The 236,431-nt window shown below is 36.5% G+C and overlaps 29 protein-coding genes, 2 long non-coding RNA genes and 1 pseudogene across 40 annotated transcripts; 13 read left to right on the forward strand and 19 right to left on the reverse strand.

Moving 5' to 3' along the window:
- Positions 1 to 48,114: 48,114 nt before the first annotated feature.
- On the reverse strand, positions 48,115 to 49,302 carry LOC116125303 (uncharacterized mitochondrial protein AtMg00810-like). Its single transcript, XM_031411045.1, has one exon. It carries the CDS (start codon positions 49,300 to 49,302, stop codon positions 48,115 to 48,117), a length of 1,188 nt encoding a protein of 395 aa, XP_031266905.1.
- Positions 49,303 to 70,643: 21,341 nt separating this feature from the next.
- Positions 70,644 to 84,666, forward strand: LOC116125256. 2 transcript variants are annotated; one of them, XM_031410980.1, is made up of 2 exons: positions 70,644 to 70,799; positions 83,391 to 84,666. In XM_031410980.1, the coding sequence occupies exon 2, from the start codon at positions 83,801 to 83,803 to the stop codon at positions 84,506 to 84,508; it is 708 nt and encodes a 235-aa protein (XP_031266840.1). In that variant the 5' UTR covers positions 70,644 to 70,799; positions 83,391 to 83,800; the 3' UTR covers positions 84,509 to 84,666. The 2 variants fall into 2 exon arrangements, with proteins under 2 accessions (XP_031266840.1, XP_031266841.1); XM_031410981.1 differs by lacking the exon at positions 70,644 to 70,799 and adding an exon at positions 82,498 to 82,688.
- A 147-nt stretch (positions 84,667 to 84,813) lies between these two features.
- LOC116125290 (uncharacterized WD repeat-containing protein C2A9.03-like) lies at positions 84,814 to 88,925 on the reverse strand. The gene is made up of 10 exons (XM_031411036.1): positions 88,690 to 88,925; positions 88,224 to 88,385; positions 87,845 to 88,012; positions 87,657 to 87,743; positions 87,306 to 87,440; positions 87,103 to 87,213; positions 86,504 to 86,595; positions 86,291 to 86,396; positions 85,700 to 85,786; positions 84,814 to 85,582 (listed from the first exon to the last, which is right to left on the reverse strand). The coding sequence occupies exons 2-10, from the start codon at positions 88,362 to 88,364 to the stop codon at positions 85,169 to 85,171; spliced, it is 1,341 nt and encodes a 446-aa protein (XP_031266896.1). The 5' UTR covers positions 88,365 to 88,385; positions 88,690 to 88,925; the 3' UTR covers positions 84,814 to 85,168.
- Positions 88,926 to 89,602: 677 nt separating this feature from the next.
- LOC116125319 (uncharacterized protein At3g52155, chloroplastic-like) lies at positions 89,603 to 91,615 on the forward strand. Of its 2 annotated transcripts, none has more exons than XM_031411059.1 (4): positions 89,603 to 89,886; positions 90,253 to 90,352; positions 90,469 to 90,648; positions 91,074 to 91,615. In XM_031411059.1, exons 1-4 carry the CDS (start codon positions 89,637 to 89,639, stop codon positions 91,213 to 91,215), a joined length of 672 nt encoding a protein of 223 aa, XP_031266919.1. In that variant the 5' UTR covers positions 89,603 to 89,636; the 3' UTR covers positions 91,216 to 91,615. The 2 variants fall into 2 exon arrangements, with proteins under 2 accessions (XP_031266919.1, XP_031266920.1); XM_031411060.1 differs by having other exon boundaries at positions 90,556 to 90,648.
- Positions 91,616 to 96,059: 4,444 nt separating this feature from the next.
- Positions 96,060 to 99,252, reverse strand: LOC116125304 (annotated as a pseudogene).
- Positions 99,253 to 105,321: 6,069 nt separating this feature from the next.
- Positions 105,322 to 106,422, forward strand: LOC116125305. Its single transcript, XM_031411046.1, has one exon. The coding sequence runs from the start codon at positions 105,322 to 105,324 to the stop codon at positions 106,420 to 106,422; it is 1,101 nt and encodes a 366-aa protein (XP_031266906.1).
- A 549-nt stretch (positions 106,423 to 106,971) lies between these two features.
- Positions 106,972 to 110,850, reverse strand: LOC116125268 (uncharacterized WD repeat-containing protein C2A9.03-like). Its single transcript, XM_031410999.1, has 10 exons — positions 110,615 to 110,850; positions 110,149 to 110,310; positions 109,770 to 109,937; positions 109,582 to 109,668; positions 109,231 to 109,365; positions 109,028 to 109,138; positions 108,429 to 108,520; positions 108,216 to 108,321; positions 107,625 to 107,711; positions 106,972 to 107,507 (listed from the first exon to the last, which is right to left on the reverse strand). The coding sequence occupies exons 2-10, from the start codon at positions 110,287 to 110,289 to the stop codon at positions 107,094 to 107,096; spliced, it is 1,341 nt and encodes a 446-aa protein (XP_031266859.1). The 5' UTR covers positions 110,290 to 110,310; positions 110,615 to 110,850; the 3' UTR covers positions 106,972 to 107,093.
- A 677-nt stretch (positions 110,851 to 111,527) lies between these two features.
- On the forward strand, positions 111,528 to 115,438 carry LOC116125289 (uncharacterized protein At3g52155, chloroplastic-like). Of its 2 annotated transcripts, none has more exons than XM_031411034.1 (5): positions 111,528 to 111,811; positions 112,178 to 112,277; positions 112,394 to 112,573; positions 112,999 to 113,116; positions 114,914 to 115,438. In XM_031411034.1, exons 1-5 carry the CDS (start codon positions 111,562 to 111,564, stop codon positions 114,977 to 114,979), a joined length of 714 nt encoding a protein of 237 aa, XP_031266894.1. In that variant the 5' UTR covers positions 111,528 to 111,561; the 3' UTR covers positions 114,980 to 115,438. The 2 variants fall into 2 exon arrangements, with proteins under 2 accessions (XP_031266894.1, XP_031266895.1); XM_031411035.1 differs by having other exon boundaries at positions 112,481 to 112,573.
- A 597-nt stretch (positions 115,439 to 116,035) lies between these two features.
- On the forward strand, positions 116,036 to 122,031 carry LOC116125264. The gene is made up of 13 exons (XM_031410992.1): positions 116,036 to 116,549; positions 117,451 to 117,532; positions 117,650 to 117,753; positions 117,972 to 118,098; positions 118,182 to 118,276; positions 118,521 to 118,644; positions 119,047 to 119,127; positions 119,365 to 119,463; positions 119,549 to 119,734; positions 120,054 to 120,188; positions 120,275 to 120,328; positions 120,828 to 120,965; positions 121,277 to 122,031. Exons 1-13 carry the CDS (start codon positions 116,509 to 116,511, stop codon positions 121,478 to 121,480), a joined length of 1,470 nt encoding a protein of 489 aa, XP_031266852.1. The 5' UTR covers positions 116,036 to 116,508; the 3' UTR covers positions 121,481 to 122,031.
- Positions 122,032 to 122,212: 181 nt separating this feature from the next.
- On the reverse strand, positions 122,213 to 126,290 carry LOC116125265 (myb family transcription factor PHL7). 4 transcript variants are annotated; one of them, XM_031410995.1, is made up of 8 exons: positions 126,044 to 126,290; positions 125,025 to 125,159; positions 124,536 to 124,766; positions 124,359 to 124,435; positions 124,106 to 124,148; positions 123,866 to 123,923; positions 123,483 to 123,552; positions 122,213 to 122,918 (listed from the first exon to the last, which is right to left on the reverse strand). In XM_031410995.1, the coding sequence occupies exons 3-8, from the start codon at positions 124,753 to 124,755 to the stop codon at positions 122,370 to 122,372; spliced, it is 1,017 nt and encodes a 338-aa protein (XP_031266855.1). In that variant the 5' UTR covers positions 124,756 to 124,766; positions 125,025 to 125,159; positions 126,044 to 126,290; the 3' UTR covers positions 122,213 to 122,369. The 4 variants fall into 4 exon arrangements, with proteins under 4 accessions (XP_031266855.1, XP_031266854.1, XP_031266856.1 ...); XM_031410994.1 differs by having other exon boundaries at positions 125,025 to 125,171; XM_031410996.1 differs by lacking the exon at positions 125,025 to 125,159 and having other exon boundaries at positions 123,866 to 123,914.
- Positions 126,291 to 128,435: 2,145 nt separating this feature from the next.
- Positions 128,436 to 136,598, reverse strand: LOC116125306. Its single transcript, XM_031411047.1, has 12 exons — positions 136,155 to 136,598; positions 135,532 to 135,608; positions 135,370 to 135,421; positions 135,028 to 135,094; positions 134,846 to 134,915; positions 134,087 to 134,543; positions 130,603 to 130,833; positions 130,426 to 130,502; positions 130,173 to 130,215; positions 129,933 to 129,990; positions 129,550 to 129,619; positions 128,436 to 128,984 (listed from the first exon to the last, which is right to left on the reverse strand). Exons 1-12 carry the CDS (start codon positions 136,360 to 136,362, stop codon positions 128,436 to 128,438), a joined length of 1,959 nt encoding a protein of 652 aa, XP_031266907.1. The 5' UTR covers positions 136,363 to 136,598.
- A 900-nt stretch (positions 136,599 to 137,498) lies between these two features.
- On the forward strand, positions 137,499 to 141,370 carry LOC116125279 (snRNA-activating protein complex subunit-like). Its single transcript, XM_031411022.1, has 11 exons — positions 137,499 to 137,864; positions 137,968 to 138,029; positions 138,109 to 138,175; positions 138,316 to 138,371; positions 138,521 to 138,659; positions 139,181 to 139,269; positions 139,354 to 139,441; positions 139,598 to 139,693; positions 139,941 to 140,066; positions 140,152 to 140,412; positions 140,649 to 141,370. The coding sequence occupies exons 1-11, from the start codon at positions 137,754 to 137,756 to the stop codon at positions 140,928 to 140,930; spliced, it is 1,377 nt and encodes a 458-aa protein (XP_031266882.1). The 5' UTR covers positions 137,499 to 137,753; the 3' UTR covers positions 140,931 to 141,370.
- Positions 141,371 to 141,400: 30 nt separating this feature from the next.
- Positions 141,401 to 143,994, reverse strand: LOC116125278 (E3 ubiquitin-protein ligase WAV3-like). The gene is made up of 2 exons (XM_031411021.1): positions 143,893 to 143,994; positions 141,401 to 143,033 (listed from the first exon to the last, which is right to left on the reverse strand). The coding sequence occupies exons 1-2, from the start codon at positions 143,980 to 143,982 to the stop codon at positions 141,627 to 141,629; spliced, it is 1,497 nt and encodes a 498-aa protein (XP_031266881.1). The 5' UTR covers positions 143,983 to 143,994; the 3' UTR covers positions 141,401 to 141,626.
- A 178-nt stretch (positions 143,995 to 144,172) lies between these two features.
- Positions 144,173 to 146,745, forward strand: LOC116125308 (snRNA-activating protein complex subunit). The gene is made up of 7 exons (XM_031411048.1): positions 144,173 to 144,247; positions 144,551 to 144,639; positions 144,724 to 144,811; positions 144,968 to 145,063; positions 145,311 to 145,436; positions 145,522 to 145,782; positions 146,019 to 146,745. The coding sequence occupies exons 1-7, from the start codon at positions 144,173 to 144,175 to the stop codon at positions 146,298 to 146,300; spliced, it is 1,017 nt and encodes a 338-aa protein (XP_031266908.1). The 3' UTR covers positions 146,301 to 146,745.
- Positions 146,746 to 146,778: 33 nt separating this feature from the next.
- On the reverse strand, positions 146,779 to 150,021 carry LOC116125286 (E3 ubiquitin-protein ligase WAV3-like). Its single transcript, XM_031411031.1, has 3 exons — positions 149,695 to 150,021; positions 149,263 to 149,370; positions 146,779 to 148,403 (listed from the first exon to the last, which is right to left on the reverse strand). Exons 1-3 carry the CDS (start codon positions 149,791 to 149,793, stop codon positions 146,997 to 146,999), a joined length of 1,614 nt encoding a protein of 537 aa, XP_031266891.1. The 5' UTR covers positions 149,794 to 150,021; the 3' UTR covers positions 146,779 to 146,996.
- A 3,071-nt stretch (positions 150,022 to 153,092) lies between these two features.
- LOC116125317 (pentatricopeptide repeat-containing protein At2g35030, mitochondrial-like) lies at positions 153,093 to 155,278 on the reverse strand. The gene has a single exon (XM_031411058.1). The coding sequence runs from the start codon at positions 155,251 to 155,253 to the stop codon at positions 153,295 to 153,297; it is 1,959 nt and encodes a 652-aa protein (XP_031266918.1). The 5' UTR covers positions 155,254 to 155,278; the 3' UTR covers positions 153,093 to 153,294.
- An 852-nt stretch (positions 155,279 to 156,130) lies between these two features.
- On the forward strand, positions 156,131 to 159,290 carry LOC116125309 (F-box/LRR-repeat protein 13-like). The gene is made up of 7 exons (XM_031411049.1): positions 156,131 to 156,634; positions 156,721 to 156,819; positions 156,920 to 156,940; positions 157,477 to 157,593; positions 157,717 to 158,610; positions 158,694 to 158,843; positions 158,936 to 159,290. Exons 1-7 carry the CDS (start codon positions 156,131 to 156,133, stop codon positions 159,212 to 159,214), a joined length of 2,064 nt encoding a protein of 687 aa, XP_031266909.1. The 3' UTR covers positions 159,215 to 159,290.
- A 296-nt stretch (positions 159,291 to 159,586) lies between these two features.
- Positions 159,587 to 160,438, reverse strand: LOC116125287 (cell wall / vacuolar inhibitor of fructosidase 2-like). The gene has a single exon (XM_031411032.1). It carries the CDS (start codon positions 160,231 to 160,233, stop codon positions 159,649 to 159,651), a length of 585 nt encoding a protein of 194 aa, XP_031266892.1. The 5' UTR covers positions 160,234 to 160,438; the 3' UTR covers positions 159,587 to 159,648.
- Positions 160,439 to 160,480: 42 nt separating this feature from the next.
- LOC116125310 (F-box protein At4g09920-like) lies at positions 160,481 to 162,012 on the forward strand. Its single transcript, XM_031411050.1, has 3 exons — positions 160,481 to 161,332; positions 161,416 to 161,565; positions 161,658 to 162,012. Exons 1-3 carry the CDS (start codon positions 160,481 to 160,483, stop codon positions 161,934 to 161,936), a joined length of 1,281 nt encoding a protein of 426 aa, XP_031266910.1. The 3' UTR covers positions 161,937 to 162,012.
- A 296-nt stretch (positions 162,013 to 162,308) lies between these two features.
- LOC116125293 (cell wall / vacuolar inhibitor of fructosidase 2-like) lies at positions 162,309 to 163,164 on the reverse strand. The gene has a single exon (XM_031411038.1). The coding sequence runs from the start codon at positions 162,953 to 162,955 to the stop codon at positions 162,371 to 162,373; it is 585 nt and encodes a 194-aa protein (XP_031266898.1). The 5' UTR covers positions 162,956 to 163,164; the 3' UTR covers positions 162,309 to 162,370.
- A 1,832-nt stretch (positions 163,165 to 164,996) lies between these two features.
- Positions 164,997 to 169,296, reverse strand: LOC116125273 (probable galacturonosyltransferase 4). Of its 2 annotated transcripts, none has more exons than XM_031411013.1 (9): positions 169,058 to 169,296; positions 168,855 to 168,889; positions 168,722 to 168,763; positions 168,560 to 168,605; positions 168,260 to 168,453; positions 167,427 to 167,698; positions 166,893 to 167,250; positions 166,076 to 166,651; positions 164,997 to 165,422 (listed from the first exon to the last, which is right to left on the reverse strand). In XM_031411013.1, exons 1-9 carry the CDS (start codon positions 169,065 to 169,067, stop codon positions 165,147 to 165,149), a joined length of 1,809 nt encoding a protein of 602 aa, XP_031266873.1. In that variant the 5' UTR covers positions 169,068 to 169,296; the 3' UTR covers positions 164,997 to 165,146. The 2 variants fall into 2 exon arrangements, with proteins under 2 accessions (XP_031266873.1, XP_031266872.1); XM_031411012.1 differs by having other exon boundaries at positions 168,997 to 169,296.
- Positions 169,297 to 171,507: 2,211 nt separating this feature from the next.
- Positions 171,508 to 172,665, reverse strand: LOC116125257. The gene is made up of 2 exons (XR_004127307.1): positions 172,356 to 172,665; positions 171,508 to 172,178 (listed from the first exon to the last, which is right to left on the reverse strand). It is a non-coding gene; the product is annotated as an uncharacterized LOC116125257 (long non-coding RNA).
- A 335-nt stretch (positions 172,666 to 173,000) lies between these two features.
- LOC116125288 (pentatricopeptide repeat-containing protein At3g24000, mitochondrial) lies at positions 173,001 to 175,794 on the reverse strand. Its single transcript, XM_031411033.1, has one exon. It carries the CDS (start codon positions 175,490 to 175,492, stop codon positions 173,540 to 173,542), a length of 1,953 nt encoding a protein of 650 aa, XP_031266893.1. The 5' UTR covers positions 175,493 to 175,794; the 3' UTR covers positions 173,001 to 173,539.
- A 472-nt stretch (positions 175,795 to 176,266) lies between these two features.
- LOC116125261 (enhancer of mRNA-decapping protein 4-like) lies at positions 176,267 to 184,773 on the reverse strand. Of its 2 annotated transcripts, XM_031410985.1 has the most exons (13): positions 184,709 to 184,773; positions 183,708 to 184,581; positions 183,577 to 183,626; positions 183,336 to 183,492; positions 182,967 to 183,185; positions 182,334 to 182,459; positions 180,450 to 182,075; positions 179,778 to 180,137; positions 179,194 to 179,313; positions 178,824 to 178,994; positions 177,935 to 178,099; positions 177,686 to 177,811; positions 176,424 to 176,732 (listed from the first exon to the last, which is right to left on the reverse strand). In XM_031410985.1, exons 2-13 carry the CDS (start codon positions 184,503 to 184,505, stop codon positions 176,424 to 176,426), a joined length of 4,227 nt encoding a protein of 1,408 aa, XP_031266845.1. In that variant the 5' UTR covers positions 184,506 to 184,581; positions 184,709 to 184,773. The 2 variants fall into 2 exon arrangements, with proteins under 2 accessions (XP_031266846.1, XP_031266845.1); XM_031410986.1 differs by lacking the exon at positions 184,709 to 184,773 and having other exon boundaries at positions 176,267 to 176,732; positions 183,708 to 184,505.
- A 735-nt stretch (positions 184,774 to 185,508) lies between these two features.
- On the reverse strand, positions 185,509 to 187,994 carry LOC116125275 (ras-related protein RABB1c). Its single transcript, XM_031411014.1, has 6 exons — positions 187,775 to 187,994; positions 187,540 to 187,679; positions 187,361 to 187,443; positions 186,994 to 187,198; positions 186,816 to 186,884; positions 185,509 to 185,875 (listed from the first exon to the last, which is right to left on the reverse strand). Exons 1-6 carry the CDS (start codon positions 187,818 to 187,820, stop codon positions 185,783 to 185,785), a joined length of 636 nt encoding a protein of 211 aa, XP_031266874.1. The 5' UTR covers positions 187,821 to 187,994; the 3' UTR covers positions 185,509 to 185,782.
- A 1,413-nt stretch (positions 187,995 to 189,407) lies between these two features.
- Positions 189,408 to 194,059, reverse strand: LOC116125316 (probable galactinol--sucrose galactosyltransferase 2). The gene is made up of 14 exons (XM_031411057.1): positions 193,632 to 194,059; positions 193,290 to 193,534; positions 192,856 to 192,946; positions 192,666 to 192,714; positions 192,488 to 192,579; positions 191,985 to 192,092; positions 191,808 to 191,912; positions 191,206 to 191,616; positions 190,882 to 191,023; positions 190,734 to 190,801; positions 190,476 to 190,610; positions 190,181 to 190,395; positions 190,005 to 190,093; positions 189,408 to 189,903 (listed from the first exon to the last, which is right to left on the reverse strand). Exons 1-14 carry the CDS (start codon positions 193,958 to 193,960, stop codon positions 189,616 to 189,618), a joined length of 2,367 nt encoding a protein of 788 aa, XP_031266917.1. The 5' UTR covers positions 193,961 to 194,059; the 3' UTR covers positions 189,408 to 189,615.
- A 786-nt stretch (positions 194,060 to 194,845) lies between these two features.
- LOC116125311 (subtilisin-like protease SBT5.4) lies at positions 194,846 to 198,164 on the reverse strand. Its single transcript, XM_031411052.1, has 11 exons — positions 198,087 to 198,164; positions 197,864 to 197,973; positions 197,680 to 197,777; positions 197,421 to 197,585; positions 197,219 to 197,321; positions 196,470 to 197,004; positions 196,276 to 196,370; positions 195,960 to 196,205; positions 195,765 to 195,879; positions 195,467 to 195,680; positions 194,846 to 195,384 (listed from the first exon to the last, which is right to left on the reverse strand). The coding sequence occupies exons 1-11, from the start codon at positions 198,162 to 198,164 to the stop codon at positions 194,846 to 194,848; spliced, it is 2,298 nt and encodes a 765-aa protein (XP_031266912.1).
- Positions 198,165 to 199,466: 1,302 nt separating this feature from the next.
- On the reverse strand, positions 199,467 to 201,626 carry LOC116125312 (subtilisin-like protease SBT5.4). Its single transcript, XM_031411053.1, has 8 exons — positions 201,549 to 201,626; positions 201,326 to 201,435; positions 201,142 to 201,239; positions 200,883 to 201,047; positions 200,681 to 200,783; positions 199,932 to 200,466; positions 199,739 to 199,833; positions 199,467 to 199,668 (listed from the first exon to the last, which is right to left on the reverse strand). Exons 1-8 carry the CDS (start codon positions 201,624 to 201,626, stop codon positions 199,467 to 199,469), a joined length of 1,386 nt encoding a protein of 461 aa, XP_031266913.1.
- Positions 201,627 to 204,466: 2,840 nt separating this feature from the next.
- Positions 204,467 to 205,438, forward strand: LOC116125260. 2 transcript variants are annotated; one of them, XR_004127309.1, is made up of 4 exons: positions 204,467 to 204,545; positions 204,827 to 205,039; positions 205,150 to 205,239; positions 205,358 to 205,438. It is a non-coding gene; the product is annotated as an uncharacterized LOC116125260 (long non-coding RNA). The 2 variants fall into 2 exon arrangements; XR_004127308.1 differs by having other exon boundaries at positions 204,827 to 205,239.
- Positions 205,439 to 207,580: 2,142 nt separating this feature from the next.
- On the forward strand, positions 207,581 to 208,318 carry LOC116125320 (heavy metal-associated isoprenylated plant protein 47-like). The gene is made up of 3 exons (XM_031411061.1): positions 207,581 to 207,730; positions 207,839 to 207,917; positions 207,997 to 208,318. The coding sequence occupies exons 1-3, from the start codon at positions 207,725 to 207,727 to the stop codon at positions 208,143 to 208,145; spliced, it is 234 nt and encodes a 77-aa protein (XP_031266921.1). The 5' UTR covers positions 207,581 to 207,724; the 3' UTR covers positions 208,146 to 208,318.
- A 1,902-nt stretch (positions 208,319 to 210,220) lies between these two features.
- LOC116125285 (ATP-dependent 6-phosphofructokinase 2-like) lies at positions 210,221 to 213,256 on the forward strand. The gene is made up of 2 exons (XM_031411030.1): positions 210,221 to 210,880; positions 212,435 to 213,256. The coding sequence occupies exons 1-2, from the start codon at positions 210,296 to 210,298 to the stop codon at positions 213,254 to 213,256; spliced, it is 1,407 nt and encodes a 468-aa protein (XP_031266890.1). The 5' UTR covers positions 210,221 to 210,295.
- A 4,554-nt stretch (positions 213,257 to 217,810) lies between these two features.
- LOC116125313 (ATP-dependent 6-phosphofructokinase 2-like) lies at positions 217,811 to 221,491 on the forward strand. Its single transcript, XM_031411054.1, has 2 exons — positions 217,811 to 218,803; positions 220,404 to 221,491. Exons 1-2 carry the CDS (start codon positions 217,811 to 217,813, stop codon positions 221,223 to 221,225), a joined length of 1,815 nt encoding a protein of 604 aa, XP_031266914.1. The 3' UTR covers positions 221,226 to 221,491.
- The last annotated feature ends 14,940 nt before the right edge of the window (positions 221,492 to 236,431 follow it).

The following is a 236,431-nucleotide window of genomic DNA, read 5'->3' on the forward strand; positions in this document are numbered from 1 at the left end:
TGACTCAAATATTTTGTCACTAATACCTCGATTTAAATTTACAAATGATAATTTTTATTTTTATTTTTATTTTTTTTGGTAATGATAAATAATTCTTTTATGATAAATTAGTTTGTGATTATAGCATGTATTACTAAATATAGTGACTAAAGTTTTTGATGACAAATATGTTTGTCATGATAAACAATTTATTTCGGCGCTTAAATTTTGACTCAAACATTTTATCATTAATACCTCTATTTCAGCATATATTATGACAATTTTTTTTTTGAATAATAAATAAATTCTTTTGTGACAAAAAAATTTATAGTTATAGCATGTATAACTAAATATAGTGACTAAAATGTTTTATGACAAAATATGTTTGTCACAATAAACAATTAACCTTTTGGTGACAAAAATTTGTGACAAAATATTATGATAAAAATATTTTTTTTCACTATATTTCGTATGGGTTTCTTTATTACGATAAAATATTATGATAATATTTTTTTTAGACATTATATATTCTCTTTGTTAGACTTAATGTGATGTTTCAATATTTTGTCATAATACCTATATTACTAATGACAAAATAACATTTGACAAAATTAATTTTGTCACAATATAATATATTTCTTGTAGTGGCTAGTAAAGTTAATCCAAACTCAGTGATTGTGCGATGTCTTCTTTCTACTTTGCCATTTTGTTGGTGGAGATAGGGATAAGGATGCCTAAATGCTATTCCATATTGCTGTAAATAATTAGAAAATACTCTAAATTCTCCTTCCCAATCAGTTTGAAGGCATTTGAGCTTAGCATCTAGTTGCCTTTCTACAAAGCAATGGAAATGTGTAAAAACTGTAAAGGCTTCAGATTTCACTTTCAAAGGATAAACCCACATGTATTTGCTATAATCATCCACAAATAAAATGTAGTACTTGAATCCCTTAGAAGACTGAACTGGTGCAGGCCCCCATAGGTCAGAATAAACTAACTCTAAAGGCTTACTGGTTTTAGAATTAGATAAAGGAAAAGATGATTGAGCCTTTTTTCCGCACTGACATGCAGCACACAATTCTTTATTGCTAAAGGAACCATAAACATGAGATTTATTCATTACATTTTCTTAAGGATGCCCTAATCTGGTGCCACAACTTAGTCACATTGAGCATTACATCAGAATTAACACTAAGCTCAGTTTGAGGCTTATTCATAGAACATATAGGATTAACATCTTTATTGTTTGTACTACTATTAGTGCTCAGAGAAGTAGCTACATTACAAGAGCTTGTCATACTAGAAGGAGACTACGGAGATGCCATTCTGGGAAGTGAAGCCTGAATCTAATATAAGCCATCCTTCAGAATGCCTCTAAGGAGAATTTCTTTGGTGGCTTTATCCTTTATAAGACAAATATCAGCATGAAACTCAACCATCATACCATTATCCTTAGTGATTTGTGAAATACTTAACAAATTCTTAGCTATATAAGGTACACACAACATGTTTTTAAGCTGCAATAATTGAGAAGAGTTATTTAAAGGTAAGAATGACACACCTGTGTGAGAAATAGGAATGGTCTGGCCATTCCCCACTTGAACTATTGAGCCACCTTGATGACTCTCCTTGATAACTAGATAATTTGAATAAACAGTCATAAGGTTTGTGGCACCAAAATCCACATACCAAGTCTAATCAGTAATGGTTTGTGGAATAGCCATAGGTAAGTTCTGAGTAGTGAATGGAAAAGTTGAATGATTAATCGGTGAATAGCTTCCTTCTTGAAAAAGAGCAGGATTTGATAAAGAGGCCGATAATATGTTAGGCTGTGGCATGGCAGGATGTGGAACAGAACACTGTTGAGGAGATAAGCCAATATATCTAGCCGAGTGAGTTGATGTAGCAGGATGATAGAAGGAGCTAGTGTTCATAGAATATCCTATCAACAAAGCCTGTGCTTGTGTTGACTCATTTGAGGGATTGGGAGAAAAAGGTACACCATGTGACTGTCCTGAAGGAGCTCCTATGGGAGGTCTTGTTGCCACAAAACCTTGATATCCATAGTCAAATTTGTGGTAACATTGTATAGCAAAATGTCCACCTTTACCACAGACTTGACAAATTAGTTTAGGTATGAAATAACCTTTTCCCCTGCCTCTAAGTCGCATCATCTGATTATTATAACCAAAAGGATTGACATTACCTACTGATGGATATTGCATTTGATAATGAAAACCAGTATTTGGCACAAAATTTCCTTGAGGCATGAGTTCTCCGTGAGGCACATAATTTCCATCAAACCGAGGAACCATTGGTGTCTATTTACTATAAAAGGACTGGCCTTGAGAGAGATGATTAACTGGTTGTTTTGAGGATCAACACTGGTGTTGACTTGAAAACCAGTATTGTTGGAATTGAGATTACTAGACTGATTTCTAGAAAAACTTGAGTCTGATGCATTTGGATTTTGTTTAGATGCCATAAGTGCAGTGATTTGATCATGAAAACTTGCAAAAGACCCTTGCTAACATTCCAATCTTATCTCATGTTTATGAAGTAAAAACTAAGCTTCTTGCAAGGTTTTTGTACTATTAGTAAAGACTATATTGGCAACCACGACATCATATTCTGGTCCAAGACCATCCAGAATGTACAGTGACAACTCCTCATTAGTTAAATTCACACCACAGTTAATTCATCACTTAGCTCTTTCATTTTTAGTACATATTCATTAATGCTAGAAGGACGTAATTTGTAATAAGTTTCATAAATGTAATGTTCTAGCCTTAGATGTTGATTGAAAATGAAGTTCCAATACATTCCAAATCTCAAAAGCAATACTACATTTAGCAACATGGCGAAACATAGATTCTGAAATAGAGGAGTATAACTGATAATCCTAGGATTATACTGTTTTATCTAGGCTTTTTGGCCAGTTTTTGGATACTTCTTATTTTATTTGTGCCTGAATTGCAACTAAATTTTATATATTCTATGTTTCAGGCCAAAACGTGCAGTTAGAGCAAATACTAAGTGGAATTGAGTTTCTGGACCCAGAAGGAAGCGAATCTCAGGATTCGGGGAAGTTCTAAAGCTGATTTGAAGCACTATGAAGCTTGTTCCTATCGGAGAGCACCAAAGATTGAAGATTCAAGCAAGGAAGCAAGCGGAAGGCAGTTTCGTAATTTCAAAATTGTTCAAAAAAGTTCGTCGTGGCGATAAACTCTCGAGACAGATAAAGGATTTTAAACCAACTCGTTGCCGCGGCGAAGTCTGCAAGTTTCAGTTTTTCAAAACTATGCATTTTATTTTAGGTGAGAGTTTTAGGTTTTTTTTTTTTGGACCGACTATATAAAGGAGACTTAGTCATTTTAGAAAGGAGTTCGACTTTGTTTGGGAGAAAGAAGAGAAGATTGGAGATTAAAACTCTTTGGATTCATCAAATAGGGAAGATTTTGTTCTCTTTTCTTTATTCCATCATGTTGAATGCATTGTTTATAGCTTTTATTTCGATTTGTGTTAATTTTAGTATGAACTAACCCACTTTTGGGTTAAGGTTTTGAGGTAATTGGGATTTTAATGTTTAATCAATAGATTGATGTTGCTTTTACATTTTATTGCATGGATTATGTGATTACTCTTGTTTTTATTGAAATTACTTGTTGAGCATGATGAGACTGAGAAGTGAATCATGTATTAGCTTCTTAGGGTAATTGTCATTGCTTTATTGAACGCTAGAGATAGGTTTGAGAATCAATGAAATCAATTTAGGATTCCATTTAGCTTAACGAACTTGGAACTATTAACCTTCAATTTGTTGGGTGCAGAAGCTTAATAGAGATAAGTAGGAAAACATAGCCTGAGAAGGTATGTTTTACACATAAGGGTGTCTGATTTATAATCTGTGCATGTGAGTGTAGACGTAACAGAATTCGTAGATTAATTTATAAAATCCTAGTGAAGTCAAAACCCTAACCGCTTTGTTTAATCGATATTTCTCTTGAATTAGCTTTGCTATCATTAATTAGTTTTTAAAGTACGTAGTGAATTTTGTTTTAATTTTAGCTTGTTTTCTCCCGCAAATCCAAACATCTTTCGGTTTCTCCAACTCGATAAACAACTAGGAAAATCAGTGCTTAAAAAGCAATCCTCGTGGGAACGATACTCTACTTATCACTTTATTACTTTTTGCGACTAGTGCACTTGTTACACACTGCATGTTATAATTTCAATGCATCAATAACCAACTTACCAGAAATTGATCTATCTTTTTCCAAGCAAGATGATGAGGATTTTGTTTCTTCATTGACTGACCAGAGTCGTCATCTTTCTCAATCAAGAACATTGGAGGACACATCTTCTCCCCAGTTACGAAATCATCAAGACCGTGTGACACTAACGCAGGTAGAATCTGTGAGCACCAAAATGTGTAATTTCTTTCTTGTAACTTGATTGAAATTGATGGAAGAGTGGGTGAAATGCTCGAAGTTGTGAATTGTCCAAGAACAATGTAACAACTGCTGTAAAGTAGTATAATGCATGCATAATAATAATAGAAAATGGGCCCAAAACTTTTCTTTTTATTATATGTAATAAGTTTTTTATACACAAAGAGCATTATTTACAAAATGCCATTTAAAAGACAAAAAAACAGGGGAAACAGTGTAGCTATTGCTCCTCGCTTGCCGATACCCCTCCGATTGCATCATCACCTAGATCCTGCATCCACAAAGGAAAATAACGGGGTGAGCACAAAATAATGCTCAGTAAGTGAACCCTATATCTGTTTATCCCCGTATGTATTTCTCTTAATTCTTTCCTCACACTTTCTGTTGTTTTCTACTAAACGTCATGGCCTCATCTTACCGGAGGTACAGCCGGATGGCGTTCACACAGCACCATCTCACTCTTCATGACTGCCGGGTGGAGTTCACACAGCACCAACCCATTCTTAGTGACTACCGAGTAGGGATCACGAAGCACCTACCTGGTTTTCGTAACTATCGGGTGGAGACCACAAAGCACCTACCCGTTCCTCATGACTTTCGGGTGACGATCATAAAGCATCAACCCATATAATATAATCGGGTGACGATCACAAAGCATCAACCGTTTCTAATAACTATAGGGTGACGATCACAAAGCATCAACCCTTTCTCATAACTGTCGGGTGATGATCACAAAGCATCAACCCTTTCTAATGCTCTTCTCATTCACTGTACTCTAGCACTTCTCATTCTCTCTACCTTAGAGTAGTTGCATCCACAAAGTTCTCACTCATAGAGCAAGTGCATACACAAGTTTCCTACTCTTTTAAGTCACTTCTCAATGCACAATTAATGCCTAGGATGGTTCATCTCCACTAATGCACTTTAAAATGCCAACATGCAATGTTGCAAGAATTAAGGTTCACTACTCATACTCAAACCTCATTAGGCATTTCATCAAACAACTCAATGCATAACAAAACTCTACTATAACAATAATCTATGTCTTTCTCTAACCATCCAAAATGGGGGAAAACTCCCTACATAGCCATAATTCTGCCATAGAATAACACTTCCAAAAAGGATTTCTCAATATCCTTCAATTCCATCTCAAACTACATTTCCAACCCACATCTCACTTCTCACAATTGAAGTGTATGAACAACCACAAGCAATAATATCTCCATTTAAAACTCAATAACATAGCATAAACATGTATATAACATACATACAAATTGCTATTAAAACCCTAATCAAGAAAATTCTCAAATCTCACTTGAGTTGGGATTTACTTACTTTGTATGGAGAGATCTCACTAGCTCTTCCTTTCTCTTGGTTTGCTTGACTTTTTCTCTACTCGTTAAACAAATGAAAAAAAACCCTCATATTCAAATTACTCAAAATCTCACAAAACTTCACATCCAAAGCAAGAATCCTTACCTTAGGATGCCTTAGATTGATTTTCTACCCCAAATCACTCTAAAAGCCCTCTAAAAATCCTTGAACAAATGAAAGAGAATTTGAGAGGAAGTAAGAAAGGAGAGTGGCGATGGAGAAGAAGAATGAAGGGTTGCAATGACTTAATTCCTTTTAATGAAATTTATGCACAAGCATTCCCATTTCGCCCTTACTCTTCCTTAGGAATTCCATCTATATCCTTTGATTCATTACAAACACACCCCATATCAACATATTCTCCATGAAAATTCCTTACATTTACTCCCAACTTTTTCTAATTATAGGGTAGAATGGTCAAATTGTCGTTAGGGAAGAAAATCTAAAACTTAACAACATTTTGGTGCCCGTCGCCGCGGGGAAGAAGATTCTGTCGCCGCGGTGAAACTGTCCAGCAGTTTCCCGTGGCTTCAACACCTCTCACCGTGGCGAAGATAATCTTCGCCTCGGCGAAGCCTGGAACACTGATCTTCTCTATTTCAACCAATTTCAGGGCAAATATTCAACATACCACTCGATCAAAGGTCAACACAAAAAATAATACTAATAAACAACTCAAATAAGAGCAAAAGAAGAAACATTAGCTACGTACCTCAAGTGGGGCGTTACAAACAACATCCATTTCGTTAGATTGGAAGCCAAATTCGTGAAATTTTATTCAAGATTCACCATAGACGTGTGTCTAGGGCTCTAATACCATGAAGGAAAATAACGAAAAACAAAGAGAAAACAAGAATTCTGGAACATTTGTAGAAAAAATTTGTTATTCACTAACTGATTTGAGGTATAGAAGCTGCTGATTTATACAATAGCTGTTGGAGTCAAAACGCAGTGTTTTAATCATAGTACATCAATGTTGTAATTTTACAAAATTTACCCTTAATGTTCATAGTAAAACATTAACTACGTTCAGGCTTCAAGCCTTCTCAACAGTAAAAAACACTGCCATTTACATGACACTTGTTACAGTTACAAAAAAACTACCCACTATGTTTGTTAAAATGACAAACTAGCCCCAGTTTTTCTCAATATCTTCCCTAAACAGAACATTCAATATCTTCCATAAACACAACATCTCAATATCTTCCCATAAACACAACATCGCAATATCTTCATTTTGTTGTCTTCATTCTACATCGGAAAATTATCACAAGAAACATCAACTATAACATGTAACACTATCTTAGCAAGGCAGATATCAACCCATATCAACTGTTCCACTCATCATAAGAGGTAGTGAGACAATGAGATACTCGTTGAGATCTCAGATCTCAACAGTAAGAGTAAAATATAGTAAAACACATGCATGTCAAAGTAGATGAATGTCAAAGCAAAGAAGAAGAAAAAAGTATCTCCTACTTGCTGGATGCACGACTTTGCAGGCAGATAGAAACAAACATTTAATTTGTCTCTCAACCAACTAAATCTATTCCCAGCCAAGGCCTTGGTTAGAATATCAGTTTTTGATATTCGGAGGCAATACATGGACAGCTAACTGCTTCTAGCACAACTAACTCTTGCAGTAATTACGATTTCAATATGTTTGGGCCGTGCAGGAAATACAAGGTTAAAAGAGAGTGCACCAGCACTTAGTTATCGCACCAAAAGAACAGAACACCCTTGATTTTAATCCCCAGTTCCTTAAACAAATGCCAAACCCATGCATTTTGTGGCTGTTTGACTTAATGCTCGATACTCAGCTTCCATTGAAGATAGCGACACAACCTTCGTTTACGTGAGCTCCATTGGATTAAATTTCCACCAAGAAATATAGCGTAGCCATGGTGGATCACTGATTGTAACGCCGCTTGAGGTACGTAACTCATATTTGCTCATTTTGCCCTAAAGTTGTTTTGTGCCGTTAGTTAAGTGTGTATGTGTTGAAATTGCTTGAATGCCCTGAAATTGGTGACGTCTTGTTGAAATTTGTGAAAGGTAGACTTCGCTGCGGCGAAGAAGACTCGTCGCCACGGCGAAGATTCGTTGAAAATTCTTATGAGTTTCTAGAGAATTCTTCCTTTGGGGCACAATGACCATTCTACCCCTAATTACAGGAAAAGTGGGGGATGAAATGCAAGGAAATTGCATGGAGAATAGTTTAAATGGGGTGCATTTGCAAAGAATTAAAGGGCAAAGTTGGAATTCATAAGAAGAGCAAGGGTAAAATGGGAAAGATGGAGAAAATATGAGATATTTAAGGGTTTAGCTTTAGAAACCCTTTATTCTTTCTTTTCCACCGCCTCTCCATCCTTCAATCTCTCAAGCTTTCATTCAATTTTCCAAGGATTTTTGGAGGGCTTTTGACTAGAAGTGATACAAGTTGATCCTAAGCACTTAAAGGTTAAGAGAAAGCATCAAGCCATCAGGAGTAGAGAGCTTAAGTGGATTCTACTTGAGTATAAGGTAAGTAAATCCACTTAAGTTGTGATTTGCATGATTGAATGATGTATAGAGATTTGTATATGATTAATGCTTGAATTTTTATGTTTGAAATGAGTTGATGGATTTATGAATGAGTTCAATGTTGATTTATGGAGAGATTTCCACCATGAGAAGGGTGGATTGTGTTGATAAAATTTGATAGAAGTATGGATAGATTTAGAAGAATTTGAGAGGAATATTTGAAGTGTGTTTTCTTCGCAGGATGTGTGATGAGTTAAAGGAGTTGAACTCCAATTTTGGATGGTTAAGAAAGAAGTAGAATTATAGTTAGAGTAGCGTTTATGTATGCACACATATTGTTTGATGAAATGTCTAAAAGAAGCATGAGTAGAAGTAGAGAACCTTACTTTATGCAATATAGTATATTTGCATTTCATGAGTACATATAAGAAAGATTCTAAGCATAAGCCATCCATATGCATATGTTTATATGTGTAATCATCAAAGAAAGAAATATGACTAATGAGAAAGAAACACTCTAAGAATAAAGATAAAGAAAAGAACTAATTCTCTTAGAATAAAGAGAAAGAAAGAATTAGCACTAGAAAATAAAATGAATAAAAAGTGCTAAAGAAGAGAAAAGAGAATAGGTTGTGCGATGGGGAACCCGTGAGTGTAGAATTACCCACATGTAAACTGCCGTGAGAGAGCGGTCTCGGCCATGAGAGAGCGGAATGAGAATGAGAAAAAGAATTCATATAGCCCGTGAGAACACATGCAGATGAGGGCTATACACGAGAGAGAGTACACTCACATGGCCAAGGGTTCCGAATCCATACATCAACCAAGACCGATCGGCAAAGAATAAGAGAAAGAAAAAGAATAAGAGAAAGAATAAGAATAAGAAAGAATAAGAAAGAATAAGAATGAGAAAACATGAGAAAAGAATAGAAAGAAAAGAAAAGAGAGAAAATGCATTGCTTTGCATTAGTGCATATGCATCTCATCCATGCATGTTATCATGATATCTCTCATGGGTGATGAGAATAGAGAGGAAGAAAGAATAGAAAGAAAAGAACAGTGAGAACAAGAGAGATTGAATAAGAGAAAGTGATTAGAGTAAGGAAAGAATTGAAGAGTGATAACAGGATAGGGAGGGAGAGTAGAGGATTTATTACTGAGCATCTTTTTGCTCACCTTGTTGTTTTCTATGTTTTGTAGGAATAGTGAGGATGTGGCGGATGGATGTCGACAAGCGGGGAGACTTGGCTACACTGTCCACTTTTTGAGAGTCTTTTTGTTACAAGATAGTTGCATTGCTCCATCCATGCATGTTATCATGATATCCCTCATGGGTGATGAGAATAGAGAGAAAGAAAGAGTAGAAAGAAAGAAAGAAAGAGCCGAGGGAAAAAAAGAACAGAGAAAGAACAAGAGAGATTGAATAAGAGAAAGTGACAAGAGCAAGAAAAGAATTGAAGAGTGATACACGGGGATAGTGGAGTAGAGGATTTATTTACTGAGCATCTTTGTGCTCACCCGGTTGTTTTCTATGTTTTTGCAGGACATAGGTGAGGACGTGGTCGGATGGACGTCGACAAGCAGGGAGACTTGGCTACACTATCCACTGTTTTGAGAGTCTTTTTGTATAAATGATATTGTACCATGTAAAGAATGTATATATTAAGTAAAGAAAATTTTTTGGGCCCAACTATTTTGATAAGTATACTTGTATTTCTATTAATATATTGTATGAATATGATAGTAGAAAGAAGTCATTACATGATCATTAACATCATTTGCCCAATCAGCATCCGCATAAGCTTCTAAACTGAAATTTGAGCTTTTGTGAAACATAAGCCCATAGGAAAGTGTCTCTTTGATATACCTTAGAATGCGTTTACAAGCAGTCCAATGTGCCTCTGATGGACTTTGTAGAAATTGACTTAATTTGTTTACCGTAAATGCCAAATCTGGTATGGATAGAGTGAGATATTGCAAACTACCAATGATGTGCGGTATAGAGAAAGATTATCAAACAGCCCACCTCCCTCTTTGACCAGTTTAGAGTTTGTCGCCATTGGCGTAACACACGGTTTAGACTCCTCCATTCTAGCCTTTACTAATAGATCTAGTGCATACTTAGATTAAGTTAGAAATAAGCCAGAACCATTTCTCTGAACTTCAAAACCAAGAAAGTAGTGAACTTCACCCAAGGTTTTCAAGGCAAATTGAATGATTAAATCATAAATAACCTAATCGACAAGTTGTACATCATAACCGATTATCAAAATGTCATCAACATAGACAAGTTCAAACATAATTTGAGAGTCTTTGTTATAGAAAAATAGACTCACATCAGATGTGGAATTCACAAAACCCCAAGCTATGAAAGCACTCCTCAATTTATCAAACCAAGCCCTGGGGGCTTGTTTAAGGCCATACAAGACTTTATTAAGTTTGCAAACTTGTTGCGTGTGAGGAAAATAAAAATAAAAAAACCTATCGGGGGCAGCACGTAGACTGTTTCAGATAAATCACCATTTAGAAACACATTATTTACATCAAGCTGTTGAATACTCCAACTGTGATAGACTATGAGAGAAAAAAATAATTTTGATTGTTGTAGCCTTAACTACTGAAGAAAAAGTATCAAAATAATCCAAGCCAAGGGTTTGTTGAAACCCCTTAGCAACCAAGCGAGCCTTGTATTTTTGTAAAGACCCATCAACATTTAGCTTGGTTTTGAACACCCATTTGCTACCAATAACATGCATACCCTCTTCATATGGCACCAATTCCCAAGTGTGATTCTATAGAAGAGCATTGTACTCAGGTTCCATGGCTTGTTTCCATTCTGGAATTTCTAAGCTTCTTTGGTAGATGCAGGTTCTTTGAGAATGGTATGTTGAGAAAGAAAAGCTTTGGTTGAGGCTTTGGTTTTGGAACGTGTAGCCATAGGATGGGTATTAGTAGGCATAACGGAAGAACATCTGGTGCAAGAGAGGGAGAACAACTTCTAATTTTACGCCAAAACTTAAATCTACTGGTTAAGTAGAACCAATGATACCACCTATTGAACGTGAAGATATAAGACATAAGAGAGGTACTGAATTAGAAGAGACGCTAGGAGAAGTTGACATGTATGACCTAGTTTTCCTAATAGCAGGATTTGGTGAAGTAGACAAGCTAGGTAGGTCTGATGTGGTTTGCCTAATATTAGGATGTTGTAGATTAGAGGAACTAGGCAAAGCTGAGCCAGACCTTCTAATATCAGAGTATGATAGATCAGTGACACTCTTAAACCTGTAGAAGGTTGACAATTAGTAAACTGATGTGAAGAATGCACTATAGGAGAGATACCATCTTGAAGACCTATATTGGAAGATAAGCCAATGTTAGTAATGTGAGGGGGAATTTGCCAAAAAGAAAATCCCTGTGGAGGTGAAGTAGTAGAATCAGTTGAAATAATTTCACCCTGCTGATTTCCAAACCTAGACTTGAAAGGAAAGTCCACTTCATTAAAATGAACTTGTTTAGCAATATATAATTGACCACTAGAAGATAGGCACTTATAGCCTTTATGATCCAAATTATAACCCAAAAAGACACATTTTTCAGTATGGAAGGACAACTTATGTTTATGATAGGGTCTAAGGTAGGGATAACAACTGCAACCAAAAACCTTAAGGGCAGCATAAAAAGGCTCTTTTTGATACAAAAGCTGGAAAGGAAAAGCACTATCAAGTACCCTTGAGGGCAACCTATTCAACAGGTATGTTGTAGTAGCAAATGTAGACCACCAAAACTTTAAAGGCATAGATTCATGGGCTAAGAGAGACAACCCAAACTAAATAATGGATCAATGTTTCCTTTCCACTTGTTCATTTTGTTGATGCTTATAAGGATAAGGGTGTCGAAATTGAATGCCATGACTCTGCAAATACTTAGATAAGGGTCGAAATTCACCACCCCAGTCAGATTGTAGGCACTTAATAGTAGTTCCCAATTGTTCTTCTACAAATACATGAAATTGAGTAAACACATTATAAGTTTCAGACTTTAATTTCAAGGGATAGATCCAGATATATTAGTTGTAATCATCCACAAAAATCACATAGTATCTAAACCCCTCACTAGAGTAAACACGGGTTGGTCCCCAGAGATCAGAATGAACAATTTCCAATGGAGTTGTTGCTTTAGAATTAGAACTTGGAAAGCTACACTGCTGAAGTTTCCTAAATTTACAAGCTTCACAAAAGAAATCTTTATTGATAGTTTCAATAGACAATTTGACATTCAATTTCTTCAAAATAGAAGAAAGTGTCTTAGCATTTGGGTGACCTAACTGAGCATGCCAAAGCAAACAATCACTTAACGATTCTTTATTACAAGAAAATGACTTAGGAACAGTAGTATTAAAGGCTTTTAAATTTGTTGATACAAAGCCTTGAACTACAGAACCGTCAGTTCTTATTCTTGGAACACAACTTGTGGGTGAAAAAGTCAACTGATATAGTCCATCTTTTACGGAGCAAGACATCTTTGCTACTTTTGTCCTTTACTAAACAGTGATCAGTATTAAATTCGACAATTACGTTATTATCTTTAGTAATCTATGAAATACTCAACAAATTCTTGGCTATCCTAGATACACACAATATGTTTTTGAGTTGAACAAGTTGATGAGAATCATAAGAGGGCAGCAATAACATACTTGTGTGTGTAATGGGCAAAGAGTCACCATTCCTATCCTGGACTTGAGAACCTCCAATACAGCTGGAATTCATCATCATATTGGATATGTCAACTGCCATGTGATTAGAGGCTCCTGAATCCATGTACCAGGTCTTGTCAATAACTATCTGAGGAGTAGTAATGGTCTGCCTAGTACAACCTGAAGATACACCAATATTGGAGCTATTCCCTGGTACACATGGTGAAACATTAGGCAATTGCTGATTCATTGAAGGATTTGCAGATACAGATTAATCATGATAACAAGCAACCGATGGGTTCCTAAAATTAGTGGTTGAGTTGTTTGCGAACAAGGCTTGAACTGATTCATTTGTTCTCGGGAAAGACTGTGAAGTAGAGTCAGAGGGAGTAAACGGTACAGGTGCTTGTTGGTATTGACTTGGTGGATAAGAATGTGCTAGAGATGGTGTTGTATAGCCTTGATACTCATGATAAAAAAGGTGATAACACTGCAATGTAGAGTGGCCACACTGCAATGTAGAGTGGCCTTGTTTGCCACAGACTTGGCAAACTAATCTTGGATGAAAATATCCTTTGCCCATTCCTCTGCTTCTATTGACAAAAAGGGGCAGCAATGGGAGCACCTATACTGTAACCTCAAGGAGTAGAACTGTTGTAGCCTTGCAGAATAGTATTATACGGTAGACTGAAGGAATCAAACCAAAGATTTCCAGAATGGTTTAGTATTGGAGGTCCAGTAACATATTGAGAAGAACTCATAGGTCCATCACTAGTACTTTGAATTTGTTGAGTGAGAACACCAAGATTATGATAACTGGTAGTAGTGGGAGATATACCACCAGAGGAATATTGTAAAGGCATCCCCAAGGAACTAAGGTGAACTCTAGAAGAATTATTAGCAACATTATGTCTGGATGCTATTAGAGCATACGACAATTGCTCATGAAAGTTCATCAAAGAGCTATGTTGTCTTTCCAAGTGCATCTCATGTTTATGGAGGAGAAATTGGGCCTTTTGAAGAGTAGTTTGACTACAATTGGACTACAAATTTGCCACAACCACGTCGTATTCTGGTCCAAGACCATCGAGTATATACAGTAGAAATTCCTCATCATCTATGTTAACACCACTTGCAATAAGCTCATCCCCTAACTCTGTCATCTGCAAGATATACTCATTTACACTTTGAGAATCTTTCTTTATGGTTTGTAGCAAGTTCCAATACAACGTTCTTGCCTTTGAGAATGATTAGAAATGTAGCTCTAAGGTATTCCAGATTTCATATGCAGTGTGACATTTTGCAACGTGCCTGAACATTGACTTAGAAATCAACGAGAACAACCAACTGACCAAAAATTGATCAGTCCTCTTCCAATCAAAGTATTTAGAGTTTGGCTTCTTCACCAATTCATCACTTCCTTCCAATTTCTCACTATGAACATCAAAGGACATGAATTCTCACTTGTCACAAAGCCATCCAATCCATGCGAAGCCCATGCGGGTAGAATTTAAGATTTCCAATAGTTTTAATTCCTCTCTATCAATTTCACAGTAAGTGTGGGAAGTGAAACTTGAGTTGCTTGATTTAACGCGTTTGCATTACCAAGTTGTTCCACGTCTATTTTGAACTTGCAATTAGAACTATCATAGTAACTTGTGTGGGTTTTTCAAATCTTTTTAATATGTCTTTTAAATTATAAGCCTCAACATCTTTTTGTTTTTCTTCTAATAAAATTAATTCTTTAAGTTTTAATAAATATTCTCTTTTAATATCTGCATCCTGAATTTTGTCAATAATATCTAATAAAAATTCTTTTGATTTAGTGATAACATTTATTGACTTAGGTCTAGAGGTTAATATCATATTTATTGATTTCATTGCACAGTAGCAAGGCCCCATGCAATCACAATCATCACAGTCTTGTGAAGACTCACTCATTGATTCCAAAGAATTTTCTTGAATTTGATAAATCATATCTTCATTATCTGTATTGTAACTAGATTCTTCTTCAGAGTCTGTTTGAATAATTTTTAATAATTGTTGTTTTAATTCTGAATCTATTTCTAATTTTTTAATTTGATTTTTCATAGGACACTTAGTTGCATAATGACCTTGTTGTTTACATTTCCAACATGTGATAGGTTTTTTGGATATTTTCTTATTAGAGGATTTTTTCTTTTTATAAGGTTTATCATAAGATTTTTGTTCGTATTTATAAGGTTTTCTATATTGTGTTTGTTTTTTATCTTTTTTTGTACTTAACAGATGGAGGTAATATTTTTTCATAACCATATTGACTACAAAATCCACTTAATTTTGTTTTCTTATGTTTTAATTCCTTTTTTAATTTAGCTTTTAATTTTAAATCAGTGCAAATTATTAAAGCTTCATTGTTAATAAAATTAATTAAATCTCCATATGTTAATTCTTCATAAGGTATATTTCCATCATACTTTCTATATAATGCATTCTTGACAGTTTGACTAAATAATCTAGGTAGACCGTCTATGAACCTTTCTTTCCAATAGAGTTTCCTACAGTCTGTTCTTGTGAATACTTTTTGTAAAAACGTATCCTTATACAATCTAAAATCTGCCATGGTTGGACATCTTAAGTTCGATAATATTTCTTGTGTTTTTTTCTGAAAGCTTGTTGGGTCCCTTACAAAGTTTTATGTTATTGCATAAATTAATGTAGCTACAATGTCTCCTTCTTCTTGTTCATACTCTATTTGATTGGCTTTGAAGCAACTTAAGTTCGATAATGTGGATTTCCCAGTGATACCAGTGAAGGGATTGGAATGGATTTGTGTGTAGGTGTTTGTAGTGTGTTAGGTGAGCTTTTAGTATTGAAGTGTTGAGTGGAAGAGGAGTTGGTATTGGTGGCATCAATAAGAACTCCAATGTGGTGAAGTGATGCCACATTTGCCGAATTGTTATACAAATCTGTTGTGTTGAGTTTATCCAAACTAAGCTCATACTTTTGTAATAAGAACTGAGCTTCCTGTAGGGATACTGTATCGACTTTGGACTCAAGTCTAGAGGTTAAATTGACAATAACTGCATCATATTCAGGTCCTAGACCATCTAATACATATTGCAACAGGTCTTGATCAGCCACAATCAATCCACTGGCAGACAAACTTTCTGCAATTTCCTTCATCCTTTTAACATAATCACAAATACTCATATTCCCTTTTTGAGTGGTCTGTAATAGGTTTTTAAGATGTAAAGCTTTAGCCTTAGAGTCATCTAGAAATTCAAGATGAAGGTATTCCAAATTTCAGTGGAAAACCTACATTTCGATATTACTCCAAACATACTTTCGGAAATGGAAGCTAATAGCCAACTTACAAGAAATTTATCTGTGTGCTTCCATAAAATATAGGCAGGATTCACCTTATTACTAACCGAATCATCACCTAACTTGAGTTCACCTCTAATTTGCCCTAACTCATTTTCAATGTCTGAATTCGATACAAGTAAAGGAGAAGGAAAGGGAACTTTACCAACAAGATGATCCTCCAATTCATGCGATCCTACAACGAAGAGAACCTGTGAGCTCCAAAAGCGATAGTTGTTTCTTGTGAGCTTTGGGTGATAGTTTGTAAACTCGAAGGTAATTCATGCGATCCTACAGCGAAGAGAACCTGTGAGCTCCAAAAGCGATAGTTGTTTCTTGTGAGCTTTGGGTGATAGTTTGTAAACTCGAAGGTAATTCATGCGATCCTACAGCGAAGAGAACCTGTGAGCTCCAAAAGCGATAGTTGTTTCTTGTGAGCTTTGGGTGATAGTTTGTAAACTCGAAGGTAATTCATGCGATCCTACAGCGAAGAGAACCTGTGAGCTCCAAAAGCGATAGTTGTTTCTTGTGAGCTTTGGGTGATAGTTTGTAAACTCGAAGGTAAAGCTGAGGTTGCACGGTTTATAGATTCCTTGAGCAAATGTGAAGTGGAGCGATCGATTGACTCTCTTAGGAGTTCTTCTATGCTGTTAAGCGAGTATTCGGAACCAGAATCAGCTGCCATTGACGTTAGTCAGTGACTCTGATACCAAGTCAAAGTGAAAGGAAAATCGAAAGAGAATTGAAAGAGAAGAATCAGTAAGTAAGCTGATTCAGTTCAAGATATTCAATAATGAAGAGAAGGCTACAATTTCTTATGTTATATAAAGAAGATTAAAACGACATCGTATGACAACAAGCTTTTGTGCCTAATTACAAAACTACCCTTATTAACATTTGGTCAACAAGATAGAGCGTGAAACTTAAAAGATAAAAACAAAAATTTAGAATCTGAATGTACGAAATAAGGATTGTAACATAATGAATAACTCATTTGATTTGTAATATATTATTAAGTTATATTTTATTGTTATTGTAATGTCTAATATTATACTATATTATATGATGTTTTAAAGATTATATTAATATTTAATAAAATATGATATCAGTAGCCATTATCTTAGGTGTTATAAATTTATTGTTAATCATGATTGAACTTATAATATTATCACTATAAATAATTTAATATAAGAACATTACTATTGTTACCCAAGCCACAACAACAGTAACAATACCTAAATTAAAAACGAAAATGATTATAAATACAACACCCTCAATTAAATATTTGGCTATTTCCACCTTATTATAATAAAGTGAATTTAGACAAGCGACCACCGAGCACACCCAGTACCATCACCATTACCAATAATGACTACATGAAAGCAGAAACATTTATGGCCAACCTCAAGCCACATGATATTTTAACCACTTTTGCTCTGCCCCTATTGTACTGTTTGCAAAATTTATTGTCAAAGAAATATTCATGATGGAATTGAAACCACGCATCAAAAGTCCTTGCATTTTTCTTTACCACTATGCAAAAAAGAACAACTTCTGAATTTTGGCCCCTTATTGTACACCAAAAACCTTGTAAGGTTTTTGGGAATGGAGGTTAATGTGTGTTGTGTTAAACCTTGTTTTGAAAAAAAGGTCTGCACAAAGTTCAAAATCTCCCAATCAAATGTATACACTACAATTCAAATAGAGATTTTAAGAGCACAACGAAACAAACCTCGAATCAAAATGCATAGTATATGAATTTTTACTATTTTCCAAAGTTTTAATCTTCAAAAAATCATAAAAAAAATCGGCTTGTGTTGATTGCTTCCTTCTTTTTGGGTTAGGTTCCTTGCATTTTTATTTACCACCATGCAAAAAAGGATAACTTCCGAATTTCGGCCCCTTACTATGCACCAAAAACCTTGTTTTTGAGAATTAAGCCTAATGTGGGCTATGTTTGCCCTTGGTGTGCACCAAAAGCCTTGTTTAGAAAAAAACGTCTGCACAAAGTTCAAAATCTGCTGATCAAATTCGTATACCACAATTCAAATGAGGAATTTAGGAGCACAACGAAACCAACCCTGACCCAAAATGTGTACTATATGATTTTTTGTGATTTTCCAAAGTTTTAATCTTCAAAATGTCATTAAAAAAATCGGCTTGTGCTGATTGCTTCCTTTCTTGGGTTAGGTTCCTTGCATTTTTCTTTACCACCATGAAAAAAAGGACAACTTCCCAATTTTGGCCCCTTACTGTGCACCAAAAACCTTGTAAGGTTTTTGGGAATGGAGGTTAATGTGGGCTGTGTTTGCCCTTGGTGTGCACCAAAAACCTTGTTTTGAAAAAAAGGCCCGCACAAAGCTCAAAATCAAATGGGGATTTTAGTAGCACAACGAAACAAACCCCGACCCAAAATGCACAGTATATGATTTTTTACTATTTTCCAAAGTTTTAATCCTCAAAAAATCATAAAAAAACGGGGTCGTGCCGAGTGATTCCTTTTTGTTGGGTTAGGTTCCTTGCATTTCTCCTTACCACCATGCAGAAAAGGACAACTTCCGAATTTTGGCCCCTTACTGTGCACCAAAAACCCTGTAAGGTTTTTGGGAATGGAGGTTAATGTGTGTTGTGTTAAACGTTATTTTGAAAAAAAACTCCCACAGAAAGGTCAAAATCTCCTGATCAAATGTATATACCACAAGTCAAGTGGCGATTTTAGGAGCACAACGAAACAAATCCTGGCCCAAAATGCATAGTATGTGATTGCTTATTATTTTCCAAAGTTTTAATCTTAAAAAAATCATATAAAAAAATCGACTCATGCCGATTGCTTCCTTTTTTTGGGTTAGGTTCATCTCATTTTTCTTTACTGCCATGCAAATAAGGACAACTTCCAAACTTCAGCCCCTTACTATGCACCAAAAACCTAGTTTTCAAAAAAATGCCCTCACAAGTTCAAAATCTCCTAATGAAATGTATACACCACAATTAAAATGGGGATTTTTTTTATGATTTTCAAAGTTTTAATCTTCAGAAAATCATAAAAAGAAATCGGCTGGTGTCAAGTGCTTTCTTTTTTTTTTTTTTTTTTTTTTTTTTTTTTTTTTGTTTTTTTTCTTTGCATTTTTCTTTGCCACCATGCAAAAAATGACAACTTCCAAATTTCGACCCCTTACTGTTCACCAAAAACTATTTATTTTTTGGGAATGGAGGTTAATATAGGTTGTGTTTGCCCTTGCTATGTACCGAAAAACCTTTTTTTGAATAAAACGCCTGCACAAAGTTCAAAATCTCTAGATCAAAAGTATATACTACAATTCAAATGGGGATTTTAGGAGCACAACGAAACAAACTTTGACCCAAAAAACATAGTATATGATTTTTTACTATTTTCCAAATTTTTAATCTTAAAAAAAATCATTAAAAAAAATCATTAAAAAAAAAAAAATCGGTTCGTGCCAATTGCTTCCTTTTTTTTGGGCTAGGTTCCATGCATTTTTCTTTACCACCATGCAAAAAAGGACAACTTCCGAATTTCCACCCCTTACTGTGCACCAAAAACATTGTTTTTCGGAATGGGGGTTAATGTGGGCTGTGTTTGCCCTTGGTGTGGACCAAAAACCTTGCTTTGAAAAAAACGATTACACAAAATTAAAAATTTCCCGATCAAATGTATATACCATAATTCAAATGGGCATTTTAGGAGCACAATGAGACAATCCCGGCCCAAAATGCATAGTATATGATTTTTTTACAATTTTCCAAAGTTTTAATCTTCAGAAAATCATAAAAAAAATCGGCGCATGCCGATTGCTTCCTTTTTTTTTGGTTACGATCCATGCACTTTTCTTTACCACCATGCAAAAAAGGACAACTTCTGAATTTCTGCCCTTATTGTGCACCAAAAACCTTACAAGGTTTTTGGGAATGGAGGTTAATATGGGTTGGTTTTGCCCTTGGTGTGCACCAAAAACCTTATTTTAAAAAAACGGCCACACAAAGTTCAAAATCTCCCAATCAAATGTATATAGCACAATTCAAATGGGAATTTTAAGAGCAGAACGAAACAAACCCCGACCCTAAATACATAGCATATTATTTTTTACGATTTTCCAAAGTTTTATTCTTTAAAAAATCATTAAAAAAAAAAAATCGGCTTGTGCCGATTGCTTCCTTTTTTTCTTTGGGTTAGATTCCTTGCATTTATCTTTACCACTATGCATAAAAGGACAACTTCTGAATTTCGGCCCCTTACTATGCACCAAAAACCTTGTTTTGGGGAATGGAGGTTATATAGGTTGTCTTTCCTTGGCGTGCACCAAAAACATTGTTTTAAAAAAAACGCCTGCAGTAAGTTCAAAATCTCCCAATCGACTATATATTCCACAATTCGAATGAGGATTTTAGGAGCACAATGAAACAAAACTCCAACCCAAAATGCATAGTATATGATTTTTTACGATTTTCCGTAGTTTTAATCTTAAAAAAATCATAAAAAAAAAAAAAAAATCGGCTCGTGCCGATTGCTTCCTTTTTGGGGGTTAGGTTCCTTGCATTTTTCTTTACCACCATGTGAAAAAGGACAACTCCTGAATTTCGGCACGTTACTATGCACCAAAAACCTTGTTTTGGGGAATGGAGGTTAATGTGGGCAGTGTTTACCCTTGGTGTGCACCAAAAACCTTGTTTTGAAAAAAACGCCCGCACAAAGTTCAAAATCTCCCAATCAAATGTATATACCAGAATTCAAATGGTTATTTTAGGAGAACAACAGAACAAACTTTGACTCAAAATGCATAGTATATGATTTTTTACGATTTTCCAAAGTTTTAATCTTTAAAAAATCATTAAAAAAAAAAAATATCGGCTCATGCCGATTGCTTCCTCTTTTTTTGGGTTAGGTTCCTTGCATTTTTCTTTTCTACCATGTAAAAAAGACAACTTCCAAATTTCAGCCCCTTACTGTGAACCAAAAACCTTATTTTTAGGAATGGAGGTCAATGTGGGCTGTGTTTACCCTTGGTGTGCACCAAAAACCTTCTTTTGAAAAAAACGCCCGCACAAAGTTCAAAATCTCCTGATCAAATGTATATACCACAATTCCAATGGGGATTTTAGGAGCACAACGAAACAAACCGTGACCCAGAATGCATAGTATATGATTTTTTACGATTTTCTAAATTAATCTTCAAAAAATCATTAAAAAACCGGCTCGTGCCGATTGTTTCCTTTTTTTGAGTTAGGTTCCTTGCATTTTTCTTTACTACCATGCAAAAAAGGAAAACTTCTGAATTTCGACCCATACTGTGCACCAAAAACCTTGTAAGGTTTTTTGGAATAGAGGTTAATGTAGGTTGTGTTTGCCCTTGGTGTGCCCCAAAAACCTTGTTTTGAAAAAAAGGCCCCCACAAAGTTCAGAATCTCCCTATCAAATGTGTATATTACAGTTCAAATGGGGATTTTTTGAGCACAGCAAAACAAACCCCGACCCAAAATGCATAGATATGATTTTTTACGATTTTCCAAAGTTTTAATCTTAAAAAAATCATTAAAAAAAATCGGCTCGTGCCTATTGCTTCCTTTTTTTGGGTTAGGTTCCTTGCATTTTTCTTTACCTCCATGCAAAATGGACAACTTTCGAATTTCAGCCCCTTACTGGACACCAATAACCTTGTTTTTGGGAATGGAGGTTAATGTGGACTGTGTTTGCCCTTAGAGTGCACCAAAAACCTTGTTTTGAAAAAAATACCGGCACAAAGTTCAAAATCTCCAAATCAAATGTATATACCACAATTCAAATGGGGATTTTAGGGGCATAACGAAACAAACCCCGACCCAAAATGCATAGTATATGATTTTATATGATTTTCCAAAGTTTTAATCTTCAAGAAATTATAAAAAAAAAAAAATCGGCTCGAGCCAATTGCTTCCTTTTTTTGGCCATAAAAAAAAAAAAAATCATAAAGGAATGCATGGTAATAAAGTTGGAACCCCGTGTCCAAGTTTGAAGTGCAATATTTCCTCTTATATAAAGAAGACTAATTAATTAAAATTCTTTAAAGTTTGTACTAATAATATTAATTGATGTATATATGTTAACCAAAGATTCGCATACAAATATTATAGATATATTATTTAAGACCTCATATTCAATTCCAATTTTGCTACTCTTTTGACTTTAAGAAATTTTTTTCTAAGAAAGTATAGTTGAAGTGAGGTTTAAGTTATGACATAATTTATACAATATTTCTTAACTAATAGACTTTAGTTTTAATACGTTTAGTGATATTTAGGGTATTCAAATCTTTGAAAATATCAAGAGTTATTCTTTGATAATGAAACCATGAAATCTCATGCGGTATGTTTTACTCTCAATCTCAACCAGCATATGCATAAAGAACAAAAGGGAAGTGAAAAAGACTATAATTTAATTGACATGGTTTCAGTCTCCAGTATGAATTCATTTTTCATGCGGCCATTTTTCTTTCCATCCACCAATTTCTCTACTAAATATATATTTAATAAAAAAAAATTAAACTAAAAATAATATATTGAAATTGCTTATTTGGTAAAACTTTAAATTTTGAGTTATTTTAAAGTTAATATAAAAACAACGTTTATAAATCAAATTTAATTAAAAATATGATTAGCAATTTTAAATTTTATTGGTGTTTGTGTAACCATAAAAAGTTTATATGATAAACTAATATTGATATGAAATGAAATGTAAATATATGAATTTTTTAGTCAAAATGGTAGCATAAATGTGAAATTAATATATGAATAGTTATGCTAATAGTATGAAATTAAAAATTAATATCGTAAGAAGATGGAATTAGCATTAAACCATTCATTATATCAACAATTACAATATTAATTAACTAATATTTAATATTTATTTGGTAACATAATAAAAATGGTTAAAGTTACATCAATACCTTAACTATGGAAGGTTAGGTTAATTAATGGTTGTTATGTTATAGATGTTAGATTATGCAATCTGCACAAAGATGGTATTGGTAGGTGTAGTTGTGTTAATGATCTCTACTAGCTTACCTTTTTTATTATAAATGCATCTAGGCATTGGTTTTTGGAGGTGGAGATAGTCTACTGGCTTTTCTGGCTCGCCATTAGGTTCCTGGGCTTGATATTGTTGTAGACCCTTGTGCTGCAATTCTAGTGTTTTTGATACATAATAAATGATATAAAAACAGAATTCTATATTGACCCAATTCCCTTTAACCTAATTTATAGTCAATTTTTGTTTACCTCCTGCGTGTTATATTCTTGATTCTTAAGTTGTTACTTCTCAGTTCAACTAAACGGATTCCACTACAATTACAAGCATATCTTAATCATCAACCATTATTATCAAAATACTGCCTTAATTAAAAGCTCAAAAAGAAATTGAAGTGGGAAAGCCTAGTCGGAGAGCACATGTTAAGTTTTCCAAATACGGAAAACAGGCAGCTAATTAATTTAATTGGTCCCCAATTTTTGTCAACATCAACAATACCCCACTTAGCTTATGCACCACGTAGTCGCCAGACCTTCATTACAAATTTCATACGCATGGATGGAATCATCACCCATTCAAGGACGAATCTTAGAGCATCACATGGGGTGTTTATTATTATATTCCTCAATATATTTTAGTAGCTTTTTCTTTGCCTCCATTTTCTTGGGAAAGAAATTAATTCAAACCCAACTAATACCCTTTTACAATATCAAAGTGGATTCCAGTCAGTATATTTTTACTCGTATCTTTGTATTTATACATTATGTTTATTCTTAGCAATATGGCGGTTTCTTCTTGTTTTTCTTCTGTCCTTTACATAAGGATAGTGATTGATGTTGTGGCAGATGAGATTGCCGTAATCTATACCAACCTGATGGTGACTACCATTGTTTTATAAATTATTTTGGTTTACAGCTTATAAAAAAAAAAAAAAAATAGGTTGTTTTATCGAATATAGAAAGACACGTATTAAGGATATTAAAAAATAAAATATTTATTTATTTTTTATATATTACAAATAAAAGACAATAAATAGAAATTTTGAACCTACGAAAACACGTGAAAACAACCCAAAACGAATAATCAAATGAATTCATACAACAGACTGAAATCAAGCCAATTAAATTCTAATCTTCTTTACGCATATGTTGATTGAGATTGAGAGTGAAATCGCATGAGATTTCATGGTTTCACTATTGTTGAAGTGGAAGCTTGAAAACGATGCAGTATTGGGTTAAGTTGGACGGCGTCGTTTCGAGGAAGTGTTGTGTGAATCCTGACCATCAATCTTCATCTGATCCAACGACCATCATTCAACCTCCAAGTTAACGGTATATAAACTCAGTTTTTCCCCAAATTCAAAGAACACATTTTTTTTGCTTCTCCTTCATTCGATTGAGCGATTGAATACTCATCTAGGGTTTGTGGGAAAGTCTTGATAAAGATTGTTGTAATCGGGTAGTCTTGAGTGATTAGGGTTGTAATCATTCATGGGAGGGTTAGTTCTCTCAGTTTAGAGTGTCCTAGTGAGATTCTCTAAGGGCTGGTTACGGGGTATCTTGTATCAAGGGTTGTTCTTTAGGTTGATTCATTGTGAGTTTGTAACTATGATTCTTGGGTTAATAATTAGTGCAGTGAGCTCCTCACTTTCCGAAGCTCAACATGGATATAGCTTATCCTATAAAGGATAAGTGAACCCCGGTAAATTTTCGTGTTCTTTATGTTCTTGCTTAATTGTGTGTGTGTTTGGTGTTGGATAGAGTTCTTTAATTTCATAACAATTATCAAAGAATAATTCTCGATATTCGCTCAATAAGTTAAAATGATATTTTCAAAGATTTGGAGCCTAAAACTTTGGCTTTCCAAACCGACCCTTGTCTAGTTTTAGCAAATGCATATACTTTCATGTAATCATATTTGCCTTGTTTACGTGACCATTGAAAGCAAGCAACCTAACTTGCTAACCTGAATTATGCATAAACTGGAAATGAATTTGAGGCCCTAAATAAGATATCTATAATTTTTGTATACGAATCTTTGGTTAACATATATACATCAATTAACATTATCAGTACAAACTTTAAAGAATTTTTAATTAATTAATCTTTTGTATATAAGAGTTGGTGAGAATGTTGTGTCAACTTGGCTGTTTCTCTTGCCTCTCCACAAGCTTAATTGTTTTGCTAGTTTGGGAAAATAATTGACTTAGACCAGAAACAAATTTGTTTGTTGCTAGATTAGGAAAAATTTAGACTTGAAAAAAAAAAAAGTTGACATGGCAGGCAAAGGATAAATTTTGACAAAAGGTTTCAAGCTTCAACTCAAGCAAAGCTTTATACGGCAGACCTTGAGTGTCGTTTCTGTAGTCATATAAAGTCCTCATACGAAGCCATTTCTAGAACAGAAGCACACCACCTTTCTTCTCCAAAAGAACATCTGCTCAAGTATCTCAAGTGTTCTTCATGACTTTGGTAATGTAACTTGCAGAATCAACTTGCATTCTGTTAATGCAACTTGCCGAGCAACTTGCATTTAGTTAATGCAACTTGTTAACCAACTTGCATTTGGTTAATGCAACTTGCTGAACAACTTGCATGCAGCAGAGAAAGCATGATCTTCTTGTTGTGATCGAATGGTGAAGAAGGCATAGCCTTGTGTTTGTTTGTATTAGAATGAATGGTGTAGATACAAGTTGACAAGGATTAGTACCCTATCTTTGGGTATATAAGTCACAAGAATGCCACTATAGAAGGTTGAAGAAAAATGAAGTAAAATAACAATTTCCAGATTTTTTTTTTCTTGTTCTCTGCTCAGCCCTTTTTTTTTCTTTTTTTTTTTTTTTTTTTTTTTTGTCATGGTATCATTGACATACGTCAATGGTAGATCCTAAAACACCTCTCACCTCTGTCCTTAACACAGAAGGAAAGGTGATGAATTCGGCTTCTGTCTCAACACTAAACAACAATATTCCTACCATCACTTTGAAGTTAGGAGAACGAAACTATGCTTACTGGAAATCACAAGTTCTTCCTACGCTAAAAGCTTACGAGTTAGAAGGCTTTGTTACAGGTGATAAACCTTGTCCTCCTACCTTCATTATCTTTGAAACTGATAAATCAAAACAGGCTGTTAATCAAGAACAGTTAGTATGGAAAAAAATTGATCAATTGTTGTTTAGCTGGTTGATATCCACCATCTCAGAAACAATGTTCAGGCATGTTGCTAATTGTGAAACAACATTTGATATATGGCACACATTAGAGATGCATTTCCTAACATATTCTAAGGCTAGGATCTTACACTTAAGGAATCAATTACAAAGCACTAGGAAAGACAGCTCTAGCATAAATGATTATGTGCTAAGAATGAAGGAAATTGCTGATTCTTTAACCTCCAGTGGTGTGGTTGTAACCGATGAAGAGTTGCTTTTATGCATTCTTGATGGACTTGGAGCTGAATATGATGCAATGGTAGCAACTTTAACCGCAAGGAGTAGTGAAGTATCATTACAGGAAGCACAATTCCTATTACACAAACATGAAATGAGGTTGGAGAAACAACACTCTACCTATATAGGCTTTCATGAAGTCGATGCCTTCTTGGCAAACAAACAACCTTCCAACTCTCAACTAACCACGTCAATGTTGAACACCTCAGGATAACAAACAAATCAACCTATACATTCTCACTCCCAAAGTCAACATGAACCTAAAAATTCCTACCTAAATACTCAAAGTTTCCAACCTTATAATCCAAATTTTGGCAGAGGTAGAGGAAGAGGTTGAAACTTTTACAAACCTAGACTATTTTGTCAATTGTGTGGGAAGAGTGGACACATGGCTTTACAATGCTATCATCACTTTGAAACTTCCTTTCAAGGAAATCAGAACCGTTGACCTCAGTTTGGAATAGAGTACAACACTTCACACCAACATACTCAATCCACAACTCTTGCACAAGTGTTCTTTGCAAACACTTAGCCTGGTGTTAGAGTCATGAAAGTGACTCTATTTTGGTGATAAAAATACCCCATTTGTGAGTAAATTGAAGTATATTGAGACAATTAAAGAATTTATGAAATTATTCACGAAAATCGCTTCCTAATATTTTTCTTATGAATTTAACGTGTTTGGAATGATTTTGGAAAATATACGAGTTGATATTGGGTTGTGGTTTATGGATTAAAGGTGATTTTGTCTCATTTATGCTGTTTAGGGGGTANTTGTTTTCCTATGTTTTGCAGGATCCAGGTGAGGATGCAGTCGGATGGATGTCGACACGCGAGGGGAAGCGGTTACACTGTCCACCATGTTTTAATAGTTTTGTACACATTATAAGTTTGTGTAAAAATGTATATATTTGTAAAGAATATATGTACATATTTAATAAAAAAAAAATTTTGGGCCCAATTTCTTTATATTATTTTATATGTATTTTATTATGAGAATTTGAGTAGTAGTGGCTATTACAACAAGCGCTGGAGCTCTTGCTTCCAATCCCGTTTTGCATGCTCGCACCAAACACATCGAAATTGATGTGCATTTTATGTGGGAAATGATCCAAGCTAAACGCTTAGTTATCCAGTATGTTGCTTCCACTTTTCAAGTTGCCGATATCCTCACCAAACCTCTCTCTAGCTCTCGCTTTCGCACTCTTCGAGATCAACTCATCTCTCTGTCTCTCCTAAATTTAAGCTTGAGAGACGAACTGAATATCCTGAGCAAGCTTCAAATTCTAGTTCAGCGTTAGAGTCAAAATCAGCTGAAGCAGAAAAAAGAGAAACAGACAGAACAGAAAGAGGTTGACAAAATAAGCCAAGCTGAGCTAATACTATGCTTAAGGAACAAGTTGACAATATCCTAAATCATCCTACTGGTTTTCTTTTCCTTTGCTGAGTCTAGCTTGAGGGACGATGTTGACAAAAGGTTTCAAGCTTCAAGTCAAGCAAAGCTTTATATGGCAGACCTTGAGTGTCGTTTTTGTAGTCATATAAAGTCCTCATACGAAGCCATTTCTAGAACAGAAGCACACTACCTTTCTTCTCCAAAAGAACATTTGCTCAAGTATCTCAAGCGTTCTTCATGACTCTGGTAATGAAACTTACAGAATCAACTTGCATTCTGTTAATGCAACTTGCCGAGCAACTTGCATTTAGTTAATGCAACTTTTTAACCAACTTGCATTTGGTTAATGCAACTTGCTGAACAACTTGCATGCAGCAGAGAAAGAATGATCTTCTTGTTGTAATCGAATGGTGAAGAAGGCATAGCCTTGTGTTTGATTGTATTAGAATGAATGGTGTAGATACAAGTTGACAAGGATTAGTACCCTATCTTTGGGTATATAAGTCGTAAGAATGCCATTGTAGAAGGTTGAAGAAAGATGAAGTAAAATAACAATTTCCAGATTTTGTTTTTCCGTTCTCTGCCCTTTTTTTTCTGTCAATAATATCCACATTACTATATAATCTATCAAATGTCATGGATGTATAATTAGAAAAATGACCTAGCCATCACATCAGTGACCCATCACTCACTATCAACAATTGAAAGAATTTATAGTTATACATCAATATCATAGAAAATCCAATTAATGGATTATCGCATATCTTACCAAGAATAGATCCTAATGAATCCAAATCTTAATTTACAAAAAAAATAAAATAGGTGGTAACCATACCAGTATATAATTTATGACAATTTAGAAAGCAGCAGCTGGAAATTTAACATTTATGTTAAAGAGTTACCTAACCATTCAATTATTTCTGAAAAATACTGGCCAAAAACACAGCTGGAAACATTGAATTTTTGTTTAAAAATTATATCACTTTCCTTCTTCTTTACGCATATATTGATTAAGATTGAGATTGAAATCGGGTGAGATTTCATAGTTTTATTATCAAAGAATAATTATGAATATTCACTCAATAAATTAAATTAATATTTTCAAAGATTTGGAGCCTAAAACTTTGACTTTCCAAACCGATCATTGTCTAGTTTTAGCAAATGCATATACTTTTCAGCTGTTTCTATACCCTAAATATTACTAAACGTATTAAAACTAAAGTCTATAAGTTAGGAAGTATTAAAACTAAAGTCTATAAGTTAGAAAATATTGCATGAATTATGTCATAACTTAAATCTTACTCCAACTCTACTTTCTTAACAAAACTGAATGGAATTTGAGGTATTGGATAATATTTCGATAATTAATAAGCTAATTAATGAGCTGAGAAAAGCACAGCATTAGAGGTTATCACTCGTGTGGGACCTATCACTCGTGTCAGTTTTAAGAATACAAGGCAACGCATGCTATAATGGAGTACATGAAATCACACAAAAAATAATGATTGAATTTTCATCAAGCAAACCTTAAAGTACTCTCGTTACCTCGTGCTTACTCACAGTTCTCCTTCTTTTCTCTCTCTCTCTCTCTTTTTGTCATATCTCTTCTCTTTGCTTCATCAAATCAAATTCATACTAATTATCCTTTGCGCCCTCCAGTCCTCTCCCTATTTCTCCCAATTTATTTTCCTTCTCACTTTCTCGCCTTCCAAACATGTCCATCAACCATTTCTCCACTGACTTACAGAAAACCCCCTGTGGCCTCCCCAACAACAACAATCCTCTAAATATGGAATCAACTCATCAACACCNACTTGAATTGATTATCCGTGTTTTAATATTACACTATTAGTTAAATTTTAGTTTAAAATTTATTGTTAAGTTTAATTAGAATTAGCTCCCATCAATCCAAAGAAGTCGTTTGCTTCAACTTGATAACATTAGGAAACTTAGTGCTTAGCTAACAATCCTCGTGGGAACGATACTCTACTCATAATTTTATTACTTGTGTGATTAGTATACTTGCTACATTTTGCATGTTGTAGGAAACACGCATCAACCAACATACTCAATCCACAACTCTTACACAAGTGTTCTTTGCAAACACTCAGCCTGGTTACTCAAATTACTTTCCAATTCAATCTTACCAAACTTCTCCACCTATGGTACATCATCAGTAATCCTTTCAGAACAACACTCTAGTAAGCTCCCCTTTCTTTGGTCCGAACCTGTCACAGCAACACTATGGAAACTCAAGAGAAAGTGAGATGAAAAAGAAGACTGCAACAGCTCAGCCAAACTAGATAGCAACTTCTCTAACAGTTTCGGATCCGAATTAGTTTATCGACTTAGGTGCCACTCATCATATAACACCTGATCTTCAAAATCTCTCAATCAAAAACCAATAAACAGGAACTGAATCCAAACAAGTTGGGAATGGGCAATGCCTTGACATCTCCCATACAAGTTTGACTATCTTACCTTCTTCTTGTGTGAAAAAATCTGTTCAGCTTAAGAACATATTATGTGTTCCACACGTGACTAAGAACCTGCTGAGCATTTCTAAAATTAAAAGAGATAATAATGTGTTAGTTGAGTTCTCTGCTAATGATTGTGTTATAAAGAACAAGACTTCTCAGGTTGTGCTTCTTAAAGGACCCTTGCACAATGGTTTGTACCAACTTTACATCCCAAATGGAAATAGGGCTTGCCAACAACAAAGATCTACCTTGTTGTGGTCTTCTCAGTCACAACAATCACAAGCTATAACTTCTTTTTCTAGACTCTCATGCTTAAATAATTACACTGGACATCAAGACCCCAGTGTTGTACCCGCTATAGAAGGAAATAAAGGCCAAGCTCCAGCATCTGTTAGTGAAAGAGATTTATGGCATAGGAGATTTGGCCATCCTCATGTTTCTGTCTTTAAATCCCTTGAACAAATGCTGAATGTAAAGGACAATATTAATAAAGTTCAGTTTTGCGAAGTTATTCAATATGGAAAACTTCACCAAAACTATTCTTGTTTATCAAATTCTCAGGCAAGTAAGCCTTTTGAGTTAGTATATGCCGATGTTTGGGGACCTGCCCCTGTAATTTCAGCTATTGGATTCAGATACTACTTACTTCTTATTGATGATCATACTAGATACTCCTAGATTTATCCTTTCAAACTTAAATCAGAGGTAACCTCAGTTGTCAACAGTTCATCCAACTAGTAGATCAACAATTTGATAGTAAAATAAAAACTTTTCAGTCAAACTGGGAAGGAGAATTCAAACCTTTGCTATTTTCTTTGCTCAGCAAAGGATCTATTTTCGGCACCCTTGTCCTCATACGCATAAGCAAAATGGTCAGATTGAATGCAAGCATTGCCATGTTACTAAAATGAGACCCACGTTGGTTGCACAAGCATCCATGCCACTGCAATTTTGGTGGTTTGCATTCCACACAACCGTATATTTGATTAACAGATTACCATCATCAGTTTTGCAACACAAAACTCCTTTCTACCTTCTATTTCACAAATTACCAAACTACAAGGCTATTCGCATCTTCGATTGCCAATGCTTCCCCTTCATTAGACCATATCAAAAACACAAGTTTGCCTTTCATTCTAAGCAATGTGTCCTCCTTGGTTATAACTCTAATCACAAGGGCTACTTATGTCTCAACACCCATGGAAGAGTTTACACCATGCAAAGTGTTCAATTCAATGAACAAATCTTTCCTTTTGCTAAAGATTGTTTTATCTAACATGCTTCAGAAACGGAGGCATCCTCCATGTCACCTTCACCTCAACCTTGGAAGATTCCTGTCATCTTTCCTAATTAGAACACACTTGTTCACTCTACACTGTGTTCACTTAACAACATAACGATGTTTCCTCCACAGCATCTCCAACACAAAATTTGTCTGCCAGTCACCTTGACAGGTCCACCTCTCAGTCTTCGGCTCCACCTTTTACACTAGAAGTTGACCTTCGCTCTTACACCTCTCAAGTATGCATCTCCCAAGTACAGCCTACCACCACAATTGTCCAGACAATACACCCTATGATTACCCGAAGGAAAGCAGCAGCTCTTGTTAGTTCCCTAGTCCTGACTCCTATAGAACCTACTAGTACAACATCAGCCTTAACTAATCCTCTTTGGGTGCAAGCAATGACTACCAAGTATAAGCCCTCCAGTAACCAAACTTGGTCTCTAGTTCTATACACCGAGGATATGACTTGTTGGCAAAAGTGGGGTCTTTAAGATGAAACTAAACTTTGATGGTAGTGTTCAACGTTACAAGGCAAGGCTTGTTGCCAAGGATTCCATCAAACTCTGGGTGTTGATTACTTCGAAACCTTTTCTCATGTAATCAAAGTTTCCACATTCGAGTCATTAATCGCTTGAGTCAGCCATGGTTGGGAAGTTCAAAGTTGATGTCAATAACGCCTTTCTTAATGGCGATCTTACTGATCAGTCTTCATTCCTCAACCTAAGGCTTTGTTGATCCTTACAAACCTCAGGACGTATGTAAATTGCACAGGTGCAGTATGGTTAAAACAGGCACCGCTGCCTGTATGACAAACTAAAGGCTGCTTGTTACAACATAATTTCATGATCTACCTCATTCCAGCCTTTCTAAATCCATGGACGTAAAGTTGTTTACATCCTGTTTTGTAAACGATATCTTGCTAACGGGAAATGACAATTCATTAATTCAGCAAGTAATCACCACTGGATCATACGTTTGGTCTCAAAATTCTTGGCACTATAATACTTCTTGGAATTTCAATAGTTCATACTAGTCATGGAAGATTCTTAATCAGAGCAAGTACGTCAAGAAATTCTCCTTAAAATGGATGACCAACTCAATCTTGCTCTACTTCGATGGTTCTTGGGTCCAAATTCATCCTTGATAATGGTCCCCTGTTTGAACATCCATCTGTCTATAGAAGCCTCATTGGGCCTTACAGTATCTCACCATGCTAGGCCTAATCTCTCTTTTGCGGTAAACAAACTGAGTCAATTTTCAAGGCTCTAACTCTTAACCATTGGCAGGCCTACAAACATGTTCTTCGTTATGTTAAAGGGACCTTACACTATGGTTAACCTTCAAATAAGGGTCAGTCTACAATTGAAGGGTATGCCGATGGGACTAGGCTAGTAGCCATATGATCATAAATCTACCAGTGGCTATTGATCTCCTTGGCTCCAAATTGATTCAATGGTGCTCCAAAAACAGCGGTGGTGTGCCTTATCCTCCATTGAGGCAGAATTCGTGCTTGGCGCAAGCTTCCACTGAGATTGTGGTTCAGAACTTATTTCAGGAGCTCCATGTCTCTATTCTGGCTTCCTGTTCTCTGTGTGACAACACAAGTGTAATATCCACTTGAGGTACGTACTTAAGATTGCTGTATAGTAAAAGTTACTGTTTCCGTTTCATTGAGTTTGTTTAGTCTTGGTTAGTTGGTAGTTGAGTGAGGAATGGTTACCTGAAATTGTGAATTTGGTGAAGTTGGAAATCCCATCTCACCGGGGCGAAGAAGAGCTTCGCGCGGCGAGGGAGGAGTTGCACCCCCGGGTAGATTTGCCTTGTTGCGGGGGCGACGAAAGTTCTTCGCCGCGGTGACGAGCCTAATACAAAGTTTCTTGAGTTTTCTAGGGAATTCTTCTTTGGGGCACAATGACCATTCTACCCTAATAGTAGGAAAAGTGGGGAGAAAATGTAAGGAAATTTAGTAGAGATTGTGTTTGGATGGGGGGGGGGTATTTGTAAAGAATCAAAGGATATAGATGGAATTCAAGAAGTAAGGGCAAAATGGGAAAGGATGCTTAATAATATGAACTAAAAAGGGCTAAGTGTAGAGAAACCCTTTATTTCTTCATTCCACGCCTCTTCCATTTGCCTAAGCTCTCTCAATTTCTCTATCCAATCTTCCAGATTTCTAAGGGTTTTAAGAGGGTTTTTGAGTGAGATATTCACTAAAGATCTAAGGTAAGGATTCATGCTTTAGATGTGAATTTTCTTATATTATAGTGAGTCTTATTTGGTTGCTATTGTTCTTGTTATTGTTTTGAGTTGTAGAGAGGAGAAAAGATAACAAGGGAAAGGAAAAGTGTCTAAAGAAGTCTATTTTCACAAGGTAAGTAAATCCAAACCCAAGTTAAGGTTCAAGCAATCAAATGATGCATATTGATGCTTATGTTATGAGCTTGAGATGATGTTGAGAATGATTATTGATGAGTTGATGGCTTGATGAGAAGATTGAGCCATGAGAAGTAGAATGAAGTTGTGGTAACCAGGAAGTTTGGTTACATTTAGAAAGAATTTAAGTAGAATATTTGAAGTGTTTTTCTTGGCCATGTTTAGATTTATTGTGGGGTAGTTTTGCTCCATAAGGATGGTTAAAGAAAGATAAAGTGTATCAAAACTAGAATTAAGTATGCATGCATTATGTTTGATGAATGCCTAAGTGAAGTCTGCCCTGTCACTATTGTGACTTTCTAGGGACTTTTTGGGCATCTTACGGTTTGAACGGGTGAGACCAAACCGAGAAGATATAGCCCTGTTTCTAAGCTTTAAAATGAGACCAAACCGTAGCAATCCGAGGTGTAAACGAAAGTTATGGCCTTTTATGTGTGACTGTGTAGAATGACTGTTTTAAGGAATCTTGTATTTGGCATTCCATTGGTGATTAGTGAGCATGAGCTAGTTATACACTAAGAAGTAGCTTGAGACATAGTAGAGATTTGAGGATAGCTACTTTAGAGCAAGAGAAGAGAATAGACAGGTTATGCGATGGGGCCGGAGAGAGCCGAGTACCCGCGACGAGAGTATCCGAGTAGAGAGTGGTGTAGCACTGTGAGAGTGCATGCGGATGAGGGGCATACCCGAGTACCCGAGAGAGAGATTAACATCACATGGCAAAGGGTTCCGAATCCATGCATAACCGAGTTGATCGGCTAGAATGAGTAGAGGTAGTAGAGTAGGGAGCGAGTCCCGGCCGTGCCCGGTAAGATGGGGCCGTGACTAACAAGAGAAGTACTAGAAAAGAGTTTTAGAGAAAGAGAAGAAGGAGAGAGAGAGTACCAAAGAGAAATTGAATGAGAAGTTGTAAGGAAAGAATTAGTAGAGAAAGAGTTAGGGGATAGATGAGTAGAGGATTTACTACTGAGCATTGTTTTAGTGCTCACCCCATTGTTTCCTATGTTTTGCAGGATCCAGGTGGGATGCAGTCGGATGGATGTCGACACGCGAGGGAAGCGGTTACACTGTACCATGTTTATAGTTTGTAACATTATAAGTTTGGTAAAAAGTATATATTTGTAAAGAATATAGTACATATATAAAAAGAAAATTTTGGGCCCAATTTCATTTTATATATTATATGTATTATAATGAGAATTTGAGTAGTAGTGGCTATTACAACAAGCGCTGGAGCTCTTGTTCAATCCGTTTTGCATGCTCGCACCAAACACATCGAAATTGATGTGCCTTTTGTGGGAAATGATCCAAGCTAAACGCTTAGTTATCCAGTATGTTGCTTCACTTTTCAAGTTGCCGTATCCTCACCAAACCTCTCTCTAGCTCTCGCTTTCGCACTCTTGAGGTAACTCATCTCTCTGTCTCTCCTAAATTTAAGCTTGAGAGACGACTGAATATCCTGAGCAAGCTTCAATCTAGTTCAGCGTTAGAGTCAAATCAGCTGAAGCAGAAAAAAGAGAACACAGACACAGAAAGGGTTGACAAAATAAGCCAGCTGAGCATACTACTGCTTAAGGACAAGTTGACAATATCTAATCATCCTACTGGGTTTCTTTCCTTTGCTGAGTCTAGCTTAGGGACGGTGTTGACAAAAGGTTTCAAGCTTCACAGTCAAGCAAAGCTTTATATGCAGACCTTGAGTGCGTTTTTGTAGTCATATAAAGTCCTCATACGAAGCCATTTCTAAACAGAAGAACACTACCTTCTTCTCCAAAGAACATTGCTCAAGTATCTCAAGCGTTCTCATGAATCTGGAATGAAACTTACAGAATCCAACTTGCATTCTGTTAATGCAACTTGCCGAGCAACTTGCATTTAGTTAATGCAACTTTAACCAACTGCATTTGGTTAATGCAACTTGCTGAAAAACTTGCATGCAGCAGAGAAAGAATGACTTCTGGTGTATCGATGGTAGAAGGCATACTTGTGTTTGATTGTATTGAATGAATGGTGTAGATACAAGTTGGACAAGGATTAGTACCTATCTTTGGGTATATAAGTCGTAAGAATGCCATTGTAGAAGGTTGAAGAAAGATGAAGAAATAACAATTTCCAGATTTTGTTTTCCGTTCTCTGCCCTTTTTTTTCTGTCAATATATCACCATTACTAAATCTATCAAAGTCATGGATGATATATTAGAAAAATGACTAGCCCTCACATCAGTGACCCATCACTCACTATACCAATTGAAAGATTTATAGTTATACATAATATCATAGAAAATCCAATTAATGGATTATCGCATATTCTTACCAAATAGTCTCTAATGAATCCAAATCTTATTACAAAAAAAATAAAATCGGTGGTAACCATACCAGTATATAATTATGACCATTTAGAGAGCAGCAGCTGGAAATTAAATTTAGTAAAGTGTTACCTAAACCATTCAATTTTTTCTGCAAAAACTGGCCAAAAACACCGCTGGAAACATTGAATTTTGTTTAAAAATTATTCACTTCCTTTCTTCTTTACGCTATATGATTAAGATTGAGATTGAAATCGGGTGAGATTCATAGTTTTATATCAAAGATAATTATGAATATTCAATCAATAAATTAAATTATATTTCAAAGATTGGAGCCTAAAACTTTGACTTTCCAAACCGATCATGTCGTTTTAGCAAAGCATATACTTTTCAGCTGTTCTCTACCCTAATATTACTAAACGTATTTAAAACTAAAGTCATAAGTTAGGAAGTATTAAAACTAAAGCTATAGTAGAAAATTTGCATGATAGTCCTAACTAAACTTACTCCAACCTACTTTTACAACAGAATGGAATTGAGGTGTTGGTAATATTTCGATAATTAATAAGCTAATTAATGAGCTGAGAAAAGCACAGCAGAGGTTATCACTCGTGTGGGACCTATCACTCGTGTCAGTTTAAGAATACAAGCAACGATGCTATAATGGAGTACATGAATCACACAGAAAATATGATTGAATTTTCATCACGCAAACCTTAAAGTACTCTCGTTACCTCGTGCTTACATCAGTTTCCCTTCTTTCTCTCTCTCTCCTCCTTTTTGTCATATCTCTTTCTTGCTTCATCAAATCAAATTCATACTAAATTATCCTTTGCGCCCTCCTCCTCTCCTATTTTAATTATTTTCCTTCTCTTTCTCGCTTTCCAAACATGTCCATCAACATTTCTCCACTGATTCCAGAAAACCCCCTGTGGCCTCCCAACAACAACAATCTCTAAATATGGACTCACTCATCAACGCCAAAACTGCAATGACATTATCGATCGATGGACCAGGACAGCAGGGTGGATGTGTTCTTTCCAGGCTCTTTGACCGAGGCATACCGGTGAGAAGACTACCAGGGCATTTTGGTGATTTCATCATGAATGGGATGAATTAGTTTTTCAGGTTTCTGGTATATAAGGGTGAATGGTTGTATTTGGGGGATATGGGGAATTGATGGGTGTTCCATCAGCTTTGTCATTTTTCTGCAACTGTGTTTGCTTGTTGAATAAAAACTGATTTCCTCACCTTGAGCTGTTGCTTTGTGTGTTTTTTATTCTTCTAGTTGGTTATTTGATCTGATAGCTTTACATCTATTTTTCCTCCCCACAGCCATCATCAGGGTTTCAACTTTAATCTTAACCAAGAGGACTACAATGGACAAGAATAGGAGGGGCACAATAAGGCAGATGTGTGAGGAATTGATATGAAGAGGCAAAGAGTAGCAATTCAGGATGTTGATACTGCCAAAGTATGCTAAGAGAAGAGAAAAGAGGAAAAGATTTCTGTATATTTCATTATTGTATAAAACTGTACAATGCTAATTTATACACTTTTTGTAATTGTAAAAATGGAAAACAATGAATACAATTAAGGGTAATTATTCAATCAATCACATAAATTATGGATTGATTGAATGAGAAAATTGCTCCTTGATCACAACCAGCATGAATCAAGGAATTTATGCATTCCATATTTCGTCACTCCCCCTCAAGCTTGTGGTTTGTAAATGTCAAAAACTCCAAGCTTGCTAAGTAAATATGAATGCTATCTGCTGCACAATGGCTTTGTAAAAATGTCTGCTGGTTGTTCTAAAGTATGAATGTGCAAAGTCTTGATTACCCGTTCTTGTATCTTGTTTCTAACAAAGTGGCAATCAATCTCTATATGTTTTGTTCTTTCATGGAATACTGGATTTGCTGCGATGTCATTTGCAGCTTTGTTATCGTAGTATAAAAGGACATGCTTTCTTACTTGTACCTTTAGATCTTCTAATAACCCCAAAATCCAGATGATCTCACATATTGTTTTGGCCATGGCTCTGTATTCGGCTTCTGCTGAATATAGAGATACTGTTGATTCTTTCTTGGTCTTCCAATAAATTAGAGCTCCCCCTAACTTGATACAGAAACCTGTAAGTGATTTTTTTGTCATTGGACATGTGGCCCAGTCTGAGTCATAATGAGCTGTGACAACTAATTCTTTGTCTCGGGGAAGGAGGAGTCCTAATCCAGGACATCCTTTCAAGTACTTTAGAACTTTTATTGCTGCATTCATGTGAGATTGTTTGGGCCTATGCATGAACTAGCTAAGAATGTGGACTGCATAACTGATGTTTGGACGAGTCATGGTGAGATAGATCAATCGCCCACCAAGTCTTTGATACTTTGAAGGATCTTCCAGTGGTGGATCATTTTCGGAAGATGATATCCCATTGTCATATTCTTGAGTAGTCAGCTTTGTATTCTGTTCTACTGGAATGATACTTGGCTTGCATCCTGATAGTCCTGAATCAGAGATAAGTTCCAAGACATATTTTCGTTGGCTAAGGGATATTCCTGTTGGGGATCTTGCAATTTCAATGTCTAGGAAATACTTTGGCTTTCCTAAATCCTTTATTCGGAATTGTCTGTTAAGATGCTCTTTTAAGGATTTGATGCCTGTTTCATCATTTCCTGTAATAAGAATGTCATCGACATATATGATGAGAGCAATAAAAGTTTTACCTTTGTTCCAGGTAAATAATGCATAGTCATGTTTGGACTGAACAAATCCTATGCTAGTGAGAGCTTTACTGAATTTCTCATTCCATTGTCGGGATGCTTGTTTTAGCCCACAAAGGGATTTCTGCAAACGACATACTGTGTTCTCCCCCTATCTGCATAATCCCGGTGGAAGATCCATGTATATTTCTTCATGAAAATCCCCATGAAGAAAGGCATTATGAACGTCCATTTGATGAAGAGGCTAGTCACGAACAGAAGCTACTGTAAGAAAAGTACGAACGGTGACATGTTTGGCTACGGGGGAAAAAGTGTCCTGATAATCAAAACCTTCCCGCTAAGTGTATCCCTTGGCCACTAATCGAGCTTTGTACCGTTCTATGGAACCATCAGCACAATGCTTGATTTTGTAGACGCATTTACAGCCAATAGGTTTTCTATGAGAGGGGCGAGGCATGAGATCCCAAGTATGATTTTGAGAGAGAGCAGTAAGCTCAGCAGCCATGGCTTGACGCCAGTGAGAGTGTTGAACAACCTCTGAGTAACTAGTGGGTTCTCTTTCTGCGGAGATGTTACTGATGCAAGCTCTATATATAGGAGAGAGACGATCATAAGTCACATAATTTGAGGTGGGATACAGTGGAGTTGAAGGTTCTGAAATGGTGGGACACTCATAATCTACTGCCCAGATTGGTGGTTTGGTCTGACGAGTGTTGCAGCGGATAGGAACATTAGGAGTCTGAACAGGAGATCTGCGTGGAGGAATAAGAAGTTGATCCGGTGAATCTGCTGTAGTGTTATCAATGTTAGTTGTGTTAGAGTCAATAGAAGGAGTGCTAGGCTGAGGAACTGGTGGATTAGGAACCATAGTGAACAGAGGATCTTGAAGAGTATCATTGTCAAGGAACACTTGGGCTAATGGTGATGGTGATGGAACAGTGTCTTCTATGGCAAATGGAAAAATGTCTTCATGAAATACAACATCTCGGGAGATCAAAAACTTGTTTGTAACTAGATTATATAGCCTGTATCCTTTCTGAAGCATAGGGTATCTCATAAAAACACAACGGGTAGCCCGAGTACCAAACTTATCATGTGATCCAAGAGTGGCAGCATAACAAAGACAGCCAAAGACTCGAAGATGATCAAGAGATGGTTGTTTCTTGAATAATACCTCATAAGAGGTCTTTCCATGAAGGACTCTACTGGGCATGTGGTTGATAAGGTAGGTAGCAATGATCACACATTCGTCCCAAAAAGAGATAGGGAGGTGGGCTTTGTGTTTAAGGGCACAGGCTACTTCTAGGAGATGACGGTGTTTTCGTTCGACAACCCCATTTTGTTGTGGAGTATAGGTGTAAGAACTTTCATGCAGTATCCCGAGTGATGAAAAAAGGGAAGAACAATTATGATTAAATGATTCTCTAGCATTGTCTGTTCTAATCCTTTGGACAGAAGTATGAAATTGTGTGTTGACCATGGCTAGAAAGTGTGTGATGTGGGTAAGTGTTTGAGCTTTGGATTGCATGAGAAAAGTCCATATACCCCGGGAAAAGTCATTAACAATGGTGAGAAAAAAAGGGGATCCATCAAGATTTGGAGTGTGATAAGGTCCCCAAATATCAAGATGGATTAGGGCAAAAGGTTATGTCATATGGAAGTGCTATGTGGAAAAGTAATTCGGGCTTGTTTAGCTAACAGACAGATGGGACAATGAGGTTGGGGAATAGTAGCACTGTGACCTAATCTTTGATGGAGAATAAAAGAGTTTTTATTAATTGTTGCATTACAATTGGTAATTTTATTGGTTGTAATACAAGGATGAAAAATTCTAGAAGACTTAGCCGGTGCCCAATAGTATAGACCTCTATGAACCTTACCCAAGCCCATTAGTTTCCCAGTCGAAGGGTCCTGAAATTCACATGTGTTAGGACAAAATTTTACAGTGCAAGTATTGTCTTCACATAGTTTGGAGACTGATATGAGGTTAAAATGAAAAGTAGGGACACATAGGACATTTTTAAGGAATAAATTTTTGGATAATTGGACAGTTCCTATGTGAGTGGCGGGGTTATGTTTCCGTTCGGCATGCGAACAGAGGTGGATGAGGTAGTGCAAATAGAGTTGAAAAATTTTGGATTACAAATGATGTGATCACTAGCCCCTAAATCAATAATCCATATGTCAGTAGTAATTAAATTGAAGCAGTAAGAAGTACCTGCATAAGACGTTGTAGGTGCGGTGGGAGCATTATTCAGAAGCTGAAGCAATTGATTATATTGATCCAAAGTGAGAACGGGTGCTTGAGAATTGCTGGAAGAAACTGAATCAACCTGAAAAGAAGAAGAATTGTTATTTTTGTCTTTAGGACGACCATGTAATTTCTAGCAATGGTCTCGATCATGATTTGTTCTTTTGCAATATTCACAATATAATCGCCCCCGATTAGATCGTGAATTGTCAAATCCATTGGACCCATTTCTAGGTCCGTTTGACCAAGACTTGGGCCCAATTGACCAGTTGGCTGACCTGCTTGACTCTGATTGTGATGTGGCTCGATTTGAGCCATTAGATGCGTTTAGAAACGCAATCAACTTCTGGCCGTCAGATCGCAAGATGAAATCTGGGCCTTTTATCTCTGCATATAAATTCATCCCCTTCTCTTTTGTAGGTTGCCCTAGCCGCGAGCGCACATCTTTGTTTTCCTTAAGTCCTGCAAAAACCAGAGAGTCAGTGGATGGCCGATCAGAATGCAACTAGCGTTGGCTCTCATCCTGCACCGCCAGTTGAAAACTCCGGCGAAGGGAAGGTGGTGGAGACGTGGCCAGAACTTGGGTGCGAAAAGCATAAAAGCTTTCGTTCAACCCGAGCAAAAAGTACGACAGGTGGTCGTGATCGCGGATCCATTGGTATTGGTGGAGAGTTTTTGGCGGCCCTTTAAGAGCTTCCTCAGCAGCGTCCAACTCGTTCCAAACGGTAGAGAGCCGATTGAAATAAGTGGTCACCGAAGCGTTTCCTTGTTTGAGTTCGATCAATCGCTGCTAGAGCGTGTACGTTTTGGCGAGATCGAGTTTCCCATACATCTCTTTGATGTATGCCCATATATCGGCGGCCATCTCTGTTGGTGGGAGTCCGGTCGATACATTTGTAGAGATGCAATTACTGATCCATGAGCGGACCAGTGTGTTGTAGCAGTTCAAGTGGCGTTAGAGGTGTGGCTGTGGTGGTGGTTGGAAATTTTTGTCGAGGAAGAGCTTTTTGTCTTTTGTGATGAGAGCTCGTCGGAAATCGCGAGCCCATGATGCATAATTGTCTGAACCCATAAGGGTTTGTTTGATAAGGACCAATTCTGGTCCGTCGAAAACTGGTGAAAACAGAACGTCGCCTGGTTCAAGGAGATTGTTGCTGGTGGCTGGGATGAAGCGAAATGGGTACAGGTAAGGATTTGGATCCGTACCCGTTTGAGAACTAGATTCCAGGTTGTGATCCGGTATTCCAAGAGAGGTTGGGTCAGTGCAGGTAAAAGAATCCGGGTCATAACCCGACATTCCATATGGGTAACGGGCTGGGTCAGGCCTGGTTTGTGTGTTTGGGCCGATTGGGATTGAACTGGTTGGGAGTAAACTGGTTTGGTTTGGGTCTGGGCCGGTTGAAGTTGGATTTGCATTTGTTTGGTTTGCTGCATTTGATTGAGTTTGAGTTGGGTTTGGATTATCTGCCATTTGCAGAAAAATAAAACACTAAAACGAGTTTTCTGTTTGATTTTAGGGACAGAAAAGAGAGACTTGTTTGTGCAGAAGCGTGAAGATTATGGCTCTAATACCATGTAAGGAATTGATATGAAGAGGCAAAGAGTAGCAGTTCAGGATGTTGATACTGCCAAAGTATGCTGAGAGAAGAGAAAAGAGGAAAAGATTTCTGTATATTTCATTATTGTATAAAATTGTACAATGCTAATTTATACACTTTTTGTAATTGTAAAAATGGAAAACAATGAATACAATTAAGTGNATCACATAAAAACTTTCGTTCAACCTGAGCAAAAAATGAGACAGACGGTCGCAATCGCAGATCCTTTGGTACTGGTGAAGAGTTTTAGGCGGCCCTTCAAGAGTTTCCTCAGCAGCATCCAACTCGTTCCAAACGGCAGAGAGCTGATTGAAATAAGCTGTAACAGAAGCGTTTCCCTATTTGAGTTCGATCAACCGCTGCCGGAGAGTATATGTTTTGGCGAGATCCAATTTCCCATACATCTCTTTGATGTATGCCCATATATCGGCAGCCATCTCTATTGGTGGGAGTTCGACCGATACATTTGTAGAGATGCAATTACTGATCCATGAGCGGACCAGTGTGTTGCAGCGGTTCCAGTGGCATTGGAGGTGTGGTTGTGGTGGTGGTTGGAAGTTTTTGTCGAGGAAGAGCTCTTTGTCTTTTGTGATCAAAGCTTGCTGGAAATTGCGAGCCCAGGATGCATAATTGTCTGAACCCATAAGGGTTTGTTTGATGAGGACCAATTCTGGTCCATCGGAAACTGGCGAAAAAAGAACGTCGCCTAGTTCAGGGCAACTGTTGTTGGTGGCTGGAATGAGGCGAAATGGGTACGGGTAGGGATTTGGATCCGTACCCGTTTGAGAAACAGATTCCAGGTTGTGACCTGGTATTCCAAGAGAAGTTGGGTCGAGGTTGGTACAGGTAAAAGAATCTGGGTCATAACCTAGCATTCCATATGAGTAACGGGCTGGGTCAGGCCTGGTTTGTGTGTTTGGGTCGATTGGGATTGAACTGGTTGGGAGTGGACCGGTTTGGTTTTGATCTGGGCCGGTTGGAGTTGGGTTTGCATTTGTTTGGTTTGCTGTATTTGATTGAGTTTGAGTTGGGTTTGGATTATATGCCATTTGTAGAAAAAAAATAATAATAATAACACTAAACGAGTTTTTTGTTTGATTTCAGGGACATAAATGAGAGGCTTGTTTGTGCGGAAGCTTAAAGATTATTGCTCTAATACCATGTAAGGAATCGAGAAAGAAAAGGCAAAGATGAGCAGTTCAAGACAATGATACTACCGGAGTATGCCAAAGAGAAAGAAAATAAGAGAGAAGAATTTATGTATATTTTTTTTATATTGTATAAAATTGTACAATGCTAATTTATACACTTTTTGTAATTGTAAAAATGGAAAATAATGAATAAAATTAAATGTAATTATTCAATCAATCACATAAATTATGGATTGATTGAATGAGAGAATTGCTCTTTGATCACAACCAGCATGAATCAAGGAATTTATACATTCCATATTTCGTCAAAATCGAAAAGAAAAAAACTAGATCTAGCTATTAAAAAGTTGAAAGAAATAGATTTCCATATAAAATAGAAAGAATTCAACCGATTTTGAGAAGATCAAACAAATTATGTAAAAAAATATAGCCCCAGTTTTGTTATACAAAATTTAGAGAAAAAATATCATAATTTTGCTCCAAAAAAAAATAAAAATAAATAAAGATACTGCACTTTATAAGACCTAAAACAAAAAGAAAGGAAAAAAAAATGACTAACACCCCAATAAAGTTACACTCTTTAGAATACTATTATTAGTATTTCCAACAAAGTTAAACAATAAAATTGACTTATTCTCAAAATATTATTGTATATTATTCAATTTCTTTTAAACCTCTTAAATTTGTTAATTTAACTAAACAACCTTAAATAATTTTTTTAGAAATTGTAAAAACACCCCAACAACTTTCCAGTGGTGGTGGTCAGCTGTTTGTATTTAATGGGTGGGTTGAGAGTGTTTTTGTTAACTTTTAATATTTTATTATAAGGGTGTTTAGTAAATAAACAAACATATAGGGTATTTTTATTAATTTTCAAATCTTACATCATAATACCCGTCCAATTTAACTTTTTTCAAAATATTATTCTAAAAAGTTATTATTATTATTATTATTATTATTATTATTCTTATTCTTATTATTATTATTATTATTATTATTAGGACAGTAAGAATAAGTTCGAGATGGCTGGCTCCACCACACACCTACATATCTTTTTTTTTTTTTTTTAATTTTTCCACTTTTTTACTAATTAACCTTACTTTCGCAAACTATGTTATCTTCTCCTCATTTATGTATTTTTATTGTCCTAATAACAAATAAATTGAGAGAGAATTTCAATATTGACAATGGAAACTATATTAGTACTAAGAAATGCAACAAAGCTCAGTGCCCCGTAAAATTACAGAAAGGTCTAATCTTATAAGTGAGTTTTCCTTATGGAATTCCGATATTTTAATAGAGTAATGTTACGTTTACGTCACTTTTTTACATCATTTTCATTACATCATGATGTGACAAGATATGATTGAGTGAAAGTTTAATTTTAACTTTAAATTAGCCAATTATACTTTATCACATAATGTTGTATGAAAATGATGTATGTATATTGCTCTTTTAATATTAGCTGTTTCAGATAATGGCTTTGAGAAAATTAATTCCTCCGTTATCATGAACTCCAAGAAGGAAAACGAGAGAGTAATATGGAATAGCAGAATAGAAGCAAAGGAAGATGTTACTGGTTGAGTGATGAAGCTGTGTCTTGTGTTTTCTTTTATTGGAAAAGACCGAATCGTACTTTATTCTGCGGTTAAGCAGATTCGTGTTTTGAGTGATGAAGTTGTGGCTTGTGTTTTCTTGTATTCTAAGAGATCGAATCGTACTTTACTTTGGGGTTAACTGCTAAGCAGAATCGTGTTTCGTCCTCTTTAACACTTTCACTTTTCCTTGGCCTTTGTAGTTTTATATGTACTATGAAGACTACTAATAATTTGTTGGCATATGTAATTTTGTACCTGCAATCTTTGAGAATTGACTACCTGCAACTAATTCTGAATTTCGCTATTGGATTCATAGAAAACCTGGTAAAATTGTGGGTTATTAGTAGTTCCCACATTGGATACATTTGCCGATAAAAAGGGAATTGTTTGACAATAACTTCTATTTGCTTTTTTTTTTTTGTGTTGTTTTAACTGCTTTTGCCTTTGCTTAAATTTCAAAGGTAAAGAGAGTTATTCTTCTTTTAAACATCACTCTACTCGCTTCAATTCATTAAGACTTGTAATTAATGCACTTAAAATTCATAATTAAATAAGGAATTATATGAAATCTTAGATTATTATATAATAAAAATTAAATTTCAAATACATAAATTAAAAACTTTTAAGATCACCAAAGTAATCACAACCACCCAAAAGTTAAATCTAATGGCCTGTAAATGTAATTGATGCAATAAATTTCATAAAAATATTGTGTTTGTTTTAGTATTTTGTGAAATATTATTGGTAAGTAGAGTTGAATGATTATTACGAGGTAGAATTTAAAAATTAACCAAAAAAAAAAAAAAAAACCCCTTAGTTTACTAATTTACTAAACACCCTAATATATAAAAATTTTGCAAAATGACAAAAACATTCCCACTCACCCACAGTTGTCAAATTCCGGCCACTACCGTCGAAATCTATCAAGTTAAAATAGCTATTTGAATCAATGGTTTGATCATCACATTCATGTCTTACTGTTTATATAAATACTAGTGACATTAAATTCTCGTAGAGAAACCAAAAACTAGAAACCATACCAGAAACCAGAAAGTATATAAATATAAATGTGAACGTGTCTTAAAATGTATGACCAGATACCAGAAACCAGAAAGTATAAATATAAATTTGAACGTGTCTTAAAATGTATGAATTTGCAATGATGTATGTGTTGTGATAAAAAGTGATGATCACTAATTGGGTGTGTTTCTTTTATTATTCCTATTATATCTTATTCAAAATACATGTTTATTTCACTATTCTCAAAATAAAATCCTATTCTATTTAACTCAAAATATTTAATTTTTTTAACCCTTTAGATTTATTAATTTAACTAAATACCCCAATGATAAAAGTTTATAAATTAATAAAAAACACCCCACCCACCCACATATTCTTGATAGCCGACCACCGACTGCGAACATTTAATGGGTGGGTGAGGCCGTGAGGGTATTTTTGTTAATTTTAAAACTTTTATTATAGGGGTGTTTAACTAAATCAACAAATATATGGGACTAAAAATAATCTTACCAAACACATTTTCAAATTCAAATCCTATCCTTTAATAATAACCCAACTCAACTTTTTCAAAAATATTACTCAAAATAATAAAACAAAATTGCCTTTTCATTCTCCTGTCCTTATAAACAAATTTGAACCTTAAAAAAATTCTAAGAAACAAGGTAAGTTTCAAGAACAAACCAAACATAGGGATTAACGTGAAATTATTAAAACGAATTTGGACCTAAAAGAACTTGTTGCCAGCTTCTTTGCTTTTCTAGTTTCTACATAAATTTCAAAAGTAAATGTAAGTGAACAGCAAACAAAGGAAACAGAGAGAGCAAAACGATGGTTGGAAAATGATGCCACTATTCAGTAAAACAGTGTACTGTGAATGATGCACAGCAACATGCATATATACAAAAAAGATTCTAACAGACTAACAAACCAAGCCTATGGTATCCTGCCAGCAAATAAACCTATATACAGGGAAAAAATAAAAGAATAAGAACAGGGTAAAAACGACAATCAACAATACAAGAAAATGACTAGTAGCTTATCCTTTATCATTTAACACCCCCCCGCAAAATGGAGAATAGTAATTTACTATTCCCATCTTGGATAAGTGAGCTTGTAAGAGATAAGAGGGCAGTGGTTTGCTGAAAGTATCAGCTAATTGAGATTGAGAGGAGACGTGGGCAGTAATGATACTTCCATCTTGAATCTTGTCTCTAATGAGGTGACAATCAAGCTCTATGTGTTTGGTCCTTTCATGAAAAATCGGATTTGCAGCGATGTGTAAAGCTGCCTGGTTATCACAAAATAAAGTGGCTGCTTGAGGATGAGAAATGCCAAGATCTTGGAGGATGAATCGAAGCCATGTAAGCTCAGAACAAGTTGCTGCCATGGACCGGTACTCAGCTTCAGCCGAAGATCTTGAGACAACTGATTGCTTCTTGGTCTTCCAAGAAATAAGGGATTGGCCCAAGAAGACACAATATCTGGTTGTGGATCTACGAGAGTCGGGGCATGAGGCCCAATCTGAGTCACAGTAGGCCTGAAGTTGAAGCTGAGATGTAGAGGAGAGTAGAAGGCCTTGAGCTGGTGCGGATTTAATGTATCTCAAAATGCGGTATGCAACAGCTAAATGAGATGAAGAGGGCTGATCCATGAATTGGCTGAGTAATTGGACAACAAAAAAGATGTCTGGTTGGGTTATGGTAAGGTACAACAACCGACCAATTAATCTTCGAAAAATGCTGGGATCAAGTAATGGAGTGCCTTCAGATTTGCTGATCTTAAAATGTTGATCAATTGGAAGTTTGAGAGGCTTGCAACCAAGCATACCTGAATCAGCTAATATGTCAAACGCATATTTGCGTTGACAAAGATGAATACCCTTAGTAGATCGAGCAATTTCAAGACCCAAGAAATAGTGAAGAGTACCAAGATCTTTAATCTTGAATTTGCTATTCAAAAAGGTTTTGAGAGACGCAATAGCAGCAGTGGAATTACTAGCAACCAGGAAATCATCAACATAAATCAGCAAGGCTATAAAAGTGTCTCCATCATGCTTGGTGAATAAACTATAATCAGATTTGGATTGGATGAAACCAAAGCCAAGAAGAGAAGATGTAAGCTTAGAGTTCCATTGCTGTGATGCTTGCTTAAGGCCATAAAGGCTCTTAAGCAACTTACAAACTTGAGTTAGAGAACCCTTAGTGTATCTCGGGGGCTTTTTCATGTAAATATCTTCATGCAAATCTCCATTAAGGAATGCGTTATTTACATCAAATTGATGTAAATACTAGCCTTTGATGGCAGCAACACTAAGAAGGCATTTAACAGTAACTAGCTTGGCAACGGGGGAAAAAGTCTCATGATAATCTATGCCTTCTAGTTGGGTGTAGCCCTTAGCCACAAGTCTAGCTTTAAGTCTTTCTATGCTGCCATCAGACTTAAATTTAATGCGATAGACATACTTACAATCAATGGCAACCTTCCCTTGAGGTAAATCAGTGAGTGTCCAGGTATGATTGCTTTCTAGTGCAGTGATTTCAGCATCCATAGCCTTGCACCATTCAAGATCTTTGATTGCTTGTTTATAGGAAGTAGGTTCGGATGTAAAGGATATGGAAGAAGAAAATGCTTGAAAAGAAGGGTTAAAAAATTTGTAAGACAAATAATTAGAGAGAAAAGAGCACTTACCGTTTGATAAAGGAGCTGCTGTGGAAAACGATTGTTGAGGTGAATCAAGCAAGGCTTGTTGACAGTGAAAATCCTTGAGGTATTGAGGTGCATTTTTGGTTCTGGTGGATTTTCGAAGTGGTAGGGGTTGAGGTTGAGATTGAATGGTGGTTGGATAGGAAGAAAAAGTAGGAATAGAGGAAGGGGAAGGGAAGGTGGAGAGGTAGGGAATTATGGATATGTGGGGAGGGGGAAGGGACTGAGTAGGCTGCGAGAGGTGGAGCTGGAACCATAACAGTATAAGGATTTAGAATGGGAGGAGGGATTGGGAAGAAGAGAAAAAAGGTAGAAATGATTAGTGGAGACGGGTAAGTTGGTGGTCTGAAATGGAAAAATAAATTCATGAAAGGAAACATCCCTTGAAATAAAAAGTGTAGTTTTAATATCCAAAAGTTTATGCCCTTGGTTCCAAAAGGACAACCAAGGAATATGCAAGCCCGGCCTCTAGGGTCAAATTTTTTCGATTATGGGAAAGAGTGGCAGCAAAACAAAGAGAACCATCATGTGCGATTTGGGAGCAAGGTCCCCATTATCACAATGAACTAATTCAAAAATATGTGAAGATGAATGGGAGCTCACAGGAAAAGGGAGAGACGGTTAAATTTAGCTAAGGGACAAATGCTGCAAGAATTGTATTAAGGATGAACTCTGTCTGTGTACAATAGGATCATAAATTAAATGTAACCTAGAATGAGATAAGGGACCTAGGCAACAATGCCAAAGATCTATGCTAGAAACAGAGTTTGTAACAGAAGAAAAACAAGTAAAAGGAGTATGTCTTGTGGAAGGGAAAGCCGAAAGGTAATTTGTGAGAGCTGAGGGAGAAGAACACCTTGCAACTAAAATGATATAAGCCATGCCAGAGTTCACCGTTCCAATCGTCTCCATGCAAGCAGGTCCTGTATAAAAAGTGAGTAGAAAAGAAAAGCAAACAACAATGAAGTTGAACAGTTAGTTTGTTTGCAGAAATTAAGTTGAATGAAAAAGAAGGAACGCATAGAACATCTGTAAGAATAATGGAAAGGATAAGGTGAATGGTCCCAATGTGTGTAACAGGTGCTGAATTCCCATTTGGGAGTTTAACAAAATAAGAAACAGTGGAAGTAATAGAGGTGAAGAAAGAGGTGCTACAGACCATATGGTCTGTCGCCTGTGTCAATGATCCAATTGATGGATGGGTCAGGATTGAAAATGTTGTGTGTGTAGATAAAGAAAAGGGAATACCAGACATCTCTGTACGAAATAAAGGGTGGATTGCTGGAATGAACAGCAGAAGCGCAATTTGAGATTCTTGAGGATGGAGCAGTGATAGATATGCTGATATTGTTGCTTGGTCAGAACGTACTGTCATCACCCTTTCTTCAGGGGCAGTAGCAAAGAAGAGAGCAGTTTGATTAGCAAGAAAGGCAGGAGAGGTTGTATTTAGTGTGGTATTTGTGGCTGGAGGGTAGCCATGGAGTTTGTAACACTTCTCAATGGTGTGCCCAGTTAAGTTACAATGCGAGCAAAGGGGCGGCTCAGCATTGCCAGCTTTGAAGCATGTTTCAAAGGAGTGGCGGGGATTTTGCAATGGCTACAATATGGACGATCTTTCTTGGAAGGATGGTTCGGTTGTGGGAAGATTTGTATGTTGTATGTGTTCTTGACGCCATGGCCATGGTTTCGGTGGATGGGGTTGGGAAGTAATTTGGTGATGGTGTTCTTTGCTGCTGCACAAGAGAAAAGACTTTTGAAACAGGGGGAAGGGGATCCAGAAGCATGACTGGTCACGTGGGGGAATAGGAGTCATGAAGACCATTAAAAACTGAAGCACACAGTCTCGCTGGTAGCGATCCAACAAGGTTTCATGGCACCACACTTACAAGAAGGGAAAGGATCATAACAGAGAGCTCATCCCAAAGAGATTAATTTTCCAAAGTAAGTGCTTATCGAATCATGTTCTGAGAAGAGCAACCATTGCCTTTTTAAGCTGATAGATGCGGGGGCCATTTTGGGGAGAAAACGTGCTTCAAGATCCAACTAGATGTCTTGTGCATTATCAACAAATAGAAAACTAGATTGAAAAGATGGACTGATAAAATTGTGGAGCTAGAAACGACCATGTCGTTACAACGCTCCCAGAGCTCAAGTAAAGGATCATCGGGGTGTTTAGGTTTGGAGAGGGTTCCATTGAGAATCCTAATTGTTTTTGGCACGGAGAGATCGACGCATGGAGCGAGACCAGGTAGCATAGTTATCTGTCGAGAGAAGATCAGAGACAAGGGGGTAGAGCGGGATTATCAACATGGTCAAGGCGATAAGGGTTCACTGGGTCAAGAAGGTTGAGATAGGGAGAAGAGAGGTGTTTGATTTGTGGTCATAGTGGGATTCGGAGGAATCAGAATCAGAAGTTGCCATGGAAAAAAAAACTCTCGGTAGCTCGAACCATGTAAGTGAACAGCAAACAAAGGAAACAGAGAGAGCAAAACGATGGCTGGAAAATGATGCCACTATTCAGTAAAACAGTGTACTGTGAATGACGACAACAACATGCATATACAGAAAGATTCTAACAGACTAACAAACCAAGCCTATGGTATTCTGCAGCAAAAAACCTATATACAGGGAAAAAATAAAAGAATAAGAACAGGGTAAAAACAACAATCAACAATACAAGAAAAAGACTAGTAGCTTATCCTTTATCAATAACAGTAAAAAGAGTTTTTCTTTTAAATTCTTGTCGTTCCTTTAATTTATGTTTCTGTCTGCTTGAGAGGCGTCACACTTATCAGGCTATGAGTGTAGGGACATCACTTACTCGCTTCAATTCATTAAGACGTGTAATTAATACCTAAAATTCATAATTAAATAAGGAATTATATGAAATCTTAGATATATATAATAAAAAATTAAATTTGAAATGCATAAATTAAAAACTTTTAGATCGCCAAAGTAATCACAACCACCCAAAAGTTAAATATATGGCGGTGTAAATGTAATTGATGCAAGAAATTTTATAAAAATATTGTGTTTGTTTTAGTATTTTGGAGTATTTTTGAAATATTTATAGTAAGTAGAATCGGGTGATTATTATGAAGTAGAATTTAAAAATTAACAAAAAAACCTCTGGGTTTACTAATTTACAAACACCTCAATATATAAAACTTTTGTAAAATGACAAAAACATTCTCATCAACCCGTAGTTGCTAGATTCAGGCACTACCGTCGAAATCTGGCGTCAAAACGTACTACCAGTCGGATCTGATGGTAGGCATCAATCGACATTTTCAGTAGATATAACTGTCAAAGACGGTAAAGATATGATGTTGTTAATCAACATACATAGGATGATTCCTTCAATATCAAACCAAAATAAACATACAAATATCTAATTTCTCTATGGCCTTAATTTAAAGAGCTAGCTAGCACACCTCCATGGACAATGACTACCATTACATCATGTGCGATGTCCCTAAATTTCTTTATACAGACAAATATATATAAAAAATACATCCAGAAACCAGATGTTTTTGAAGCCACCAAAAAATGGGAATTGACAGCTAATGCTGAAAAAGAGGAGGAAGAAAAACAAGTGGAACATGCACCTTCATTGCTTCCTAAACTTAAAGAATCCACTGGTGCTGCTGATCTAACTCGAGGGTCCAAGAGTTGTCATTGGTTTGAAGAAAAGCATGAGATGTTCTCTCTCGTAACAGAAGGATACTATGGGAACAATAAGGGTATTATCGTGCTTGAAGTAGGAGCTTCCACACAGTAGGGAATAGATGCACTGGTTGAAAAAATCCGCTCATCAGGGCAATGGCAGATGCATAGCAAATAAGGTTTAGTGGCAAGGAAAAGAGTTTTCTGCAACTTCACCATTCTAAGCAATCACAATCTGAGGATGAAAGCTCAAGTAGAAGAAAAGGTGTTCTTTAGCTCAGGAGCAGAAACCACAGTAGCTGGGACAAGAGAAGAAACAAATGTTGAAAATGCTGAAACAAGCATCTTAAGGGGACAAAGAGAAAGCTGATTGCAAATGGGCTAGAGTCGCCAGAAATCCCAACTACCATGAATTTCCAAGAGTTGCAAGCCTTAGGATGGGTACATGTTGGAGGACAAGTTTATTCTCCAGGAGCTTATTGTACTCCAAAATTTGGTAGCTATTACAATATCGGAAAAAAGGGGGTAACTTATCCCACGGTACCTGAATAATCTTTACCTGATCAGTATCTGTATTTGCGGCGAACAAAAGCCTAGCCACTTTTAGAGATTAAAAATGGGCGTGCATGACTCCATTTGAATAGTGGTTAGCCTTTGTGGAGAGTCGGCGTGTGAAATAGATAATAGATAATTGTGGAATAGGTCGATCAGTTGTTTAATTAAGTTGTCGTGGGTGAGCCATTTTAAAGTTTCCAACTTTGAAAGATCTTGGTTTCCAACCTATCATTGATAGAAAAAGATTAATATCAGTAATCACTTCTTGATAAATATAAAAAGACACATCCATCAGTGGAGAGAGCTCAATCTCTTTGGTTTCAGTTTCATTTCTCCTCCAAATATTCAACGCCGAATAATCTTGCTAAGGATTGACAACTCTGGCCTAGTTTGAGCAGCAGCGAGCTTGTCCCAACTGGGTGTTAGGCAACACTGAGAAGAAGTATCCATCCAGCTTCAGCCTTCAGACAGTTGAGTTCTGACTGATTCATATATGATCATTTTTAGCATTTCAACAGGGTGAGTGTCTTAAAATAGCTTTTGGCTTCACCCTAATAGTTTCTTCTTAACATATCCCCATTCACCATTGTTGCAGTTCGAAACCAATTATAGTTCACCATCTAATTATTTTCTAGGGCTAAGGGGCAATATCCTTTTTTGTCTTGTTTTTCTTGGTTCAATGGTTGCTTCTTTCCTTTTCCTTAAACGGGGTTAGGTTATACCTTTACCGCGAAACCCGGGCTGTAGGTGGACACTACTTCTAATAACATTGGGCAAAGAGCTGTATTTTCATTGACAGAAGACAATAATTTTACTAGTGATTCATGTTTCACAAACTAAAAAGAAAAGTTTGTGTAAATACAAGGCTTAGTCGGATGATCAGACATGGTCGACCCTAGAAGGTTTGAGACTTTAGAGTACAAGTCTTCTCATGGGCACTTGCATAACCAAAGACCATGGTTTCCCCTTTTTAAAAAGTTATAGATTTCGAAAGCCCAAGGGATTCAGCGGTTAGCGTATTTTACACTTTTTATCACAAATGTCCAGTCTTATGTATTATACTACATGATGAATAATCCAGTCCATGTTTAGAAAATGGAAGTGGTTTAAGACTTGTTTTTGTAGATGGAGATACATTTTGTTGGCTATTCTTCAGGTTTGCAGCTCTTAAAAATGGGATGTCTATCTCAAAATTGGTGACGAGATCACTGAGTTTGAGGGAAGAGTTGAACCAGAGTTTTCAGAGGACAGCAAATGGCATCTCTAGTAGTGGTGGCGACGGCGGCGATCACTTCCTGCTCTAGTTTGCCCTGCCAATCTACCACAATCAACTCCTATCTGAAAGTTTCTCTTAGAACCAAATATATCCACAAACCAGATGTTTTTGAGCTCATAAGAATGAATCCACCAAAAAATGGGAATTGACAGCTAATGTGAAAAAGAAGAGGAAGAAAAACAAGTGGAAAATGGCCCTTCATTGCTTCCTAAACCTAAAGGATACACTGGTGCTGCGATCTAGCTCGAGGTCTAAGAGTTGACATTGGCTTGAAGAAAAGCATGAGATGTTCTCCTTGGAACAGAGGTACTATGGGAACAATAAGGGTATACTCGTGCTAGGAGTAGGAGCTTCCACACGTAGAGGAATAGATGCACTGGTTGAAAAACTCGCTCATCCAGGGCAATGGCAGATGCAGAGCAAATAAAGTTTAGTGGCAAGGAAGAGAGTACTTTGCAAATTCACCATTTTAAGCAATCACAATCTGAGGATGAGCTCAAGTAGAAGAAAAGGGTGTCCTCTTTAGCTCAGGAACAAAAAACAGTAGCTGGGACAAGAGAGGAAAACAAAAGTGTGAAAATGCTGAAACAAGCAGTTTAAGGGGTCAAAGAGAAAGGTGATGCAATGGGCTAGAGTCGCTAGAAATCCCAGCCACCATTGAATTTCCAAGATTGGAAGCCTTAGGGAATCGGTACATGTTGGAGGACAAGTTTATTCTCCAGGAGCTGTGTTACTCCAAAATTGGTAGCTATGCTTACCAATATCGGAACCAAATGCATTGAGGGCACTATCTTTGATCCAGAAATGGGGGCTGCCTTGATGAATGCATGGAACAGCTTGAAGAGGAAGAGGAAACAATTCTCAAACAAATTGAAGAGAGTTTCGGCAAGGACAAGCAAGAGGAATAGGAGATTCAATTCCACACAAAAGAACAGAGCATGGATTTGGCTCCACACCAAAATGCAAATTAACACCTCGCTTAATTAAGCATTTCATTTATTAAATTCATTACCATGTTAGTGCATTTAAGTTTTTAATGATTCATGATTCTCCAGTATCGCAAACTAAAGAAGGCAAAAGACTCATACCAATGTGCCTCTTCAGCACTATATTTAAGGCAAATCTGCCTTCCCACTTCAAACGAATGGAAAAAGCATTAACCGATTATTCTACAATCCTGTTGAGATTAATTTGATCTACATGGTAACACAGAACCAGAACAAAATACATGAAAAACTCCAATATACTCATAGTAACAAACTAGCAACAGGGGTGCTTCTTGTTTTTCCCTACAAGAGTGATATTTCCCGTACAGCCTATGTCCTTACTGTAAGGATGAGTACTGAATGTTAGGCAGGATGTCACGAATGTAATTCATTTCCATGAATAGGCCAGAAAATTTTAGTTTAGAATCTTAATATAACTTTTGATACATCAAATGGGATATTATTTTTTCACAAATGCTGCAGATATCATATTCTGGTAACAGTTATAGACATGTTGCTTTTGTTACTTCATCATCGTTTTCTCTAATTGAATGTATTCATTGCGAGGTGCTCAAATAGGGCTGCAGTTATACCTCTTATCATTGATAGGTCTCTGGATTGGTTCCCACTTTTAGATGTGATCCTGCCCGTTAACATAAAAGTTGAACATTTTAAGGAAGAGCCGTACCCGCAGGTATATGGCCTAGCCTGTAACAGTAGCAAGCTCTTGAAATGCTAGATTTATCGTACTGTCTTACATAACTGCCTATTTCATCCTAATTGACTTTGAATATTAAATGCATTGATCATCTATTGAAATTATCGAGGAGTGTGTTCATACATGTTACTGTAGTATTCTATGATATTATACCAATAAACATAAGTTGATAAACTTTTCAAAAAAATTAACATAAATCTGTAATTAGTTAGTTCGTATTTAGTCAAACATGACCTATTATTGGGCATGTAAGACTCGTTACAAATTGAACAATTACGATAACACGTTTATGCAAGAAAAGTTAATAAAAAGTATTTGTTAGTATAGTATTAACTGCATTTATATTTAACACAAACCATGATATCAAATGCCTTGATCATCTATTGAAATTATCAAATTGTGATTATTGGTTAATTTATGAAGGCCAAAAGGTAACGGACAGCAAAAGATTATAAGAGCTGTTTTCATTTTTGTTACTGGTGTTTATTCTGGAATTTTGTATTCTTGGCGTATCATGTGATTTGAAACTGTGAGAAATTTAGGATTGGTGTGTGGAACACATCCCTTCTTGAGCTTATGGGACACCCATTATATTTACTTCTAATTACTTATGTAATTAACCAAATATCGTTTAATTAAAAAATAATTGCAAATTGAATGATTACCGTGGTTCATTTGGAATTGAAAGTCAAAAAAGTCAAATTTATAAATAATGGAATTGACAACTTTCAGGGCTGGGGTCATCGGGTTTCAGAAAATCATTATTTGGGGAGAGTGCGTGGTTTTCTCTTGGAACCAGTAGAAACTAGAAAGTAAACCCATAAGATAATGAATAACGACTCCATCAATCTCCTGTTTGCATCAATCGTCGACATAGCTTTGCGATTAAGACACCCTCCTTTTCCACCTAATCACCAAATATTCCCGTGAGATGAAGACACCCTCTTCCACCCAATCACCAAATATTCCTGTAAGTACTTAACCGCAGGTTCCCACAGATTGACTAACTCAATAGGCAACTTGATCCAACACCCTTTGTGCCCACACACATCATAATACTTATAAAAACAAGAACAAGTAAAGGAGACCTGGTTTATCCAGTGTGAAATTGAGATTAAGGGTAATCTCTTTCTCCTTGCACAGACATGGCCTCATTTTTTATCCCACCGGTTACAACTTAAAACAAAGTTAAAACAAAAAATAAAAAAAACGTGGGTAATGAAGGGAGCAAAAAAAACATTCAGTGCCCCCTTTGTTCACTTGACTTAGTGACCTGCACTTTATCCTTATAGTTGTTGCAACTCTAAATTGACATTTTTATTTTAGTTTGTCAATTTAAGCCCAAATAAAACTAAGGATTAGCATTACTAGTATCTGAAATTCAGAATTAGTTGCAGGTAATCAATTCTCAAAGATTAGCCATAATGGTACGAAAGCAATGAATTAGAAGAAGAAAATAAGAAAAGGTGAAGGTTTTTACAATGGTGAACCCGTAATCTGATGTGTTTGATATCATCTCATGGTGGAAAGTTGATCAAGAAATTTAATGACATTCGTGTTTATTTTTTCACAAATCTTGTCCGCGCGGTTGATCTTACTTTTTATATAAAAACTGTAGACATAAAGATTGGAAGAAACCAGAAAGGAAAGTATATAAAGATTGATTTTTTATTTAACTATTAAGCACTTTCAGTTGGTGGTAAATCAGTAAAAAACAATCAATGCAATGAATGAAGGCTGAAGCTTCTGTTTTTGCTTTCATTTAACATTGAGGTGGAAACACAGCAAACAAAAAACAAACATAATCAGCAAGTGAAAAGACTGCCATTCCTGTGGTTGCACCTATCAGAAAGGTTCTGATAATTATCCGGAGTTTGATTCTTTAGTGATAGTTGGTATTGATTGCAATTTGCAAATTGTTTCTATTTAAGGAGAAGATTGTTCTGAACATCTAAAGGGTGTTGGTGATGAGGATAGAGTCTTTATTATTGACAGAGAATGAAAACGTATGTTGTTTTTTTTTTTTCACCTAGCAACTGGTTTTCGCTATGTTGGACTTTCATTATCGTGTCTGAGACGATTCAAGACTCTTTTCATCATTTTAGGGGCCAACAAAGACTCCATTGCAACTGCGGCATATGGACACTCTAGAAATTAAGGACCGTACGTCTGTCGTCAAAATACCTAGGATGTAGATACAGATTCATGGACCGTTAGTTTACAGAAATATAGACAAGATTCAACTTTCACGCGGATGATGTTATTTATTTGTTGTCGATTTTTACTGTTCCCAATTAATTAAGATTGTTTCTATTTTTTCCGTCTCTTTCACCTGCACTCACAGTGGTGGGAGTTCGAGTAAGTTAGAGAATCCTAGTCAGGCTTGGTGTGTGCGACACATGTGCCCGTGAAAAACCTGTCTCACACATACCTTACTCCACCCGACCCCAGCAAATACACAATAGACCAGTTCATCACGTTGACTTTTGTGATACGCTCGAATTATCTTTGAAATGACAAGAGTCCGCTTTGTACTACAACAACCAGATTGGCTGCACCCACCTCTACACTATCACACCACCGGCTCCCCAGTAGTGGTAAGTTAATATGTTACATGGCAGCAATTTGACAAGACATTTATCACCTAAGTTTAGCCGCCAAGAGTACCTTCTCTCTCTCCCCCGCATTGGTCCCTTTTACCAACAGGGTAACCTGTCCGATGGACATTCTACCACTGGTTTCCCTCTCTTTGTCCCCAATTTGGCATTTCTTTGTCCCCCCCCAGAAGCCCTCGTCGCGTGTCCATGCACAGTGGTCTTTCTCTCGCCCTCCACCACCTCCCACAGTGAAGATGCTAGAGTCTCTAATTCTCTCTGGCACACTGAGAGTCATGTCATAACGTGCTTACTCCTAGGCTGTGTGTGTAGACTCATCATTGTGACCTGGTGTGAAACACTCACGTGCAGATCTCCTTGTCGAGGGACATTAACGTCCCCTATATTGCGTCCCCCACACGACGGTAGAGGAATCGTCTGCTTTCCTCTCCAGACATAGTTATTGGCCATTGGGATCTTAACTTGTGAGTGAGGCACAATTTAGCACGATGAGACAGAGGGTGATTATCTAATGTCTCATTGGAATTCCAGAACATAACTTACCTTCCCTGCACTAGCAATTGAAAATCATTCAAGGCAAGTACAGGCGTTGACCTCACCAAAAAAAAAACAAAAAAAACGGGACGTGCGATCTAGGAAATGGGGCCATGTAAAGTGAGGGTCCCAACATCATTGGTGCGTTAAGAAGATTGATTTTTCTATTTAACTATTAAGCACTTTCAGTGTTGGTGAAAATCACACAGTATAAAAAAACAAAATTCAATGAAGATGAACTGACTAGAGGCTCGAAGCTTCTGTGTTCTGCACTTTTCATGATTAACATTGAAGTCGGAAACACCGCCAAACACCATAACTAGAGAAAACAGAGAAGTACGTCAGACACACTCTTTCGAAATGAATATTTTCTGTCTTTTATTGAAATCTGATCAAGTGACAGCACTTACCACTTTTTCTTATCCGCGCCGACGTGAGGTCATCAACGTATGATATTATGAAGATAAGATACGACCCGCCCGCTCCCATCCCACCACCTCCAGAGTTAGGTGAGAAATGTCATCTACACATGTATGAGCAGATAAGGTTTATCACTGTTTCATCTCTCACACATCATCAACCTCATTTTCTATTTATCTCACCGAAAGAAGACTTTGAAACCCACCACAAACAACACACCTCCAATTGCTTGCTGACACTGGTACACTAGGATACGGTCTTACTTCCACCACCGTCTCACCACATTTTTGAACCTGTCTTCTATGTGTAAGTTTCTCACGTCGTACACTCCTAATCGACTTATTTTTACTACAAAAATACACTAATTACCGGGTCGCTATTTCAGAGATGTTTTCAGAAAATCTTAAGGGTCGACGCTTCTTAGAGTTTTAAATACCAAAATTATTTTATTTTTTTATATATATAATAAAAAATAGTAAGGTAACCTAATACGGGCGAAAAAGTGGGTCTCCAGTATGGTACCCTGGAGAGGAGCATGTAATGTTACCCTTTGTACGAGATTAACTTCGAATCATCAACCATATAATCCAAGAGCATAAGGGGTAATAATCCCACCGGTACCTTGAAATATCATCTAATGTTACAGATTGATTCGTATCAGTTATATGCGGCAAAGCAAAAGACTAGCCGCTTTAGAGTTAAATGAATGAAATGATCACCTACTGATTAAGACATTCATCTCTTAAACCATTACCATGTTAGTGCATGTAAAAATTCTTAAACAATTAGGCTAAAATAATAGGGATGCAACAGTACAATTCTACGATATTTGGCCTCCATTTTCTGAAAACACTAAACACAGAGGGTGTTTGTGATAAAAAAATTAGGAGGCAAACCTACAAATAAGAAGATAATAATTAATATGGCCGACGTTGACCAATGGGTTCCCAGCGGAACCCCATAAAAATCTTAACTAAATCGAAGGAAATAAGGGATTTCAAATATATGTATAAAAATATATATATTTTGAGAAGAATTATATATATATAATATATATATATCAGAAATTCAACAAAGAAACCCAAAAAAGAAATCGAAAAGAAAAAAAACTAGATCTAGCTATTAAAAAGTCGAAAGAAATAGATTTCCATATAAAATAGAAAGAATTCAACCGATTTTGAGAAGATCAAACAAATTATGTAAAAAAATATAGCCCCAGTTTTGTCATACAAAATTTAGAGAAAAAAATATCATAATTTTGTTCTAAAAAAAATAAAAATAAATAAAGATACTGCACTTTTTAAGACCTAAAACGAAAAGAATGGAAAAAAAAATGACTAACACCCCGATAAAGTTACACTCTTTAGAATACTATTATCAGTATTTTCAATAAAGTTAAACAGTAAAATTGATTTATTCTCAAAATATTATTCTATATTATTCAATTTCTTTTAAACCCCTTAAATTTATTAATTTAACTAAACATCCTTAATTTTTTTTTTTAGAAATTACAAAAACACCCCAGCAACCCTCTGGCGGTGGTGGTCGGTTGTCCGTATTTAATGGGTGAATTGGGGGTGTTTTATTAACTTTTAATATTTTATTATAAGAATGCTTAGTAAATAAACATATGGGGTGTTAGGGCCAAAAATCGTCTTTGGCCCAAATAGGAAAACGGGCCCGATACTGAAGAAGAAGCCAGGCCCAATCCCGATATGACCCAACCAGATTAGGCCCTTTCGGTACAAGATATAGCCGGCCCAAACCACGTGGGCACGAGCCTCCTAATCCCAGTCTATTTCCTAGGTCCATGGGCGAATTCAGAGCCCACAGCCCCATTAGAATACTTTCATACTCCTGATCAATCTCTCATTCAAGGTCACCTTCCTATTCCTGATCACTTTTCTACTCGAAGTTACTCTTCTAATCAGAATCAACTTCCTATCCGGACACTAGTAAGACAGCTTACCATGACCCTAATTCTTCTAGGGTTTGCATCAGAGTCACACTAGGACTCCTACTTCTGGCAGGATTGGGAGACCAGACAGTCACTATATAAGCAGAGGCCAGCCCTGTCACAAGACACATTACATTACACCTTCACACTGAAAGCTTGAGAGCTTCACATCACCGCTGTAGCCCCAGACTCCCAGTCCCTGACTAGACTTTTAGTAATCTCTACTCCCTAGCCCTCACTATATTAGCCTCTCTCAGCCTTGCTGACTTGAGCGTCATAGTGCCTACGGCAAACACCACCCCGGTGTTTCCCGTTTGTTTTACGCGCGTGTTTCTCTACGTGTGCAGGTGCAGCAGATCGCTAGTGGCCTCAACCTCACGGGATCAGACCCCCCATTCCGTACAGATAGATTTTTACATCTACGTGGGTTATTTCATTAATTTTCAAATTTTACTCGTAATATCCGTCCAATTTAATTTTTTAAAAATATTATTCTAAAAAGTATCAAAATAATAATATTATTAATAGGACAACAAAAATTTGTTCCAAAGCAAAATAAGTTTGAGATGGCTGGCTCAACCGCACCTACATTCTTTTTTTTTTAACTGTTCCACTTCTTTACTAATTAACCTCACTTTCGCAAACTAATGTTATCTTCTCCTCTTCATCCAGTCCCAAACTATGTTATCTTCTCCTCATTTATGTATTTTTATTGTCCTAATAACAAATAAATTGAGAGAGAATTTCAATATTGACAGTGAAAACTATATTAATACTAAGAAATGCAACAAAGTTCAGTGCCCCATCAAATTACGGAAAGGTCTAATCTTATAAGTGAGTTTTCCCTCCAAGGAACTCTGGTATTTTAATAAGAATAATATTACATATATATCATTCTCATACAATATTTTTTATAAACATTATATGACAAGATATAATTGGGTGAAAGTTTAATTTTAATTTTAAATTAGCCAATCATATTTTATCATATGATATTGTATAAAAATGATGTTTGTATAATATTCCTCTTTTAATAATATAACAAACAGAACTGTACCAATGAAAATATAGAACAGACTTATCACCAGATAAAAAGGAAACCATTTTAACACTGGGACATGCAACAAATCTCAGTACCCCATAAAATTACAGAAAGGTTTCATCTTGTAGGTGAGTTTTCCATTGGCATCAACGACCATGTAGAACATCACTTCATCGCCAACTCGAAGCTGCTTCCTCTTCACAAAATCAACCCACTGGCCTTGAAAAACAGGTTGTTTCCCATTATCTTTCACGTAAAACATAAGATTCCACAGAACCCCTTGCTCTTCCATATCCTCAACAATCAAATTTTGGACGCGATTGCTGCCCAAAAAATGAGGGAGTTGGCCAAGTTTATCGATGGGGATGCACAGCCTTTTAGCAATAGCTGTTTCAGATAATGGCTTTGAGAAAATTAATACCTCCATTATCATGAACTACAAGAAGGAAAACGAGAGAGTAATATGGAATACCAGAATAGAAGCAAAGGAAGATGTTACTGGGTGAGTGATGAAGTTGTGTCTTGTGTTTTCTTTTATAGGAAAAGACCGAATCGTACTTTATTCTGAGGTTAAGCTGCTTTGAGTGATAAAGTTGTGGCTTGTCTTTTCTTTTATAGTAAGACATCGAATCGTACTTTGTTTTTTGGGTTAGCAGATTTGTGTTTGTAACTTTTGTTCTCTTTTACAGTATTCACTTTTCGTTGGCCTTTGTAGTTTTACATGTACTATGAAGACTACTAATAATTTGTTGGCATATGTAATTTTGTACCTGCAATCTTTGAGAATTGACTACCTGCAACTAATTCTGAATTTCGCTATTAGATTCATAGAAAACCTGGTAAAATTGTGGGTTATTAGTTGTCCCCACATTGGATACCTTTGCCAAGAAAAGTGAATTCTTTGATCATACCGTATTTGCTTCTTTTTTTTTTGACTCTTTTCCTCATGTGGAAGTCTCCACTTTTCCTTTCAAAAGTAAAAAACATCACTCTACTCGCTTCAATTCGTTAAGACTTGTAATTAATGCACCTAAAATTCATAATTAAATAAGGAATTATATGAAATCTTAGATTATTATATAATAAAAATTAATTTTGAAATACATAGATTAAAAACTTTTAAGATCACCAAAGTAATTACAACCACCCAAAAGTTAAATCTAATGGCGTGTAAATGTAATTGATGCAAGAAATTTCATAAAAATATTGTGTTTGTTTTAGTATTTTGGGTAGTATTTTTGAAATATTATTGGTAATTATAGTTTGATGATTATTACAAGGTATAATTTAAAAATTAACAAAAAAAAAAAAAAAAAAAAAAACCCTTGGTTTACTAATTTACTACACCCCTAATATATAAAAATTTTGTAAATAACAAAAACATTCCCACTCACCCGTAGTTGCCAAATTCTGGCCACCACCGCCGGAATCTACCAAGTTAAAATAGCTATTTGAATCAATGGTTTGATCATCACATCGTGTCTTACTGTTTATATAAATACTAGTGACATTAAATTCTTGTAGAGAAACCAAAAACTAGAAACCAGAAAGTATATAAATATAAATGTGAACGTGTCTTAAAATGTATGACCAGAAACCAGAAAGTACATAGATATAAATGTGAACGCTTCTTAAAATGTATGAATTTGCAATGATGTATGTGTTGTGATAAAAAGTGATGATCACTAATTGGGTGTGTTTCTTTTATTATTCCTATTATATCTTATTCAAAATATATGTTATTTTACTATTCTCAAAATCCAATCCTGTTCTATTTAATTCAAAATATTTAATTTTTTTAACCCTTTAGATTTATTAATTTAACTAAACACCTCAATGATAAAAGTTTATAAATTGATAAAAACACCCCACCCACCCACATATTCTTGGTAACCGACCATCGACTGAGAACATTTAATGGGTGGGTGAGGCCGTGAGGGTATTTTTATTAATTTTAAAACTTTTATTATAGGGGTGTTTAACTAAATCAATAAATATATGAGACTAAAAAATAATCTTACCAAACACATTTTCAAATTCAAATCCTATCCTTTAATAATAACCCAACTCAACTTTTTCAAAAATATTACTCAAAATAATAAAACAAAATTGCCTTTTCATTCTCCTGTCCTTATAAACAAATTTGAACCTTAAAAAAAATATTCTAAGAAACAAGGTAAGTTTCAACAACAAACCAAACATAGGGATCAACGTGAAATTATTAAAACGAATTTGGACCTAAAAGGACTTGTTGCCAGCTTCTTTGCTTTTCTAGTTTCTACATAAATTTCAAAAGTAAAAAGAGTTTTTCTTCTTTTAAATTCCTGTCGTCCCTTTTAATTTATGTTTCTGTCTGCTTGAGGGGCGTCACACTTACCAGGGTGTGAGTGTAGGGACATCACTTTACTCGCTTCAATTCATTCAGACGTGTAATTAATACACCTAAAATTCATAATTAAATAAGGAATTATATGAAATCTTAGATTATTATATTTTAAAAATTAAATTTGAAATACATAAATTAAAAACTTTTAAGATCACCAAAGTAATCACAACCACCCAAAAGTTAAATCTAATGGCGTGTAAATGTAATTGATGCAAGAAATTTCATAAAAATATTGTGTTTGTTTTAGTATTTTTGAAATATTATTGGTAAGTAGAGTTGGGTGATTATTATGAGGTAGAATTTAAAAATTAAAAAATAATTGGTTTACTAATTTATTAAAAACCTCAATATATAAAAATTTTGTAAAATGACAAAAACATTCTTACTCACCTACAGTTGCTAGATTCTGACCACCACCATCGGAATCTAGTGTCACGGCACATTACTGGCGGAATCTGGCTGGTAGCGCACCAATTTGGCTTTTTTCGGCCAGATATGGCCATTAGCGATGGCTAAAGATATGGCTATTGTTGATGGTCAACGAATGCCAGATTTGACCTTTTTCGATCAGATCGATGTAATATCAGCCAGTTCTGACTGGTAGTACGCCATTGTGATAGATTTCGACCACCTTCCAATGGTGGTGGTCGAAATTTAGCAAATGTGGATAGTGAGGATGTTTTTGTCTATTTTTAATTTTTTTACGAATTGTTTAGTTAAATCAACAAATTTAAGAGATTTAAAAATAATTGAATAAAATATAATAGCATTTCTAAAATAAAAAAATAAATATGCATTTTAGAAATTATAATAATAGGACGGGGGAAGAATATTGAAACAAACGGATAGCATTCGAAGGTTGCGGCCTTCTCAGGTACTGTATGTAAGATCCTACGGTGATATACACTTTATAAGTTGCTAAGATCCTACGGTGATAAACACTTTATAAGTTGCTGTCTCTTCTACTAATGTGAATGTGTAGGAGAATGAATCTCAAACACCACTCACAACTGTCTAATCATTGGAGAGAGACAAAACTAAAACTCAATTTTCTATGCCCACATGGAATTTCAAACAACAACAAAAAAAATCGTTGACCGGTAAACTAGTAGGTTTATAAGAACATTTTTGAGCTGGTTCTACGTGTAAAGTTCTCGCTCTAAACTTATTTTTGCAAAAGAGAAAACTTCAAACCAATGTTTTAAAAACCGACTTGAGATAAAACTCGACAAAAAATGCAGATTTTAGGTCGATCGGTTTAACCAATTGAACCAGTTGGTTCAATAGATAAACAGTAATTTGATGACATCATCAAAATATTGTTCACAGAATATATTTTTTCCACTTTTGTAAATTCAATAGATATAAGCTCTGTCTAATCTTGATCATGCACAAACAGGCCAGAGAATGATAACTCTTTTTATAAAATAATAAATGACAGATAATTAGCTCCATTGCAAGCAGGTGGGAAACAAAGTGAAAATGCATTTCACTTATTTAAGGCTGAAACCATGAGCCTACTCAAGTTCTTATTTACATACATCCACATTATGCTCAACTATCACAGCATATTAGAGGCAGGTATACGCAAAAGCAAGCAGCCAAAATGTCTGCAACGAAATGTAAATTGCATAATATCAAGTAATCCTGAAAAAGACTTGATGATGCACAATATTTCTTTAAACCCAAACTATGACTATGAACTTGCTCCAATTATTTCCAAGCACCAGCCTAAGTCATTCTACTAGCCTAGAAGATTCATAAAAGAGATAAAATCAATGAAATTCAAATCAATAATTTGATTAAAATTGATGACTTGATTAGTTAATAAAACTCCGGTAAATGCACAACAAATTCATCAACTAGTAAATGTTTTAAACTGATATTCCTAGAGTCAGAGTTGGTTGATCCCTTATCTAGAGACAATATGTACAGAAGGTTACAAAATGAGAGAACGGTATCGTTCTAATGCAGCAGAAATCAACATTCCCAGACCTCTTCTGCAACCAAGATCCTAACATTTCAACCCTCACACCTTAGGAAGCACTCCAGGAACTGGTAGTTAATGAAGCCACAAACTACGAAGGCTTCCCATTTCGGTTCAGGCCTAATGCCCTGATCATGCACAGGACCTGAAGGCTGAAACAAAGACATGCCTACACCGTGACAGTTACCTGCTGGTGAAGATGAGCTGCCGTTCGTTGCCCGTCGGGGAGGTGGAGATCGGCTGTGAACAGGGCAACTATAAAGAGCTGAGTCAGATTCAAGCAATGTGAAGAAGAGTGCGTGCAGCTCCAAGATCCAGATCGACTGTGCACTGTGTAGCTCCGAGAAGAATCAAGAATGAAGACGATGGATTACGGCGTAGATCAGCGGTGATGAAGAGTGGACGCCAGAGAAGATCGTGAAATGAGCGGCACCCCAGCTGACGACGAAGCAAACCGTTGACGATGAAGGCTGCAGAGACAAGTTTCGACTGTGAAGGGAAGACTCCGGCGGTAATTTTCAGAATTCAGACTTTCAAAGCAAAGGGTGGGAAACGCGTGAAAATGGGGGGGAAATGAGGGAAAGGAAATGATATTGGGGTTTACTGTTTAAGTTTTTTATTATTAAATTTAATTATTTTATATTATAAACGTTGACCCGGATTTTTTAAAATGGACGGTTGGACCGGTGGGTGCTACAGTACACTGGTCCAACCGCGGGCGCCAGTAGATAGACTAAAAACACTGGTTTTTAGGCTCACCCGGCTCGGCTCACCAGCCGGGTCCCGGTTTAACCGGTTCAACCGGCCGGGCCGGGCCGGGTTTTAAAACATTGCTTCAAACCAAAGCTATAAGTGATGATCAGTCGATGATTTTTAATTTCTTTTCCCTCTTCCAAAATGGAGATAAAGTAAAGGCGGAAGGCAATGGCTTCCAAAGTTTTTCAACTCTTTGCTCCTACCTTTACATACGAATAGAATTTGAGATGGGTCTGACTCCTCATCTAATAAGACCTTGTTGAATGGGAGGATTATCCACTCTTATAAATCAGTAGACTTGAGCGTGCCCAGTCGGTATGGAACTCTAACACTCTCCCTCACGGTCAAGCCCATATGTCAAGTCATGCTTGTTAATGAAGATAGTTATTGGCTCAAACTCCTCACCCGCTAGTCAAGCACTCAGCTCAACTGAACCTAAACTCTGATACATGATATAATTTGAAATGGGCCTGACTCCTCACCCAATAAGACCTTGTTGAATGAGAGAATTACTTTATCTTATAAACCAATATGCTTGAGTGTACTTAGTCGGTATGGAACTCCAATACATACATTTCAAAAGTGAGTGTTTCACCTGCTTTTAAACTTCCCGTTCACCTGTTACAACAAAAATAAAAAAATGAAAATGAAAAAACATGGTTAATGAAGGGAGACAAAAAAGAACCGTTCAGCGCAAAATGCTCCTTTTGTAAAGTTCCACTTTACATCTTTGAATGATTGCTTCTTCTTCAATATCAACCAACATAAACATACAAATATCTAATTTCTCTTTATGGCCTTAATTTAAAGAGCTAGCTAGCACACCTCCATGGACAATGACTACCATTACATCATGTGCGATGTCCTCTAAATTTCTTTCATACAAACAAATATAATATAAAAAATACGTCCCAGAAACCAGATGTTTTTGAAGCCACCAAAAAATGGGAATTGACAGCTAATGCTGAAAAAGAAGAGGAAGAAAAACAAGTGGAACATGCACCTTCATTGCTTCCTAAACTTAAAGAATACACTGGTGCTGCTGATCTAACTCGAGGGTCCAAGAGTTGTCATTGGTTTGAAGAAAAGCATGAGATGTTCTCTCTTGTAACAGAAGGATACTATGGGAACAATAAGGGTATTACTCGTGCTTGAAGTAGGAGCTTCCACACAGTAGAGGAATATGATGCACTGGTTGAAAAAATCCGCTCATCCAGGGCAATGGCAGATGCAGAGCAAATAAGGTTTAGTGGCAAGGAAGAGAGTTCTCTGCAACTTCACCATTCTAAGCAATCACAATCTGAGGATGAAAGCTCAAGTAGAAGAAAAGGGTGTCCTCTTTAGCTCAGGAGCAGAAACCACAGTAGCTGAGACAAGAGAAGAACCAAATGCTGAAAATGCTGAAACAAGCATCTTTAAGGGGACAAAGAGAAAGCTGATTGCAAATGGGCTAGAGTCGCCAGAAATCCCAACTACCATTGAATTTCCAAGAGTTGCAAGCCTTAGGAATGGGTACATGTTGGAGGACAAGTTTATTCTCCAGGAGCTTATTGTTACTCCAAAATTTGGTAGCTATACTTTACCAATATCGGAACCAAGGGGGTAACATTATCCCACCGGTACCTGAATAATCCTCTTACATGATCAGTATCTGTATTTGCGGCGAACAAAAGCCTAGCCACTTTTAGAGATTAAAAATGGGCGTGCATAGACTCCATTTGAATAGTGGTTAGCCTTTGTGGAGAGTCGGCGTGTGAGAATAGATAATAGATAATTGGTGGAATAGGTCTGATCAGTTGTTTAATTAAGTTGTCGGTGGTGAGCCATTTTCAAAGTTTCTGACTTTGAAATGATCTTGGTTTCCAACCTATCATTGATAGAAAAAGATTAATATCAGTAATCACTTCTTTGATTAAATATAAAAAGACACATCCCATCAGTTGGAGAGAGCTCAATCTCTTTGGTTTCAGTTTTCATTTCTCCTCCAAATATTCAACGCCGAATAATCTTGCTAAGGATTGACAACTCTGGCCTAGTTTGAGCAGCAGCGAGCTTGTCCCAACTGGGGTTGTATGGGCAACACTGAGAAGAAGTATCCATCCAGCTTCAGCCTTCAGACAGTTGAGTTCTGACTGATTCATATATGATCATTTTTAGCATTTCAACAGGTATGAGTTCTTAAAATAGCTTTTGGCTTCACCCTAATAGTTTCTTCTTAACATCATCCCCCTATTCACCATTGTATGCAGTTCGCAAACCAATTTATTGTTCACCATCTTAATTATTTTCTAGGGCTAAGGGGCAATATCCTTTTTTTGTCTTGTTTTTCTTGGTTCAAATGGTTTGCTCTTTCCTTTTCCGTTAAACCCGGGGTTAGGTTATACCCTTTACCGCGAAACCCGGGCTGTAGGTGGACACTACTTCTAATAACATTGGGCAAAGAGCTGTATTTTCATTGACAGAAGACAATAATTTTACTAGTGATTCATGTTAGCCAACAGGGGTGCCTTCCTGTTTTTTCCCTACAAGAGTGTTATTTCCCGTACTAGCCTATGTCCTTACTGTAAGGATGAGCTACTGATTAGGCAGGATGATCCGAATGTAATTCATTTCACCTGAAATAGGCCAGAATATTTTAGTTTAGAATCTTAATATAACTTTTTGATTACTCAAAGGGATAATTTATTTTTTCACAAATGCTGCAGATATCATATTCTGGTAACAGTTATGACATGTTCTTTTGTTACTCATCATCGTTTCTCTAATATGAATGTATTCATTTGCGAGGTGCTCAATAGGGCTGCAGTTATACCCTCTTATCATTGCTTAAGGTCTCTGGATTGGTTTTCCCACTTTTGATGTGATCCGCCCGATTAACATAAAAGTTTGAACATTTTAAGGACGAGCCGTACCCGCAGGTATCATAGGCCTAGCCTGTAACAGTAGCAAGCTCTTGAAATTGCTAGATTATCGTACTGTCTTACATAACTCCTTATTTCATCCTAATTGACTTTGAATATTAAATGCTTGATCATCTATTGAAATTATCGAGGAGTGTGTTTCATACATGTTACTGTAGTATTCATGTATATTTATCCCAATAACATAAGTTGATAAACTTTTCAAAACATTAACTAATATCTTGTAATTAGTTATTCGTATTTAGTCAAACATGACCTATTATTGGGCATGTAAGACTCGTTACAAATTGAACAATTACGAATTAACACGTTATGCAAGAAAAGTTAATAAAATTATTTGTTAGTATAGTATTACTGCATTTTATTTAACACAAACCATGATATCAAATGCCTTGATCATCTATTGAAATTATCAATTGTGATATTGTTATTTATAAGGCCAAAAGGTTAACGGACAGCAAAAGATTATAAGAGCTGTTTTCTTTTTGTTTACTGGTGTTTTTTCTGGAATTTTGTATTCTTGGCGTATCATGTGATTTGAAACTGTGAGATAATTTAAGGATTTGGTGTGTGGAACACATCCCTCTTTGAGCTTATGGGACACCATTATATTTACCTTCTAATTACTTATATAATTACCAAATATCGTTTAATTAAAAATAATTGCAAATGATATGATACCGTGGTTCATTTGGATTGAAAGTCAAAAAGTCAATTTATAATTAATGGAATTGGACAACATTTCGGGCTGGCGGTCATCGTGTTTCAGAATCATTATTAGTGGTGAGAGTGCTGTGTTTCTCTTGGAACCAGTAGAAACAGAAAGAAACCCCAAAGATAATGAATAACGACTCCATCAATCTCCTGTTTTGTCATCAATCGTCGACATAGCTTTGCGATTAAGACACCCTCCTTCCACCTAATCACCAAATATCCCGTGATAAGACACCATCCTCTTCCACCCAATCACCAAATATTCCTGTAAGTACTTAACCGCAGGTTCCACAAGATTGACTAACTCAATAGGCAACTTGATCCAAACACCCTTTGTGCCCACAACACATCATAATACTTATAAAACAAGAAACATAAAGGAGTCCCCTGGTTTATCCAGTGTGAAATTGATGATTAAGGGTAATCTCTTTCTCCTTGCACAGACATGGCCTCATTTTTATCCACCACGGTTACAACTTACAACAAAAGTTAAAAACAAAAAATAAAAAAACGTGGTTAATGAAGGGAGACAAAAAAAACATTCATGCCCCCTTTTGTTCACTTGACTTAGTGACCTGCACTTATCCTATAGTTGTTGCAACTCTAAATTGACATTTTTTTATTTAGTTTTGTCAATTTAAGCCCAAATAAACTAAGGATTAGCATTACTAGTATCTGAAATTCAGATTAGTTGCAGGTAATCAATTCTCAAAGATTAGCCATAATGGTACAAAGCAATGAATTAGAAGAAGAAAATAAGAAAGGTGAAGTTTTTACAATTGGTGAACTCCGTAATCTGATGTGTTTGATATCGATCTCATGGTGAAAAGTTGATCAAGAATAATGACATTCGTGTTTATTTTTTCACAAATCTTGTCCGCGCGGTTTGATCTTACTATTTTATATAAATACTTGTAGACATTAAAGATTGGAAGACCAGAAGGAAAGTAATAAAGATTGATTTTTTATTTAACTATAAGCACTTTCATGGTGGTAAATCAGTAAAAAACAATCAGCAATGAAGAGCTGAAGCTTCTGTTTTGCTTTCATTTAACATTGAGGTGGAAACACAGCAAACAAAAAAACAAAAACTAATCAGCAAGTGAAAAGACTGCCATTCCGTGGTTGCACCTAATCAGAAAGGTTCTGATAATTATCCGGAGTTTGATTCTTTTAGTGATAGTTGGTATTGATTGCAATTTGCAAATTGTTTCTATTTAAGAGAAGATTGTTTGAACATTAAAGGGTTTTGGTGATGAGGATAGAAGTCTTTATATTGACAGAGAATGAAAACTTGTATGTTTGTTTTTTTTTTCACCTAGCAACTGGTTTCGCGTCTGTACTTTTCTGTTTTTGCTTGACTCTTTTCATTTTTAGGGGCACAAGCTTTGAACTGGCATATGGATTAGAAAATTAAGGCTACTTGTGTCAAAAATAGGATGTAGATACAGATTCCTGGACGTTTTTACAGAAATATAGACCAAGATCAACTTCAACCGATGATTTTATTTTTGTTGTTTTTTGTTTTGATATGGAAACTTTTTTCTTGATGAGTTCTGTATTAATTAGATTTTTTTTTTTTTTTACATGTGGTAGTTCCATAGTTTAGAGATCAGTAAGGCTGGTGTTGCTTTTGCGTGAAAACTGTTAATACCAAATGGTCTTACACAAAAGACAAGTCACAGTTGCTTTTGTAAGTCGAATATATCTTTGAAATGACAAAGGTTGCAAAGGTTTGGTGCCTTAACTACACACCGCCAGTGTTCGTAAGTTTAATATACAATGGCAGCAATTGCAAGATACTAAGTTTAGAGAAAAGTGTATGGTCTACTTTTTACAAGGTCAAGGAGGCATTTCTTTTTCTCTTGGTGCATTTCTTTGTCCCAGGAAGAGAGAAAAGTTCCCAGTCACATAGAAGATTGGTATATATATTGAATGTAGATTCATGTCACATGGCTTTGAAATATTGTCTGGTATATTATCAAATAAACTTAGGCTTAAAGCACATGCTGAGAAGGAATCGTTGCTTTCATCCTCCTGTTGTTTGGCCTTGGGACTGTTTTCATTGCCACGTGAGAGGGGGATTTAATCATCTATCAATAACTTCCTTCCCTTCACATACATATTGAAAATCATTCAAGCAAGTACAGGGTTGTTAAATGAAAAAAAAAAAAAAAAAAATGGAAGTGGATCTAGGAACATGGGACCATGTAAAGTAGGGTCCAAATCAATCTGGTGAGTTAAGATTATTTTTTATTAAACTATAAGCACTTTCAGTTGGTGGTACACAGTAAAAAACAATCAATGAAATGAATGAAGCTGAACTTCTGTTTTTGCTTTCATTTAACATTGAGGTGGAAACACAGCAAACATAAAACAAAAACTAGACTTGAGCTTTCTGTCTTTTATTGAAATCTGACTGAAGCTTCATTTTTTCTCTCGGTGGGAATCAACAGTAATCATAAGTAGACCCGCCTTCCTTCACTCCTGTTTTTATTTCCCTCTTTTATCTTTTCTCTCTCTCTCTCTTTATTTTCCCACATGAATTTCAAACAACAACAACAAAAAATGGTTGACTGGTAAACTAGTAGGTTTATAGACATTTCTGAACTTGTTCTACGTGTAAAGTTCTCTCTCTGACTTATTTTCTACAAATAATACAATAATTACAGGGTCGAATTTTTCAGAGATTGTTTTCAGAAAATGATATTAAAGGGTCGACGCATTCTTAGAGTTTTAAATACAAAATTAATTTTATTTTTATACAATATATAAATGATATTAAAGGGTACTGCTACAGTATTTGGGGGAGAGGGTCATGTAATGTTACCCTTTATCGAATTTACTTCGAGGATCGACTCAACCTATAATCCAAGAGCAGGAAGGGGGTAATATTATCCCACCGGTACCTTAATAATCCTCTAATGTTCATGTCAGTATCAGTATGCGGCAACAAAAGCCTAGCCGCTTTTAGAGGTTAAAAATGCAAATGATCACCTAGCTTGATTAGCATTTCTCTATTAAATCCATTACCATGTTAGTGCTTTAAAAATTCTTAAAACAATTAGGCCTAAATAATATGGGATCAAAGTAAATTCTTAAGATTATTGGCCTCCATTTTTCGGAAAACACTTAAAACAGAGGGTTTTGTGAAATAAAAAATTAGGGATCAACCTAAAATTAAGAAGACTAATTAATTAAATGGCCGGTGCATCCACTGGGTTCCCAGCGGAAACCATAAAAATCTTACACTAAATCTAAGGGAATATAGGGATTTCAAATATATGTATAAATATATATATTTTGAGAAGATTATATATTTAATAATTATATATATCAGAAATCACACAAAGAAACCCAAAAAAGAAATCGAAAAGAAAAAAAACTAGATCTAGCTATTAAAAAGTCGAAAGAAATGATTTCCATATAAAATAGAAAAATTCAACCATTTTGAGAAGATCAAACAAATTATGTAAAAAATATAGCCCCAGTTTTGTCATACAAAATTTGAGAAAAAATATCATAATTTTGTTCTAAAAAAAATAAAAATAATAAAGATACTGCACTTTAAGACCTAAAACGAAAAGAATGGAAAAAAAATGACTAACACCCCGATAAAGTTACACTCTTAGAATACTATTATCAGTATTTTCAATAAAGTTAAACAGTAAAATTGATTTATTCTCAAAATATATTCTATATTATTCAATCTTTTAAACCCCTTAATTTATTAATTTAACTAAACATCCTTAATTTTTTTTTTTAGAAATTACAAAAACACCCCAGCAACCCTCTGGCGGTGGTGGTCGGTTGTCCGTATTTAATGGGTGAATTGGGGGTGTTTTATTAACTTTTAATATTTTATTATAAGAATGCTTAGTAAATAAACATATGGGTGTTAGGCCAAAATCGTCTGGGCCCAATAGGAAAACGGGCCCTACTGAAGAAGAAGCCAGGCCCAATCCCGATATGACCCAACCAGATTAGGCCCTTTCGGTACAAGATATAGCCGGCCCAAACCACGTGGGCACGAGCCTCCTAATCCCAGTCTATTTCCTAGGTCCATGGCGAATTCAGAGCCACAGCCCCATTAGAATACTTTCATACTCCTGATCAATCTCTCATTCAAGGTCACCTTCCTATTCCTGATCACTTTTCTACTCGAAGTTACTCTTCTAATCAGAATCAACTTCCTATCCGACACTAGTAAGACAGCTTACCATGACCCTAATTCTTCTAGGGTTTGCATCAGAGTCACACTAGACTCCTACTTCTGGCAGATTGGGAGACCAGACAGTCACTATATAAGCAGAGGCCAGCCCTGTCACAAGACACATTACATTACACCTTCACACTGAAAGCTTGAGAGCTTCACATCACCGCTGTAGCCCCAGACTCCCAGTCCCTGACTAGACTTTTAGTAACTCTACTCCCTAGCCCTCACTATATTAGCCTCTCTCAGCCTTCTGACTTGAGCGTCATAGTGCCTACGCAAACACCACCCCGGTGTTTCCGTTTGTTTTACGCGCGTGTTTCTCTACGTGTGCAGGTGCAGCAGATCGCTAGTGGCCTCAACCTCACGGATCAGACCCCCATTCCGTACAGATAGATTTTTACATCTACGTGGGTATTTCATTAATTTTCAAATTTTACTCGTAATATCCGTCCAATTATTTTTTTAAAATATTATTCTAAAAAGTATCAAAATAATAATATTATTAATAGACACAAAAATTTGTTCAAAGCAAAATAAGTTTGAGATGGCGGCTCAACCGCACCTACTCTTTTTTTTTAACTGTTCCACTTCTTTACTAATTAACCTCACTTTCGCAAACTAATGTTATCTTCTCCTCTTCATCCAGTCCCAAACTATGTTTCTTCTCCTCATTTATGTATTTTATTGCCTAATAACAAATAAATTGAGAGAGATTTCAATATTGACAGTGAAAACTATATTATACTAAGAAATGCAACAAAGTTCAGTGCCCCATCAAATTACGGAAAGGTCTAATCTTATAAGTGAGTTTTCCCTCCAAGGAACTCTGGTATTTTAATAAAATAATATACATATATATCATTCTCAACAATATTTTTTATAACATTATATGACAAGATATAATTGGGTGAAAGTTTAATTTTAATTTTAATTAGCCAATCATATTTTATCATATGATATTGTATAAATGATGTTTGTATAATATTCCTCTTTTAATATATAACAAACAGAACTGTACCAATGAAAATATAGAACAGACTTATCACCAGATAAAAAGGAAACCATTTTAACACTGGACATGCAACAAATCTCAGTACCCCATAAAATTACAGAAAGGTTTCATCTTGTAGGTGAGTTTTCCATTGGCATCAACGACCATGTAGAACATCACTTCACCGCCAACTCGAAGCTGCTTCCTCTCACAAAATCAACCCACTGGCCTTGAAAAACAGGTTGTTTCCCATTATCTTTCACGTAAAACATAGATTCCACAGAACCCCTTGCTCTTCCATATCCTCAACAATCAAATTTTGGACGCGATTGCTGCCCAAAAAATGAGGGAGTTGGCCAAGTTTATCGATGGGGATGCACAGCCTTTTAGCAATGCTGTTTCAGATAATGGCTTTGAGAAAATTAATACCTCCATATTCATGAACTACAAAAGGAAACGCGAGAGTATATGGAATACCAGAATAGAAGCAAAGGAAGATGTTACTGGGTGAGTGATGAAGTTGTTGTCTTGTGTTTTCTTTTATAGGAAAAGACCGAATCGTACTTTATCTGAGGTTAAGCTGCTTTGAGTGATAAGTGTGGCTTGTCTTTTCTTTTATAAGACATCGAATCGTACTTGTTTTTTTGGGTTAGCAGTATTGTGTTTGTAACTTTTGTTCTCTTTTACAGTATTCACTTTTCGTTGGCCTTTGTAGTTTTACATGTACTATGAAGACTACTAATAATTTGTTGGCTATGTAATTTTGTACCTGCAATCTTTGAGAATTGACTACCTGCAACTAATTCTGAATTTCGCTATTAGATTCATAGAAAACCTGGTAAAATTGTGGGTTATTAGTTGTCCCCACATTGATACCTTTGCCAAGAAAAGTGAATTCTTTGATCTACCGTATTTGCTTCTTTTTTTTTTGACTCTTTTCCTCATGTGGAAGTCTCCACTTTTCCTTTCAAAAGTAAAAAACATCACTCTACTCGCTTCAATTCGTTAAGACTTGTAATTAATGCACCTAAAATTCATATTAAATAAGGAATTATATGAAATCTTAGATTATTATATAAAATTAATTTTGAAATACTAAGATTAAAAACTTTTAAGATCACCAAAGTAATTCAACCACCCAAAAGTTAAATCTAATGGCGTGTAAATGTATTGATGCAAGAAATTTCATAAAAATATTGTGTTTGTTTAGTATTTTGGTAGTATTTTTGAAATATTATGGTAAGTAGAGTTTGATGATTATTACAAGGTATAATTTAAAATTAACAAAAAAAAAAAAAAAAAAAAACCCTTGGTTTACTAATTACTAAACACCCTAATATATAAAATTTTGTAAATAACAAACATTCCCACTCACCCGAGTTGCCAAATTCTGGCCACCACCGCCGGAATCTACAAGTTAAATAGCTATTTGAATCAATGGTTTGATCATCACATCGGGTCTTACTGTTTATAAATACTAGTGACATTAATTCTTGTAGAGAAACCAAAAACTAGAAACCAGAAAGTATATAATATAATGTACGGGTCTTAAAATGTATGACCAGAAACCAGAAAGTACATAGATAAATGTGAACGCTTCTTAAAATGTATGAATTTGCAATGATGATGGTGGTGATAAAAAGTGATGATCACTAATTGGTGTGTTTCTTTTATTATTCCATTATATCTATTCAAAATAATATTTTTTACTATTCTCAAAATCCAATCCTGTTCTATTTAATTCAAAATATTTAATTTTTTTAACCCTTTAGATTTTTTAATTTAACTAAACACCTCAATGATAAGTTATAATTGATAAACACCCCACCCACCCACATATTCTTGGTAACCGACCATCGCTGAGAACATTTAATGGGTGGTGAGGCCGTGAGGGTATTTTTATTAATTTAAAACTTTTATTATAGGGGTGTTTAACTAAATCAATAAATATGAGACTAAAAAATAATCTTACCAAACACTTTTCAAATTCAAATCCTATCCTAATAATACCCACCAACTTTTTCAAAAATATTACTCAAAAAATAAAAAAATTGCCTTTTCATTCTCCTGTCCTTATAAACAAATTTGAACCTTAAAAAAAATATTCTAAGAACAAGGTAAGTTTCACAACAAACCAACATAGGATCAACGTGAAATTATTAAACGAATTTGGACCTAAAAGGACTTGTTGCCAGCTTCTTTGCTTTTCTAGTTTCTACATAAATTTCAAAAGTAAAAAGAGTTTTTCTTCTTTTAAATTCCTGTCGTCCCTTTTAATTTATGTTTCTGTCTGCTTGAGGGGCGTCACACTTACCAGGTTGAGTGTAGGGACATCACTTTACTCGCTTCAATTCATTCAGACGTGTAATTAATACACCTAAAATTCATAATTAAATAAGGAATTAATGTACTTAGATTATTATATTTTAAAAATTAAATTTGAAATACATAAATTAAAAACTTTTAAGATCACCAAGTAATCACAACCACCCAAAGTTAAATCTAATGGCGTGTAAATGTAATTGATGCAAGAAATTTCATAAAAATATTGTGTTTGTTTTAGTATTTTTGAAATATTAGTGTAAGTAGAGTTGGTGTATTATGGGTAGAATTTAAAATTAAAAAATAATTGGTTTACTAATTTATTAAAACCCAATATATAAAAATTTGTAAAGACAAAACATTCTTACTCACCTACAGTTGCTAGATTCTGACCCCCACCATCGAATCTAGTGTCACGGCACATTCTGGCGGAATCTGGCTGGTAGCGCACCAATTTGGCTTTTTTCGGCCAGATATGGCCATTAGCGATGGCTAAGTATATGCTATTGTTGATGGTCAACGAATGCCAGATTGACCTTTTTCGATCAGATCGATGTATATCCGTTCGACTGGTAGTACGCCATTGTGATAGATTTCGACCACCTTCCAATGGGGTGGTCGAAATTTAGCAAATGTGGATAGTGAGGAGTTTTTTGTCTATTTTTAATTTTTTTACGAATTGTTTAGTTAATCAATTTAAGAGATTTAAAATAATTGAATAAAATATAATAGCATTTCTAAAATAAAAAAATAAATATGCATTTTAGAAATTATAATAATGGACGGGGGAAGATATTGAAACACGGATCATTCGAAGGTTGCGGCCTTCTCATACTGTATGTAAGATCCTACGGTGATATACACTTTATAAGTTGCTAAGATCCTACGGTGATAAACACTTTATAAGTTGCTGTCTCTTCTACAATGAATGTGTAGGAGAATGAATCTCAAACACCACTCACAACTGTCTAATCATTGGAGAGAGACAAAACTAAAACTCATTTTCTATGCCCACATGGAATTTCAAACAACAACAAAAAAAATCGTTGACCGGTAAACTAGTAGGTTTATAAGACATTTTTGAGCTGGTTCTACGTGTAAAGTTTCTCTCTAAACTATTTTTGCAAAAGAGAAAACTTCAAACCAATGTTTTAAAAACCGACTTGAGATAAAACTCGACAAAAAATGCAGATTTTAGGTCGATCGGTTTAACCAATTGAACCATTGGTTCAATAGATAACAGTAATTTGATGACTCATCAAATATGTTCACAGAATAATTTTTTCCACTTTTGTAAATTCAATAGATATAAGCTCTGTCTAATCTTGATCATGCACAAACAGGCCAGAGAATGATAACTCTTTTTATAAAATATAAATGACAGATAATTAGCTCCATTGCAAGCAGTGGGAAACAAAGTAAAATGCATTTCACTTATTTAAGGCTGAAACCATGAGCCTACTCAAGTTCTTATTTACATACACCACATTATGCTCAACTATCACAGCATATTAGAGCAGGTAACGCAAAAGCAAGCAGCCAAAATGTCGCAACGAAATGTAAATGCATAATATCAAGTAATCTGAAAAAGACTGATGATGCCACATATTTCTTTAAACCCAAACTATGACTATGAACTGGCTCCAATTATTTCCAAGCACCGCCTAAGTCTTTCACTAGCCTAGAAGATTCATAAAAGAGATAAAATCAATGAAATTCAAATCAATATTTGATTAAATTGATGACTTGATTAGTTAATAAAACTCCGGTAAATGCACAACAAATTCATCAACTAGTAAATGTTTTAAGCTGATATTCCTAGAGTCAGTTGGTTGATCCCTTACTAGAGACAATATGTACAGAAGGTTACAAAATGAGAGAACGGTATCGTTCTAAGGCAGCAGAAATCAACATTCCCAGACCTCTTCTGCAACCAGATCCTAACATTTCAACCCTCACACCTTAGGAAGCACTCCAGGAACTGGTAGTTAATGAAGCCACAAACTACGAAGGCTTCCCATTTCGGTTCAGGCCTAATGCCCTGATCATGCACAGGACCTGAAGGCTGAAACAAAGACATGCCTACACCGTGACAGTTACCTGCTTAAGATGAGCTGCCGTTCGTTGCCCGTCGGGAGGTGGAGATCGGCTGTGAACAGGGCAACTATAAGAGCTGAGTCAGATTCAAGCAATGTGAAGAAGAGTGCGTGCAGCTCCAAGATCCAGATCGACTGTGCACTGTGTAGCTCCGAGAAGAATCAAGAATGAGAGATTGGATTACGGCGTAGATCAGCGGTGATGAAGAGTGGACGCCAGAGAAGATCGTGAAATGAGCGCACCCCACTGACGACGAAGCAAACCTTTGACGATGAAGGCTGCAGAGACAAGTTTCGACTGTGAAGGGAAGACTCCGGCGGTAATTTTCAGAATTCAGACTTTCAAAGCAAAGGGTGGGAACGCGTGAAAATGGGGGGAAATGAGGAAAGGAAATGATATGGGGTTTACTGTTTAAGTTTTTTTATTATTAATTTATTATTTTATATTATAAACGTTGACCCGGATTTTTTAAAATGGACGTTGGACCGGTGGGTGCTACTACACTGGTCCAACCGCGGCCCAGTAATAGACTAAAAACACTGGTTTTTCGTTTTCATTTCTCCTCCAAATATTCAACGCCGAATAATCTTGTTAAGGATTGACAACTCTGGCCTAGTTTGAGCAGCAGCGAGCTTGTCTCAACTGGGGTTGTATCGGCAACAACGAGAAGAATTATCCATCCAGCTTCAGCCTTCAGACGGTTGAGTTCTGACTGATTCATATATAATCATATTTAGCATTTCAACAGGTATGAAACGGCTCTTCTTTTACTTTCAGGCTCTTAGAATAGCGTTTGGCTTCATCCTAACAGTTTCTTCTTAACATCATCCCCCTATTCACCATTGTATGCAGTTCGCAAACCAATTTATTGTTCACCATCTTAATTAGTTTCTAGGGCTAAGGGGCAATATCGTTTTTTTGTCTTGTTTTTCTTGGTTCAAATGGTTTGCTCTTTCCTTTTCCGTTAAACCCGGGGTTAGGTTATACCCTTTACCACGAAACCCGGGCTGTAGGTGGACACTACTTCTAATAACATTGGGCAAAGAGCTGTATTTTCATTGACAGAAGACAATAATTTTACTAGTGATTCATGTTTCACAAACTAAAAAGAAAAGATTTGTGTAAATACAATGGCTTAGTCGGATGATCAGACTTATGGTAGACTCCTAGAAGGTTTAGACTTTAGAGTACAAGTCTTCTCATGGGCACTTGCATAACCAAAGACCATGGTTTCCCCTTTTTAAAAAGTTATAGATTTCGAAAGCCCAAGGGATTCAGCGGTTAGCGTATTTTACACTTTTTATCAACAATGTCTCAGTCTTTATGTATATATACTACATGATGTAATATATCCAGTCCATGTTTAGAAAATGGAAGTGGTTTAAGACTTGTTTTTGTAGATGGAGATACGTGAGTTTATAATTGAATCATTTGTTGCTTATTCTTCCAGGTTTGGAGCTCTTAAAAATGGGATGTCTATCTTCAAAATTGGTGACAAGATCACTGAGTTTGAGGGAAGAGTTGAACCAGAGTTTTCAGAGGACAGCAAATGGCATCTCTGGTAGTGGCGGCGACGGTGATCACTTCCATGCTCTAGTTTGCCCTGCCAGTCTACCACCCAATCAACTCCTATCTGACAGTTTCTCTTCAGAACCAAATACATCCCACAAACCGGATGTTTTTGAGCTCATAAGATACGAATCCACCAGAAAATGGGAATTGACAACTAATGCTGACAAAGAAGAGGAAGAACAAGTGGAACATGCACCTTCATTGCTTCCTAAAGCTAAAGAATCCACTGGTGCTGCTGATCTAGCTCGACGCTCCAAGAGTTGTCATTAGTCTGAAGATGAGCATGAGATGTTCTCTCTTGTTACAGCAAGATACGATGGAAACAATAAGGGTATTACACGTGCTAGGAGTAGGAGCTTCCATACAGTAGAGGAATATGACGCATTGGTTGAAAAACTCCGCTCATCCAGGGCAATGGCAGATGCAAAGCAAATCAGGTTTAGTAGCAAGGAAGAGAGTTCTTTGCAACTTCACCATTTTAAGCAATCACAATCAGAGGATGAAGCTCAAGTAGAAGAAAAGGGTGTCCTATTTAGCTCAGGAACAGAAACCACAGTGGCTGGGACAAAAGAGGAACCACATGTTGAAAAGGCTGAAACAAGCATGTTTAAGGGGTCAAAGAGAAAGGTGATTGCAAATGGGCTAGAGTCGCTAGCAATCCCAACCACCCTTGAATTTCCAAGAGTTGCAAGCCTTAGGGAATGGGTACATGTTGGAGGACAAGTTTATTCTCCAGGAGCTTACGTTACTCCAAAATTTGGTAGCTATGCTTTACCAATATCGGAACCAGAAAACAAATGCATTGAGGGCACTATCTTTGATCCAGAATTAGTGGCTGCCTTTGATGAATGCATGGAACAGCTTGAAGAGGAAGAGGAAACAATTCTCAAACAAATTGAAGATAGTTTCGGCAAGGACAAGCAAGAGGAAGAGGAAATTCAATTCCACACAAAAGAACAGTGCATGGATTTGGCTCCACACCAAAATGCAAATTAACACCTCGCTTGATTAAGCATTTCATTTATTAAATTCATTACCATGTTTATGCATTTAAGTTTTAATGATTCATGATTCTCCAGTATCGCAAACTAAAGGCGGCAAAAAACTGGATACCAAAGTGCCTCTTCAGCACTATATTTAAGGCAAATCTGCCTTCCCACTTCAAAATCGAATGGAAAAAGCATTAACTCTTATTCTACAATCCTGTTGAGATTAATTTGATCTACATGGTAACACAGAACCAGAACAAAATACATGAAAAACTCCAATATTCGCATAGTAACAACTAACAAGAAGCAAAATAAATTTGCAAATCTAGTTTTACTCGTGGTATTATGCACGGTTAACTTGAGTTTTGCTACACAGATACACTTCAAAGCCTTTTTACATTCTCCATTATTTTACACACCTTTTTGAACTGCTCAAACCCTCCTTCCCACCCACTACAACCCTGTTATTTTTTTTCTTTTTTGTTAACCTAAATGTGGCAGCATTATTTGAAACCAAGTTCAATAACATGACGTTACAACAAAGAAACAAGAAATACGTAACCTTTTTCAAGTATATGAAATGTCAGACTCATCATCCTCTCACATTCCATGAAAAATGTATATAAACTGCAGGTATAAACTCACCAGAAGGTATACAAGTATAAATTCACATAAGGGTGTCAAGATATGTATAATTCCTGCATCGGTTGTACTGAAAGAGGCTTCCATAGGTGCGATCCCACACTCCAATGAAGAGGGATTCTGTGTCAGGGCTAAAAGAGACACCAGAGATCTCACCAAAAAAATCGATCTCCTGCTCTTTCTCAAACCCGTTCTTTGCATCATAGACATGCACGAAGTCGGCTGGCTCTGCTGTCGCCATGAACTGCCCATCAGACGAGAAACGAATTGATCTAATAGCTCCCAGATTCCCCTTGAGCACAGCCACAGACTTTGATAAATTCCTCACATCCCACACTCGACAAGTCTTGTCTTGGTTCCCTGTGGCAAAGATGTGGCCACCAGGATGCCATGCAGATGCAAATGAAAAGTCCAAGTGTCCACATAAAGGCATGACAGTCTACAATGAAAGACTTCAAATTAGCTAAAAGCTTTCTCACAAGTGTATACACGTGGTTGCATACACCCGAGATGCAGCCACAATAGTTTCTGCCAAACAGAAAATAAGAAGTACTACCTTTCCTGTTTGAGAATCCACCAGTAACCCATCTGGGTTGTCACCAACAATGACAAGAAGCTTGCCATCAGGACTCAAAGAAGTGTGCTGTCAACAGAAATCATTAAATGAATATATCAGTTACATTCATCAAGAACAACTAACATATCACTACATGAAAGTGCAGTTATGGTTTATCAATTCAACAGGATAAGCACATGTGTGAAAAGTTAGGTAGGTGAATCTACGTTGCTTATTGTTTACTACTTGTCATGTAGGCAACATCTTTTTTGATACAAGTTCAGGTAACATCAGAAATCTGTTTATGTACGAAAATAGTCAATTGAAAGCCTCTGGATGCTCCTTGCTGAGCCATTAAACACAAACCTAACAGGTAAAAGCCAGACCTATGTGATTAAGTTCCAGATAGCTAAAGAAAACTTACACAAGATTAACAGGTCTGCACGAACATATGTCTCTCACTCTTTAAACATAAAAACAGATGGATATGTATAGTACACATACAATTAAAAAAAAAAAAAAAAATTATGCAGTATCACCCAAGTAAAAAATATCTACTGGAAGCTGCAAAATTCCAACAGGAATACTTACATTCACAGGCCAAGTAAAGCAGAAATGCTTTGAAAGTTGAAATCTCTCCATATCAAAGTCCCTAACTCCACAGTCATTATTTGATGCCATGAAATGAACTGCACCACTGGCAGATGAATGATTTTAAGTCAGAATCCATTATCCCACTTACGAATCTGACCTTACTCCTAAGTCCAACCAATTAATAAAAGGAAAACAACAATAATAGATAACCTGGGACAATCATAAATCTCAACAGCGTTTGTGATTGCATTATCGTCATATGTTGTCCTGGAACAAAAGCAAACTCCTGGTCGATCTAAGTACTGCATCCCAATGGGGAAAACAATTTATCATACATCATATTCAAAATCAGAATAGACCAAACCATAACCAGAGTAGCAAGTACAAGCCCAAAAATAATGACTGCAGGACTTAGCTAAATGAAATTACTTTTTTCAAATTCAAGACTTTAATATTTCTACAGGCCTTCTGCTCAATAGCAGGTTTTTTTTTTTTTTTTTTCATGCATTTATTTTTTGCAAAAAAAAGGAAAAGCAAGCTAAACAAAAATGATAGGACAAAATTAACATACAATGAACAAACAAGATGATGAAATGTCATGTAAGACGAATGAAAGGAAAATAAGTATAAGTGAATGAACTAGACCAAACTAAAATGTAAAACTAAATGGAGATGTTCATCCATGAAGAGAAATAAGTGAAACTAGTGTCGGTTTGCTTCCATTTTTGCTTCAGGTATTTTTTACTAGTGATGATGACAACCACAGCAAAGAATATTTGTCAAGAAAGTACCCAAAAATATCAAAGTACCTTACAAATAAGCTCTCCTTGAAATCCTCCAGCAATCAACAAATTATCTCTTACTGAAAGTGTACTAACTTGAGTCTGTGTAAATCCTTCCAACAAGCTCCCAGGATGTTTCTATCATATAAAACAAACTTCAGTCAAAAATAAATTCCAACAGCACAATAACCATATAAGTAATATCATGAAATATTATGAGAAAGACTCACCTCGCGTGGCGCCACATGCCCTGACACATCAAGAACTTCAGTTCTCTTGCAATTTAAGGAAGACCAATGAACAATAGAGAAATGTGACATGAGGTAGACATCATGCTTTGATGTTGCCCAAACCAAATTCCGCAACTGCAAAGCCAAAAATGAATGAATTTTCCCCTAAAGGTGAAATATTTGCAAAAATTGGCTACAAGAGCCTAAATTCTACTCAAAGATCAGTTGTTGTCCCAACATTGTGACTTCAATTATTGTATCGAAAAGGGGTTCAAGGTGTGAATATTTAGTGGATCCTACAGATAGAGAGATAATCCAAATTCATATGAAGCAAAAAAGATATCAGCATACTTGGAAATGAAGGATTGTTGATTTCACAGATCTTGTGTTTCGCCAGAACTCATAATAAATGCCTCCTTTTTTTGTAGGCTTGCATTCCTGAAGAAAAGTAGAAAAATAAAACTAAAGGTTGTCAAAAGAATGTAATTTGACCTTAGGGTTCATTTTTTAATAAGAAACTAAGGGAAAATACATGTTACCTTCTCTGAACCTTCTCCTGATTGAGGTATGTTTTCATAATTCTTGTACTGCTCTAGTCTAGTTTGCCTATACTTCTCACGAGAAATGCTCAACCTCTCCCAGGGAATTCCCTGGATATCCTTTCCCCTCCTAGCATCAGCAGCAGTCGTATCTGTTATCTTATTATCCTGCAAAAACAAGACACCTGATAAGAAAGCAAAAAAATAAAAATAAAAGTGGTAAAAGAGAACTTTTTTAGTGAAACTTCCAAAATCAGTAAACTCCTTTACATGAAAGGCCAGAGCAACGACCTAAATAACTAAACCTAGGAGGGAAGTATTCTGAATCAATGCAAAGACCATAAAGCCTAAATTTTTTACAGGTATGAAGTTCACAAACCAAATGATCATAATCATCATCATCAGACTCCGAATCACCCATAAATCTAGCCTGGAAATACATATCATCATCTACTTCAGCCATTTCATAATCATCCGCCACATAATAGATCTCGTCATCATCCCCTTGGTACTGGGACATGTTCTGCAAGTAGCTTCACACCTGAGCCAACAAAAAATCATAATATTACAAATAGGAAAAAAAAAATAATAATAATAATTTCACCCACAACAAAGTTAAAAATAAATAATAAGAAAACAGCGGCTTATAATGCAATGTCCACAACCAATGAAGACTTGGAACACAACCAACAAACGTTAAAATCTCCGTACAAATATTAACGACGACAATTCCGCCTTAATTCCAACAGAAACAAACTTGATTCTCCTAAACGGTGTCGTTTCGTTAAATTAAAGTGAGACAGAGCGAAAGAATGGAGGAAGGAAACAAAAAGAGAAATATTGACCTGGTCTGAAGAATGGAGGAGCGAAAGATAGAGCAGCTGGTGAATGGGAGATTAGATCTTTTGATCCACCTCAAATCGATAGAGCTTGGTGCTGCTGCTGCTGCTGCTGCTTTGACGTTAATGTTTGTTTTGGATATTATCCCTACCAGAGATCATCATCATCATCATCATCATCATCCGAGAGTCGAATCGAAAGTTTCAGTTTTACGTTTATAACCCCGATTGTTCGTGGGAGGAGTGTGGAACTGGAGACGCAGCCTGACGTTTTCTATATGGGCTAGGCCTGTCATATCATCCATGTGGGCTTCATCTGGCCCATTAGTAATTTCTGGTTTTTATTTATTCATAATTTCTCCTAGAAGGTTTTGCAAAACTACACTTATACCCTCTCAAGGTTTAAGAGGAAAAATACCAAGGGTAAGAACATCATTTTATTTTTGTATGTTGTTGCCCTCATCGGTGTCGTGTGTGTATGTTGTCGCCAATTCTATCTATCTCGTCAAAATATGAGCAAATATCTTTGTATATAATCATCTATCAAGATAATTGTTACGAGCCGATACGTAATCTCTATCATCAAAAATACTAATTTCTTCGGTAATGAATGTTTTAATATATAAAATATTTTATAACTTGTTCTCTATGACTTCATAATCATCTACCTGATATTGTTAATTAAAAGAGGACAAAGTGGTAATTATAATTACGTGTATCATCGACATTTGAATATAGGATATGTGTAGTAGCATAAAATATGTTGAAGTTTATAGATCATCGTTACATCGAAGCTCCGGCAGTTTTTACTTTTAAGGGAGGTTTTTGTTGATTTTCCAAATAATCGGGTATAATTGAAATTCTCAAAACATGAAGGTGGTTACTAAATTATTTTTTAACCAAACCAAGTGAAGCTGAAACAGCAGCTAAAACTGAAACAAGAGTTGAGCAATATGGCTATGGCTATCGCTATGGCTATGGCCACAACCTCCAAAATATCAAATCCTTTGATGTATAATTGGTCAGCGCCTCCCATTAACGAGAAAAAACCCTCTCTCAGAATGAATCGGAGTTTCCGTTTGCGAACTCGATCTTTGTCAATAGAGACTGAAGTCGCAGACACTGTTGAATCCCAGTCACTCGTTCGTCGCCTCATTCTTCTTCGGCACGCTAAGAGTTCCTGGGAAAACCCCTCACTTCGAGGTATTCGTTTAACCAATTTCGTTTTGACTCACTTGCTTCATTACTTGCATCCACATCTCAAACGTTTGCATGTTTTACTTTTAAATTTAAATAATTCAAAATGCCATAACTCTTTAATTAGAAATGTGATATAGGCTCCACCTCGCTCAACAATTTCATTACTTGTATTAAAGAAAAAAAAACGAAGGAACTGTTATCCAGAATTTTATCCGCATGCTTGGCGTTACTTTCAGAAATTTTATTTCATAAGGGTGGTTTGTGATAAAAAAATTAATTTTTTTTTTTCTGTATATTTGACTAAGCGTCAGGGATTGTTTATGAAATTCTCGTTATATTTTATTGTAATTACTTTTTCTTTTTGGGTAGATCATGATCGCCCTTTGAGTAAAGCTGGGCGGGATGATGCTATCAAAGTTTCACAGAAGCTTCAACAATTGGGCTGGATCCCTCAACTTATTTTATCCAGGTTTATTATTAGTATTGATTTAAGAATGAGTTTGTGGGGCTCAATTCTATACAATCTCGGTGCATTATTTGCATGTCATAGATTTTGAAGATTTTTTTAACTGGGTGATGCTGCAGTGATGCAGTGCGAACCAGGGAGACTCTTAAGATAATGCAGGAACATGTGAAAGGCTTTTTGGAAGCTGAAGTTCATTTTATTTCCAGCTTTTATTCTGTTGCAGCAATGGATGGACAAACTGCTGAACATCTTCAACAAGCTATATGTAAATACTCAACAGATGAAATAGTTACCGTCATGTAAGTTTTGCTAGACTTTATCACATCTAGCTTTTTGTTATTGTATTTATTTTCTTTGGTCTGAAGGAAACCCCAGAGAAGTGGAACTATTATTTTGTGTATCATACAGCATTCAAAATATTTTCTTTCTTCAACAGACCATTTCTAATGACTGAGCTAAAAATTATATGTTAAGATCTACCAATGGTGTGCGTTCAAACTTTCTTCATCGATTTTGGTGGTGGTTATATTGTATGGTTTGGATTGCTGGCTGTCTATAATTTCCGTGCAAGACACTGTAGAATTTTATATTTCTATGGGATGTTGCAAGATAAGGGTAAATTACCCAAAAAAAGAGAAAGATAAGGGTGCATACCTTTGCTAGATTATCATAGAAAGAAAATTAATGCATTAAAAATATACAACTAATAATGATAATTTGACAGGTGTATGGGACATAATAGAGGATGGGAGGAGGCAGCATCAATGTTTGCAGGTGCCTTGATAGAACTTAAGACATGCAACGCTGCTTTGCTTGAAGCCTCTGGAAAATCATGGGAAGAGGTTAGACCCTTTATCTTTTTATAAGCAATCAATTAATCGAGTTGTTACTATTTACGCAGAATATTATTGTGAATTTTAGTATATTCAACATCAATTAGTTCACTGATTTTTCTAAAAGACGTTCCATCTTGTGCTGGTCCATGTGTTCACATTTGTTACCAATTAGAACTATGTGTTTTGAAAATTCAATCTCCATTTTAGATAGAATTTTGGTTCATGTTTTAGATACTGGTCTTGGACTTGTCATTTTAGCATCTCCACAGGCGTAATTTCAATTTTGATTCTGCCATCCAAGAAGTGGATTCCAGTTCTCCTATAAGTGAGAATCTTTGATGGTAGAGTAGGCTGATTTTGCTTGTGGATACTTCTTGGGGGATGCAAATGAAAAATTCTATGTTGAGGACTGAGGCAGAATCTTAAGACACTTAAGATATTAGAAAAGATTAGCTTTTTCTCTGCCAATTGTTATTTTGTATTGTGAATATGCATCTGCTGTGTCATGATGCCTGTGCTGCTGTATATGAATCTTTGTTAACGATTGATCAAATTCATAAAAAAGAAGACTACGTGTACATAAAATCAAACATTTGGACGGTTGGACCCTCTATGGGCCTGATTGGTTTGTCCCGATAAATTTCTCAAGTCACCAATGGAACAGTTACGTGCTTGAGCCAATAATTTAATTTAACAAATTAAAGGAATGGTGGTATCTTTCAGCTTACCACAGAAATTACCTTGTATTGGATATTTTTACGTAATTGACCATCTTGCCATACCCTTCGTTTTTACGTGCAAGATAATGGGAGACAGCCTGTTTTGGCAGCCAGTGGAAAGATTTTGTCAAGAGGAAGCAGCTTCAAGTTGGAGATGGAGTTCTTTTCTACATGAACATGGATGCCAATGGACGTCACCTTCAGATGAGACCTATCCGTAATTTTACGGGGCCTGAGCTTTGTTGCATTTCTTAGTATTAATAGAGTTTCCCTTTTATTTGATTGTAGGGCTTTTTTTCGTTTTAATGTTGTCTACATCTTGCACCACAGTGTATCATTTAGTTAGGGTTTTGACAGAGGGTGCTATGGAGTTTGCTATATTAATTGTACTTGTTCTTATGCAATAAATTCTCGCTCAATGTTTCTCAATGTGTTTGTTGTGGGAGCAGTTACGTATGAGTCAATTCATTCTTACATCAAATTATCAAAAGATTTTTGTTTTAAGAAAAATTTAATTTCCAAATTAAGGAATCGTGGTTTATATTTGTGCATGAGGCTTATTTACATGCAAAATTATATCATTATGGAAGAAAAAAAAAAAAAACTAATTGTGATATGCTTTCTGATAAGAGTACAATAAAAAGGTTGAATTAATTAAAAATTAATTGTAATGATAATTTGATATTAACTTTAATTGACATTTGGAATGTGCATTCAAACATTATATTCTCCGATGGAGACATAAGTTTAGTGAATCTCTCCCCACGCATGCCTAGGTGATCAGTTTATTATAATAAGAATACAAGGTCAAAGTAGTTTATTATCATAAGAATAATAATAATAATGTAATAAAAAATATTAATACTACTTTTATTGTATCATCAGTTTTTCTCTCTCTAATAATTAGACTGACCAAATATTTGGATATTTTTACGTAATTGACCATCTTGCCATACCTTGTGGTCAAATACCAAAACATCTTTATCCTAACTTATAAGGAAGCAGCTCTTTTTGTCATTTTAGGAAAGTTCAAGACCCCCTCAGCTTATATTGATATTTAAAAACCTCTCTACTTTCGGAAATTACACTTAACCCCTACAGATTAGGGTGTTTCAAAAGAACCGGTTGGAACCAGAACCGACGGATACCGTGGGTTTAGTTCCAGTTCCTACCCAGAACTAATCGTCAATGGGTAGATTCCGATTCCAAATTTTTGGAACCGTTACTGTACGGTTTTCGATTTCGTTTCTTATAGTTAGGAACCATAACCAGAACCAGGAACCGAGACTAATAAAAATAAAATTAAATATTAGGGGGGTTAATAAAAACTTTTGTAGAAAAATAATGTGATAATTTATTTTATTTCATAACATTTAAAGTAAGTTGGTTTGACTTTGAATCTACCTTTACAAAGTAATGGAGTTTGTATTTTGAGTTTATAATTTACAATTTTTTTTTGTTAACAATGCCAGGTGGGGGGTATTTGTAAGATTTTAAAGGTTTTTTTGCCATTTTAAAAACTTTTGAGGGGTCATGAATTTTATAAGGTACCCAGAACCAACCGAACCGTTTACAGGTTCTAGTTCTGGTACCTAGGAACTGGATCGTCTGTTCTGGTTCTGGTTCCAAATTTCAAGGAACCGTCGGTTTCGGTTTCGATTCCGGTTCTTCAAAAAGTGCAAAGTACCCGGAACTGAACACCCCTACTACGGATCTGTCACCTAACACTCTAAAATCAATAATTTCCCTATTTCTATTTTCTTTTCTGATTTCAATAAAAATAAATATAATGAGAAATTATTAATAACCCTATTTCCGTGTGCGAATTGAAAAATAGTTTATCAATCTAGGGTTAGGCCAAAGGTTTATGTTGAGTTGAATTTGACTCCTGATAAAGTATGGGACAATGCTAAGAAAAAGTGAATAGTTTGTTTGTATCGGTCACCACTATAGATATATGAGCTTAATTTTCTCTTTATGGCCTTAATTTAAAGAGCGAGCTGGCACACCTCCATGGACATACAACATAGCTTCTTCTTGTCCTGTTGTTGCACTTTACTTTCAGCAACCGTACGGGATATGAAGCCGACATAGCTCTGAGATTAAAACACCCTCCTCTTCTGCCTAATCACCAAATATTCACTACCCATTGAACCCCTCATAAGAAAAACCATACTAGTCACCATTAAAATCAAGCAAAAAACCTGAAACCGACGCCTTTTTAGAGTCTTCCCATGGGCACACTCATAACAAAGATGGTTGTTTCCCATTTTTTAAAATTTGTAGACTTCGAAAGCCCAAGGATTCAGAGGTTAGCGTATTTTACACTTTTTACAAGGTCCCAGTCTTTATGTATACATGACGTAATATATCAGTGCATGTTTATAAAATGGAAGTGGTTTAAGACTTGTTTTTGAGATGGAGATACGTGAGTCTATAATTGAATCATTTGTTGCTTATTCTTCTTTCGGTTTGCAGCTCTTAAAAATGGGATGTCTATCTTCAAAATTGGTGACAAGATCACTGAGTTTGAGGAAGAGCTGAACCAGAGTTTTCAGAACAGCAAATGGCATCTCTAGTAGTGGCGGCGACGGTGATCACTTCCATGCTCTAGTTTCCCCTGCCAGTCTACCACCCAATCAACTCCTATTTGACTGTTTCTCTTCAGAACCAAACATCCCACAAACCAGATGTTTTTGACTCATAAGATATGAATCCACCAAAAAAGGGAAATTGACAACTAATGCTGACAAAGAAGAGGAGAACAAGTGGAACATGCAGCTTCATTGCTTCCTGAAGCTAAAGAATCCACTGGTGCTGCTGTTCTAGCAAGACAGTCCAAGAGTTGTCATTGGTCTGAAGATGAGCACGAGATGTTCTCTCTGTTACAGTAAGATACGATGGAACAATAAGGGTATTACACTGTCTAGAGTACTGCTTCCATACAGTAGAGGAATATGACCGACTGGTTGAAAAACTCCGCTCATCCAGGGCAATGGCAGATGCAGAGCAAATCAGGTTTAGTAGCATGGAAGAGAGTTCTTGGCAACTTCACCATTTTAAGCAATCACATCAGAGGATGAAGCTCAAGTAGAAGAAAAGGTGTCCTATTTAGCTCAGGAACAGAAACCACGTGGCTGGGACAAAAGAGAACCACATGTTGAAAATGCTGAAACAAGCATCTTTAAGGGGACAAAGAGAAGGTGATTGCAAATGGGCTAGAGTCGCTAGAAATCCAAACCACCCTTGAATTTCCAGAGTTGCAAGCCTTAGGGAATGGGTACATGTTGGAGGACAAGTTTATTCTCCAGGAGTCTGTGTTACTCCAAAATTTGGTAGCTATGCTTTCAATATCGGAACCAGAAAACAAATGCATTCAGGGCACTATCTTTGATCCAGAATTGGTGGCCGCCTTTGATGAATGCATGGAACAGCTTGAAGAGGAAGAGGAAACAATTCTCAAACAAATTAAGATAGTTTCGGCAAGGACAAGCAAAGGAAGAGGAAATTCAATTCCACACAAAAGAACAGTGCATGGATTTGGCTCCACACCAAATCAAATTAACACCTCGCTTGATTAAGCATTTCATTTCTTAATTCATTACCATGTTAGTGCATTTAAGTTTTTAATGATTCATGATTCTCCAGTATCGCAAACTAAATAGGCAAAAGACTCGATACCAATGTGCCTCTTCAGCACTATATTTAAGGCAAATCTGCCTTCCCACTTCGAAATCAAATGGAAAAAGCATTAACTCGTATTCTACAATCCTGTTGAGATTAATTTGATCTACATGGTAACACAGAACCAGAACAAAATACATGAAAAACTCCAATATACGCATGGTAACAACTAACAAGAAGCAAAAATTTGCAAATCTAGTTTTACTCGTGGTATTATGCACGGTTAACTTGAGTTTTGCTACATAGATACACTTCAAAGCCTTTTTACATTCTCCATTATTTTACACACCTTTTTAACTGCTCAAACCCTCCTTCCCACCACATACAACCCTAATCATTTTTCTTTTTTTTTTTTTGTTAACCTAAATGTGTGGCAGCTATTTGAAACCAAGTTCAATAACATGACATTAACAAAGAAACAAGAATACGTAACCTTTTTCAAGTATATGAAATTTCAGACTCATCATCCTCTCACATTCCATGAAAAATGTATATAAACTGCAGTATAAACTCCCAGAAGGTATCAGGTATAAATTCACATAAGGGTTCAAGATATGTATAATTCCTGCATCGGTTGTACTGAAAGAGGCTACCATAGGTGCGATCCACACTCCAATGAAGAGGGATTCTGTGTCAGGGCTAAAAGAACACCAGAGATCTCACCAAAAAACGATCCCTGCTCTTTCTCAAACCCATTCTTTGCATCATAGACTGCACGAAGTCGGCTGGCTCTGCTGTCGCCATGAACTGCCCATCAGACGAGAAACGAATTGATCTAATAGCTCCCAGATTCCCCTTGAGCACAGCTACAGACTTTGATAAATTCCTCACATCCCACACTCGACAAGTCTTGTCTTGGTTCCCTGTGGCAAGATGTGGCCACCAGGATGCCATCAGATGCAAATGAAAAGTCCAGTGTCCACATAAAGGCATGACAGTCTACAATGAAAGACTTCAAATTAGCTAAAAGCTTTCTCACAAGTGTATACACGTGTTGCATACACCCAGATCAGCCACAATAGTTTCTGCCAACAGAAAATAAGAAGTACTACCTTTCCTGTTTGAGAATCCACCAGTAACCCATCTGGGTTGTCACCAACAATGACAGAAGCTTACCATCAGGACTCAAGAAGTGTGCTGTCAACAGAAATCATTAAACGAATATATCAGTTACATTCATCAGAACAACTAACATATCACTACATGAAAGTGCAGTTATGGTTATCAATTCTACAGGATAAGCACATGTGTGAAAAGTTAGTAGGTGAATCTACGTTGCTTGTTTACTACTTGTCATGTAGGCAACATCTTTTTTGATACAAGTTCAGGTAACATCAGAAATCTGTTTATGTACGAAAAAGTCAATTGAAAGCCTCTGGATGCTCCTTGCTGAGCCATTAAACCACAAACCTAACAGGTAAAAGCCAGACCTATGTGGTTAAGTTCCAGATAGCTAAAGAAAACTTACACAAGATTAACAGCTGCACGAACATATGACTCCACTCTTTAAACATAAAAACAGATGGATATGTATAGTACACATACAATTAAAAAAAAAAAAAAATTATGCAGTATCACCCAAGTAAAATATCTACTGGAGCTGCAAAATTCCAACAGGAATACTTCATTCACAGGCCAAGTAAAGCAGAAATGCTTTGAAAGTTGAAATCTCTCCATTCAAGTCCCTAACTCCACAGTCATTATTTGATGCCATGAAATGAACTGCACCACTGGCAGATGAATGATTTTAAGTCAAATCCATTATCCCACTTACAATCTGACCTTACTCCTAATCCAACCTTAATAAAAGGAAAACAACAATAATAGATAACCTGGGACAATCATAAATCTCAACAGCGTTTGTGATTGCATTATCGTCATATGTTTCTGGAACAAAAGCAACTCCTGGTCATCTAAGTACTGCATCCCAATGGGGAAAACAATTTATCATACTCATATTCAATCAGAATAGACCAAACCATAACCAGAGTAGCAAGTACAGCCCAAAAATGATGACTGCACGACTTAGCTAAATGAAATTACTTTTTTAAATTCAAGACTTTAATTTCTACAGGCCTTCTGCTCATTAGAAGGTTTTTTTTTTTTTTTTTTTTTTTTTTTTTTTTCATGTATTATTTTTTGCAAAAAAAAGGAAAAGCAAGCTAAACAAAAATGATAGGACAAAATTAACATACATGAACAAACAAGATGATGAAATGTCATGTAAGACGAATGAAAGGAAAATAAGTATAAGTGAATGAACTAGACCAAACTAAAATGTAAAACTAATGGAGTGTTCATCCATGAAGAGAAATAAGTGAAACTAGTGTCGATTTGCTTCCATTTTTGCTTCAGGTATTTTTACTAGTGATGATGACAACCACAGCAAAGAATATTTGTCAAGAAGTACCCAAAAATATCAAAGTACCTTACAAATAAGCTCTCCTTGAAATCCTCCAGCAATCAACAAATTATCTCTTACTGAAAGTGTACTACTATGAGTCTGTGTAAATCCTTCCAACAAGCTCCCAGTGTTTTCTATCATACAAACAAACTTCTCAAAATATTCCAACAGCACAATAACCATATAAGTAATATCATGAAATATTATGAGAAAGACTCACCTCGCTTGGCGCCACATCCTGACACATCAAGAACTCAGTTCTCTTGCAATTTAAGGAAGACCAATGAACAATAGAGAAATGTGACATGAGTAGACATCATGCTTTGATGTTGCCCAAACCAAATTCCGCAACTGCAAAGCCAAAATAAATGAATTTTCCCCTAAAGTGAAATATTTCAAAAATGGCTACAAGAGCCTAAATTCTACTCAAAGATCAGTGGTTGTCCCAACATTGTGACTTCAATTATTGTATCGAAAAGGTTCAAGGTGTGAATATTTAGTGATCCTACAGATAGAGAGATAATCCAAATTCATATAAGCAAAAAAGATATCAGCATACTTGAAATGAAGGATTGTTGATTTCACAGATCTTGTGTTTCGCCAGAACTCATAATACATGCCTCCTTTTTTTGTAGGCTTGCATTCCTGAAGAAAAGTAGAAAAATAAAACTAAAGGTTGTGAAAAGAATGTAATTTGACCTTAGGGTTCATTTTTTAATAAGAAACTAAGGGAAATACATGTATCCTTCTCTGAACCTTCTCCTGATTGAGGTATGTTTTCATAATTCTTGTACTGCTCTAGTCTAGTTTGCCTATACTTCTCACGAGAAATGCTCAACCTCTCCCAGGGAATTCCCTGGATATCCTTTCCCCTCCTAGCATCAGCAGCGTCGTATCTGTTATCTTATTATCCTGCAAAAACAAGACACCTGATAAGAAAGCAAAAAAATAAAAATAAAAGTGGTAAAAGAGAACTTTGTTAGCGAAACTTCCAAAATCAGTAAACTCCTTTACATGAAAGGCCAGAGCAACGACCTAAATAACTAAACCTAGGAGGGAAGTATTCTGAATCAATGCAAAGACCATAAAGCCTAATTTTTTACAGGTATGAAGTTCACAACCAAATGATCATAATCATCTCATCAGACTCCGAATCACCCATAAATCTAGCCTGGAAATACATATCATCATCTACTTCACCATTTCATAATCATCCGCCACATAATAGATCTCGTCATCATCCCCTTGGTACTGGGACATGTTCTGCAAGTACTTCACACCTGAGCCAACAAAAATCATAAATTACAAATAGAAAAAAAAAAAAAAAAAAAAAAAAAATTCACCACAACAAAATTAAAAATAAATAATAAGAAAAACGCGGCTTATAATGCAATGTCCACAACCAATGAGACTTGGAACACAACCAACAAACGTAAAATCTCCGTACAATATTAACGACGACAATCCGCCTAATTCCAACAGAAACAATTGATTCTCCTAAACGGTGTCGTTTCGTTAAATTAAAGTGAGACGAGCGAAAGAATGGAGGAAGGAAACAAAAAGATAAATATTGACCTGGTCTGAAGAATGGAGGAGCGAAAGATAGAGCAGCTGGTGAATGGTAGATTAGATCTTTTGACCCACCTCAAATCGATAGAGCTTGGCTGCTGCTGCCGCGGCTTTGATGTTAATGTTTGTTTTGGATATTTCCTACCAGATCATCATCATCATCATCATCATCCGAGAGTCGAATCGAAAGTTTCAGTTTTACGTTTATACCCCGATTTCGTGGGAGGAGTGTGGAACTGGAACCAGCCTGACGTTTTCTATATGGGCTAGCCTGTCATATCACTATGTGGGCTTCATCTGGCCCATTAGTAATTTCTGGTTTTTATTTTCATAATTTCTCCTAGAAGTTTTTGCAAAACTACACTTATACCCTCTCAAGGTTTAAGAGGAAAAATACCAAGGGTAAAACATCATTTTATTTTTGTATGTTGTTGCCCTGCCTACAAAATTTAGAGAAAAAATATCATAATTTTGTTCCAAAAAAATAAAAATAAATAAAGATACTATACTTTTTAAGACCTAAAACGAAAAGAAAGGAAAACAAAATGAAAATACATAAATGAAATTGTATTTGATTTGAAGTTTGCGAAAATAAGGTTAATTAGTAAAAAAGTGGAACAGTTAAAAAAAAAAAAAAAAAAAAAAGGATATATAGGTGCGGTGGAGCCAGCCATATCGTACTTATTTGGCTTTCTTTGAAAACGACCTGCTTTTGAACAAATTCTTTCTTCATCGGTCTGAGTCTCACAGGTAATAAACTCCTCTTCATCCAGTCCAAAACTATGTTATCTTCTCCTCATTTATGTATTTTTATTGCATAATAACAAAAAAATTGAGAGAGAATTTCAATATTGACAGTGGAGCAAAGAGCTGGACAACGTTAAAACTAAACAAACAGAACTACATCACCAAATAAAAAGGAAACTATATTAATACTAAGAAACGCAACAAAGCTCAGTATCCCATAAAATTACGGAAAGGTCTCATCTTATAGGTGAGTTTTCAATTACGGAACTCATATTTTTTTATAATAGACACTGGCGCAAAGAGCTGGACAACGTGATTAAAACTAAACAAACAGAACTACATCAATGAAACTGTAGAAGAGACTTGTCACCAGATAAAAAGGAAACTATTTTAATACTGGGACATGCAACAAATCTCAGTGCCCCATCAAATTACGAAAAGGTTTCATTTTGTAGCTGCGTTGTCCATTGGCATCAGTGACCAAGTAGAACATCACTTCATCGCCGGCTCGAAGCTTCTTCCTCCTCACGAAGTTGATCCAGTCGCCTTGAAAAACAGGTTGTTTCCCGTTTTCTTGCAGGTAATACCGAAGATTCCACAGAACTCCAGTCTCTTCCATATCCTCAACGATTAAATCTTGGAAGCGATTGTTGCCCACAAAAGGAGGGAGATAGTTAAGTTTATCGATGGGGATGCACAGCCTTTTAGCAATAGCTGTTTTAGGTAATGGCTTTGAGAAAATTAATTCATCCATTATCATGAACTTCAAGAAGGAAAACGAGAGAGTAATATGGAATATCGAATACCAGAAAAGAAGCAAAGGAAGATGTTAGTGGGTGAGTGATGAAGTTGTGTTTGTGTTTCTTTTATAGGGACGGACGGAATTGACAGGTCGAATTTTATTAATTCATTTTGATTCAATTCTATCCATGTCTTTTTTGTTTCCTTCGAAAGACGCAAGACACAAAAAGACGGCATTACAAAATGCTTTGATGCTGACACCAACCAAACATATGTATGAAATACTGAGTTGGTCAGATGACACACATGAATGAGAGAATAAAAATGAAAGAAATGAAGAACAGTGTTTAGAGTGATTCGGATGCTTAAGAAAGCAAACCTTACGTCCACTAATTTTGTATTAATAATAGCGATCAAATTGCGTTCAACGAGCTGATTTACAAATGATTACAAGTAAGAGAGAAAACGTATACTATTTTTTAGAGAGATTAGCTAATCCTTAAAATGAGAGAGGAGCTCTCAATTTATAGCGGGATGGGTTCAGGTAATGATTACTAAATATGTGATTTGGTGGGATTATCAGTGTAAATCCTTCTTTATGTCCCATTGTCTGCATTCTAGAGCGATTTACGGGATTTGGTACAGGGATTGGACACATGGAACCTCACTAGCTCCTGGCTAGTCTGGCGCGCACCCACTGTACTGACAGAAGCATGCTGCTTATGTCACCATGTGACGTGGCTACATCTGAATGGTTACGGGTCTACCTAAACTCTGACTTTTTATACTGACTGAGCTTTGCGTCAGCCCTACCTTTTTCAGGAATAACACAAAATGAATCAAATATTTGGAATTTTTTACGTTGCGCTTGTATGTTGTGCCTTCTATTAATACTTTAGTCAAATACCCAAACATCTTTATCATAGCCTTATAAAGACACTGTCACTCTATTTTCATTTTATGGGAAGTTTTAATTTCATTTGAGTAACACTAGCATTACAAAGAGGCATACAAAGAGCTATACAAAAAGACAATCTTCATCCTTAAAATTCATGATTATCTCTTTCTCTCTCTCTTTTTCCATTCTTTTAAGGGCAGAAATTATCTCTTTGTATGACTTTTTGTATGCCTCTTTACAAGGTTAGTGTTACTCATTTCATTTTATGGGAAGTTCTAGACCTTAGTTTATGTTGATATTTAAAAACGAATAATACTATACCAATTAGGGATGGGCAGGGCTCCGGCCCCGGCCCAAAAGCCCAAAAGCCCAAAATGTATTTAAAATGGTTAGAATTCATACCAAAATGTTTATTCTTCTTTGTCGTTGTCAAACACTTATTGCTTAACCAGTTGGACATAGAAATTCTAATTTCTTGATTTATTATTATATATGTATTCAGTGAAGCTTGTTGTGAAGATCTTGACGCTAGTTGTGGCTTCATTGGTCAGTGTTTTTCTCTGCCAATTGTTATTTTGTATATGTGAATATGCATCTGCTGTGTCATGATGCCTGTGCTGCTGTAATAATGAATCTTTGTTAACGATCTGATCAAATTCATAAAAAAGAAGACTACGTGGACATAAAATCAAACATTTGGACGGTTGGACCCTCTATGGGCCTGATTGGTTTGTCCCGAATAAATTTCTCAAGTCACCATATGGAACAGTTACGTGCGTGAGCCAATAATTTAATTTACAAAATTAAAGGAATGGTGGTATCTTTCAGCTTACCACAGAAATTACCTTGTATTTGGATATTTTTACGTAATTGACCATCTTGCCATACCTTCGTTTTTACGTGCAAGATAATGGGAGACAGCCTGTTTTGGCAGGCCAGTGGAAAGATTTTGTCAAGAGGAAGCAGCTTCAAGTTGGAGATGGAGTTCTTTTCTACATGAACATTGATGCCAATGGACAAGTCACCTTCAAGATGAGACCTATCCGTAATTTTACGGGGCCTGAGCTTTGTTGCATTTCTTAGTATTAATAGAGTTTCCCTTTTATTTGATTGTGAGGGCTTTTTTTCGTTTTAATGTTGTCTACATCTTTGCACCACAGTGTATCATTTAGTTAGGGTTTTGACAGAGGGTGCTAATGGAGTTTGCTATATTAATTGTACTTGTTCTTATGCAATAAAATTCTCGCTCAATGTTCTCAATGTGTTTGTTGTGGGAGCAGTTACGTACGTGAGTCAATTCATTGCTTACATCAAATTATCAAAAGATTTTTGTTTTAAGAAAATAATTTAATTTCCAAAATTAAAGGAATCGTGGTTTATAATTTGTGCAATGAGGCTTATTTACATGCAAAATTATATCATTATGGAAGAAAAAAAAAAAAAAACTAATTGTGATATGCTTTCTGATAAGAGTACAAATAAAAAGGTTGGGAATTAATTAAAAATTAATTGTAATGATAATTTGATATTAACTTTAATTGACATTTGGAATGTGCAATTCAAACATTATATTCTCCGATGGAGACATAAAGTATTAGTGAATCTCTCCCCACGCATGCCTAGGTGATCAGTTTATTATAATAAGAATACAAAGGTCAAAGTAGTTTATTATCATAAGAATAATAATAATAATGATAAATAAAAATATTAGATACTACTTTTATTGTATCATCAGTTTTTCTCTCTCTAATAATTAGACTGACCAAATATTTGGATATTTTTACGTAATTGACCATCTTGCCATACCTTGTGGTCAAATACCAAAACATCTTTATCCTAAACCTTATAAGGAAGCAGCTCTTTTTTGTCATTTTAGGAAAGTTCAAGACCCCCTCAGCTTATATTGATATTTAAAACCTCTCTACTTTCGGAAATTACACTTAACCCCCTACAGATTAGGGGTGTTCAAAAGAACCGGTTGGAACCAGAACCGACGGATACCGTGGGTTTAGTTCCAGTTCCTACCCAGAACTAATCGTCAATGGGTAGATTCCGATTCCAAATTTTTGGAACCGTTACTGTACGGTTTCGATTTCGGTTCTTATAGTTAGGAACCATAACCAGAACCAGGAACCGAGACTAATAAAAATAAAATTAAATATTAGGGGGGTTAATAAAAACTTTTGTAGAAAAAATAATGTGAATATATTTATATTTATATTTCATAACATTTAAAGTAAGTTGGTTTGACTTTTGAGAATCTACCTTTACAAAGTAATGGAGTTTGTAATTTTGAGTTTATAATTTACAATTTTATTTTTGTTAACAAGTGCCAGGTGGGGGGGTATTTGTAAGATTTTAAAGGTTTTTTTGCCATTTTAAAAACTTTTGAGGGGTCATGAATTTTATAAGGTACCCAGAACCAAAACCGGAACCGTTGTTACAGGTTCTAGTTCTGGGTACCTAGGAACTGGAATCGTCTGTTCTGGTTCTGGTTCCAAATTTCAAGGAACCGTCGGTTTCGGTTTCGATTCCGGTTCTTTCAAAAAGTGCAAAGTACCCGGAACTGAACACCCCTACTACGGATCTGTCACCTAACACTCTAAAATCAATTAATTTCCCTATTTCTATTTTCTTTTCTGATTTCAATAAAAATAAAATATAATGAGAAATTATTAAATAACCCTATTTCCGTGTGCGAATTGAAAAATAGTTTATCAATCTAGGGTTAGGCCAAAGGGTTATGTTGAGTTGAATTTGACTCCTGATAAAGTATGGGACAATGCTAAGAAAAAGTGAATAGTTTGTTTGTATACGGGTCACCACTATAGATATATGAGCTTAATTTCTCTTTATGGCCTTAATTTAAAGAGCGAGCTGGCACACCTCCATGGACATACAACATAGCTTCTTCTTGTCCTGTTGTTGCACTTTACTTTCAGCAACCGTACGGGATGATGAAGCCGACATAGCTCTGAGATTAAAACACCCTCCTCTTCTGCCTAATCACCAAATATTCCACTAACCCATTGAACCCCTCATAAGAAAAACCATACTAGTCACCATTAAAATCAAGCAAAAATACCTGAAACCGACGCCTTTTTAGGAGTCTTCCCATGGGCACACTCATAAACAAAGATGGTTGTTTCCCATTTTTTAAAATTTGTAGACTTCGAAAGCCCAAGGGATTCAGAGGTTAGCGTATTTTACACTTTTTACAATGTCCCAGTCTTTATGTATACATGACGTAATATATCAGTGCATGTTTATAAAATGGAAGTGGTTTAAGACTTGTTTTTGTAGATGGAGATACGTGAGTCTATAATTGAATCATTTGTTGCTTATTCATTCTTTCAGGTTTGCAGCTCTTAAAAATGGGATGTCTATCTTCAAAATTGGTGACAAGATCACTGAGTTTGAGGGAAGAGCTGAACCAGAGTTTTCAGAGGACAGCAAATGGCATCTCTAGTAGTGGCGGCGACGGTGATCACTTCCATGCTCTAGTTTGCCCTGCCAGTCTACCACCCAATCAACTCCTATTTGACTGTTTCTCTTCAGAACCAAATACATCCCACAAACCAGATGTTTTTGAGCTCATAAGATATGAATCCACCAAAAAAGGGAAATTGACAACTAATGCTGACAAAGAAGAGGAAGAACAAGTGGAACATGCAGCTTCATTGCTTCCTGAAGCTAAAGAATCCACTGGTGCTGCTGTTCTAGCAAGACAGTCCAAGAGTTGTCATTGGTCTGAAGATGAGCACGAGATGTTCTCTCTTGTTACAGTAAGATACGATGGGAACAATAAGGGTATTACACGTGCTAGGAGTACGTGCTTCCATACAGTAGAGGAATATGACGCACTGGTTGAAAAACTCCGCTCATCCAGGGCAATGGCAGATGCAGAGCAAATCAGGTTTAGTAGCATGGAAGAGAGTTCTTGGCAACTTCACCATTTTAAGCAATCACAGTCAGAGGATGAAGCTCAAGTAGAAGAAAAGGGTGTCCTATTTAGCTCAGGAACAGAAACCACAGTGGCTGGGACAAAAGAGGAACCACATGTTGAAAATGCTGAAACAAGCATCTTTAAGGGGACAAAGAGAAAGGTGATTGCAAATGGGCTAGAGTCGCTAGAAATCCCAACCACCCTTGAATTTCCAAGAGTTGCAAGCCTTAGGGAATGGGTACATGTTGGAGGACAAGTTTATTCTCCAGGAGCTTGTGTTACTCCAAAATTTGGTAGCTATGCTTTATCAATATCGGAACCAGAAAACAAATGCATTCAGGGCACTATCTTTGATCCAGAATTGGTGGCCGCCTTTGATGAATGCATGGAACAGCTTGAAGAGGAAGAGGAAACAATTCTCAAACAAATTGAAGATAGTTTCGGCAAGGACAAGCAAGAGGAAGAGGAAATTCAATTCCACACAAAAGAACAGTGCATGGATTTGGCTCCACACCAAAATGCAAATTAACACCTCGCTTAATTAAGCATTTCATTTATTAAATTCATTACCATGTTAGTGCATTTAAGTTTTTAATGATTCATGATTCTCCAGTATCGCAAACTAAAAAAGGCAAAAGACTCGATACCAATGTGCCTCTTCAGCACTATATTTAAGGCAAATCTGCCTTCCCACTTCGAAATCAAATGGAAAAAGCATTAACTCGATTATTCTACAATCCTGTTGAGATTAATTTGATCTACATGGTAACACAGAACCAGAACAAAATACATGAAAAACTCCAATATACGCATGGTAACAACTAACAAGAAGCAAAATAAATTTGCAAATCTAGTTTTACTCGTGGTATTATGCACGGTTAACTTGAGTTTTGCTACATAGATACACTTCAAAGCCTTTTTACATTCTCCATTATTTTACACACCTTTTTGAACTGCTCAAACCCTCCTTCCCACCCACTACAACCCTAATCATTTTTCTTTTTTTTTTTTTTGTTAACCTAAATGTGTGGCAGCATTATTTGAAACCAAGTTCAATAACATGACATTACAACAAAGAAACAAGAAATACGTAACCTTTTTCAAGTATATGAAATGTCAGACTCATCATCCTCTCACATTCCATGAAAAATGTATATAAACTGCAGGTATAAACTCACCAGAAGGTATACAGGTATAAATTCACATAAGGGTGTCAAGATATGTATAATTCCTGCATCGGTTGTACTGAAAGAGGCTACCATAGGTGCGATCCCACACTCCAATGAAGAGGGATTCTGTGTCAGGGCTAAAAGAGACACCAGAGATCTCACCAAAAAAATCGATCTCCTGCTCTTTCTCAAACCCGTTCTTTGCATCATAGACATGCACGAAGTCGGCTGGCTCTGCTGTCGCCATGAACTGCCCATCAGACGAGAAACGAATTGATCTAATAGCTCCCAGATTCCCCTTGAGCACAGCCACAGACTTTGATAAATTCCTCACATCCCACACTCGACAAGTCTTGTCTTGGTTCCCTGTGGCAAAGATGTGGCCACCAGGATGCCATGCAGATGCAAATGAAAAGTCCAAGTGTCCACATAAAGGCATGACAGTCTACAATGAAAGACTTCAAATTAGCTAAAAGCTTTCTCACAAGTGTATACACGTGGTTGCATACACCCGAGATGCAGCCACAATAGTTTCTGCCAAACAGAAAATAAGAAGTACTACCTTTCCTGTTTGAGAATCCACCAGTAACCCATCTGGGTTGTCACCAACAATGACAAGAAGCTTGCCATCAGGACTCAAAGAAGTGTGCTGTCAACAGAAATCATTAAATGAATATATCAGTTACATTCATCAAGAACAACTAACATATCACTACATGAAAGTGCAGTTATGGTTTATCAATTCAACAGGATAAGCACATGTGTGAAAAGTTAGGTAGGTGAATCTACGTTGCTTATTGTTTACTACTTGTCATGTAGGCAACATCTTTTTTGATACAAGTTCAGGTAACATCAGAAATCTGTTTATGTACGAAAATAGTCAATTGAAAGCCTCTGGATGCTCCTTGCTGAGCCATTAAACACAAACCTAACAGGTAAAAGCCAGACCTATGTGATTAAGTTCCAGATAGCTAAAGAAAACTTACACAAGATTAACAGGTCTGCACGAACATATGTCTCTCACTCTTTAAACATAAAAACAGATGGATATGTATAGTACACATACAATTAAAAAAAAAAAAAAAAATTATGCAGTATCACCCAAGTAAAAAATATCTACTGGAAGCTGCAAAATTCCAACAGGAATACTTACATTCACAGGCCAAGTAAAGCAGAAATGCTTTGAAAGTTGAAATCTCTCCATATCAAAGTCCCTAACTCCACAGTCATTATTTGATGCCATGAAATGAACTGCACCACTGGCAGATGAATGATTTTAAGTCAGAATCCATTATCCCACTTACGAATCTGACCTTACTCCTAAGTCCAACCAATTAATAAAAGGAAAACAACAATAATAGATAACCTGGGACAATCATAAATCTCAACAGCGTTTGTGATTGCATTATCGTCATATGTTGTCCTGGAACAAAAGCAAACTCCTGGTCGATCTAAGTACTGCATCCCAATGGGGAAAACAATTTATCATACATCATATTCAAAATCAGAATAGACCAAACCATAACCAGAGTAGCAAGTACAAGCCCAAAAATAATGACTGCAGGACTTAGCTAAATGAAATTACTTTTTTCAAATTCAAGACTTTAATATTTCTACAGGCCTTCTGCTCAATAGCAGGTTTTTTTTTTTTTTTTTTCATGCATTTATTTTTTGCAAAAAAAAGGAAAAGCAAGCTAAACAAAAATGATAGGACAAAATTAACATACAATGAACAAACAAGATGATGAAATGTCATGTAAGACGAATGAAAGGAAAATAAGTATAAGTGAATGAACTAGACCAAACTAAAATGTAAAACTAAATGGAGATGTTCATCCATGAAGAGAAATAAGTGAAACTAGTGTCGGTTTGCTTCCATTTTTGCTTCAGGTATTTTTTACTAGTGATGATGACAACCACAGCAAAGAATATTTGTCAAGAAAGTACCCAAAAATATCAAAGTACCTTACAAATAAGCTCTCCTTGAAATCCTCCAGCAATCAACAAATTATCTCTTACTGAAAGTGTACTAACTTGAGTCTGTGTAAATCCTTCCAACAAGCTCCCAGGATGTTTCTATCATATAAAACAAACTTCAGTCAAAAATAAATTCCAACAGCACAATAACCATATAAGTAATATCATGAAATATTATGAGAAAGACTCACCTCGCGTGGCGCCACATGCCCTGACACATCAAGAACTTCAGTTCTCTTGCAATTTAAGGAAGACCAATGAACAATAGAGAAATGTGACATGAGGTAGACATCATGCTTTGATGTTGCCCAAACCAAATTCCGCAACTGCAAAGCCAAAAATGAATGAATTTTCCCCTAAAGGTGAAATATTTGCAAAAATTGGCTACAAGAGCCTAAATTCTACTCAAAGATCAGTTGTTGTCCCAACATTGTGACTTCAATTATTGTATCGAAAAGGGGTTCAAGGTGTGAATATTTAGTGGATCCTACAGATAGAGAGATAATCCAAATTCATATGAAGCAAAAAAGATATCAGCATACTTGGAAATGAAGGATTGTTGATTTCACAGATCTTGTGTTTCGCCAGAACTCATAATAAATGCCTCCTTTTTTTGTAGGCTTGCATTCCTGAAGAAAAGTAGAAAAATAAAACTAAAGGTTGTCAAAAGAATGTAATTTGACCTTAGGGTTCATTTTTTAATAAGAAACTAAGGGAAAATACATGTTACCTTCTCTGAACCTTCTCCTGATTGAGGTATGTTTTCATAATTCTTGTACTGCTCTAGTCTAGTTTGCCTATACTTCTCACGAGAAATGCTCAACCTCTCCCAGGGAATTCCCTGGATATCCTTTCCCCTCCTAGCATCAGCAGCAGTCGTATCTGTTATCTTATTATCCTGCAAAAACAAGACACCTGATAAGAAAGCAAAAAAATAAAAATAAAAGTGGTAAAAGAGAACTTTTTTAGTGAAACTTCCAAAATCAGTAAACTCCTTTACATGAAAGGCCAGAGCAACGACCTAAATAACTAAACCTAGGAGGGAAGTATTCTGAATCAATGCAAAGACCATAAAGCCTAAATTTTTTACAGGTATGAAGTTCACAAACCAAATGATCATAATCATCATCATCAGACTCCGAATCACCCATAAATCTAGCCTGGAAATACATATCATCATCTACTTCAGCCATTTCATAATCATCCGCCACATAATAGATCTCGTCATCATCCCCTTGGTACTGGGACATGTTCTGCAAGTAGCTTCACACCTGAGCCAACAAAAAATCATAATATTACAAATAGGAAAAAAAAAATAATAATAATAATTTCACCCACAACAAAGTTAAAAATAAATAATAAGAAAACAGCGGCTTATAATGCAATGTCCACAACCAATGAAGACTTGGAACACAACCAACAAACGTTAAAATCTCCGTACAAATATTAACGACGACAATTCCGCCTTAATTCCAACAGAAACAAACTTGATTCTCCTAAACGGTGTCGTTTCGTTAAATTAAAGTGAGACAGAGCGAAAGAATGGAGGAAGGAAACAAAAAGAGAAATATTGACCTGGTCTGAAGAATGGAGGAGCGAAAGATAGAGCAGCTGGTGAATGGGAGATTAGATCTTTTGATCCACCTCAAATCGATAGAGCTTGGTGCTGCTGCTGCTGCTGCTGCTTTGACGTTAATGTTTGTTTTGGATATTATCCCTACCAGAGATCATCATCATCATCATCATCATCATCCGAGAGTCGAATCGAAAGTTTCAGTTTTACGTTTATAACCCCGATTGTTCGTGGGAGGAGTGTGGAACTGGAGACGCAGCCTGACGTTTTCTATATGGGCTAGGCCTGTCATATCATCCATGTGGGCTTCATCTGGCCCATTAGTAATTTCTGGTTTTTATTTATTCATAATTTCTCCTAGAAGGTTTTGCAAAACTACACTTATACCCTCTCAAGGTTTAAGAGGAAAAATACCAAGGGTAAGAACATCATTTTATTTTTGTATGTTGTTGCCCTCATCGGTGTCGTGTGTGTATGTTGTCGCCAATTCTATCTATCTCGTCAAAATATGAGCAAATATCTTTGTATATAATCATCTATCAAGATAATTGTTACGAGCCGATACGTAATCTCTATCATCAAAAATACTAATTTCTTCGGTAATGAATGTTTTAATATATAAAATATTTTATAACTTGTTCTCTATGACTTCATAATCATCTACCTGATATTGTTAATTAAAAGAGGACAAAGTGGTAATTATAATTACGTGTATCATCGACATTTGAATATAGGATATGTGTAGTAGCATAAAATATGTTGAAGTTTATAGATCATCGTTACATCGAAGCTCCGGCAGTTTTTACTTTTAAGGGAGGTTTTTGTTGATTTTCCAAATAATCGGGTATAATTGAAATTCTCAAAACATGAAGGTGGTTACTAAATTATTTTTTAACCAAACCAAGTGAAGCTGAAACAGCAGCTAAAACTGAAACAAGAGTTGAGCAATATGGCTATGGCTATCGCTATGGCTATGGCCACAACCTCCAAAATATCAAATCCTTTGATGTATAATTGGTCAGCGCCTCCCATTAACGAGAAAAAACCCTCTCTCAGAATGAATCGGAGTTTCCGTTTGCGAACTCGATCTTTGTCAATAGAGACTGAAGTCGCAGACACTGTTGAATCCCAGTCACTCGTTCGTCGCCTCATTCTTCTTCGGCACGCTAAGAGTTCCTGGGAAAACCCCTCACTTCGAGGTATTCGTTTAACCAATTTCGTTTTGACTCACTTGCTTCATTACTTGCATCCACATCTCAAACGTTTGCATGTTTTACTTTTAAATTTAAATAATTCAAAATGCCATAACTCTTTAATTAGAAATGTGATATAGGCTCCACCTCGCTCAACAATTTCATTACTTGTATTAAAGAAAAAAAAACGAAGGAACTGTTATCCAGAATTTTATCCGCATGCTTGGCGTTACTTTCAGAAATTTTATTTCATAAGGGTGGTTTGTGATAAAAAAATTAATTTTTTTTTTTCTGTATATTTGACTAAGCGTCAGGGATTGTTTATGAAATTCTCGTTATATTTTATTGTAATTACTTTTTCTTTTTGGGTAGATCATGATCGCCCTTTGAGTAAAGCTGGGCGGGATGATGCTATCAAAGTTTCACAGAAGCTTCAACAATTGGGCTGGATCCCTCAACTTATTTTATCCAGGTTTATTATTAGTATTGATTTAAGAATGAGTTTGTGGGGCTCAATTCTATACAATCTCGGTGCATTATTTGCATGTCATAGATTTTGAAGATTTTTTTAACTGGGTGATGCTGCAGTGATGCAGTGCGAACCAGGGAGACTCTTAAGATAATGCAGGAACATGTGAAAGGCTTTTTGGAAGCTGAAGTTCATTTTATTTCCAGCTTTTATTCTGTTGCAGCAATGGATGGACAAACTGCTGAACATCTTCAACAAGCTATATGTAAATACTCAACAGATGAAATAGTTACCGTCATGTAAGTTTTGCTAGACTTTATCACATCTAGCTTTTTGTTATTGTATTTATTTTCTTTGGTCTGAAGGAAACCCCAGAGAAGTGGAACTATTATTTTGTGTATCATACAGCATTCAAAATATTTTCTTTCTTCAACAGACCATTTCTAATGACTGAGCTAAAAATTATATGTTAAGATCTACCAATGGTGTGCGTTCAAACTTTCTTCATCGATTTTGGTGGTGGTTATATTGTATGGTTTGGATTGCTGGCTGTCTATAATTTCCGTGCAAGACACTGTAGAATTTTATATTTCTATGGGATGTTGCAAGATAAGGGTAAATTACCCAAAAAAAGAGAAAGATAAGGGTGCATACCTTTGCTAGATTATCATAGAAAGAAAATTAATGCATTAAAAATATACAACTAATAATGATAATTTGACAGGTGTATGGGACATAATAGAGGATGGGAGGAGGCAGCATCAATGTTTGCAGGTGCCTTGATAGAACTTAAGACATGCAACGCTGCTTTGCTTGAAGCCTCTGGAAAATCATGGGAAGAGGTTAGACCCTTTATCTTTTTATAAGCAATCAATTAATCGAGTTGTTACTATTTACGCAGAATATTATTGTGAATTTTAGTATATTCAACATCAATTAGTTCACTGATTTTTCTAAAAGACGTTCCATCTTGTGCTGGTCCATGTGTTCACATTTGTTACCAATTAGAACTATGTGTTTTGAAAATTCAATCTCCATTTTAGATAGAATTTTGGTTCATGTTTTAGATACTGGTCTTGGACTTGTCATTTTAGCATCTCCACAGGCGTAATTTCAATTTTGATTCTGCCATCCAAGAAGTGGATTCCAGTTCTCCTATAAGTGAGAATCTTTGATGGTAGAGTAGGCTGATTTTGCTTGTGGATACTTCTTGGGGGATGCAAATGAAAAATTCTATGTTGAGGACTGAGGCAGAATCTTAAGACACTTAAGATATTAGAAAAGATTAGCTGGAAGAAATTAAGGCTCTATTTGGTACATATAGTTTTCCCAATAAAATTAACACAAAATTTGTGTTTGGTTCACCTATTTTCAAAATATAATTCTAAATTATTCAATTTCTTTTAAACCCCCTAAATTTGTTAATTTAACTAAACAACCCAATTTTTTTTTTAAAAATTGACAAAAAGACCCCAGTAACCCAAATTTACCAGATTCCGGCCACCACTGCCGAAGGCTGGTTGGAATCTGGTGTAATGGCGCATTACCGGGCAGATTAGCCTTTTTCGGCTAGATCCACAGTGGATTTGGCCAGAAAAGGCCAGATCTACGGCCAAAGACGGCCAAATTTTTGGCCGTAGACAGTCGTCAACGATGGCCAAGAGATGGCCGTCGTTGACCATCAACGACGATCGTATCTTTGGCCGTCGTTGACAACCAAATGCGGTTAGATCTAGCCTTTTCTTGCCAAATCCACGGTGGATCTGGCTGGAAAAGGCCATATCGGTGCACAACCGGCAAGATCCAGCCGGTCTTGCGTCAATACGGTGACTCTGGCCACCCTCCGACAGTGGTGGCCGGCTGTCTGTATTTAATGAGTGGGTTGGGGGTGTTTTTGTTAACTTTGAATATTTTATTATAGGGGTGTTTAGTAAATAAATAAACATAGGGGGTATTTTTGTTAATTTTCAAAATTCTACATCGTAATACCCACTCAATTTAACTTTTTTTAAAATATTATTCTAAAAATTATCCAATAATGAACCAAACGGAGCCTAAGGCATTGCAGCCTGAATGTGGGAGTAATGTAGAATTTTAAAATTCTAATGAGATCATTTTCCTTTTTACTATTAAGCGGAAAAGATGGTAGCACGGTTTTGTTTTATCCTTTGGTCTCATAAGTGATACTTATATGGTGATGGGAATCTCAGTGAACAAATAATGATGTTAATACTTAAGATCCTATGTACCTTTTAGATGGCCTTTAGCATGGTAGGGAGACTGTTACGAGTTCATATGGCTACCTTGGTTTTATTTTTGAAAGAGGAGCTTCGTAGCATATCAATTGGGAATTCACATTAGTGAAAGGAAATATGTTCTAAGTGAAGGCAGGTGCAGCAAACTTGAAAACTGCTCATATATGTTATCGAATCAGTAGACAGTAGCTTAGGTTATTTATAACTACATTTATCTCAAAGAGAGACTTTACATGCATTCATGGTATCATCATCATATTAGTCTGATGTCTTTGACCGTAAACAATATATTGTTGATTATATTTTCTTTGAACTACAACTACAAGTGTGTGGTTTTAGTATCTGCTTGGAACTTTAGCTGACTTGAGTGTGTTGCACTTTTAGGCATTTGCTATTGCAGGACTTGGGGGGTGGAAGCTTCAGGGCATAGTAACACCTAGTAGCGTGTAGAATTTTATAAAATTCTGAATGCTAGCAGAACTGATGCGCGTCCTCTGTCGTCTGAACGGCTAACCTTTAAAGAAAGGAAAAAGAAGAAAAATTGTATACAAGTTGTTCTACTTGTCATTCGCATTTCTCCTGAATCTATTCCTCAAGAAAGTTAATATAATCGTGGCCTTAAACACCAGAAATGCAATCAGCAAAGTTGCAATTAAATGGAAACTAATCTTATTAGTCACCAGAGATTATTCTTCATCTACTCGCTGTAGATGTTGTTCAAGAGTACATGCAAAGGCGATACGCCAAAGTGAAGTATGTTGTTGTTTTTACAGTGGGTGATGATCTCCACTGGTTGAAGCACGGCAAAGCTAGAGCATCCAGAAATAATCTGAAATGGCCAAAGATATAAAGTTGTAATTAATGTAAATACGTTAATCTGATTTATGGAAAATTGTCAAATGATTGCAATCATCATCTTGTATAGAAGGAATTCTATTTCTACTACACTTGGTGGCCATTGCCATGAATGAATGACCATTATTGTAATATGCAGAATTGCAGATTGTAGAAGGATATAGTTTGGCATTGGTAGGTTGAGAGAAAAGCCATAATATAATGGGGCCATATGTAATAATACAAAATCAAACCTATTTTGTCCAATATAGGAAAGGTAGGTATGTGATGTAATTTGAGACCAATAAAACTTCTTAAAAGGGTGGAATGATTGAAAAAGGGGAAGAGGGTATAAATGTAAAAAAGTGGGAAAAAGATTGAGGAATAGAAATGTGTAATAATTTAAGATATTAATTTGTAATTTTAATAATAACAGAAAAAAAAAAAAAAAAAAAACAAAACGCGAGAGAGATTGATTTGCTTGTCTTCTCTCTCTTTCTTCTCCTCATTTTCTCATTCTGTCGCTTGAGTGTGATCTCTGTCTCGGCCGTTCTCTTCTGCTTTTCCTACTGTTCAACCTCTCCCTGAGCTGTACTAGCTCACCGACCTCTCCTCTTTCTTCTCTGCCCTTTTTTTTTTTTTTCTAATTTTTATCTGTTCACGACTTTTCTTTTGAGTTTGAGATCTAAAGTTTTAAACTTTACTTGCAATTTGTTTCTATTGTTTCTTTCATTCTTCAATTCGTGTGGCATTTGTGTTTTCTTGTGCTGGGTTGATTTTCGAGAATTGACCTACATTAGATCTGAGATTGTATTGTTTTCGAATGTTTCATTTTTGGTTTTTATTTTGTTAGGGGGAGCTGGCGGAGTACAACATTATGCTGAGACGTTCAGCTCTAGCTTTATTTTTTTAGATTTCGTTTTTTTTATTATTATTATTATTATTATTATTATGGTTTTTGGTTCTGGGTTTGTAAAGAGAGAATTAGGATAGGAGGAGCTGAGGCGAGGTTCAAGTTATGAAGTTTGCTTGTTTTTGTTTTGTTTTTGGAGAAATTAAAAATGGTGGAGTTGAAGTGAATTTTTGAGCTTCTCGGAGAATCCCGCGTGGTTGTATTCTCATGAGGGGGAGGAGCTCTGAGCAACATGATTGATCAGTTCATCAATTTTGTCATTCGGCCCCCCAGGTATTTTATTTCACTTAATTATTATCCTTTTTTTGAATGTGAATGCTGCTGTTATCTATGATTTATACTTCAGTTTTTTTATGTCTCTGGCTTGTTTGCTTTGTATATGTTTTGTTTCAAGAATTATAACGAATACTTTTTGAATTTGACTTAATCTTTGGCTCTTTTAAGAGTTACTTCACTGGAAACTAATTCATTTTTTCAATGCCTTTTTTTCCTAGAGGATTTTTTTAAGAGAAGCTTGCTGAAACATATTGCTTGTCTTTAAAAGATGCATGGAGTGGCATCAAATATTTTTCTTATCATAAACTCTTATATGATTATTGGGAAAATAAATATTGTCTACATTGTTACTTAAACCTGGGGATGGATTTCTTTTTCATTATAACTTTTGGGACCCATTTTCTAAGAGGGTTGTTTGAGTATACTTGGGAGTGAACATCCGTCATTTTACGCAGCTCAGCTATGCTTCCAAGTTAGGCTATTTTTGTTTTTCTTTTATTCGCTTCATGTAAACTTCAATCTTATGCAGATATCTTGTTGCCTGTCCTTCCTCTCCTCCCTTCTTCTTTCTTTTGTGAAGCATTGATTGGAGAGGCGGTTTTAACGGCTCAGACGTTTGAGGCTTATTCTTTGTTTGATCTCTGTTTAAAATTAACTGGGCTATGGTGTTGTTGCAGTCCACAATACTAGTGTGGCATTTTGTTGCAAATGATGGAACTATTTTTATTTTTGCCATCTTTCGCTACTTTTGTATTCATTGCTACCTCCAAATGTCATTTTTTTTTCACTTGTAACCTAGTGGTACACAACATTCTTGGCTTCCTCAAGTTATTCTTAAATTATTGGAGATTCATTGGTCATTAATCTGGTGTACTGATTGCTGTGGTGCATATTACAGGGCAGATTATAACCCAGATCAGTATTTATGGGAAAGAGATTTCACTCTTGCAGGCAGATCATACAAAAGACAGGACTTGGAGGCAAGTATGGACATCAGTTAACTAACTGTCCCTAATTTGATTATCATTATTTATGATGGGAAAAATATCTGTAATGGTTTCTGAGTCTGCTATTTTATTTATTTTCGATATTTGCAGCTTAGGAATGTAAGGGGTCATGCCTTGCAGTGTAGTCATTATATGCCATCAGTTTTCCCGGAAGATACTCCTTTGCCTTGTGTCATATACTGCCATGGAAACAGGTATGTTCTGTTCATAGGGAAATTTCATGCTCTGTCAGCTTGTAGCTTGTGGATACAAACACATGTAATGGGTCAATCCATGCTTTCAACATATTATTTTTATGGAAATTCTAATTTTTCGGTTATTATACTTGTTGAAAGAATTGCAACTTGTTGTCAAAGAGTCCTTATAAAAAAAGAGTGGAAACTTACTCAATTTTCTGTGAAAAATTATACAGTGGATGTAGGGCAGATGCTAATGAGGCTGCTGTCATTCTTCTTCCATCAAATATTACTGTTTTTACCCTTGATTTTTCTGGTTCGGGCTTATCTAATGGTGACTACGTTAGCCTTGGTTGGCATGAGGTAAATTTCTCTTTCTATCAGTTTTTATTGTTTGAACTCCTGTTTTTTATCTTTGAAGTGTGTAATGTTTATATCTGCAACAGAAAGATGACCTCAAAGTTGTGGTTTCATACTTAAGAAGCAACAAACAAATATCACGTGTAGGTCTTTGGGGACGATCTATGGGTGCAGTCACTAGGTATTTTGTCTTGTCACTTCTCAACTTATTACTGGTGTCAGCTTCTTTTCTAAATCTCTAATGATGGAAACAGGATTAACCAGACTCGAGAATTTGTGATGTGCTAGGAAGCATGTAATACTGATGGAATTTTTTTTTTTTTCTCAGAATAGATAAATATGACATAAGTGTATTGTTTATTGTTAAATCAAGTTTTTTTTGCATAGATCTCTGGAAAGGATTAATTTTTCATAATAATATGCAGCCTTCTTTATGGAGCGGAAGATCCTTCAATTGCTGGAATGGTGTTGGATAGTGCCTTTTCTGACCTGTTTAATCTAATGATGGAACTCGTAGACGTATACAAAATCCGGCTTCCTAAATTCACTGTATGCATCTCTTTCACTTTCTTCTCTTGTGCCATCAGTTTCCTCATGTTGGTCACAGTATGATTTTGTGGTGTGATATGTTTGTGCCTTATATTCAGTTAGACATGTTAACTATTTTTAAGGTTGCAGAATAATCAATATATTAAAAGCTTTGCATCTTTTCATATTTTGTCCCGCTTTTAGGCGTACTATCAATTATCTCTCAGTGTCCCTTCTTATGTCCTTTTAGTGTTTTTTTTCCAGGTTTTAGGGTTGTCTTGTGGTTATTGATTTTTTTTTTGTTCTTAATTCACAGAAGCGTATATATTAGCTTGCTAATATTGCGTTGGTTAGTGTTTGGGTTATATGTTGTTCTGATGTCTCTTGGCTTTTAAAATGATATTCTTTTTTTATTCCTGATAGGTTAAGATGGCAGTGCAGTACATGCGGCGGGTGATTCAGAAGAAGGCAAAGTTTGATATTATGAATCTTAACTGCTTAAAGGTTTATCTATGTTTATTAGACTGTTGAATGTTGAAATGAATTTGAAACTTCATGTAGTTTCCATTTTCACATAATTTAGTCTACTTTTCAGATTGTAGATAGACCAAATTCAGTTGAGATGATTTTGTATTGAAATGTATATTGTTGTTTGTCTGTCTTTTGTCGCATGATTTGCATCATTTAGAAAGCAATGTAGATTGTTTAACTCAATAAATACTTGTTGATTTACAACTGCAGGTTGCACCCAAAACATTCATTCCTGCCTTATTTGGACATGCTAATGAGGACAAATTCATTCAACCCCACCACTCTGACGATATCTTTAACTCCTATGTGGTAATATGCCACTGGAAAGTTCTTAAGTTTTATTAAAGTCCTGGTTCTTTTCTGTATTGTTAGCCTTTTTTTCTGTTATGTGCAGGGGGATAAGAATATCATAAAATTTGATGGTGACCACAACTCATCTCGACCACAATTTTATTATGATTCAGTTTCCATTTTTTTCTTCAATGTCCTTCACCCTCCTCAAATTTCTTCTGCCTGTCCAAGCAAGGTTGAGAAATATTATGATCTAGGGGACTTAAAGGTTGGTGCTGGTATGGATGAGGTAATTTCCCCTTCTATGCACCCACTGCTCATATTAACAAGACCTGTAAACATATAGTTCTTGTTTGGTTCAGTTTTTATTTTTGAGGCCAGTTTAACCTTTTCTATCATTTGGTTTGGTTTTGTTCAGGTTTTATAATTCCTGCTGACCTAATTATTGTTTTGCGTTAAAAAAATGCATGTCATAATGCAATAAAACATGTCCAATCAACAATCCAGAAAAAGTTCGTAAAATGCAATAACATGTCCACTGAAAATTGTTATTTGTATTGCTATATTTCATTAACAGGGATTAATAATTTGTTTCCATTTGTTTTCAGAGCCTGTTGTATGAGATCATTACTGGTCTTCGCTCTGCAAGTACAGATGCTGCAAGTTCTTCTACACATCCAATCATTTTAGCCACAAAACCTGTGAATGAACTTCTTTCTGCAGTTGGCCCAGTCACTAGTATAGTGCGTATCTTCTCATCTGGATGCATTAACTTTTTTTCCTTCATGAATTTTTGGTGATGTTGAGTGATTTATTATTGATAATGCAGGATTCCTTGGTTATTGATGATAATGGCCTCGGTGATGAGTCATCAAATTTACAGGTGAATAAGTATAGTGATATTCATAAGATCTGAAATAAAAAGCTGTTGTTGTGTTTAATTGACGCCCTAAGCTCAAATGAGAAGTTTCTTTGATAATTGTTTCTTGTTAGTTAAGGTCCTCAGCCCGAATGACTGTTTCAGGTCTATCTATGTTTTACCCAGAAATTGATGTTGGTACAGAATGTTAACCCTTTGGATCCGAACCTCAAATGTTGAATATAGAGAAAAATAAAATCAATATTAAATTTAGAGGAAAAAAGAAATGATAGAAGATATTCTTTTCTGCAGTGTACTATCAAGCTGAAGCTGATAATTTGCTTCAATTAAACTTCAATGTATAGATGGTATTCATGTATATTAGAATGCTTATGTACCTCCAATGCAGCTTTTTAGTTGTAGCAAGGATGGTGCATGGTCCATGCTTTGGGCTGTATTGAGGAATTCACATTTTGCTGTTTCACTGATGATTTGGAGGGGATTGGCTATTATTTGTTTGCAGGATAAGCTGAACGGCCAAAATGATGAATGTTGCTCATATACTAGCTCAAATAGGGAGAGTTGGGGAAGATGCTCTTCTTTGGGAGGCAGTGATGAAGAATCTTCTGCGGACTGTGCAGCTGCTGACAGGAGACATCAGGTTTCTCACTCTCCCTCTCTCATGTGCTTGCACAAAGTCAATTTAGGAAATTATTATGACCTGTGTTTTGCACCTGGGTATTCATTGAACAATATATATGATGCCTACCATTCAGTGGATCCTACCTAGATATTCATACCTAACACAGCTTTGTTTGATTGACGGGCTTTACATGCAAGGGAAAATGCTATGATAGAAACTAAATTGATTCTTGTTTCCCTTGAATTTTCTGTTGAATAATGTTCAGTGCATCTTAGGTATTGTCATGTATAAATTTCTAAATATTTGCATTTTTGTTTCAATGATTCTAGACAACTCTTGAGGCACTTGCAACACCTGTTAGAAGCAAACAAAAAAAATCATCGGACTCTTCGAAGGAGGAAAAGAAAAAGAAGAAAGCAGCAGATGGAAAGAAGCCTAAACGTGAGAAATTTGAAAAACTTGAGGCCCTTAGCAAAAGACTTCGCCTTTGCTTATTGCGGCGAGTTAAACATCAGAGGCATCTCTCTTCATGACCTACCTTGTACCATAGAAAGCTGTTTATAACTCATGTAATGTTCCATTTATCTCAAGTTTTTCCTTTGTTTTATATTAACCCATTCCACGGTTGAAAAGAGGCATGAGTTTCTGGGTGCCATCCTATGTCATCACTTGGGGCTTCACTGGCCATGTATGTAGTTTCTTTCTCTCCATGCATGTCATTGCTGGACATCATGCTCATGCACTAAATTGTAGAATTTCCTCTTCTTTTTTTGTTGTCCCAATCCCTCTTTTCATATTTCTGTACAAAGTACACCTACCATATCCAAGTGAGTTTTTAGTGTGATGGGTGTATGTGCACCTATCTAATCACCTGGCATGCGTAGGCCATATATGCCAGCCATGCTGACATGGTCTGTTGAGATGCGTCCAATCTACTGAAGACTTTTCATTCAAAGAAAGTAGAAACTATAAGAATGTGAAGATGAAAATCCTGTCGCATTTTTCTTTGGTCTTAATCGACTGGACTTGCCAAATTATGTAATTAGTATACATTATCATTTATCAATCGCCCATATGTTGTGAATGGGAAAGTGTTCATATCCAGATTAGAGAAAGGTAAATCAACTGATTGTTTCTGATATTTCATGTAAAATGAGGTTATGTTGAAGTGAAACCATCAAATGTTTGAATCAAATTTCCTACAGCCATTCACAATAGGTTTTTCGGTTTAAGATAAAGAACAACCATCTTGTGCAAGTTTAAAGTAAATCAGAACGAAAGGGCAGCTACTCTTGAAACTAATAATCTCTGATACACCTAACTTAACAAAGTTGTTTGACCTAATTCGAAATATTTTCTTCCCAGAAACACATAAACATGAAGTAGTAGTTCTATAAGTACAGACCCATGTAGCACATAAAATTACAGGTCACTTCCAGAAACCTCTAGATGATCTTCCTTCCCAATTGATATACCAGATGATGGATCAAACTGCTCACTATTCAGGAAAAGAGAGTGTGGCTGCTGATAGGAGGAGCTTAAGCTCGACTCCAATATCGTATGTGTAAGCACCATCTCTGCTTTAGAATATGCTGTTCCCATGTCGACTCGTTGCTTCTTCATTGATCTCTTGCCTTTAGGGCTGTCAGATGGGGAACCACCATTGCAGCCAGAATCTGGGGTCAATGGCTCATGCTGAGATGAGAAAGACTCGTCAACAGAAAGGCTCTTGGATGGGGCACATTCCTTGGAAGCCTTGTCCTGGAGCGGGGATTCTGAAGTTGGAGCAGGGGTTGCCGGGTCTGTCTTCTTGTCAGATTCTGGGCCATTGTCACCTGATACTGGGGCTGAGACTCCAGTACCAGTACCAGGCACGTCTGAAAGAACTCCACTAAGTCGTTGCTGCTCTTCAATTATCTTCTTCAAGTACTTACCCTGGGCTTCTATCCTTAACTGCAGCTGTCTTTGCACCTGTGCATTTAAAGTAGACATGAATTACATGGTTGCCTCAGCTTACTATGATGACATGAGATATTGGCTTCAAATACGGGCAAGTTCATAAAAAATTGGAGGGCACAGCACCAAATACTCTGAATGCTATTTCAATCAATGATGCGATATTCTCAGATATTTCTAGTTAAAACTGTTAATACTCAGGATGTTTCGAGTATAACTTTGTTGAAAATTATATCAGTAGTAACCATGATTTGAAAAGAATTTGCAAATAAATAGCGAAATGACTCAGAAATAACAGAGTAGGATCACGATTTATTGGACTAAGCTGACTCTACTGTAATATAAAGGTTAACATGAAAACTAAAATTACTAGACAAATATTCCTATAAAAGCATGTAAATCACAAACTAGTTGAGATTTTACATTCCACCAAGCAATAGTTGTACCAACTGAACTAGTTCTTCTCCTAGTCATTTTATGCATGATTTTGTATAAGGAAGCAAAATCAATGTAATGAACGAAAATCCCAGTGATTGTATACGAATAAATTGGATGTTAAATTGCAAAGGTAAGACATGCCTCCAGTTGTTCATGCAGTCGCTTTTGCACCTCCATCTGCAGCTTAAGTGCCTCCGTAATTTGCATCCCACTGCAATCAAAAAAGGACAAAATAAATTCTCATATGAAGTGGCAAATCAAGCAGCCAGTTTAATGAAACTTGAGTCTAATCATAAGATCATAATTTATAGACTGGTATACATGATGAACTTTAGTCAGTCTGCAGTTTTCGGTCTGAGCCCAAGGTTTATTCAATGCTGGTCAGCCTCCAGCATATATGCTCAAACCATATAGGATAAATAAAAGTTCTTAAATCTTAAACTTCAGACTTGTACATAGAGAAATGACAAATAAACAACTAGTAATTAGAAGGTAAAAAACACCAAGAAGGACGCTCCACTTACGATGAACCATCCAAATTGGAAAGCACATCCCCCGTTTCTTTCTTGTCAGCTTTTTTCCCTTGCATTAACAATTTAAACACGTTACAAACAGAACTTCATAATGGGAAGATTTTTAAATAAGCCAACTTCAAAGTAGAAATAAAAATATGGCAGATTTCCCCAAAATCAAGATAATATCTACTAATCGTGATTGTATATTTATGGTTTACATAATCAACTATGGGAACTAGATACACATACCATCAGATGACGAGTCAGGAAGGTATTTTGCAAGTCGATATTTCTGGATGCACCACAAAAACAGAGTCAATGAAGGTAAACGAGAACAAGGAATGCTAATACATATTCCCCATGAGCTCCCCCACCCAAACACCAAACTGTTCCAACAACCTCCCTCCCCAGTCCCCAGCAACAGAAGGGGGTAAAAAGAAGAAACAAAAAAAGTTCATGAAGTTCCACATAGATTGAAACTTGTAATTAACTAACATTGTACCTGTAAATGGCTTTTGACATGGTATATCGTTAAACCTTGAACACCCATCACTCTCAGAACACCTTTGGGTGTAGCCCCTGGAAGAGAGAAAACAAAGATTAATAAATAAATAGAAACTTGTTTATCATTTCTACAGTTAAAACATAAATCATGCTAGACAAGTTTAAGGAGACTCACGATCTGGCCCACCAAGTTGTGCAACAGCATCAACAAAGCGTTCGTGAAGTTCATGTGTCCAACGCAATCGTTGCTTTGAGGCAAGACTAGGGTTGTTGTTGAGACTGTTCCCTCCATTCATGGGGTCCATCTGGCTGGAACCACAGTCTAAATGCTGACCATGAACTAACGAGTTGCTGCGGGCTAAACTTGAACTAGGAACACTCTTTGGTTGATACATTTGATATTCATCTACATAAACGAAACAATAAACTCACCAAGGGCATAAAGAAGAAAAGCTGCTCTGAAAATTTCATTATCAGGCACCATGCACTTAGAGGTGCTAATTAGGATATGTTTCTACTAAGAGCAAAGCAGGTAAATTTTTAACAGCTAACATGAATTTCAGTAGCTGAAGAGATGCCATGGATACTCCATAGCTCGCCACCAGCTCAGAAGTAGTGAATTGAAGTTTGTAATCAATTGACTAACACAACCCAAGATACGTATTTTTTGCAACAAAGAGATAGCATATCAGAAATGGTAACTTCAGGCACAAACTCTGCCTGATGCATATTCATAATCCGGTCCAGACCTTCCCCCGATCGTAAGCTTCAATCCTATACCACAACTGGCCAATGGCAGCTGAAATGTCCCCTAAACAAGTCAATGAAATCTATAAAAAGCCATCACTCCATCAGATGTGTGGCAACATACGTTTCTTCCAACCTTAATCCACAATATTTTTGGCCTACCTCTAGTTCTCATGATGCAAAACTCCTTCATAACGGTGCATATACCAGACTAGACCTAGTTGTAAAAGTCCAAACTATCTAAGAAGGAAATTCTCTTATGTTCACACTTCACACTTTGAACCATACCTAACTCTTCAAAAATGTATTCACTAACCATATAAGTGGCAAAAGAAACAAAGGACACAACGAAACATAAACAATTAAATAAAAATACATATAAATGCAGATGAGAGATGAAAATTATGAAAACCTACTACAATTATGCCTTTGGATGGGATCTATGACTAATTTTTCAAAGTTTGAAACTTGACAGAAATTACTAATCGAACTTTGTTATATCTTAAGTAATAGGAAAAACATCATGGGTATTCTTCCAAAATTTATCAGTTACAGCACATAATTATTTTTCCTTCAAAAAAATAGCGAAATTTTATATGAAGATATAGAGACGGTCCCAAATTCACCACTATCTACAATAGTCACCATTGTCTTCTAGAAAGGAGTAAAAACCATGAGAATTAAGGAAACTTGGCATATTTAGTTAATAAAAAAATATGAATTTGATGGTGAAATTACTCATTCATCAATCTCTACATCAAGAAGAGAACCGATCTCATAATACAAATAAAAAAAACTCAACAAAACACAACTAGGCTAATAACCCAGAACAGAGTCAAAACATAGTAATGAAATTAGGGTTGCAGAAGAAGAAATAGTGAGAGCAAATGAAAAAATAATACAAAATATAAATAAAAAAGAGGAAAAAAGACATACCCAGATCTAGAAATCGACATAATCGAGGGGGAAGAGTTCGGGAGGTGCTGTTTCGAACAATAAAACGAAAGAATAAAGTGAAGAAGAAGAGGAGAGATTGTTATGTGAAAGTTTGGTCAATGAGTTAAGAGCAGAGGAAGAACACAACAACACAACAACACACAACACAACACGCTTGTTTGAATAAAATAAGGATTTTATGAGTTCAGGTAATTATGCAAAATGGAAATGTCTTAAAATAAAAAAGAAAAATAGGAAAGACTTGAAACTTGAAAAGAGTAATTAGGAAACGAAAGAAGGAAAGAAAGAAAGAGAGAGAGAGAGAGAGAGAGAGAGAGACTTGACCACAACAACACAAGACTACCCACGTCCCACGTACACGTTTGTTTTTTATTTGGTTTTAAATATACATAAGAAGAATCTGAACCAAGCCCACCTCTCTGTGGCTCTATGTGGTTCATTCATTGCATAGACAGCTCCTATGCTCCTATGCCCCCATGCTCATGTATGTACTACCCAATCAATCAAAATCTATTTCAATTGCCGCATCCCACTGCAACAAAAAGGACAAAATAAATTCTTATGAAGGCAAATCAAGCAGCAGTTATGAAACTTGAGTCTTCAATCAAGATCATAATTATAGACGGTATACATGATGAACTTTAGTCGTCAGCAGTTTTCGGTCTGAGCCCAAGGTTTATTCAATGTGGTCAGCCTCCAGCATATGTCAAACCATATAGGAAATAAAAGTTCTTAAATCTTAAACTTCAGACTTGTACATAGAGAAATGACAAATAAACAAACTAGTAATTAGAAGGTAAAAAACACCAAGAAGACGCTCCACTTACGATGAACCATCCAAATTGGAAAGCACATCCCGTTTCTTTCTTGTCAGCTTTTTTCCCTTGCATTAACAATTTAAACACGTTACAAACAGAACTTCATAATGGGAAGATTTTTAAATAAGCCAACTCAAAGTAGAAATAAAAATATGGCAGATTTCCCCAAAATCAAGATAATATCTACTAATCGTGATTGTATATTTATGGTTACATAATCAACTATGGGATTGAACAATATATATGATGCCTACCATTCAGTGGATCCTACCTAGATATTCATACCTAACACAGCTTTGTTTGATTGACGGGCTTTACATGCAAGGGAAAATGCTATGATAGAAACTAAAATGATTCTTGTTTCCCTTGAATTTTCTGTTGAATGATGTTCAGTGCATCTTAGGTATTGTCATGTATAAATTTCTAAATATTTGCATTTTTGTTTCAATGATTCTAGACAACTCTTGAGGCACTTGCAACACCCGTTAGAAGCAAACAAAAAAAATCATCGGACTCTTCGAAGGAGGAAAAGAAAAAGAAGAAAGCAGCAGATGGAAAGAAGCCTAAACGTGAGAAATTTGAAAAGCTTGAGGCCCTTAGCAAAAGACTTCGCCTTTGCTTATTGCGGCGAGTTAAACATCAGAGGCATCTCTCTTCATGACCTACCTTGTACCATAGAAAGCTGTTTATAACTCATGTAATGTTCCATTTATCTCAAGTTTTTCCTTTGTTTTATATTAACCCATTCCACGGTTGAAAAGAGGCATGAGTTTCTGGGTGCCATCCTATGTCATCACTTGGGGCTTCACTGGCCATGTATGTAGTTTCTCTCTCTCCATGCATGTCATTGCTGGACATCATGCTCATGCACTAAATTGTAGAATTTCCTCTTCTTTTTTTGTTGTCCCAATCCCTCTTTTCATATTTCTGTACAAAGTACACCTTCTACCATATCTAAGTGAGTTTTTAGTGTGATGGGTGTATGTGCACCTATCTAATCACCTGGCATGCGTAGGCCATATATGCCAGCCGTGCTGACATGGTCTGTTGACATGCGTCCAATCTACTGAAGACTTTTCATTCAAAGAAAGTAGAAACTATAAGAATGTGAAGATGAAAATCCAGTTGCATTTTTCTTTGGTCTTAATCGACTGGACTTGCCAAACTATGTAATTAGTATACATTATCATTTATCAATCGCCCATATGTTGTGAATGGGAAAGTGTTCATATCCAGATTAGAGAAAGGTAAATCAACTGATTGTTTCTGATATTTCATGTAAAATGAGGTTATGTTGAAGTGAAACCATCAAATGTTTGAATCAAATTTCCTACAGCCATTCACAATAGGTTTTTCGGTTTAAGATAAAGAACAACCATCTTGTGCAAGTTTAAAGTAAATCAGAACGAAAGGGCAGCTACTCTTGAAACTAATAATCTCTGATACACCTAACTTAACAAAGTTGTTTGACCTAATTCGAAATATTTTCTTCCCAGAAACACATAAACATGAAGTAGTAGTTCTATAAGTACAGACCCATGTAGCACATAAAATTACAGGTCACTTCCAGAAACCTCTAGATGATCTTCCTTCCCAATTGATATACCAGATGATGGATCAAACTGCTCACTATTCAGGAAAAGAGAGTGTGGCTGCTGATAGGAGGAGCTTAAGCTCGACTCCAATATCGTATGTGTAAGCACCATCTCTGCTTTAGAATATGCTGTTCCCATGTCGACTCGTTGCTTCTTCATTGATCTCTTGCCTTTAGGGCTGTCAGATGGGGAACCACCATTGCAGCCAGAATCTGGGGTCAATGGCTCATGCTGAGATGAGAAAGACTCGTCAACAGAAAGGCTCTTGGATGGGGCACATTCCTTGGAAGCCTTGTCCTGGAGCGGGGATTCTGAAGTTGGAGCAGGGGTTGCCGGGTCTGTCTTCTTGTCAGATTCTGGGCCATTGTCACCTGATACTGGGGCTGAGACTCCAGTACCAGTACCAGGCACGTCTGAAAGAACTCCACTAAGTCGTTGCTGCTCTTCAATTATCTTCTTCAAGTACTTACCCTGGGCTTCTATCCTTAACTGCAGCTGTCTTTGCACCTGTGCATTTAAAGTAGACATGAATTACATGGTTGCCTCAGCTTACTATGATGACATGAGATATTGGCTTCAAATACGGGCAAGTTCATAAAAAATTGGAGGGCACAGCACCAAATACTCTGAATGCTATTTCAATCAATGATGCGATATTCTCAGATATTTCTAGTTAAAACTGTTAATACTCAGGATGTTTCGAGTATAACTTCGTTGAAAATTATATCAGTAGTAACCATGATTTGAAAAGAATTTGCAAATAAATAGCAAAATGACTCAGAAATAACAAAGTAGGATCACGATTTATTGGACTAAGCTGACTCTACTGTAATATAAAGGTTAACATGGAAAACTAAAATTACTAGACAAATATTCCTATAAAAGCATGTAAATCACAAACTACTTGAGATTTTACATTCCACCAAGCAATAGTTGTACCAACTGAACTAGTTCTTCTCCTAGTCATTTTATGCATGATTTTGTATAAGGAAGCAAAATCAATGTAATGAACGAAAATCCCAGTGATTGTATACGAATAAATTGGATGTTCAATTGCAAAGGTAAGACATGCCTCCAGTTGTTCATGCAGTCGCTTTTGCACCTCCATCTGCAGCTTAAGTGCCTCCGTAATTTGCATCCCACTGCAATCAAAAAAGGACAAAATAAATTCTCATATGAAGTGGCAAATCAAGCAGCCAGTTTAATGAAACTTGAGTCTAATCATAAGATCATAATTTATAGACTGGTATACATGATGAACTTTAGTCAGTCTGCAGTTTTCGGTCTGAGCCCAAGGTTTATTCAATGCTGGTCAGCCTCCAGCATATATGCTCAAACCATATAGGATAAATAAAAGTTCTTAAATCTTAAACTTCAGACTTGTACATAGAGAAATGACAAATAAACAACTAGTAATTAGAAGGTAAAAAACACCAAGAAGGACGCTCCACTTACGATGAACCATCCAAATTGGAAAGCACATCCCCCGTTTCTTTCTTGTCAGCTTTTTTCCCTTGCATTAACAATTTAAACACGTTACAAACAGAACTTCATAATGGGAAGATTTTTAAATAAGCCAACTTCAAAGTAGAAATAAAAATATGGCAGATTTCCCCAAAATCAAGATAATATCTACTAATCGTGATTGTATATTTATGGTTTACATAATCAACTATGGGAACTAGATACACATACCATCAGATGACGAGTCAGGAAGGTATTTTGCAAGTCGATATTTCTGGATGCACCACAAAAACAGAGTCAATGAAGGTAAACGAGAACAAGGAATGCTAATACATATTCCCCATGAGCTCCCCCACCCAAACACCAAACTGTTCCAACAACCTCCCTCCCCAGTCCCCAGCAACAGAAGGGGGTAAAAAGAAGAAACAAAAAAAGTTCATGAAGTTCCACATAGATTGAAACTTGTAATTAACTAACATTGTACCTGTAAATGGCTTTTGACATGGTATATCGTTAAACCTTGAACACCCATCACTCTCAGAACACCTTTGGGTGTAGCCCCTGGAAGAGAGAAAACAAAGATTAATAAATAAATAGAAACTTGTTTATCATTTCTACAGTTAAAACATAAATCATGCTAGACAAGTTTAAGGAGACTCACGATCTGGCCCACCAAGTTGTGCAACAGCATCAACAAAGCGTTCGTGAAGTTCATGTGTCCAACGCAATCGTTGCTTTGAGGCAAGACTAGGGTTGTTGTTGAGACTGTTCCCTCCATTCATGGGGTCCATCTGGCTGGAACCACAGTCTAAATGCTGACCATGAACTAACGAGTTGCTGCGGGCTAAACTTGAACTAGGAACACTCTTTGGTTGATACATTTGATATTCATCTACATAAACGAAACAATAAACTCACCAAGGGCATAAAGAAGAAAAGCTGCTCTGAAAATTTCATTATCAGGCACCATGCACTTAGAGGTGCTAATTAGGATATGTTTCTACTAAGAGCAAAGCAGGTAAATTTTTAACAGCTAACATGAATTTCAGTAGCTGAAGAGATGCCATGGATACTCCATAGCTCGCCACCAGCTCAGAAGTAGTGAATTGAAGTTTGTAATCAATTGACTAACACAACCCAAGATACGTATTTTTTGCAACAAAGAGATAGCATATCAGAAATGGTAACTTCAGGCACAAACTCTGCCTGATGCATATTCATAATCCGGTCCAGACCTTCCCCCGATCGTAAGCTTCAATCCTATACCACAACTGGCCAATGGCAGCTGAAATGTCCCCTAAACAAGTCAATGAAATCTATAAAAAGCCATCACTCCATCAGATGTGTGGCAACATACGTTTCTTCCAACCTTAATCCACAATATTTTTGGCCTACCTCTAGTTCTCATGATGCAAAACTCCTTCATAACGGTGCATATACCAGACTAGACCTAGTTGTAAAAGTCCAAACTATCTAAGAAGGAAATTCTCTTATGTTCACACTTCACACTTTGAACCATACCTAACTCTTCAAAAATGTATTCACTAACCATATAAGTGGCAAAAGAAACAAAGGACACAACGAAACATAAACAATTAAATAAAAATACATATAAATGCAGATGAGAGATGAAAATTATGAAAACCTACTACAATTATGCCTTTGGATGGGATCTATGACTAATTTTTCAAAGTTTGAAACTTGACAGAAATTACTAATCGAACTTTGTTATATCTTAAGTAATAGGAAAAACATCATGGGTATTCTTCCAAAATTTATCAGTTACAGCACATAATTATTTTTCCTTCAAAAAAATAGCGAAATTTTATATGAAGATATAGAGACGGTCCCAAATTCACCACTATCTACAATAGTCACCATTGTCTTCTAGAAAGGAGTAAAAACCATGAGAATTAAGGAAACTTGGCATATTTAGTTAATAAAAAAATATGAATTTGATGGTGAAATTACTCATTCATCAATCTCTACATCAAGAAGAGAACCGATCTCATAATACAAATAAAAAAAACTCAACAAAACACAACTAGGCTAATAACCCAGAACAGAGTCAAAACATAGTAATGAAATTAGGGTTGCAGAAGAAGAAATAGTGAGAGCAAATGAAAAAATAATACAAAATATAAATAAAAAAGAGGAAAAAAGACATACCCAGATCTAGAAATCGACATAATCGAGGGGGAAGAGTTCGGGAGGTGCTGTTTCGAACAATAAAACGAAAGAATAAAGTGAAGAAGAAGAGGAGAGATTGTTATGTGAAAGTTTGGTCAATGAGTTAAGAGCAGAGGAAGAACACAACAACACAACAACACACAACACAACACGCTTGTTTGAATAAAATAAGGATTTTATGAGTTCAGGTAATTATGCAAAATGGAAATGTCTTAAAATAAAAAAGAAAAATAAGAAAGACTTGAAACTTGAAAAGAGTAATTAGGAAACGAAAGAAGGAAAGAAAGAAAGAGAGAGAGAGAGACTTGACCACAACAACACAAGACTACCCACGTCCCACGTACACGTTTGTTTTTTATTTGGTTTTAAATATACATAAGAAGAATCTGAACCAAGCCCACCTCTCTGTGGCTCTATGTGGTTCATTCATTGCATAGACAGCTCCTATGCTCCTATGCCCCCATGCTCATGTATGTTCTACCCAATCAATCAAAATCTATTTCAATTGCCACCCTTTTTCTTTGAATTATCTTTTCTCATCTCCAAACTCAATCTGGGTATATCATTCACACATACTTTTGTAATTCTATTCGATGAAAACAAGCTTAGTTAATTTTGATTGGAGAAGTGCATAAAAAATATTTATTTAAATAAAATAATAGATGGGGAAGGAAAGGGCATTGGTTGGTGGTGAATCAGCCGAGGGTCCAACCAAAGCCAATAAAAAATTGATTTTTGTTTTAATAGTGAAAATAAAAATGGATCTTTTGTGTTATATTCCGTTCAAACTCTTGATATGATTCCGGCAGAATTCGTCTCTTTCAATCTTCATTTCTATCAATATTTTCAACCCTTTCTTCTTGTCATTTTCTCCTTCCCTTATCTTCTTGTTAACATTATAGTAATTTTCATCGTTCTTTTCAGCTAACCTCAACCATTCCATCTGGATCAATCCTATTTCTCCATCACCAGCTTCTTCAAATTGTTGCTTATAATTATTTTTAGTTGATGGACAATCAAATCAACTTTTTGACCTTTGACTCAATTGTGTTGCTGTAATCGGATTCTGGGTCCCTCCCTACAACTTTTACCAGTTGTAAAATTTCTGATTCTCTCTCTGGGCTCTATATCTAGCTTCACCTGCTATCTAGTTTTTTCTCCTTGCTTTATCAACCAACCCAATTAAAACAATTCTGATTCATAAATGTCCTCAAAACAGGTGTCTTAATCATCTTCTTTTTAAAAAAAAAAACTTTTAACTTGTGCTGTAGTAAAATACTCACCAGTCACCAGTCCACATACAGACTCCTAACACTGCTTAATAATGGTCATTTTCATTGTGCCTTTAACCTTCATTTTTTAAGTTAGTTTCATTCCATTTCTAGGAAGCTCCAATTTCTGGTTGCCTGCCTTATTAAAGCATTGTACAACACCCTTTTTTCTTCTTTTAAATTTTGGTCTTGGCCTATTACTTCCTCATCGCCCTTTTTCACATCTACTGCAGGCTATTATTTTACTGCATCAGAGACTTGTCACCTCTTTTACTTGCAAGAATAATCTAGCCTGCAACAAACAACCGGGACAGGCTCCAAATAGGCTTGCTCTTGGAACCATCCAAAACTCTAAACGCATGCATTTATTTATGCATTCATTAAATGCACTTCAATGATGTTTCAGTGCTAAAACTTCAGGTGATTGCTTTTTAAGTAGCAACAACAGAACAGATTATTGAAAAAAAAAAAAGGGTTGGTTGGTCTAAGCAGAGGCAAATAGTCTTCATATTAAAAGCACTAACAATTTAGATTTTTTACACTTGAGATAAGTGTCCACATTAATGATTATGCCTAGCAATTTTACACTTTGAAATTCCATAATGGCATATGAGTTAAAGGAAGAATCTGATTCCAGCATATCACACATGACCATCAAATCAGTACTTTTAGCTCTCTAAATGCCATACCCAGTGATTCCATGGGAATTCACTTGAGTCAAACTAATCTCATGAGTTCCCATTTTCAGTTCACCCCAAAGCAGAGATGCCGTTGTTGAGTCCAAGCTCATCATCTTTTTCTTTGCTCCAACTGTGGATCCTTCAAGCGTCAATCCTCCAGAACTGTCATGTGAAGTTAAACAGCTTTCAGTGGAACAATCAGCCCTCTGAGGAAAGAGACTGGGTGCCACTTCTTCTGGCCCATGCATATTGGCTACATCAGCAGTTTGTGATGAATAAAAGCCAAATGGATCAAGATTGGAATTTCTTGGAATTTTACTTCCCAACCCTTGACATTTTTTTTGATCGGAGTCTATTACTGCACCTCCAATAAATTGATCTGCAAGCATTTTACAAGCTCTCTCAAGCATGGCTAAATATCTCCGTTCTGCATCTTGGCGGATCTGCAAGTGCTTCTCAGCCTATATAACAAAGGTAATGAGAAAGATTAGCTCTACGGAGTATAGGCTTGAACCTTTAAGTCAGGAGAATTCTAGCCAAATAGCCTTGAGTTTATTCAACTATAAGCAGTGAATTACTATAATGTAAGCAAATGAAAGCTCTTCAACTTTTTCCAAGACAAGAGTTCCAAATCACAAAGAGGTTTTCAGTTATACTTCCATTACTAATGGTGTCTACTATTCATGAACAATCCAAAAACAAAAACAATTTAATTTTAGCATAAGCATAAATTGCACTTTCTCCACGGTTGAAGAAGACATACCTCAACTTGCAGATGTAATTTACTTTGCACTTCCATTTGTGCTCTTAAAGCCTCCTTGACTTCATATCCCCTAACCATAACATTCATTTGCGTTACATGAATTAGTCAAATCAAACATTTCAAGTTTAAACAGAGTAAAGTATTGTCATTGGAGTTTTTGAAGGAAACATATATCTTCTTACTCATGCATATCAGAAGCTGGCAAGCTTGGAGAGGAATTTCTTGTAGGGCTTTCTAAAAGGTATGAAGCTGATATGCCATCCATAGCAAAGCAAAAGAAGTTAGTTTGACTATGAATTTCTTATAACGGAATTTCACTTAAAATGGGTACTCAAACGGAGGTGTATTCAAATATGATCTCAATGAACGCTGAATAGTTTCATTTGTCTTCTAATTATCAGTTTTGCCCTTCCCCACAGATAGAGGCAGCGAAAAACAGCACCTACCTATTCTAAAGGAAAGAACGCCCTTGAACTTAGCCAAACTGATACATAGCAAAAAACAAAAGAAAAGCAACAACCTACCATCTTTGGGTACATCAACCATGTCCTTCCCCTGCTTACCCAGTCTGTACTTCTGCAACACGAAGAATCATCACAGTTTATTAACAAGGGTTTCACTTTTGCCCAAAACTCCAGCAGTCCAACAGCAAAACAACAAAAGAAAGTTCAATAATAACAGCTAACCTGTAGATGACTTTTCAAATGGAAGAGAGTCAGTCCCTTGACATTCATAGTCCGCATGATGGCCTTCGGTGTAGCCTCTGCAATTATTATTCATTTCCCCATAAGAATACTAACGACACAATAATATAAACTCAACAACAATAACCATTCAACACTCAAATATAAACCAATGTCCAAGATTTAAAACTAAAAGGAGGGAATTATGAACTCATACTCTAACCAAAGCCCTCGTAAGTTCACTATCACTAAGATGGTCTCGGCCTAAACAAGACATGGCCTTGTGAACAGATCAAAATACCTCTCTTAAACGAAAAATCTGTCCCAAAATCAATTTGATCAATAACAACATTGACGATCTGGGTAATGAGAAGGAAACATACAAGAATTTAAACAACCCCACTTCCACTTGCCAAAAAAAAAATGACCTTTAAGAATAGCCATTAACCTAGCGAGTACATGAAACAAACAATGGGAAACAAAAACCCCAGAGCTTGAAGCAGCTAAATCATAAGCAAGGGAAATTAAACTACAGCCTTATAGTTTCATAATCATGGTACATTAACGAAGAAAAATCAGCAATTAACTGAAGCAGTAGAAGAATAGAGGGGTGAGAGAGAACTGACTAGTGGGACCACCAAGCTGAGTAACGGCGTCAACAAATCGGTCGTGAAGGTCAGCCGTCCAACGGAGGCGGGGCTTGGGATCAGCTGTCAAGACTAGACAAGGGTCTACTCCAGCTGTTCCTCTGGGATTCTGATGGTGATGGTTGTGATGATAATTCTGCATGTCTTCTTGACCTTGAATCATATTTGGTGTTGTTGTTGGGTACATGAATTGTTAGCTACTTCAATTTACAGAATGAATCATAAAATTGAGGAGGAGGAGGAAGGGTGTTTGCGTATTCTTCTTCCCAAAAAATTTTCCCAATTCCGAGACGATTCAGACAACCTAATTTACCTTGTCCATAGGCAGCAGTAACTTGCAAGTAGGACAAGAAGCTGTTGCTTGCTTTCACTGTCATAATTTTTGTAATCAACTTCGCAATTGACCATGAGAAGAGAAGAAACTAGACCAAAATACCCTTGCTACATCAATAGATAAATTTACCTTTTTGCCCCTTGAGATTCTTAATTTCCAGTGATATAAGACAGGGGTGTTTAAAAAATACAAAAACCAAACTTAACCAATAACCAAACCGAAAAACAGGTTAACAAAAAAAGGGTTCGGTTATAGTTCAAAAAACCGAATTTTTGGTTTGGGAAAAAATAAAAAGCGGTTAATCGAAACCGGTTTTTTGAACCAGTTTTATATATATATATTAAATAAAATAATATAAAAAAATATTTTTAATGTATTGTTAGTAATGATCAATGGATATGTATGAATGTTTAATTTTTATTTGGATATGTATTGTTTATATTTATAATTTAATTTAGGAAAAAATAAAAATAAAAAGTTTTATAAAAAAAAAGGGAAAACCGGTTTTTAACCAGTTTTTTAGGGGTGGGATAAATAATCCGAAAATCGAACCGAAAATTAGGTTTTTTTACAAACCGGTTCGGTTTGAAAAAAAATTCAAACCGGTTTTTAAATCGGTTTTACCCTAAATATAAAAGCAAAAAAATTATTATATATAAAATAATAAATATTTGAATTTAGGGACTTAAATGAAACATTGAAGAATTTTAAGAATTAAAGGATAATTTAAAAACCGGTTAACCGAACAGAAAATTTGGTTCAGTTTACATTCGGTTTTTAACTGAAACCGGTCTGGTTTTCGGTTTGGATAAACCAGTTCGGTTAACCAGATTATCCCACCTCTAACTGTTTTCCCTCTAAATCGGTTTGGTTTTGATTCAGGAATTTTTCCAAACCGAAAAATCGATTCGGTTCAAAAAAGCGGTTAACCGCTTTTGAACACCCGAGGGAGGAGGAGGAGGAGGAGGAGTAGGAGCAGCAAGGGCAAAAAGGGGTTAATGCTGTCAAAGTTGAAACCTTTCTTCAGGGTTGGAGGGAGAGTGATGATTGATGAAGCTGAAGAGGCTTAATCCTTCGCGTATTAGGGATTTTGTGTCTTTCTCCAACTCAATTCATTCTTCTTACCCTTTAACAATAATTGGGGTTCACAATCTCATTCAAAGCTTCAATCTTTTTCAATTCCTCCCAAAAATTATCGTCTAAGTTTATAACTTTTGTATATATTCTTCGTTTTGCTTAAAAAAATGGGGGAAGAAATTCAAGTTCCAAGGGGTGGCCCTATTTACACGATCAATATGATCAGTCCTCTCACTAGAGTTCCTGAATTTGAGGATGCTCTTCTTCGCCAACTTGAGGTGTTCTTGCTTGTATCATATCATGCTCTTTTTTATTTCATATCAATCAGGGTTTTTATAGTCAGCTTAATGTTTGCCTTAATGCCACTATTTATTTATGTAGGACTTCGAAGCTGAATTGTGTTTGGATTCCTCTCAACTTTGTGACGATGACTTTGACCTTTCGTATGTTTTCCTTCTCTCTGTGAATTTACTTTTCATTATTCAATCCAAAATTTAATTTGGGTTTTTATTTTCGGAACAGGGTTGATGAACTCAAAGTTTATACTGAAGAAGAGTTGGTGGAGATGGCTTTAAAGGAAAGTTTTAAGGTATCTACATGCTGCTTTTCTTTTAACACTTTATTAACCATGATTTATTTCCTTAGAATGAGTGAGAATTTGGCGTATCTAGTGATCAAAAAATCTCTGTAATTGTTTTTGGGGAACTCAGAAAGATTTTCTAATTGCAGGATGTGGAGAATGCTGAGAAATCTTCCCAACCTTTACAAGATTACTCCAATGCAGGGTGAGCAATTTGTGGATTTTTTTGTAAATTTATGAGCCACCTTGTATCTATATATGCCCATTCATACTCTGATTTTTTTCTGCTGGATAATCTTCAGTGTTATTGTGGTATTTCAACTTTTTATTTTCCTTTCAATGAATTATTTTCAGGGGAAATTTGGAAAGGTCTGAAAGAGTGAATACTTCAAATTTTGATTCCTCAATCAGATCTCACTCGGAAACAAATTGTAAAGAGATTGTGATTAAAAAGAAGTCAAGGAAGAGGAAGAAGAAGGAAAATCACTTGATAGTACGCTACCTATCATATTCTACTATGTTTTAACTTCATGTGTCTTGCTACAAGACATATTGAAATGTTTTATATCATTCAATTCTTATTTACATGATTTCATATTTGAAGATGTCAGTTCTTCTTATGTTGGTTGACTATGTTGTCCAGTGCTTCAAATCTGTTTGAATGTCTATAGTTTTAGGAAAGATTGAGTTTTCATGGTTTAAGTCTCATAGGTTTTTCATCATCTGTAGAATCTAGCTGAAAACTGTTCTGGAATTGGTTGATTGTTAGTAGTCTTTGTTTATAAATATGTGGAGTTAAATTTGGTAAAATTTTATATAAAACAACTTAAATATTTTGCTATGTTATGAACACAGTAATCTAGTATTGGTAATATGTAGAATATCTGGCACAACATTTTTTTTCTTTTGTTCTATTCATTCACTGTCCTTGTTTCTACATGAAGTGTTTTATCTACATTATATGTTTTATCTTTGCACTAATCTAATCAGTTAACTATCACTCTGCGTTGTTAGGATAGTTGTATTCAAAAGGTGGAGCGGCTGGCTTCAATAAAACAAAAGCAAGATGAAGACAAAGCTGCAGCAAGACTTCATTCATTCAAGTTTGTGTCATGACTTATGTGAAGAATTTACGCTTAAAGATTTCTCCAATTTTTTCTTATAACCGTCTCTAATTTTTTATGCAGCTCTAGTTGCAAAAGTAACGAACTTGCCATTCCATCTTCAGATAAAATTGAAAGGTTTCAATCCCTCAGGTCTACAAATTTTGCAAAGGTTTGCTCAAAAGATTTCTGCTGTGAGATCGTATTGCAGTTACTCTTTGTTATCCAATCTTAAAGGATCTACTTAGAAAACCCATTTTGTAGCTATTATTTTGATGGCTGAAATCTTATTATTATTCTTTCTTTCTTTCTTCTTCTTTATGAGCAGCCAAGGTCATCGGACATTCAGGAGCATGTACCTGTGCGATATCCTGAAATTGTTCTCTGTGTTGAAGTTTATCATAACATACGAAAATGGGTAAAGGTATAAATTCCACTGTTGTTCTTGGTAAATTTTGTGGGTCTTGGAATTTTTCAGGGGTCAATTGAATCTGCAAGGTTTAGTATATTAATTTTACTCTCAGCAGCTTTGTTAGTTCAATTTGGAGTCTCTTAGGTCTACCTCTGTTCTCAAATTATTACTTGACTTCTTGTGCTTTTTTCTTCTGTTTGGCCTTTTACTGTGCTCTTTTCTGTATACTTTGGTTGACATATGCTCAAATTGTTTGTAGACTCAAGAGTTCTTGGTACTAGGACGACAAACCTTGACTGAATTGAGAGATAAAATTTATTGCTTGACAGACCAAGTGATGCAGAAGGCTGGAGAGCATGATCCTTCCGGATATTTCTTGATAGAAGTATGGGCTCTATTCACTGGCCCCTTTTGATTTCCATGACAAAGACAGTTTTACACTTGTCTAATTAAATTTTGTATCTCTACAGGATGCATTTTACAATGATTTAAGAGATCCCTCTGCCATAGATTATAGCAAACCTATATTTGATTGGCTTAGGAACTCCAAGGATGAAGCTCTTAAAAAATGGGAATGCATCATAAATGGTGAATTACAGCAAAAGCAGAAGGCAATCCTTGGTACTGTGTCAACCTCACATTTGCCTCACTTCAGAGCTTTTGACATGCACACAACATGGTTTCGTGACTTGAGATTTCGACTTGGTGCAGCATATCTCTACTGTCATCAGGTACTGTTTTGGATTGCCATCTGTTAATGCCTTTAAAAGGGGTTTGTTGTTTCTGCTTTATTTGCATCTACTATTATGTCTCAGAATATGGCTTCATAACAATGTATGGCACCCTTACTCTTGTATTTGAACTTTGGATGCAAATACTAATAGCTGTTATTTTGAAGTTTGTGGTTAATCTACTTGCTATTCTTCGTTTTTTTTGCTTAAAAGTTCATGTACTTGGTTCGTTGCAGGGAGACTGCAAGCATACGATAGTAATTAGAGATATGAGATTGATTCATCAGGAGGATATGCAGAATCGAGCAGCTTATCCAATAGTCATATTTCAGCTAAAACCACGTACACAGAAATGCAGTGTTTGTAGGATTTACAGAGCAAAGAAGGTAGCTGTGGATAACAAGTGGGCTCAAGAGAACCCTTGTTATTTCTGTGATTACTGTTATTCCCTTCTTCATTCAGTGGATGGAATTCCACTGTATGAAAATTGTTCAGTGTATGATTATCTCCATGATTAATTACTCGCATAGAAATACTTAACATATTGAAGATAACCTCCATTTGTTATCCATGCTTTTTTTTATGATTAAGATGAGTTGCTACGTTGGCTGTAGTTGCTGTGATTATAACTTGTATGTCATAACTGAAAAAAAGGTTCGATTTTCAAACGGTAATGAAGTAGGAAACAACTCAACCGATTGTATTGTAGTTGTATGGCTGGTGGCTTCTGGAGTTTGGTTTTGGTAAAAACATGAGGCTATCACTGAGTGTTGGGACAATTTTAGGTTGTCTTTTGCAAAATCAATTTGAGTTTACACTTTGGGCTCCTTGCACAAGTAAATGGATTATGGTAGACTGATGGCTAATTCTATGACAGTTTTATCTGGTTTTTATATGCAGTAAAATGCTTCAAATGACTTCAAAGTGGCTGAAAATCTTGTAACTTAGATGACTTCTTTTGGATTTTGCTTTAATCTTGTAGTTTATGAAAAAGAAACAGAATATTTGAAATGATATATATATATGCTTGATAGCACAAGTGATTTTCACAGATGAAATACGTCTTCAATTGTCAATGTTGTCTACAACTGAGTATGCTGAAATATTTTTCAGGCTGTGTCAAGCTAACTGGTTTTCATAGTGGTCCTAGTGACCAAATTTCTGTGCAGAAGATATGAATGTATATGTCTTGAGGGCTTGAGTTGATTCCAATTTCAAAGCCTGTAACCATGCAAATGCTTAGCCCATCTTCTAGCCATGTAAGGGTCGTGGTAATCCCAACTTTCAACACTACTTGGCCTGCCACCAACGATGCTCACATCTGTTCCCGCCGCAGATTCTGTGCTTTCATCGCTTGTTTCACTCTTATCCCCTATACTCACAATGGTTTCCCCTGTTCTCACACATTCATCCACTCCACCCTCAACATAGCTATATTCCACACAAACTCGTTCCCACTCGCCCAAGTCCAGTAATATTCTTCTCTCTTCCCCCCCTCTTAGCTCTCCAAGCCTTATGATCCTGTCTTCTTCCTCAATTCTCAGCTGGATTTCTCTAACAGCGCCTCCCAATAGTCTTGCAAGGAACTCCTCGAATTCATGCATGACAAACCCATTAGAAGTGCCAAAGCCAAATCCTACATGAAACCGATGAACTGGAACGGGCACTTGCATGTTGGTAGTATGATATGTTTGAGTAGGACTATCAGACAAATGCAAGATACATGAATGCGGATTCTTGTGAGCTCGATCCTCAAGTATTTTTGTCCCTTTCTTGAGTCCTTCAATTGGATCCGCTTCCCCCATGTAGAAAAGACGGTCAATCACTTGTAAGGCTGTTCTCTTCCCATAGGATGTCATGCGCCTGAGCGGGAAGACGCGTGCTGCAGCAGATGAATAGGTTACAATTGCCAGACGATCAACAGGTCTGAGGGAGAATACCACTAATGCCATGGATTGCTTGAGAAGTCTAAGGTGTGGTCCATTGGGGCTTGCAACCAATACCAAATCAGTTGCTGGCTGATGTGCCAGTTTTACTGAGAGGTAGGCAGCTCTTGTATTTGAGGGGGTACACATATAAGGAGGCATTTGCCCAGTTGGTGGTTGAAACAATAATGATGAGGAGGAGCTGGTTAGGTGATTATGATGGTGATGATGGTGTGAACTGCGCCCAGCCCCACTCATATGCAGTGATGAATATGCACATGGGTGATGTTGAAAACCACAGGAGTGACCTAGTACTGGTGGTGGGATAGGCACTAGCGAGAAATCAAGTCGAGGAAGATTGGCTGTGTGGTCAGGCTCAATGGGGTCGTCATCATCATAACGAGCTGAGCGCAGGAAAGAACGCCTATGGACCCGGAAAGTGGCAATGGAGTCATCAAGAATGCGAAAAACAGGGTCATTTTGGTTGCAAGCAAGGGTACAAGCTGAAGGGTATAGGTTGCGAGGCAGCTGGGTCCAATGAGCACGGCAAATGGGACAGGTAACACTACCATGGCGGACATTGGAGGAGATGCAGGCAAAATGGAATGCGTGAGAGCATTGAGCTGTGAATATAGCTTGCCCAGGGCTGCTGCCTGTGCTGTAGCTCAAAGCTTCCAGACATATAGCGCACAAGTTCTACCAGAAAAAAGCAAAAAAAAGTATTAATTATTACATTTCAAATAAAAGAAGGTCTATTCCATAGATAAGAAGATTGATGCACTCAATAAAAATGTTACAACATTTCCAAAGGAGAAGTAAACTATAATCTAGCATGGCGAAGTACCCCTTATAGGAAATATGTTTATTGACTGTTCTTCAAGAGCTAAGATTGAGGGTCATCTTATATCAAGTGCATCATTCAAAAACTTTGGTTAAGTTTTATTTTTGAGTTATGTAAATTTGTAGGTACATTAACAAAGGCAAATGTGAATGAGTGGGTGAAAATGGTAGAAAGGGAAGGCAAAAATAATATTTGAAAAATAGAAAAAGAGTTGTTAGAAATCATGTGATGATGATGCGTACCAACAAATGGGGTCTGCAACATAGTGAATTGGATTTGCGTGTCACATGCTAAGCCTTGACTAGTGTTAGAGCCCCACATTGTAGTGTAGATTTGTTGTATGATTAATGAAGAAGCTTTGTGGTGTTTTTTGAAAATATGGCTTCTCTTTATGTTTTGAATTGAATTAGAGTGAATGATGAGCCTCGTCTTGTGTGATTAAAATAATTTTTATGTTTTCCAATGGAAATGAAAGTAGTGGGCACACAACAACAGACAACACAAATAAACATGAGGTCAAATTAGAGAGCCATTGGATTCCAAAAGTAAATGTTAAAATTACAACTGTTTTGATGACTTTTTGTGTTATGCAAATGCAAAGAAGGTTACTTACTGCAACAGCTAAACAATTCTTTTTTTCCCTTTTTTAAAAGGAAAGCTTTTGTTTAAAGGAATAAGGAATTAATGATGGGATGATAGAATTGAAGTACTTACCTTAGCAGTTACGTTGCCATTGTTGATGGTTGATTCAGCTTCCTCCACGGTTGTTTCTTCTGAGAAATTCTTTGCTTTCGTGGGGGACATTGCTGAGGAACCCGAGATCTGTCAGTTTTCACGCATAAACAACAAAAGAGCTGTCATCCACTATCTTCTTCCCAAAAAATTTTGCTTTAATCTTGTAGTTTATGAAAAGAACAGAATATTTGAAATGATATATTATATATGCTTGATAGCACAAGTGATTTTCACAGATGAAATACGTCTTCAATTGTCAATGTTGTCTACAACTGAGTATGCTGAAATATTTTTCAGGCGTGTCAAGCTAACTGGTTTTCATAGTGGTCCTAGTGTTTTTCATCATCTGTAGAATCTAGCTGAAAACTGTTCTGGAATTGTTTGATTGTTAGTAGTCTTTGTTTATAAATATGTGGAGTTAAATTTGGTAAAATTTTATATAAAACAACGTAAATATTTTGCTATGTTATGAACACAGTAATCTAGTATTGGTAATATGTAGAATATCTGGCACAACATTTTTTTTCTTTTGTTCTATTCATTCACTGTCCTTGTTTCTACATGAAGTGTTTTATCTACATTATATGTTTTATCTTTGCACTAATCTAATCAGTTAACTATCACTCTGCGTTGTTAGGATAGTTGTATTCAAAAGGTGGAGCGGCTGGCTTCAATAAAACAAAAGCAAGATGAAGACAAAGCTGCAGCAAGACTTCATTCATTCAAGTTTGTGTCATGACTTATGTGAAGAATTTACGCTTAAAGATTTCTCCAATTTTTTCTTATAACCGTCTCTAATTTTTTATGCAGCTCTAGTTGCAAAAGTAACGAACTTGCCATTCCATCTTCAGATAAAATTGAAAGGTTTCAATCCCTCAGGTCTACAAATTTTGCAAAGGTTTGCTCAAAAGATTTCTGCTGTGAGATCGTATTGCAGTTACTCTTTGTTATCCAATCTTAAAGGATCTACTTAGAAAACCCATTTTGTAGCTATTATTTTGATGGCTGAAATCTTATTATTATTCTTTCTTTCTTTCTTCTTCTTTATGAGCAGCCAAGGTCATCGGACATTCAGGAGCATGTACCTGTGCGATATCCTGAAATTGTTCTCTGTGTTGAAGTTTATCATAACATACGAAAATGGGTAAAGGTATAAATTCCACTGTTGTTCTTGGTAAATTTTGTGGGTCTTGGAATTTTTCAGGGGTCAATTGAATCTGCAAGGTTTAGTATATTAATTTTACTCTCAGCAGCTTTGTTAGTTCAATTTGGAGTCTCTTAGGTCTACCTCTGTTCTCAAATTATTACTTGACTTCTTGTGCTTTTTTCTTCTGTTTGGCCTTTTACTGTGCTCTTTTCTGTATACTTTGGTTGACATATGCTCAAATTGTTTGTAGACTCAAGAGTTCTTGGTACTAGGACGACAAACCTTGACTGAATTGAGAGATAAAATTTATTGCTTGACAGACCAAGTGATGCAGAAGGCTGGAGAGCATGATCCTTCCGGATATTTCTTGATAGAAGTATGGGCTCTATTCACTGGCCCCTTTTGATTTCCATGACAAAGACAGTTTTACACTTGTCTAATTAAATTTTGTATCTCTACAGGATGCATTTTACAATGATTTAAGAGATCCCTCTGCCATAGATTATAGCAAACCTATATTTGATTGGCTTAGGAACTCCAAGGATGAAGCTCTTAAAAAATGGGAATGCATCATAAATGGTGAATTACAGCAAAAGCAGAAGGCAATCCTTGGTACTGTGTCAACCTCACATTTGCCTCACTTCAGAGCTTTTGACATGCACACAACATGGTTTCGTGACTTGAGATTTCGACTTGGTGCAGCATATCTCTACTGTCATCAGGTACTGTTTTGGATTGCCATCTGTTAATGCCTTTAAAAGGGGTTTGTTGTTTCTGCTTTATTTGCATCTACTATTATGTCTCAGAATATGGCTTCATAACAATGTATGGCACCCTTACTCTTGTATTTGAACTTTGGATGCAAATACTAATAGCTGTTATTTTGAAGTTTGTGGTTAATCTACTTGCTATTCTTCGTTTTTTTTGCTTAAAAGTTCATGTACTTGGTTCGTTGCAGGGAGACTGCAAGCATACGATAGTAATTAGAGATATGAGATTGATTCATCAGGAGGATATGCAGAATCGAGCAGCTTATCCAATAGTCATATTTCAGCTAAAACCACGTACACAGAAATGCAGTGTTTGTAGGATTTACAGAGCAAAGAAGGTAGCTGTGGATAACAAGTGGGCTCAAGAGAACCCTTGTTATTTCTGTGATTACTGTTATTCCCTTCTTCATTCAGTGGATGGAATTCCACTGTATGAAAATTGTTCAGTGTATGATTATCTCCATGATTAATTACTCGCATAGAAATACTTAACATATTGAAGATAACCTCCATTTGTTATCCATGCTTTTTTTTATGATTAAGATGAGTTGCTACGTTGGCTGTAGTTGCTGTGATTATAACTTGTATGTCATAACTGAAAAAAAGGTTCGATTTTCAAACGGTAATGAAGTAGGAAACAACTCAACCGATTGTATTGTAGTTGTATGGCTGGTGGCTTCTGGAGTTTGGTTTTGGTAAAAACATGAGGCTATCACTGAGTGTTGGGACAATTTTAGGTTGTCTTTTGCAAAATCAATTTGAGTTTACACTTTGGGCTCCTTGCACAAGTAAATGGATTATGGTAGACTGATGGCTAATTCTATGACAGTTTTATCTGGTTTTTATATGCAGTAAAATGCTTCAAATGACTTCAAAGTGGCTGAAAATCTTGTAACTTAGATGACTTCTTTTGGATTTTGCTTTAATCTTGTAGTTTATGAAAAAGAAACAGAATATTTGAAATGATATATATATATGCTTGATAGCACAAGTGATTTTCACAGATGAAATACGTCTTCAATTGTCAATGTTGTCTACAACTGAGTATGCTGAAATATTTTTCAGGCTGTGTCAAGCTAACTGGTTTTCATAGTGGTCCTAGTGACCAAATTTCTGTGCAGAAGATATGAATGTATATGTCTTGAGGGCTTGAGTTGATTCCAATTTCAAAGCCTGTAACCATGCAAATGCTTAGCCCATCTTCTAGCCATGTAAGGGTCGTGGTAATCCCAACTTTCAACACTACTTGGCCTGCCACCAACGATGCTCACATCTGTTCCCGCCGCAGATTCTGTGCTTTCATCGCTTGTTTCACTCTTATCCCCTATACTCACAATGGTTTCCCCTGTTCTCACACATTCATCCACTCCACCCTCAACATAGCTATATTCCACACAAACTCGTTCCCACTCGCCCAAGTCCAGTAATATTCTTCTCTCTTCCCCCCCTCTTAGCTCTCCAAGCCTTATGATCCTGTCTTCTTCCTCAATTCTCAGCTGGATTTCTCTAACAGCGCCTCCCAATAGTCTTGCAAGGAACTCCTCGAATTCATGCATGACAAACCCATTAGAAGTGCCAAAGCCAAATCCTACATGAAACCGATGAACTGGAACGGGCACTTGCATGTTGGTAGTATGATATGTTCGAGTAGGAGTATCAGACAAATGCAAGATACATGAATGCAGATTCTTGTGAGCTCGATCCTCAAGTATTTTTGTCCCTTTCTTGAGTCCTTCAATTGGATCCGCTTCCCCCATGTAGAAAAGACGGTCAATCACTTGTAAGGCTGTTCTCTTCCCATAGGATGTCATGCGCCTGAGCGGGAAGACGCGTGCTGCAGCAGATGAATAGGTTACAATTGCCAGACGATCAACAGGTCTGAGGGAGAATACCACTAATGCCATGGATTGCTTGAGAAGTCTAAGGTGTGGTCCATTGGGGCTTGCAACCAATACCAAATCAGTTGCTGGCTGATGTGCCAGTTTTACTGAGAGGTAGGCAGCTCTTGTATTTGAGGGGGTACACATATAAGGAGGCATTTGCCCAGTTGGTGGTTGAAACAATAATGATGAGGAGGAGCTGGTTAGGTGATTATGATGGTGATGATGGTGTGAACTGCGCCCAGCCCCACTCATATGCAGTGATGAATATGCACATGGGTGATGTTGAAAACCACAGGAGTGACCTAGTACTGGTGGTGGGATAGGCACTAGCGAGAAATCAAGTCGAGGAAGATTGGCTGTGTGGTCAGGCTCAATGGGGTCGTCATCATCATAACGAGCTGAGCGCAGGAAAGAACGCCTATGGACCCGGAAAGTGGCAATGGAGTCATCAAGAATGCGAAAAACAGGGTCATTTTGGTTGCAAGCAAGGGTACAAGCTGAAGGGTATAGGTTGCGAGGCAGCTGGGTCCAATGAGCACGGCAAATGGGACAGGTAACACTACCATGGCGGACATTGGAGGAGATGCAGGCAAAATGGAATGCGTGAGAGCATTGAGCTGTGAATATAGCTTGCCCAGGGCTGCTGCCTGTGCTGTAGCTCAAAGCTTCCAGACATATAGCGCACAAGTTCTACCAGAAAAAAGCAAAAAAAAGTATTAATTATTACATTTCAAATAAAAGAAGGTCTATTCCATAGATAAGAAGATTGATGCACTCAATAAAAATGTTACAACATTTCCAAAGGAGAAGTAAACTATAATCTAGCATGGCGAAGTACCCCTTATAGGAAATATGTTTATTGACTGTTCTTCAAGAGCTAAGATTGAGGGTCATCTTATATCAAGTGCATCATTCAAAAACTTTGGTTAAGTTTTATTTTTGAGTTATGTAAATTTGTAGGTACATTAACAAAGGCAAATGTGAATGAGTGGGTGAAAATGGTAGAAAGGGAAGGCAAAAATAATATTTGAAAAATAGAAAAAGAGTTGTTAGAAATCATGTGATGATGATGCGTACCAACAAATGGGGTCTGCAACATAGTGAATTGGATTTGCGTGTCACATGCTAAGCCTTGACTAGTGTTAGAGCCCCACATTGTAGTGTAGATTTGTTGTATGATTAATGAAGAAGCTTTGTGGTGTTTTTTGAAAATATGGCTTCTCTTTATGTTTTGAATTGAATTAGAGTGAATGATGAGCCTCGTCTTGTGTGATTAAAATAATTTTTATGTTTTCCAATGGAAATGAAAGTAGTGGGCACACAACAACAGACAACACAAATAAACATGAGGTCAAATTAGAGAGCCATTGGATTCCAAAAGTAAATGTTAAAATTACAACTGTTTTGATGACTTTTTGTGTTATGCAAATGCAAAGAAGGTTACTTACTGCAACAGCTAAACAATTCTTTTTTTCCCTTTTTTAAAAGGAAAGCTTTTGTTTAAAGGAATAAGGAATTAATGATGGGATGATAGAATTGAAGTACTTACCTTAGCAGTTACGTTGCCATTGTTGATGGTTGATTCAGCTTCCTCCACGGTTGTTTCTTCTGAGAAATTCTTTGCTTTCGTGGGGGACATTGCTGAGGAACCCGAGATCTGTCAGTTTTCACACATAAACAACAAAAGAGCTGTCATCCACTATCTTCTTCCCAAAAACCCAAAAAAAAAAACAAAAAAACAAAAAAACGTAGAAAAACTGATACTATTCATTTGACATTTGGTACAAGAAAATAATCAAGAATGGCTTTAACATTTCTGGGTTTCTCTTCTTGTTTACTGTTGATAGATACACAAACAACGGAAATTTTAGTTTATTTGATGACCCTTTAATCTCTGAGCTGAAATTGTAAAGAGTTATTGAGATGAGAAGCCATATCAAATGAATGTAAAAGGGCATTTAAAAAAAACTTAAAAGCTTACAACTCGATCAACAAGAGCAGGAGGACTGCGCCTGGAGAAGGACCCACAAGCAGCTACAACCATTTTCTTGGCTGCTTTTCTCAGCTTTGAAGCCCCCATTATGGCTCTCTTCTTCTTCTAGCTGATTCTTCTTCTTCTGGGTGGTTTTGAAATATACCAAACCAATAAAAGAAGAGGGTGAGGGTGAGAGTGAGCGTGAGAGATAAAAGAGAGAGAGCAGAGCTGAATGGGCAGAGACAGACACACTTCTGCCACTTCTGTAATCTGTCTGTCCAGCCCCTTGTGTTACTTTTTTAGTTTTAGTTCTTCTTTGCTTACACACATTTATAAACACAATCCCTTTCACTCTTTACCCTTTTCTTAACTCTTTAACTCTTTATTATTTTATACCCCCATTTTCAGTAAATACAGACAGTTCTAGTCTTGTTGTTCTTCCCATTAAAAATATATATTTACTCAAAACTACTTTTCCTTTTTGTTAACTTGTGCTGTGAAATTAAAATCTTCTTTGTTCTTTTTCCACTTTCTTGTTTCCTTTTGTTTCTTGTTATTAACACATTTCTGGCGTATTATTAACAGTACATTTAATCGTCAAAACTAAAATAATAAAGTAGTGCAGAGCAGTTTTGTTTCTTTATATTTGTTTGACATAAAACACATATTTCATACACTACAAGATACCCCTTTGACTGCAATCATAAACCCTCATAAATCTTTTCTTTTCTTTTAAATTTAAATCATGTGAAAAACAAGTTATGTGACACCAAATTTACAATGATGGTAAAAGTATACCCATTTGAAATGAAGGGCAGCAACTTAATTCATGGGAATTATACAAAAATCAAAAAAGAAAAGAAAGTACTGAAGTGGGGAGCAAAATGCAGAGCAAGTTAATAATAAATGCAAAATGTAATAAATAGATTGTTGAATTAGTGGGAAGCAATATTGCAGCAGAGTGCAAATTAACAATGGTGGCCCCTGTGACTGTGAAGCTTCAAGGGACCACCTTTCCTCACCCTCCCTCCACGTCCCACCTTATTATTATTCATTGTTTTTGGTTCACAGTGGAACAACACAACACCAAGCTCCTCCTTTCTCTTTCTGTGCTTTTTTTAAAGACATTGTGCGGTTGCCATTTTATGCTTTCATCAACCCTTTTTTCTTCTTCTTCTTATTTATATACATTTCCTTTCTACATATATATGAATCATAGTGACATAGAGACAAACCATAAAAAAAAAAAAAAAATCAACCCACCTCAAAATGTATTCAAAATGAGAATAACTCTAATAAGAAATCGAACCCACATTAAAATATATTCGAGTTTACTCTATCTACCAACTCTACATCCACCACTACTACGCACCTAATTACACAACCTTTTGCTATTTCATTAATGGTGGTTCTACTTTGTTGGCTATCAACTACAAGATTGTTCAAGTTTAATCCTTAATGAATAATTAGGAAAACATACAAAAAGAAAGAAATTTTGGTACTTGTTAATGAACAATTGGGACCATTGTGAATAGTATACTATATATTGTATAAAGGAGATCAGAGATCATATCATGTTAAAAAGCAAAAGTTAGAAGTGGGGAAAAAGACCGTTAGATTTGAATTTGAAGTTTATATGACTATGATGGCTTCTGTTCTTTCATCTTTGTCTTTTAATCCAAAGCAACTACTCCACCACCTTGGCGCCAGATTATACTTTCCTTCAACCACCTGCTTTCCAAATGCCTAACTCACACACAATGCTTTTAATCAACTGTAAACTAATGTATATGGAAACTGGCTAGATTCATATTCAATAATTAAACTAGGCTTATACATGATTCCAAACTAATTATTGTTTTCGGGTTTTATGTCAGTGTTTTCATCCATAACGATAGCTAATGTACGATTCTCATGAATAGTGCAGTATAAAATTTTAGTGGTTTAGGTTGGCTGAACCGNTATGATGGCTTCTGTTCTTTCATCTTTGTCTTTTAATCCAAAGCAACTACTCCACCACCTTGGCGCCAGATTATACTTTCCTTCAACCACCTGCTTTCCAAATGCCTAACTCACACACAATGCTTTTAATCAACTTGTGAACTAATGTATATGGAAACTGGCTAGATTCATATTCAATAATTAAACTAGGCTTATTCATGATTCCAAACTAATTATTGTTTTCGGGTTTTATGTCAGTGTTTTCATCCATAACGATAGCTAATGTACGATTCTCATGAATAGTGCAGTATAAAATTTTAGTGGTTTAGGTTGGCTGAAACGAACCTGATTTTTAATGTTGATAGAACTTGATGAATAGAATTATTAAGAGAGTTCATTAGACTGACACAACGCAATACAACTAAGCTTTACCTACCAATTAAAAATATCTATGAAACAGGGAACTAGACAAAATATTAGTTTTAAGACAAACACTGATTACTGATATTGTCTATATTTAAGCACCCATCAATTCAGTTTCCAATCAAATTAGAACGAATGGCTATTAATTATCTGGGTGGTTGAGCTTACATTGAATCCGTGATAATCCCTCTGGTCTGTAGGGACATGGTTAATTACAAAATGATCTTGAAGTTTTCTCATTAAATGTGGTAGCACCCTCAGGGAATGTGTTTTGTTGAAGATGTTTAAAATGAAGTTATTCAAAGTTTGGAAGGAGAACAGTTCCCTAGAAATGAGAAAAAGGACTTGTGGTAATATAAATAAAGGATGCTACTAGCAGTATTGGGACCTAAAAGAAAGAGAATCTATATATCTTTAGTGGCTGACATATGGGAAGGCTTTGAACGATCTATCTTTGCAACCACACCCATCACATTCACACCCACATTAAAAGAAGGAAAAGAGGAAAGCTTCCTGCTGTCTGCACTACCTTCAATTTATTGCTATGCTAGCCTACAAAGCAGAAATATGTTGTTTTATTGCTTTCATAAGGTTGGCCACTTGACCAAGTCAATCCTGTGAAAGGGCTTTTTGTCTCTCTACTTATTTTATTCATTCATTCTCTATAATTAATTTCTATCTTTATTCTTTTCCTCTTGTTATTTTTTCCTCCAATCAATCATCTTCTTTTTGTATCTGTTTTTGATCAAAGATTCCTTTAGTAATTCATTTTTGAGCTTTGGCATCTTCTAATATCTTGCCAATGAAACACAACTTTGAGAACCCAGATAAAAAAAAAACTCTAAAACAAGTTTCAAAATTTATCTCTCATTTCCTAGTGCTCTCAATTCAAACTGAAAGTTCAATTCTTGGCTTCTATGTTCAAAAAGAGATCACATTTGCAGCTTTAAGACAATGATTGGCTAATTTGAAAAACTTGAATTACTAGAACATGTTACTTTACACAACCTATATAGAAATCAATTTTCTTTCTGGTCAGCAAAGCAATAAAATAATCGGATTAACATTCAAGGTGCACAGACTTCCACTTTTAAGACCAAATCATAAATGGAATATGTGCCAGTGAGCAAAATACAAACCTCAGAATGTATGGCTTTCAAGATTTTCTTGAATATTCTATTAACCTCTTTATGAATAAAATGAATTACGAGTGACTCACAATTTGCTTTGGTACTTTGAGAACTATACCGATAAAGATGGTTTCTCTTGTTTATAACCCATGTCCCTCATTGTGGGTAACAGAGTCTGCCGCAGAAGTCCATAAATCTCCTCAACCTGGGGATGAGACCTGTCCCCCACAAAGAATAGATGACTCTTGCCTTTTACTTCAATTTGACTGAAACCAGGAACTTTCTTCACATTCTTCTCCTTCATCTTTTTCCTTACTTTCGCAAACTCATCCCATTCCCCACATGCTGCGTATACATTAGCCAATAGAATGTATGAGCCAGAGCTAGTTGGCTCCAGCTCTATTAGTTTCTCCCCAATTTCATCTGCTATTCTTACATTCCCGTGTAACCTGCATGCACCAAGCAATGCCCCCAAAACAGCAACATCACACTCATCAGGAGGCATTTGGCAAACAACCTTCATGGCCTCCTCCACTTGCCCTGCTCGACCTAGGATGTCCACGAGACATGAATAATGCTCGGCCCTTGGTTTCAAACCATAAGCATGACTCATAGAATTAAAAAGCTTTTGACCTTTCTCTACAAGACCAACATGACTACAACCTGATAAGACTCCAATAAATGTAATTTCATCTGGCTTGACACCTGCCTTTAGCATGCGTACAAAGGCAGGTAAAACGTGGTAACTATACCCATGGTTTGAATATGCTAATATCATGGCAGTCCATGACACAACATCCTTGACATCAAGATATTCAAATGCAAGCCTAGCAGAGTTGACATCACCAATTCTAGAATACATAGTAACAAGAGCATTTGACAGCGAGGTCTCATGATCAAAACCAAGATGAATAGCTAGTGCATGAGCTTGGGTGAGCTCTAGCATGCCCTGGCAAGAGGTTAATACGCTAGTGATAGTAGTCTCGTCAGGCATAAACCTAGAATGAAGCATTAGGTTTAACAGCTTTAAAGCTTCACCCTCCAGTCCATTTCTTGCATACCCATCAATCATCACATTCCAAGTCGCAATATTTCTTTGTGGCATCAAAGTGAAAATCTCACTAGCTTGAACCATGTCCCCTTCATCAACATATGCTGTGATCATTGCATTCCAAGCTACGATGTCTTTCTTAGGCATCTGATTGAAGTAATCCCTGGCAAGTTTCGCCATCCCATTTCTTGCCAAACCAGTAACCATAGTTGTCCATGAGACTGCATTCTTTTGAGGCATTAAGTTAAAAAATTGAAAAGCTTCATCAACTCTTTTAGCATTTAGACAACCTGAAACCATAATGTTCCACGAATATAAATTCTTTTCAGGCATTTTATGGAAGAGGTTAAGAGCTTCATTGATTTGGGCATTGTCAATATAAGACTTGATCATTGCCGTCCAGGCTACAACATTTCTCTCAGGCATCTGGTCAAAAATATCACGAGCTTGATCAATCAAACCATTGTGCGCATAACCCAAAACCACAGTTGTCCATGAGACCACATTTTTCTCCGGCATTTGATCAAAAAGCCTACGGCCTTCATCAACTTGTCCCACTTTAAAATACCCCGAAATCAAACTAGTCCATGAGTAAACATTCCTCTCCAACATCTGATCAAATATTTTCCTCGCATCATCTACTCGACCCACCTTAACATACCCACTGATCATTGCGGATTCAGCAACAATGTTTATTTCAGGCATTTCCAGAAAGAGTTTTTCGGCTTTGGGCAAACAATTGTTTTTTAAATAGACGGTGATCATGGAAGCATAAGAAACAGTATCTCTTTGACGCATTTCATCAAACAACTTCCTTGCTTCTTTGACTTGACCAGTACGACCTAGGTGACAAATCTTGTTATTGTAATTGTAAACATCCCAACTAGTTGGCCTCACCCTCGTACTTGAGACTTTTTGTTTTGTGTGAGAAGAGAAAGAGAAGGAAAGGTTTGAACGTGCCAGATAAGAAAATAAGGCGGGAAACTTTGAAAGATGGCGACGGTAACGAAAAAGTGACATGATTAAAATGAGGATTGTGTTCCATGCTAGAGAACCATCACCAGGGTTTATATGATAAAATCACACTGGATTTCAGGGAAGAGAAAAACCAAAAATGGTCAAGTTCCTGACCAACCTTCTTAGTTTATTTTCAACTAATGCAATGTCGGTTCCCCAATTTATCTGCTTGGACTCATAGGGCAAATAAAATGATAATTAATTAAGCCTTGTATAAGCGTAACTTTCCAAACAATAAGGTTTTGAGCTACTGTTTGGCCATGCATAGATATTAACCATTGACTTACAATAAGGTTTTGAGCTACTGTTTTCCAACTTCTTCAGAGGTAATGAGGAAGAGGATTCAGCCAATCTATAAAAATGCTGGAGCCAAGGTATTTTTGTTATTTCTATTCTTTTTTACGGGGTACAGCCCTTTTGCTATGAAAAATTCTACTAATAACCATTATTATATTGTCATAATTACTTTTCTTTTGTTCTGACTTAATGTTTGAATGACTTAATTCTATTTATTTCTCATCAGTTGGATGCTACGAATGATGACTGTTTGAAAAATTATTTTAGTCGACTTCCAGATGATATTGTTGTTAAAATTATCTCTCGCTTAAGTAATGTTAAAGAAGCTTGAAAGGACTAGTGTTCTTTCAAGAAGATGGAAATGTATGTGGAGTTTTAGCACTACCCTTAATTTTGATGCAACAGAGATGCTGTTGTATCTTTATCAAAATCCAAATAAATTAGAAGAGGAAAGGTCAAAGTACATCAGCTGCGTGAATAAAGTCTTAGACTTGATGGAGACTCCAGCATATATCTCTTCAGGATAGGCTTTGATTTGGGAAATTCTCATGAAAGTGTCATCAATAATTGGATTTACAGAGCCATGGGAAAGGAAGTTAAAGAGTTTGAATTGAACTTGAGTCCTTATGGGGGCTCAGGATATCATGCCACCCACTACACATTCTCACATGAGTGTTTCAACATCCTCCTCAGATGTAGTAATTATTTATCTAGTGTCAAGTCTCTAAAATCTCTGTGTTTGGAAGTTATGAACATTACCCAAGAGATTGTTGAGTTCTTTATTTACAACTGCCCATTTCTGGACCAGTTACGAGTGGCCTACTCAAATTTATCGAGGAGGGTTGTTGGTTCATCTACCCAATTGAAGCACTTTGACATTCACAAATGCGACTTGATTGAAGAAGTTGAAATTTCTGACCCCAGTCTTTTATCATTTAAATATATTGGAAACGAAATCAAGTTGCATGTTGACAATGTCCCTTTGCTTCTTAATGTATCCATGGGTAGTGGGTGGTGGCCTTGGCCTTGGGTTCCAATAAGGAATATTATTAGCCCCATTTTAAGCTTTCTCCCTCAATTGAAAAAGGTCAGTATATTAAATTCTAAATTGTTGGAGGTGTATGTTAACGTAAGTACTTTTTTAATGTATTTTTTTTGTTCTCTTAAATTCAGGACAGTATGCATTTCTCAAGGGAATATGCTTTTACTAAATTGAGGCACTTGACATTTGGGGTGACTGTGGGAGCTGGTAGTGAAAGCCTTGTTGGTCTGGTTTCTAGCATGTTTTGCATAAGTTGACATTGAAGGTAAATGTTTTACTAATAGCATCAATCACTTATATGTTTCTAACAATTATCTGATCATGATACAGCTTCTTGCTGATATAGAAATGGTGTTTGTTTTTGAATAATATATTAATGGTGCAGTTGGGATGTATACAACATAGCAGAAGAAAAAAGGTAGAGACCTTTCCAAAATGCTCTCATGGACACCTCAAGGTGGTTGATCTTGAAACTGCCTTCTACTTATTTGAAAATGCTACTCTGCTTCATAAAATGATTGTTCAAATTATTAGCCCTTACATACCCGGAGCCGATTTCGACATGGGCAGCAAGCAAGGGGCCAGAGAAGGCACCAAGAAATTGGAGAAACATTTACCTGATCAACTTGGTACAAACGCATCATGTGTGTTGCAATTCTGATCATCAGTCCATGGATGAAGACCAACAGTTTTATATATGCCACTTCAAGAAGTTACCCCACTCACCATTTATTACCAATTAGCTATGTACAAATCCAAATGTGGGACGACTTGGTTACTGTCGATCAAACAAACATGTCAATGTTACCATAATTATATTATAATGTAAACGTACCTTTCTAAACAAGCGAATGTTATAATGATAATGGCGTCATTGATTTGCACAGATAAGCTCATCCAGACGGCAGTTGACTTATTGCAGCAATTGGATCATTGTATTTCCCATCTTCTTCATCACTAACTTTAGTGTGCATAAATTTCGCGTTATTGAAGAATCTTCAAGGGTAACTTGATCATGAAGGAGAGAACTTTGTATACCTTTTCAAATACCCAGATGAAGGTAATACTCTTTTTCTTTTTCCATTGTTTTGGGTTATTATTGATGTTCTTTTTTACTTCTTTATTAGCTCGATACTAAGAACAAAGGTATTTTGGATTTGGAGGATTGGGTGAGTCAACTCCCAGATGATATTCTTGTTAACGTTATATCTCGCCTAACTGTTAATGAAACTGCAAGGACTAGTGTTCTTTCCAGTAGATGGAAATGTTTGTGGACTTGCAGCCCCACTCTGAATTTTGAAGATCCTCAAAAGCTGTTATATGTTTATAATCTTCGAAGAGCATCAGATGAAGAAAGGTGTAAGTACATAGGTTGGGTAAACAGAGTCTTGGAATTGCGTGCAGACTCAAATATAAACGAGTTTAGAATACGTTTTGATCTGAAAGATTTACATAAAAGTGCCATTAATCATTGGATTTACACCGCCATAGACAAGGGTGTTAAAAAGCTTGAGTTGAACTTGAAGCCATATAATGAAGGAGTATCATATATAGACCAATACACGTTCTCAGAAAAGTTTTTCAACAAACTCAAAACCATTTCTCATTTTTTATCAAGTGTTAATGCTCTAAGATCTCTGCGTTTAGAAGCTGTGAACATTACCAAAGAAATTCTTGAGTTTTTCATTTACAACTGCCCATTTCTGGAACAATTACTTGTGGCATACTCTTCAACTTTATCAAGCTTAAAGGTTGTTGGTTCCTCAATCCAACTCAAGTCCCTAGACATCCAGTGTTGCCACTTACTTGAAGAGATTGAAATTTCTGCTCCAAGTCTTGTATCATTTAAATACGTTGGAGGGGAGATCAAATTACATCTTACCAATGTTCCCCAACTTGTTGACGTATGGATTGGTGGTTCGGCTTTTTGTGTGGCTCGAATAAGGAATCTTATGTACTCAATAAAGAGCATTCTCCCTCAGCTCAAAACTCTGGACTTGCAGAAATACCGGTCGACCATGGTAATTAGTAATTAACTAAATTTAAAGTTTTGTGTTTCAATATTATATAATTATTAACTCTTCTTTTATTGTTTGGTTTTCAGGAGAGTATTCATGATTTCTTACCTTGTACCTTGCCTAAACTAAGGCAATTAACAATTGAGATTTTTGTTGGAAGTTCTGATCGAAGCCTGATTGGGTTGGTTTCTCACACAATGAACGCATGTCCTTATCTGCATAAACTAACATTGAAGGTAATGGAATTGTATCACCTAATTAACTATTTAATTTATAGCATCATATAATAGTAATCTGACCTACTTCTGCACTTGAAAATGGAATGCAGTTTCTACTTGTCCATTTTAGCCGAAGAAAAGACATATATCGGTATGAGAAACGGCCTCATCAACATCTAAAGGTGGTGGAATTGGTAGGGTTTTGTGGATTTCCAGTGGAGCTTGAACTCGCCATCAACTTACTTGAAAACGCCACACTACTTGAAAGAATGATAGTTGAACTTCCTTCTGCAGCAACATGGTCGGAGAGAATTAGAGAATGCGCCGGAGAGAGTACAAAGATGCTAACGGATTATATACCTCCAGGGGTTGACCTTGTAACTCGTTAACTTAATTAAGTCAAAGTTAATGTTAATTTTCAGATTCAAGTTTATTTGTACCTACTTAAATCCATTAAACTCGTTTCAAAGACATTGATGATTATTGATTGAAGGTGCATGCATGTTAAATATGAGGCGGCTGATTAAATTAATCTTGCAAAATCAAAATCGGATTCTCTAGCTACATATGGGTCCACAAAATTTGGTGCCTAAGATGAATCCAAAATCAACTACCATTAAAGTCGATGATAACAATCACGAGACTCTCTGTATCACTTTGTATTTTCAGTTGGATCTTTCTTTTACTGAGCGCCCGCTGTTTAACTTTCATCAACACAAATAACCCCAATTAACATCACCATTAAAGAAGAAAACTAGAAATTAAGCGTCAGGACAATTAATTTATTTCATTGCCATGTGTAACATAAAGATTGAAGATGAAGTTAAGTAGTTACAAATGATTTGGAGATGGCAATACATATTTCAGAAAGATGGTTAAGCTCCTTGGTTTTGGAAGTCAAAGGCGGATAATGAGTTTGACAGTGAGCAGCAGCCTTTGCTGTATCATTTGCTAAACCAGGCAGGGTGAAAAAAGTCTCCGAGTCCAAGTCGTTGAAGGCGGATTGCAGAGCGTTAATTGCCTTCTTATAATCAGACTGACAGGTTTGGAGACTGTCACGGTCGTGGACGGTGGTGGCGTTCTTGAGCAGCTTAGTTATGCGGTCTTGAGTGGTGGTGGCGTTGACATAGGCTAAGCCAAACGAGACGTAAGCGAGACTGTACCTATCGGCATCTGGGGTTCGTGGGTCGGTGTAGAGAGCTTCAACGCAGAAGGTGTAGTTGGATGTCTGATTGCAGACTTGAACAACTAGCTTTGTGGTGTTAATAGTGGCAGAATCATGGTGATCTGCTTGTGAAATCAAGGAGAATATGAAGATGAAGGAAAGGATGGAGAGTAACCGATGGAAGTTGAGCATTTTCGGATTTTTAGAAAGTATTAGCCAGTCATCCAAATGGATATATAACATCAACTTACTTTAAAAGGGGAAGGTAAAAAATGTGAAAGGTAGAAGACTATTAATACACCCAGTTGTCGTTTCAAATGCCTTGATCAATATTATCATCCTTTAATCAAACGTGTTAAAGAATTTATTGACGAAACGTATAGTAATGACTTAAAGTTATGAAATTAAAGAGGTCCACATTTTGTCCCACCTGATGCTTTGGTTTACCCTTCCAATGGCCGACAATGAATCACAGGAACAACAGTGGTGAATGTGTCAACTCCCAGATGATATTCTTGTTAACTTTATATCTCGCCTAACTGTTAATGAAGCTGCAAGGACTAGTGTTCTTTCCAGTAGATGGAAATGTTTGTGGACTTGCAGCACCACTCTGAATTTTGAAGACCCGCAAAAGCCGTTATATGTTTATAATCTTCGAAGAGCATCAGATGAAGAAAGGTGTAAGTACATAGGTTGGGTAAATAGAGTCTTGGAATTGCGTGCAGACTCAAATATAAACGAGTTTAGAATACGTTTTGATCTGAAAGATTTACATAAAAGTGCCATTAATCATTGGATTTACACCGCCATAGACAAGGGTGTTAAAAAGCTTGAGTTGAACTTGAAGCCATATAATGAAGGAGTATCATATATAGACCAATACACGTTCTCAGAAAAGTTTTTCAACAAACTCAAAACCATTACTCATTTTTTATCAAGTGTTAATGCTCTAAGATCTCTGCGTTTAGAAGCTGTGAACATTACCAAAGAAATTCTTGAGTTTTTCATTTACAACTGCCCATTTCTGGAACAATTACTTGTGGCATACTCTTCAACTTTATCAAGCTTAAAGGTTGTTGGTTCCTCAATCCAACTCAAGTCCCTAGACATCCAGTGTTGCCACTTACTTGAAGAGATTGAAATTTCTGCTCCAAGTCTTGTATCATTTAAATACGTTGGAGGGGAGATCAAATTACATCTTACCAATGTTCCCCAACTTGTTGACGTATGGATTGGTGGTTCGGCTTTTTGTGTGGCTCGAATAAGGAATCTTATGTACTCAATAAAGAGCATTCTCCCTCAGCTCAAAACTCTGGACTTGCAGAAATACCGGTCGACCATGGTAATTAGTAATTAACTAAATTTAAAGTTTTGTGTTTCAATATTATATAATTATTAACTCTTCTTTTATTGTTTGGTTTTCAGGAGAGTATTCATGATTTCTTACCTTGTACCTTGCCTAAACTAAGGCAATTAACAATTGAGATTTTTGTTGGAAGTTCTGATCGAAGCCTGATTGGGTTGGTTTCTCACACAATGAACGCATGTCCTTATCTGCATAAACTAACATTGAAGGTAATGGAATTGTATCACCTAATTAACTATTTAATTTATAGCATCATATAATAGTAATCTGACCTACTTCTGCACTTGAAAATGGAATGCAGTTTCTACTTGTCCATTTTAGCCGAAGAAAAGACATATATCGGTATGAGAAACGGCCTCATCAACATCTAAAGGTGGTGGAATTGGTAGGGTTTTGTGGATTTCCAGTGGAGCTTGAACTCGCCATCAACTTACTTGAAAACGCCACACTACTTGAAAGAATGATAGTTGAACTTCCTTCTGCAGCAACATGGTCGGAGAGAATTAGAGAATGCGCCGGAGAGAGTACAAAGATGCTAACGGATTATATACCTCCAGGGGTTGACCTTGTAACTCGTTAACTTAATTAAGTCAAAGTTAATGTTAATTTTCAGATTCAAGTTTATTTGTACCTACTTAAATCCATTAAACTCGTTTCAAAGACATTGATGATTATTGATTGAAGGTGCATGCATGTTAAATATGAGGCGGCTGATTAAATTAATCTTGCAAAATCAAAATCGGATTCTCTAGCTACATATGGGTCCACAAAATTTGGTGCCTAAGATGAATCCAAAATCAACTACCATTAAAGTCGATGATAACAATCACGAGACTCTCTGTATCACTTTGTATTTTCAGTTGGATCTTTCTTTTACTGAGCGCCCGCTGTTTAACTTTCATCAACACAAATAACCCCAATTAACATCACCATTAAAGAAGAAAACTAGAAATTAAGCGTCAGGACAATTAATTTATTTCATTGCCATGTGTAACATAAAGATTGAAGATGAAGTTAAGTAGTTACAAATGATTTGGAGATGGCAATACATATTTCAGAAAGATGGTTAAGCTCCTTGGTTTTGGAAGTCAAAGGCGGATAATGAGTTTGACAGTGAGCAGCAGCCTTTGCTGTATCATTTGCTAAACCAGGCAGGGTGAAAAAAGTCTCCGAGTCCAAGTCGTTGAAGGCGGATTGCAGAGCGTTAATTGCCTTCTTATAATCAGACTGACAGGTTTGGAGACTGTCACGGTCGTGGACGGTGGTGGCGTTCTTGAGCAGCTTAGTTATGCGGTCTTGAGTGGTGGTGGCGTTGACATAGGCTAAGCCAAACGAGACGTAAGCGAGACTGTACCTATCGGCATCTGGGGTTCGTGGGTCGGTGTAGAGAGCTTCAACGCAGAAGGTGTAGTTGGATGTCTGATTGCAGACTTGAACAACTAGCTTTGTGGTGTTAATAGTGGCAGAATCATGGTGATCTGCTTGTGAAATCAAGGAGAATATGAAGATGAAGGAAAGGATGGAGAGTAACCGATGGAAGTTGAGCATTTTCGGATTTTTAGAAAGTATTAGCCAGTCATCCAAATGGATATATAACATCAACTTACTTTAAAAGGGGAAGGTAAAAAATGTGAAAGGTAGAAGACTATTAATACACCCAGTTGTCGTTTCAAATGCCTTGATCAATATTATCATCCTTTAATCAAACGTGTTAAAGAATTTATTGACGAAACGTATAGTAATGACTTAAAGTTATGAAATTAAAGAGGTCCACATTTTGTCCCACCTGATGCTTTGGTTTACCCTTCCAATGGCCGACAATGAATCACAGGAACAACAGTGGTGAATGCGAGATACAAGGGTGTATATATATATATATATACATCGGTGAACCTCCTGACTCTTCTTTCCTTTTCAATGCATCGGTAATACACTAGAAACCACCAATGACCTCTAGCTTTTCTCTTGCCCGATCAAGTAGTTTAGAATTTCTGGAGTTGAAGAACATGTTCCCATATGTTTATGATATTGAAGAAACTGCTGAATCTTAAGGTGCTGGAGTTGTTGCCAATTGCCGTTTGTGGAAAAATATTGGTTTGCTGTTGCAGACATCATCAAAATCAAGCTTGATGATTGAAACTGCATGACTTAAGAGTTCATAAGGAACAATTCCAAGTCTTCGGAGGTTGATAACATCATAGATCAAAGTAGTATATTACATAATGAAGATGATAAGTAATTTTATTCAACATGATTACGCAACATAGACTATTACCTGTACCTGTTTCTACATGGCATCTGTTTACTGTTTGAAACATTTAAACACAAATTTCAGAAAGTACATACAACCACATCTGAGAATCACTCCTTGTTCCTCTTCATCTTACTCTTATCTTTTTATCTAGTTAAGTTACTGTAATTTTGTGCATCTACTACTTCTGAATCTTCAAAGCAAAGCCACCTCAGATTTGCTTCTGCCACATACTGATACTTTGACAGCTGTCATTAAATCTGTTCAAAGCTTAAAAAAATGGAGGATAAAAGACTTGAGCACTTGAATGACTTGATCATGTAGACATTTGACTACGTAACAGGAAGAAACATGATTGATTTTAAGGAAAGAAAGGATATTTAAATAAAATAAACATAAAAATCCATAAAATCAAGGGGAACTAATGGGAATCCCCTGACTCACGTGAAAGAAAGAAAGTGAAAGTTTGAAACCAAAGCTGTCGATGAAAGCTAACATCAGCTTAAGACTTCAAATACAAGCCATGAATGAGTATATGCCAATGCCAGTTGCCAAGTTAGATTACCAAAATTCTGAACTGGGGCCAGGATATTGCGGTGTGGTGGGACAAAGCAATGAGAATGGTGGGCAAAGCTGACCTGAGCAGCCCCACCAACAAGTGAATGCTATTACGTGACCACCATAACGTTATACTCAAACCTAACTGTACCCTTATGCAAACAGCCAACAACAGCCTGTACAATTTTATGTGCAATTAATATATAATATTAGCTAGCCCAGCACTATTCTATTCACAACTGAACTACTTTCTCCCTCATTCCTCAACCAATCAAACCAACCCACATGTGAACTACCCGGAACATGTTATTTTATGAGATAAAAGTAACATTCCACCACACTGAAATCAACTGGGCCAAGAACAAAAAGATGCAAAAATCTGTATGTTACATGATTAGGTGCTCAAATATCTCATTCATTCATCTCTTCCCAGTGACAACTAAACAAATACAACCATCTCTATCATATCAATACATTCATATAATGTCTTCCCACCCCATTAATTGCAATTCATAAGCCAAGAGCAGTAAATTTGCAGCCATCACATGTCAACAAATTTCACTGAACTCAAAACTCAGCTGATATTCACAAAAAGAAACTTCAAATACTAAGGGCTTCAATGTTGCTTAAGCAAAGGTGCACAAATTATTATACATGAACTTGATCTCGATAAAATGGCGTACACTAATGATGAGCCCCAAAATTTTTTTTTAGATCGAAGTTTAGTAAATGTATATGTTTCGACGTATAAACGATGGCTACGGTTTTTTATTTGTATAAAGTACGTAACACCGAGATTTAGATGTTACGGGGCTTTTTTTTTTTAATACAATAAAAAATCAAAATGTATACAGAAAAGAATAAAACCTGGGAGCTTATACTTTCAAACAAGAGCACCTAAATGAGAGAGGAAGACCTATAAAAATCTATGGCCAACATGGGTAATTTAGAGAAAACTTTGAGGAAACTGTGATGCTCATTCTATGGATTGATGTTGCACTCTCGCAAATATTGATGATCGTAATCTACATACTTCGCCCAGTAGTTTCGGTATTTTGGTATACCTATCTCAAGCCACGGTTTCATGTTCCCATTATAGTGTACAACAGCCGCTCTTTCAATATCCCTCTGGTTGACACTGGGATTGTAGCCAAGGCCAAGCACATGCCAATTCCGATCAAGGGGATATGTGCGTTTCCAAAATGTTATAAGACCAGGAGGGAGTGTTCCCAATTTCCACAACTGTCTGTCATGATTCTGTAAAAAGAAATTGAAATAAGACAACAGTTCCAGTAAAGTCTTCAAGCATAACAGTGATCAAATAATGGACTTTGAATGTGTATTCGATGCAACCATCACAAATGAATGAATGCACATCCATAAACTGCCCAAAACACAAACATAAAAAAGAAAAGCCAAAAAAAAAAAAAATAATAATAATAATAATAAAAGGAACAATCAATGCCTACCAACTAATAGAAATTCAAGGTTGGATATCCAGGAAATTGACCTATTTGTGCAAGAAAATGTAACTAAGTTTATGATGCTGATGAGAACCAAATACTTTTCATTGCTAACAGCTCTCAATGCTTGATTGCATTTCTATTTAACAACAGTGACTACAGATGTTGAGAGGTCCCTAAATAGCATTGCAAAGGCCTAAGGGAAAACACAATAATCCAGGTATGCATGTAGCTCCTTACAAGTCTTCTAAGTATAAAATATATTAACAGGATAAACACAAATTGTTAAATACCAAGTTTGAACATTTACCATCGATTAAATTCTTAAGAATCCCACAACGAAGACATAAAAACCAAGGTTCGAAATACATGTTTCAAATTTCAAATTTCCAATTTCATGCCACTTCTGCTCATCATTTAATCAAATATCTAAAGCACATTGCTTACCAGCTTCTGCCATGTGTGATAAACTTCTGTAATGTTCTGCCTCCTCCATTCGTCCAAATCAAAGATATTCATTCCATATGCCCATCCACAAGCACGGGGTTCAAAATTCTTTGAAATAAGAGGATTTGAGAAGTTGAGATATCTGTCAAACCGATGAAAGGTTTCTCCACAAGTCTCTACAGCACCATTGACATTACCCTTCAAATCAATAGACCACAGTCCACTAAGATCCTTTTTAACTACTATATCGTCATCTAAGAACAGCACCTTGTTGAGCTTTGGGAAGATCTCAGGTAGGTAAAAGCGAAGATGGTTCAAGATGGACAAGTATTTTGGGTTCCGGAACTTCAAATTTGCATCAGAATTTGCCCGATGTGTCCTGAAGTAATAGTCAATCATGGCTTGAGAAGCCAACTGTTTGAGAACTGGACTGTAACTTGCATTCAACCATGTAAATTCTTCAATGTTCTGAACCTGAATAGTAGCTCTGCCTGGTGGATTTACTAGAAACCACATTCTCATGGCCGCATAATTAAGCCTATCAGTAACAATGTGGAAAACATGGTTTCCAGGATGCTGCATAGAATACCATGCAATGAGGTAAGTAACACATGTCAACCGAAAGCAAAAGGTTTTAAATAAAGAGAGAGTAACTTGATTAATGCTCCAAACCATTTTTTCCAAGAAAAAGAAAAGGAAAAAGAAAAATGGTGTTATCAGAACATTGATTCTCATTTTTTTTTTTTATATTTGCTGTCTTTCTAGGCAACTCATGGGAGAGTTAAGTGTGGCCTCTAAAGAAGAATGTATTTATTACCTTAGCGTTGGTAATGGTAGAGTTTACCACAACAGCTGCTGCCAATACATTGTCTGAGAAAAGGGCATAATGGAACAACCGGGGATCTTCTAATTTTCCTTGATTTGGAAATTGCTGTTGAGAAGAATTTAATGTATAGTACTCGGTTGTAAGGCGTAAGGGAAGGCAATGAAGGCCTTTGGGAAGTGTTTTTGCTGTTAACTGAGTCAAAAACAAAGCCTGCTTCTTGTGTACACGGAGCTGCTCCTCTGTTGAGTGGAGCATAGCCCTAAGCTTCTTTACAACCACAGCACAGTCATCTTGAATCTGCTTTCCCTTGGCCAAGGATTGTTCCATTGCCTTCAATTTCTCGTAGGCACTGCATCAACAAATATCAGATTTAGTGATAAAAGCAAATGGAAGAACAACAGTCCAGTAAGGATTTGAATGATTTAAACTTTTAAGATGTTACAAGGTTGCAAGTCAAACAAAGAACCCAATAATACGAAAGACAAAAAACAGACTTCAATCAGGCAGAAAAGTAAGATGACTTACGCCTTTGGCAGATCAGAATCTTTGGTTGCATCCCCAAGAGAACGTTGAACTTCTTTAATCCGCAGTCGGAGCTCCCTTATAAAGTTGGGATTGTTCCTTGTGGCTGGAAGTGAAAGATACACTTTTGCCCTGATGAGCTGATCTTTAAGCTGACGTACCCGAGCATCTGGCACAACTGTTTTTTCAATCCGTTTCCCATTGTTGATGTTTATGGGTTCTTTCTTACCGATGTTGCCTGAGTTTTGAGAGGATTCTTGTTTTTGCTGTGCCTCCTATTTGCAGAAAACCAAAAGAAATAAAATATGAAAAACACCAAAAGTAGGATCCTTAGCCATGTTATATACAAAGGGGAAAAATGTCATTAGGATTTTAGTGCACTAGGTAAATCAAAAGGAACTTGGCATTATTTACCATCTTAAGTGGAAAAACACACTATCTCCAATTGGATAATTCACATGAACTTTCATAACTAGTAAGTTTAAGAATACAGTTTCAATTGCTAAAGCTAATATATGATAGATTTCTAATTCTTCGTCGGTAGAAATTCAACTAATGAAAAGGAATAGCCTACAAGTGACCCTTGGAATTATTATGGTATAACTTAGAAGCAGTCAAACCCTTGTATGTGACTATTTCCACCAACAGAAGCAATCTAGTAATAGGGATTTTAAATTAGAATAAAATAAAGAAAAAGCGTCAAAATGACTACTAAACTACCTGCAAGCTAACTAATCCTTTCACCTTCAAACCTACAAGTAACCATCCAAGACTTCAATGCATATACATGAGTGTTCTGATTATAAAATTGGAATTAAAAAAAAAATGAAAATTACCATATTTTGAGAGTCATTATCAGAATTCTGCTGCTCAGATGCCTTAATCTTGTCCTCAGCATCTCCAGAACTTTTCTTGATTTCATTTTCACTCTGATTCAGATCAGTGACCTGTTTGATGATACTATCCGTTTGAGACCGATCAACATCATTTGTTGTAGACAAAACTCTAGCTAATTTATGCTCCCTTGATTCTGCTCATACAGCAAATTTAACACATAAGATACAAGTACTGACAACTTCCCAACAAAAGTTCTTGAATTCACCACACAAACAATGAGAAAGAATGAAAAAGCCAACCTGAAAAAACTATTCCAATGGGTACTTTAAGGGTTGTGGAAGATTCCTATATGCAACAAGGAAGAAAAAAAATGAGATTTTGAAGGGATAATATAGAAAGATCTGAGCTTTATGAGTAAGAAACTATTTTAAAAAACAAAAAACCCATGAACATAAAAGCACCTGGGGAAGAAGATTTAGATGGCTGGCATCACCACCGACAGTCTGAAGAGAAAAAACGAAGAAAGATTGAAACTTTAATATCTTATCTTGTTTGAAAGACAAGGGGTGAAAAAGGAAAGTTGAAAAAACTTACAAAAGCTGAAAGATCTTCAAGAAATTGGTTTCTAGCTGCAAAAACGAAACAAACCCAGAAAAATGTTAATTGAGGAAGAAGAAACGAGGTATGAAATTGAGATAGGAAAAGAAATTAATTGACGAAGAAGAAGAGAACATACAAGAAGAAGCCTTGAAAGAGGCAGAGAATCTATCAGTATAAAGAACAATAGGAGCTATAACCGTAACACATAACATCAGCAACACCAAATTCCTGGTCTTCATTTTGGTTTCAGAAGCAAAGAAGCACTTTTTGGATCTTTCTTCTTGAAGAAATCAGCCTTTGTTGGTTTTAATATAAAGGGAATTTCATCAACAACAACAACATTATTGTATCACACACACCAATCTTTAAGATTCATCACCTATTTTTAATCTCTAAAAACTCTCTGCCTTCTTTTTCTGGGTTCCGAAGTAAAGCAGTTGGAATGTAGGATTTTGTAATGTATTATATGTGGTGTGGAGAATAACTTGAGCAAGAAAGCGTCGGCGAAATGGGTGATTTTGAGAGAGAGAAAATAAAATAATGAGAAAATAACTGTTTATATATTAATCGTGAGCAGTAGCTTTTAGAATGGAATAGAAGACCAAAAGGGGTGAAGTTTTATACCGGAAGCAACACAATATTTCTATTTTCCATATTTAACCACACGCTTTGCTCTTCAAAACCGTGTAAATTTACTTTCAACTCTCACCACCACTTTGCTAGATAGATTACAACTCACAGTTCAACTGGATATGGATATCTTTCAACTACTTTTATATTTCCTTCTTCAATAAAACTTGAGTCAGCTTTATGTTTATTCTATCATATTAAGATTGAGATAATCATATGTTACTGCTTCTGTTGTGCACTAATTTGCGGAAATGGCCATTTGACTCTCTCTTATTATTTAGCAGATTTATTATAATATAACTCATGCTCTGCGTTCAGTTGTTGTTTGTTTTAATCACAAGAGAAGTAATATGTCACCTTCTACATCACTGTCCACGAAAGCTTTAGCTGCTACCTTCATATATTTATATACTTAACCTCCCCTCAGATCACATATTTTTTATCCCATCTTCAACAATTCTCAATCAGCAAGATGCTTTTTTTATTGCTCAAATGTGTCTAACACTCCTTTGGTTTGTTTGCCATCACACCAAATACTAAAAATTCCTTTATGTGAAGTGATTGTGATGTGAGATTTGTGGGTAATGGCATCGGCATGGAATCCAACCACCTAACTAAGAAGAGTGTAAATCTCATAAATCATAATGAATGGTATCTCTATGTTATGGAATGGAAGGTGTCGGCAGTGCAGAAAAAAAAAAAAGAGCTAACCATTTTTTTCTTCCCACCCAAATAATAGCTTAATGACACTTTTCCACCTATTGATGTTTAAAATTCTATTTTATTACCCAAATTTATATTTCCGCAATGAAAAAGAGAGCAAACTAGATCCAAACCGTTGAGGTTTTTGAAAAAGGAAGGCCGTTGAGTCTTTTGGTGGTAGAAGATTGAATTTTTGTGGTTGGGTTTGATCAGAATTTGACTTAAGAATAGTGATTGCGTAAACCATAATTGCTCGATTGTCGGTGATTGACAGAGATGGGAGTAGGATTTAAGAGATTTTCGTGAGTGATGATCGAAGAAGAGAAATAGTAATATAGGATCACAATAATATATAAATTTAGATAATAAAATGATATTTTAAAATAAAAGTGTCATTGAATCAAAAAATAGTTTACTTTGAAAAAAAAAATAGCTATCAATCAACAAGTGTCATAATATCCTGACTATCGGTTGATCATGCCTATACCTGCCCTTAGCCATTGTGGACCATCTCTTGTTTGTCCTGGTCCAATAAATTATTATGCTTGTTTTTATATAAAGTGTCCTTCAATCACAAGTTTGGTACCCTTTTTTTGTTTTTATCAATTACACTTTACAGTCAGGATACAACGGTTACAAGTTATGGGGTTTAGTTGAGTCCTCGAATGATATTCATACTCCATTAATAAAGATTATCAGCTGCTTTTTTACAGCCACCATTGTATTGTTTTTTTTGTTCAAAATTTTTACTGATTGGTATTTATTTTTCTGAACAAGAATCTAGATAGTAGATCCTCCAAAGCATAATAATAAGCCCACTCCATCCTGTGAACTGTGACAGTCTTAAAAAGCAGAAACCAAGCATGAATTGAGAGACAAAATGACTGACTGTATATGCAATTAGTAAAACTTTCAACAGCGAAGCATTGGCTACACTTTACCCCAAAAATAAGAAAAAGTGATCGTTGGTCACACAATTTGAGGCTGAAAATGAGGGGCCTCACGGGTTCTTATTTTATATTTATTTTTTTATTTATCTAAAGTGGGAGAAAAAACATTTCACTTTGTGCTTATCACATGGTGTTGAACACGTCAAGATTCTTTTTAGCACAGTTTTAGTTTTAAGCTCAACAATCGGGTTCATGTTATGAGGTGGATTTGAGTTCTATTTTCTGGTGGGTCAAGCCTTCATGTCCAACCTTGTTTTGCTTGGACTTCTTGTAAGTTGTAACAGTATGTATCAATGAAGCCCAACAGAAATATAACATTTTGCTTGCTTCTTTTAATGATTGTTGGGTTTTGAGAAGTTAGAAGATTGAGTGACAATATGCAAATAACATATCATTCACATCTAGCAGATAAGCAACTGTGGGCAAAAGAATGCCCAGAACACCAAAAACAAAAATGGTAAACAAAAGAGAAACTTTTTACCTCAGGCCTGTTTTAGTCTATTCTGCCAAAACATACTTTGTGAGGGCAGCCTATTTTGTAATATAATACCAACCAAATATCTAAATATTTTATAGTAATATATAGTTTACATGGATTGCAAAAGTTTTCTAGTCATTAGGTACGCCCTGTTGAAGCGGCTGATTAAGGAGGAAACTCCAAATGCAATCCACATTCTCCTCAAACTTACTGTCTGGAAAACTTAAACTTATTGATGAGTTAAATGTTGGAATCTCATACAAACATGCAACCTCTGTTTGAGTGCAGGTTTCATCCAGTGAGGAGGAGAAGCTGTCTTGGAAATTCCAGTATTCGTCTGATAATTTTGATATGATTCCTTCGTCATGCTCATGCAGCCATGGAAAATCAAATACTCCTAATGCTATATGGTTTTCCGATGATACAATGGAACTCTCACTATCATTATAATTAACACCTTGCTTCTTTGCTGCATTCTTCACAAAAAACTCTTTCTTCTCCTCTCCCAATTCTTCTCTTCCTCTCTTCCTGTTCTCCTGCTCCATTTCCGTTAGCTTTCTGCATACACACATATACAGAGCCTCAGAATATGAACAAAATGAAAAATTGATTTTGAGACTTTCAATCTTCTGACAAAATTCTAGAAAATCATATCATGAGAATAGAATTAGATTCAGAACAAAAGAGATAATATCAAACTTGGAAAAGAGACAAAAGGGTTAAGGGTATTATTACCTTAGAAGATTAGAAGTTAAATTGAATAAAAAAGGTAGAATGATAAATGTAATGGTGAGGATGATTAAAGTTTTGCTCACACGCTAAGCGATTATAAGCTAAAACCGTTTCAACCGCATACACACAGTCCTTGTCACACATTTAAACCGCTTGCCTGCCTGCAAGAACAAAATTTGATAAAAACCAATGGGGTTGGTTCCTCTTTTTGCGTTTCTTTCTCTCCTGAATTATGATCATTCTATTTTTGGTACATCTCCCTCTCTCTTCTCATTCTCACATCTGTCTCCACTTTGTTACTCTCCTACTCATCTATATCCACCTACTGCCCTTTGCCTCTCTATTTTGGCCACATCATTTCCCATTATCTGTATTCTTATGGATCTCATTTCTCTACCCATTTGTTTTTTATATTTCCATTTTTTTATTCAAAGTGATTTTGTGCTGGATCTTACTATAATAAGATACGTGAATGAAAACATTATGAATGTTAAGATGGAATCCAACATCTCTACACAAACTGATCCAAATCCAACTTGATCATTCAACAAAAGAATTGACTCCAATTTCACTCGCCAGTTGGAATACTTAATGTAAAAATATAAATGAATTTCATATTTATGAATAATATAGCACATAAATGCTGGGATTACACTTCCAGTATTTGAAACTTATAAGGAAAGACAAAATGAGTTCACCCTAACTAATCTATGACACCGGTTTCATTGAATTCAGTATCTAAACCTGTCAAAACTTGTGCTTGCTCCCTAGTTAATCTACCCACTTTCGGTATCAAAGAATAATGACATTATCCAAAATGAAAATCCTTAAGATGCATAGGACCTTCCAGGTTTCTGCCTTTGGTCCCCTGAATGTATGCCAGATTTTCATTGATTGCCTAGCAATCAATGATTTTAATTGGACAAGAGATTGCCATCAGGTATTGCTTTACTCTAATGGGAAGTAATTTCTCCTCAAATTTGGTTCAAAATAGCACTCCTAGCCCCCATTAACTGATCATGAATGCCCCTGTAACAAGTTAATTTTTCCTTGCAAGTCAGGAGTCTAAAACTTTAATTCATTGCCAATACATATCCTATCTCAGAGGGGTGGGTAATTGAGTAGTTTCATATCAACAAATTCTTTAGCTCATACTTTTGTCGGTGACTGGGATTTGATATCTTGCATTACCAGTAGTCCCCACAGGAACAAGAACCATTAGAGAAATGATGAAACCGATTCTTGTCTCTCACAATGATTTCCCTTTTCACAACCTTTGATACAAACTTAAAGGCTGAATGACAATCACCACAAACTCTGATATTCTTCTTGATCTGAATGGTGGATCCAGGAGGTGTGCTGATAAGTGCAAATGCCAGAGCAAGCTTCTCACTATGTAACTGCAACCTTGCCTCCCTCTCCTGCTGGTCTGCATAGAAGAGTACATGGCTACTGTCTGGGACATAACCAATCGCTTTGATCTTTCCACTAATTTCCTCCCACATATGGAGGATCTCCTCTCTCTGAGGATGGGCATCATCATTCGCCACAAACATGTGAACTGCATTCTTGGTCTCTACCCAACTACAAGCAGGTTCCTTCTTTACCCCACTCTCTTTCATCATCTTCCTCACTTTCGCAGCATCACCCAGTCTACCAGCAGAGGCATAGATGTTAGCAAGCAATACATGAGGCCCTGAATCATGTGGATCAAGTTCGAAAACACGTTCAGCAGCATAAGCACCTAATTCCATGTTCTTATGCATCCTACATGCGCCAAGCAAGGCTCCCCAAACAGCTGCAGTGGGTTTTATTGGCATTTCTCTTATAAACTTCACAGCTCGATCAAGAAGTCCTGCTCGACCAAGAAGATCAACAATAGTCACATAATGTGACTCCTGTGGCTCTACGCCGTATTTCTTCATCACTTCAAAATAATGTTGCCCTTCATCCAAAAGCCCAGCATGGCTACAAGCAGTAAGAACACAGAGGAAAGTTATTTTGTTAGGTGCGACTCCAATTCTCAGCATTTCCTCAAACCACCTCACTGCTTCCTTGCCTAGCCCGTGTTTGGCATATCCAATAAGCATTGAATTCCAAGAAACCACTTCTGGTTTCAACAATCGATTGAAAACTTTTTTAGCATCCTCAATGTTACCCGATTTAGCATACATGTCAAGTAGAGTGTTTCCTAGGAAAGCAACAAGCTTTCCACCCGATTTAATCACGTGTGCATGAACCCATTTGCCTTGCTCCAGAGACCCTGTGCTGGCAAGAGCAGTAAAAACACTAGAATATGTGAAATGGGTAGGCTCAAAGCCTTTTCTTAACATTTTCGAAAATGTCCCGAGAGTAATCTCTCCTTCACCCTTCCTAGCATGGCCAGCAATCAAAGCATTCCAAGAAACGTCATTCTTACTCTCTAGCTCATTAAAGATCAACCAGGCATCCCTCATTCGACCAAACCTAGCATACATGTCCAAAAGGGAACTTCCCACATAAACATTCCAATCGTAACCAAATTTCAAACAAAACGCATGAACTTGCTTGCCAAACTCATCACTAGGCCTAGTTCCAGACGCCTTTAACACACTGGACAACGTAAACTGATTGGGTTTCAGTCCAATCCGTAACATCTGAGGGAACAAAACAAGAGCATTTTGAGGTTGGTCATTCTGAGAATAGCCAGTGATCAAGGCAGTCCAAGTAACCATATTTTTGACAGGCATTACATCAAACAACTTGCGAGCATCATCTAAACTACCACACTTAGCATACATGTTGATAATTGTGTTGTGCATGACAAGATCATCCTTGAAGACGGATACAGCTATATGGGCATGAAGGATTCTTCCTTCTTTAAGTTTCTTTAAATGGGTGCATCTTTTAAGCAACGTATTGTATAAACTTCTATCAGGTTCCATTGACCCGCGGTTAACGAGGTCGAGAACATGAAGGCCGGTACCTGAATGTTGGTGGCTTTTGAGGAGCAAGTCTTTATCTTGGATTATGGAAGAATTTAAGGAATGATCAATTTCAGTTTCAGAGTCAGTTAAAGTGGAAACACGTACAAGATATCTTTTGAATTGAATAGAGAGAGTAGAAGATTCAGAAAGCCAAGTATATTTAAACTTGAACATGGTTGGTTACAAAGAAAGCTATGAAATTGGACTTGTAAAGAAGCTGAGGTCCTCTAGAAACTTGAAAAAATGATGTAAGACAGAGACAGAGACAGAAACTACATAAACCGCTGCTTCCCATCCACAGTTCAAGGCTGCATACCGTACTCTTGCAAAAATTTAGCATCCCGATATTGCCACTTCTTCACAGGCCAATACCCATAATTTCATCCAAATTTACACTGCCTATTCAATATTATCTGATCCAATTGCCAGGGCTCGCTATGATTTGTCATTTGCTGCCTCTCGTTGTCAATTTACAAGTAACACCGCCCCAAGAAGAGGAGGGAAACGGACCAGTGCTGGTAGAATAATATAGTATATACTAATACTATAGAATGCACTCTCGTTAATCTATGTATCTACATATAATAATACTTTGCATACTAACAGATTTTACTAACCAGTGTACTTACCTTTGTTAAAATCACATATGGTATTTATACTATGCGTATGATACCCATACTATACTTTAAATTAATACATTGATTAGTAAAATCCGTTAGTACCCATAGCACTACCCATCTACGTATTTAGGATCACATAACATTGTCTTGTAAAATGCATCAATGCACTAATTCTCTTCTCTGTCTCTGCTCATTCAAATTCATCCCAACAGAGATATCTATAATCCCCTCTTATTTGCCTATTACAACATCCACAATAAATTTATGAGGGCATGCAATGTAACATATAATAACTTGACGCTAGTAAAGAAATATGCAATGCGAATCATTGAACCAAAAATGGAAAACTTGAACTATTTCACACAAATCTTAACAATACCGAGTACATTAAAGAATCCCATTTTTTGCTTCCCCTGAAACTTCCTAGATTTCTATACATATAAAGTTCAACTTACAAATTTGCACAAATTGGGACGAGGGAAGAATCATTTACAGCTCATCAAAACAGAATTTATGACATGCATAAGAAGACGGATGCTGTTTGCTTCTGAGGCAGAGGTAGTGGGTAGGTTCCGTTGATGACCTAGTATCTGATAAACCTGCTCAAAGATAGGTCGCACATGCATTGCAATCATGGGATCTGTTGGGATTATGGCAACTGCCACATCTGTCATCCATGCCAACTTTCTTGGTGTTTCTTTGCTGATATCACAAGCCAATTGCTGGAGAAGTGCAAGTAGAACTCCTTGGCTGAGGGGGAGCGGTAATGTTGACAAAATCCCCGGTAAATCAACCTGAGGAAACAAGAACAATTGAAATGTGAATAAGTCAACTCTAAACATGATTCCTGTGCAATCAAAGCGCCACCTAGTGATGTTAACACTTGGTCAAGTTACTACCCTGGCCTGGACCACAAACTACATATTGCACAACATTTAAAAACACGTGAGCAAGAACTAAGCATATAAAATAAGTCATGTGAACAAGAACTGAACATGTCAATTTACAATTGATTTTTGAGATTATTGTATTACATCTAACTCTCCTTAACTGGACAATTTTATTTATGACCAAATGTCAAGTCTAAATTCTTGAGTTCGGGTCTACATTTTGCGTAGTATAGATAACCCCCAGCTAGTCTGAACTTGATGCTATAGTCATCATCATGTCAACCATACTAACTTTCTTACTTGAATGGCCTCTTTCCATTGTTTGTTAAGATCAGGGCAAGAAGTTGTAATGATTAAGAGAAAAACCATGACCATAAGTAAGGTCTAGCCATGTATCATCACAGGTGATGACTGTACTGTTAAGCATATCTAGCCATCTATCATCACAGGTGATGACTGTACGGTTAAGCATATCTAGCCATCTATCATCACAGGTGATGACTGTGCTGTTAAGCATATCAAGTATTCACCAAAAGACTGAAATTGAATGCAATGTAAAGAAATATCCACCGGGTCTGATTTTGAAAGTTAAAACATTCTAGGCAGCTCCAAATTAGAACAAAAAATTAGCATTAGTCCCTAAATACACAAATGAAGGCCAAGTCAAGTTGAACTGAACTTACTAGTCTCTGCTGCATACACAGTTACACTATACATACATGTTCATCACTGGTCAGCAACATATGATGCCATATTTAGGCCATAGCAAAATGCTTAACACTTCAAAAGTCCTATGGGACACATTGATACAGCCAACATTTGCTAGAGGGTGAGCACCATAAATAAGTGAAACATACCTGAGAACATAACCAAGAAACAATTGATACATCACTTCTGTGCAAGGCTGCTGTAAATGCCTCCTCAAATTTGCGCTCAGCTATCAACCTAGATAGTTCTTTTGTTGGATCCAAAGGTGCCTCAACCTGAATGAACCAAAATAATAATAATAATAATAATACGTATACTACTTTTTTACTGAAAGAAAATTATCACTTTCCAATTATCAGTATACATTTAAGCAACTAGAAAACAATTCAAGTGCATACCATCTCATGAAGACCAGCCAATGGTCCATTACTTGACTGAGTTACCAAGGGATTCACTGCTTTGGAGTTGGCACCTGCAGCTGCCAGAGCTAAGAGCTTACGCTGCCCATCAGCCAATTCTCCACTTAAAGTCTGAGTAACTGATGTTGCCGAATTAATTGCATCCTGTAAATGCAAAATACCTTATATTGCATCCAAAAATATATGACTGCAGCAGAAACAGTAGTACATATAAAGCATGATATAAAAACAATGGTTCCACTGATACTGTCAACATAAACTTAACATAAAAGGAAATATATTCTAGAATAAGTTGTAGGATATGCCATTCCAGTAAATTTGCAATGATGATAATACCATGAATCCTATTCAATTGACGACCCAGACACAAATCCTATCAGAGGAGAAGCAACCTACGTCTAAATGGAGATTATGACTAAAAGACACTCTTGTGTTAATAGAAAACACCAATAAACTTTAGAAAGGATGCTAAAGTGAATCGAGAACATTTACTGTAAATTCAGCAATAAAAACAATGTGAAACATAAAATGATAGTGAAACAAATGGAATTAATGTTGAGGCAACAAATTTCAAAAGCATCCCCAAGAAACCATCCAATTCTAATTTCAACTCTCTAAAAGCCAACACAGTACCTTTCTTATTGGGAATAAGAGCATCGCTATCATGAGCAAGCATTTCTATATCATCCAAAATCGATAGCTGCTTATAAAAATTATATAACATATCTTCCAACACACCATAGCAAAAACCCATTAAACAATATTCATAAGGTAAAAAATAATTTCTATTTAGATAATAACCTAACAAGAACCCTAGATGATATCTAATCTGCTACCGAACATAAATATCTTTACAGGATACACATACCCTTAAAGCAATGGCAAGGGGAGAATGTGCACTTTCAAACTGCTGTTGAACAGTATTCGTATGTTTGACAAGCCCTTTCTGGAATGTGGAATCAATTTGCTCGAACATCGCTTTGCATGACATCTCAAATGCGGGAATAATTGAAGATTCCAAACTAGACCGTAATGCATCCTGCAAGTACAAAATCCACAATTAATATCCATTCTGAAAAGTATATAATCATTAATCCAACAAAGAAACAAACAGTAATGCAGTTTACATTTAGGAGTAAACTGCAGCCAAAAAAGTTCAATTGAACAGTTCAGTGAAAGGAAGTAATAGCTCACACAATATTTCACAAGATATGCAATGAACTTAAACCTCAAATTACCTGAAGAGCTTGCTTGCCAGAAGTTTGAAACTGTGCTTGAATTTGCCTGACCACAGTAGTTTCCAGTTTTGAACCAACTGATTTCTCAAGTTGACTAACTACCTTTTCACCCACTCCCTTCTGCAAAAGAAAATTAAAAATTAAAAAAACACACACCATACAGATAAATTTCTCCAAAAACTAAGCAATGTTTCAGTAACAACAGAAATTAATGGCTGTACTGTATTCCAGAAGCATTCAAAGGAGTGAATCAAACATTTAGAATGAAACTGTTAGAAAAAGGCTAGCTGTCACGCAAGTAATTATGTGATTCTATTTTAGGCTCACATAATTTTTTTTATAAGTGGAGAAAAAGCTTTAATGACATGATACACATTCAATTTATTTCCATCATTGGAAAAATTAGTATGCTTCTTTCTTACAGCCTCATTCACAAAGGCAGACTCTGTTTAATAAAATTGACCAAAGATAAACTAAAGCACTGAGATATTGGACATAAGGTGGATGTCAAAACACTTTATTTTCATAACGATATATATTAAAAAGAGGGAAGTAAGAGATGTCAAAATCTTTGAAATTATAACCTGGAATGACTCTGTGATAGCTGATGATATGCTTTTCTCCAGAGTCGGAGAGATTGCACGAGCAACAGCTGGCCCAACTGCAGCTATTTCTTTCTTTAAAGTTTTCTCAAACATGGCTGGCAAGTCCTTGTTTATAGAATTGGTTATCAAATTTGTTATCTGTTGCAGACGGTCTCGCTCTAACTTCTCATGTTTAGCATTCTCTTCTTGGAAACGAGCCCACAAAGCATCTGTGTTAGCCTTAACGACTTTTTCAATGCTCCGGCCCAAGGACGCCTCAAGTCGTTTACCTTCTTTGGTAACTGGGGCAGAAACCACTGCGTTCATCTGCTTCTGCATTTCTTTTTGCATATTCATCAACTGCAAGATACAATACAATCATTAGTCTCCATGTAAAAACCTTCCCAAGAATAAAATTAATAAATAAACTTTGCATGAGAATAAAAACGGGAACAAGACAGTGGACAACTGAGATAGTTGCATTGTAGGTTAGTTTGATTTCAAACCCAGAATGATAAAAGTAATAAAAATAATGATAAAACAAGCAACCTGACACAATTCCACAGTATTCTAGCAAAGAAATGGTGTTGGCCAAAAGTGCATAAAGCTTCTCAAAACAAATCCACAGAATACGCAAACCAGTATAGAAACAATTTAATTCAAAAGAATAACCTGATCAAGCATATCTTGCATAGTTGATAGCTGAGACAAAGTAGCATCATTGGATGGAGAAGCAGAAGTGCAAGCTGGCTCATTAGAAGAATCTGTGGAGTTGTGCGGGCTAGGGGAAGGTGAAGATGCACCAGATATTTGAGAATTCTTTCCCTTTTGTTTTTTCCCTTTGGTAGCTGGGACTGGGGATTGTGGAATCACCATGGGAGGCTCCGATGCACCAACCTTTGCAGGTGCATCTTTTGGCACATCTTGTTCTTCAACCTCTCTGTTATTAGAAGGTCTATCTGGTGCTTCAGTAACACTTCCATCATTAACCTGGCGAATTCCCTCCACATTATATGTTCCGACACAACAATCTCTAGCCATCTGAATGCTAAGATCCGAGGCCTGGGAATAGAAGGATTTCTCTTTCTTCTCATTAACAGTAATATGTGATTCCCTAGGAGAGTTATACTCATTATGTTGAACATTTCCTGTCTCACCAACAACTTTAACTTCCACCTCAACACCCTCAGTATCATTGTTGACAACAACATCTTGAACCTTTGACTCTCCAGCATTCATCCGCTGACCAAACTGAGAATTTTCAGAGGACGAGGCAACGGTTGATAAAATCTCCGATGGAGTTACCAGATGGGTTGGGTGCTTAAAAACAACAGGAGGATCTGGAACCATAGAAATATCATTTTGTGCAACATTTCTATCACCCTTCCACATATTGTCTCCCGATGAAGGCACATCACCCACTTTTTCTTTGGCAGCATTTGCTCTATGGTCAACTGAATTAACAGTAACGGACTGGTCAACACCAAGCTCACTTGGTGGGGGACAAGGCTCATAGCTATTTGATGGACTTCTTAACCCAGATGATTTACGAGATAACCTTGGACTCAAAGGTGGCGGAGGAGATGCAGTGCGTATATTTTCAGCATTACTATGAGATGGCAAAGCACTTGGCTTTGTCTCTGCACTTGAAAAATTTTCAGGCAAACCAGCAACCTCTGAAGAAGGAAAACTTTCAGAACGGCTAGCTACAGGTACACTCTCGGAGCTGCTTGAAAGTATAGGTGGTATCAAATTCGTCGTAGCCATAGGCAAGTCAGCAGATTTACTTCCATGAGATGATTCCAGAATAGCAGAACCATCAGAATTAGCAGCATCTCGGGCAGCACTGGAATCTGTTTTCTCCAGCTCTGCATTCTCCAAAGGTGGTGGCAGGCACTGGGACAAGTCTAAAGCATACTGCTGAATAGCCTGTGTTTGCACACAATAAACCTGAACAATATGTTCTCCATCGGTAGAACCATCACTGGTTCCAGTAAGACTCAAAATAGGCATTGTAACAGTAAATTCAGCAATGTAAACCATGCGGGTTGAGGCTGGATTGGCCCCATAGTCTATGTGCACAGCATAAATAGCATTCTTCTTGGCATTTGCCAATAAAAACAAGCCTGCACGGTTCAGTGCTACAACTTGGTTAAAGAATGCATCCTCAAGCCTGGGTTCAGCAGAACTCTTTAAGTCCAAAGTCTGAGTACACTTCCATGATTCAACATCACTGGGCAACAACCAGCCCTCCTCCTCTGCAGAGGCCCATATCTTCACTTCCCGGTTCAAAGGACCCTGCAAACAAGCAATGTGAACTAAGCCTTAATCCCAATAACTGGGGGCCAACAAACATAATACACATAAAAGGAGATGCAGAATAGATATGTGAAATACAAAAATCATCTTTGCAGCAGACTACAACCAACACATTAATATATTACCCCCTTCACCAAAAGTACATTGCTGACAAGCTCATAATAATTTTCTCAAATCACCATCAGAAGTTTAGCATGATTACACAATTTTCCACCTACAGAAGAAATAGGAGCCTACCCCTGTGATCAGCACAATGTGCTGCGGATGAGGACCAATCAGGAATGTCACAGAATTAACAGGTTGACCATCATATGGCCTCAACACGGCAAGTGGTGTTCCCTTCCGGTCATCCCAAATCTTTACCTGTTGCAGGAGATGAATGTTTGATCAGTACCATTTTAAGAGAAAAAACAATAAACAATTTTGCTAGGCAATGCACTACTACCAGACCATGAAAATTAACCAGCAAAATTTGCCAGACTAGGATGGTAACAAACTATGCCAACAAGGGAGGTTTTATATAACATTACCACTGATGGGGCATGTGCCCCTATTCCCAAGTGTTACTCACTTACTAAACATTACTAATTGAATTTAAGAGCAGAAAGGTGAACATGCCAGAAACATGAATTTAACACTACAACATATGTTATTTTCCACTCTCTTTGCATTCTGAAAGTTGGCTGTAGCATTGACATTATGTTTACCATCAATTCTAGGTGGTTTAATATTACAGTAGGATATCTTAATATCATAGGACCAGCATTTGGACTCCCACTTCAAGCACTCAAACAAATTCAAATCTTTTATAGAATAAGAAGATAAACTAAATGATACAACACCAGTTAGGAAGAAAGGACAGAAACAAACCGTGCCATCGACTGATGCTGAAGCTAAGCGGGTGGTCAGCCATTGGCACATTGACAGCTCCGTAACTTCACCATCATGCTTACCAACAAAATGAACCCCATTAATCAACTCATCAATAGGACACTTAAGCGGTTCCTCAGCAGAAAACCGTTCCCCTTTTCCAACTCTATTGCTATCAATCCTCAGGATTCGATTTCCAATTGCAACCATCAAAATTTCCTGCAACACAGTTTTATAAAAATAAGTACAGTTACAAGCAATACCATATGATCCAAAACTATACCAAAAAGGAGGTCTTGGTCTTTAAAACAAATGAATACTATAAAAATAACTTATTATCAATTGTTACTATTGAAAAAGTATTATTACTTGTTTGTGAGGATGCCAACAAACTCGTGGATGGCGTGATTCCCCATCTGCCAGTATCTGAATGGCAACTACAATTTTACCCAAGATTTGAGGTTTTTCCTCCTCATCCGGGCCTTCAGTAATGTTCCATATGAAAAAGCGTCCATCAACACTTGCACTGAACAAAGATAGATTAAAGAAGTTGGCATGTTAAAATTAAAAAAACAGCAAAAGAAGTTGCAAACTCTAAGTAAAGAGATACCTAGCCAAAAGATGAACATCTTCAGCGAAGAAAGCCATATCTGTTACTCTCTACATGGTAAGTAAATAAATAAAATAAGAAACATAGCATAAAACGAAATTCCCATTTTGCATAAAGAAAAGCATAGTTACCTGAGTGTGACCACGAAGCAAAGATCTCAAAGCAGTAATAATATTAAGTATCCGAATATTACCAAGCTTGAGACCATAACAAATGTAATTCCTATTAACAGCAATCTGACGACCAAGAACAAGACCAGGATCGGAGGCATACTTAGTAATTGGAGTAACTTCAAGCTGAGGCTGAACTTCACCATCTAATCTAACATCAATGTCATAAACCACATGACTCCCAATCAAATGCCTTCCTTTGGGAAGCTTACTGCTCCGCAATCTAACAGGCGGCGCAGAAGGAACAGAAACAGTTGCTGAATCGGAGGGAGCAGGTGACAAGTTGTGGTTCTGATTCTGAGTTTGACTCTGATTCTGATTCTGATTGCCGAAGAAGGCCATGAGAAGATTGTTAGTAGAAGCAGTAGTAGGAGAAGGAGGAGGAGGAGATGAAGCAGAAGAATTAGGGTTAGGTTGTTGAGGGAGAGGTTGAGGGGTATAAGAGATTTGAGTTTGAGGTCTATTGTTATTGTTAACGTTTTGTTGAAGAGCAAAGTGCTGATGTGGAGGAGGTGGAGGGGGATAGGGGTAATAGTGGTAAGGAGGATAGGGACCAGTTGGAGGCGGATAAGAAGAAGAAGGTGTTAAATACGGAGAGGGTGAAGAAGGAGCAGGCGTTGGAAATGAAGGAGAAGTTGTTAGATTTGTAGAGTTTGGAATCAAATTCATAGGATTGGATGTGGGCTTCAATAGTTTGTTCATGTCAAATCCACCGCCACCGCCACCACCGCTAGCGACACCTTGCGGATTCGAAGCCATGGATGAAAAAAATTGCAGGGAGTGGATTGGATTTGCGGATCCGAGTGGGAGACTGAATCAGATCGAACGAATGAATCTAATATAAAAAAAAATAATAATAATTAATAAAAACCCTTGCCTATTGCAATTCGTTTCTCGTGAGGATGAGAAGGAAAGGAAGAAGTATTTAATTATTAATTAATTAATTAAAATTAATTACTTACTACTAAACCATGGATCGAGAGAGAGAGTAGCAATCGGAGACTTTTAAAATTAATTTACTAACTTGAGTAGGCACCTGACCATGACCATGAGGTCCATAATCATGACCTATACAAACATGCACTACTTTCATCTGGTTGGTACACGTACTACTCACCACTCCAACTTGTTCCTCTTTCAATATCATTTACTTTGCGAATTAAGCCAATCAACGTTCATCATCTTTAACAATTGTTTGTTCAAGGTTTGCTAGATCCAACTAGAAATTTTTAAGTAGGAAGATGACTGCATACAACTTTCAAGGTGGAGATTTTCCTTACATTTCATGAATCACAATACCCAAGCTTAACCACCACGCTCACTCGATCGACAAAATTTTAGTTGAAATACATACAAAGTAGTTTGAACACCCGAACCCGATTATAAAAATTAAAGAGTGATGTTATGGGTACTAATGGATGGGTACTAATCTGTGTACTAACTAAAGCATAGTACCCGTACTATGCGCATAGTACGAATACTATACACATAGTACAGGTACTATGCTTTAATTAATACATATATTAGTACCCATCTATTAGTACCCAAAGTATTATTCAAAATTAAATACCCAAGTTTGATAACTGTATACATATCGGTATGCCCTACAAATCCAACATATTGTGTGGAATAATACCTTCATAGTTGTCAACTTTGTGATATACCCATTTCATTCATTCGATAATATTCCTATGGTATATCCTTTTATTTCCTTTCAATAACTAATTACTTGTATTGCTGGCTAAAATTCCACATGCATACGTGCACATAATTATGTTTGTCCCAATCGAGACAAACACAAAGGACAAATTGTCCCTTCCTTTTAACAGAATTGTCAAATTTACAATCAAATTCTCAAAACATCAAGAAAAAAGATTTTACAAATATCTCAATAATTCTGAATCTGCACTTATGAACAAGTCACAATATTCAGACAAAATGAACATTGAAACACATATATATCTATATATATTATATTAAAAACAATTGAAAAATAAACAATATTCCAATCAACTTGGCAAACCAAGTATCAACTTTCAATTGCAACATCCTCCAGCTTGAGAAGAAGACCCATCTCTCCCTCCTGATGGCCCAGGGATTCCTCCATATCCAACCTTTATTCCATATGACTGCCCCCCAAAAAGGAAAAAAATATATATATTAGTAACACCATCAACACCTCCCATCTTCTCATTATTAAATAACAAACTGCACATGTAACGAGTCACTTTACAGTAAGCATTCAAGTTTTGCAAATTAACAATCAAATAAGAATTGTCATGATCATTCACATTGCTGCTTTGACAACCACAAACATAAAACTACTTAGCAGTCAGAGACTCAGAACTTGTAAAATGCAACAATCAAGTGGAATCTGAATGGTTTAATAGAAACAAATCCAATATTCTAAGGACAAAGAAACTTAAAATCCTCATTCATGACAAATCTAATTGTAGTCCCTCAGATGGTGGAAGAAAATCTAAGGTCAAACAGGGGGGAAAACAGAAGGGTGGTGACCTGTAAATTTAGCTGAAAAAATGGTGCAACATTGTTCACAGGTGAGCTAGGGAGTATAAACTTATCATCCAAATATACCTAACATAAGAGCTGCCTTCTGTATCCACAAAAATCAGTAAAATTGAGATCATACCCCACTTTTTTACTCTAAACTTCCCACAATATGACCACAGAAAAGCAAGTGACATGCATCTTTTCCCATATATATATTTTATGCAAAATGATGGATAGTAATGTTGATAATTCAATCTCACAACTTCTAATCTCTAAACTAGCCAAAAGTTAAGATCTTACAATGAGATAAGAACAGTATTCTTCTTTGATAAGAAACAAAAAAAAGCAATTTTCAAGGAAACAAACGACTGTATATTATCTCCAACATTTAAAATTAAAACAAACTGACAAAAAAGCATCAAACTGACAAAAAAGCATCAAACTCAAACAAAGCCACATGCATCATACTAGAAAATAATTTTTTTTTATTTTTTTATTTTTTTAATTGTGGAGATCCACAAGATGTAAGGCGGACTACAGAAAATGAAAGGAAGCTACCTCATTTGATACATCAAAAACTCCATCCTGAATCTTCTTGTATATTGTTGCAGCAGTTTTTATAAATGCCTACAAATAAGAACATGTTGAGAAACAGAGCAAGAGATTAAATTTGAACACCCATAATCAAAGTCGACAACAACTTTGTTACAAAACATTCTCCAACGTAAGTGAATACCTCCTCAACGTTTTGAGCAGTTTTTGCAGAGGCTTCCATGAAGATCAATCCATGCTCCTTGGCAAACTGCTCGCCTTCCTCTGTGCTGACAGCCCTTCTATGAGCAAGATCACACTTGTTACCGATAAGCATAATTGTCATGTTGGCATTTGCGTGCTGCCTTGCATCCTCCAGCCAACTGGCCAAGTGATTAAAAGTTTCCCTCCTAAAGAGACAACAATCAACATTATAATTTTTGGCTAGTACATAATAACAACTGTACAAAATCCAACGCAATACATTGAAATTCCATCCTCTTGGAACCATCTTTTTATTATTATTATTTGAAAATTGAAACTCTACTGAAGACGTAATAAATAAGGGTTACCTGGTAATATCATAGACAAGTAAAGCACCAGCAGCACCTCTATAATAAGACCTAGTAATAGATCTGAAGGATTCTTGACCCGCCTGTCAAAATCCAGAAACAGAACACATGAAAAAAAGATGAGATACGAATTCAAAATAGATTTAATAATCGATGAAATTGAAAAGATAGAGAGAAACCGTGTCCCAAATTTGGAGCTTGATAGGTTTGTTATCAATAGTGATCATTCTGGCCCCAAATTCAACACCAATGGTTAGGTCATGAACGGGCTGAAAGCGCTTGTCAGTAAACTGTAAGAGAAGACATGATTTGCCAACTCCTGCGATGCGATCATTAAAAAAAAAAAAAAATGATTTAGATTAGCAGAATGGAAACCTAAAGTTGATGAGTGAGTAAATTGGAAATAGGAAATACCAGTATCGCCGATGATGATGTACTTGAAGAGATAGGCGTAGGACATGTCTGGTTCAGAATTTGTGAAGAAGAATTGGGACGAAAAGGAGTCAAAAGGTTTTGTGTTTGTTTTCGTTAAGAAGAGGAAACCGAATAGAAAGAACAGAGAAGAAGTTGGGTTGGGTTTATACGTTCCAGCAAGGCAACACACACTAGGCGGTCCTCCTCGCTGTCGTTTCTTCTTTCTTCACCTACACTATTACAATCCTTTTAGTATAAGCTTTTTACCTCTCTTTTTCTCTACTAAATTATTTAATTTTCATTTTCATTAAAATAGAAAACGATAATTTTAATAAAACCTTTTCAATAGGTTATTAATAAAATTTTAATTGGTTTTATTTCCTTTCTTTTGAATTTAATAAGTATTTTATGGGTTTAAAGTTATTATTCATGAATTCCAATGGGTTGAATTAAGACTATCTTTAAAAAAAAAAAAAAAATTAAATAAGTTATTTGGGTGTAAAAAGTCTGTTTTATTACTGTCGCGCCTAGTTTTTTAACGGTCAGATTTGTGTCACACGTCTCTAAGGTATATTAAAGCCTGACGACCAAGATCATCCTGCGTGTTGTTGCAATAGTGCTTACCTTCTCCCACAAGCTGGTCACTATCATAAATATGAGTTAAGTTACCATTAGCATGGTATGGGCTGTCACAAGTATGAGGATTATTGGCTCAGATCCTAATTAAGGGGATTATGGGTGCAAGCAACCCCAGAACACCTATTCTCAACCACTGTCAGACAAATCAAGTATAAAAAGAGCTCACAACCTTTATTTCAAGTGAGGAATTCTAGTTTAGTAAAGTTCAACGAAAAAACACACTCGTATGTGTAAAAAAGTGTTAAGTGAGAGAAGGTCACAAGAGTTAAATGTGCTCGATTTAGCTCGCGCCCATTTCCCTTGTAATCTCATTTGATTCTGTAACAACTCTAAGCAATAACAAAAATAGTGGATGTAGGCTTGGTCTTGATACCACCAAACCACTACAAGAATATCTCTTGTTCTTTACATTTATACGTCGTTTTATCAACCTCGTTGGTTACTTGTAACTATGCGCACATCTTACCCGACCTCTCTCGAGGTTGACTAGATATCTCTAGTTTGTAGGAATTTTTGCATCAACAATTACGTTTGAAACAATATACATATATATTGGTCAATATGAATGATGATCCCACTAACTTGGTGATGTAGGACAAAAACAAATTCTAACTATACAGTGGGTCCAGACTATACAATAGATTTAAGTCTAATACTATTAACATCTCCCCTCAACTTAAGGGGATAGAATAACTATCAACTTAAGTTTGTCAACAAGATCATGAAATCGCCCTAGAGGATGTATTTTGGTGAAGAGATCCACAAGTTGATTGGTAGAAAAGAAGATCCTTCATTTGAATGTGATCTCGGATGAAATGACAATCATTCTTAATATGTTTCGTACGCTTATGAAACACGTTATTATGCATGATTTGAACAACACTTCAATTGTCAAGCAGACTTTTTTCACCAAAATAACTAGATATCAAAGTCAAGTTTGTTTAGCGAGATTATGAGTTTGGACATTGATTGTGCACGCTAAGCATGAGGGATGGTGTTAAAAGTTGTATTTATCTCACATTGATAATTTAGTGGGCTAGTGTATACATATGGTTGGGCTCCCTTCTCCCTTAAGTTATTAGCTTTTGGAGGTACACTTTACTTATTTGAAATTGTACACGATAGATAGCTAAGCTAAGTATCAACTATAAATCAAATCCTAAATACATATATGCTACAGCATCATACTGTTGAAACAACCCTCAAAAGGACACAACAATATCCCAAAAATTGGTTGTGGAGGGAATTGTTAATGTCAAAAGATTGTCTTCGTCATTGAATTTGAATTCCTCGTTTTTGGAGTTTACAGAGCATGAATTTGGCTTTCTACTGGAGTATGCTCCAAACCTCCCTTCCCCTCTTCCTTTCGTCTGTATTCTACAACTAGATGATGATGAATCACTAATCATCTCCACTGACTCGACTGCTCCACCAGAATTGTACATATCCATCAATCCAATCGGAGCAAATTCAATCCCTTGTTCGTAAGCCTGATCAAATAAATAATTCATCGTTATATATGAAACCTTTCAGAATTTGCCCTGTACATGGGAGCAAGTTTCGTACATCTTTCAGAACTAAGTTAACCAACCTTTATAGGAGACACGGTCAACGCATCACATTGCATTACTTTCAATGTGACATCAAAGGATTTTTGCTGGGATAATCGAATTAGACTCCCTGAGATTGTAAATACAATGAATGATCAACTATTCTTCTATTTCCATACGTTGAATTCTCTTCTTTATGAGATTTGGTGTTGTGTACCTGAGTTGAAGGAAAAAACTGCACAATCTCCAGTCCAGTGCTTTCCAGAAACTTCTTCAAAGTACTCAACATCAGCAGGAGATACCTGCCCAGAAATCTCTGAAACTATATGTGTCTCATCTGTTTTTTCCATACAATGCCAAGTGCCTGCTCCTTGGCAGTTGAAGACACCAAGAACTCCAGTACACGCGTTCAAATTCCAAATTTTGAGAAGACTGGTACATATAAAGATGCACAAAATGTGGTTTAGAAAGACAAACTCAAAATTCATACAATTGAAATGAGAGAGAGATACCTCTTCCCGTCCATTACTGGATCATTGAATAAACAATCACGTGATGGCCTTCCAGGGTAATTAGCTCGAAGGACTGATCCATCAGGGAGTACAAGCTTTTTTAGTATATTGAAGTCATGCTTGCCTGGTTCATCACTGTTATTAAATAGTACAGGATCAGTCTCAAGTCTTTCTCTCCCAAAAATAAGAAAATGAATTAATTTACCATCTGTATCTGTTTTGATAATCTTTAGGCTTCTTCTAAGGGAATCTTCTTACCAAACATAGACTCCACAGCCACCCACAGCTCTAGCAACAGCATGAAACTCGGCTGCATAATGGAGGCTCTGAAAGTTTTCAAAGAAATCAATCAAAAACCGGAAGGGATAAAAGAGTAAATATGAATGAAGAGGAGGCCATGACATACATAGAACATGTCCCAATCTGGGACAAAAACTTCACCAAGAAATATGCTGTTAAAAGCCACAGCAGCTATGTGCAGGGTCTGTGTTGTTGGATTTTTTGGGTAGTAATCATCGGATGCTCGTGTAACAGCACTTTGTTTTGAACTGCAATGGAAAAGAGTAAAATTATATATGCTGGATGATGTTGTTATCTTGTGTAGATCATTATAAAACTCAGATGCTTCCTAGTACATTAACACTGGTCTATATTTCTGGATTTATGAAGACGAAATATGAATTTAAGCGCAACATTTGTAAAGCATTAATGAAGTGCATAAATGATATACTGGTAAATGGAGTCAGTGATCTGGCCCATGCAGCAGATGATGCTGTTGTCCTGGAAGTTGGTTGCTATGGACTCTTCAAGTGCTTGTTGGAACTGTCTAGTAAGTGTGACTCTACCTCCTAAACCAGTGCTAACGGTTTCAAGAATGTTCTGAACATCAACTTTAACTCCATCCACGTCCTGTGAAACAAGATACTTGTGTAGATCATCATAAAACTGAGATGCTTTAGACGGATCAATTGTACAAACTCCGTACATCTCCATGGAATCCATGGCTCCATCCCTCATATTTGATAAATTCCCCGGTGACTGAACTGGGTATTTCAACTTTGGATTATACTCTTTAGTCCCTGCAGCATTTGGAACAAGGCCTCCCCAATATCCCATCAGGGCATGCCACACATAGACATACCTACAAGATCAAAAGTTGAACAGGAAGATAAAAATCTGCTGAAGTTCGCAATTGTTTATAAAAGAAACTTAAGTCACCTATGAGGCAGATCAATAAGATGAACACCAAGTTGGTACAAGCAAATATGGAATATCTAAGGTTTCCATCAATTAAGCAGTTAAACCTCAGAGGAGGAGTTGTAGGAAGCTTACTTAAGGCCGAAAGTCTTTTTAATATCCAGAACAAAATCCTTTAGACTACTTTCCCCATTTTGAAACTTGGTGTTTTCTTTGATGCTGACTAATCTGCCACCAAACCTGCAATTTGTAGGAAACCAAAGATATGTCTCTGCCCTCTTCAAAATAAGCTAGCAGAAAGATGAAACTTACTGTGACCCTTCAACAATTGGCTCCCCTTCTTTCTGGAACTCATTAGTGGTATCTTGCCAACCATCATCTATTATCAAAAACTTCGCTGGAGTGCCTCCTTCTGATAAACTGAGAGAGAAAATTTGAGAATGTTCTGTCCTCTCAAGGGCATAACAGGGCTCCTGCATAGATTCTAGTGAAGCAATTTGGAACTTGTAGGCTTAAAATAATACTAAATTACAGTGCTTTCCTCCACACATCTTTGAGTGTGTGTAAAAGATAAGATTAACCTCATATAATGTTACATAAAATCCTGGCTCTCCATCAAAAGCAGTAAAAGTGTTTAGAGGTTTAATGCATAAGGTAAGCAGGTCAAATGGCCATGTTACAGAAACCTCTAAATACACAAGTGAACAATCATGACAAAACCATTAGAGCTACGAAATTATGGATTTTTATTTTCTGGTCAATTTGGTAGGCACTGCTCTCTCTTTGACAAGTCATGCATGATAAACTAGACTAACCTCTTTAGGCCATCTTTAATTCCTTTAGGATTCACTTCTGTATAAAAAGCATCCCAGGTGCACCAACCAAACCAATCTAACATTCCTGGCATCTGCATTGAATAATTATGTATTAAGACATTAGTAATTCCAAGAATATTCACATGGTCTGATAGATCTTGATGATAGGCTGACTTACCTGTTTTGTTTCCCGATGTGCAAATGTTCCAAAGTACTTCTCCAAAATCCTGCATTGACCCCAATTGCAGGAAAGCGCCAATAAGTTATGAACCCACCTAATAATGTTAAGCGAGATGCCAACCACAAGGACAATAACTTCTGAATCTATATAACTTGCAACTTAAAATTTGCTCAGAGAGCTGACCTACTTCATAGAATCCTTCACCAAATCAAACGGATGGTCTCCAAAATTAACAAAAACTGCTTGCAGGGATTCTGAGGTAACTGTTGATGGATCACCTATATATGAAAGTGTACAAAAAGAAACATCAATAGACTAACAAATAACAGAAACAGTTAAGAGCTGGTGGGTAAGTAGGAACAGAACTGTTTACTCAGTACTCATGTATATAGTTACAACAATTAAATCTACATTCAACTACATTTGGCAGTTGTACCATTTTATGTTTCGTTCTATGGACAAATATAATAAGACAGAATCATCAAATGGCATCAACATTTAACATAAATTTTCAAAATTAAACTTCTAGCTTCGCTCCTATTTCTTTGTAAAGCCAGATACTATTCTTCGATAGCTTTATCACAATGTGAAACTCTGTAACGTTTAATTTCTGAAACTTACCACTCTCAACACAAAGCTCAAGTTCATCCAATGAATTCCCCTGCAGGCTGCTTCTAAATTCACCATCTAGCACAGGCAAGAAAAGGATATAAGAAGGAGAATCATCGGATGCATCAGAAGATGGTTCTTTCCTTGCTTCAAGAAGGAGCATCTGAGTTTCAACAGGAATGTCACTTCCTGAATTCCCCATCCGCGGTATCATCCACCAAATTTTAAATCGAAATATACATAGCAATCTGACATCCCTGTATCATACAAGAATAATCAAATGTTGACAAGGGTCTGTCAAATAAAAGCATAACACGCAACAAAACAAGACCCCAAAATATAAATAAAACTTACTGAATGATTCCAAGCTTGAAAACATGTCGTGCACGGTTCTCTGAGGAAGTAGCTCCCACAAATGCTGATGTGTTGTTGTATGGAGTGACAATTACATTATCAGGGACACCAGTCAAAACATCTTCGCCATTTATACAGAGATTTCCATCTTTCAGGACAGGTCTTGCACTGATAAACATAGAATGTTTCCATCTCTTTTTGACATTTAAAAACAACTTCTGCCTTTTATTGGTGGAAGTGGGAGTGTGTAAGAATGATGAAGACAATGTTCGTGAATTCAGTGTAGCAGGTGTAGAGAACATATTCATAGTGGTGGATTGAATCATCATACAGTTTTATGTTTATGGTCAGATTTATAAATATTTTATATTTGATTGGCCGTTAAAAACCGTTAAACAATGGAGAAGAGACAGTGTAGCAAAGATATGTGATGTAAGTTGGTTCCCAATTGATAAAATGATGATGAGCTTTTAGGCTTTGAGGCCACAAGTACATCTATGTTTCTCTCTTTTGTCATTTTCAATCTTCTTTGTGGTTTAAATATCCTCTCATCTTTCTCAGGACAACTCTGCCCTCGCACATCACCTCTCTCATTGCAACAACAATTTTAACGAAATAGAGGCGGCAGCGGGAACGAAATAACAATAAAACAAATCACAAGACAGTAAAGAAAGAGAAAATAATAAGCGCGATTTACCTTGGTTCACCCAAGATGGGCTACGTCTATCTGAGTCAATACTATTACAATACTTTCTTACCTTTCTCGTTTACAATGAATGAATTATCCTATGATTTGCTATCATATTCATAAAAGAAGAAAAAAATATTTATATACCAGGTTTGAAGTGACAAAACCTAGTTTAGAAGGATTAATATTTCTAAGTTCAAACCCAATAAGGAATTAATAACTTAAAGAAATCTTACAGCGGTTATACAGGGAAAAGAGTCAAACTACAAAGAATGCATCTGCATAACCCATTAATGCTGAAGTAGTCGACAACTCCAACACAATTCACCCATGGACATCATATGCATGCAGTAATTACTTATGGGAAAATGACGAAATTAAATATACTTGTAAATTTTGAACTTCCATGTCTTGATGGCTTTCACATTCTTTCTAATCAGTTCCTATTTGATAATCAACTTATTTTTGTCACTTAGAATTCTAACTATTCCTATGGCTGAAAAAGAAAAGAGTAAACATAAAAAGCTTAGTTATTAATGGGGGCAACAACAATCGGGCTTCTGACATAGTGTTTTCCATCTGTCCATGTTAGACCTCCAAATGATGTATCCACAGCACCAGACCACTTTGCTTTCAGAGTCACCTTAAACTGCTTCTCCTCACCAATTTTCTCAAATTTTAGAATTCTTGGCTCAACGGAAACTGAAACTCCAAGTGGTTCACGGATATGAGCTGCATACGTGCCAGGTGATCCAACATTCTTTAGTCTTCGAGTGACAGTGATTGAGCGAGAGAGACCAGAGACTGAAATTGAAGGATGGTTTAAATCATAAATTTTGAATGATTTCGGACATTTATGGTGTCTTCCAACGAAACGGTGAATCTTGGTCTGGTTGTAGCCCAGGCCACAGAGAAAATCACAATAATCATTCACATTTATGTCATAGACCAATCCAGGATTCATGGCACGATTGGGTCGAATGTGCCCAGAACCATAATTGTATGGTGTTGCCTTGTCGAAAGATCCATCAAGCATTGGATTCACAGTGTTGTCCCTTGTTCTTGCTGTAAAAGGAAATAACAAATTATCAGGATATAAAACATAAGATCCTCAAACATTTATTAGTAGAATTTGACAGAGACTTACCAGTTGTCATGATTGCGGATTTAATTGCAGCTGGACTCCAATCTGGGTAGAGCGACTTAAGAAGGCCAACAACTCCAGAAACATGTGGACAAGACATAGATGTACCGGACATAGTGATGAATTTAACCCTACGCGTGTCAAAAGGTTCTTCCGTAGGGCTTAATGCTCCAGTGAATGCAGCTATGATATTAACTCCAGGTGCAGTAATGTCAGGCTGAAAAATTGAAACACATTTAAGAAATGAGTTTAATTTAGGAGAGAGTTCAATCACCAATGTCATTGCCTTAATGAGCAATACCTTGAGAATCTCTGGATTTATGATGTTTGGTCCTGCAGAAGAAAATGATGCGATGAAGGGAGCAGGCTTTGCACCAATCTGTGTCTCTGGCGCGGTAATGTATCCCAGTGGGTCTCTGTAAATAAACAATTAATCAGAAGAAGCGTAATTTTAATTGCAGGCAATGGCATGTAAATGTTTGTGTTAGAGAAATACTTGGAAGAATTGATATAGGCTAGGACTTTCACACTGTCTCTGTATGTGAGATGGGAGGCCGGGAGGACATGAGGGTCGGCAGTAATTTCGTTACCGCTGGCCTTATCATTGCAAAGGATCATCCCAGCTCCACCAGCCTCCAATACTTGTCCACCCTTCTCCACTCTTGCATTATCACCCCTAACACATGCCACAATTTTACCCTTCACCTTATCAGGATCCAGAGTTTTATTCTTGCAGAGTAAGCTGCATAAATTAGAAATGTCAGGAGTATCATAGAGAATAATATAAATAAATTCAAACAATTGGTGCTTACGCATCGGAAGCAGATGCATGGGCAGCTTTAGCTTGGGCTCCAGAAATAAGTGGATAGAATCCATCACCAGGAAGAGCTGGAGCAAGGCTTGATCCCTGGTGTTTAAACAATTAAAAAGGATTGATAATATATCAAATAGAGAAGTTGAAAAAATGGGATGAATTGGTGGAAAAAGTTAATAAAATGGTACAAACTTTGAAGCGGTTTCCATTACGGAGTTCAACATAAGTCTGGAATTCTCGGTCCAAGGTACTAGCGCCCACAGTGAGCAACCAAGGTGAAAGATTTGAGACAGTTCCAAGATATGGTCCAGAATTTCCACCAGAACAAACAACAGTAATGCCGTTCTTAATAGCATGAAATGAACCGATTGAAATTCCATCATAAAAGTAATCGGATGCAGCCCCTCCAAGTGAGACAGAAATAACATCGACTCCATCATGTATGGCATGATCAAAACCTTTAAGGATATCAGCATCAAAACATTCACTGCCATTAACTGGAGGCCAGCAGACCTTGTAAGCGGCAACTCTAGCCCTAGGAGAACCACCCTTGGCAGTTCCATTGCCAAACCCAAACACACTTGCTCCTGGAACAAAGTTGCCACCTGCTGTTGATAGAGTGTGACTCCCATGCCCAACATAATCACGTGCAGACACATTATAATGCGCGGATTTTCCTGCAAATGCATCATAACCTTTGTTGAAGTACCTTGCTCCTATCAGCTTCCTGTATAAATCATAACATTTGTATACAAATGCATCAATGATTGAAAGACACAAAGATATAATTTATGAAAAGGCAAAAAGAAGTGACCAATAATGATTGTGAAAACAGAAAAAGTGGATACCATTGTTTCATGCAGATTATTAGGACTTTTATTTATGATGGAGAAAAACAAAACAAACGAAAATGAGATTGAGATGATAATTAGGGTGGTGACCTGTTGCAAGTAACCCCATCTCTGGGGTTACATTTTCCTTTCCATCTAGAGGGAATGGGTTCATAACCTTCGTCATTAAAGCTTTCTGCTTCAGGCCAAACACCTGCATTTATATACAGTATAATAATACAAAATAATTCAAACAAAGGTGATTTATAATGCAGCAAATCAGGTTCAAAGCAAAGCAAGGAGAGGTTCATACCAGTATCAAGGTTTGCTATGATGACATCTTCACCATATTTGGCTTTCTCCCAAATAGAACTGGGGTGGACGACGCCATTGTTTTCGAGTGACATAAAATTCCATGAATGAGTTGTGTGTAATTTTTTTGCTTTGTTTGGGAAAACTGACACCACATCTGGGTGCTCTGCATTGTCATTCATATATATACAATGAGAATATTAGTTTGTTTTTTAGTGAACGAAGAAAGCAAACGGGAGAGATTGAGAATGTATATTTACTTGCAATCTCGGCTGCCTCCTCCTCTTCAAGGTTGGCAGCAAAGCCATTAATATGCCTATCGTATGAATAAAATATTGCATCTTTGGCTTTCTCAGTACTGCATGTCAATAATATTTAAGCAGTTAAAAAGCAACCAGCATAAAATATAACTATCCAATAGACATGAAAGCTGCAGATACAAACCTTCCTAAAAAGGATGAAAGTAACTGATGATGAGAATGAGTTACACGATGAAGATCAGCTGTTGTAACTTGAGGGCCATGATCATGCGATCCCAAGTACACTATATAAGACTGTATATCTCAAACCAATAAACAACACAACATTAATTAATAAAAAAAAAAAAAAAAAAAAAAACCCTTTAGTATATGTAGAATTTGCTTCAAAAAAACAAGGTATATACTACCTTTTTGATGGCAAAAGCAGGCAATGAGAAAAGAATGAAACAAAGGAAGACAACGAAAGAGAAGCTTGGGAAACACATTATGCTATACCGAGGAAATTATAAAAATCTTTTGGATTTATAAAATAGGTGATGGATAGAGCACAATATATATCCCTTGATTCAAGCAGGAAGTTATTATCTTGCCATTTTATATAGTGTAGAAAGAACGACGTATTTTAACACAACTGGAATATATGTGAATAATCATAGCATTAAAAGAAATCCTGGTTTGTCTATAGGTGGAGTTGATACGGGTTTAAATATAAAATCCTTCAAATTTAGAATAGTTGGATTTGAATGGAGATTAGAAAAGATAATGACAGAATGAATCTGAGTGATCACTCAACTAATTTAGTAATTGTCACTTTAAAAAACAATCAACTCTTCATTTTTTGGGCAGTACTTATACTGTATAAGAAAGGTTTCAAAGATAAGGGATCCTCTTGATCAAATGCATTTTGACTCATTAGTGTACAAATTCATTTGAAAGAGTTTGTAAAATGAGTTTATATATCTAATAATAATCTTTAATTGATACTTGCATATTATGACTCTTAATTAAGTTTAAATATAAAGCGGCAACCTAATTACTCTTGACTTCTGTCACTAGATATATATGGGAGATACTTCAACTCTATAATTATAGTTTTGTTAGGAGATTCAAACATTATATAAAGTAAATGATATTATTTATTCTAAAAAAATTTAAATTACCTTTTGAAAGATTAATAATAATATAGTTAACTACCAGGGCAATTAGCTTTTCTCAGGAATGAATATATAAATATATGTATGTGGCTCTTCGCCTTAGCTCATCATAATTAAGAGTTAATGACTTTTTCCCATCCAAATAATGGCTTAATGACACTTTTCCACTCACAGACTTTTGAAATATCATTTTATTATCTAAATTTATACTCCAATAACGAACAGAGAATAAATTCGGTTCAGGCTGTTGGGATTTTTGAATAGAGAAGAATGATAAATCTTTTGGTGGTGAAAGATTGAATTTTGGTGATTGTGATTGATTGGAATTTGACTTGGGAGGATGGCTACGCAAACCCTAATCGCTCGATTGTCGACGATTGGCCAGATTGACAATAGTAGGTTTTGAGGGGCTTGGGTGAATGATGACTGAGGAAGAGAATAGTGGTAATGGAAGGTCGTAACGGTACTGAAATATGAAACGAAATATAACTTTAGATAATAAAATAGTATTTTAAAGTGTGTGGGTGAGAAAGTATCATTAAACGATTATTTGAGTAGGAAAAAGTCGTTTACTCATATAATTAACCACAAAGGGAGCTGCTTAACTCAAGGAAAGGACTACTCTAAAGTGCTTCAAAGGAAACACCATCTTGCAAAAAGTGGTGTATAAAGAATTTCGTTACCGCTGGCCTTATCATTGCAAAGGATCATCCCAGCTCCACCAGCCTCCAATACTTGTCCACCCTTCTCCACTCTTGCATTATCACCCCTAACACATGCCACAATTTTACCCTTCACCTTTTCAGGATCCAGAGTTTTATTCTTGCAGAGTAAGCTGCATAAATTAGTAATGTCAGGAGTATCATAGAGAATAATATAAATAAATTCAAACAATTGGTGCTTACGCATCGGAAGCAGATGCATGGGCAGCTTTAGCTTGGGCTCCAGAAATAAGTGGATAGAATCCATCACCAGGAAGAGCTGGAGCAAGGCTTGATCCCTGGTGTTTAAACAATTAAAAAGGATTGATAATATATCAAATAGAGAAGTTGAAAAAATGGGATGAATTGGAGGAAAAAGTTAATAAAAGGTACAAACTTTGAAGCGGTTTCCATTACGGAGTTCAACATAAGTCTGGAATTCTCTGTCCAAGGTACTAGCACCCACAGTGAGCAACCATGGTGAAAGATTTGAGACAGTTCCAAGATATGGTCCAGAATTTCCACCAGAACAAACAACAGTAATGCCGTTCTTAATAGCATGAAATGAACCGATTGAAATTCCATCATAAAAGTAATCGGATGCAGCCCCTCCAAGTGAGACAGAAATAACATCGACTCCATCATGTATGGCATGATCAAAACCTTTAAGGATATCAGCATCAAAACATTCACTGCCATTAACTGGAGGCCAGCAGACCTTGTAAGCGGCAACTCTAGCCCTAGGAGAACCACCCTTGGCAGTTCCATTGCCAAACCCAAACACACTTGCTCCTGGAACAAAGTTGCCACCTGCTGTTGATAGAGTGTGACTCCCATGCCCAACATAATCACGTGCAGACACATTATAATGCGCGGATTTTCCTGCAAATGCATCATAACCTTTGTTGAAGTACCTTGCTCCTATCAGCTTCCTGTATAAATCATAACATTTGTATACAAATGCATCAATGATTGAAAGACACAAAGATATAATTTATGAAAAGGCAAAAAGAAGTGACCAATAATGATTGTGAAAACAGAAAAAGTGGATACCATTGTTTCATGCAGATTATTAGGACTTTTATTTATGATGGAGAAAAACAAAACAAACGAAAATGAGATTGAGATGATAATTAGGGTGGTGACCTGTTGCAAGTAACCCCATCTCTGGGGTTACATTTTCCTTTCCATCTAGAGGGAATGGGTCCATAACCTTCGTCATTAAAGCTTTCTGCTTCAGGCCAAACACCTGCATTTATATACAGTATAATAATACAAAATAATTCAAACAAAGGTGATTTATAATGCAGCAAATCAGGTTCAAAGCAAAGCAAGGAGAGGTTCATACCAGTATCAAGGTTTGCTATGATGACATCTTCACCATATTTGGCTTTCTCCCAAATAGAACTGGGGTGGACGACGCCATTGTTTTCGAGTGACATAAAATCCCATGAGTGAGTTGTGTGTAATTTTTTTGCTTTGTTTGGGAAAACTGACACCACATCTGGGTGCTCTGCATTGTCATTCATATATATACAATGAAAATATTAGTTTGTTTTTTAGTGAACGAAGAAAGCAAACGGGAGAGATTGAGAATGTATATTTACTTGCAATCTCGGCTGCCTCCTCCTCTTCAAGGTTGGCGGCAAAGCCATTAATATGCCTATCGTATGAATAAAATATTGCATCTTTGGCTTTCTCAGTACTGCATGTCAATAATATTTAAGCAGTTAAAAAGCAACCAACATAAAATATAACTATCCAATATACATGAAAGCTGCAGATACAAACCTTCCTAAAAAGGATGAAAGTAACTGATGATGAGAATGAGTTACACGATGAAGATCAGCTGTTGTAACTTGACGGCCATGATCATGCGATCCCAAGTACACTATATAAGACTGTATATCTCAAACCAATAAACAACACAACATTAATTAATAAAAAAAAAAAAAAAAAAAAAAACCCTTTAGTATATGTAGAATTTGCTTCAAAAAAACAAGGTATATACTACCTTTTTGATGGCAAAAGCAGGCAATGAGAAAAGAATGAAACAAAGGAAGACAACGAAAGAGAAGCTTGGGAAACACATTATGCTATACCGAGGAAATTATAAAAATCTTTTGGATTTATAAAATAGGTGATGGATAGAGCACAATATATATCCCTTGATTCAAGCAGGAAGTTATTATCTTGCCATTTTATATAGTGTAGAAAGAACGACGTATTTTAACACAACTGGAATATATGTGAATAATCATAGCATTAAAAGAAATCCTGGTTTGTCTATAGGTGGAGTTGATACGGGTTTAAATATAAAATCCTTCAAATTTAGAATAGTTGGATTTGAATGGAGATTAGAAAAGATAATGACAGAATGAATCTGAGTGATCACTCAACTAATTTAGTAATTGTCACTTTAAAAAACAATCAACTCTTCATTTTTTGGGCAGTACTTATACTGTATAAGAAAGGTTTCAAAGATAAGGGATCCTCTTGATCAAATGCATTTTGACTCATTAGTGTACAAATTCATTTGAAAGAGTTTGTAAAATGAGTTTATATATCTAATAATAATCTTTAATTGATACTTGCATATTATGACTCTTAATTAAGTTTAAATATAAAGCGGCAACCTAATTACTCTTGACTTCTGTCACTAGATATATATGGGAGATACTTCAACTCTATAATTATAGTTTTGTTAGGAGATTCAAACATTATATAAAGTAAATGATATTATTTATTCTAAAAAAATTTAAATTACCTTTTGAAAGATTAATAATAATATAGTTAACTACCAGGGCAATTAGCTTTTCTCAGGAATGAATATATAAATATATGTATGTGGCTCTTCGCCTTAGCTCATCATAATTAAGAGTTAATGACTTTTTCCCATCCAAATAATGGCTTAATGACACTTTTCCACTCACAGACTTTTGAAATATCATTTTATTATCTAAATTTATACTCCAATAACGAACAGAGAATAAATTCGGTTCAGGCTGTTGGGATTTTTGAATAGAGAAGAATGATAAATCTTTTGGTGGTGAAAGATTGAATTTTGGTGATTGTGATTGATTGGAATTTGACTTGGGAGGATGGCTACGCAAACCCTAATCGCTCGATTGTCGACGATTGGCCAGATTGACAATAGTAGGTTTTGAGGGGCTTGGGTGAATGATGACTGAGGAAGAGAATAGTGGTAATGGAAGGTCGTAACGGTACTGAAATATGAAACGAAATATAACTTTAGATAATAAAATAGTATTTTAAAGTGTGTGGGTGAGAAAGTATCATTAAACGATTATTTGAGTAGGAAAAAGTCGTTTACTCATATAATTAACCACAAAGGGAGCTGCTTAACTCAAGGAAAGGACTACTCTAAAGTGCTTCAAAGGAAACACCATCTTGCAAAAAGTGGTGTATATGGATATATAATTGGTGAGAAAGAAGCTATTCGGGAAAATGCAGTAACTGCCAATAAAATTTTACTAGTGATTGGCAGCTGAAGCAATATTACATGTCCTCTGATGAAGTACAATGGAGGCAGCAGGCAGTGAATGTGAATGAAAGATGAAACATCCTGGAGCTAGAGCTATTCCGGCCTTACACTATGTAATTGATGTTTTGTATTGAAATGTCTCACCATACCATCTCCTACATATTGTTCTTGCTCACATTTGAGATAAATGTGCAGAAACAACAGCAAAGAAACATTCATTTTTCCAGAATTCTCCTTCTGAACCAAGTAAGTAAAGATGGAAAAATTGATTGGAGTGGAGCGTGGTCAAAGTGATTTGCGTTTAATTAATTGTTTGGTCATTGTAAGTGGACCCCCAATGGACCAGTGCCAGGTTTGAAAATTTTGCAGAAAAGACACCATTAAAGTTTTAAATCTGGGGAACTGTGTGTCCAATCAATCGTATGCTAGATTTTTCTTTTCTTTTCTGCCCCACGTTGATCAACTCTTCTTCTTGTTTAATATACATACGCATAGCAAAAGCATAGAATTCAAATCATAATTTTATTCGGATTTCTTTTTCATAAATACAGAAGCGGCTATCACCTGTACCCCTGGTGATCCAGCCATTTACAATCATTATATGTCACCAGTACCCTCAGTGGCCCGGCCCCGGATAGTCATTTTATTACACTTTGCCTTTAACCCGAGTAACTCTCTTATTTCACAATAATAAGAAATGTATAGAATATGCCAAATTTCAATCTTATTTAACAAAAATCAAACAGAAGAAAGGACAATACAAAAAATGATCAGTTTGAGTTGCTTATCCAATATGCTTCAACAATAGATACATAATGCAGCTAATTGAGATGGAAATAAATGAACTTGTTTGGAATGATGATCAAATATATGTATGGAAGCAATGGCATCTTAAGTAAATGGTTGGATTTAATTTAAAAGAGAAGGAAGCCAACGCCAATGCAACCCAACCCATCTGCACAAACGTACAGCTAATGTTGGCCTTGTCTTATTCCATGGTTTTGGCTCCGTCTAGAAACCATCAAAACCTCTTTAACCCTTCTGCCCTTTACTATTATTTTTTTCAAAGAATAAAATACAAGAATCGATTTACACTACAAAACCACACAATCACTCAAAGATATTGATTTAACAACACAACACAAAAAAGCAAAAATATAATAGAGTGGGGGGTCACACCCCTTTATCAAGGAAAGAAAATCCAAATAAGGCTACCTGTAAAACCCAGGCAGTTTTGGCTCTATCTATGGAACTATTTGTTAGCAACAGGTCTTGGTTGCCGCCTTCTCCACGACCTGTCACTCTCCTTTCTATGGACTTTCTTTTGTTTTTGGCTTCTAATATTAATTTACTTCTTCTTCAATTCTTAATTCATATATCCATCCTTCTACTTCTCTTTCCTTCCTATAATTATAAGTCGCACTGCAGCTGGGAGTATCGCACAAAATAGACGCTCTGCACTCACTGTTTTTCGGTTTTTCATCTTATCTTATCCGATATATACCTGTAAGTCTCTGAATTCCATTCGATGAATAGTTTTAGTTTACTTGAATTACTAACTAAATGCCCGTTAGCTACCTGAAGCTTACTGATTATGTAGCTGATTAAGTAGTTAATAACACGGGTAAGTAATCATGTTTTCTTTGACATGGCAGACGGATTATTCCTTTTTCTGACTTTTGGAGGTTCTATTCTACTGTTGTAGTAAAAAGAGAAAAGCAGTGTGATACGTGTTTTAATTGCTTTGGTGCACACAGTTGGTTTATTTGAATGAATTTAATATGCAGATTGAGGAGGGTTAAGAGTTGAAAGCAACGTTGAGTTAGTGGGTGGGAATGTTTGTTTCTGCCTGGCTCCCTGAATGCCATATAAGAAGTTTGTCAAAGAGTGTTGGCAATCTTCCTACTTGGCGTGAAGGGAGTCATGCAGGCCTTGTCAATCTTTCTACTCTATTCTCAGCCCCGGGGTGCCCTCATCGAATCTCATCTAAATCATCATCAGTAAACTACATCTATATATAGATTAATTGCTGTTCTGTTTTATGCAAATGCCTAATTAACTAAAACAAAAGGTATATATTGTTGACTCTCTTTTCTTTAATCATGTACAGCGGTCTTCCTTCAGGGAATCGGAAAACAACTAATCATAACCTTTTGTTGAGGCATATGTTTTTGAGAAGTCTTATGATATATGCCATATGGTACATCTATCAGTCAACTGCATGCAGTGACTTCAATCTGTGCATTTCTGTTTCAAGATAATTATTTCTCATTATATTATTGATTAATCTCAGCATATTTCCTTTCTCATATATTTAGGAATGCAAGTGCAGAAGCAAGCTGATGATCATTGGTATGTTTATATTTACCAATAATACTAACCTTATTAATCCCTCTCACTAATCCCATGTGGGAGTTTGTCATTGTCTTCGTTAAGTAGGATCCATTATTGGACAGACGGGTCTCATGTAAATTGATGAATTGTGAGCTGACATATAACATTAATGAGAGAAAGTTAGTGAGAAGTGTTAGTGAGTGTAGTGTTACTCTTATATTTACAATGAATGACGTATAGTTTTAACATAGAAACCAGTAGAGATATTATATTAATATATTGGTGTCAAAGTCTTATATTGATTAAAAGACGAGAGTTTTGATCGTTTATTTAATATAATGACACCTTCACTACCCAGAGAGTTTTGATTGTTTATTTAGCATAATGACATTCTCACCACCCAAATATACATTTTTAAGACAAAATTGTGAATATCTTTGAAAACTCACCTAGAATGTGTCCCCGGGGCATAGGACTCCCAAGCCCTTCAAGCCCTGCACATTGGTTAAGAGACTCAGGAACTTTTTTTTTCAGGATAAAATTATGCAAGTCCCAAGACTGGACAATGCCTCTAAAAACCAACCATTTGTCCTAGAGGTAGACACATCTTCTTAAGAAGGGTTTTGTCACTACTTGTGAGACATGTGGCTATGAAAGGGATCATTTAGTGTTGGTGGGGGCACTGGTGGATCCAGAAATTTCACTCGATGGGGGTAAAAAATAAACAAAAAAAATTTGTGGGGGCAAAATGTCAAAGTCTTATAAGGGGTAAAATGCAACTAAATATAAATATCTATGGGTTCGTTTGGTTTATTATTTTGGATAGGATTTTGAGAATAATATTGGGTAATTGGATAGGGGAGTATTACGAGGTAAAATTTAAAAATTTATGAAAAAGCCCATAGGTTTGCTAATTTAACTAAATACCCTAATATATAAAATGACAAAAACACCCCTACCACCTACAATGCCAGATTCCGGCCACTACCATCGGAATCTGGCCAGAAAATCGTGTTACGACACAGACCAGTCGGATCTGTGTCGTAACACATCGTTATGGCCTTTTTCGGCCAGATCATCAGATCTACGGCCTGTTGTGGCCGCGACAGCCAGAAAAGGCCAAAACAACGACCATCTTTGGCCGTCGTTGACCTCAACGACAGCCATTTCTTTGGTCGTCGTTTGCGGCCAGATCAGTGAGATTTCAGCCATTTCTAGTTGGCAGGTAGGCTATTGTACAGATTCCGGCTACCACCGACGGTGGTTGCCGGAATATGGCAAGTATGGGTCGTGGGGGTGTTTTTGATAATTTTTAAACTTTTTTTTTCAGGGTGTATTTGATGAAATTAATAACCTTATGGAGTCTAAAAATAATTAAAAAATAGGGTAATATTTCTGAAATAATATGCCAAATATTATTTAGAGAATAAGATTGAGAATATGGATAAAAATAATAAGCCAAACATGCCCTATACAATCGGTAAGTTTTTTAAAGTTTGAGTGGGGGCCATGGTCCCCACTCGTCATTAAGTAAATCCGCCACTGGGTGGGGGTAGCTTATAGTGTTGAATCAAATCAGTGATAGGGATTGTTATCCAACACTCTAGCTATCTATAATTACCACCAGAGAAGTCGTTTTTTTATTGTATTAATGAACCCATGGATACAAACATAAGCTTGTCGTCACCACCTATGCAATATGCTTAATTACTTTCAAGTTTCAGCTTTGGTTATTATTATTGTCCAAGGATTTCCTTAATTAGTTGTACCTTCTTCCAGCTGACTGAAATTGACTTTGCCATACACATATTTTGGATTATATATACGATCTAGTAAGTCGTAAAGAATGGGTTTCAGTTGGTAACCAAAAAAAGAATGGGATTCAGTTGAAGTAATCATTCTATGTATTTACTGCCGTTTGAACTATATTAATTAATTACTGTTGTTAAATCGACTTTTGAAAAACTCGGCGATTGACCAAGACTTGAGAGTCTTTTTTTTTTAATTTCTAATAACCCAAGAGGAGAACAGCTAGCCAATTTTGAAGCACACATTGTCAAAGAATGGTTTCGTATTTCATGATGCATTCACTTGATATTGACGCGGTCTACATAGAATGTTCTAGGAAACAGCTGATGTGAATATCCATGGCAGAAAAATTAACACAAATTTCTTAAGATTCACGCAACCATTTAATTTGAGTTACTCGAGTATATAAGCAGGGTTTTGGTGTCTTCACACTCAAAACATTAGCGTTTTCCAAGTAAGAAGTAGTTCCTCGTTCTATATTCTTATTCCCCAATCCAACAAACGAATATTCAACTTCAAGAGGAATAATTTGAGGAAACAATATGAAGGTACGTGTATCTAATTACCTTGTAATTTGTCTTGGCTTATTGCATAATATTCTAGTAATGCATATACTGATTAAAAAATAACTATATATGGTTTTGTGGTGGTTTCAGCAAAAGATTGTGATGAAGGTACAGATGAATTGCCAGAAATGTCGGGCTCAGGCACTCCAGGTCGCTGCAGACGCAGACGGTAATTAATGTTTCATGACAGTAATTGGTAATAATTTTTAGATAAAGAATTAATATAAGATTAATGGTAATGCATGCAGGTGTTAACTTCCTGGCATTAGAAGGAGCTGAGAAAGATAAAGTGGTGGTGATTGGAGATGGAGTTGATGCTGTTAAATTGGCTACCAGCTTGAGGAAGAAGGTTGGGCATACGGAACTTATGAGTGTTGCAGAAGTCAAGTCTAATTAATTACGAGTCTTACCGACCCACCTACCCTACAAATTCACATTTATCTTTCTCTGCCTACTACTTACTATTGTTCTCCGGGAGCACCTGTAATGTAGTTTAGTTTTTGTATTTCCAGAGAGATTATTAGTTTTATAAAAGAATCTAAATCCCACTGATCATGTGCTTGGTTACTATAAAGCTTCTCTGAAACTTCTCCATGTCAATCTTCAGTGGACCTTGCAATTGCAGGGTAAACGATTATCTAAAGCCATGAGGCAAACAAGCAATAACCTCGCTAATGAATTCAATTTCACTAATAAGAGTGTTAATTTTATTTAGATTGAAGAGATCCAAAGTCAAGAAAATTTTATACAATGAAGATGGCTAGATGCTACGGTTCTAATCAATACAGATTTTCTTATTGCCATTAACCTTTTGCAAATTCATTCTCTGTGATAAATTAATTAACTTTTTACTATTTGATAATTGATTGTATATTGAGAAAAATAAAATGTAACCAGCGAATTGTAGCAACAACAGTAGCGGTGTTTGCTTTCCCGGCCCAGACGGAACCAATAAAAGGTCCAAAGAGATTGCAGGCCTGTTTGGCGGACAAATGGTCAGATTTTGCGTCTCTTTCAGTTTCAACACTTTCCCACCGTCATTGTCAAACCGTCATTCAAAAGCCTAGTTTTTCAAATCGTGGTATCACAACATACATCTTTTTTTTTTTAAAAATTAATAAAATAATAATTTTTTTTAAAATTAATATCTAATTTTGTGATATTATTTACTTTATAATAATACGTAATTAAAATTAATCATAAAATTAAAAATCTATATTATTTATAAGATCGATGTAAATATCTATCATTATGTTTGGCTTACTATTTTTATCCAGATTCTGGATCCTATTCTCTAAATAATGTTTAGCACGTTATTCCAAGAATATTACCCTATTTTTTTAATTACTTTTAGATCCTACAAGGTTATTAATTTAATCAAATACACCCTAAAAAAAAAGTTTAAAAATTATCAAAAACACCCCCGTAACCCATACTCTCCAAATTCCGACAACCACCGTCGGTGGTAGCCGAAATCTATACAACGGCCAACCTTCCGACCATAAATGGCCGGAAGTTCACCGATCTGGCCTTTTCCGACCAGATCCACCACGGATTTGGCCGGAAAAGGCCAGATCTGGCCGTGAATGACGGCCAAAGAAATGGCCGTCGTTGAGGTCAACGACGGTCAAATCTTCGCCATCGTTAACCGAAAACGACGATAATATCTTTGGCCGTCGCTGACGGCCAAAGATGGCCGTCGTTTTAGCCTTTTTCGGCCGTCGACGGCCATGGCAGGCCGTAGATCTGGCCTTTTTCGGCCAGATCTGTGGTGGATCTGACCGGAAAAGGCCATAACGACTCGTTACGACACAGATCCGACCGGTCTGTGTCGTAACTCGATTTTCCGGCCAGATTCCGGCGGTGGTGGCCAGAATCTGACACTGCAGGTGGTGGAGGTATTTTTGTCAATTTACATGTTGGGGTATTTATGAAATTAGCAAACTTAGGGGGTTTTTCTATAAATTTTTAAATTTTACCTCGTAATACTCCCATATTTAATTATCCAATACTATCCCCAAAATCCTACCCAAAATAATAAACCAAACGCATACTATAACTCTACTTATGTTATTATTATCATATAAAATAAATAACACATCTTTCTTTTATTTTCTTCATGTAAAATAGATAAATTTGGGTAGGTTTTAGTGAACTAGGTTGGATGATTCGAATTTGACCTGAAATTTTGTTTAGATTTTTAGCCCAAATTAATAAAGTTGTATCGATATTTTTAAGAATACAAACAAATACGTATCGTATCGGATGATATATATCAATGTATCAAAAGATTTATAATACATTTTCTGATATATATCGTTGACAATCCGTATCGAATCGTATCATAGCATATGTATCGCGTAGTATAGTACGATACTAACAAGTAACAACCATGTTCCCCACACGTATGATTCCACGTTTTTCCCTCTCCTTCCTCCACGTCCACGTACACAAGCAGAACCATCTGGGTTCCTGTCTTCAGCTTCATTTACAAGCGAATTAAAACCTCTTTATGTCTCCTTCCTTGCTTGTTTCACTGTAAAAACCATGGCTCTTTCACTCCCAGAAGACACCAATCTCACCACTCACCAACAACCCAGTAATTTATCATTCTCTTCTATAAACCTTCGAAACATCTCTCACCTAGCTGATTACGTTTCTAACCCCAACACTTACACAAACCCACTTGATCAAAATAGTTTCTTTCACCCTTCAGATGGTTTTTACATAACACATACAGACATCATTCTGCGTCAGATAGCCCATGATCTCTCTGGGACATTCTCTCCTCCCTCTCCTCCCTTGGCTTATCTTAGAGCTGGTCCACGTAAGCAGATCTTCTATGACCCCAAAACTACCCGGGCTGCCATTGTTACATGTGGTGGACTGTGTCCTGGGATGAACACTGTCATTAGGGAGCTAGTGGTGGGGCTGTGGGAGCTGTATGGTGTGAGACAAATTTATGGGATTCAAGCTGGGTACAGAGGATTTTATTCCAGGGAGCCTGTGGAGTTGAGTCCTAAGATGGTGCATAAATGGCATAAGAGAGGTGGCACTGTGCTCGAGACCTCTAGGGGTGGTTTTGATCTCAATAAGATTGTTGATGCTATTCAACACCATGGATTTAATCAGGTACCGATTACCTTTACTTTCTGCTTAATGTGTTTTACTTTGTTTTATAATCAGTATTGTCCCTTTTACTTTCATTTTTCTTTTCTTTTTCTGACTAAAAGAATGTTGAAAACTATTAAGAACAATCGGAAAGAACCGTTCCAATTATAAAGCAAAGCATGGAACTGCTTTGCTATTTTCTAGTTACACTGCCTTTAACTTATTTCTTTGTGTAAATTATGCTAATCTTCCCTTTTTCTTTTTGAAACGCAGTAGTTAATGTCGTCTGGTTTTTTTTTCATATTCTTGGAGGGCTTTTTATTTATTTTTTCGATATCTTTACCATACAGGTGGACATCCCTTGGCCCTTTTGATATGATTAGTTAGCAATTACTTTATATATGTCGTCCCCTCATCGCACTTGAACATTGTAACTTAGTTTGATTTTCTTTATCACCTCTGCTTCTCTGAATATGATCAAGTCATTGATTCACTATATCTACTTCAGATTTGGGACCTGCTGCAACTATTTCAATAAATTACAAATCACAACCGTTTGCGTTAAGCAGACCAAACAACTTGAATAAAATTTATTCTTGATTGACAAGAATTAAATGTCCATCATTTTCCCAACACATTCCATGTGCCTTAGGAATCTTGAGAAGAGACCCAGCAACTTCTTGAGTGTGAATTCATCTACGTTGTTATGTACTTTATTCTACACATGTAGTAAAGTTTAAAGCAGTCTTGTTCTGATGTTCGCATGCACATATTTTGATATTCTGCTGCAGTATTGATTTTGGCATTTAGGAAAACAAAGTAATCATAAGAGTTAAAGCTTAAATAAATGGTACAAACAGGAATCCTGATGCCCTCTTGTTTTGGAACTCTGTTCTGAAATGCTTTGGCAAGCATCTGAGTCTTTTCATTTGTGTCTTTCATAAGTTGAAGAATGTTAACGTTAAAGCGATTTTGTATGACCTTTTGGGAATAAGTGTCAAAGAAAGAATTCAAATCCAAGATTTACGAATTACTTATGTGTCGCTCATTCAATTAAGGATTTTGGTTCATAAAAACTCTAGTCAAAGTGCTTTCATCACTCAAGAAATCCATCAATAGCTAATGTATTAAAGGAAGATTACCTTTGTTTTGAAACCTCAATGGAGTAAAAAGTTTTTTCTAATAGAATTATCTGCTGGCGTATGTATCAAAATGAAAGCTTTGTTATCTTGTCTTGCACCGAGTACTGTAGAAAGAATGACTTTGTTTCGTGTAGTCATTATGGCTCCTTTATTGCCTGCTCTGTGTGATATTCAGATTTGTTGATAAGGTCTCAAGTGCTTTCTTCAAGAACTGAAAACTGGTTGAAATTGATGATCCCACTACTTGATATTTGTTGCATGAACTATCTGCTGCGTCTCTACTCTTGATTAAATACTATATGCATGCTAGAGAATAGAATCACAAACGAAGGTTTGGTGGATGTAATGCCCTTTTATGTCTTACTCATGTTTTCATTGTAATGGCGATGCTTATTGAATATTTCTATATGCTGCATTCCAAAAACGTGAGCAGGTATACATCATAGGTGGAGATGGCACCATGCGTGGAGCTGTAAAGATTTTTAATGAAATCCAACAACGGAAACTGCATGTTGGAGTTGTTGGAATTCCAAAAACTGTTGACAACGATGTAGGAATTATTGATAGATCATTTGGGTTCCAGACAGCAGTAGAAATGGCTCAGCAAGCAATCAGTGCTGCTCATGTGGAGGCAGAGAGTGCTGTTAATGGAATTGGCCTGGTGAAGCTAATGGGTCGAAGCACAGGACACATAGCCCTTCATGCAACATTGAGCAGCCGTGATGTGGATTGCTGTCTAATTCCTGAAACTGAATTTTACATGGATGGGAAAGGAGGGCTTTTCGAATTTCTTGAAAACCGGCTGAAAGAGAATGGGCATGCCGTACTGGTTGTAGCAGAGGGAGCAGGGCAGGATATGATACCGAGAACTGATGCCCAGAAAGAAGAGAGGGATGAATCTGGAAACTTGGTTTTCTTAGATGTTGGTAGCTGGATGAAGTCAGAGCTAAAGAAGTGGTGGGACAGAGACCACCCAGATGAGTTGTTTACAGTGAAGTACATAGATCCTACATATATGATACGTGCAGTTCCTGCAAATGCTACGGATAACCTGTATTGTACACTACTAGCACATTCGTCAATTCATGGTGTTATGGCAGGTTATACTGGATTTGTGTGTGGTCCTATTAATGGATACTATGCATATATTCCATTGGAAGAGGTGGCACAGGCTAAGCATGAAGTTGATACAAGGGACCATAAATGGGCATGGGTGAGGTCTGTGACCAATCAGCCTGATTTTGGGAAGAGCTAAAATAATGTTTGAGCTTACAACAATCCAAGGCCAAGTGCTTTCCTCAGTGAATGCATCTGGGTTTGCCAGTGCAGTTTCTTGTTTGTTGATAATAAGAAATTGAGATTATTGAGCTGTATCACAATATGTCAGGACTTAAAACGGGCATATTTTGATGTCAATCCAGTGTAGTTGGGCTTTTGTTGCTTGCATTCTTCAATGTTAATATGCTGCTGTCAAGCACAGATACAGTTAGTTAATAAAATGTATGTTATGTTTTACTTTCATTCACAATGAAATATCAAATATATATTTGTTAATGTGTCTATGTGAATGGATTCAAATCTAGCTAACGCTTTAACACCAACCTATATGCCAGATGTATTCTAAATGGTAGGATCCTCGAAAAATATGAAATTGTTTCCATCTTTTTAGCACTGGACACTGGTGGATTATTATGGTAATTTTATATTTGTATAAGAATGATTGAAGAGATTTGTGCTGGGGCCATTGCATAAGTATCATGTGGTCTATGAATCTTTATTCTTTGCAAAGGCGCAATGTTATAAGTGGAGAAAGATAGAGAAAACTCAGTAGAAATTGTCATCATGTGCACTGAAATGACTGAGTTACTAATACAGTGCTGTCCTCTGGAAAGATAAAAAATAAACCCTTTGGTACACAATTTTTCACTACTCTATTCCCTATTCTATCCAAAATATACATTTATTTCTTTATTCTCAAAATATTACTCTATATAATTCAATTCTTTTAAACCCCCTAGATTTGTTAATTTAAATAAACAGCCCTAAAAAAAAAATTTAGAAATTGGTGAAAACACCCCAGCAACCCACATTTGCTAGATTCTGGCCACCACTGCCAGAAGCTGGTATAATGGCGCATTACCCGCTGGATCTGACTAGTATTGCGTTGATCTAGCCTTTTCTGTCCAGATCCACGAAAAAGGCTAGATCTACGGCCAAAGATATGTCCGTAGCCAGTCGTCAACGACAGTCATATCTTTGGTCATTGTTGAAGATCAAATGCGGCTAGATCTGGCCGTCAATGGCCAAATCTAACCGTAAATCTGTCTTTTTCTTGCCAGATCCATTGTGCATCTGGCTAGAAAATGCCATATCGGTGCACGACCAGCCAAATCCAACTAGTTGTACGTCAATACGGCGACTTTGGCCACCCTCTAACAGTGGTGGCCGGCTGTCGGTGTTTAATGGGTGGGTGGGGGTGTTTTTGTTATTTTTTAATATTTTATTATAGAGGTGTTTAATAAATAAACAAACCTAAGGGTATTTTTGTTAATTTCTAAATCCTACATCGTAGTAACTACCCAATTTTACTTTTTTCAAAATATTATTCTGAAAAGGATCAGAATAATGAACCTAGTGCACCCAAAATTTTCTTTGGCTAAGGAATCACCAAAGACGGAAAAACTTTAGCGGTACGTGGGATTGCCTATAATCTTGCTCTCACTGCTTTGTATTAAAAATAAGGCCGAACCACATTCGAGGCATTTTATTAAAAGGCCAAATCAAGTTTAAATTTAATTAAAAGGCCTTATTGTTTTAAAGTGTTAAGTAAGTAGCCTTATTATTAATTAAGGTTAATTAAACATGATTAGTGGTTAATTAGGATTAATGAAGTATTGTGTAATCTTTTAAAAATTATAATATGTCCCCAAAAAGCCAAAATTCTTGTAACCAAACCCAAACACATTCGTCTTCTTCCTCATACCATTAACGCACCTCCTCTTGTTGTTGTTCCTTCTAAGCTTCGTCTACATCTTCTTCCTCCTTCCTCTACATCTTCTTCTTCCTCTGCCATTTAACATCTTCTCACTGTTTTAAAAGCTGGACCGGACCAGCCTGTCCAACCGGTTGGACCAGGAATCGGTCACGTGTCCGGTTCGAGTCAACCCTAAAACCGCCATTATTAATTGAGCCGCTTTAAACCGTTAAAAAATCGCATAATATCAGTGAATCGCCGGTCCAACTGGACCAGCAGATAAACTGGTCCAAATATTACAATCCCTAATACGCGACGCGATGCAGCCCTTTCTCATCTTCTTCTCCTTCAGTCTTTCTCAGTTTTTCTTATGAAAATTTCTCAGCAAACACTCTGTTCTCTGCGAAAATTTATCAGCTTCGTCTCTGTTGTCTATTCTCTGCGAAAATTCTCATGGTTTCGGCTCTGTCTTTTGTTCTCTTTGAAATCCCACCCAAATCGCATCTGAACTCTCTGAAATCGACGACGACGTCTTCCTCCCTCGTCGGAAATCGATGATGTCTTCTCCCTCGCCGAAAATCGACGACGACAGCTCCCTTCCTCTTTGGAAATAAACTACGATAGCTCTATTCGTTGACGACAGCTACATTCCTCGATCCAGGTAATAAACACGCCATTCCTCGATCCGTTTACATTTAAGTTAACACCCTTTACATTTTTCAATCTGTTGCACTATCCAAATTTGTTAAGTCATGGAAGTTAAAATGAGTTAAGTTGAGTCTCACCAGGTTCACAACTCGTAGGTCTTTTTGGTGTAACGATTTCAGCATGGCCTTCAATGAAACAACTGTTTTCACCAGAGACGGATCTCCCCTGATAACCACCTGTTTCCCATCCACCTCAAACTTCATGGTAAGACACTTCTAATTCGCACACACATCACCTAACGTACTTAACCACGTAATTCCGAGTACCACATCAGCTCCTCCCAAGTCAAAAGGAAAAAAATCTTGTACTACCGTCAATCTTGGCATGACTAACTCCAACCCCTTACACACCCCTGTACTACGCACTGTTAACCTATTTCCCACCATTACACCAAAAGCCTTGTTTCTTGCACCTTTAAACCCAGCTATCGAACTAGATCTTGAGAGATGAAGTTGTGTGAAGCTCCACTGTCAACCATCACAATGACTTCAGATCTTTGCAAATCACCCCGAAGCTTCAGAGTGGTAGTTGACGTCAAACCCACTATGGAGTGCATGGATAGAGCTACTAGATCTTCTTCTGCGTGGCCTTCTTCCTCGGTGTTCACCATTGTTTCAACTTCCCTCAGTTCTTCCTTTACATCTGTGACTAACAAGATCTGGAGAGTTTGATTTTTGCATTTGTGAGCTGGCCCAAACTTCTCATCACACTTGTAACAAAGCCCTCTCTCCCTCTTGTACTGTAGCTCTGCATCGGTGAGTCACCGAAAGTTGTTGTCGTGAGAGGTGGGTGGCGCTGATTCAAGTAGTCTTTCTTCTTTTACATTTCGCAATTGAAAAGGTGGAAGACGATATGGAGGTTTCATTGAATTGGGTACCCTCCCAATTTTAAGAGGTTCTGGGCCAGGTGTAAACCTATTATAAACTTCCCTTTACTGGTCCATTGGGCTTGGCCCGCTTTCCATTTGCTTTTTTTTCTAAAACCCAATTCTTTTCTTCAATCCTATGGGCTTGGTCCATGAGCTCAAACAGATTGTTGGGCCTAACTAATCTCAATTCAGCCCTTATCTCTTCCTTCAGCCCACTTGTAAATGTACCCATGAGCAACTCTTCTTCAACCTCTTGCATGGGTGCCGCCAGCAGCTCAAACTGCTCACGATAGTCAGTCACGGTGGTGGTCTGTTTTAGCGTTACTAGTGATTCAAATGCCGATCCTTTGTATGACGGCCTAAACCGGTCGATCATCGCTTTTTTGAACGATCGCCAGTCCGTAAATGGCACACGTGAATCTACCCATTGGAACCAGTTCAGCGCTCGCCCCTCCATGCACATTGCCGCGGCTTCCAACTTCTCCTCTTCAGCAAACTTGTTCACCTGGAAGTATCTGTCGGCTCTGAAGAGCTAGCCATGGGGATCCTCACCATAAAATACCAGCAACTCCAATTTTATCACCTTCCGATCTTCTCCTCCACTCGCGCTGGACTTTGATTGATTTTGGCTTCGATCATCGTGGCTTCCATGGATCTCCGACGATTCGGTCTTATGCTTCCCTCGGTTCACACTTCCATCCCTCTCCTCCTTCACTTTAATCCATTCCCTCAACTCCAGCAGGTACTCCTTGATATTGCCGACATCCTCCTTAACAGTGTTAACGTCTTCCTTAACACTTCCCACCTCTCTCTCAATTGCTTCCATTCTTCCCTCCATTCTCCTATTCACCATACCAAACCAGGCTCAGATACCAATTTGTTGAGAACCCAGATCCTCCAACTCAACGCAACCCAACTTTGATTGTAATTCCAGAACTCAAACAAACAGTGTTCCAACACCAAACAGAAATGAGGAATGTAGTGTTACTATGAATATTGCACTGTATTGATTGATGAATGTAATGACAACAACACTGTGAAAAACATATAAGAAAAACAATACTGTAAATGTAAAGATAGCTAGCTCTTCGAGGGGCTAGTTCCTCCCAATTTCACACTCAAAAGATATCCCTTTTACAATTTGAATCTCTCAGTATATACCGCAACGTCACACGCAATGCATGGTTCTGTCCACGTGGATAACTAACTCCCCCTCTTGCGCGCACCCGTTATTTGCCCGTAAGGTTCCTTTTGTAAACATGAGTAGTAGGGGTCGAAGCACTATGGTTCCAGATCCTCCTCTTGTTTTTAAGCAGCCAACCAATCTGGTAACTCCATCAGAGATTTTATCAACCGTTGCCTCATGTTCTGAAAATTCTCAGCTTGGTCAGCGCATGAATGCTGGAGCCTCATCCTCAAATCTTATACTTTCAGTGTTCCCTTTACCTTCTAGTTCTTCAGGCGTGTCCTCCTCCGAATGGGTTTTAGATTCTGGAGCATCACACCATATTTCTCATGATTTGAAATCCTTTGTTTCCTTGCATCCACCATCATCTCTGCAAATCATGGCTGTTAGTGGCCCTTATATGGCAATAAAAGCAGTTGGTTCTGTGAAAACAGATAAATTCTCTCTTTTTGATGTTTACTATCATCCTGATCTCAAAGTGAACCTTGTCTCTGTTAGTCAATTGTTTGATTCTGGTTACTTAATCTCTTTTACTCGTACCACTTGTCTTGTGTGGGATCCGCAGTCCCAGAAGCAGATTGGGAAAGGTTGTAGGCAACGGGGATTATATGTTTTGGATGAGCTGAGATTACCAATGCCTGAAGCTGCCAATAGCTTTCCACAAGTCCCTTCCACTACAGGGGATTCTCAGAAAGTCCATCATCTCTCTGGGACATTCTCTTCTCCCTTTCCTCCCTTGGGTTATCCTAGGGCTGGTCCACGTAAGCAAATCTTCTATGACCCCAAAACTACCCGGGCTGCTGTTGTTACATGTGGTGGACTGTGTCCTGGGATGAACACTGTGATTAAGGAACTAGTGGTGGGGTTGTGGGAGCTGTATGGTGTGAGACGAATTTATGGGATTCAAGCTGGGTACAGAGGGTTTTATTCCAGGGAGCCTGTGCAGTTGAGTCCTAAGATGGTGCATGGATGGCATAAGAGAGGTGGCACTGTGCTCGAGACCTCTCGGGGTGGTTTTGATCTCAATAAGATTGTTGATGCTATACAACACCATGGATTTAATCAGGTACCGATTACCTTTACTTTCTGCTTAATGTGTTTTACTTTGTTGCATAGTCAGTATTGTCCCTTTAACTTTCTTTTTTCTTTTCTTTTTCTGAGTAAAAGAATGTTGAAACCATTAAGAACAAGTGGAAAGAACGGTTCCAATAATAAAGCAAAGCATGGAACTGCATTGCTATTTGCTAGTTTCACTGCCTTTAACTTATTTCTTTGTGTAAATTATGCTAATCTTCTCTTTTTCTTTTTGAAACGCAGTAGTTAATGTTGTCTGGTTTTTTCATATTCTTGGAGGTTTTATTTTCATATTTTGATATGCAAGATGACATCCCTTTGCCCTTTTGATAAGATTAATTAGCAATAAGTTTATATTATGTCATCCCATCATCGCACTTGAACATTGTAACTTATTTGATTTTCTTTTTATCACCTCTGCTTCTCTGAAAATGATCAAGTCATTGATTCACTATATCCTCATTTACTAGACTTCAGATTTGGGACCTGCTGCAGCTGTTTCAATATATTACAAATCACAACCGTTTGCGTTAGGCAGACCAAACGACTTGAATAAAATTTATTCTTGATTGACAAGAATTGAATGTACATCATTTTCCCAGCACATTCCGTGTCCCTTAGGAATCTTGAGAAGAGACCCAGCAACTTCTTGAGTGTGAATACATCTACTTCCTTCTGTACTTTATTCTACACATGTAGTAAAGTTTAAAGCAGTCTTGTTCTGATGTTCGCATGCATATATTTTGATATTCTGCTGCAGTATTGGTTTTGGCTTTTAGGAAAACAAAGTAATCATAAGAGTTAAAGCTTAAATAAATGGTACAAACAGGAATCCTGGTATCCTCTTGTGTTGGAACTCTGTTCTGAAATACTTGGGCAGGTATCTGAGTCTTTTCATTTGTGTCTTTCATAAGCTGAAGAATGTTAACATTAACGCGATTTTGTGTGACCTTTTGGGAGTAAGTGTCAAAGAAAGAATTCAAATCCAAGATTTAAGAATTACTTATGTGTCGCTCATTCAATTAAGGACTGTGGTTAATGAAAACCGTAACTCAAAGCGCTTTCATCACGCAAGAAATCCATCAATAGCTAACGTATTATAGGAAGATTACCATTGTTATGAAACCTCAATGGAGTAAAAGGTTATTTCTAATAGAATTATCAGCTGGCGTATGTATCAAAATGCAAGGTTAGTTTATGCTAATATTGGTGGAGGGTCTGCCCCTGGCCTTTGGTTCCAATTATCTTGTCTTGCACCGAGTACGGTAGAAAGAATGACTTCGTTTCATGTAGTTATTATGGCTCCTTTATCGCCTGCATTGTGTGATATTCAGATTCGTTGATAAAGTCTCAAGTGCTTTCTTCAAGAACTGAAAACTGGTTGAAATTGATGATCCCACTACTTGATATTTGTTGAATGAACTATCTGCTGCTTCTCAACTCTTGATTGAATACCATATGCATGCTAGAGAATAGAATCACAAACGCAGGTTTGGTGGATGGAATGCCCTTTTATCTCTTACTCATGTTTTCATTGTAATGGCGATGCTAATTGAATATTTCTGTATGCTGCATTCCAAACACGTGAGCAGGTTTACATCATAGGTGGAGATGGCACCATGCGTGGAGCTCTAGAGATTTTTAATGAAATCCAACAACGGAAACTGCATGTTGGAGTTGTTGGAATTCCAAAAACGGTTGACAACGATGTAGGAATTATTGATAGATCATTTGGGTTCCAGACAGCAGTAGAAATGGCTCAGCAAGCAATCAGTGCTGCTCATGTGGAGGCAGAGAGTGCAGTTAATGGAATTGGCCTGGTGAAGCTAATGGGCCGAAGCACAGGACACATAGCCCTTCATGCAACATTGAGCAGCCGTGATGTGGATTGCTGTCTAATTCCTGAAACTGAATTTTACTTGGAAGGGAAAGGAGGGCTTTTTGAATTTCTTGAAAACCGGCTGAAAGAGAATGGGCATGCCGTACTGGTTGTAGCAGAGGGAGCAGGGCAGGATATGATACCGAGAACTGATGCCCAGAAAGAAGAGAGGGATGAATCTGGAAACTTGGTTTTCTTAGATGTTGGTAGCTGGATGAAGTCAGAGCTAAAGAAGTGGTGGGACAGAGACCACCCAGATGAGTTGTTTACAGTGAAGTACATAGATCCTACATATATGATACGTGCAGTTCCTGCAAATGCTACGGATAACCTGTATTGTACACTACTAGCACATTCGTCAATTCATGGTGTTATGGCAGGTTATACTGGATTTGTGTGTGGTCCTATTAATGGCAACTATGCATATATTCCATTGGAAGAGGTGGCACAGGCTAAGCATGAAGTTAATACAGGGGACCATAAATGGGCATGGGTGAGGTCTGTGACCAATCAGCCTGATTTTGGGAAGAGCTAAATTAATGTTTGAGCTTACAAAAATCCAAGGCCAAATGCTTTCCTCAGTAAATGCATCTGGGTTTGCCAGTGCAGTTTCTTGTTTGTTGATAATAAGAAATTGAGATTATTGAGCTGTATCACAATATGTCAGGACTTAAAAAGGGCATATTTTGATGCCAATCCAGTGTAGTTGGGCTTTTGTTGCTTGCATTCTTCAATGGTAATATACTGCTGTTAAGCACAGATACAGTTAGTTAATAAAATGTATGTTATGTTTTGCTTTCATTCACAATGAAATATATATTTGTTAATGTGTCTATGTGAATGGATTCAAATCTAGCTAGCGCTTTAACAGCAACCTATATGCCAGATGTATTCTAAATGGTAGGATCCTCGAAAAATATGAAATTGTTTCCATCTTTGTAGCCTGGTGGATTATTATGGTAATTTTATACTTGTATAAGAATGATTGAAGAGATTTGTGCTGCTGCCACTTNAGAGAAACAATTATAAAGTACTTCACCAAAAACTACTTAATTGTTTTCCCAGCCCAAAAGGCAATTCGACACTTCAAAACAGCGACAAAAGCGCATATAATAACTCAAATCAATTTTAGCGGACAAAGAACACAAAATGATATGTTACAGTTGTATCATTTGCTTTTATATGTTAATTTTAATCATATTTCATCGCATCAGTTTAAGAAAACTACTCAGTATAAATTTGAATTTACAATATTATTCCCATAATCAAAAAGAAAAAAGAAATGATGGGGAAGCAGACCTCGGCGGCAACCAAGGGGAAATTGCCGGCATTGGCGGCTCCGGCTCCCTTACGCCAATTGATAAGGCGAATAGCATCTGGAGAGTCTCTGGACATGCCGAGGGCGTCAATCAGACACGTGGCAAGCACGGACTCTTTGAGGCCATAACTGCCTCGCTCTCGGTCTAAAGAGGGGAGTATGAGGCGCAAAGAGCTGAAGTAATTGGAGGAGTCGCAGTAGGTGTCGAGGAACTTGCGAAACTTGGAGCGTTTCTTGAGCGGAGGTTTAGATTTCTGTATCCAGTTGAAGAGACTCACCAAAACACTCACTTTTGTTTGCTCAGTCTTGCTCATTTTGAAGCCAGAGGGAGAGGGAGAAGACCTCGTGTCTTGCCGCTTAGTCGGTACGCATATTTATGTTTTGTTTCGGTACTATTCTGTTGCCTTCACTTAGACGGCGTGTCTCGGAAGCTTTGAGTTTGAAAATTAAAATAAAATAAATGATTGCTGTGTTTTAAATTTTAATTGAAAACAACTAACTTCAATTGTGTCTCAAATTAACTAGAAAATAAAAATACTAAAATAATTATATGTATGATAATGACTGTAAACAACCCGAGGTTTACCACCCCCTGTGGTATCAGGAATAATCTTAAAACCCTTGCTGTTACTCAAACGTTATTAACCCTCACATCTGACATGGTACTAACTATATTGCCCTTTGCCCCTTTCCTTTAATTCATTATTTAATACAAAATATATTACTTAATACAGTACTTAATAATAAATAATATAAGTAATAATGTAAAGTTTTAAAAAATGACGGGTGCGTTTGTTTCGCAATTTTTATCCACTCATATCCAAAATACACATTTGTTTCTCTATTCTAAAACTACTGTTCTATTTTATTAAATTTTTTAAACCCCCTAGATTTGTTAATTTAACTAAACACCTCCAAAAAAAGTTTAAAAATTGATAAAAACACCCCCACCAACCCACATTTGTCAAATTTCGGTCACCACCACCGGAAGGTGGTCGAAATCTGGTATAATGGCACACTATTGGCTGGATCTAGCCAGTAGTGTGCCGATCTAGCCTTTTCCGGCCAAATCCACAGTGGATTTGGCTGGAAAAGACCATATCAGCACACGACTGGCTAGATACGACGACTCCGGCCACCCTCCAGCGATGGTGGCTGGCTGCCAATATTTAATAGGTGAGTGAGGGTGTTTTTGTTAATTTTCAATGTTTTATTGCAGGGGTGTTTAGTAAATTAACAAACCTAAGGGGTGTTTTTGTTAATTTTTAAATCATACTTCGTAATAACCATCCAATTTTACTTTTTTCAAAATATTATTCTAAAAAGTATCAAAATAATGAACCAAACGCACCTAGCGTCTCTCGGAAGCTTTGAGTTTGACAATTAAAATAAAATAAAATGATTGCTATGTTTTATTGAAAATAACTGGGGTGTGTTTGTTTTATTATTTTAAGTAGTATTTTTTTAAAAGTTGAGTTGGGTTATTATTATAAAGATAGGATTTAAATTTGAAAATGTATTTGGTAAGATTATTTTTTAATCCCCTACATTTGTTAACTTAGTTAAACACCCCCTATAATAAAAGTTTTAAAATTAACAAAAACACTCACACCCATCCATTGCCGATAGTGGTGGCTAGGGATGGGCATAATACCTGCCCTCGCAAGGACTCATCCCAACCCGCCCCGAACGGGGCAGAGTTTCCCTTATTCGGGGTTTGGCCCGGGCCCAAGCTGAAAATCGGTCCCCAAATTCAAGGACAGGATTGGTCTAGGCCCGCCCCACCCCGGGCCCACCCCCGTTATATATATAAATTTTAACCATTTAATCATATATTAATTTTAATAGTTGAAAATCAATTAATGAAGCCCTAAATTATACAAGAACAAATTATAATTGTGCAAGTATTTTATGAAACCGCATAAAAATAGGTAATAAATAAAACTAGATTAAATATAACAAATCATTATAAATATTTATAATACATAATAAAATTTGTTACATATATATATATATATATATATATATATATAATTATAATTATATAATATTATATATATATATATTTTAATGCTATGAAACAAAAGTTATACATTAGACATTAGACATTATAAATTATATATGTATAATGTATCATTTGATATTTTGATTGATCATAATAAATCAATAAATCATTATAAAAAAAATTTGGTTCCTCATTCAAGCATTATTTCAATTCCATTACCTAATTGCCCTTGTTATATTATGGTAGCTATTTATTTAGAACTTATTATAATATATATGGTAGTTATTTATTTAGAATTTATTATAATATATATGTATAATGTATCATATGTAATATATTATGCATAATGTTATGTATTATTTAGAATATTAATGAGACATTATAATATATATGGTATAATTTATTTAGAATTTATTATAATATATTATATTTTATACATTATACACAATATGCTGTAAAACAAAAATTATACATTATATGTTATTATCCGTAATCATAATATCATTTGTTAATACTTGTTACTTAATACAATAATACATAATATTATACCATTAATATATAATATATTTACATATATGTATAATGTATCATAATTATAATATTGATTCATTATAATTTTTTTTAATCCTTATAGATTAAAAAAAAAAAAACTATAATGTAAAACCCCCAAACGGGGATTTTAGGGATTCCCCGTATTCCCCATTTGGGCTATCATTGGGACTGGGGAATCCCCTTTGGCTTTCGGGCCAGGGTAGGAGACAGGGGTCCCCAGCCTCGCCCCAGCCCATGCCCATCTAGCTGACTGCCGAGAATATGTCGGTGGATGGGGGTATTTTTATCAATTTATAAACTTTTATTGTTGGGGGTGTTTAGTTAAATTAACAAACATAGGAGATTAAAAAAATCTAGGGTGCGTTTGGTTCAATATTTTTGCCCATATTCTCAACTCGATTTTACAAATAACATTTGGCTTATTATTCAGACAATGCAATCCTGAAAATCAAATCCTAACAGGTATCCTGACAGTTTTTTGACCGTTGAAGACAATTTGCAATCCTGCTTTTATTTCACTTTCTCACTTTTCTTCACTGCTTCAGTGCTTCACCATTTCACTTTCTCAGTTCGGTTCACTGCTTTAGTGCTTCACCACCGTCACAAACCATCTTGCTACCCTTCCAACATAATCTTCCACTTGCAAATACAAAACAAAGCACATTAGCCAAACGACCAGCCACCTGAATCAGAAAACCACCCCACAGCACCACCCAATCAATCTGCCAACATCATCACAACAGAACCGCACGGCCACCACCCATCACCATCTTCCACCATCATCGCAAACCCACCACGAATACCCACCGACGTCGTAGATCTGTCACTATGAAGCCCCGACGTCTCCGATCGCCACAACCCCACTGCAACCACCCACGTACGTCTCCGATCTGTCACCGTGAAGCCCCGACGTCTCCGATCGTCACAACCCCACCGCAACCACCCATGTACGTCGGAGATATGTCACCGTGAAGCCCCGATGTCTCCGATCGTCACAACCCCACCACAACCACCCACGTACGTCATAGATTTATCACCATGAAGCCTCGACATCTCCGATCGTCACAACCCCACCGCAACAACCCACATACATCGCAGATCTGTCGCCATGAAGCCCCGACGTCTCCGATCATCACAACCCCACCGCAACCACCCACGTACGTCGCAGATCTGTCACCGTGAAGCCACAAACCCATGAACACCATGACCGAAAAGATTTGACTTCTGTGAAGGGAACACTGTGAACGGGAAAGGTGTTTTTGATTTTTTTTTGGTTTGCAAGTTTGTAAATCTGTTGGACAAAAGATGTGCGCATGCATTTGTTTGCGAATCGAGTTTGTAAATCTGTTGATTTTTTTTGTTTTGCACGTTTGTAAATCTGTTGTACCCATGAATTTATTCAGAGAAGGGAAAGAGACCCGTGAAGTTTGCGAATCCAGTTTCTTAGCTTCCATGACGTGTTTGTTTTCAAGACACCCAACGCAATTGTCCTGATTTTTATTTTTATTTTGGCTTTGTGTTTGTACTCTTTTTTCCTTTTATTATTCCTTTTAATTTGGACTTTAATAATGCATTTTATAATTGGTGAACTCAAAGTGATTTTTGCACATGAGAAACTTGGATCTGGTGGATTTGTTTGTGGGGTTTAACAGTTAGAGCATATGCCATGTTGCTTACAGTGTTTAGCACATGCGTCAAAATATTGTGTAGCTTCATATGTTCTGTATGTGACATGCTGTATGTAATGGATAAATTTTGGGAGTAAAAAATTATTGGATTATTGGAAATATTTTTTTGGGATTTCACTAACTGATATATTTGTTTTGTAGATTCGACATCGTTCTTTAATCGTAAGAACAAATTACGCTCATATGCACAGATGTTAGTATAATTTGTCCCGACGTCACAGGATTGATTACTACTTGCAGTAGAGGTAAAAGTTTTGACCTTTTTCTAGACTTGGAGTTTGTCATACACCCTGTTGGTCGACAATGTCTGTACCTTCCCTTACATTGACGTCTTCAAGCAGTGTCGGATCGAACGAGGTATAAGTTTATCTGTGGTTACTTTATTACGTTTACATGTGCATATGTCTGTTTGTAATGTGATTGGTGATTCGTATGGTGTCCCAATGTTGGTTGTTGTTCTCACCGTATTGTCCTTAGATGAGTGATACTGTCAACTGGTCCGCTGAGATGACCCATAAATTTCTGGTCTTATTGTTGAGTGGGCCAAAACTTCGCACGGTACTTCAATAAAAACAGCAGATTACCAGGAAATGTTGGACGACTTATTATCAGTGGCTGGGAGGAGACTCAACGTCACACAAATAACCTCTAAGTACTTTCGCCTGCGAAGGGTATATCAAGGATGGCGAAAATTGCTGCAACACACGGGGTTCAGGTGGGATCATGAGTCGCAAAGTCCAACGTATCCCGTAGAGGTTTGGCAAGAATATGTCAAGGTAAATTTTCATCTTTTTTAACTAATATTAATCAACGACACCGTAATTGTACGCATTTTTTTTTTCGGACTACCAAATATTAATATATTATTCTTTTGCATTACTAGCAAAACCCACTGGCGCAACAATTCTACCACAGGGGACTTCCTCACAAGGAGCTTTATGAAATCATATTTGAGAAGCAAACTGCCATTGGGAGATATGCGTACGCATCTACATCTCAACCAGTGGAGATCCTCCACTTATTCCAATCAGGGAGCGGTTCCCATGGATGATAGCGACTTTGAACCTGATCCAGATCGGAAGACAGGGGAAAAATGGCCAAACATATCTAGCCATAGAAGAGCGAGAAATAGGAGGAACAGAAGCGGCCCGGGATAATCACTTGCGGATGTCATTGGTAGATTGATGGACGAGCTTGTGGAGAAGTGGACTATGGGATCGAGGGCTAGCAATCGCAATGGAGATGAGAGGGACGAAGAGAACACCAATGGTCCATTTGATCTGTTTTCCATGAGCAATTGTATTGACATCATGATGGCCATACAAGTACCCACGGAGTTTTACATGCCAGTTGTCAAGTACTTATATCAAAATCCAGGGTGGCGGGAGATATTTGTGAAACTCGCGCCCGAGGAAAAGGCTAATTGGATTTATAACGACTTTTGGAATTTGTAGATGACACTATATGTCCTAAGTGTTTGCCAACACTTTTGTATGCGTCAGTGGACACTTGTCATTAGAATTAGAATTTATAACACTACTGTATGAACTTATTAATTGCGCTACTATTTTATGTGAGATTACATGTTTCATATGAGTTTTGGATTGTCATTAGAATTAACTATTGATTGTTATATTTTGCTAAATAGTACAACAACTGTTAATTGTTGATCAATGTTTTGCAAATATGCAGGTTTAAATGGCATCATCTAGCCATACAGGAAGAAGACGACGTTCTACAGATGACGAAGAAGAAATACTGATAGATATAGCCATTGCACTATGCGGTGTTGCCGCATTAGAAACAACTGGGCGTCAACTATGACATACATCCATATTAACTGGTTATGAGTGCATGTTGGAAGTACTCAATGGTCATGCTGATGGGATCTTTGACAAGTGCCGCATAGACAAAGACTTTTTTACATACTTATGTGACATTTTGTCAGAGCAAAGCAAATTGCGACCAACCACGAAGACGAGTTTGGAAGAACAAGTTATGATATTTCTAACAATCGTTGGTAAAAACGAGACAATCAGAACGATGATGGAGGATTTCAGGTGAGACGATCTCTAGATATGTTGGCGCTGTTTGCGAGGCGATATGTGAGTTGAAGATAAAGTTTATCAGACCACCTGACTTCAATGATGTTCCATGGGAAATATCAGCCAACTGAAAATATTACCCTTTCTTTAAGGTACTGGTTCATTATGTTTTCTATTAATGGATAGTTAAGTTCATTGTGTTATTAATGTTGATAGTTGGTTAATATGAGTAAAATTCAATTTTGATGATAGGACTGTATTGGAACCATTGATGGCACACATGTATACGCTTCGGTTCCACATGAATTTGCTGGTAGGTACCTTAATCGCAAAGGAACGTTGTCACAGAATGTAATGGCTGCATGCGACTTTAGGATGATGTTCACTTATGTCGTTACTGGATGGGAAGGATCTGCGCATGATTCAAGAGTTTTAAATTCAATTATTAATGATCCTAATTTTAGATTCCCACATCCTCCACCAGGTATAAGTATTTTCTTGACATATTATAGCGTATTTGCTCCACTGTTGAGGCCCTGTAATTCAAATAACGTGTATGATTTTATTATAGGGAAATACTATTTGGTTGATACGGGTTATCCAAATAGAGAGGGGTTCCTCGCCCCTCATAGGCGAGTGGCTTACCATATTTCTGATCACCGTCGTAACCGAAAGGGGCCACAAGAGTTGTTTAACTACAGACATTCTTCACTCCGCAATATTGTCGAAAGAACCTTTGGTGTTTTGAAAAGTCGGTTCCGTATTCTGAATGGAATGAACAATTACCTGTTGGACAAACAAGGGAAAATTGTTATGGCATGTTGTGTACTTCATAATTTTATCAGAATGCACAATATGGAGGACCCTATCTTCGAACAGTATACTGAAAATATGGGTAATGAGCAAGTATATTGTGATCGCCAAAACGGGGCAGAAGATGGCCGAAATGGAGAAGGACCAAGTCAACCGCAGCAAGGTATTATAGACAACATGACGACTGTACGGGATAACATAACGAATGCATTGGGGGTAGCACAGTGGACCATTTCGTAATTGTAAATGAAGTATACATGTAAGAACGATTGTAAGGGTTGATAATTAGTACTTTTGTCATATATGTATTAATGTTATGTTTTTAAACAATTGGATTAGTACTTGAAATTAATATGGGTTTTTGTTTTTTAATATTTACTGGTTACAAAATTACCAATAAAATGTTTAATATTAAAAATGTAAATTGATAAGTTTTAAGGTTATAATAATACATTATTTTAACAAAAAGCACCAAAATATTATATTAATAAATCATTTATAAAAAATATATCAATCAAATATTCAACACAAATAACAAGGTCAAAATACTCTACCAAACACATATTCTTCAAATCCTATTCTCGTAATAATAACCCTACTCAACTATCCAATATTATTCCCAAAATCCTATCTAAAATAATAAAACAAACGAAAGTTTTGAAGAAAAAAAAAGAGTAAATGACATGTTCCCACCCAAAGATTAGCAAAATTCCAAGTTCCCACACCTAGTTTCATTTATTCCAGATCCCCACCCTTAAATTAAATCATTTAATCTAACATTTAAAGGGTAAAATGGTAATTTGAACTGCATTAAATCTTAAATAAAAATAAAAATTTCAACATAACCCCTTGCATCTCAAATTTCTTTTACAAGCACCCCTCATCACTCCCTTCCTTCGCGACAGTGGCAAAAAATTAGATATGGCCAAATTCTGTCACCGTTGGACATCACCGCCACCACCACTAGCCTCCCCCACTCATCCTTGACAAAATCCATCCATCCCCAGCCTCGTACGCCTCCATTTTGGCTGGATCTGAGCCTTTTCTCTGAGATTTTCCCGTCCCTTGTGGCTATCAGAAAAATCTAGATCTAGCTGGATTTCGGTGTCATTTGACATCACTGCCACCATTATTAGCTTCCCCAACTCATCCCTAACAAAACCCATCCATCCCCTAGCCTCGTTCGTCTCCATTTTGGCCGGATTTAAGCATTTTAACCGCAAGTTTCCCCTACCTCGTGGCTGCCGAAAAACCCAGATCTAGCCAGATTCTGTCGTCGTTTGACATTACCACCACTACACTAGCTTCCCCCACTTATCTTCAACAAAACCTATCCATCTCTTAGCATTGTCCGCCTTCATTTTGGCCGGATCTAAGCCTTTTATCCGAGATTTCTCCTCCCTCATTGCTGCTAGAAAAATCTAGATCTAGCTGAATTCTTGCACCGTTTGACATCACTGTCACCACCACTACCTTTCCCCACTCATCCCGACAAAACCTATCCACCTCCTAGCCTCGTTCGCCTCCATTTTGGCCGGATCTAAGCTTTTTCTCCCTATTTTCCCTTCCCTTGTGACTATCGGAAAATCCAAATCTATTTGGGGTTAAAAAGTAATTTACAAACTTATTTGCAAGGGTAGTTTGGTAATAACACTCTCTATATTGTGGTAGAATCTAAAAATCATTCACGGTGTTAATTTAAAGGTGGAAATATGGGATAAATGAAACCAGGGGTGAGAACTTGGATTTTCACTAATATTTGGGTAGGAACATGTTGTTTACTCAAAAAAATAACATAATATAAAAGCAATTATCTTTCTTCAACCCAAACCTCCACCATCAAACCCTCAATTGACAATAAACCTACAACTCAAATCTTCGCCATCAAAACCCAAATTAAACAATAAACCTTAAAAACCAAGTCAAACGATAAAAGATAATGGAAGAAAATCCATTAGCAAAAAAAGTGAGAAGATTGAAGCAGGAGGTTGGTAAAGAAATCCTAAACGGTGGTCGAAAAAACAAAAACAGTGGTCTACTTGGTTGCAACTGAGCCCCTTATGGAAGCTTCATGTTACCAAGCGAGACAGAACGAGACATAAAGTTGCGGCTTACGGCCTTGTTCAGCCTAACTGGCCAGCGCTTAGGCCTCAAACAACGGCTACTCAACACTGTGTAAGGTCAAACGAGGCTACAACTTTCAAAGGTGAATCAAGCGTATCAAGACACTACTATATTAAGAGGGTGCTAACACTAGATTGAATCATTGAAAGAGAGGCTTGATTGTTTATGTATGATGGCCGCTAGATGTGTGTTGTGTCAAGTGTTTGTGATTTGAGTTAGTTGTTTTAAGTAAGGATTAATTTGTTGTGGTTATGAAATTAATTTGGTGTTTTGCTGGTGGTTAACAAATTTCTGCTTGTGGTGAAGAGTTGTTGCTGGCTATGATGTTTGGAAAGGGAGGTTTGACTGGGGCAACGCTTGATGGGTTTGGTTTTTAATTTTAATTTTAAAGTACTATTATTTATAAAAATGGGAGATATTGATCTATTTACCCCCATATCAAGAGCAAGATTTAATCAATTGATAGAGATTTTTTAATCTATTTCACCATTTTGTCCTTTGCCTTTTCAATTTAACGGTGACTTCATAACTTTTAGGGAGGGGTGTAAGTCCAGTCGAGGGAAAAGCTCAAGCTTAACTCAAATTTTGTCTAGCCGAGCTCAAGCTCTAGCAGCTCGGCAATAGTGTGGAACTGAGTTCAATCACATCAATACTCAGTTCACAAGCTTGCGAGCTTCAACAAGCTCGAATCTCGAAAAGGGTATATGATATTTTGAACTAGTAAGAGTATATATAATTTACATGTTTGTTAAGATGACAAACACACCCATAAAAATCAAAGAACTAATATTTGATTGGTCATTGGGGGGCTCGAGACGGCGTGGCAGTAAAGGAATCAAAGAAAGAACAAAAAAAATTAATTGAGTGGTAATAAAAAATCAATTTTCCCTCTCTTTTCTTTAAAATAAAAATAAAGAAACATATTTTCTCTTCCTCCTTATGTTCATCAGATATAAACTTTGGTATAGTGAGAAGATAAAAGGAGCATCTCATAGGTGGTACTTGCATGCCAAGCATTTTCATGTGCGACTAGTAAAAAACCTCCATAGAAGAAACTCCATAACAATCTCTAGGACACTTGAGATTGCGCGAGTTTACTTGTTTGAGGGGTGTAAGCCAAACTTTCAATCTACAATATATTTCCTATCTTTATTGGAACTTGTCTATTTTATTAGCATTTACTAATTACTTTAACTCGTATTACATTGAAATGTCTCAGCCCTTAGGCACCCAACTGTTGTTGGCTGCAGCAGGATAACTAGTTCTAGTTATGCATATGAAAAGGTAAAGTCGTATTTTTCCAGTAAGTAAAGTCGTATATACCGATGGTCTTCTTTTTGGTTGAATTTTTGGCTTGAAAGTTTGATACAGTAAGTAAAGTCGATTTGTTTTATTTTCCTTTAGTTTCTCGATGTTGATACATAAATCTGCACCAACTAGAGTGATATGATCGACCTTGGCGGGATTAGAACTGATGTGTGCATGATTACAGATAATCAATGATGAGCAAATGATAAATGTAAAAAGTAAATGACAAAGAGATTTTTAAAGTGGTTCGGCGAGATAAACTCTTGAGCTCTTGAGGCTACGTCCACTGTTCTTGTATTTATTATGAGAGCTTACAATATGAATTCTATGTAACCCCTTTTACATCATTTGAAGGGCGTATATATACAACGTTTATACAAATGAAAGAGCAAAAATAAAAGGATTACAATTGATTTGAAATGCAACTCCGATATTCTCGCAATTGGCCGTTATGATTGCGCAAAGATTGTTGTTAATCTGATTCCTTTAGAGATATATGAGATTTGGAGTTATCTGGGAATTGGTTGAATGATCACACGAATTGTTCATGACTAGCTTGTGTTGGGTCGAGCTAGAGCTTGACGAGCTTACGCTAGGTCGGACAATCGTTGGAGTCGAGTTGGTTCTGAATCGAGCTACATCCTCACGGTAGCCCGAGCTTGGTGGAAAAATCACACACAACATCTGCCCCCTAGTGTTCAATGCTCGTTTCAGGCTTCAAAGACTATTGCTCGATTTGATATCAAGCTCGACATTATCAGCAGGTCACCGGATGCAGGTTCGGTCGAGCTCCAAGGGTCGACCTCATGCGATCCATTTCCAACCAATTCAACAACACAAGACACTCCAAAAATCAAGTAGAAATTCGGCCAAATTAAAAACATGAACTAAAGCACACTTACTTGCAAATCCGGACCAAGACAAGTAGAAACACTTCAAGCCTAAAGGATTACTCCACCAACTTGAATTGATTCACCACGAAAATCCCCTTGCCAAGACTTGGATAAAAGGGGAAGATCCACATGAACCCTTATTGGATCCATTTGCATGATTCTCAAGGCCCAAACTCTTACACCCTTATTAGTAGACTTAATTAGGATCATTGATCAAGTTTTGATCTAATGAAGTAAGCTTATTTCAATTAATGGAGTGGTTAAAGACATAGATCCTAGAATTAGGGAATTATGTCTCTTTGCATTAAATAGGCATGACCTTGCTTTTTGAATGAATGACTTGTAATATTAGTTAAGTTTATTTTCATTTTATTGTATTTGTCAATTACTTGTTTATCTTTGTATTTGCCTATCTAAAGGCCATTTTGTAATGAGTTGTTTTTCACTTGCATGCCCCAATAAAATCTTATTTTAAAAGGAGCCCAAGTATTTATTAATTTGCCCTTTGAATAATCAATATTATCCAAGGGCCCATGTAAACTAAACTAGTTTACATTAACAACCCATAAGTTTACCCTTTTGCCCTTTAACTATTAAAAGGTTATTTTAGTTCATCTCATTTATCTTAATTCTTTAAGATATAATAATTAAATACAATTAATTATTGCTTGACCATTTTAACCCTTAAAATATCACAAATAATTTTCTATGTAACTATTACCATAGAAATCCTGTCATTACCCTTGGAAGGTGCTAGCCCTCTTCGGATAATCATTTCTCTCTCTTATCCTTCTCTAACTTCTCAAGGCTGTTGGTGTGACCATGTAGGTCCACCATGGATTAGCCGTGAGTTGGTTCTGGATGAATCCAGAAATCTGTCCGGAGGCCCAACGACTATGGTAAACATCTACCAATGTGTCATAGTCCATAAACCACGATGAAGAAATACTTCATCGAACCCATTTCAGATCATATGTACCATGCAAGTAAAGTCCCTCCATTGATATATCCTAATTGAGTACGGATTCAAGGAACGTCAAAATCCTAAACTCGATCTTCTACCGAATCATCGATCAATATGTCTGGAACTTGTCATCACAAACTTGTTTTCGTATGACTAATAATAGACTCTAGCCAAAGATTCTGATTTCTGACATTTATCGACGTTCATCCAGGAACTCGAATCCGGATGGAGTCAGCGGTACTCTTGATCCTATATTTTCGAGTCAATGGATTCCTTCTTGACCATTGTTCGTTTCCGCATATGAACAACGCATGACCGAATGAGCTTTATCATACGAAACATGACCAGTCTTGTACTTATACACCGTATGAACCATACGCATTTGTATCGGATCTGACCACAATGTCTCAAGTCAAAGGACTACATCGTGCACTGATATAACCAAACGATAAATCATTGACTACATGTTTTTTCAAGTGATTTGTTGTTATTCGGTCACGTTCGAAAAATAGTTCACCAACCACTAATCCATACTAATGCCCCAGTGACATGACTATCATCGTCATCTGTACTTATATCAACTCATGATATCTTTCGGAAGCATCAAGTATGCCTACTATGCAATATAGTTGCCCAAATTATATAGCTTCCGTAGGGAACCTTTTGATAATTCATTTACCGATTAATTGAATCATCTAGACAATTCATATACATACTTTATTTTAAATGCATGACTGAATAAATGAAGCAATTTATATAGATGAATTGAAGAACTCTTTCTTCTATTATTTATGATATATTGATACAAGACAAAATGCTCTGAAACCAACAACACGAATGGTTTCTAGGGCATACACTAATATATACTTATAGAAAATACATTTCAACGGGTTGGTCGATGTCCCAAAGAAGGTCTCGCATTGGGACTCGTAATTTTTCTTCTACAAAGCCTGGAGACTGGCGTTTTCGCTTTGGAAGCGAGTAAGACTTCGACTTCCCCTGCGCGTGAGGATCACTTTCAAACTTTGTGTTCTAGCTAACTGAGTTGTTTTGCTTTGTAGTTAACGTAAAGCAAAACTATCTCCTTGTCGCGAGCTTGCAGAGGCTCCAACGTTTCAGCGATCTTCCCGACGGACAGTGTAATATTAACGAGATCATCATGCTTCCTCACTTAAGGGCATACGGCTTCTATCGGGATGACGCTAAGTTTCTCACCATTCTCAAAAAAGGTTTAAGTTATCATTTGCTCACGCTTATTTTTCCTGCGCGGATAAATCGCTCATCGTTTGCTTCTCTTTTTTGTAAAAATGTGGGCTGAGAAGCCAAAAGGCCTTAATAAGTAGGCGACAGCTTCAGCGGCTGCCAAGAAGACATCGACTGCTTTGGCGATGAAGCAACCCGCTGACATTACTAGCATGAAACAAGACGAGGATGAGCTTGGGGAAGGCCCAAGCGCAAAGAAGCCCGCGACTGCCTCGAAGGCAGTTGGTGGGAAAAGTGCCCCTGAGCCCCAAAAAAGGCCAATAAAGAAAACACTTGAGTTGACTGGGGTCTCGGGGAAGCAGAAGGCACCCGAGTAGCACGACGACTCGAGTAAGAAGAAATCGATCGAGCCTTTGGGGGACTCGAGTAAGCAAAAGGTGGTCGAGCAGTAGATTGGCTTAGGCAAGGAGGTCGTCGTGCAGGCTGGTGGCCCAAAGAAATCAGCGGCCAAGGATTCAGCCAAGAAGAAGGAGTAAGTCTAACTCGTCTCGATCGGGAGATAAGAAAATGAACGAAATAGCTCAAGCCACGGTTGATGCGCTAATCAATCAACCTCCCGACCATATCAACGTTGGGGCCGCAACTGGCAGGGATGGTGTCACCCCGCGAACATTCGCGGGCGTTAGGGACTCGCCTCTCACTCATGTGCTAGCCTTGGTGTGCAGTTATGCGGTAAAGGTATCTGTAGTTCGCCCCTCTTTTCTTTTATTCGTATGCTATCATTACTTCTTGCTGACTTTCCATCTTATGTTTTTAAGGCTGCCATGG

Source organism: Pistacia vera, unplaced genomic scaffold (genome assembly GCF_008641045.1).
Source record: "Pistacia vera cultivar Batoury unplaced genomic scaffold, PisVer_v2 Contig162, whole genome shotgun sequence".
Classification (NCBI taxonomy): domain Eukaryota; kingdom Viridiplantae; phylum Streptophyta; class Magnoliopsida; order Sapindales; family Anacardiaceae; genus Pistacia; species Pistacia vera.

Excerpts from the sequence above, each read along its gene's own strand:
- LOC116125303 (XM_031411045.1), bottom strand. The coding sequence starts at position 49,302 with ATGAAAAAGCCCCCGAGATACACTAAGGGTTCTCTAACTCAAGTTTGT.
- LOC116125256 (XM_031410980.1), top strand. The coding sequence starts at position 83,801 with ATGTTCTCTCTTGTTACAGCAAGATACGATGGAAACAATAAGGGTATT.
- LOC116125290 (XM_031411036.1), bottom strand. The coding sequence starts at position 88,364 with ATGTCCCAGTACCAAGGGGATGATGACGAGATCTATTATGTGGCGGAT. Across the intron at positions 86,596-87,102 it reads AAGGAGAGCTTATTTGTAAG|TACTTAGATCGACCAGGAGT; the intron begins GTACTTTGATAT and ends ATTGGGATGCAG. Across the intron at positions 85,787-86,290 it reads GCTTTACTTGGCCTGTGAAT|CACACTTCTTTGAGTCCTGA; the intron begins GTAAGTATTCCT and ends TTCTGTTGACAG.
- LOC116125319 (XM_031411059.1), top strand. The coding sequence starts at position 89,637 with ATGGCTATGGCTATCGCTATGGCTATGGCCACAACCTCCAAAATATCA. Across the intron at positions 89,887-90,252 it reads GGAAAACCCCTCACTTCGAG|ATCATGATCGCCCTTTGAGT; the intron begins GTATTCGTTTAA and ends CTTTTTGGGTAG. Across the intron at positions 90,353-90,468 it reads CCTCAACTTATTTTATCCAG|TGATGCAGTGCGAACCAGGG; the intron begins GTTTATTATTAG and ends GTGATGCTGCAG.
- LOC116125305 (XM_031411046.1), top strand. The coding sequence starts at position 105,322 with ATGGGATGTCTATCTTCAAAATTGGTGACAAGATCACTGAGTTTGAGG.
- LOC116125268 (XM_031410999.1), bottom strand. The coding sequence starts at position 110,289 with ATGTCCCAGTACCAAGGGGATGATGACGAGATCTATTATGTGGCGGAT. Across the intron at positions 109,139-109,230 it reads GGCATGTGGCGCCACGCGAG|AAACATCCTGGGAGCTTGTT; the intron begins GTGAGTCTTTCT and ends TTTATATGATAG. Across the intron at positions 107,508-107,624 it reads TGGATTCTCAAACAGGAAAG|ACTGTCATGCCTTTATGTGG; the intron begins GTAGTACTTCTT and ends CTTTCATTGTAG.
- LOC116125289 (XM_031411034.1), top strand. The coding sequence starts at position 111,562 with ATGGCTATGGCTATCGCTATGGCTATGGCCACAACCTCCAAAATATCA. Across the intron at positions 111,812-112,177 it reads GGAAAACCCCTCACTTCGAG|ATCATGATCGCCCTTTGAGT; the intron begins GTATTCGTTTAA and ends CTTTTTGGGTAG. Across the intron at positions 113,117-114,913 it reads CTGGAAAATCATGGGAAGAG|GCATTTGCTATTGCAGGACT; the intron begins GTTAGACCCTTT and ends TTGCACTTTTAG.
- LOC116125264 (XM_031410992.1), top strand. The coding sequence starts at position 116,509 with ATGATTGATCAGTTCATCAATTTTGTCATTCGGCCCCCCAG. Across the intron at positions 117,533-117,649 it reads ACAAAAGACAGGACTTGGAG|CTTAGGAATGTAAGGGGTCA; the intron begins GCAAGTATGGAC and ends CGATATTTGCAG. Across the intron at positions 120,189-120,274 it reads TTGGCCCAGTCACTAGTATA|GATTCCTTGGTTATTGATGA; the intron begins GTGCGTATCTTC and ends TTGATAATGCAG.
- LOC116125265 (XM_031410993.1), bottom strand. The coding sequence starts at position 124,755 with ATGTATCAACCAAAGAGTGTTCCTAGTTCAAGTTTAGCCCGCAGCAAC. Across the intron at positions 124,149-124,358 it reads ATGTCAAAAGCCATTTACAG|AAATATCGACTTGCAAAATA; the intron begins GTACAATGTTAG and ends TGGTGCATCCAG. Across the intron at positions 122,919-123,482 it reads GACTGCATGAACAACTGGAG|GTGCAAAGACAGCTGCAGTT; the intron begins GCATGTCTTACC and ends TTAAATGCACAG.
- LOC116125306 (XM_031411047.1), bottom strand. The coding sequence starts at position 136,362 with ATGTACCCAACAACAACACCAAATATGATTCAAGGTCAAGAAGACATG. Across the intron at positions 130,834-134,086 it reads CCATGGAATCACTGGGTATG|ATGAATATCAAATGTATCAA; the intron begins GCATTTAGAGAG and ends TCGTTTATGTAG. Across the intron at positions 129,991-130,172 it reads TCCTGACTCGTCATCTGATG|GGAAAAAAGCTGACAAGAAA; the intron begins GTATGTGTATCT and ends TGTTAATGCAAG.
- LOC116125279 (XM_031411022.1), top strand. The coding sequence starts at position 137,754 with ATGGGGGAAGAAATTCAAGTTCCAAGGGGTGGCCCTATTTACACGATC. Across the intron at positions 138,030-138,108 it reads GACGATGACTTTGACCTTTC|GGTTGATGAACTCAAAGTTT; the intron begins GTATGTTTTCCT and ends TTTTCGGAACAG. Across the intron at positions 139,694-139,940 it reads ACATACGAAAATGGGTAAAG|ACTCAAGAGTTCTTGGTACT; the intron begins GTATAAATTCCA and ends AATTGTTTGTAG.
- LOC116125278 (XM_031411021.1), bottom strand. The coding sequence starts at position 143,982 with ATGTCCCCCACGAAAGCAAAGAATTTCTCAGAAGAAACAACCGTGGAG. Across the intron at positions 143,034-143,892 it reads ATGGCAACGTAACTGCTAAG|AACTTGTGCGCTATATGTCT; the intron begins GTAAGTACTTCA and ends TTTTTCTGGTAG.
- LOC116125308 (XM_031411048.1), top strand. The coding sequence starts at position 144,173 with ATGTTGTCTACAACTGAGTATGCTGAAATATTTTTCAGGCGTGTCAAG. Across the intron at positions 145,064-145,310 it reads ACATACGAAAATGGGTAAAG|ACTCAAGAGTTCTTGGTACT; the intron begins GTATAAATTCCA and ends AATTGTTTGTAG. Across the intron at positions 145,437-145,521 it reads CCGGATATTTCTTGATAGAA|GATGCATTTTACAATGATTT; the intron begins GTATGGGCTCTA and ends GTATCTCTACAG.
- LOC116125286 (XM_031411031.1), bottom strand. The coding sequence starts at position 149,793 with ATGGGGGCTTCAAAGCTGAGAAAAGCAGCCAAGAAAATGGTTGTAGCT. Across the intron at positions 149,371-149,694 it reads CTGCTCTTGTTGATCGAGTT|ATCTCGGGTTCCTCAGCAAT; the intron begins GTAAGCTTTTAA and ends GAAAACTGACAG. Across the intron at positions 148,404-149,262 it reads ATGGCAACGTAACTGCTAAG|AACTTGTGCGCTATATGTCT; the intron begins GTAAGTACTTCA and ends TTTTTCTGGTAG.
- LOC116125317 (XM_031411058.1), bottom strand. The coding sequence starts at position 155,253 with ATGTCACTTTTTCGTTACCGTCGCCATCTTTCAAAGTTTCCCGCCTTA.
- LOC116125309 (XM_031411049.1), top strand. The coding sequence starts at position 156,131 with ATGGGAAAGGAAGTTAAAGAGTTTGAATTGAACTTGAGTCCTTATGGG. Across the intron at positions 156,635-156,720 it reads TTCTCCCTCAATTGAAAAAG|GACAGTATGCATTTCTCAAG; the intron begins GTCAGTATATTA and ends TCTTAAATTCAG. Across the intron at positions 158,844-158,935 it reads TGCATAAACTAACATTGAAG|TTTCTACTTGTCCATTTTAG; the intron begins GTAATGGAATTG and ends AATGGAATGCAG.
- LOC116125287 (XM_031411032.1), bottom strand. The coding sequence starts at position 160,233 with ATGTTATATATCCATTTGGATGACTGGCTAATACTTTCTAAAAATCCG.
- LOC116125310 (XM_031411050.1), top strand. The coding sequence starts at position 160,481 with ATGTGTCAACTCCCAGATGATATTCTTGTTAACTTTATATCTCGCCTA. Across the intron at positions 161,333-161,415 it reads AGAAATACCGGTCGACCATG|GAGAGTATTCATGATTTCTT; the intron begins GTAATTAGTAAT and ends TTTGGTTTTCAG. Across the intron at positions 161,566-161,657 it reads TGCATAAACTAACATTGAAG|TTTCTACTTGTCCATTTTAG; the intron begins GTAATGGAATTG and ends AATGGAATGCAG.
- LOC116125293 (XM_031411038.1), bottom strand. The coding sequence starts at position 162,955 with ATGTTATATATCCATTTGGATGACTGGCTAATACTTTCTAAAAATCCG.
- LOC116125273 (XM_031411012.1), bottom strand. The coding sequence starts at position 169,099 with ATGAAGACCAGGAATTTGGTGTTGCTGATGTTATGTGTTACGGTTATA. Across the intron at positions 168,454-168,559 it reads CATTGGAATAGTTTTTTCAG|AATCAAGGGAGCATAAATTA; the intron begins GTTGGCTTTTTC and ends CTGTATGAGCAG. Across the intron at positions 167,699-168,259 it reads ATAATGACTCTCAAAATATG|GAGGCACAGCAAAAACAAGA; the intron begins GTAATTTTCATT and ends TTCTGCAAATAG.
- LOC116125288 (XM_031411033.1), bottom strand. The coding sequence starts at position 175,492 with ATGTTCAAGTTTAAATATACTTGGCTTTCTGAATCTTCTACTCTCTCT.
- LOC116125261 (XM_031410986.1), bottom strand. The coding sequence starts at position 184,505 with ATGGCTTCGAATCCGCAAGGTGTCGCTAGCGGTGGTGGCGGTGGCGGT. Across the intron at positions 183,186-183,335 it reads GTTGGCATCCTCACAAACAA|GAAATTTTGATGGTTGCAAT; the intron begins GTAATAATACTT and ends ACTGTGTTGCAG. Across the intron at positions 179,314-179,777 it reads CTATCACAGAGTCATTCCAG|AAGGGAGTGGGTGAAAAGGT; the intron begins GTTATAATTTCA and ends TTTCTTTTGCAG.
- LOC116125275 (XM_031411014.1), bottom strand. The coding sequence starts at position 187,820 with ATGTCCTACGCCTATCTCTTCAAGTACATCATCATCGGCGATACTG. Across the intron at positions 187,444-187,539 it reads AGCTCCAAATTTGGGACACG|GCGGGTCAAGAATCCTTCAG; the intron begins GTTTCTCTCTAT and ends GGATTTTGACAG. Across the intron at positions 185,876-186,815 it reads TTTTTGATGTATCAAATGAG|TCATATGGAATAAAGGTTGG; the intron begins GTAGCTTCCTTT and ends TTTGGGGGGCAG.
- LOC116125316 (XM_031411057.1), bottom strand. The coding sequence starts at position 193,960 with ATGATGATTCAATCCACCACTATGAATATGTTCTCTACACCTGCTACA. Across the intron at positions 191,913-191,984 it reads CCAATTGTTGAAGGGTCACA|GTTTGGTGGCAGATTAGTCA; the intron begins GTAAGTTTCATC and ends TACAAATTGCAG. Across the intron at positions 190,094-190,180 it reads AGTTTTTTCCTTCAACTCAG|GGAGTCTAATTCGATTATCC; the intron begins GTACACAACACC and ends TTACAATCTCAG.
- LOC116125311 (XM_031411052.1), bottom strand. The coding sequence starts at position 198,164 with ATGTGTTTCCCAAGCTTCTCTTTCGTTGTCTTCCTTTGTTTCATTCTT. Across the intron at positions 197,322-197,420 it reads CATAGCAAACCTTGATACTG|GTGTTTGGCCTGAAGCAGAA; the intron begins GTATGAACCTCT and ends ATATAAATGCAG. Across the intron at positions 195,681-195,764 it reads TAAATCCAGAGATTCTCAAG|CCTGACATTACTGCACCTGG; the intron begins GTATTGCTCATT and ends TCAATTTTTCAG.
- LOC116125312 (XM_031411053.1), bottom strand. The coding sequence starts at position 201,626 with ATGTGTTTCCCAAGCTTCTCTTTCGTTGTCTTCCTTTGTTTCATTCTT. Across the intron at positions 201,240-201,325 it reads CTTTCATCCTTTTTAGGAAG|TACTGAGAAAGCCAAAGATG; the intron begins GTTTGTATCTGC and ends ATTGACATGCAG. Across the intron at positions 199,834-199,931 it reads GTAATGGAAACCGCTTCAAA|GGATCAAGCCTTGCTCCAGC; the intron begins GTTTGTACCTTT and ends TTTAAACACCAG.
- LOC116125320 (XM_031411061.1), top strand. Across the intron at positions 207,918-207,996 it reads GGTCGCTGCAGACGCAGACG|GTGTTAACTTCCTGGCATTA; the intron begins GTAATTAATGTT and ends TAATGCATGCAG.
- LOC116125285 (XM_031411030.1), top strand. The coding sequence starts at position 210,296 with ATGGCTCTTTCACTCCCAGAAGACACCAATCTCACCACTCACCAACAA. Across the intron at positions 210,881-212,434 it reads AACACCATGGATTTAATCAG|GTATACATCATAGGTGGAGA; the intron begins GTACCGATTACC and ends AAACGTGAGCAG.
- LOC116125313 (XM_031411054.1), top strand. The coding sequence starts at position 217,811 with ATGAGTAGTAGGGGTCGAAGCACTATGGTTCCAGATCCTCCTCTTGTT. Across the intron at positions 218,804-220,403 it reads AACACCATGGATTTAATCAG|GTTTACATCATAGGTGGAGA; the intron begins GTACCGATTACC and ends ACACGTGAGCAG.